The 243,793-nt window shown below is 42.5% G+C and overlaps 1 protein-coding gene across 7 annotated transcripts; it reads left to right on the plus strand.

The window, feature by feature from the left end:
- Positions 1-60,209: 60,209 nt before the first annotated feature.
- Positions 60,210-241,213, plus strand: MEF2A (myocyte enhancer factor 2A). 7 transcript variants are annotated; one of them, XM_075896956.2, is made up of 12 exons: positions 60,215-60,508; positions 110,743-110,948; positions 134,555-134,758; positions 190,496-190,627; positions 190,693-190,830; positions 194,555-194,774; positions 197,107-197,166; positions 223,043-223,233; positions 225,961-225,984; positions 229,900-230,026; positions 238,340-238,466; positions 239,402-241,213. In XM_075896956.2, the coding sequence occupies exons 2-12, from the start codon at positions 110,895-110,897 to the stop codon at positions 239,730-239,732; spliced, it is 1,608 nt and encodes a 535-aa protein (XP_075753071.1). In that variant the 5' UTR covers positions 60,215-60,508; positions 110,743-110,894; the 3' UTR covers positions 239,733-241,213. The 7 variants fall into 7 exon arrangements, with proteins under 7 accessions (XP_075753073.1, XP_075753071.1, XP_075753072.1 ...); XM_075896958.2 differs by lacking the exon at positions 110,743-110,948 and having other exon boundaries at positions 60,210-60,508; XM_075896957.2 differs by lacking the exon at positions 225,961-225,984 and having other exon boundaries at positions 60,218-60,508.
- Positions 241,214-243,793: the final 2,580 nt, after the last annotated feature.

Here is a 243,793-nt window from a genome sequence, read left to right on the forward strand (position 1 = left end):
GGATCATCTCTTTGGGACTGGTAACTTCTGGGCATTGCAGACTCAGCTGCATTTTCTAGCAGGGTTGGACGGTGTCACTCTGGGTATGTCTACACTACAAAGTTAATTCAAACTAACAGATGTTAGTTCGAATTATCTTTGATAGGCGCTACATACGCGAACCGCTAGTTCGAACTTAATTCAAACTAGCGGAGCGCTTAATTCGAACTAGGTAAACCTCATTGTACGAGGACTAACGCCTAGTCCGAATTAACTAGTTCGAATTAAGGGCTGTGTAGACCCTTAATTCGAACTAGTGGGAGAGGCTAGCCCTCCCCAGCTTGCCCTGGTGGCCACTCTGGGCACCACCAGGGAAACTCTTCTGCCCCCCTCCCGGCCCCGGAGCCCTTAAAGGGGCACGGGCTGGCTACGGTGCCCGTGCCAGGTGCAAGCCTGCCAGCACCCAGCCAGCAGACCCTGCACCTGGCACGGCTTGAGCCAGCCACCCGCTGCCCCCCAGCCCTCCGCCTCTTCCCGGGACCAGGCTGCCGGCTCCCGGGAGCCTGCCCAGGTCTGCAAGAGGCAGGCGCCCGCCTGGTCTAGTGCAGACATCGTGGACCTCGTCCACGACCTCCGCACTAGGCACAGGAAAGTGGCCGTCTAGGGCAGGAGAGCTGCCAGCCTGGCCACCCAGGAGCAGGTTTGCATGAAAATCAAGGTGGTCCACTGAGACCCCCAACCCTGACCCCTGAGCTTAGAATGGCCGTACTGGGTCAGACCAAAGGTCCATCTAGCCCAGTAGCCTGTCTGCCGACAGCGGCCAACCCTAGGGACCCTGGAGGGGATGGACCAAAGACAATGACCAAGCCATTTGTCTCATGCTATCCATCTCCAGCCTTCCACAAACAGAGGCCATTGACACCATTTCTACCCCCTGGCTAATACCACTCCATGGACCCAACCTCCATGACTTTATCTCACTTCTCTTTAAACTCTGTTCTAGTTCTAGCCTTCACAGCCTCCTGCAGCACGGAGTTCCACAGGTTGACTATTTGCTTTGTGAAGAAGAACTTTCTGTTGTTAGTTTGAAGACTGCTACCCATTCATTTCATCTGGTGTCCTCTAGTCCTTCTATTATGGGAACTAATGAAGAACTTTTCTTTATGCACCCTCTCCACACCACTCATGCTTTTATAGACCTCTATCATATCCCCCCTCCGTCTCCTTTCTTCTAATCTGAAAAGTCCCAGTCTCTTTAGCCTCTCTTCATATGGGACCTGTTCCAAACTCCCACCCTCTCTCTTCCCCTCTCCCACCTCCTTTTCCCAGTCTCCCCGAGTTTTGTTCAATAAAGAGAGTTTCTATTTTTGAACACACGTGTCCTTTATTTTGTACATCAGGAAGGGGGGCTACGGAGGGGTAAGTGGAAGGAGGGGAGGGAGGAATGGGGTACAAGCCCCCGATGGGGAGGACTGGGCTGGCTCTGCGGGCTCCTCGGGGTGGAAACTCTCCTGAAGCCCCTTGATTGACCCCGCCTCCGGATGGCAGCCTGCGGCAAGTGCAGCTGGGCTGATGGCCGAGTGCTGTGATGTGCCAAGAGTGGGCACTCAGGGTACTCCAAGCCAGGACTGCTTTGCAAGCGGGGAACCCCTGAGAACTGTCTGTCTGGGGTGGGGGTTGGGTCCCTTTAAGCACAGCTCTCGGCTAGCCTGAGACAGCAGCTCCATGCTCTAAGTCCTAATCTGATGCCCTGTCGGCACTGCTTCCGGCCATCCTTAACCTCTGTTCAGGGTCCACTCTGTGTGGACATGCTAGTTTGAATTAGCAAAATGCTAATTCGAACTAGTTTTTAAGTCTAGATGCGCTAATTCGAATGATCTTAGTTCAAATTAACTAATTCGATTTAACTAATTCGAACTAAGTTAGTTCGAATTAGTGCTGTAGTGTAGACGTACCCTCTGAGTGGCTCTGCTCTTTGCATGTGAGAGATCCCAGGGTCACGATAATTTGGGGCAATTGTTGAGGAGGGATTTCTCTTGTTACCCCATCCGATGTCTGAGAAGAAGGCTTGTAAGGCTGGCCTGGCCCCGGGCACGTGGTGCATGCATCGTGCCAGAGCCGGCCCGGGTGCATGGTAAGCGCCGGCCCCGGGAGCGCCGCGAATTGGCCGCTCGTACCCCGGGCACGCGGTGCTTGGAGGGCGGGGGGGGCGCCGGCCCCCGGCACTTGCAGGGGGGGGCCTGGCCCCGGGAGCACGGCGCTTGCGGGGGGCCCCTGCCCCCGAGCACGCGGCTATGGGGGGCCCCGAGCACGCGGCTATGGGGGGGGCCGCCCGCCCCCGGGCATGCATGTGTCCCCGCCCTCTGGCGCCGGGCAGGTGAACGGCCACGCCCCCTGGCGCCTGGCAGCCTCTAAAGGTTGGGGACCACTGTTGTAAGGCATCACTGGGCATTATCTTCTCAGTATGCACCCAGCTCTGTGTGTCTCTGTGTCTAATAGATTGGAGGTGGCACGGTATCTAAATGTTAGTGTTTGTATCATGGTAGCACAGACACTGCTAAGCATTCCACATACACAATGTAACAACCAGTCCTTGCCTTGGCAAGTTTGCATTTAAATATACCAGCTGAAAGCAGGAGACAGGAAATGTTGTTCTCATTTTTCAAGATGGGGGAACTGAGCAGGGAGAGACTAAGTGATATGACCAAGGCGTGTCAAAATCTGTGGCAGAGACTGGAATTGACTCCACATCTCCAGACTCCCAGTCTAGTGTCTTACCTCAGAACCATCCTCTCATCAGTGAGAACGAGACTTGGAGAAGATTGGCTGAGGTTTAGTTCAACCAAGACAGAGGGATGACATTGGCAGCATGAAGCAGCAGCTAGAAGAATGAGTGAGGATTATATGAGCAGGCCTGACTGGGAAAGTGCATCTGCCTTAAGAGCCTTGTAAAATCTTTGGATACTCTGCTAGCACCATGCTCAATAATGCTTTAAGGCATCTATTTCTGGGGCTGATGGAGCTAGTGCAGAACAGAGCTGCCCCCTTGCTGAGTGGTGCTTCAGGCGTGGAACACGTGAATTGCATTGACTGCATGTATCTGCCCAGGTGGAGGATCTATTGAACCCTAATGAGTTTGTGGCAGCAGCTTCTGTCTGTATCAGAGGCAGCAAGGTGGGGGTTGGGAGCTGGTGCCCATGAGGAGCCGGCTTTAAGCCGGCTCCTCAAGCAATGGATCCGTCTGCCCCCACCACTCCCGCACTGCTGCTTCTGATAGGCAGCAGCACAGAAGGTGAGGGGGGCAGGCTGGAGCCCCTATGCGTGGGGAGCTGGCTTTCAAGAAGGCTTCTCTCATGTGCCAGCTCCGTGGACCTGCCTGCCCCCCACAGCTGCCTCCTAGAGATGCAGCGTTGGGGGCAGGTAGGAGCTGGTCCTGGGGGGAGCAGGCTTAAAAGCCAGTTCCCCCCAGCACTGGCTCCACAATGCCACCTGTCCCCCCAACCAATGCTGCAGCAGTGTGGGGAGGTGGGCAGGGGAGGCTGCCATGAAGCAGTCTCTATCTGCAGTGGCCTGGGCTCACCGTGGATGCAGGCTGGTCCGTGGCAGCAGCTTCTGTCTGTGGGGAGCTTGGACCACCCACAGACAGGGGCTGCTGCTACCCCGCACTGCTGCCTCTGTATCTGGTCTGTGCAGAGAGCTGGTTTTTAAACTGGCTCCCCTCATGGATTGGCTCCCCCTGTCACCTCGCGCTGCTGCCTCTGATACAGAGGCAGCAGCATAGGGTTGCAGGAGGCTTCCTGGGAGTGGGGCTGAGGCTACGTCTACACTGCAAGCTTCTTTCAGAAGAAGCCTTTCTGGATGAGATCTTCTGGAACAACTTTGTTCGCAAGAGAGCGTTTACACAGCAAAAGCACAACGAAAAAGCGACCTGCTTTTTCAAAAGATAGCATCCACATTGATTGGACACTATCTTGCATTGATGTTGCGATTACTTTCGACGGAGTGGCCACCAGGGCACCTGTGCTTTTTTCCTGGAGGCCTCCTCTTTCGGAAAAACACTCTCTTCCGCGTCCACACATGCCTTTTTCCGAAATAGGCTTCTTCCACATAGAAAGAGGTTTACTGCTGTCGGAAAAACCCCTCCATTCTTTCAACTTTCTGTCAAAAGAACACAATAGCAGTGTGGACGTAAGTGTAGTTTTTCTGGAAAAACTCTGCAGTGTAGCCATACCACTGGCTGTTGGCAGCACCTTCCTGAGACTATTGAATAGCTGTGTAACCACTAAGATTTCATGCAGTTACACGACTATTCAATTACACGATATCCAAGATCCCGAGTCTCTTGTCCTGTAATCTGACCTCCCTGGTGATCTTCTGAGGTGCTCAAACAGGAAAGAATTGTTAGTGTAATCTTCTGTCTGCTCCTTTTGCCTTGGTGTGGTAAGCCTCAGACTCGTTCTCCTATTGAGCATAGCTCCCCATTGGGCAGTGGAGGTGGAAATGGCGGAAGAGAAGTGAGGGGAAAGATGGGAGGCCGTTGGTGGGAGAATTAGGTCAGTACCCTGTGTGCAGTTTCACTGCTGGTGTTGTGAGATATTGTGCCTTTTAAAAATGTAATTTATTTGTGTTAACACAGCACCTGAGAAGACCAGTTTTGGACAGGAATCTCATTGTGCTTGGTGCGGTACAAGCATAGAACAGAAACACAGTTCCTATAAGTTAAAATGCTTAAGTCTGGTAATAGGCACTTAATGGAAAATGAAGTATATTAAGGGAGTATTTCTATCACTGGACAACCTCAAGAGGTTCTATGTTCGGGTTCATTTAAGTATCTCCCAATTAAGATTGTGATTTAAGCTTTATTAGCTACCTTGAGTCAGTCAGGCAAAAGTATATTAGAACTCATTTGGATCTCAAGATTTCCAGGGCTTTAGCAGCTCTCTACATATTGTAAGATCACTTTTCTCTGTGCCAGCTTTGTTTCCAAAACTCTGGTCCAAGGACTTATAGAGGTGGGCCAAACATAGCATTTGGATTCAGATCCAATTTTATTTTACAAATTTTGAAGTGGTTTTGATGCAGAATTTTGGTGCAGGGCAGTTTCTTAGCAAAGTTTTTGTTTTAAAGAAAAAAAAATGTAATTAGCTGTGAAACTCTTATGCTTTGGAAAGGATAAAAGTTTGAGACTGTGAGCTTGCTTCGATGTAGGGAGTCAAAGACAATTTTGCAGACTCTGCCAACACAGATTTTATATATAGACATACACACACACACTGAGGGAGAGAGAGATTGATGGCTTGTCCATAATATTGATACAGTAGGCAAAGAAAGGCCTAAACATGGAAAAGTTAAAAAAGGTTTAAAAAAAACTTCAGCCGTCTCCAAGAAGGTTTGAAATAATGAAAAGAACTGAAATGAAATGCGATTATTAGATCTTTGAGGATCAAAGTCCTGTTTCAGTTTTGCCAATGGGGGAAAAAAAAACTTTTTATCTGTTCATATGTGGAGTTTAAAGTAGGGCAGAATATTGTAGTTTTTTTAAATGATTTCATTTTACAATTTACTTTGGACAGGAGGAAGGGGTTCTTTCTGTTTGTTCTTTCTCTTGTCATTCTAGGTCCTTAACACAAAAGGCCAGGTTGGCTCTGAAATGAAGAACAGGGTCATTCTATGAACTGACGGTTCATTAGTGTCCTTTTGATACAACAGAACAGCTAGAGACTTCTATTTTTTCCCCACTATCTAGTGAGGTCTCAGCTCTTAAATCAAGACATCTTCCCTCATAATGTTGCTGTGGCTGAGTCGTTCTCTGGCTTTGTCTTGAACAATTGCACCATTAACAATCATCCTGATTGTCTGGAATAGATAGTTCAAAGTCTAAACTGAACTAAGCATCTAATTTCCATGATTTCTACACAGCACTTCCTATTACACAACCACATGTGTATCCTCGGTGGCTTCTCGGCGAAATGCCCAGAGTGAGTGCACGCTGGAGCATCTGGGATGTGAGTCCAATAAAGATGGTATGTTATTGCTAAACCGAGCACACATCATTCACAGCTTGGGCCCCCAAAATCATACCACTGACTTGATAACGAACCCATTTTGGACTGGAAATGGACAGGAAGCTGATGAGCTGTATGCGTGTATGCTGGTGCTAGTAGAGTACAGGGGCTTAAGGGTTGTGCCTAAACCGGAAGAGCCCTAGTGCTGTGAACCTAGGGAGAGCTCCCCTTCCTGTCTCAATCTACTTGGGGTTGGTGGCGACATAATCTTTCTCTAAGGCTGTGGAATGACTCTTTGGCCATTGCTGCAGCCTCAGAGAGGTGATGGATTTTACACCAATATCCTAAAACCGTAGGGCTATGTCTACACTTGTGGCTTCTTGCGTAAGTCCACGCTGCCCACCCGCTCTTGCGCAAGGAAATTTACAGTACGGCGTGGTAAGAGAGGGCTTCTTGCGCAAGAGCTACGCTCTTTTTTAACAGGTGCAAGCTCTCTTGCGCAGGGGCTCTTGTGCAAGAGGGCAGTGTGGACGCTCGGCAGGGATTTCTTGTGCAAGAAAGCCCTATGGCTAAAATGGCCATCAGAGCTTTCTTGCGCAAGAGAGCATCCACACCGCCATGGGCACTCTTGTGCAAAAGCACAGCTCACACATGGCAGTGTGGACGTTTTCTTGCACAAGAACCCTTGCGCAAGATGTTCTTGCGCAATAACCCTCCAGTGTAGACATAGCCTAGGTGTAGCCATGTTAGTCGGTAACTTTAAAAGCAAGTACTACTCCTTTGGCACCTTAGGCTACGTCTACACTGTAGGCTTCTTGCGGAAGAGATCTTCCACAAAAACTTCTTGTGCAAGAGCATGTCCACACTGCAAAAGCACATTGGAAAAGCGATGCATGGACACTCTCTCGCAAGAAAGCTCTGATGGCCATTCACAGAATGGCCACCAGGGCACCTGTGCTTGTTTCGATAGGCTGTTTTGGCAGAAAAAAACCCTGCTGCCCATCCACACACATATCTTTTTTGCACAATAGCTCTTGCGCAAAAAGGAGTTATTCTTCGTAGAAAGAGGAATACCTGCACCACGAAAACCCCTCTGTTCTGTCGATTCACTGTACGTTTTCTTGTGCAAAAATGTGCTTGGGGTGTGGATGCTCTGTGAGTTTTTGCGCAAAAACTCTGCAGTGTAGACAGGCCCTGAAGAGCTGCCCACTGGAGCCCACAACTGGCATGGAGCTGCTCAGCGGGCTTCCCAAAACCTGCCCCGCCTGAGTATGTATTGAGTACATGCCTTGCACGCCTCCCTCACAGGGGTATAAACAGCAGTGTAGGCAGTGAGGCGCCGACTCAGTATAGAGTAAAGGTTTTCAAACTGTTGAAGAAAATTGTTGATTCCGCGACCCAACATAATTTGATTAGAGGGAGAAGGGGCTTACCTTGAGCAGCTCCCGCTCAACGGTGCAGAGGGGGAGGTGTGCTAAGGCAACTTCCTGCCAGTCCTGGCACTGCAGACCATACTGTGCCCCAGAAGGAGACAGCAGGAGGTTCCCAGCCAATGGGAGTGCGGTGCTGGTGATTGGGAAAGGGGTAGTGCACGGAGGCCTTTGTGCTCTTCCCCACCCCACACGTAGGAGCAGGCCCTGTTGACAGCCTCTTGTAGGGTACAGTGCAGTCTACGGAGCTAGGGAGAGGCAGGAGGCTGCCTTAGCACCTCTGCTGGTCACCTGATTCCCGTGCAATAACGAGACCCAGGCTGTCTACACTACACTGTTCTTCCGGAAAAAGCTACGCAAATTGTAAACCATAATTTGCATCGCTTTTTCTGCTTCTTTTTTCAGAAAAGGCTTTTCCGACATTTGGCCCCTCTACACTGGGGCAGATGTCGGGGAAAAAAACCCTTTCTCGGAACATCCCTTCTTCCTCATAAAATGAGGTTTATGGGGATACTGTAAAAGAGCATCTGCTCTTCCAAAAAAAAAAAAAATTGGAAGAGCAGACATGTTCCCTGGACATGGCAGAGGTTTTCCAGGATCCCTCCAGAATCCTGGAAAAAACTCTGTAGTGTAGACATAGCCCCAGTGCCTGACATCCCATGACCCAGTCCTGGGTCGTGACCCATAATTTGAAAACTACTGGGGTAGCGTCCCACTGCCTCACCAGTGCTGAAAGCCTTTCTTTATCTCAGGGAAAGATTTTGCTGGTGGGGAAAAGGCTCTGGAAGGGGTGAAGCAGCAGGGAAAGGCCCTGTCAGCTGCCCAATCCTGGAGCTTTTCACTGCCAAGTATAGCCACATACCACAGTGTGGACACCGCCTGCTTTTTGCAGTGGTGTGTAGCTATGCATACCCATCATGCTGCTGCCAGTAGTGGGTAGTGTGGACATACCTACCACACTCTTTTTTTTTCTAACTGTTCACATGCTTTGATGCTTGAGGCAACCCAGTCTTTCCACCTGAACATTTCTTCCAAATTACTATGCTAGGGTAGCTGCTTTTACGGTGCTGTTACAGGATTTGTCTCGTATGTGCAGAAGAAAATCTTGATGCATGTTACGTGCCGGTGGTTCTTAATCACAAAACATGCTGTTGGCACTGGAGAGAAGCCATGTTTCCTTCGCTCTCCTGTCATCCTATAGATTTTATCCAATGGATACTTGGTACCATAAAGTACCAGCTATTTGCTGTGACCTGGTGCTTTCTGATTTGCTTAAGCAAATGTATGTTTTGTATTATTTCCTGACTTTTGTTCTTGGTTCTACTTTAGATCAAATGGTCGTTGGGGACTTCTGGGTGGAATGATATAAGCTACATCATACAAATGGAAGTGACCAGGGACAGAAAGATATTTAATCCTCATCCTTTAATTAACTATTCTTTGCTCACCCACTTCTAGATTAGCTTTGCTTAACTGCAATTAGCAAGGAGCAAACAACAGCAGTGATGTTGTGGTTGGTGTCTGCTACAGGCCACCGGATCAGGTGGATGAGGTAGATGAGGCTTTCTTTGGACAACTGAGCAAAGCTGCCAGATCACAGGCCCTGGTTCTTGTTGGGGACTTTAATCACCCTGACATTTGTTGGGAAACTAATACGGCAGTACACAGGCAATCCAGGAAGTTTTTGGAGAATGTTGGGGATAACTTCTTGACACAGGTGCTGAAGGATCCGACCAGGGGCCGTGCACAGCTTGACCTTCTGCTCATAAACAGGGAGGAACTAATAGGGGAAGTGGAGGTGGGTGTACCAGTGTGTCCGTACCCGCACGTCCCCGGAGTACTCAGGGGTGTCCCCGGGGTTGGCACGGCACCTCCCGGTGTCCCGTTGCCCCGCTCTGCTGCGGGGTCTCGGCTCTCTGCTACGCGTTCGGGCGCCTTGCTTCCGCCCAAGTGCCAATGTAATTGCCCCCACGGATGGGTGGGGGGAAAAGGGGGCCCGGGCCCGCCCTCACTCACAGGCCCCAGCCCAGGGCCCTAAGGACGCGGAACTGTCTGGCTCCGGTCCGGCTGACGGGGCTCCTGCTGTAACACGTCAGCCCGCCAGCTCAAGCGAGCTCCACCCTGGGCTGCTTCCTTTCCCCCCTCCCGGCGTTCCCCACCCGGGGTTAGTCACCTTGGGTTTGGCCGACAGCCTGCCCGCCCTGATGTGCCCCCGCCCTTCAGCGACGGGGCTGTGCTAGGTAGCTCGGGTGGAGGCCGGGTCTGCGTTCCGGGGAGGTCCGCCAACACTCCCCCTCTCCCAGTCCTCTCTTCACCTCCCGCTAGCCCCTGCCTTCTCCTCCCCCTCTGGGTGGGAGGTGTTACCTTTTAAACCTCCCGCCGGGGCTTCCTCCTTCCCTCGTCATCGGCCGGGGCGGCACTAGCAGCGCCCATCTGGCCCTGGGTTGGCTGCCGTACCCATCCATCAAGGCGGCCACGCGCCAGCGGGGCTGCCGGCGTTTCTAGCCCCAGCGCGGCATGCGTGCACGCCGCGCACTCCCGGGCCGGCCCCCCGCCAATGCCGAGCAGCGCCTGCTCGGCGATGCCCAGAGTACGGGGGGGGGGGGTCGCCCCGTCACAGTGGGTGACAACCTGGGAAGCAGCGATTATGAGATGGTAGATTTCGGGATCCTGACCAAAGGAAGGAAAGAGAGTAGTATGATACACACCTTGAACTTCCAAAAAGCAGATTTTGACTCCCTCCGAGATCTGATGGGCAGAATCTCCTGGGATGCTAACATGAAGGGGAAAGGAGTCCAGGGCAGCCGGCAGTATTTTAAAGAAGCCTTATTGAAGGCACAGAAAGAAACCATCCCGACGCGTAGCAAGAGAGGCAAACATGGTAGGAGACCGGATTGGCTTACAGGGGAAATCCTTGGTGAACTTAAGCACAGAAAGGAAGCTTACAAAAAGTGGAAACTTGGACAAATAACCAGGGAGGAGTTTAAATGTACAGCTCAGGAATGCTGGGGGATTATCAGGAAGGCGAAAGTGCAAATGGAATTGCGACTGGCTAAGGATGTGAAGGATAATAAGAACGGTTTCTACAGGCATGTTAACAAGAAGAAGGTGATCAGAGAGGGTGTGCGGCCCCTAATAGATAAAGGAGGTAACCTAGTGACAGATGATGTAGGGAAAGCTGAAGTACTCAATGCTTTCTTTGCCTCTGTATTCACGGACAAGGTTGGCTCCTGGACTTCTGAGCTAAGTGACACAAGATGGGATGAAGATGGACAGCCCGTGGTGGGTAAAGAACAGGTTAGGAACTATTTAGAAAAGCTAAACGTACACAAATCCATGGGTCCGGACTTAATGCATCCGAGGGTGCTGAGGGAGTTGGCAACTGTCATTGAGGAGCCTTTGGCTATTATTTTTGAAAAGTCGTGGAGATCGGGAGAAATCCCAGATGATTGGAAAAAGGCATATGTAGTGCCCATCTTCAAAAAAGGGAAGAAGGACGATCCAGGGAACTATAGGCCGGTCAGTCTTACCTCGGTTCCTGGAAAAATCATGGAAGGGATCCTTAAGGAATCCATTTTGAGACACTTGGATGAGAGGAAAGTGACTAGGAATAGTCAGCATGGATTCACAAAGGGCAAGTCGTGCCTGACCAATCTGATTAGCTTCTATGATGAGGTAACTGGCTTGGTGGACATGGGAAAGTCAGTGGATGTGATATACCTTGACTTTAGCAAGGCTTTTGATACGGTCTCCCACAATATCCTTGCCAGCAAGTTACGGGAATGTGGATTGGATAAATGGATGGTAAGATGGATAGAAAGATGGGTAGAAGGCCGGGCCCAGTGGGAAGTGATCAACGGCTCGATGTCAGGATGGCGGTCAGTTTCTAGCAGAGTACCCCAAGGTTCGGTTCTAGGACCGGTTTTGTTCAATATCTTTATTAATAACCTGGATGAGGGGGTGGATTGCACCCCCAGCAAGTTTGAGGATGACACTAAGCTAGGGGGAGAGGTAGATACGCTGGAGGGCAGAGATAGGGTCCAGAGTGACTTAGAGAAATTGGAGGATTGGGCCGCAAGAAATCTGATGAGGTTCAACAAGGACAAATGTAGAGTCCTGCACTTGGGACGGAAGAATCCCAAGCATAGTTACAAGCTGGGGACCAACCAGTTAAGTAGTAGTTCTGCAGAAAAGGACCTGGGGGTTACAGTGGATGAGAAGCTGGATATGAGTCAACAGTGTGCCCTTATAGCCAAGAAGGCTAATGGCATATTAGGTTGCATTAAGAGGAGCATTGCCAGCAGATCAAGAGATGTCATCATTCCCCTTTATTCGGCTTTGGTGAGGCCGCATCTGGAGTATTGTGTCCAGTTCTGGGCCCCCCACTACAAAAAAGATGCGGACGCATTGGAGAGGGTCCAGCGGAGGGCAACCAAAATGATTAGGGGGCTGGAGCTTTTGACTTATGAGGAGAGGCTGAGGGACTTGGGTCTGTTTAGTCTGCAGAAGCGAAGAGTGAGGGGGGATTTGATAGCAGCCTTCAACGTCCTGAAGGGAGGTTCCAAAGAGGATGGAGAGAGGCTGTTCACAGTAGTGATGAATGACAGAACAAGGAGCAATGGTCTCAAGTTGTGGTGGGAGAGGTCCAGGGTGGATATTAGGAAAAACTATTTCACTAGGAGGGTGGTGAAGCACTGGAATGGGTTACCTAGGGAAGTAGTGGAGTCTCCATCCCTAGAGGTGTTTAAGTCTCGGCTTGACAAAGCCCTGGCTGGTTGATTTAGTTGGGATTGGTCCTGCCTAGAGCAGGGGGCTGGACTTGATGACCTTCTGAGATCTCTTCCAGTTCTATGATTCTATGATAAGGGGATGGGTTGATGAGAGAATATGATCATGGTAACTAATTGACCATTCATTTTCAGTGGGAAATATGTCAATGAAGGGATGATAGGAGTTACTATAGAGAATTTCTGGGTGTCTGGCTGGTGAGTCTTGCCCACATGCTCAGGGTTTAGCTGATCGCCATATTTGGGGTCGGGAAGGAATTTTCCTCCAGGGTAGATTGGCAGAGACCCTGGAGGTTTTTCGCCTTCCTCTGTAGCATGGGGCGCAGATCACAGCTGGAGGATTCTCTGCATCTTGGGGTCTTCAAAGTATTTGAAGGCTTCAATATCAGAGATATAGGTGACAGGATTATTCTAAGAGGGGTGGGTGAGATTCTGTGGCCTGTACTATGCAGGGGGTCAGACTAGATGATCATAATGGTCCCTTCTGACCTTAAAGTCTATGAATCTATGTTAATGATCATACAAGTGTCAGATCTTCGCTTGAGTGTAAATCTGTTGATTCTAATGGAGCTGAGAGTAGTGTAACTGAGAACTCAACTTTGTCCCACGTGTCTATCCACAGAGAGGGGGTAGAGACGATAAACTGGCGCGCACACATCCTACATTCCGACAGTAGCTTTGCCCGTGGTAATCACTTAAATTAAAAAAAAAGTTATTTTTAGAAAGATTGGACACATCCTGTAATTGTTTTAAATTTGTCCAAGTGCCTGCTGCTCCAAATCCTGTGATTTATGACTCTGCTGTATGTTTTTGTAGCCAAACTTCAATTCTGGATTCATTGAAGCCTTTTGGAAAATTGGGATTATTCCAAAGTGGAGAAGAGGGAGGGCGAGAGAGCTGGTGCTTTGCCAAGATCAGCAATGATTCATTCCCATGTTTTATGCTGTGCTCTCAGTGAAGGACAGTGACAGGGAACATTGTAAGGAGATCTATGGAGAGATTATCTTGTTCTAGGGTAATCTAACCTGCTTGGGTCTTATTGGAAAATGAGCCCTGCACAGTCTGTACGTTGATAAAATATTTTTATTTAGGAACTTCAGGGGGTAGCCAAGTTAATCTGTATAGGATACACTTAAAAACCAACAAATGGCCTGGTAGCACTTTATAGACTAACAAAACATGTAGCTGGTATCATGAGCCCAGGCAAGCTCATGATACCATCTACACATTTTGTTAGTCTATAAAGTGCTACCAAATCATTTGTTGTTTTTTAAGTTTATTTAGTAAGTTACTGCCCACAAACTTCCCTTCCGTCATCTCTTCCAATTGCTGAGTTTTCAAGGGAACCCCAAATAGTCTCTGTTTAAGGTCCCACTGAGCTACTTAGGTGCTGTCTGTCATGATAGAGGTGCTAATAGTGACAGGGAAAATGTTGAAAACTTCATTCTAAGCATCCAAATGTTAGCATCCCTTGCAAAGAGATTCTGCAGTAATTGTCCAAAACACAGTCACTGGCACTACTATATGATAGCCAATGTACTTCCAGTGTGCCGGTCCACAACTGGCTCCCAGACACTACCGCCAGATAAGTAATAAATAATAATTAACATCACTTGTGTTATGCTTTTACTGCAGTCTACTTGAGCTACTACTTAATAACAGGTCACTCGGGATTAACTCTCTTGTGAGAGCTACCTCATCATCATTTCCAGTGTGAGCCAGAAACCGCACATGAATAGACTTTCTCAGGCTATTTCGGCTCCTCTGGGCCAATCAGGTACCCAAAGATGTAAAGGTTTGGGGAGGTAACAAATAAAGCCAAACATTCCAGCACCTTAAAGTTTGCTCACAGTCCAATTCTAGAAATAGGAATTGTGAATTTTTGGAGTTCCAGGCAATGTTCCTTCTAATTTTTTCCAATCACGTGTGGAATAAATTGTATGTGCACTGACCCATATGTGGATGTGCACCACCAGTAGACACATGTGCTGCCAGCTGTGAGTGCTCTGCTAATCAGCAGGGCATCATTTGAATCTCTCCTGGGTGGCTGCCCAAGCGCTCAGCTTACAGGGAACACTGGACTCTGGGGATACTTCTGGTTCACTTGTGAAGTTTTCCCCACGGTTACTTAGAATTCTCAGAAACTAATGGCAACACTGCAGTAGAAAACAAGTGAATCTTAGGAAATGCATTTCTGTCAATAGCCGCGCTGTTGAGTTGGATATAAATAATGAGTGCAGTGAGAATTGACTTAAACATAAAAAATAAACTCTTGATTGGTATTTCATTTGGAGGGGCCTTGGATTTTGATACGATCATGGTGTTTGTGGCAATTACTATTCTTAATAAAGGAAAAACCACAGTGTGATAAATACAGGCTGCATTTTGGTGACAACCATTGTAACTTGCATGAAACAAGAGGCAGTCAGTCAACCCCCTTAAATACAGTGGAGATACCTGGAACAGAAAATGTAAGTGAGACTGAATAATGATTTTTGCATTATGATACTACAATACGTGAAAAATGCTGAACGTGCATTAGTGGCCCATAATCACTTCCACAGGAAGACCATGACTCTAGGTCTTAACAGAAGTTGAACAGTTTCAAAAGCTGTAACTGAAAATACTGTTTTATCAACAACCTCTCAAATATAGTTGAGAATAAAGGTTTACGATATCAGTGGTGGTCGTGACCCTATAGCCCAATTTTCAGAAATTGTGGTCTTTATGGTAGGTGAAAATGTGGATTGGATTGTTTGGATTGGTACTGGAAAAACATTAGCCAGAGTGTTTTTTTTCTTCACTGTTCCAGGCACATGTTAAATTGCAAGTTTCTGGCAAGGCACTCCAAATGTTATCTGAGCTGAGTGAGGAATGTAAATGGTGCCAGCAGAAAACAACTGTCTAGTAGGTAAAACACTGGAGCCCAAACTCGCTCCAAATACATGTGGAGACTTGTAGGCGGTGTTCAGGTCGTACCTTTGAGAGCAACCACAGTGCTTGGATAGGGCTAGATGGGCAAGTGTTGACGTAGCTCTGCAACAGACGGGAGAACGGATACTGAAATCCCACGTCTGGGGTACAGTTTTCCAGTGGGTTACAGACCTGTACTGCAGGGGGGCTCTACTGAGGCCTCACACGTGGATCTGGGACTATGTAGAATTATTAGCTATGGTGCCTCCCCTGGGCTAGTGAAGCAGATGCAGTGGCCGAAGGAGAGAGAGGAAAGTGAATGTGATTTTCTTAAGCCTCATGGATTTGTTACCTAAGTTGCAGCCTGTGGGGTTTTGTGCTTCATTCTAATGGGTCGCTTCTATTTTGGCCTTTGTGTGTGAGCTTGGACCGTGCCCCAGCCGCGCCCAGTATGACTGATGAACGCTGTCTCCTCCCACATTGCTCTCTAGCCCCTCGCTCAAATGGACATGGATTTCACCCATCGATTCAGCGGGGCTATTGGAAGATCCAAGCTTTGCTTTCTCTTCTGGATTTGGTCAGGAGGTCTGAGGCTCGGAAGCCATGCTGGCGCTACTCTGGACAAACTGCTTGCCTGCCCCCACTGGGAATGTTAGTGCAGGGGAGCCTGAAAGGTGTCCATAGTGTGTGTGGTTGGTAGGTTAAGTGTGGAGGGTTGGGTGTGCTGATTTAGAGACCCGTTGCAGCTTGCGGTTTTTGAAACATCTAGCCGCCCTCAGAGTTGACAGTCGCTCCGTTGCCATGGGAGCAGCACGACTCCTCCCACAGCTCCCCATGGGTTGTTCCACTTCACAAGCGCTCTCTTCTGGCGGTGATTGATTTCAATGGGAACGTGATTGAGCCTTTAAGCCCTACTCTCGTAGGGCACCGAGTGTCTGCTGGCGTATGCTGAACACCCTTAACAGCCTGATGGTTTGGTCCTGCCTTACACAGCTCAGACACACATTATACCAGATGTTTGGGAGACAGTAGATCTACAAGAAGTGCAGCTGTGGCTCTTGTGGTAATGTTGTACACTTCAGTGGATTGGCAATGAGATGGAGCAAAGATGCTTGACGCGGCAGTGTGAATGCTAATAAAATCTCATCAGCAAAATCCGAGAACTTGGCTATGTGACTAAATTATTTGTCGTGCAGGTGGAAAAGTTTAATACAATCAAGAGGACGTGCTCCCTCTTTCCCTCCATCATTCCACAATCACAATAACTGACCAATGTCAGGGCATTTTTTAAAAAGACAAAATCATTTAATTAACATTATTAACTTGTAGTCCCATAATTGTTGACTCTAATAGAAGATGAATATACAACTTCTTAAAGCACTTTAGCTAAATTCTACTTCAGTGGTATTAACCCTTTGTTTGTCAAACATATTTGGTCTCCTTTCCATCCCCAAATTTTTGACATTATATTGCAGATTTTACTTGTATGCAAATTGACAGGGGGAAGTTTCCCTGTAAACACCATGCTAATTTATTATAATTTATTCCATGGCTCATCAGAATTCTCCGTTCTAATTGGTTATGAGATTGCATATAACTCATAGTAACCTGATTTAGAGCCATAGAAATGGTTAAATCTACATAATGAAGCGAACGTGATGAAAAGTGAATGCATACCTAGTTTAGATGTGTGTTATCATTGTCATCAAGGTCAAAGAATATTTTTCCTGCCAGATCTACATATTCATCAAGCCTTTTGCACAATTAATGAGACAGAAGATTAAATAGTTGTAGATTAAGAACAAATCCTACTGTTCTCCTAATTAGACTGAAAGTTACTTAGTTCATCTGATTAGAATTCCAAATGCAGACTAGCTAACACAAGCATAACACTCCACCTTCTCTCCCCTACATCTCTGTACCAGTGCCCTTGAGACACATGAATGCAAGAATCGCCAAGGGACAAACTAATAGCCCATTTCCTTATTCCCTTCATGGGACAGTGGCTTCAAGGGAAAGCTGAAATCTCCTATAATACTCATAAGATGAAATTCACTTGCAGCCGAAGGCCTGTGCCAAAGGTGAATGATGCCAGCACACAAGGCATTTGTTCAACCCCTCATGCCAAGATGAAGTTTTCCCTCATTTTGCAATGCCACTCTGAGGAGGCTTCTTCTGATGTCAGCTGGCACAAGTCCTATTACCTGAGGCCTAAGACTGAGGAAAGCTCTCACAGTTTATCCATGCTCCTTGCCACCTGTCCTGGAGGAGTGTGTGTGTGTGTGTGTGTGTGTATGTATATATATATTGCTCGAGAACGCAGGGGTATAATCAGGAAGGCCAAAGCACAATTGGAATTGCAGCTAGCATGGGATGTGAAGGGTAACAAGAAAGGTTTCTACAGGCAGGTTAGCAATAAGAGGGTGATCAGAGAGGGTGTGGGGCCCTTAATGGATGAGGGAGGTAATCTAGTGACAGATGATGTGGGAAAAGCTGAAGTACTCAGTGCTTTTTTGCCTGTGTCTTCACAGACAAGGTCAGCTCTCAGACCACTGCACTAGGCCACACAGTATGGGATGGAAGTGGGAGCCCTTGGTGGAGAAAGAACAGGTTAAGAACTATTTAGAAAGGTTGGACATGCACAAATCCAAGGGGCCGGATCTAATGCATCCGAGGGTGCTGAAGGAGTTGGTTGATATGATTGCAAAGCCATTTGCTTTGAAAATTCGTGGCGATTGGGGGAGGTTTAGATGATTAGAAAAAGGCAAATGTGGCACCCATGTTTAAATAAGAGAAGAAGGACAATCTAGGGAACTACAGACCAGTCAGACTTACCTCAGTCCCCGGAAAAAATCATGGAGGGGATCCTCAAGGAATCCATTTTGAAGCACTTGGAAGAGAGGAAAGTGATCAGGAATAGTCAACATGGATTCACCAAGGGCAAGTCATGCCTGACCAATCTGATTGCCTTCTATGACAAGATAACTGGCTCTGTAGACATGGGGAAGGTGGTGGATGTGATATACCTTGACTTTAGCAAAACTTTTGATACAGTCTTCCACAGTATTTTTGCCAGCATGTTAAGGAAGTGTGGATTGGATATATGGAGTGTAATGTGGATAGAACGCTGGCTAGATTGTCAGGCTCACCAGATAATGGTCAACGGCTCAATGTCTGGTTGGTGGTCAGTTTCAAGCAGAGTGCCCCAAGGATTGGTTCTAGGGCCGGTTTTGTTCAACATCTTTATTAATGACCTGGATGAGGGGATGGATTGCACCATCAGCAAGTTTGCAGAGTACACTAATCTAGAGGGAAAGGTAAATATATTGGAGGGCAGAGATAGGGTCCAGAGTGACCTAGACAAATTGGAGGCTTGGGGCACAAGAAATCTGATGAGGTTCAACAAGGACAAAAGAATCCCAAGTACTATTACAGGCTGGGGACCGATTGGCTAAGCAGCAGTTCAAAAGAAAAAGACCTGGGGATTACAGTGGATGGGAAGCTGGATATGAATCAACAGTGTGTCATCCTAGCCAAGAAAGCTAATGGCATTAGGTTGCATAGGGAGAAGCATTGTCAGCAGATCTAGGGAAATGATTATGCCCCTTTATTTGACACTGGTGAGGCCACATCTGGAGTATTGCATCCAATTCTGGACCTTCCATTACAGAAAGGATGTGGATGCAGCGGAGGGCAACCAAAATGATTAGGGGCTGGTGCACTTGATTTATAAGGAGAGGCTGAGGGATTTGGGCTTATTTAGTCTACAGAAGAGAAGAGTGAGGGGGGATTTGATAGCAGCCTTCAACTACCAGAAGGGGTTCCAAAGAGGATGATGGGGAGAGGCTGTTCTCAGTAGTAACAGATGACAGAACAAGGAGCAATGGTCTCAAGTTGCAGTGGGGGAGGACTAGGTTGGATATTAGGAAAAATTATTTCACTAGGAGGGTGGTGAAGCACTGGGATGGGTTGATGGGTTCCCTAGGGAGGTGGTGGAATCTCCATCTCTAGAGGTTTTTAAGTCCCGGCTTGAAAGAGCCCTGGCTGGGTTGATTTAGTTGGAGTTGGTCCTGCTTTGGGCAGGGGACTGGACTTGATGACCTCGTGAGGTCTCTTCCAGCCCTAGGATTCTATGAAGGTCTTTTGAGCCAAGCATCATGGAGTGAATGATGACCTTCACCTTTCTATGAACATTTGTCCTTCTCCTTTGATCATAAGAATTGTAGGATCACTGACTGTTTGCAGGGCCATCTGTAGGATTTATGGGGCCCTACACAGCAATATTAAACTGGTTCCCCTATGCCCAACGGTAGCTGGGGGAATGATGGTTTTTTAGAGATGTGATTTTATAATCTTCAGCAACACTCTAATGAAATATTTTTAAAGCAGATTTTAAACTAAGATCTTGCAAACTAGCACAGTAAATTCAGAAACTGACTGTCTATACTTGGGGCTGGCAAATGCCTATTCAATGGCTTCATTACCACTTGAATGGCTCTTGCACCGGTTCGGTGTGCTGCTAATAGCTCTGGCAGGCTTTGTCACTTGTGCCTTAACTAGAGCCTCTCCTAGGGTGACCAGAGGTCCTGTTTTTAAAGGCATGTGTGAATGTGCACCACCAGTAGAAACACATGCTGCCAGGTGTGGGCACTCTACTAAACAGCTGGGTGGCATTTGAATATCTCCTGGGCAGCTGCCCAAGTGCACAGCAATTCTATTGGGGCCATACAAACTGTCCCGCTGCAGCTCCCTTCCACCGTAGGGCTAGGAAAGGACAAATGCACTGGCAGCAATGAGAAACCAGATCTGGCATCAGTTGAGATGCAGCACCAGACCCTAATGTTGAGGAGACCACTGGGAGAGTGAGGCTCTGGGAGTTCTGCGAGTCTCCTTTCCCAGGGCTGGGATCTCTTCTCTTCAGACTAAAGAGAGCCCTGCTGAAGAATCAATGGCATTCCAAGTCACTCCTATAGGGGGCGCTATGCTGCCGGGAGTGTCCTCCTATGGCTCGGATGGGTGACTGAACCTCTTAACTAGCGTGACCAAATGTCCTATTTTTAAAGGGACATTTCTGTATTTAAGCCCTTCTGCCAATGTCCCTACTTTATTTTTAAAATGGCCAGTTGGCCTGTGTTTTCTGTCTCTTCCCTTCCACCAGTACTGGTGGGTCCTACTGCTGGCTGGGTCCTTGCTCACCAGCCACCCACCCACTAGTGGTGAGTGTGTGTGGGGTGGTCCAGTGGCTGATGATGGGGGTGAGTGCAAAGCTGGTGGTCGGGCAAATCTGCAGCATGTGGGGCTGGCTGCTTCCCCCGCACAGCCCGCCCCATTTCCAGCCAGCACTGCTGGTGGCTGCGGTGACTGGTGAGTGCAGGCAAGCGGCGGCCGGTTGTGTGTCACCTCTCCTGCCCACCCATTGGCTCTTTACATGCTTCCCCTCTCATCATCCTTTCCTTGCTTTGCCTGTTCATCCTGCTGTTTACCACATTCTGGCAGGAACCCCAACAGAAACCTGTGGAGGAGGGGCCTGTGACCCAGCATGCCCCTCTCATGTTGCCTTGAGAAGATGCGGCACCAGGTACCAGGAGAGGAAGGTCCATCTGGGGGGCCCAGCCAGGCCTGGAGGATGGACAGCACTGGGTAGGAAGGGGAGGATTGGGTCAAGTCAGTCAGTTACTCCCATCCCCATGTGAGAGAGGTGTATGGGAATGGGCGTGCGTTACCTTTCCCTGTGCAAACCTGAAAGATAAGAAGGTAAATAAAAAGACTCCAGATAGGCAATTTTTTTTTAATGGGGGCTCAGTCAACCTGATGTTAATTTGAATGTTTGTACTGCCTAGTTCCGGTTGGTTGCCATTGAACTCGCTTGAATACGAGTCGTTTTACCAGGTGTCCCGTGTTCCGCATACGAAAATATAGACATCCTATCCTCTCCGGAGGAAGCAGAGACACAGAACAGGGATAGGAAGACGTTCGCATGGGAAGAGGTGATGCACATTCCCATACAGCTCTGTGAAATGGGAATGACTGGCCGACATGATGCAACCTTCTCTTCCCAGTATTCTCCACCCTCTTCACCTGGCTGGGTCTCTGGTTCGGACCCGCCTCTCCTGGTACCTTGCCCTGCGTCTTCTCCTCTGCACCACAATAAGACTCAGTGGTGCCTCAAATTTCTGGGTGCCCTTTGTGGCTGCATGTTCTGCATATGGGTAAGGATGGCCCTGACTGTTTGGTTTCTGTTTTTCCTCTTTCTTGTTTTGTTCAGGCTGAGGGAAGGTAGCAAGAGGAATGTGACTGAGGATCTGTTTAAGTGCAAAAAGGAACAGAAATAGATTTTGGGCACATTGTCCTACTTCATTTTTTCTTTTAGGGAGTCTGGCCTGTATATCTTAACTAGAAGAAAAGTCAGTTAAAGTGTTAGAACTTCAAAAAAATGTCACTGGTTTGTTGATGTTAAAAAAGCAGCAGACTCTGTGCTTCCATTTTCTATAGGGAGCAGCTTGTGACTTTCAGCGGTGGACGGGGAACACAATTTGCTGAGAATATCTAAAAAGGAACGCAGCACCTATCACGGCTAAAGGATTAAAATCCTGCCAGCCAGCCTATAAACCATGTCAGTGATCTCACAGAAATGCCATTTACTGGATCATCTGCTGGCTTTAAAGCTGAATGAGTCATCCTGGTTGAAGACCATGTGTACTCACGGTCCTGCTTGAAAATGCACCGTAGTGAGGGGAGATGACAAAAATGCATTTGAAAACGATTCAGCTGAAAGAGGGTAAGGTCTGTGCTACAGCCCTTGCTTCACGGCACTCCTCAGTGCTGCTGTGATCAGATGTGACCTAGATTTCAGTTCTCTCTAGCCCCTGCTCTCGCTCAGGCCTAACAGAGCTGAATATAATCATTCCTGGATTTCTTCAGGGAAGAGATCCACACTTGCCCCCTCCCTTTCCTTCAATCCACTCAACATTTTCCTCTTGACTGTTTCCCCTTCGCTGCTGTACAGATGCCAGGCAGAGGTCAGGGCAGCTTTATTAGTAGTAATGACAGGTGGAGAAAATCCAATGAGCTGGCTATTCATCCAGATGTGTCAATGTGTTCTGTGATGAAAAGCTACAGCTAAAATACATGTGGAGGAAGGATCTTAGCTTGTTGAGAGGAAAATAAATGGTCTAGAGCAGTGTTTCTCAACCCTTTTTTTTTTAAAGTACCCCTTTTAAAAAATTATAAGTACAGTACCTCCTTTAAAAAAAAAAAAAAAAAAGTACCCCCAATACCTACAGTTTTCAGACACACATTTTTTTTTCTACCGTTGCAACACATTTGTTTAAGCAACTTAATCGTAGCCGGACAGGCAATGAAATTTTTGGGTGTAAAAAGTACAAAAATAATAAAGCGCTGTAAAACTTAAAACAAAAATTCAGTTTTCTCCAAATTTCAGTTGTGTTGACGTACCCCCCAGACTTCTCTCGAGTACCCCTAAGGGTACTCATACTACTGGTTGAGAAACACTGGTCTAGCGGACTGAGGGCAAGGCTGGGTGTTAAGAAATCCTGGGTTCTTGTTCCAGCTCTGAGGTTGCTTCTACCTGTGGTTGTGCAAGTCACTTAATTCAGAGACTTTAGGCACAAGGCAGGGTGGCTAGGCTCAGGAAATCTGGGTTGGGTTTCTGGCTCTCACAGACATCCTGAACAAGTCACTTAAACTTTCTGTGCCTCAGTAACATCAGGAGAAGGTGGTTTTCTTTCCTCCCACCCGCTGGCTGTTTTGATGTGTTTTAGATTGTAAACTCCTCAGGGTGGGAGCAAAGTCTCTTTCTAAGGATACGTATAGTGCATTGCACAATAGGGTCCTGATCTTGGTTGGGATGTATAGGGGCTACTGTAGTGCAAATAGTAAACAGTAAGTAATTATCTGCCTCAATTTGTATGTAAAGTGGAAATCATAACAAACTTGTTATGTACTCTTCGGGGAAACTTCAGGGAGAAATTCTGTGTAGTGTGACAAAGTTCTGGAATTACTCTGTCAAGGCAGATTTAAATGTTGCAGGGTGGGCAGAATGGGGGTTTCTTCCAAGAAGTTACTTAACTCCAGCATTGCCTGTCAATGTGATTGCCTTGACACATACATTCACAACGATTTGAGCTTCTGTCCCAGTAGGTGGTGGCAACATAGATATGAAAATGACACATGATAGTGTGAGCTGATAGGTCACTGGTGGTAGGGGTGGCCGTTTGCTTAGGTTGGGATTTGGCAAGCATCCTTTACCACTTTAAGGCTCTCACTTCTGCCTGCTAAAGAATGAGAGAAACCTTCCCAAAACCATCCCCGCACACCAAACCCTTGCTGTAACTTACCCATTCAATGGCACAGGAGCCAGGAACTTAAATAAGTTTTTTTCAAAGTCTGCTCCTTTGCCCTGCCATGCTTTTATTTTAAAGCAGTATTTCTTACACTGCTGCAAACACTAGGGTGGCTTCTGTCTTGTCCAGCAACACTTAGCCATGAAATTCCTTGCATAGCACTTCAGTGATAGGGCACCGGGAGCTGACTGCAAGGCTTATCAGGGAGTTTATAGGAGAGTGTTGGGATAATGCAGTGATGTGCGACAGAGAAATAGGAAATCTGCGTGGAGCATAGTTGTTTCATTTACTAGCTGTTGGATTTGTGCATGTGAGTGGTGCATGTGTTATAAAATTGGAACAACTTTATGACCACCTGGGAATTCATGATTCTCACTTGGTGCCACACTGCAGCCACGGAGAACTAGCGATAGCTTGGATAATATTTTAATTTGTATTACCCTAGTGCTTGGACGCGCTAATCATGGACCTGGCCTTCATTCTGCTGTAAAAACATGGAATAAAAGCTAGACCGTGCACCAAAGAGCTTACAAAGAATCCTCCAGCCCCAGAAACACAAGCTTTGTGCCTGAGCTATAGGAGAATTAGAGACAAGGGAGGGTGATGTAGTATCTTGGACAAAGCTCTCTTGGTGAGAGAGATAAGATGAGGAAGAGCTCTGGGTAAGCTCAAAAGCTTGTCTCTCTCACCAAGAGAAGTTGGTCTAAAATAAGATATTGCCTAACCCAAATTTGTCTCCATAATGCCCTGCAATTGACATGGCTACCACACTGCATTCAATAGGAGAATCTCCATTAGCTATTAGCAGTATAGTTCCTATGACACATAATAAGGAGCTGTGATTCTATCAAGCACAGGGAAGTGTATGAAATATACATGAGCCCCATTATTTCAATCAATGTCAGTAACTGAAGTGTGAGGAAATATTTGCAGGAGAGCCTGCCTTCCTGTTGCATTCTGATCAGATCTGTCAGAAACCTCACTGAGGCGCATGAATCTTTAGGGAGAGCCTGGGCTCCGCCATGAGCAAACATGGCCCAACCCATCGTAGCTGTGTAAAATTTGTAGTTTAACGTGTTCTCCACGTGAACCCTCCCCTGTTTCCACAGAGTGTTTGTCTTCACACACCAGTAACGATACAAAGAAACCAAGTGGGACACAACTAGGCTCAAACCATCATGTGCTAAATATACACAAATACAGTGTTCGGGGCGGCCTGTGACTATAGGTAGACTCGGCCGCTGCCTAGGGCGCCGCCACCCAGGGCGGCCGATGATGACATCACGGCGCATCCGATTACACCAGTCCATTGACGGCCCTGCAGTTCCGCCTGGGGTGCCAACTGCCGCACCTGGCCTCGGGCCGCTCCTGTAGTGGTCCACACTATAAACCAACTGTTGCTCTGGTTTTTAGTGGCTTCTAAAATCCAGACCAGTGTGAACATTATTAAGAGGACTCCTACATTACTTAAAAGAATACAACAGGTTGAACTTCTCAAGTCCAGCACTCTCTGGTCCGGCATGATTTCAGTTAGCCAGATGTCCACTTATCATGGATGTGGCCAAGTTTCCTGCTGTCCTATAAAGCTTGTTTACAGCCACCAGGCCTGGCTCTCAGTGTTCTGTTATTTAGCTCTAATTTACTCCTAAATGTCTTCTAAGAGCCCAGTAAGCAGTGAAAGTGTTGGTCATGCTGCTAGACAATATTGACCTCCTGTAGTCCTGAGGGTGCCGGACTGGAGAAGTTCATCTTATACCTCATTCCTATACACAGGCATTCTCTTTATGGTTTGGCAGTTGTTTGAATGTGAAACACTAAGTAAAACACAGTATGAAAGGGAGGAAAGTCAATACCATGTGGATGGATGCAAAACAAATAATTATATAACGTGATCCTGCTGCGTTTGTTCTGCTGTCATGGTGGTGTTAACATGTGGAGGGGAGGGGAAGGCAACAAAAGGCAGCTATCAGTGAAATCAAACTAAATGCCTGCAGTCTAAATCCCAGCCCCACTGGAATCAAAGCAAGTTCTCTCAGTTACTTCAAGGAAACCAGTATTAGACAGGGCCGTCCTTAGGATTTATGGGGTGCTAAGAAGTCTAGTAAACTAGTGCCCCTCTGCCCAATGACAGCCCGGAGGGGAGATGATGACTTTTAGAGATGTGATTTTATAATGTTCATTAACACACCGGTGAAATATTTTAAAAGCAAATTTTAAACTCAGGTCCTGCAGACGAACACAGCAAATTCAGAAATGGAGACTCTATTGCTGGGGTTGGCAAATGCCTATTAAATGGTTTCATTGCCACTGGAATGGCTCTTTCCCAGGTTCAGGGTTCTGCTAATAGCTCTGGCAGGTTTTTTTTCCCCTTTAAATTATTTAGATCCTCTCTGGAGGAGGCAGAGCCACAGAACAGAGATAGGAAGAGGTGGGTGGGTGAACATTAAGACCCAGTGGTGCCCCAAATTTTTGAGTGCTCTACACAGCTGCATATTCTGCATATGGGTAGGGATTGCCCTGGTACCAGATTAAGTACTAAAATTAACTGGGATGAAGAAGGGAATTTCACCTCCAGTTATACTCACTCCTTCCCGGAAGTTGCCAGCAGCTGCAATTAGTAATTGTCATAATTTGGTGTTGTGAGGGGAGCTGCAGGTGATGGAAAATTAAATTGGTCCCTTTGGGTAACTCTTGGACTAGATCTACCACCTGGAGGTCTGGTGGCAAAGATGATGCATGGAAAACTGGCACACCACAACTGATGCACATCTGGTTATGGAATGGATAGGGAGGAATCGTTTGTTTTCGGGAGCCAATTGCATGCCCCAGAAGACTATAAATCAGCTGACAACATTCATTCTGTCTAAATTATCTTACCATGTTACCATGGTAACTGAGCCCCTTACAGTCTTTAATGTGGTCACAGAAGAAGGTTGATACAGGGCAGGAAATTGAACCTGGGTTCTTCTTAGGCCCATGATCCCACCTTCCCCAATGGATCCACCTTCCAGTCTGTGCCTTATCAGCCATACTGTTAGTGCATGGTTCTGAAAATTGTGCACATCTTTTATAACCTGCTGTATAGCTTTGGATTGCACTGTCATGTGGGCTGTGCCACAGGCATGGCTAGTAGGGATGCAGAGGGTGGTGCAGCACCCCCAGGTCTTCCACCCGGCTTTCCCATGCCGAGTGCCGACCCTGTCTCGCCCACGCTCCATGCGTGCTCTGCAGTGCGTGCTCTACTACTCCAGGTCCTGCTGCCAGCCCGGGGCTCTCCAGCTATCTCCAGCTATGGCTGGGTGGCCAACTCTCCGGGACCGGACAAAATGGACACCATTAGTGACAATGGCATCCAGTCCTGGAGAATTGTCATCTCTAGGTATGACCCCCCCCCAGGTGGGTCTGTGGAGGAGGGGTGTGTGCAAAAAGGTTGGGGGTGGGGTACAGCTTAACACCTCCTACCTAAAAATAGTTCCAGCCTGACTGGGATGTGACAAGTTCTCTGGAGGAATCTATAGTAAGCCCAGTATTCAGCCTATACCTTGGGAGCGCCGAGAATAACAAACTAATAACTTTCCTTTCTCTTCAATTACCGGTGGCAGGCTAAAGAAGCAGCTGTTGTATTAAGTGTACATCTCCCTCAGCCGTAAGCCAGTTACCAGCTGCAAAGCCAGGTTGCAACCTTTGAAGGCTGAAATGCTGCCAGTACAATCAGTGCGAGTCAGATGAGCTGGACTCATTGGGGGCATTACTCTGAATGTCACGTGTCCTTGGTTGGGTCACCCTGCCTCTCTTAGTCTGTTTGGAAGTTTACTGGGTAGCCCTGCTTGGGGCACTGAACGAGAAGAAGCTTTTTCTATATATAGATGTGGGCAAAAGCCTTCCAGCCTCTTACACGTGTGCACTGCTCCCCCTCTGACTCGGTTCGTCTAGAATGCAACGTTCTGGCGGGAGGTCAGGTTGGTTTAACAATTCTCAGCCCTGGCAGGAAGGGAAGGAGTCTTTTGTCCTCAGGGCTGGCTTTGCAGCCTTTCAAGTGGGCAACGCTCCAAGCATGACCTCAAGGGAGGGACAGATTAAACGTGTATACATTCCTTCTCCGGGTCTGCTGCCAGAGGTGGGTTAAACTTGGCCATCTCTTTGTCTGGGAGGAAGAATTTATTCTCCAAAGCTATGTCTACACTGTCAGCTTTTGCTGGCAGAAAGTATGCAAATGAAGCACCGATTAGCATTTTGTTGTGCTTCATTTGCATAATCCATTCGAGCCGTTTTTGCGCAAGGGGTTTTTGAGCAAAAACAAGCAGTGTGATGTTTCTTTTTTGGTGCAAAACCCCCTTTTTGCCCCGGAGAGGCATAAGGATCTTGTACAAAAAAGGAAACATCCACACTGCTTGTTTTTGCACAAAAACCCTGGGCACCAAAATGGCTTGAATAGATTATGCAAATGAAGTGCAACAAAATGCTAATCAGCACTTCATTTGCATACCAAAGCCCTAGAGAGCAAGTGGTGGAAGGAAGACAGATTTTCTGACCACTGTTACCACCTCATGCATCCCTGTAGAACCCTCACATTTTGTTCTACCTTGGAAAAGGGAGGGCAGACCTCTTGGATGGAGGGAGAGGTTTGTCTTGGCATTTCTCACTTCCCATCAGCATCTCTTTGGTTTTGTCCAGGATCAGTCTGAGCCAGATGGTCTTCCCTCCAGAATTGTTCTCTTACAGGCATTGGGACATCTGTGAAGACCTGGGTCTCCTCCTAAGTTCCCTGTAAGCTGTGTTTTCTGAGCTCCCCTCAGAAGTTCAAAGCTACCATGCAGGCAAGGAACTCAGCTGACCAGTGGCAGGCAAGGCATCATCTTGCTAAGCAAGTAGCTAAATGGAGCTGCTCCATGTTTGAAAATGAGTAGCTCCCAGAGCAGGTAAACAAGGGAGATAAGGAGATAATAAGTGGCTGGGGGAGGAGGGAGAAAGAGAGTGATAGGCAGAGTCTGAGGGGAGGGGAGAGGAGTTTGGAGAGTCCTTTATGTGGAGAGAGAGGCAAGAACTCAGCACTCTGAAGCCTCCTGGGAAGAGGAGATAAGGGGCTGACTGCATGGAATGTGGGGGAAAGAGGGAGTGGGTGGGTGCTGGCATCGGTGTGAGGTGGAGGTAGGGGGGAGTTTGTGCTGTGAGGTGGGGGACAGGACAGACTGCTGGTGCCTGCTAGTTTGAGAAGAAGGATTTTATCCAAGGCCCCACCTAGGATGGGGGGAGCAGATCGCACTGAGGTAGGTGGGGAAAAGGGGTTGGGTGGATGATGGCATCTGTGAAGTGAGGATGAGGTGGGGGGAGTTTGTTTGAAGTGTCTCTGATTCACTTGCTGCAGACCTCTCTGTCTGGCTAGGTTGGAGGTGGGAAAGGAAGCAGTCTGCATGGGGTATGGTGTATGTACCAGGAGGACATTTTCAGGATTATATTTCAAACAAAGATTACATAGGTGTTAATGGCTCAAGGTAAAAAAGAAAAAGATTCTTTGAACAGATTTTTTTGGAGTATTGCCGATATCTAAAACTCTGATCTTAATGATTTTTTTAAATCCTGTGTTACTAATTAATACCTAGTATATTGAATTGCACTAAGGCCAGATCTTTGCTATGTGGTAGATTTCTGGCTCTTATGAGTGAGAAGTAACAAGTATTAGGTGTGATGCTCGTTGTTTTGTGGGATGAAACCTTATATGCGTGCTCTTTGAAACATGCATCCGTCTACAAAGTCACGTGTACATTTTTTCTGGGGATGTGTGTGTATTTGTGTGTTGTTTGTAGTGGTGGTGCACATCCACACACTACCTCAATATTGGTGTTGCGCGTAAGACATTTCAACCCGCCCAAAAGAAAATTCAGCCTGACCAAGGATAGAAAATTTTAGAGGGAACACTGGTCTCCTTTATCATCAACAATGTGCAAGTTTCCAGTTCCCGTTAAGCACCCAAAGTGAGTTGGCTGGAGGCCCTTGAAGCTGCATAATGCTGGGTGTCTGCTGCTTGCTAATGCTGCACTTCCACTGACAAAGGAAAATCATCACTGAAATTATTTTAGACCCCTATCAAAACTAAACAGGCCTCTCTCAGGCCATGATAAATGGCCCTTTCTGAGGGAGACTTGAGGACTCAGACGATAGTTGGTGACAGAGTCCACCTATTGGTGGTGGTTTGTTGAATTGACCTTCACGTTGTAGAACTTGTGAGGGCTACATTAGATCCAGAATTAAGAGCAAGGCAAAATCTTTTCCCACAATGAAAACCCTGAAGCTTGCTCCAGTTTTTTTTCCCTTGGCTGTTGCAGCCTCTTCTTCCCCAGTCTCTGACTTTCACCTGGCTGTCCTCCAATCTGTGTCCAAAATGGTCTATCTGGTTGGCCACCTCCAAGCATTTCTCCTTAGATCTCTCCAATGATTTCCCCTCACCCTCACATTCAGGGTCTAGCACTGCCTGGCTCCCTTCTTTCTGCTCTCCCCCTCAGCCCCTTTGTTTTGTGCAAGCCACACCCCCTCATCTTTACTTTCTTGAATTCCAGCGGCACCTATCAACTCCAACCAAAATCTGTGTTCACCGTGCTGTAGAAACACAGAACAAGCGAGCTCTTCTTTCATGCGCCTGCAATGCCAATCGCAGGAGGGATTGAACCCACAACCTTAGGGCTAAAAGCCGTGAGCCTCTACTGCATGAGCTAAAAGCCAACCGCTGCTTAGCTAAGAACATAAAGTAGACTTCACTCCCTTGTTAGTGGGCTCAGTGCCTCTGGGTTGCACATGCTCACTCTTTTGTCTTTTCTTGTCCCTCTGGCCCAGTCTGCTATGCTTACATCATCACCTCCTTCCAGTTCCCTCTTTCCCTCATTTCTTGAAAGAGGTTTTACACACTTCCCTTTCCTCCAATACTCCATCCACCAAGAGTGGACTTAGCAAGAAAGTGCTTCTCCGCTCCATTGGACCACTGTTGTTTCTTCCCACCTCCTCTCTTGCATTTGCACATTATCTCTCCAGTGCATACACTCCTTAATGTTTTCTTTGTCTACATCTATAAAATACCTAACGAGCTGTTGGCATGCCACACATAATAATGTAACAGTTATAAAGCTTGCCAAAGAACAGCAGGTAACTGGTGGTGAACAATTTTGTCTCCATCTCTCTTTTCCCCGAAGCCTACTTCTTGCATGAAAGGTTTTAAGATGTGCATGCCCCTCATCTTATGGTCTATTCATTTGGTATGAGCATTGATTTTATTATACAGTTGCAAGCCCTAGAATATTACTTAGATCTTTAGTTCTGAGCATGGCACAAATAATGTGGCACCAGCATTTTCAATACCATTCTCATTATAAAGAAAGAACTTTTGCCTGGAAGTCTACAACACCTCTTAAAAATGAATTGTGAGCAATAAGGATGAGTGACAGCCTTTTCCCCCGGACCTCTCTCTATTAAGTGACATCAAAGGACTGCCATTTGCTTCCTCTGCAAATAAAATGTGGATTAAAATAGCATTAATAAGACCTAAAAATATCATATTAGGAACACTTAAAAAATGAAACCCGTCATTGGTTGCAGAAAAGACATGATTCTTGTTGAGTAGAGCTGCATTGTGTGAGAAGGTATTTTACAAGTTTCAGGAAAGGATGGGCTATTCTGAAGAAATATGGGATGCTTTATGCTTCTTAGCTGTATGAAAATATTAATAGGAAAAGAATATTAGAATGCATGGATGAGCTATATTACAAAGGACAGCATGTGTAACTTAAAAGCCATCTAAGTCTTGGAATATTTTCCCAATATCCCCCTTCCAAGCAATACAAATTTGTGCCTATTATTAGAATAACTTGTTTTTTATCACCTGATACCTGACGGTACTGGGCAGTAAGATTCAGCGTTATCTTTGAGAAAGTCATGCCTTGAGAATGACTGACTCGTGAAAGTCCCCAGTTTTGGGGGCTCTTTCCTCTTGCTTATACCTTCAGGGGTCAGTGATGCCAAACTCAGGGACCACGTTAACCCTTCTGGTCATATTGAATAGTTACAAAGATAATGATAACATGGATTTATATAAAGCACCTGTTAGCGGAGGGAGAACACTTTGCAACAGAGAAAGAGGCACATAGTGTGGTGGTGATGTCCTCAAAATTACCATTGAGCCTGTGGCAGACACTCTTAACCCACAGAACTCTACTGTCATTTGGGACAGGGCCTGAGTCTTCCCATGTGCTTGTATGGAGCACCCCTCGCATATTTTGGTCCCTATCAGAGAGCTTTGTTAGTAGCACAGGCTGCACCTCTATAAACCAGGGCTCTCTGGTCTGGCAATCGGACCACGGATGTTCCAGGCTCCTGGGGCGGGGAGAAGAAGCTTGGCACAATGTGGGGGGCGGGAGAGGGAGACTAGTGCAGCTCATCTGGGCTGCCCGGGGGACTAGGAAGCTGCCATGCTGCTGGGGGGCAGGTGGGGTCAGGAGCCAGGACGCCCAGCACAAGGCTGAGCTGGGCTGCAGCGAATGAGAGGGAATAGGAGCCAGCATGTGGCCCAGCTGGGCTGTGGAAGGGCGGGGTAGGAGGGGAGGCAGAAATCCCAGAGTGCTGCCCGGCTGGGCTGCCCTGGGAAGTCTGGTGGGGCTGCAGGGCAGGGGATGGGAATAGCAGCAGGGAGGCCAGAAAAAATCTCTCCTGATTGGACAAAATACCTCATCTGAGACCAGTCAGATCCCAAGGGTGCTGGACCAGGGAAGTTCTACCTGTAGTAGCGATTCCTCCTTGGTAATGAGGACAACCAGAGAGACTTCAGGTGAGTCCAGAGAAAAAGATCTTTTACCTCAGAGGGACAATGTACGTAACTCTGCCTGCCTCCTAATTGGGTTGTAAGAAGTAAATTCTAAGCTTCGACTTCACTGTCTCCTGTGTTTCAAAGGAGAAACTCCTCCGTGTATGGCTGTGGTGAAGAGATTTTCAGAAATGTCTAACAACATCATTTAGAATATATGCAGGTATTGACTTCTGAGCTTAAAACAATGGCTGTGAGTTTGCCTTGATTGACCTCACAGATTCAGGCACTTGCTAGAAGTCAGTGTGGTGCTTATTGTATAACCCAGATGTTACAAGAATCTTCTGTGTCAGTTTCCCAAGTATTACTTTCTGTGAAGTAATAATGCTAGTTAATTTTGTTTCTTTTTTCATATATTTCTTCTGTAAAATATTTGCATTGCATCAAAGAAAACATTCTAAATCACTGAATGAAAAGAATGATTTTTAAAGCAATAAAATTGTGAGAGGCCTTTTAAAGAACTACTCTGCCCAGGAAAATGTACATGCATTTTTGTCTTAAAGGGAGCTTGTCCTATATAGACTATACAGATTCTTCCTGATCTTACTATGATTGGTGGGATAATAAGTAATGTAGCAGTGCTCCCGGAACACACACACACACAGCTGAAAGCACTCGCTTCTCCAAAAGTTATGGGTTGTATTTTAAATCTAAACCCCAGGGCTCTCTAGTGGTGTATCATGGGAGATGTAGTCTGGCTCAGAGGAGAATGAGGGGCCTGGAGCACCCAGACTACAACTTCCATGAGGCATCACGGATGTTAAAACAAACACAGATCGATGTTGAACTGCCCCCAAAACTAAATGTTTCAATTTGGTTCTTCAAAACATAGTTTGACTTGGGTTGACCCAACCTGAAAAACATTTCATTTCTATTTTTTTGATGATAAATTTAAAAATTTGGGAGGAAACTAAAATTTTCCTGAGAATTTTGATTTTTTTAGAAACTGCATTTGCCATTTAAAAAAAAAACCATTTTGATAGAAAAATCCAAGCAGCTCTAATTCTTCCTTTTCTCTTTAACTCTTCTTTCTCTTTTAATCCCTCCCTTACCTCTCTCACTCCTAATTTGATGGTAGTCCTTTGGAGGGTGGTAGCAAGGTGCTCAGTGACAGCCTTAGCAATGATGCCATTTTAAGCAGCTCTGAATATATTCCAGCTCAGGTGCAGTTGAAGAAGTTCCAAAGCTGTTGTGAATGTTTTGTCTCTTGCTCCCTAAAGTCTGGCTCTGATCTTCCTTACCTGCATCTTCCCTGTAGGAAAAAGATCTCTTCATGGATGGTGAGGCATGGATGGTGAAATAACCAGGACCCAACCCTCTTTAGCCCTTGCCAAATGAGACTCCACTTTGAAATTGTTCTGAGAAAGGAATGCAAAGCCAGTGGTGGGACCAGATCAGTGATACAATATGTTCACATCAGCCTTTGCTGAAGTAGAGGAGACTGCTCGGATGTGCTGGACAAGCTGTAACCTTCTCTATGTGCTACTCGCATTTGCTTCCAGGCAGCTGGAGGTGCAGGAACCAGAAGGTCAGGAGTTTGTGGAGTGGGCAAGTATTTGTATGGCAGTATCTGTCAAAGAAGGGAAGTGATAACAAGGATTCCAAGTGCCACACCAATCACAAGAGCAAAGGAAACCACATGGGACATGATAGACACCCAGAGGATGGGGCAAAGTGAGAGGTTCAGTAGAAAAGCCAGCACCGTGCTCCAAACTGAACTGCACCTTGCAAAATGGGATTCAAATACACAGCTCTGTGAAACCAGGGAATCACTGCTCAGTATAAGGGACATGTTTAAAGCTTGAACTAAGATTTGGTGGCCATACCGGTCAGGTCAGCCACCTCCCTCTGTTAATCTCTGCCCTGGAGGCTACAGGCTGATCAAATTCCCCAGAAAGAAAATATAAGTAGCTACCTGGGAGGCAGCCTTAGTAAGATGACTCCCCCATGCTCTGTGCTATAGAGCTGAGAAAACAGGCTGGACTGTTTCTTCCATCAGCTACAAGCTTGCAATGGGGACACAGGCCTCTAAGGCTTTGCTGTTGCCACCCATACACCTACTTATTTCGTTACGCAGCACTGAAACGTTTTCTTTAATCACCTCCCATCGTGCAGCTACCTCAAGGAGTGCCCTGTGAATGCACAGCATGTGTCCCCGACACCCCGCTGGGAGTGGGTGCTCTTCTCTGAGAGGTACCAAAGGGGTCTGTGCCACTTATGGACATGGCTGTAAGGCAAGGCATCCTCCTTCCTTGCACAGGTAGGACATGCCATAAAATGTGTCTCCTTGTAACAATGAGTGCTCTGGGGGGACACTGAGAGCAAGGATGCCAGTGGGGGTGGGGGAAGGGCAGCTGCCTCAGGGCCCAGCAATTCCACAGGGCCCAGGACTCCAGACCGCCCCAACTCTACAGTGGCAGCAGTAGCAGGTGGAGCCCAGGAAGCCCTTTAAATTGCCATTAGAGCCACATGCGGTGAGGGAGGCTAGCTCCCAGCCCCACCCCTTTTGGAGGCCAGGAGCCGGTTCCCCCAACCCCCTTTGCCCAGGGTCTGGCCAAGTCGATTGCCAGCTCTGACTGAGAGTATCAATTCAGGGTGAACTGCTTAGAAACAGAGCTGCCAGAGCCCAAGATATGAGTTCCTCCACTAAAAGGCCACCAAACCAGTCACAAAGAGAACTTCTGTGTCACTGCACTGTCTAACAAGAAGTCATACACACAATTCCCTCTCCAGTTCTCCTGGATCATCACCAATAGCACTCCTCTCACAGATGCGTGGTTATGAAAAAGGTTCTTCCAATCCTCAGGACCAGCCACACCCGAAGTCAAGATATAATTTAGAATCTTACCCAAAGATCATCCTGTGTCAATCCTTCAGTAACTAAAATCTAAAGTAGCATAGTAATAGAAATGCAGCCGTGTTAGTCTGGTCTTGCTGAAACAAAAGACAGGACTATGCAGCACTTTAAAGACTAACAAACCATCTTGTTAGTCTTTAAAGTGCTGCATAGTCCTGTCTTTTAAAATCTAAATGGGAGGAAAGAAGGAAGGAAAAGGAGAAAAGAGAAAGAAAAGTTAAAATGGTTCAAGGAATCAAATACAGGCAACAATTGCAAAGTTCATGGTTCAGGCTTGTAACAGTGATGAAATAAACTGCTGGCTTAAGTCAAGTCTCTGGAGGACATCCTCAGCTTGGATGGGTCCTTCAGTCCATTGTTTAGAGCTTCAGTTTGTAGCAAAAATTCTCTAGTGATAAGAAACAGGATTGAAGACAAAATGGAGGGGTTTTCAGGGCCTTTCAAATCTTCTGCCATGTGGAGGGAATCCCATTGTTCTTGCTGTGGAAAAGTACAGCATCAAGGCAGTGTTTGCAGTCACATGGGCAAATCACCTGTCTGTGCATGACTCAGTTGTTTTCAGTCACTGCCCCCATGTTTGCCTGAACATCCCCAGGAAGGCTCATCAAATGTGAATTCACACCTCCCAGTTCCCATTGTCAGTCAAGTACTTCTAGTCAACTTGAATAGTCCTTTCACAATAGGCTGGCCAAATGCTTCCCTGGTGTTACTCAGAATCAAACACATTGAAATACAAGGAGGTAGCCAAAGCTCATAACTTCAAATGCAAAAATGATACATGCATATGAATGGCATAATCATAACCTGTGAATTACAAGCGTTCCATAGACACCTCTTTTGGCACATGTTGTACAAGATCTGTTGCAAATATATAATAGTGGTTGCAACAGTGATCTCTGTTATACTTTAATCAAATAATGTCACACCCTTCATCTGTATTCGTCACCCTCCTTCATCTCTCTCCTGCTCCCTTTCATGTGAGTATGTGGTGAAAAGTGTCAGACCCTTAGGGAATATTCTGAGCTGGATAACTTATTTCACTGATACAAACAAGTTAGAAAAATGAGCAGCATCTGTTTCTCTCATTGGTGGGAGCATTTGAATGATGTAATCACAGCATCAAAGCCATTTCCTGTGGCCTCAGCTGAGGAAAACTAGACAAATCTTCCACAGATCTCTTGGAAAGAGCCGCTCTTCCGGCAGCATGTGCTGGCAGGATCTATGGCTTTGAGAGTATGAGGCGCTCACAGGAACCTGGACTGTGTTGTCCCCAGCAGTGTCTTGGCAGGGAGCATGCTGCACTGGGTGTAATGGCTCATAGTTCCGGTCACAGGAAAAAAGATGCAGGATGGGGAGGGTGAAGTAAAATCTAAAGATAACAATGGAGGCTCAGACCCAGTAGAGCTGGACCTTACTGCAGTGAAAGTAATGCCTTGCTTTTCTGGGGCTCTCAAACAGGGATGTAAAATTCCATCTAAAATGTAAAATAGTTATATTACCGTGTTTTAGTGTCTATAACCCGGGGGTTATGCACAGTTTTACACATACACCCGGGCTATATTCGTCCGTGTGTTATACACGTTTTTTTTTTTACTTCGGTGACGGTTGAGGTGCCGAATCAGAATTGCTGTTCTAGCCTGAGCTGCTGTCACAGGGAGGGACCAAGCAGGCAGAGCAGAGGAGGATGAGAAGTCAGGGAACACCCTGCGACCTTCTTCCCTCTGCTGCGTCTGTCCGAATATGGCTGGGTCTTTGTGAGGGGGATTGGGGAGTGCTCTGTTTAAGACACAGCTCCTTTGCTCCGCTCCTGGCTCTGGCTGCCTGGGGCAGACAGCTCACCCCTGGGGAGTGCACAGCACGGGCGGAAGGCAGCTGGGGTGGGTTGGAGATGATGCGAAGGGTAAGCCCAGTCACCTTCCCTTCCCATGCAGCCTCCCGCGACACAGCCAGTCTGCTCTGTCGGGCTGTGACCATCTACTCTGCAGTTCATCTCCTGCGGCCTATACACGTGCACGGGTTATCGAAGACATTTTTACACGAGCAGGAAAAACCGTGGGTTATGCACAGGTGCGGGTAATACACGTGTGTGAGTTATATATGCTAATTTACGGTAGATGTTTAACCAATCAACTGGTCCGCCATGTTGCACCGTGGGCGAGGGGAGGGGTTGCTGGGGCAGTCCTCTGCCCATGTCACAGCTTGATGGGCTCAGGTGCCCTGCTCTAGCCTGACTGGGCCTACCACGCCCAGGCTGCTCTGGTCAGAGCCTACCACAGCGTGTTGTGGGCAGGGGGCTGCTCCAAACCAGCCAGGCAGGGCCCACAACATCGCGCCTGCAGGCTGCTCTGGCAAGGCCAGGCTCAGCCCACCACACTGCACCATGGGTGGGGGGGGGGCTACTCTGACTGGGGCAGGTACCTGTTAACTGGTTACCCTGGTTAACCCTTTACATCCCTACTCTCAATGTGCCTTAAGAACACTGGTCAATTTCAGCCTTGCAGGAGCCATCTAACCCTGGTAAGTCTTCTAGATAGGGAAATGCAAAGAGAGATTGTAAGTGTCTTGCTCAAGGCTGCAGAGTTGGGGCTAGAACTCCGGTGTCCTGCGTCCTAGGAGTCTGCACCAAAGGGAGGGTCACTAGAAGTAAGCTGGGTGAAAGATGCAGTTGCTTTAGGGATTTCAAAGAAGCCGAGCATTATACTTGGGGCTAAATGGGATATGCGTGTGCTATTAAAAGAAAGCAGAATCAGCTGGCATGGTGACATAGAAGCAACAGTAATTAATCATTGAAATTCCTAGAGGAGGGAGGCCTCACGAAGGCCCCAAAGCTGCAGACTTCAATGCAGAGCATGTCATAATCTATTTAGCAAATAATAATGCAAACCATAAATATTTATGGAGGAAGAGCTGGGGGGCTTTGGCTGGGAGGCTGTTGAATGTGGAGAGCCAAGAAACAGAGTGTTTAAAGGTCTCCATGTGTTTTTCAATGGATGGTATTGGCCACTGTCAGCAGACAGGATACTGGGCTAGATGGATCTTTGGTCTGACCTAGTCTGATCATACTTATGTTCAGTGTGTAACCCCTCCTGTTGGCTAGCCTGGTGTGAGGTTATTCAGCATAGGGGAAGCTTGTGACTTCTTACACCACTGTGGGGGGAGAGCTAGGCCTGAGGCTGCTTGGTGTGCTCTGCGTTGTGTATGTGTGAGTGCACCTCAGACCAGACCCACTCCGACAAATCACCAGGAACAGGCTTTATTCTGTAAAAAACATAGAACAGGAAAACAGTTCAGCAGCCCCCTTCTCTCAGCATGCAGCCTGTGTGCTGCTTCTAGCACAGTCCTTGCTGAGACCCTGCTGGGGGCAGAGGGCACATCCTGGAAGGAACCAGGAAGTTCTCCCAACATGCCGCAGTTTGTAGTCCACAACTTGTAGTTCCCAGGGCTGCTGCTGAAACACACTGGACCTTGGGCTACAAGTGCAATGGATGGATTTAGTCCCTATGACTTTGGAGACCACATACTTCGGACCTACTTCTCCTTTCACTTACATGACTATAAATCAGAGCAAAACGGCCTCCGTAGGCTGGATCTAGCCTGCCAAGTGGGTTGATCTGGCCCGCGGAGGCCCTGCTGCTCCCCTGCCCCCAGGCCAATTAGGGCCTGGGGACGGGGGAGCGCATGAAGCTTCCTCCCACCCTGCCAGGAGCATGCAGTGCTTTGAAGCGCCGTGTGCTCCTCGCAGGGCAGGAGCAGACATCACACACTGCCGCCCCCAAACCCTTATTGGCTGGGGGAAGCCCAGAAGTATCCTGGCCCTGCCCCCTCCAGTTTAGGCCCCTCCCCTTCTGGGGTGGCCCGAGGCCACTTCAAAAATTTTTGCAATGGCCCCTGGCCAAAAATTATTGCCCATCCCGCTGTAAATTGTGAGTAACTCAATGGAAGTTTACGGAATTACTCCAATTTACACGCCTGTCAGGGGAGAATATAAAGGCTTGATGTCCTCTGGGGACCAAATACACCTGTTCAGGGATTAACAGAGGGATAGTGTGACATGAACATGAAGAATAAAGTTCTTTTCTTGCTTGTATCAGTTGTGAGTGTCACTCTATTCTCTCCCCCTTCCGCCACCAAGGAGTTTACATGGGCAACGCAAGTTCCCTTGCCTTGCTTACATGCGGTAACACAGCACAAGTGTTTGGTATTCTATGCAGCATTTTAATTAGATGTCCCTGCAATGAAGAAATGGTTAGCTGTCACTCTTTCCTAACATACACATTAGCCTATTTTAAACAGGACTATAACGATGCCTGGCTTTGCTTCACTGATATTGCTCCTATTTTCATGATGAACGTGGATAGGAGGCTGAAAATGTGTTTGAGGCATCATTAGCGCCATGTTTTATGCACACTGTCAGGGCAAGCAGGACAGACAGGAGAAATCATTTTCCTTATGTGAAAGAGGCCTTGGATAGCTCCCTTGGACTTACACTCATTCCTTTGCTAGGCCCAACTAGCTCCTCTCCTTTCGCTTCAGTTTATCCTCCATTCTCATTCATGGGACTGACTTTATTATGGATCTTATGCTCTTGTCTCATGCTGCATTTGTGATGCGCTTTCTGACATTCCCAGAGTGTCTGATTCCAGAGTGGCTATGGAAACACCTCCTGGTGAGTATTAACCATGAGAAGTACCCTGGATCTCATAGCCTTCTGCTTCCCCCGTGTCCATGTACTCCTTTCCAGCGGGTTATTGTCAGCAGTATGGCTGGAGAAGTGATGCAGTCCCAAAGCTTTAGTGCTTGCACAAAAGCAGCACTCCTGGAAGAAGAGTTGGCATTGACATATGCTCCAGGGCAACAGTTGACCCAGCTTGTGAGCAGGCAACTTGCCAACTAGATGGACAAAGCAGTAGACAGCTAATAGGCCACATATATGTATGCAGAGTAGGCAAGACACACAGCTAGGAAATATGTAACATTTCTATAAACTCCCACTCCTAAGGGTAACGGGATAGAATCACAGGACTGCAAGGGACCTTGAGAGGTCTCTTACTCCAATCCCCTGCACTCACAGCAGAACTAAGTATTATTTAGTCTGTCCTTGAAAGGTGTTTATCTAATCTGCTCCTAAAAATCTCCAGTGACTGAGATTCCACAACCTCCCTAGGCAATTTATTCCAATGCCTGATGACCCCGATAATAGGGCTGTTTTTCCTAATGTCCAGCCTAAACCTCTCTTGCTGTAATTTAAATCCATTGTGTCTTGTCTTGTCCTCAGAGATTAACAAGAACATTTTTTCTTTCTCTTCCTTGTAATAACCCTTTATGTGCTTGACAACTGTTATTTCCCCCTTCAGTCTTCTCTTCTCTACACTAAATAAACCCATTTTTTTCAGTCATCCCTCATAGGTCATATTTTCTAGGCATTTAATTGTTTTTGTTCTTCTTCTCTCATCTTCCTCCAATTTGTCCATATCTTTCCTGAAATGTGACCTCCAGAAATGGACACATGACTCAAGTTGAAGCCCAATCAGCGGGGAGTAGAACAGAAGAATTACTTCTTGGCTGTGTCTAGACTGGCATGATTTTGCTGAAATACTTTTAATGGAAAAGTTTTTCTGTTAAAAGTATTTCCACAAAGAGCGTCTAGATTGGCACGGATGCTTTTGCGCAAAAAGTGCTTTTGCGCAAAAGTATCCATGCCCAGTATAGACGCACTTTTGTGCAAGAAAGCTCCGATGGCCATTTTAGCCATCGGGCTTTCTTGTGCAAGAAATTAAGGTGCCTGTCTACACTGGCCCTCTTGTGCAAGTATTCTTGCGCAAGAGGGCTTATCCCTCAGCGGGAGCGTCAAAGTATTTGCGCAAGAAGCATTGATTTTGTACAGTACAAAGTCAGTGCTCTTACGCAAATTCATGCGGCCAGTGTAGACAGGTGGCAAGTTTTTGCGCAAAAGCAAGTGCTTTTGCGCAAAATCTTGCCAGTCTAGACGCACCCTTTGTGTCTTGCTTACAACCCGCCTGCTTATACATCCCAGAATTATGCTCGCATTTTTTATAACAGTGTCATATGGTTGACTCATATTTGGCTCGTGATCCACTAATACTAATCCCTTTTTGCTGTACTCCTTCCTAAGCAGTCATCTTCCATTTTGTATGTAACCAACTGATTGTTCCTTCCTAAATGGAGTACTTTGCATTTCCCTTATTAAATTTCTTCCTTTTTACCTCAGACCATTTCTCCAGTTTGTCCAGCTCATTTTGAATTTTAATCCTATCCTCTGAAGCTCTTACAACCCCTCCCAGTTTGGTACTGTAGCCCACACACCTTCTGGGCATGGTGCACTGTCTCATTTAGTGGCGCTGAGGCCACGTACAGGGGGTACGTCTACACTGCATGCTTCTTTCGGAATAAGCTATTCTGGAAGATTCCTTCTGTAGTGGTTTACTTCAAAATAACGCATCTACACACAAGCGCAGCAAAATAACAATTTGCTATTTCGAAAGAGAGAGTCCACACTGGATGCTATCTCGTGTTTAAGGCCACCCAGAACCAGTTCAGGCAGGGCATTAGGTCAGCAGTTGCTTCCTGGAGCTGCTGCCTGAGGCTATCTGAGACGTGTGCTTAAAGGGAACCCCCCTGGACAGCTGTTTCTCAGGTTCTTCTGCTTGCCTACCTCTCTGATGGACAACCAAGCATCTCCACTGTGTGCTTTGGTTGCCCTGCTATTGGACACCACAGCACTCCCTGCTATGGAGCCGGAGCTGCCCCTGGGTATGCAATGGCCCTTGACTGTCATGCTGCAGTTTCTGCAGCAGTTTCTGCAGGCTGTCCTCCAGGCCCTGCATGACCACGACCTTGAGCTGCTTGAAGAGACCCTCTCCCTGTATCTGGGAGCACAGCTCTTTCAGATGCACCTCACTGTGGAGCACGGCTTCTGGTGGCTGGACACCAGCTCCGACTGGTGGGACCAGCTCGTCATGGAGTGGTGGGATGACCAGCAGTGTCTCCAGAACTTCCGCATGAGGAAGGAGACATTCCTGGAGCAATGTGCCTGGCTCGCCCCTGCCCTCACACGATGGGACACGCAGATGTGACTCGCCATCCCCCAGAGAAGCAGGTCACCATTGTGATTTGGAAGCTCGCCATGCTGGACAGTTACTGATGAGTCGGGAACCAGTTCGGTGTGGGGAAGTCGACCGTCAGGGCCCTTGTCTTGCAGGTATGGTGCTCTTGGGCTGCAGGCCCGGGGATGGTGGAAGTACTGGAAAGGGGAACCCTAGGGAAAGGGGGGAGTTGTGGGTGTGGGGGGTAAGGTGGGAGTAAGCGCCATCCCCGGGTGATTCTGCAGTCCCGCCCTCACATAGCCCTGGGGGGAGAAGTGGGGGAGGCTTCATAGGGGGTGTTTGTGGAGGGAAGAGGGCTCGGGGACCTCCCAAGGGCTCTGGCACCCCATTTGATTCTCTGCTTGTTGATCTCCTGCAGGTGGTGAAGGCCATCAATGCCATCCTGCTGCTCAGGGTCATCCACCTGCGCGACGCGGACCCCATCGTCGGTTTTGCTGACATGGGCTTTTTCTTTTTTTGGTCGATCAAATACGACCGGGGGTTACTTTTAAAGAGGCAAAAGGGGCAGTCTTTTTTTTTGTTTTTGCTTGACAACTTTGCCCCGGTTCTTCATGCTGGATCCACTGCTACCTTGGCTGTTTGCCCAGAATGGGTTGGCCACCCCTGTATTAGACACCTGGACCCCAGCAAGGACCACTTGTGTGCCTTTGGGCATCTGAAGGTGAGGTTCAGGTGCCTCCTGACCTGCCTGGATGTGGGGGAATAGAACATCTCCCAGGTAGTGTCCGCAAGCTGTGTGCTCCACAACATAGTAGAGAGGAAGGGGAAGGCCTTCCTTCCAGAGTGGGGGGCAGATGCCGGCTGGGAGGGAAGGGTCTTTGAGCAGTCGCACACAGCCACCATCCGGCAGGCCCATCAGGTGGAGGTGCGCATTCAGGAGGCCCTGAAGGAGAATTTCTCACAAGGGCCCCAGTGACACTCTCCTCAGAGCCTCTCCACCAAGGGCCCGTGCCTTGCCCTTGGTGCCCTTCCTCCAACAACTCCTCCCTTCCCTCCCCTCGCCCCCCCGCAGATACAGTAAAAAATGGGTTGATAAAAACAGAATGTGTTGTGATTTATTTGGGGTAACAGTACCTGAGGAGGAGGGGGGATGAGAACCTGGAAATGGGGAGAGGGAAGGGGGGCTGAGAGCCTTGGAAGGGGGGAAGAGGCTCAGAGCTGGGGCTGGGAGTAGTGTGTGGCACAGGTGCTTCCTCTGCCTCGTGTGCAGGGACCTCAGCGACCTCGGGAGCGGGGAGGAGGCGAGGAGGCCAGAGGGATAAGCAGGAGGGAGGGCTGGAGCAGTGTCAGGTATGGGAGGGGGAGCAGGGGCTGGTGTAGGAGGGGGAGCAGGACCAGGAGCCTGGACTGGGGCAGGAGCTGGCTCCGGGTGGGACAGGAGAGCCTGGACAGTCGTGCACATGTTGCATCCCTGCTGCAACAGCTCTGTCCACATGTCTCTCCACCACTGCGTGTCATCCCAGAACGTCTGGGCCAGCGTCTCCTGCATGTCCTGGAGTATGGAGACGTGCTTCCTTATCAGGTCCTCCTGGGCCCTCCGGCGCCTTTGGCTCCCCCGGGGTTGGGCAGCTGGTTCAGATTCTGGTGATCACCCCACAGTCATGGCTGGTCCATCTGGGGACAATAAAGAGATATGGTCAATCACCCCTGGACACGCTGTCCCTGAAGCCTTGCCCTCATCTTTGAGCTGAGACAAACAGTTCCTGGGTCAGAGGAAGGTGATGTCCTAGGAGCAAGGCCATGTGTGGTCTGGACAGTAAGACCTTTCTTACAGAGGCTCAGACGTCCCCAGGGGACCATGCTTCCCACCCCACCACGTCCTGAGGACAAGCAGGCATGGGAAATTTCCAGCCACACTGGGATCCAATGGGTGGGAGGGAGGCCTCGAGCAGACTGGCCTTCAATTGGAGTCGCACACACTCTGGCTCCAGCAGCAGTGGCATCCCAAGGGGAGAGACCTTGTATCCCTGGCAGCTAGGGGAGAGGGAGTGAGGGGATGTGTGGTGGGGTGTGAGCAGCACACACACCTGCCCCTGGCAGCGCTGACCCTGGGAGCAGGTGCTGCCTCGAGTGTGCAGGCATGCCCGTGTGCCATGTGTGGCTCTCCAGTCTCCCTGTGTGTGTGTCTGTCCTTGTCCCCAGCCTCCTCCTAGTGGTAGCTCACAGTGGGCGGTTGTCCCTCCCCAGGGGTCAGAAGTGTGGGTGGTCTCCCCAGAGCCTGTGAGCAGGATCCCAGGAGTGCTCTGGTGCTGCCTCCTGGGGCTGTGTAGCGCAGACTGGCTCAGCCGAGAAGGCTGAGCGATAATTGCACCACAGTCCCTCAGCATCCGCAACCCCCACCCTGTTTGTGTGGGAAAACTAAGACCACTCACCTGAAGATCCTTCCCTGGCCTCAACGGACGCCTGGGACACATCTAGGCCATGGGGCACCGGTTCCAGGGTGATGGTGGTCACCATGCTGGCCACATCCTCCTCCTCCTCCTTGGCTGGGACCTCCAGATGGGCAATGACGGGGTAGAGAAGGGGCTGCACCACCCCCCAGAATGTGGGGCAGGTCCTCAAAATAGGGGCAGGAATCAGGTTCTGCCCCAGAGCATGAGCTACACTCCCTCACCCTGGCATAGGCCTGGCAGAGCTCCTTAACTTTACTCTGCTCCTGGGTCCCAATATGGCCCTCTGTGGCCAGGCTATCAGCCATCCAGCCATAGATGTCCGCGTTGCCGGGGCCCCACTTGATATGCCTTTCCAGCTTCACTGTAAACCGCTGGTAACTGCTCTCTGGGAATGGTTTTCCCACTAGTTATACACCTATGTATAGTACCTCCAGCTAGGTTGTATTTCCTCAGTTTGTTAATGAGAACGTCATGTGAGACAGTATTAAAAGCCTTACTATAAAGTCAAGATATATCACATCTACCACTTCCTCCCTATCCAGAAGGCTTGTTAGCCTACCAAAGACAGCTGTCTGGTTGGTCTGACATGATTTGTTTTTGTCAAATCTATGCTGACTGTTGTTAATCACATTATTATCTTCAGGTGTTTGCTAATTGATTTCTTAATTATTTGCTCCATTCTTTTTCCTGGCACAGAAGTTAATCTGACTAGTCTGTAATTCCCTGGATTGTCTTTATTCCTCTTGGCACTGTATTGGCCCTTTTTCTATGTAACCAATACCAATCCAAACAGGCTTAAAGGAAAAACTTCTGGCAGCTAAAACAGGTTCTTAGTCCTGTGGAAGAGAAATGGTGAGAGGTATGGAAATTTTATTAGTAGCTTTGTTAATTTAAAAATACGATATATAGTTTAACAATTCCTGGCCGCCTAGTCTAAGGCATACAATTTCCCTGGGTTTTTTTTTGTGTGTGGGGGGGGGAAGGTTTGTTTGTAGTCAGTTTCTATGTGTAAAGAGCAGGTTGTTATGAGCAAAGCTGCAGTCTTGCTTTCACATCTCAACATGTTAAGTTTAATTGAAAATAATCAAAGAGCTTTTTTTCACCTTTTGCTTTCTGCTGACAAACTGAATTCCTTACGGTGTCCTTGTTGGCTTTGTCGGGAACTAGAGCTATGCTCTGAATCACATGCCCACCACATATAGCTGCTTTGTATGCACATTAACTCACGATCGGCTCAGCGCTAGATTTGTCTAATTCTTGCATCTATTTAGCAATCTGGAGTGGAAATGGCAAGCTAACGCAAACCAGATGTATTGCTTTACTATGCGTTCACAATATGTATGTGTATGGAGCTCTTTCTATCCGAATTCTTTAAAAAACATCCCTGTTGAACCTAATGAGAACAAAAGCTTCAGAGGGGTAGCCGAGTTAAGACTGTAACAGGAAAAACTTAAAAAACAACAAATAGTCTAGTAGCACCTAAGACTAAGAAAATGGTACCAAGAGCTTTTGTGGGCACAACCCACTTTTTCAGATGGCTGGCATAGTGGAAGTCCAGATCCAAGAATAAATAAAGAAAGGAGGGAGGGGGAGAGAAGAAAAAAAATGGAGGGGAGGAAGAAAAAAGAGACATTGAGTAGATAAGCTTCAGAGGGGTAGCTGAGTTAGTCTGTAACAGGAAAGACTTAAAAACAGCAAATAGTCTAGTAGCACCTTAAAAACTAAATAGTTACCAGAGGCTGATAAGAACCATTCGTTTGCACTTGGAAAGGAAGATGACCAACACTGTTCTCTAATGAGAACAGTGGCTGTTGCAAGCATCCATGCTGGCCTTACTCTCTCTGAAAGAGCCAGAAAGTCAGCATTGTGAAGGCAGCATGTGGAATCTGACAATAGTTTGTAATTGAGAGGAAAAGAGGCCAAATGCGTTATGTATGAGCAGAAGGAAGAAATTATTTAAAGGGGGAAGTGGATTCCAAACATTGGCTTTGCGCTGGTCCTTGGAAAGGAGCCTGTGCTTTAAACTGCATTGCACATTTTATGACTGCACGATTGTTGTTGCTGTGTCTTTTTTCGTTGTGCCTGGTGCTGTACAAAGACAAAGGGAGAAGCTGCCTCTGGGACAAGGACTGGCCACTCAAGTTGCTGGAGGGAGGTGGAGTGCACATGGCTTTGTAGAAGCTAATCCCATGCTGCTCAAGGGAGGAGCATCTCACAGATGGAGCTGCCGGTAGCTACTTGCCCTCTCACTAGGGTTTCCACTGGTTGAGGACAGCTTTCCGTTCTGACTGCAGCTCACAGGAGGCCAGCTAGCAAAGACTGGGGGGCGAGGGGTGGTCCTTTGAGGCAATGTATTCATAGGCTGCCATGGCCACTCTCTTTCCCTGTCCACTTCTGAGCCCTTCCTGGGTTTTGGTCAGTGAGCTTTCTGTCACCAGGGGCCCTGACTATGGGCTTTGCTAGAAAATGCTTCCCTACAGCCTGAGCTGGGTCTGGCACCAATGATACAGTTCACCTAGAACAGGACTCCCATCTCAAGGCAGCACAGACCACGTCCTGTTTTGCTTTGCTAGCTGTTTTCTGCCCATGAGCACAGAAGGCCTGGCGTGATCTGTGATAGTAGCCGGTGTCTGATGATGGCCACACACGAGAAGTGCTAGGGAAATGGGCCACCCTTCTGAAGGCAATATAAAGGGGAGGGCTTGCCTTTGTGGCTGAGTGGGCGTGCGGATGAGTATTCGGGCTGTGTATTTGTACCGACAGGGCTCAGGGCTCCATTGTATGAGGTGCTGGACACACATGTATATTAAAGACCTTTCTTCAAAGAGGTACATGATCAGCCAGGCCCAGCCTCCCGCAAGCCTGGGTCTCTTGGCTGAACCCTTGCTATGGTCTTCTCATGCACATCAACTGATAGACGTTAGAAGGTTGCTGCCTTTGGTTGTTACTAACTGCAAGCCAGCTTGGGTTTGAACCAGGGAATTTTCTGTGGAATGAGCACTGACACACACACTCATATATTTTTAAAATCCCATCCAGATGCTGCTGCAAGGTTCCAGTGGTAACTAAAATCTACCCCTCCTCGCCCCCTCCTCGCCCCCGCCCCACCCGTAACACTACATTCTCCTGCCACCATTTCTGAATCATGGCTAATTCATCTTTCTGGGACATAAAATCCAGGCTGTGCTTGTCTCAACTGTGGCTGCCTCCTAGCGCCATGCATACCAGGCAGCTCTTCATTTCTGGGAATTAAAAACAGGGCAATGGAGTGGGATAAGAGTCATTGAGCCTCGGTAAAAGTCAGGGAGCAGAGCACATGCTATTCCACTAGAATTGACTGGAAAACAAATTCTGTTCCTTGGTTTCTGACATTGGCTCATTGATTCTTCTTGGGGCTTAATTAGCAGTTACTACTTTTTCTTAATTCACCTCTAAAACTATTTAGTGAAGATGGCTCCTGAACAGATAGACCCCATGAGAAATTTCAGCAGCAGAAAAATCTGAGGAACATTGGGATCAGATTTGTGGCCCAGAACAAATATATGACAACAGGGAGTTGCTGATAAGTCTTTCCTTACTGTTTATTGCAATAGCCCCAACTGTGTGAAAGACAATTTACGCAGATAGACGTGAGGTCAATGTTCTCACCTTGAGGAGTGTGCAATCTGGTGACGCAACCAGCAAGCCACCAGCGGGGATGGGAAGACATGTTCCTGAGCAGTGAAATTTAGTTTTGGTAGTGTTGTCACTTTGTTGTTTGTGGTATGGGGAGGCGAGTTAAGAAAAGCGTATCTGTCCTCTGGATTGTGTTTGGATTGTTGTGGTCTGAATTCTTTTGTTGTCAGCTAAACTTAAGGAATCCCAGTGAACAATGAGATGAGTACTAACTGTTCTTAAAACAGTACTAAGTACGCTCTCTAGGCAAATCTTGATGGCACAAATTGTAACTACAGAGTACTACTGGTCCTGACTGTGTAACTGTGGGAGTCTCATGACTGACACTTGACACTGTAAGTTATTGCTACAATGTTTCTTTCTCTTTACAATTTTATATAGGGATAGAGTTGAAAGAGGACTTTGAGTCTGAGGGATTTGAAGATAACAAAAGATAGTCATCTGTAAGGGGTGCAAGATAATGTTCTTCATATACAGTACTTTCAGGTGTTTAACATAGGTATGGCAGATTGGCTTATGGAGCATCTAAAGACAAAAATTGGAGAATTTTAGGGCTAATTTGCCATACTTTGCAATGCTGAATAGAATGAAAAGTCCATAGACATTAGCGAAGGCATTTCAGAGATTGCAAGCAGTTAAAAAATGTGTATGCTTATTACTTTAGCTGCCTTCTATAGATGGATACAAATCTGCCCACCTCTGGCTCACATGCCCTATAACACCAAGAGCTAACAGATATTGTTGGAATTCACACCTCCAGATCAGCTACTAGAAGTGGGTCTCATCCTCCCAGATTGTATCCACCTCGTCATCTCCAGCCTGATTCTGGCCTGCATATTTATACCTGCCTCTGGAAATTTCCACTACATGCATCTGACGAAGTGGGTTTTTGCCCATGAAAGCTTATGCTCCAACACTTCAGTTAGTCTATAAGGTGCCACAGGACTCCTCACCGCTTTTGCAGATATTCTTGTTTATTTTGGGTGGCATAGACCTTGTGGACTCAGAGAAGAATTTCCAACCTGGTTCTTGCTCAGAAGTTCTGTGGGAGTGGGAGATGATTCTGAACTAATACCACTGGATTTGGATGTGAGAAGATATAGATACGTGAGAAAATATTTGGCAATCTGACTGCTAACTTGAAAGAGAGGTCAGTCCACCCAAAGACAGGTTTCATGCCCATTTTTGCTCCTAACATTTCTGATCCTTTTGATTTTCCAGATTGCTTCACCTAAAAAGCTTCTCTTGTGTACTATTCTTGACCATTAAATCTTTCCAAACTGAAGCAGAAATGTCACTAAATGCAAACTCTGTTATCCAGCACCCTGCTTGTAAGCATTCTATCTCACTGTGAGAGTGCTTGAGAATGTAACTTGCACACAGAGGACACAAATGCTGTTTGAACAGAAGCCAGGTTTGGTTAAACAAAGGTTGGATACCTGGGGTGCAAACCTGGCCCATCTGAAATCAATGGCAATTCTCCTATATATAAACTTCAATGGAACCAGGATTTCATCCACAACTTGTAGCTTACGCCACGGTTGACTTTTTTAGCTGAAAGAAATAATGAATCACTTTCTAAAGGAAATGTTTTATTAATTAAACTACTGATCAGAAAACATGTTGATTTTTTTTTAAATGGCTAAAATCCACATGATGCTGCTAATGGTGTGATATGTTTAAATGGTATTTCTAATCTTAAATTGACAAAAGCTGTGCTATTAATTGACTTACCTCAAATTACTTAGAAGGATTTAGGTTGTGTCAATAATTCAGTTTGAGGGTCTACACAAACATCAACTCGAAAGTGGCAATATTACACATTAACATGTTATTTAGAAGCTGTCAGCACCAGGGGTAACATTTTCTGCTACTTGTGTTTACTTCTGAGTGACCTCTGCAGAATATTCACAGTTAATGTGATCAATCATCTTCTTTATTCTTGTTTTTCTGTCTTTTGCTCAAAACAAAACACCGCATCAAGTCAGATTGTCATTAGTTTTAAGAGAGACTTCGCTTGCACTTAGCACACAGTTGGGGCCAAAGTGAAAGCTGGATAAGTGCCTGAACTATTCAACTGGAAATTACATCTTGCACGGGAACCTAAATGTCAAATTCCACAATCCCCCTTACAGTCAGAACTGTTTCAACTCCCTTTTCCCCCATATGGCTTTTCTTCATTTTCCTACAACTTCAACAGTGCTTTCCTTCAAATATGAAATATTGTATTCGGCAACACTGCTATCTAGGGCACAGTGAGCTATCATCCAGAATTTCAAATGACACTTAATGACAATAACAAGTAAACAGAGCCCAGGAGAGAAAGGCATTTTGAAATGTACTGTTTGTTAGTAATGTGAAGCAGTTAATGAACCAATAGAGTTAGGAATGAAGGGAAACCACACTTAGTTCTTATAAAGACACTAGTAAATCAAGGGATTTACCTTGATCTACCCCTCGGATAGTAAATCAATGGGCCGTATATTCAGACCAAGGCCGGTCCTAACCAATTGGCAGCCCCAGGCAACTGCCCAGCTCGCTCATAGGGTTGGCAGATGGTTTAAAAAAAAAAACCAGACAAAAATTTGTCAAGAAAAAAACCAAACAAACAACACCCCCCAAACCCGGCTGGGGGCGGGGGAGCAGAAGAGTCGGGGAGTAAGCAGGGAAACCTGGGGGGAGGATTCAGGAGGTCAGGCTGAAATGTGGACTGCCCCTAAGACTGGCTCTGATTCAGACCTGCTGAAAATGGGTGCAGCTCTTGTGGAAATCTCTGATACACACTCAGCCATGTCATAACTTATGTTTCCTAGTGTGGAAGCAGGACTAAGGGAGAGGGGATTTGGGTGGCCATTTCAGACTATGCACTAAGAGCAGCAAGTACTCTCAGGCCACGTCTACACTGGTGAAGACAGTCAGTGCAAGCTACGCGGCTCCAGCTACATACCTTGCATTGATTTCCTGGGGCGACCCCACAGCGGGAGGTTGATGGGAGAAACACTCTCATTGACTTCCCTTGTTCCTCGCAACAACAAGGAGTACTGTGGTTGATGTGGATACCCTCAGTGTTCAATTTAGTGGGTCTTTACTAGACCCGCTAAATTGAACCCTCGAAGATCAATCGCTGAAGCATTGATCCACTGGTAAGTGGAGACGTGGCCTCAGTCTCTAGATAAAAGGAAAACAACAGAAGAAAGAACAAAATGTATAGGTGTGAGCAGGGAGTATGTCTCTCACTTTGGAATGCTCTCAGAACACACCACAGAGACAGACACTCCACCACACATTTAAAGCTGCAGTACACAGAAACAGCATTAGTACATTGTTCATGGACCACAATTGACAAATTGATGTGAATTACAGGCCTGATAAACCTTGGTGGTAAGTAAGCAGGTGTTTAAAACAATGTAACTTGTATCAATTTGGCAATCAGGAGCAATCAGATTCTACTCTGTTTCATCAGTCAGTGGAGTCACTCCAAATTTACACCAGTTAACAGATCAGGATCATGACCCCTAGATGGGTAACACAAGTATATCATATACTCCTAAGGGAGAAGAAAAGCTGTGCAGCATGGAAGGCAACTAATGGTAGAATATAAAGAGAAACAGATGGGGACTCTGTTTTGTTTGACATACCATTTCTAGTTGCTTTTCCTGATAGTCTTCTCTACGGTACTTCTGAAATGCACATTACTTGTAGTCCTACCTTATTTGTAACTTACAGTAAAATTGATCCTTTACTTCTTTAAATGATAACCTTTTCAAGGAATTACTTGGCTCATTCACTTGGTGACTTGCAAAACCTGATTTTAAAAAGTTTCCTAAAATACACATGCTCTTGCTGACTGCATAATAGGTGAAAAGTATATGTCGTTTGATCTTGAATTAACAAAAGATGTGGTTTCGATCATCTTGCCTCAAAAATTCCTGAAAAGGATTTGGCTTATCTGAGTAATTCAGTACCAGAGGCTGTACAAACATTGACTATAATAGCAGAGTGTTAAGGTCAACAGTAAGGCTAAATGCATAACATTTTGTTTGCTTTGAAAAGCGCAAGCATAATCTAGTCAAGGGGTAGTTGAAAAACACGTTTCCAAGAGTAATGCCCTATAGTTCAGTCTAGTCTCATGTATTTGAGGAGATCACTCGACTCAGATGGAACACCTCACTCATGGCTGTATTGAAGGTTTCTCTATCTTTAAGGTTGCCTTTTGTTAAAGTGGTAAATTGACCTAAGTTACGCTACTTCAGTTACATAAATTATATATGTATGTAAATTATGAAACTGTATTTACAGTAGTGTCTAAATCATGCTATTTCAATGGGAGACACTTTCCCTCCAATTTACACCTTCCATCCCCTAGGGAGATGGAGAATAGACATCAATGGGAAAGCACTCTGTCATCGACTTAGCTTGGCTTTACCAGACCTGCTAAATCAATACCCCTACACTGATCACATCAATGACATTTTAATGAGAAGGGATTGGAAGGGTCATTAAAGATCTCACTAATGCTTCTGCAAATGCAGTAGGTCAGATTCCAGTCTGAGATGCACAGCACAAGTACATCACAGCAAATATTTTCCAGATAATGAAGCTGGTGAGATTGTAATCTGGGATTAGCACTGTGAGCAGCTTTCCCTCCTGCTCTCAACTATCCTGATAGCACACTTAGTATTCCAAGTGTGTGGCCTCTTGTCAATGACAAATTGTACAGTACTGCATAGAATCCTGTTCAGAGACAGAAAATCAGAGTGGGTGAAATTCATCCCTGTCCAGAGAGCATGTAAAAGGCCCACCATACCACAGATCATCTGCTGTACTGTTGAGCCCTAATGATGGACAGAAGAGTACACGGAGGGAGCTGTGTATTCATGCTGCAAAAGTGAGCTCCTTGTGTGTCCAGAACAAATCCATACAGCACAGCATTTTGGGAGTGGCCTGGCATAAGAACCACTAGATTACATTTTCCCCACAGAGTTTAGACTGAAAGTTGTTTGGAGCAGAGACAGTCTTTTTGTTTTGTGCTTGTACTGCCCCTACAATAATGCAGTCTCTTAGGTGCTACCACAATAATAAGTATTAAATAACGTTCCAGGGTCATTTTCATCAGAAAACTTCTTAAAGAATTATCCTCATCTATACAGGGAGTAGGAGCCACAGGTCAAATTCCATAGGCTACTTTTTCTCTGACTTTGTTGGATTTGCAGAAGCATCGTTAAGTATGTAGCCCAATATCCTTGTCCATTTCTCAAATTGTGTGTGTTGTTTGAAGTGAAAGCATGTGCCCCAAGCAGTGTATAGCTGTGAGGCAACTGATTTTTGTTTCTTATTGGTAATATACATGTTTTGATTTGTTAGACTAAACCTATGTCTACACACACACTTACACCAGTTTAGTTAAGCCAGTTCAAACCCGTGTTGTACTCTTTTTCTGTACTGACTTGTATATGTCAATTTTATTTAAATCTGTTTCTAACTGATTTAAACAAAACCAAAGTAGGATCTGGTCTATGCACACAGTTGCACTGGTTTAATTAAAGATGTGACTTCAGATTGATTGAGTTAAACAAGTGTGACTGTGTGTGGACATTCCTATTCACTGTTTTTAAAATGGTTTTAAAACAATGAGTTTTTAATGAGTATCATCTTAAGGACATTTATATATAGTATCATGAGCTTTTGTAAGTAAAACCCACTTCTCCACTCAAGCTCATCTGAAGAAGTGGGTGTTGCCCATGAAAACTCATGATTATATATATATATATATATATAATACTATTCATTGTTTTTAAAGTTGCAGACTAACATGGCTACCCTTCCAAGACTTTTAAAACTGGTTTATAACAGTTGAGCCTTTTGCATTAATCTAAATCAGTTTAAAAATCATATTTTAAGACAAACTTATACAACTCTAGGAGTAATCCTAGCTCCACTGAATTAATGACATTTTTTTGCATTGCCTTCAGTGAGGCCAGGATTTCACCTTGTGTGCAGATAAACCACAGGTGCCAATATTCTGGGACCTAAGGTTAAGCTGAGATTGTGTCTTTATTTACAATAAGATAGCAAACAAACAACCGCCTCAGATTTCCCACCAGATAATTCCAGCCCAGCTTTATTACTCCACCATATGGGAGATTTTAAGCCGGAGTTTGGTCCTGCCTGCTTGGAATGGAAAAGAGAGTTGAACTGGGACTTTCACAAGGCTAAATCACAACCAAGTATCCAAAAACATTCAAACCCTGGAAAATTTTGGATCCAGATCCACATGGTATCATTTGGGACTGTGTATCAGAGATACGTAGAACTAAACAGCAAAACTGTTGAGGATGTTCTGAACATGGCAGAATCCAAGACAATTCACTTTTAAAGAAGTCTTGAGTGATTGTCACTTAAAGGGACACCATTAAAGTGAAATCTAGACAGTTTAAAAAAATGGATTAAAAGAAGTTTCAGGTACTGCGCATATTTCTGTGTTTTTGTTACTTTGAAACCATATTTTGCTATTGTTTCCAAACCGGAGAAACTGCCCATATAGGGGGGCCCAGTGAAATTGACTATATATACACACATTGAGGTCAAATACAGAAGTTAAACAAATGGGGGAAAAAGCACACTTTTTCTCTAATTTCTCAATTCTAGTAATCTCATCTAGATAGAAGCACAATTCTTAAACTGTGTCCTATTAAGAGTTTGTTTCAAATTAAAAGAGACTTGGAGTTTAGTTTTAGCATAGAGAACCTTTGCTTAGCTCATTTAAAATTCAAATTAGGGATAACTGCAAAATTCATTTATTTAGGTTTCTAAATGGTATATTATATCTAAGTATCTTAAAAATTCAAATGCTTTTTTTACCTGTTAGAAAAGTTCTTGCTGCTGTTACTGCTTAAAAACATTAATTTAAGAAATACAGTTTACTGTTGCATTTATATTTGTAGCAGTACACATATTATATTAGATGAAAGGCTGCAGTGTCTGAATGATGCAGTAAAAATGACTTTTTTGAAAAATGTAGACTTAGAGAAGAAAATCTGTAATTTAGTGGATAAAATATTAAACTGTAATAACCATTTTACTTTGGATCTGCTTAAACTACTGAGTGTTCTGTGTAAGACGTAAAGCTATAATATGCATACACACACATCTGTCTCTATAAATATACATGTGCATCCCACATTTCTAAAAACAGGACATGTGTGTTGGGAAAATATAGGAACAATGAACTTCCTTAAGAGAGGCTTATTTTTTCAAGTTATTAAAAGAAGGTGGCAAGCATTCATGAGGATATGAAAATTTAAAGCTGTCTGAAGGAAACTCTTGAAAACCTCTGGTTAAAGTTGGTGCCAAAGAATTTCAGCTATGTTATGTCAGAATGTTTAATTGCAAGCTGCAGTTTAATGAATGGAAAAATATTGCAAAAGCAGGAAGTTTCTGAAGCTACATAGAGCAGCCATGAAAATAAAGTTCCAAAGGTTGTAGATTTGAAATCCTGTTGGAAGCTGAAATTTCCATCTACATTATGACTCTTTTTCCTGCTTTGCATAGTTTGCCAGCTGTGTGGCTCATGGGAGTTAAACTGCTCTGGATATCATCTTCTCTTAGGCAAAGGCACCCTTTTTTATGTTGATGTGAAAAAGTCAGCTTCTTTGCATTTGTTGTTAGGGGTGTAAAAAAATACAGCTTAGCAATAAGCGGAAGAAAAGCAAATGTCAGGGTGTATTAAATGATGTATTTTCTTTACTTTCCAAGAAGCTTGCTTGCAGCATGGTGCTGCTATTTATATAATCACTTAACATGAATCAACAACTGAGTTTAACATGCAAAATAGTGTAGAAGTCCCAGCAAAAGAGCGTGAATCCCAGAGAAACGTATATGCTCTCATTTTGAGAACATATTGAATAACACAATCTTTGCTGGGATGTGGGTCAGTAATGCAATTTATGATGCCGGCAGTATTTCTGACATTTAATACTTGATGTTAGGAGGTCAAACAGAGCAGCTGAGTCAAAACAACTTATCTGTGATTCCACAGTTGGACATGTATGAAAGAGAACTTTTACCTGTAACTCCAAATTGATAAATATACCATATACCCACATTCCATCATTCTCATAGAAGCATTCTAATCTTATGTACCTGAGTGAGAGAAGGTAGTCTTCCATTTGTGATTATCTCCCTTAACTGAAATACATTTTGCCTGTGAATTTTAGAAAACATGTTAATTTTAGCCTCTTCTAAAATAGCCTACATTATTATTATTTGACAAATGTCCATAAATCTACATACCATCTAATTTAGTTTAACTTCACAATTCCTATATATTTTTAAATAAACCAAATGCCATTAGGTATATTAATTAAGAGCCAGAGATTGAGAGTTTTTGTGAAAACACTAAGGCTGCGTCTAGACTGGCAAGTTTTTCCACAAAAGCAGTTGCTTTTGAGGAAAAAATTGCCAGCTGTCTACACTGGCCTCTTGAATTTCCACAAGAAAACTGACAATCTCATGTAAGATTGTCAGTGTTCTTGCAGAGATGCTATGCTGCTCCCGTTCGGGCAAAAGCCCTCTTGCGTAAATGCTTTTGCACAAGAGGGCCAGTGTAGACAACGCGGTATTTTTTTGCGCAAAAAAGCCCTGATCACGAAAATGGTGATCGGGGCTTTCTTATGAAAACCGCCTCTAGATTGGCACGGACGCTTTTCCACAAAAAGTGCTTTTGCGGAAAAGCGTCCATGCCAATCTAGACGCTCTTTTCCACAAATACTTTTAACGGAAAAACTTTTCCATTAAAAGCATTTGCGGAAAATCATGCCAGTCTAGACGTAGCCTAAAAGATCAGCCATTTTAAACAACACAGATGTTCTAGAGGTGTGACATAAGGTATTGCAAATATAATTCTCTAGAATTTTTACTTTTTGGTTGATGGCTCTACAATGTGAGATAAGGGTCAGCTGGCAGTTAAATCAGGGAGGATGAAGACAGTCCCTGAAGAGTTGTCATCGAGTGGAAATGCATCAGACACTAGAATTTGGTGGAAAAACTCTATTGACATTATAACTGCTGAAAGACTATGCAAAGTGAAGCTTCAGGGAGTAGCCGAGTTAGTCTGTACAGGATAAACTTAGAAAAACAACAAATGATCTGGTAGCACTTTATAGACTAACAAAACATGTAGATGGTATCATGAGCTTTCAGGGGCACAGCCCACTTCTTCAGATGAAGAACTCCAGTCATCTGAAGAAGTGGGCTGTGTCCACGAAAGCTCATGATACCATCTACATGTTTTGTTCGTCTATAAAGTGCTACCAGACCATTTGTTGTTTTTTAAGTTTATGCAAAGTGAGATTCACAACCAACAATCTATGAAGTTATCTATTTACAGTGTGGACAAGTTCACAACAAATGTATATTTCTCTTCATGATTTTCTTGGATAGTTTTAATTCCTTTTGTCATATTTGTGATTGCATTAGTTACCTTGGTCAATAAGAAAAGTTTTTGGTTTCACTGATGGATCTTGATTTAGCAGTAGACTTTGATTCATTGACCATGGGTTTTCTGTCTTGCCTGTGAATCCTATGTTGGATAGATGGAATTGCATTTTGGTAATTCTCTCTACCTCTTCAGGGTGGCCCCAGCAGGATTATTCTTAGATAATTAGTCTCTTGCTTTATGTACACTGTTGTGTGATATTCTCTGGAGTTTTTCCCCCCCATTATTCCTCATATGAAGATGGTGAATGCATCCGGGCTGCCCTATTTGGTGACATTTCTTTGTTTTTCTGACTAGCACTAGGACATAGATTAAAATAGGATCTGGTTGAGACTTGATGCAGAATAGATGAGGTAGTGTTGCTGGTAGGATGAAGTATCACTAAGTGTGTAAAGGGAGATGCTGACTGATTCTGTTTTGTGGTTAGTTTATCTACCCGTTATCAAACACGGCAAACTTCAGCTCCGAAAGTCCTTATCTACTCTTGGACTCACATGGAAATAGTGGCCAGAAGTTCCCTTTTTTCCCAATTTGTATTTGGATTACAAAGTAGCAATCTTTTTACTCTCTGACGCGGATTTCACCTTACTTCCTCCATACCTTTTTGCCCTTTAGACTACTTAGTAATGTTGATTTATGGTGACTCTACTTTAAGTCATTGAGAATGGGTGTACACTACAGAGTTTTGTTGGAAAAACCTGAGTTATGTTCACACTGCAATCATGTCTTCTGAAAGTAAATTGAAAGAACTGAGGGTTTTTTCTGGCACTGGTAATCCTCTTTCTACGAGGAAGAAGCCGTTTTCCAAAAGAGCTCTTTCAGAAAAAGGCGTGTATGGATGGGGAAAAGGGAGTTCTTTTAAAAGAAGAGGAAAGAGGAAAAAGCACAGGTGCCCTGGTGGCCACTCTGTCCACAGTTATCACAGCTTCAATGCGAGATAGCATCCACACTGAATGGACACTATCTTTCGTGTGTGGATGCTTTTGTGTGAGGATGCTCTCTTTTGGAAGAAGTTTTTTTGGAAGATCTCTTCCGAAAAAGGTTCTTCTGAAAGAAGCCTGCAGTCTAGATATAGCCTCATTCACGATTCAGCATGAGGAAAGATGTAGTTAAATGATATTTAGATAAGTTAATTGTATTAAAGTCAGTAGGCCTTGACTGAGGGAGAGCAAGGGCCAATGTGATTGGACAGGGAGTGTGTGAGGGTGAGGGTTATGACCAGATAAAGGACAGCGAGGCCATATTTCCTAAAGGGAAAAGAGGATGTATAGTGTGTGTGTGGGGGGGGGGGGGGAGCGGCGGGGAGCAGCCACAGACCATGCCCCCTGAGCGAGGCTGCTGCTGACACTACTGCTTGCATGAACCCTACTTCTCTCATCCTTCCTTCCCACACTATGTGGGGCTTGCATTGCCAATTTGCCACTCGCTCCCTTCAGGTTCCCTCACACCCCACTTTTTGTCCCATTTGCTCTTTGAAACTGATCACGTTGGCTAGAGCACATGGGATAGACATTCACTTGGGTGAAAAAAGTCGGGAAAGCCAGGACAGGGCTTAAAAAGGGAGTTGTATCTATCTCAACAGGACCTTTGGTCACCCCTAAGATCAAGACACGGGGCAGTGAGTGGACAGAGCTGGGCAAAGGGTGCGGCCCCACAGGCGGCACAGAAGGGGCAGTGTGGGCGAGGGGTGGGATTGCTTGAAGGACACAAAAGGTGCTGTGTGATTGTATGAGGGGGGTACAAGGGGTCAGTGTGACTAGGCAGCTGAGCGCAGGGTGTGATCAGCTAAGGGCACACAACAGGCAGCCTGATGGGATGGGGGCGCTGTGAGGGCAGAAGGGCGCACACAGGGGTCAGTGTGATTGGACGGGGTTGGGGGGTATGCTGTGGGGGGAGGTGGCGCTTCTAGCGCATGCGCCTCTTGTTGCCTGGTACCAAGTGCGTCACTCGCTTTAAAGTAAAAGTGACAGAGAAGACGTAGGGCCCTTTGTGCACATGCGCTGCCCTATAAGGGCTCTAGCCGCTACCAAGGCCGCCTTCGAGGCAGAGCTGCACAGCGCTCAGCTTTGATTGGCTGGCATTTCCTGTTCTCTGATTGGGTGTTTCTTCCTGTCATTCAGGCGCTCTACGTCAAACAAATCCCCACCCGTTAGCGGCTGTTGGGTTGATTGGCTGGTTACTATTCCCCGACCTCCCCCCGCGCTCTGATTGGACGGCTCGTTCAGTCACTCTGTCTTGCTGCCTATCAGCTTCCGGCTCTGTTCGGATTGGGTCGCGTGTGGCGAATGTAGACCCGGCCGCTCCCTGTACCCAAACAAAATAGTCCCGCGGTGTTAACTGTGTCCAGAGGGCCTATTCCGCCTTCTCCGCTTGGGATAGCGTATAGGTCTTCCTCTGAATCCCATCTCCCTGCCTTCTGAGGGGTCGGCTGGATGGCACTGCGAGCGGGAGGCGGAAGGATACCACACACCGTACTGCGAAACCCAAGTAGAGAGTGACAGAGGAAGTAGTTCCGGCTCCGCCTGGGCCTTGTTTCCCAAAAATAGCGCCCAGCGGGTATCCGTGCGCCGGTGTCAGTGTCTCCCGAGGAGCCTCAGCGGGGAGGAGGCAGCAGCTAGTGGGGCTGAGGGGCGGCGGACGGGTGAGTGAGCTGGGGGGCAGTTAGCCGTTAGCGGCGGTTGGGGGGAAGGGGCACAGGAGGCGGAGCAGGGAGGCAGCGGGGAGGGGGCAGTAGGGGTAAGATGGGGAGACTGAGGCCAGGGACGCGGAGTTACGCAGGTGTCCCCGCGTGGGGAAGGGGCGCCGCGCAGTGCGCGCGCGGGGGGGGGGGGGGTGCTGTCATGGGCTCGCTACAGGGAGGGGCTCTGGGGGTGGCGGGAGAAGGAGGCTGGTGGGGGGGGGCGAAGAGGAGCAGGATCCCTGGGGGTGGTTGGCGAGCGGGAGCCCAAGGGGAGAGCGGGGGGGGGGGGTGTCACACGGGTGGGCGAGTTGTTCTCACTCGTGGGCCTCTCGGGAACTTCCTGCCCGGCCGAGAGGATGGAGCAGGCCAGTGCAGCCTGCCCGGGGGCTGGATGTCAGGCTGGGAGGAGGGGCGTGGGGTCCGTGGCAGGCAGCTCTGCGGTCCAGCTGCGTCTGTCTAGGTGAACTTATCCTCGTGGGGGAGGGATAACACCTTTTGACCGGCGTGTTTGTTCCCGGCGGCCAGGGTAGAAGCCCCCCTGGTAAACAGCACCCTATAAAGGGGGGAGTTGGGTTTTGAGTGTATTAGAAACTGGGGAGAAATGAGGATTTTTTTTTTTTTGGAAGCGGGGGGTTAAAAGAGGAGCTGTTCAGATAGTTCTTCAACACAGCAGGCAAATGGTGTGTCACATTTTTGTTAGGGGGTGGGGTGGTGGTAGTGCCTGAATGTAGTTTTTGTTCACGTGCGAGGTGAGAGTACGTTGTATTAATCCGTCTCGTCCAGAAGTGAAGAAAAGCGGTAGGAAGGCGCTCATACTCTTTCCCAATGAATAACAAGTCCCCTGAGATTTTTTTGGGGGATTAATGTATGAAACTAAACATTCTAGTACATGTTATCTGCTTGTGAGATGTGTGTGCTGCCTCGGGCAAGGTGGTGAGGGAAAGGGAGCTGTTCAGAACATGAAACAGTGAAGTGCTTGGCAAGTGGTTCGCATCAGTTTGGCAAGTGTGCAAACAGAGTGTAAACTGAAATTGTTTTCAGAAGGGGAAAAGTTAGAAAGGAGGCTGTTCTTTTTCCACTGCTAATTGCAAAACCATTGAATCCCACAATCCTTGGCCATCGATCTCACCAAAAATGGTCATATCTTCTCACCTTTTGAGAAAGATATGAGATAGGAAGTAGAGGATGTCAGGAAGTAAGTAGCAGTACCGGAGGAGTAATTCTGAGACAATGGGAGAGAGAGAGTATCAGAAACAAAAATCATTTTTGGCATGAAGACAGGTATTATGTGTATTTTGTAGTGCAACAGTTATACTATTGCAAAGAATACCAAAACACAAAATAAGTGATTTGTAACCCGCCTAAACCTTTTAATGGAGTGTTATTGTATATGACAACTTTTAGAATCTAGATATGGTGTTTTGTTATCTAAATGTGCATATTTTTTTCTTTGATGGAGTTTTGACAGATAAGTACCTTTTACAGAAGGTGTCAGAGCAATGATTTTGAAAGCAGTCCATGATACTTCTTTTAAAGAGTGTGATTTTAAAATAGGATATACAAGATTGGATAACTTATTGGCCAGTGACTTTCAAACAAACAAGCAAACAAAATCTTGTTACTTCTGTGTCTTTAATAAATGTGTAGCTTTCCCCAGTTAAAATTCTGTAAGTTTTATTTATTCACTATAACATGTACAGAATTGTGCTGTCTAGAGAATACACTAATTTAGAAATATTATAGTTGCATATTTCTTTTTGTAATGCATGACTTGAGAATTTCTTTAGTAATTAAATAGCAAAATGTCTGGTGTGATAAGTATTTAAATGCTGTATTATGTCAAAATTATTGAATTCTAAGTAGGAAAATTAACAGTATAAGAAAACAAAACATTATATTAACTTTATCCAGTTGAGAAATAAGTGTCTTGTATTTAGTTCAGGGTTACTAGAAAAATCCTTATTTATCAGTCTAAGAAAAAAGCAGCATACTGATCAGAAGGACAGAGGGAAGTAACTTAAGGAAAGAAGTTAAATGAAGACTAAAGTGGGGTAAAAAGATATAATTCTATCAATATTTTCAGAGTGCTGTCACCAACAAAGGAGAAGAATAGTTTAGTATGAGGATTGAGTAGGGTACAGTAAGGCAAAAATAGAGGGAAAACTTAATAGATCATTTCTGCACTGGTAGGGAGATAAAGGAGGTTGTCCAGCTAATCTCTGACTTCTGTTGTTCCATTTCTGACAAGAGTATTAATTAACTATATAATTACAACAAGCATACAAGTCTTTAATATAATAATGTTTTTTCTTATTTCTTTGGATGCTTTAAGTGCACACAGACATTAAATATCTGAGCTCTATAAACACACAATTTCCTATGCCTAAAAGGAAAGGGTTGAAATACATTGAATTCATTATGATTTAGGTGAGACATTTTACTTCCTAAACGTAAGGACATTGAATCACTGGAGCAAATTACCTAGCGAGGTAGTGGAATCTCTCATTGGAGGTTTTAAAGAACAGGTTAGACAAAGAAGTGTCGGAGATGGCCTAATAATCTATCGGGGACTGGACTAGATGACCTATCAAGGTCCCTTCCAGTCCTACATTTTGATGATTCTGTGACATTGATGAAGGCTTTAGGTGAAATATTTTATAGGTTGACCTAGAACTACTAAGGGCTTGGCTATTTGGCAACTAATAGGCAGTTTTAAAGACTATAGTATTGATTATATTATATGTACTATTGTAAGCAACTAATCAACTAGTCGTACCCCCCCCCCCCCAATGCCTCTGTATTAGAGGCAGCAAGGTGCGGGCAGGAGCCGGTGCTACGGGGGGGGGGGGGCGCGGCTGGCTATCTTAAAAGCTGATTCCCCCCTCCCCAGCACTGTCTCCGCGGTGGATGGGGAGGCAGAGATGTAGCTGGGAAATGGTGCGAGTGGAGACTCAAGCAATCCCCACTCGTGCTGGGTCCGACTGCTGCACCTCTGCCTTTTAAATGTAGCAAGAGCCCCAAAGGGTGATTGCCCCCCCTTGTTGACGAATCGAGTAGTCATTCGAAAAATCCATCGGCTACTCGATCAGCTGATTAGTTGAAATTTAACATCCCTAATTATAAGTAGACAGTTTGTGGCAGCACAAGGTTGGTTAGAAACCTTATTTGAATGATGGCACAGACTTAGGATACATCTGTGTTTTGAGGTTGGAGGTGTGATAGACAGTTTGTGTAGCTATACCTGTGATAGATCTGTTCAAGCTGGCACTTAAAGATTGCAGAGTGTCTGCAGCAGCATGGGTGATCAATTAGTCTAACAGTTCTAAGTACAGTCCTGCTTGGCCTCTTGGGTATATATTTGGGTGGGTATTCTGTGCTGCTGCCTGTGCCATATTCTGCTATTTTTAGATGTTATCTCAAGCTGAGCTAGCACAGATACATCTACAGGAGCTGGGAATTGTATCTCTCAGCTAAGATGGAGACATAGCCTTAGTTTCTTCACAGAATTTACCTTAAACAAGTTAGTGAAAACCTCAGAGCTTTTACAGGATTTGTTGTACCACAGTATTAGTCATGATTTCCAGGTAGTCCCACAACACACAGGATGATGCCAACAACTTAAATGGAGCTTCTGAACCATGTAAATCAATGTAAACAGTGTTAGGAATCATGCCATTCTGCCTTGCCTTATCCCAGTCATGCATTATAAAACAAATCTGGAGGGGCTAGGGAATGCTGTGACAATTATAAGAATAATTTAAAATAATACTGTTTATGTTGCATAATCATGTTAATTTACAGTAGTCTGGAATCAGTTAATCTTTTTGTCATAGTAGACAGTATAAATATTATGATCTGGTCATAATGATAATGTGTCCTGAGCAGTATTGCTTGTGTGTTTCACCTGGATGCTAAACATGCACCTTCATTAAAATTGATATGTGTCCTTTTTATCAGGAAAGCAAACTTTTGTTTTTTTAAATATTTTCTTATAGGAACTGTATAACTTAAGATTTGTTGTAAAAAAAAAAAAAAACTTTTGCTAGCAGTTCACAATTAATCTATAGTTTTGTTATTTTTTGTTGGAAAAGCACCTATTTAATTTTGGATTCTACAGCCTAGTTTTAGAGTGGTTCCAATATGTTAAAGCTCTTTAAAGAACCTGTTATCAGTTGTGTTTAATAAGTGGTGTGTTCAAGTTTTTCCAGGAAAATTCTTTGAAGAGGGTGCATGATTTTCAGTTTTCCTTCTGTTGTGCAGGGATGGTGCCAGAGGGAGGAAATACAGCTTCTTTGTGTTGACGTCACAGTGAAATTATAGCTGTTCCTGCGGGAAAGAAAAAGCACTTCTTGGTGTGACTTGGGTAGAGTGACACCCTTTTTGCATAGGAACAGATTTAAATACAGTTTTTAATGTGTATATTGCAACAGTGACAAAAGCAAGAATATTCAAAGTTAAGGTAAATACTCTGTACTTAGTGTTTTGTTTGAGGAAGTAGGTATATGTATGAAGTTGGATTAGTATAATTAAAGTTATATTTGAATGATCTTTACAGAACAAATTGTTGGCCTTTTGATCCTATATACTATATTTGTTGTAGTTTTTGCTGAATGAAATCAAGAGATGGACCAAAGTACGTTAGAATCTCCACTCATGTTCAGCAGTGCAAATTTTGATTCATGCTATCTTCTGTTCATATTGGATACGCTCAGTGGTTAGCTCTGTTTTGGTCAAATAATGATACACTTTGTGCACTTTTTCTGAATCTTCCTACCTTTCTGGTTTTATAAAATATGTTAAATGGTACTGAAGGGGCTATTGTAAAAACATGGTATTGGATGATAGGAGATGGATCGTCATCTAGCCTTGTCTTGTCTTGTAATGATGACTGGTGCCAGGTGTTTGAGAGAGTGAACTGGGAAATGTATTGACTAATCCTTCTTCAATACCAATTTCTTCCAGCTTCAGGGGATAGCTGAGTTAGTCTGCTACAGAAAAAAACAAGTGGTCTAGTAGCACTTTATAGACTAACAAAACATGTGGATGGTATCATGAGCATCCAAAACGCATAACTCCAGTCATCTGAAGAAGTGGGCTGTGCCCACGAAAGCTCATGATACCAGCTACGTGTTTTGTTAGTCTATAAAGTGCTACCAGACCAATTTCTATCGGTGAGAGATTTAGGGACATGCAGAGGATGAGTTGGTATCCTCCAGGAGCTGATTCTCTTTTGAACTCTGTTATAGTTTGCCCTTTACAACTTCCCCTGGCAATGAGTTCCACACATTGATTGTTTGAATAACCCAGCCTTTGTTTATTCTCAGACTGTTGCCTGTTAATTTCATTGGGTGACCCTTGGTTCTTTTGTTATGTGAAGGAATAAAAAATATTTCCTTTTTCACTTTCTCCACAATGTTTGTGATTTTTATAGACTTCTGTCATACCCCTCTTTAGTTGGGTCTCTTGTAAACTGTACAGTCCCAGTCTTCTTAATTCTTCCTCAGATGGAAGTTGTTCTACACCCTTAAGCATTTTTGTTGTCTTTTCCTGTACTTTTTCCAATTTTAATGCACTTTTTTTTTTTTTTTTTTTAAATGAGGCAACCAAAGCTGCATGCAGTATTCAAGGCGCGGTGATACCAGGGGTTTATATAGTGACATTTTGATGTTTTCAGTCTTATTATCTAGTCCTTTCTTAATAGTACCTAACATTGTAGGCTTTTCTGACTGATGCTGCACATTGAGTGGATGTTTTCAAAGAACTATCCACAGTGACTCCCAAATCTTTCTTCACTGGTAACAGCTCATTTAGAGACCATCATATTGTTATGTAAGGTGGGATTATGTTTTCTAGTGCAGATTATTTTGCATTTATCAATATTTAGTTTCATCCATCATTTTGTTGCCCTGTCACCCAATTTTGTAATATTCTCTTTGTAATGCTTCATTTTTTGGGGGGGAGGGAGGGGCTTAACTATCCTGAGTGATATTATATTCTCTGTCAACTTCACCATCTCACTATTAAGCTCCCCCCCCCAGATGATTTGTGATTAACACCCAGTTCAGATCCTTGGGAGACCCTGTAATTTACCTGTTTCCACTGTGAAAAATGACCATTTTATTCTGTTTGTTTCATCTTTTTACTGACTTATGCAAGAAACTTCCCTTTTTTCCCATGACTGCTTACTTTGCTAAAGTAAGGAACCTTGTCAGAGAATTTCTGAAAGTCTAGGAGGTCTACTCTATCCATGGATTCATGGAAATGAAGTTAGTCTTACTGGCCTGTAATTAGAAAAATCACCTGAGGAATCTTTTAAAGCAATGAGCATCAGATTAGCGATCTACTAGTCATTTAGTACAGAGTAGGGATGTTAAATTTAGATTAAGTGAGTAGTTGTCAATTTTCCTTTGACTATTTGATTAGTCTTTAAGGGTGTCGCCACCTTTGAACTGTAGCAAGAGCCCTACCAGCCTCTTACTACAGTTCAAAAGGGGAACCTCTGCAGAGAGTGAGAGGGACAGGCCCCAGCCTTCCTGCGTCACCTGAGCCTTTGAAATGTACAAGAGTCCCAGGGGTGCTCTTGTACATTACAAAAGCAGAATTGCAGCAAAAGCGGTGTGAGCAGAGATTTACAAGCTGGCTCCCCCCAGTACCAGCTCCTGCTTCTCCTCCTCCCCCAGTTGCCTCTGTCTGATAGAGGCAGTAAGTGCGGGGAAGCAACTAGTTGCATCACTAGTCCACCAACCGATAAGCGACTAGTCAACCATTCAATAAGCTTACATCCCTAGTACAGAGGTTGGCTAATTGCTAGATCTTTAGTTTCATATACGAGTCCCTTCAGAACTCTTGGATGAATCCCATCTGGTCCTGGTGATTTATTACTGTTTACTTTAATGTCTAATCTCTTCTGTTGACATCTCAATTTGGGGTAGCTCTTCAGAGTTTTTTGTCCTGTAAAAAGAATGGCTCAGATGTGGGACTCCCCTTCAGATCCTCAGCAATGTGGACCAATGCAAATAATTCAGTTAGCTTCTCTACAATGCCCTTGTCCTCTGGCCTCCCTAAACGTTTGTCAGGCTTCCTGCTTCTCAATATTTTTTGTTTGTTTGGTGTGGGTATTTTGCTATTTGTTCTTGTGGTTTTTGGTAGCAGCTCTTCATATTTTCTTTTTGTCTGCCTAATTATACCTTTATATTTGAATAGGCTAGCTAAAATGCTGTTGAAGTATACAGAACAATTAAACTGAAATTTTGCTTAAAATATTTCTCATATTTACACAGAATGTATTAAACCTCCAAAGGTGTCAGTTCCTTCTGTGATGTATCTGAAACATCTACTCATACTTGAGATGTTATTCCCTTATGGTTTTTTAAAAGTGGTTTTTTGGGGGGGGAGGGTGTTTTCTGGAACTTGCTTGATTGTTACAATACACTCTCTCTCCTCCTTCTCCCCCCCTCCCCTTAGTTAATTCTCTAATCTCTGACCTGCATTACAAATGTTGTTTGGAGGAAAAAAACCAAAGTGCATTTTGAGTGCTGTTCAAATATAATTGTATCTGATACTATATTTTCTTAATTCGTGGGATACTGTAACAGTTCAAAACAAACTGTCAGTATGTAGTAAAGCAAAGTATGGATAACTCCTATATTTTGAGTGTGAACTGGCTGATACCTTTGCAGTGGTTTTTGAGAAAAATAATTGCCTATCTTAAATTTTTTCTATTGAGCTGGAGACCCTGTCTCTTCTTCTTTTAACATTCATTCTTTAATGTTATTTCTTACGTGAGTTGAATGGAAGATATTTCTTAGATCCTAAGGAACTTCTGAATAACACATCGATGTGTTTTGTGTTCGAGTACAAGTCTCTAAAAATATGTATTTTGATCATGTCTACTTGTTAAATGTTGTTAATATAGTAGAAAAACGTATATACTGTAAAGCAGTATTTTTTTCATTTTCAATTCAAATTTAAAGGCATATGAAATATTGACAGAGAAATGTGATTCTTCAAAACGTAGCACTTATGGGAAAGTGTAATATTTGTTTTGGACAATTGAACTGTTTGCATTACTGATTTTTTTTATTTGAAGTTGCATTAGGAATTTGGACAAAAGAGGCTGATTTGTTGTACTTATTCCAGGGTACGTACAGCTAGCATACCATCTAGCATGTTTGCCAAAATGTTATTAATGTACTCCTGTTCATATGGTTCTGATTTACAGTGAAATTGACCAGAGTCTTATTAATTTCAATATTCTCTTTGGTAAAGATATGAACAGCTTCACTGCTGTTGTCCTCTTCACTTTGCAAATGAACCACAGCAAACTGGTGTTCTATGTGTTTTATGTCTCCAAAGTTATCTCTGCTTTTATATGGACTAGAAATGCTAAATTACAGCTATATTCTGTGGAAAGTGATACCATTATTTTCCAGTAAATGCCACTGATGAGATTGGAAAATGCCTCTCTCTGCACAATGGAAAATCCCCATTGACTGTAAGTGATTTTATCTGTGTAGCGGGACCTAGAATATGTGTGGTTTTTTTTTTCTTTTGAAGTTGCATGCTAAATTCTGAATTTTTTTTTTTTTTACAACACTACCTTTCTCTGTTCTCCCGCGGAAAGCCTCGCCTAGTAGATGGTCAGTTTTTGAACTTCTATTTCACTGAAATATTTAAAAGTGTTTGAACTGAGAAATATCAAACTTCAGCTGTTTTAACAAATTGAAAGGAAAATGATTAGAAAATTACATTATTCTTGTTAACCTGTTAAGAGAACAATCAAGTAGAGGTTGGAACTCTCTGGTCCAGGACTCTTGGGACCTGACTGGTACTGAACGAGGGTATGTGTCAGACCCCAGGGGAGGTCCCCTGTTACTGGCTCTCCAGCCCACCTCCCCTCTCTGTGGCCAGCCCTAGCCATACCTCCTCTGTTGGCCTACCGTGGTGTTGCTGCCCTGGCAGCTTAGATTGCTGCGTCCCCAGCCCCACTACTGGGTCTGCTGCGTCCCCAGTCTTGTCTCTGCTACTGGGGCTGCCATGGCTGCTGTGTCCTTGGCCCTGCTACTGCGGCTGCCGTGACTCTGGCTGTCTTGCGAGGCTCCAGCTCCAGTCCATCACTACTGAGCTCTGAGCCAGCAGCCCTCTTAACATGAGTTTCCAGTCAGGAATCCCTGGTCCAGGAACATCTGTGGTCCTGTTAGACCACAGATGTTGTAGGATGAGGGAATCCCGGTTTTGGGAGGTCCAACCTGTAGTAGACCTACATAGATGCTTAGAGGGGAAGGAGAATGGGTGAAATTGCTAATTATTTGTGGGGTGTGTCTTATGGGTGAAATCAGCTGCCACTGGATGTCGGAGAGGGGTATGGATGTAGTAGCCAACTATTTTGGAATCTTGGCTTATTGGAATCTAAAGCTTCTTGATGGTATGCAAGGCATATGATAACATGGTTTCAGAGAATAGGTTGTGAAATTATTTTTAATCTTCAGAGGTTGGTTTTCATTCTAACTAGTATATATGAAAACGATTGATTCAAATAGCAGCAGGGAAACTGCAAATGGAGGATTAGTATGTAATGCTGACCAAATTTTAGTGTTAATTTAACTCACTATGCCAGAAGTTGATATAAGTGTTGGGAAATGGTTTAATTACTTGCAGCTAAGTAATGATAATGTAATTCTTGTACATTAAAATATAAATAGTGTCAAAAGTTAAATAGTGATAGAAAGCATTTGTGCTCAGCTCAGATGTATAAAAATCGAAGTATTTTTGGATTCTTCAAGATCAGATGTTTTATCAACTGAAACTATTGTATTGAAAGTATAGAACGTTGAGTGTGATCCTGCAAATGGGAAATCATTGAAGCACTTTGCCATGGATATACCTCCCCACACCTAACGTTTCAGTCTGTTACTACATGTTGCAAATGAATGAAAAGATGGAAGATTAAAAGATAAACCAAAAGAATTACCTTGAACTCAAATCCATTTTCATTGGTCGAAAGTGCAAATGGCCCAATGATTGCCTTAAGCATATAGCACCTACTTAATGCAATTGAGTATATATGTATGTAAATACTGTGTGGAAAGTGATTGAAGATGCTGGGTTTAGTTTTCAAAAGCAATTAAGTGATTTAGGCTCCTAAGTGATGATCCTTCATTTGAGAATGGGATTTGTGCTTTTGAAATTTATCTCCTATCTAGAAGTGTAGACCGCAATATATGAAATTTGCTAAGGCAATGAAGTAGAGCTCACTCTGCAAGTTAATTCTTCCAAAGCTGCCATCAGCCTCAAACTGACTGATAAACGCTCCAGCTTCCAGGTGATACTGGATGGAACTTGTAGGGCTTGTCTACACAGCAGGCAAAGTGCTTGAGAGTGGCATGAGCTGTAAAGTGCTCCATGTTGAACTCCAACTGCCCCATATAGATCCTGCTGGGATTCTTTAAAAAGCATTTAATTTGTATTAACATTGTGCTGTATCTTAGGTTGGCCATTTGGCAGTTGCACCTAAAATATAGAAAAAAAACAGAATGTTGAAGTCTGCACTGAAGACAAAATTGCTTTCAACTGGTATACATGTAGTTTAGCCAGGGACCACTACAGAGAGACATTATATTTACAGGAGCCATTTAAGAAGATACGAAAGGAACTCTGCACGTTACAAGTAATGGACCATTGTTGGATACCAGGAAAAAAAAATTGGTTTGATATAATTAACCATACATATACACTATTGAAAAGTGGTTTGGAGAATATCACTGCCCTTTTATATTGTAAAAATAGCTAATATCTTCATATTGGAGTGTTCTTCCTTTAATTAGTTAATGTGAGTAATTCCAAATGCAAATATCAAAGGCTGAGTGTATAGGAGGAACAAAAATTTCAAATGTGATTGGCTGAATATAATTTTGAACTTTGCTTCTCCTATAGCATTTAAAATCGAGGAGTCAGATTTCTATTCTTAAATTGTGTGAAGAAAGGTGTCAGTTATTTTATCAAAATGATGAAAAGTCATGAAACAAAATCACAGAGATAGGATGACTGGATTCAGAATCATATTCTAGCCAGTTAAGTATTGATTTAGCTTGTTTTTGGTGTGTGTGTGTGTGTTAGGTGTAAACATCATAACAGGGAAATGTTGGCATGAACAAAATGTTGTGCATGGACAGCTTTTTGTTCTCTTCAACATGTCTTTTTGTGAGAATGTCTTCAAAATGAATTAAATAGGAGGTATGTTAAATTATCTAAACTTCCCCAAACCTCCCCCAAGGAGAAAATTTGTTAGCAATATTTGAGCTTTGTGAGGTGGTGGGTGTTTTTTTTCAGGATTGAGGGTCAGCCTGACTAGTATTGGATCAGTTACTCTCTCTAGTTGAATTGGGTTATCTAGGGATCAGATTGGTTGGGTCAATTATCAGACCCTGTTGGAAAGAGGTCAGATGACTTTCATGAAATGTTGGTAGTATTGATGTGGGGTGCTGCATCTTCTGTGATTCCCCCTTAAGGGAAAGGATAGGAGAGAAGGAGGCTCCTGTGGTAGATCCTGGGCAGGCCCAAACCCCAAGCAGATGGCTTGGAAATAAGAATCTAGCCTGTGAGGGGAAAGAATCCAGACCTGTCATGATCAACCCTTGGGTTGAAGAGTGGACTCCAGGGAGAAAGTTTGGAGGGTCAAGCACTTTACAAAAGAGCAAGGTGGAAGGGTAGCTTAAGCAGAGCATAAGGCTCTTCCATTTTATGTTTCCTATGGAACTGTTTAAATTCATTGAAAGTGCCTTGCTTGGGGTTGTTGGGGAGAGATGGTGGCCTGTGAAAAGGAACTGTGGAAGCCCATCCTGCTACAGTGTTCACTGTCCATATTGAGATTTTTTTCATTACCTGTGTAATTCTTGCAGCATTTTAGCAGTTCAGTGGCTTATAATGGCTGCTTCCTGCAACCTGCTACTTCCTCCACCCATCAGGATGTCAAGCTTGTCATAATATGTAGTTTTAGAGCTGGAAGCAGAGATTTAATTTGGTTTTATGCACTTGCAAAAAGGAATACAATTGTTCTTCATATCAAACATAGCCAAAAGGCCTGATGTATGTCTAGCCATGCAGGGCCTTCTTAAATCCTGAGAAATAGTTTTTGTGATAATATTATGTCACAATAGTAGGGCTTTGAACTTCTTTCAAAATCAATAAGATTCATACTCACATTCTTTAGTTTCACTGTTGTAGCCCTTTATTCATTGTTCAACTTTCTGTAACTTCTCTCAACATTTTAAAGTTAATTGGTCAAAAAATATGATCTTCCTGACTTTTGATTACTTGTATACATACGTTGGCTATGAAATAAGGAAACAATTCAGTGTTCCTAACGATAATGGTTGCTTGTTTTCATGTGATGGTTTTTTTTTAAGCAATTTTAACTTGCTTAACTGAGAACACCATCTCAAACTAAAAGAATACTTTTTACATAGCCAGTTTACTTGTGTGGACTAAGGAATAATCTTTGCATCTGCATTTCCTGGAAGACTTCCTGTGTCTCCTTTTATGGTCTCCAGTATTGCATGCTTGAAGATAACATCCAAAAGCCAATCCTTGAAGAGTTAGTGGGCCTTGATGCACTGTCTTTATTAATACCAAGGTTTGAATGACTAATTTTCTTAGCGATTTCTCATAAAGCAAAGTTATTAATGAATAGGTTCTCCTCAATACTTCCTTCTTGATAACTTTCATAGATCATTCAAATTTTTCCTACTTCTTTAGTTCTGGAGTAGCTGTCAGAAGTATAAAACAATTTTGCTACCAGTTGAACAATCTTTTACATTTGTGATCTCACTGGCCTTGTTTGGATGTTGAGGTCATAGAACATTTCTCTCTTGTCCTTAGTCTATTGTTTTTAATTCATAATGGTCTGTTCTGCTTGATCTTGATAGTTAAGAGACTTCCCTGACATAATCAGCTTACCTTCATGTGATCTGTTGATAGATACTGGACTATTACCTCTAGAAGAGAAATTGTTTCATATAAAGAATGCTCTTAACTTTAGAAAGCATTTAACTGTACAAATAATTCTGCATTTTACAGCATTGAAAGCAGTACTTTTCTGTTGTACCTTGCTAAAATAAGGATCAAGATATTATTTTATTAAACGTAACATAGATTTTTATTCGTTCTTTTCTTTTTGACCGCTATGGTAAGCAAATTTCTTGCCCAATAGTTTATCATATATCATAGAAACTTATAGGGAAAAAAGGGTAAAACTTCGGTAGAGAACTAGAGTATTCCTCATCAGATTGACATATGCATTCTTTGATCAAAGTCTATTTAATATCTTTATAGGATTCAAGCGACTTGGTCAAATGGTTTTATGTTCAGTAGATGCTACATTGGATCTATGCTCACTCGCTGCTGCTGTTCTTAAGCAGATGATGATGTCTACTATATTACCTCAACAAATAAAAATGCCAGTTGCAGTTCAGGAAGAATTTGTTTGTTCTTATTCAAGGACCGGTACACCTGTTTATGCCAGTGAATGGAAATCTTATTCTTATTTTTACTTTATTAGGTTACATCATTCTTTCCGTACTCTGACTCTATCCTTGCACCAAAATGTGTAAGGGAAAGAGCGCACATTACTTCTAGTAAATTCTGAGGAAGATCGTTCTCATCTCGCTGTGTAAGTTTCATTTTTAATGCTTTCTTTGATCATATTTAGTATTATGCATAATATGTCTTAGAGCAGGGCTATTCAACACGTGGCCCATGGGCCACATGTGGCCTTGGCCTGTTTGTGTGCAGCCCATGGGGCAGTTTGCGTTTGGATTTAGGCAGGGCTCACACATGGCCTAGGAATGAGAGCCAAAACAAACAAGTAGTCAATATAATGGTCTCCTGTTGATATGCGTTTTAGTAGTTAAATTCCTGAACTGTCATTGCTCATTAAAAGTGCTAACATGTGGATGGAAATTGGGTAAATGTTGCATTTTATTAATATCAGCAGAACTGACTTAAATGGGGCTTGTGTGTTGTGTAGTCTTGCCTTAATCTTTGTATTCATGCCCGTCTGTGTCAAATAAGCCATTTGCACATATTTGCACATATACAGGGATCGACAAATAATACAGTCTACTCGCCCTGGGTGAGTAGATTGTAACCCGGAACAGCCGGGTTCGGGCGATCTGCGCATGTGCAGATTGCCGGACAGCATGGCTGGCGAGCGGGGCTCGCCCTGTGTGTGTGTGTGTGTGTGTGTGTGTGTGTGTGTGTGTGATATAAAAAAAAAAACCCCACACTTAAATTGCAGCCCTCTGCATGTGCTTTGAGTATCATTGTTGCCCCCCAGGGCTTCCAAAGTTGAGTAGCCGTGACTAAGAACTTCAGAAGAGTACTTCTTTGTGTTTGGGACTTAACCTTTGTAACTGGACAGGTCTGTTTTCTACCACCTTTAATGGGATAGAACCTCCACTTCTAAGGAGGAGGTTCTACACTTGTAGAAAGCAAGAAAAAAATTCAAAACTTCTAGAACATACTGTCACTTCAGTTCAGAGACTGTTTGTTCCTTCCTGGAATAGGCCTGACGACTGGAGTTGATTTGGTTATGTGGTTATTTTGGTTTTATAAAAAACTTGGTTGTTTATCATTTTAATACATATATCTTAATGAGATGTTAACATGAAAAGTACTGTGTAAAATGTCAAATATTGGAGAAAAACCTATGTGTTATAATGAAGTAGGGCTATGTTTTCTCTGTAGCCCCGTGATCTAAGTTACAAATAGATCCTTTAACCTTCATTGTTTGGAATGATGCATGATACTATGTGAATCTTTTACATACATTTTATAAGGTTAATAATTTGCTAGATAGTCATACTTAATACAGATATTTTATATCTGTATTATCGGTTGGAATTTTACAAGAAGTTCATCACCCCAAGTTTATGTGAAGTTACCTTTTTAGAAAGAGATTAAGAAGTCTCAAATGCCTTTACTGTTCAGAAAAAAAATTATATGGCTGTCACACTGCTCAATCTTATTATGAGCCCAGTTTTTCTACAGAGTAAGATAAGTAGGAACTCTGTGATAAATTGTAAAGAGGCATGTGTTTCCTTGTAGTCTTGTGAGGGTTATTTTTGTTGTTTGGAAATATAACAAAAACTCAGGGTTCTTTTTGCTGATATACACTGTATAACTTTCTAGAAATTCAATCTTTGAAGCTGAAAATGAATATCTCTACTTAACATATTTCCTAGCTTCAGTTCACTCTCCTGCTAAGTAAATTGCTCCAGTCTCTGGAAATTGGTTGACCGCCAAGGGCGTAGTTCTTTATTATGTTGTGATGTTCAGCCTCAGTCTTAAACCTGTTTCCCACTCTTTCTTACTAATTGATATCTTCACATTTGAGTATATTTTGTTATGAAGGTACATCAAAATCTAGCTGTGTTATAAAGCTAAGTGCTATTAAAGTTGTGTTTTTTAACTGAGGTTGTCTTAAATCTGCATTTGCACACCAAGAAACAGATGGATTTGTTCTCTTAAAGCTTAAAGATACCACTACGGGATCTCTTAAATTTATTATGAAGAGTGTCTTTAGAACAGATCACTTATTTTTTGAGTAGCTGAGAGGTACAAAATGGCTTTTAGAGTGGCTGAAGTATGTGAAGTGGAGAACATGTGACTCCTAAAAGCCTGTTTCACACAGAGGAAAGTGTAACATGTCTAGGTGATTTGCAACTTTGTATTTTTGCAAGACAACCAGGAAGAAGCTACCAAAAGCTTTCACAAAACTTAGAAAGCTTTTAGGTACAAGAAGGTAGTTGGCTCTCCATTTTCTTCTTTGCAGACATTGCTGTCAAAATACTGAGTTGATAGTCTTTCTGTTTTTAGTAAACTTAAGATAAATAATATACTATTTCTGCACTAAATTATAGGACTTGAATTTAAAACAATAAAGCCACTAATTCTTACAGTAGTTCTTGAAGCTAGGACATTATTTCCCAACTTAGATTTCGAAGTTTACAGGAATTAAATTACTAGACCAAGATTGTGTGAATAATTTCTGGTTTTAGACCTATATGTGGACCACTGAATGACAATGTTTATGTATCAGGCTCAGTTTATAAGCATCCTTGTTGCATGGCTGCTTTTTCTACCAGTTAAAAGAATCTAGGAAAAAACTCCCAGTTTGCTTTTTTTATTTCACAAACAATGTAAGAGGTTATTTGTATCTATACATGGTCTTTGGCATTATTTTCCTGTAATCTTTTTTCAAGGTACTACAAAAGTTCATTAGTAGAAAATATGAAATCAACAATAACTACTGTATCTTCTGAAATCCAGTTATAGTACAGCTTTCCATTATAGAATACAGTGAATATTTTTAATATTTCATTTGGTACTTGTGTAGCACTAACATTGACAAATGTGACCCTTCAAAACACATTAAATATTAAAACACAGTATTTATATATGTAGGGCTTTGTTAGCTGTATAAAAGTGTTCAGTCATCATATTATCACTTTACATTTTTAAATCACCATTTAAAAAAATTCCTTCTCCTAGCTTCTTTACTGCTTTGTGACATTTCTGCTCACTTACTAAGAATAGCTATTGTGTATCTTCTTCTGTCTTGTAAAGTGAATAGTAAGAAACGGATTCACTTAAAACCTTCTTCTAAGACTTGCTTGTGCTAGGGAGACTTTCTAATTATTTAATCATGGTAACTAGTGGCAGAGAGCGCCCTGGACCTGCTTTGTACTTTAAAGTCTTTTTTGCCAACATAGCTATGTCAGTTAGGAGTATGAAAAAATGAAAATTCCCTGACCAACTATCCTGGTGAAAACCCTGTTGTAGTTAGTTGTATTGGCTAAGTGCTTTTGCCTGTGTAGCTTATTTTGTTATCCGAACTGATACAAGCTGTACTGGCAATGGACTTATATAAAATCTGTATAGTTTGCCTAAACTGATGATGATTTCTGCAATAGAGAAAGCCCTATTCTCAGGTACAGCACTTCTGAATGGGTTTGGATGACAGCAGCTTAAAACAGTTGGTGACTGGGATCCAGCCTCATTAGGATTTTCAGCATTGCTAATGTTATTGATGCTGAACTAGTGATAACTGTTTTCAAAAACTTTACTTTAGTATTCACCAGGTCTCACAGAATGGATCCTGAAAGTTTTATATAGCAATATAATTTAATCAATCAGAATTTGATGTAGTTGTAGTTTAAAGCCTGATGGCTAAATTATATTTTAAGACTAATTTAGATGAGACAACAAATTTATCCAGTCAGTGCATATCTTTAACTGTTTAACCCTCAATTTAAACTTTTTTCCTTACTCTGTGGACCGTGTTTACTCTAACATTTTTGTGAAATTGTCTCCCCATCACTACAGTAATGATACAATGGCAACACTGGAATAGTATAGATCACACACAGGCATTCTTACTACCTTTCCCCATGCTCCACTTAAATGCTAGTGGTTTAAAATGCCATGGATTGCTAGCACCATCTTTATGCTAACGGTTCTCCATTTATAACAGCTAGCAGTGCTGCACTTGTGGTAGTGACAGGGAGAAATGAAAATGAGTCTGCTATAGAAAAGGCCTACTTAATACAGTATTTAAACATAGTTGTAGATAGCAAGGTTACAGCATGCTTGCCTTGAGCAGGGTTGAGATTTTTCTTGAAAATGTGCTAACTAAACAATGGTGTTGGATTCCTCTTCAAGATAGGTTTTTGAATAATATACTTATTAGTCATATAGTCCCTGTCCATGCAGGTCAGGAAATTATACTACAGGTTCAGCCTGTCTAGTCCGGAACCCTTGGGACCTGACTGGTTTCGAACAAGAGAATTTTCTGGACCATGGGAAGTCAATATTGTCTAGCAGCATTAACAACACTTCCTCTGCTTTCTGTGTTGGTAGAGGACATTTAGGGGTAAATTAGAGCTAAATAACAGCACAGAACATTGAAAGCTAGGAATGTTGGCTGTAAACAAACTTAAAGGGACCACAGGAAACTTGGCCACACCCATGAAAAGTGAACATCCAGCTAACTAAAATCATTGTGGACAATGGATGTTTCTGGACGACAGAGTTCTGGATTAGAGACGTTCAATCTGTAGAACCTTACTAGAAATCAGTGTGGAAGTATGCTCATAGTTATACTGCTGCTTTGCATAGAGCTTTAAGTGCTAGATTTGGATGCTTTTGTGGTTGCCTCTTGTGCCTTTCCTATGTACTTTATTTCCATGATTGTTTGTTTGGAGTTCAGTTACTTCATTACAGGGATGTAATGCAACTTGGTAACATGATTAAAATATTAGTTCTGTGGTACCACTCTGTTTGCATGGTTGTTGTTTGTATAAGCAGCTGTTAATACTCTTTTGCATGGTTCTGTTGCAACTATACATCATCCTATTGGAGGGCTACAAAAACCATCCTGTCCTGTTCCTGAAACCACTCTCAAAACAGCTGAACTCTGCTGAAAACCTGAAGTCTGCAGTGTGTCTGTACCTCCACTGTATCACCTAAGTTCTAGAGTGCATCAGTAATTTGAGACTCAGCCCCTGAATCCCAACATCCAGATTGGTGTGGGGACCTCTGTCTCAATGGAGAGTTCCTTTGTAGTTGAGCACAAGTGTCTGAGAGTAAATTTGCCCCTTTTAGTTAGATTAGATGCCAACTTCAGGAGAGTAGTTCTGTAATATACTTCACTAGGAGTTCTCAGGTACTCCTTTAAAATCTGGAATTTGTTTTCTGGTCATCAATAGTGGACTGCACAATCAAATGCATCCAAATGAAAACTCACACTCCACCAGTCTTGGAGATGCATTGCGTGGTTCCCTTGATAACTCCCTTTTCCTGCAGGACTATTCATTGTTGTTTTTTAAGTTTTATCTTAGCTCAGTTTTTAAAAAACTTATAAGAATAATATGTGAGCTACTTTAGTTATGACTCTAAATTCAATAGCAAGACTCGGGTAGCTGGCAGTGCACCTGCATCTTCAGGAGGGCATGTCTGATCACATGCTCTCGTGTGGTTTCAAGTTGTGAATTCCTGTTTTAGCTTTTGTTCTTATCTTTATCAGAAGACTACTGAAAAACTATTTGAGGTATTCCTGTAAAAGAAATGATAGTCAACAGCCCACTCAGCACCTAACACTTTTTTTACTATGTTTCTTTAAAAATGTATGTTTATAAAACAGATCAGAAGTAAACATTTTGCAATTCTTTATATTTAGATTATCAAATTTATCAATAGCCAATAACCTAAAAAGTTAATAAGTTCCAACTGTTCTATACATATTCAGTTTGTTGTTTGTTGCCTAAAATGTAGTTCAACAACTCTAGTCCCATTTGATTTATATTTACATATAATTTCAAGTGAAGTTCTAAAACTTTGCCCTTCTGGAAATGATGTTAGTGGTCTTCAGATAATACTGAGTAGACCATTGAGTTAAAATTAGGAAATTGAAACACGTGTCCATCAATTTAGTCTTAATCAGTTTTAATCTTTTATTTCAGTTATTGTGTATGAATATACATTTGTGTTAGTTGCATCTTGTGTTATCTTTCTGATTAACTCAAATTGCTACGTTATGGGGCACTGGGAAATTCTTATACTTCATGATGGTCTTCTGATCTCATGGTCAGGTCCTTCAGTCTTGTACTTCAGTTTCTGATTGGGTGTTTCTCTGATTTGAGCACGTAAGTCTTTTATATGTTTCTTTACTCAAATTACTTAATCTTTATCCAATTAGCTTTGAATAGATAAATCCTTTGGGTTTCACGTGATACATGTTACACATATGCATGCTTCAGTTATCCAGCTTCTGCATTTTTTTCTGCTGGTTTTGCAGTTTTCGGGTCATGTTATTCTGTCTCACCCTGTTCCTAAGTCTTCCCCAAAAAGGTTGGTTTTTATATATTATTGTTTGTGTACCTCTTATTTACAGCTACCAACATGACATTGCTTATTTTGCCAGCAATAGTATTATTTTAAGCCTAAGGGCCACCTTATGTATACTTTCACTGCCCATAGTTACAAATAATTAAAATATAACTAATAACAATTTTAAACTTAAATGTATCAATACTTAGTTTTTTAAATAGTTCAGTATCGTACTCAATGTATCTTATTCTCGTCTTTATTGGGGGGGAGGAGAGAAATTATGGAAACAAACCAAGTTTTTTAAATGTGGCTTTACAAATGCCTGTTTCATTCAAAATGTCATCCCAGTTTTGTTTAAGAGTAATTATTTGTAAAGAAATCTTTATTAGGCATTTCACTGTTGCATTTTGAAGTGTCTGACTTTTAGGGCCTTGGCATTTATTTGCTTTTAGTATATAGGGTTGCCAGATGGTTGAAACAAAAATACTGAACAAAAGAACTCCAAGGACTTATTAAGCCAAAAAATTAAAATAAAATAGCGTTAAAACAGCATGTCCCCTTTAAGAGTGAGTGCAGGGATAGGACCAGGGGAGCAGTTAAGTGCTAAGACCCAGGGAAAGCATTCTTCCTAGGTCTTTTGTCCAGCAGCCATTTTGTGCCAGCAGCCTTGGGGAACCAGCTAAGCATGGGGGCTAGGGTCAGGGGGCTGGGGCTGTTGGGAGGCCAGGGAGGGCTTGGAAGGGGGGGGAGGGGAGAGGCCGGGCACTGAGTATTTGTAGGGTTGCCAGGTGCCCAGCATTTTTCACCTCCTGGCCAGGAAAAAATTCAGAGAATACCGGACCTCTCAGGTGTCCGGTATTCTCTGAATTTTTTTAATGGACAGGAGGTGAAAATACCGGACTGTCTGGGTGAATACCGGACATCTGGCAACCCTATTAGTATACCTCAATTTCTGGGCTCAGAATGTAGTCTTCTTGTCTGAGATTCAGCTTATGTTTAAATGTCTTGTGCTGCATGTGTATGGATAGGCAGATATAAAATAGTGAAGTGACATCTATCTGTTAAGTGGGGACAGGCCTGCTGATGTGGTAGGCAAAATGAGGGCGACTGCCCTGTGGCCAGGTGATTCAGAAGGGCCTGGGATTCCTGGCTGCTGCTACTGTGGCAGTAGCTGGAGCCCTGGGCTTTTTAAATTGCTGGTGGAGCCCCAAATGGTGCACTCGAGACAGCTTTGAGTACTGGGGGATGCACAGTGTGCTCCAGGCAATATTGAGGACAGGCTGCCTGGACCGATCCCTTTTGCCTGAGGCCCTTCTGAGAGCATAAAACTTCCCCTCTCTCCCACCTTGTCCAGGGCCTGGCCTGGGTGGGAAAATTCCAGGAGTCCCTTTACCTGTTATTTCCATACTACACATAAAGAAAATATTGTCCGTTGAAACATTTTGAGTATACAAGTCTACTATAACTTTTTTAGAGTTGGTGGTTAGTGCAGTGTGTATCCTGGAAGTTCATCACAGATGGAGAAAGATCTGTGTGGCTCAAAAGCTTGACTATCTCACCAACAGAAGTTGGTCCAATAAAAGATATTGCCTTAAATTAAACTATTACAGAGGTGAGGTGGGTGATTTCTAGTGTAGCTTGTGACCTAAAGGCTTGAAATGTCCCGGGCTCTCAAAACAGGATTTTTTTCTAGTATATTGCTTCCTTGAAGGACTAACAGGCTGGACAGAGTTTATTCCCTTTATATTTTTTTCTCTGATGGCTTCCTTTCCTTACTTTGTTTGCAACATTAATGTTTCTCACTGCATTAATTTGGGATTCAAAAAGATCCATGTAGTTGCCCTTTAACTCCTTGTTGGTTCTGGTGCTGGAGTTGTGTAACAGAACAGCTTCTCAGGACTTTAGTTATCATTAAAGGAAGAGGGAGCTGGTAACTCTAAACTGAGCCTGAAAAAAGTACTGAGAGTTTACTTTACTGTCTTAATTTATTCATTCACACTTTATCCATGAGAATAATAATGCAAAACCAGAAAAAAATTACAGGTTTCTGCACCTTGGTCTGGCTGCAGAACTGAATGTTATCATTTCTCCTTACTGTGACAGAGGGCATACTGTGTTCTGCATATTCCAAAATTTGATACATATTTAAACTTCCCAAACTGCTGGAAAATACTATTTTTAATCACACCATCTGTTCTTGCTATATATGTACATATAATATAAAATCCTGCATCTAGGTGCAGTTACATCTATGTAATTGTTAATTAACTCCTCTTGCTCTTAGGGTTGTACAGGTGTTAAATTATCACACAGACTCTAAATTAGTATAGGTTGAATCTCTTTAATCCAGAACTCTGTTGTCCAGAAACATCTGTCATCCAAAATAAATAAAATCTAAAAGGTATCTAAAAGGGTGTCATAAAGGAGAGGGAGAAAACTTGTTCATCTTGACCTCTGATGAAAAAACAAGAAGCAATGGGCTTAAACTGCAGCAAGAGAGGTTTAGGTTGGACCTTAGGAAAAAGTTCCTAACTGTCAGGGTAGTCAAACACTGGAATAAATTGCCCAGGGAGGTTGTGGAATCTCTGTCTCCGGAGATATTTAAGAGTAGGTTAGATAAATGTCTATCAGGGATGGTCTAGACAGTATTTGGTCCTGCCATGAGGGCAGGGGACTGGACTTGATGGCCTCTTGAGGTCTCTTCCAGTCCTAGTATTCTATGATTCTATGAAAATGATTTTAGTTAGCTGGATGTCCACTTTTCATGGGTGTGGCCAAGTTTCCTGCAGGCCCATAAAGCTTGTTTATAGTCACCAGTCCTAGCTCTCAGTGTTCTGTGCTGTTTAGCTCTAATTTACCCCTAAATGTCCTCTACTAGCACAGTAAGCAGAGGAAGTGTTGGTAATGTTGCTAGACAATATTGACCTCCTGTAGTCTAGAAAATTTTCTTGTTTGCGACCGCTTGGGTCTCAAGGGTGCTCGACTAGAGAGGTTCAACTTTGTAATGAAATTTTAAGGTCTAATGGTAAATGACAATGTTGATGGTGGTTCACAACCAGGGCTCGACAAATAATACAGTCTACTCACCCGTGGCGAATAGATTTCAGCTGCGCGTCCCATTAATTTGTGGCACGCTCATGCGCAATGTGACTCTTGCGCATGTGCAGTATGGCGCTGGCGAGCGGTTTTCGCCGCCATTCGTCAAGCCCTATTCATAACATCTAAAGTTATTAAGCATTTCCTTTATAAATAGAAATGTTAAAAGTTACCACTGGAGTATTTAAATTATTATCGTTTGGTATCTTGTGGTGGTAGTACTTTTTGTCCATTTGCTTAATTTTCATTTTAGTTATTATAAAAGTAAGTGTTAAATATTGACTATGTGTAAACTAAATTTTACTGAAATAGACTTGCTGTGTTTTTGAAATTTGGTATTGGATTAGGTGTAATGAAATTCTGGAATTTCTACAGAGGCAATATCAGTTGTTTGCCACACTTGAATTTTATATTGGGGGGAGGGGAAAAAGTAGTATGCTGTGCATTGAAAGCTTTTTACCCATCAGAGTACAGGCAGTCCCCGGGTTACATGGATCCGACTTACATCAGATCCCTACTTACAAACGGGGTGAGGCAATCCCACACTAGCTGCTTCCCTCCAGCAGACTAGGGAGACGCGAAGCTAGCGCCCCCCCCAGCAGACCAGGGAGACGCAGAGCGGCTTTTCTCAGCAGACACCTCAGCTTGAGAATAAAGGACTGAGGGAAGTGAGGTGTGGGGGAATAAAACTGAGCTCTGGAGAAATGTTTGGCTAGAGTTTCCCCTACAATATGTACCAGTTCCGACTTACATACAAATTCAACTTAAGAACAAACCTACAGTCCCTATCTTGTACGTAACCCGGGGACTGCCTGTACTTGGGATCAGACTGTTTCCTTGCCAGCTATTGATAGTATTTTGGTTTTGTTTTGTTGTCTTTTGCAAAAAAGAAAACAGCAGTTAATAAAATTATTTGCCCTTTAAAGTGATGATATGGCTACAGATAGGGTTGAGTGCCATATACTGCAGTCTTGCGATAAATTGCTTTTTGTATTTTAATGCAGTTTGTAGCACATCAAAATCTAAAACTTTCCTCTCAGCATTTCTCAAGATGGACATGTTTTAAAATGATCAAAATACTAACACACAAGTTTTATTGTCATGTGGTGCACAACATATTGTGATTGTTCAGCTCTTTGCAGACAAAATTATAGAACAAATCACTGTTCATTTGGGTGCTCTGCGATTGTGACAGTTGTGCTGTATAGACGCATGCAAAGTTGAATCTCAGTTCTTGAAATAGTGGGGAGATTTTTTTTTTTAAATCATGTGCCCAAAATGACCAACCACTAGTAAGAACATCAGCAACACCAGCTGCATACAAGCACAAATATGACCTAGGTTTACGTGCCATAACATTATTTTTTAAAACCACATGAAACTAATAATATCAGGATGGTAGTATTTGATTGCTCTATGTGGCTTAAAAAAATCCAGGACTTTTTAAACAAAAGCATGTTTTAAGCATACTAAGTAATAATAATAAAAAAAATCTTTGTTTTTTCTATAAATTTATTCTCAAAGCACTGCAGTATTCATGTTTAAGGCCATCTTTCTTTGAGTCAATAATCACTCTACTCCACTCTCTTCAGTCCTTAGTGGGCCTGTGTAAGATAACTGCTAAAAAGTGAGCCAGGGAGCAGAAGGAAGGCAAGGACAGAAAGGTCCCAGCAGTTCAGGGCAGTTCTATTCCAGACCCTCCTGTGAGCAATATGATAGCTCTTCTGCCCCTTCCTGCAGCACCTTTGGCAGCTTTCCCAGTTGTGTGAGACCTATGTGAAGGACATCAAGTGGGCTGAAGTTAATTGGGGTGGAGAACAGGACTGGTTTGAGGTTTGGGGGACAGAATTGCAAGACTGGGGAAAAGGCAGATATGGGAGTGATAGACCCTCAATTTTTTTGATCTCTTCAAGCACTGCTTTTCTTCGCTGGTAAGTGGGAGGGAAAGTAAACTATACATACACCTTGTATTTCATGCAAATGACTTCATCTTATGTGTGAGAATAAGATACCTTATCTGGTCGAATCAGGTCATTGTTCTGCGATGAAGCAACAAGAAATGCTATGGACAGATATACATTTGTTGGTAGATACTATGTAAACAAACAGCATATCTCACCCAGTCTTAGGAAAATCGACCCAGTTGTTTTTCTATGGGAGTGGGAGGTAGGGAAACTACATAATCTTCTGCAAAAGAATTAGTTTATTTCTGAGAAAATTTGTGTTCTTTTGAATTGTTTGATTCTGCATCTAAATTGTTAGTCTAGACCTTTATAACATCCTCCCATAGGTTGACTGTGGGTTGTATGAAGAAATACTTCCTTTTAAGAGGTAGCAAGTTCAAAACAATTTAATTTGATGACTGCTAGTTCTTATGTTATAGGAACAGTAAGTAACTTTTCCTTATTTAGGCTATATCTACACTACAGAGTTTTTTTTTGAAAATTACGTTAATTTATGTGTTTGGAAATTCTGTTCTTTACCATAGTTTAAACCAGTATGCCTAGTACAGAAGTTAGACTTATGAGCCTGTAATTGCCAGAATCACCTCTAAACTCTTCTTAAAAATTGGCTATTATCTAGTCATGTGGTACAGAAGCTCATTTTAAAGCAGGGTTGGGGAACCCAAGGCCCAGGAGCTGGATGCAGCCCCTGACTTGTGTGGATCTGGTTCCCGAGGCTCAGGTCCTTCCCTCTTGCTCTGGTGCTTCAGCCCTCTATCCCCCACTGCAGGCCTGGAGCACGCAAAATGTATTAGGCTGGCCCTCCTAGGCTCTGGTGTGCTAAGTGAATGTCTGTCTTCTTCTCAGTTGGGGGCCATATCAGTGAGGGATGTGTGGGGTTTTTTTCTTGGTTTTTTTGCTTCTCACTTGTGTGGCCCCCGACTGATTTTTTTTTTCTCTGTCAGGGGTCCCTCACCCCAAAAAGGTCCCTTTCCTCCCCCCTGTTTTTAAAGGATAGACTATAAACTACAGTTAGTGATTCTGCAGTTAACCCTGAGGAATTGTTCCCAGAGGTATCACCTAAAAAGAATGGATCAGGTTTGGGAATGTCCCTCATATCTTCAGCCAAAAAGACCGATTCCAAGAATTCATTTTCTCGGCTATGGGCCTTATCATCCTCAGTAGGGATGTTACATATAGTGTAATTGAATAGTCGTGTAACTTCACAAAATATTATTGCTTACACAACTATTCAGTAGTCCCTGGGGACAAGGCCAGCAGACAGTGCACTCCTGGCTCCACTCCTGGGGAGCCCCTCCCCACCCTGCACTGCAGCAGCATGGGATGGCAGGCAGGATCTGGTCCATGAGAGGAGTCAGTTTAAAAACCAGCTCCCCTCACAGACTGGCTGCCTGCTGCCCTGTGCTGCTGCCTCTGATGCAGAGGCAGCAGTCTCTGTCTGTGGAGGATCCGAGCTCCCCACAGACAGAGGCTGCATCACAGAATGCGGAGCAGCCTCTGTCCGTGGGGAGCTTAGACCTCCAATGGACGGGACTGATGCTACAAAGCAGCCTCTGCCTGCAGTGGGCTTAGGCTTGCTGCAGACATAGGCTGCTTCGTGGCAGCCTTCTCTACCCCGCCCCACTGCTTCTGTCAGAGGCATTAGCGTGGGAGGAGGAGAGGGGTTAACACAATGGAGCCAATGCTGGGGGCATCCGGCTTCCTGCCTGCCTGCCCCCCATCTCTATAGTAGGCAGTAGGTGGGTCTGCAGAGCCCATGTGCTCAGAGAACTGGTTTAAAAGCCAGCTTCCCGCACGTATCGGTTCCAGAGCAGCAGCGCAGGGGTGGTAGGCAGGTGGACTCTCATGGGGATCTGGCTTTTAATTCATCTGCTCATGGGAACTGGCTTGTAATTTCCCCCTCCCCCTCCTTGCTGCCTCTGAAGCTAAGGCAGCAAGCGGAGTGGAATGCATGTAGTCAACAAGATTAACTGATAAGCCTAGGCTTATTGGTTAGTTGTATAGTCAACTACACGTTGACACTCGTAGTCTTCAGTGCTCCTTTATCATCTCATTTGTCCAGTTCCCCAGTGGCTGTGGAGCAGACTTCCTGCTTCTTATGTACTTAACTCTTTTGCTATTTTGGAGTCTTTAGCTAGCTGGTTTTCAATTTTTTTTTTTTTTTGGCCTTCCTAAATATATTTTTGTACTTTGTATGCCAGAGTTTATGCTCCTGTCTGTTTTTCCTCATTAGGACTTAACTTCCACTTTTTAACAGATGCATTTTGGTCTCCTACTACCTCCTTTTATTTTGTTTAGCCGCAATGACACTTTCTTTGTTGTTCTCTCACTTTTTTTTTTTTTTTTTTAAATTTGAGGGATATATTAAGTTTAGTCTCTACTATAGTGCTTTCAAAAAGTTTCCATGCAGCTTGCAGGGGTTTCATTTTTGGCACTGTCTTTTAATTTCTGCTGAACTAATTTCCTCATTTTTTGTGTAGTCCCTCTTTCTGAAATTAAATACTGCAGTGTTAGGCTACAGTAGTATTTTCCTCACCACAGGAATGTTAAATCTAATTGTATTATGATTACTCTTACTAAGCAGTCCAGTTATAGTCACTTCTTGGAGCAGTTCCTATGTTCCCCTTTAGGACTAAATCAACAAATTTCCTCTTTTCTTAGAGGTTCTAAGACTAGCTGCTAGAAAAAGCAGACATTTGTCAAGAAACTATATCTCTTCATCCCTTTCGAGGTGACGTGTCCCCAATCAATATGGGGATAGTTGAGGTGTGGTTTTTTTTTTCTTTTAATAGCCTCTCTATTTTACCTGAGCATTTCAGTCACTGTTGCAATCCTGGTCAGTTGGTTGTTAGTATATCCCTTTGGCTATATTCTTCTTATTAGAGGATGGACTTATTATCCAAATAAATTCTATGATACAGCTTGGTTCATTTAAGATATGTATTTCATTTGATTCTATGCTTTCTTTCACATATATTATCACTCCATTCACCAGCATGACCTGTTCTGTCCTTCTGATATATTGTACCCTGGTGTTACTGTATCCCATTGATTACCCCCCAGCACTGCTCTGTGTAGCTGCTTGCCCCTCCTCCCCATGCTGTTGCCTCTGTGGGAGGTACCAAGTGGGGGTCAGAGAAGGCTGTTTCTGCCCCTGTCAGTGGGTGGTCTGAGCTCCCCATGGACTGGGTCTGCTCTATGTCGGACTAGCCTCTATCTATGGAGTGCTTGGACCCCCATTGGACAGGGGCTACTACCACCCCGTCCTGCTGCCTCTGTATCAGAGGCAGTAGGGTGGAGTGGCAAGTGGGAGCCGGTCTGTGGGGGGACCGGCTCCAATCATGGACTGGTTCCTGCCTGCCACCCCCACCCTGCTACCTCAGCATGGTGTGGCAGGGGGTTCCCCAGGAGTCGGGCCGGGAGCTTACTGGCTGCCAGCCCCACCTCTGGGGTCTATTGACTAGTGTTATCGCTAAAACTGATAGCATGTAATTGAATAGGTGTGTAACTGCAATCTAACATCCCTAGATTAAATTAGTGCTCTTCTTTGATGACACCATTTGGCACACAGTAGCAGGGTTCTACTTATACATGATCAGAACATATAGATGAATGAAGACAGACAGAGGAATGGATTCACGCATCAACCTGCAACCCTCCCTCTTTGCCTTGTGTCCTTCATACCAGGCATTTAACTAGGTATAGTCACGGGTTATAATTAGGGATGTGAACATATACCTGTGTGACTAGTTACCCAATGAGCCTGGGCTGCCATCTGGCTCCTGCTTAAAAGCTGGTTCCTGGCGTATACCAGCCCTTTCCTTTAGGCCCTCAGATGTTTTTCACATCCTGTTCTTTTGGAATATCACAACAAGATGTTTTCCAGTGGCTCCAGGCACACTTAAATCTTGAGGAGCATGGTTGTTAGCCATGTTTTTAGGATGAAGCATAGATTTTTTTTTTCCAGTTGATATAGCCAAATCCATAGCACTCTTCTCAAATAATTTAACATGAAAGGTTCTTTGCAATAAAATTATGAACAAAATTTTGGAATGCTACACTGTGTGCAAGTACTTTTATAGTGTATGTGGCCATAGCTGACAGGGCGAAAGCCGATTGGTGCAGAGGAGCACGTGGATCAGACAGAGACGTCTCTTAGAGGAGAGTCCATTGATAGAGATTTTCTAAGTTTTAGTCAAGAGGAGAGGATGGAAGAGGATAAAGTATGGACTAGATCAGACAAAAAAGATTCACATAAGAAAGAATCTGATACATCAGAAAAGGGCAGACAAACAGTGACAAGTTTTTCAAGTGCTTGTATACAAATGCTAGAAGTCTAAAAAAATAAGATGGGTGAACTAGAGTGCCTCGTGTTAAAGGAGGATATTGATATAATAGGCATCACAGAAACCTGGTGGACCGAGGACCATCAATGGGACACAATCATTCCAGGGTACAGTATATATCGGAAGGACAGAATAGGTCGTGTGGGTGGGGAAGTGGCACTATATGTGAAAGAAAATTTAGAATCAAATGAAGGAAAAATCTTAAAATAAATCAACATGTTCCATAGAATCTCTATGGATAGTAATTCTCTGCTATAATAAGAATATAACAATAGGGATCTATTATCGACCACCTGACCAGGACAGTAATAGCCTCTCCAATCTCCCTTAGCATTTCATAGTCACTATCAAAATAAAGAACTCAATAATAGTGGGGGATTTCAACTATTCCCGTATTGACTGGGTACATGTCACCTCAGGACGAGATGCAGAGACAAAATTTCTTGATACCTTAAACGACTGCTTCTTGGAGCAGGTGGTACAGGAACCCGCAAGGGGAGAGGTAATTCTTGAGTTAGTCCTGAGTGGCATGCAGGATCTGGTACAAGAGGTAACTACAACAGGACTGCTTGCAAATAGTGACCATAATATAAGAACATTTAACATTCCTGTGGTGGGAAGAACACCTCAGCAGCCCAACAGTGTGGCATTTAATTTAAAAAAGGAGAACTATGCAAAAATGAGGTTAGTTAAACAGAAATTAAAAGGTACAATGACTAAAGTAAATCCCTGCTATATGCATGGACACTTTTCAAAGACCCCATAATAGAGGCCCAACTTAAATGTATACCCCAAATTAAAAAACATAGTAGAAAACCTAAAAAAGTGCCACTGTATCTTAACTACCATGTAAAAGAAGCAGTGAGAGATAAAAAGGCATCTTTTAAAAAGTGGAAGTAAAATCCTAGTGAGGTAAATAGAAAGGAGCATAAACACTGCCAAATTAAGTGTAAACATGTAATAAGAAATGCCAAAAATTTGAAGAACAGCTAGCCAAAAACTCAAAAGGTAAGAATAAAATGTTTTTAAGTACATCAGAAGCAGGAAGCCTGCTAAACAACCAGTGGAGCCCCATGACAATCGAGATACAAAAGGAACACTTAAAGACGATAAAGTCATTGCAGAGAAACTAAATGGATTCTTTGCTTCAGTCTTCATGGCTGAGGATGTTAGGGAGATTCCCAAACCTGACCCGTCCTTTGTAGGTGACAAATCTGAGGACTTGTCACAGATGAAAGTGTCATTAGAGGAGGTTTTGGAATTAATTGCTAAACTTAACAGTAACAAGTCACTGGGATCGGATGGCATTCGTCCAAGAGTTCTGAAAGAACTCAAATGTGAAATTGCGGAACTATTAACTATGGTTTGTAACCTATCCTTTAAATCAGCTTCTGTACCCAAAGACTGGAAGATAGCTATTGTAACACCAATATTTTAAAAGACCTTTAGAGGCGATCCCGGCAATTACAGACCATTAAGTCTAACATCAGTACTGGGCAAATTAGTTGAAACAATAATAAAGAATAAAATTGTCAGACACACAGAAGAACATAATTTGTTGGGCAAAAGTCAACATGGTTTCTGTAAAGGGAAATCATGTCTTACTAATCTATTAGAGTTCTTTGAAGGGGTCAACAAACATATGGACAAGGGGATCCAGTAAATATAGTGTACTTAGATTTCCAGAAAGCCTTTGACAAGGTCCCTCCCCAAAGGCTCTTACATAAATTAAGTTGTCATGGGATAAGAGGGAAGATGCTTTCATGGACTGAGAACTGGTTAAAAGACAGGAAACAAGGGGTAGGAATAAATGGTAAATTTTCAGAACAGAGAGTGGTGTTCCCCAAGGGTCAGTCCTAGGACCAGTCCTATTCAACTTACTCATAAATGATCTTGAGAACGGGGTAAATAGTGAGGTGGCAAAGTTTGCAGACGATACTAAACTGCTCAATGTAGTAAAGACCAAAGCAGACTGAAGAACTTCAAAAAGATCTCACAAAACTAAGTGATTGGGCAACAAAATGCAAATGAAATTTAATGTGGATAAATGTAAAGTAATGCACATTGGAAAAAATAACCCCAACTGTACATATAATATGATGGGGGTTAATTTAGCTACAACTAATCAGGAAAGAGATCTTGGAGTCATTGTGGATAGTTCTCTGAAGACGTCCACGCAGTGTGCAGCGACAGTCAAAAAAGCAAACAGGATGTTAGGAATCATTAAAAAGGGATAGAGAATAAGACAGAGAATATCTTATTGCCCTTATATAAATCCATGATATGCCCACATCTTGAATACTGCGTACAGATGTGGTGGTCTCATCTCAAAAAAGATATACTGGCATTAGAAAAGGTTCTGAGAAGGGCAACTAAAATGAATGGGTCTCATATGAGGAGAGATTAAAGAGACTGGGACTTTTCAGCTTGGAAAAGAGACTCAGGAGGAATATGATAGAGGTCTATAAAATCATGAGTGGTGTGGAGAAAGTGAATAAGGAAAAGCTATTTACTTGTTTCCATAATACAATATAAGCCACCAAATGAAACTAATGGGCAGCAGGTTTAAAACAAATAAAAGGAAGTTCTTCACACAGTGCATAGTCAATCTGTGGAATTCCTTGCCTGAGGAGGCTGTGAAGGCTAGGACTATAACAGGGTTTGAAAGAGAACTAGATAAATTCATGGAGGTTAAGTCCATAAATGGCTATTACCATTCCTTACTCATACTGGCTATCCCTAGCTTCTGTTTGTCAGAGGGTGGAGATGGATGGCAGGAGAGAGATGGCTTGATCAGTATCTGTTCAGTTCACTCCCTCTGGGACATCTGGCATTGGCCGCTGTCAGCAGACAGGTTACTGGGCTAGATGGTCTTTTGGTCTGACCCAGTATGGCCATTCTTATGTTATGTAAATCACCTTACCTAAAGTGTATAAATAAAGATACCAGTGGAATTAGGACATGTTAATAAGGAAGCTCTGGGAAGCTTCATCTAGAACACCTGCTGCAACAATTATTATTTTTCCTAAGCCATTCAAGCATGGATGAGCAATCTGCAGATGAACCTGATTTAGCTCCATTATATATCAGCATTGTTCCCAGTAGTTGGCTTGTATGATGCATCTAAATTGTTACCTTAGTCCAGTAATATAAAACTTCTAAGACCACAGTGACTGGGAAGAAAGTGGGCAGAACTACATAACACTGTGAAGAGATGGAATGAATAACAGTTTCTTACACTGTGTAGCTGGAGTTATGTTTTTGTTTCTTTGCTGAATGGCAGTGCCTGCATTTTAGCAACAGATAATTGAAGGGTTTTAGACCAGCATTTCATAGTAAACACAGTCAAAGAATCTGCATATTTTGTGGAGGGCAGAAGAGAAGCTTTTTTTTATATACAAAAAATAGTGACAGTAATAAATGAGCTGAACATGTCAGGCTCTAGTCATACTGTGTCCCTTCCAACCTCAGTCTTTGCTGATGCAGGTGAAATTGAAGACTGGGACATTGGTATCACAGCTGTTGCCAGCTATCCATCATTTTTCATTGCTTCAGCTGCTATAGTTCCTCAAACCAGCATGTAGAAGAGAGAAGGGAGTGGTGTCCTCCAGGCCAGGAGCACTCAGCAGTGTCTCATTCTTTATTTCATGGCACATTGACAACAGTTGAGCTCTATTGCAAGTTGGAGTATATAAGCAGGGATATAGTTCTGAGAAGATTCTTGGTGTATATGTTTGTACAGGAACAGGGCATTTTATAATTGTTCATATGTTATTGGAAATCTTTGAATTTAAATATATGGATGGAGTAGATAAAATAAACTGTAAAAACACAATTTGAAGTCTGGATTTTAGTGTGTAGAAATCACTTTCCCTACATGCATGTGTGTAAATATATTTTCTTAAACTTTGTGTGCATGAATATAATGTGGCATCTTCACTTTTCCTGGTAAAATTATGATCCAGCTTTGCTTTTTCAGGTTGATTTGAAATCACTATGGTAATTAGGAAATTGAAAACCAAAACTTGTCTGTCTTCTGATGATTGAGTTTTATCCATAGTTCTTTGGGTATGCCAGTGTAGATTCTAGTGTTGATACTTATACATCGCATGCACGCAAGATCAGATTTTTCTGAATTGCAGTGTTCTTTAGGGTTGTTCAGATGCCCTTCACCTCCCACGTGAAGACTTAAATGGGTGGAGTGGCTGTGACCCTTCCTTAGTTCTTTTACCATTTGTTATAGCAAGATGAGGCCCAGTAAAAGCATCAGTTTTCATGTCTGGTGAACTGTCTTCTGACTATTTATTTTTCTCTAAAGGAAGTTCCAAAAAAGAAGGAAGAAAAATCTCAGTTGACATCCCCCTCCCATGCCTTTCTCCCCTCCACCCATTCCATGTTTCCTGGAACAGTAGGGTGAAACACTTTGTGCCAACTGCCCCAAATTCTTACAAAGTCCAAACCCTCAGGGTTCAAACCGTGTCTGTCGTGTGATGGACTGAGTTACCTCAGTGATGGGCACAACAGAAGCCTTTTCTGCCCAAGAGAGCGCCACATTCCCAAGTAAGTTTTTGGTGTGTGGGTCCTTCATGACTAGAACTCATAAACTGAAATGTGTGTCCCTGAGTTTGTAACTACTTGAGCAGTCCATGTGGGTCACTTCAGATTCAGAGTCATTGGTTACAACCAGAGGCTAGGTAAGCTAGCATCAACCACAATTCGGTAGTGGAAAGAACACGCAGGACACTGCCACAGTCAGCACAGATCATGTTGATCATTTCAACATGTGCAAAGTCTCTGGTGCCTGGACAACTTCTGTGCTGATGGTCAGAGCCAGAACTATATTGGTTCTAGGGATGTTAAAATTAATCAACTAATTGAATAGTTGATGGAATTTCCGTTGACTATTTGACTAGTGGATAAAGGCGCTTCCGCTTTAAAATGTAGCAAAAGCTCGCTGGGCTGTTACTTCAATTCAAAGGTGGAAATGCCATGTGGCATTCTGCCTTTGAAATGTACAAGGGGCTCTTATGCATTTCAAAGGTTAAAACATGGCATGAGTTTTAAAACGTGGCATGCAGTGCTTCTGTTTTCAAATATACAAGATCCCCAGGGACTCTTATACTTGTCAAAAGTGGAATGCCTCCACTGCGCCCCTGCCATGGAGCTGGAGCTGCGGGGAACCGGCTTTTAAGCTACCTCAGCCAGCAACCCTTTCTCTCCCTATCCACTTTGCTGCCTCTTTCTGATAGAGGCAGCAAGGGGGGAGGATCGAGTAGTCAACTAGTGTGTGTTGACTATCCAATAAGCTTTTCCTTATTGGATAGTTGATTAGTCGCTTGCATCCCTAATTGGTTCCCCGTCTGGCTGCCCCAGCTTGAGCATGAAACCTGGCACCTGTGCCTACCTATAAGTGGGACACAGTACTGTAGCCATTGTGAGTATAAGTATACCTCTGGGACCAAGAAGAACTCTTGGGGTAGGAGAGGGACTGGGCAGCACTATAAAGACAAAATAGGTAAGAAATCAGGCAGAACAAGAATCCAGACACTGATTTGGATACTCATGTCCCTGTTTTAAGAGGCATCCCTTATCACTTCCACTATTACAGAAAGAGCCACCTGAGATAGACTCTGTTCTATACCTCAGTGTTGCACTTCAGAGAAATGTCTTCCTCCTTCCCTTCCCTCTGGCATCAAGCAGCGATCCTCCTCCTTGCTATTCAATAAAGAAGACAAGATGGGTGTCAGGGAGCCCCTCTTCAGAGTTCTTAACCCAACAAGCATGGAGCAAGGAGTGGGACTGGGCCAACCAGCCACCACCTGGCCAATATCCACACAATATATCAATTTGTCCATTCTAGCTCTAATGGGAACAGTACTCCCGTGTGTTAAGGAGCAGATTACTTTTTCACATGTGGTGTGTTTCTTTTAAAAAAAAAAAAAAAAAAAGTCACACTTTGTTGGCTAGACTAGATCAGGAGATGATAGAGGGATAATGACTCCCTTCCGTATTACTTGAGAAATACTCATCAGGCAAGGCATCACTTCGAACACCATGCTGGGGGTGTGATGGCACAGTGATGCTCTGTCTCGAGGCTTTCCCCACTGCTCCCACTGGCCAGAGTTGCAGGCAGTGGGAGGTCATGGCTGAGAGTAACAGGGGCACAAAGAGAGGTAAGCATCCCCCTTCATGCCCAGACCCTGTATCCCAATACCCCTGACACTCACACTCCTACCTCCTGGCAAGAGCCCATACCCCCAGCTTGCTCCTGCACCCTTCCTCCTGGCCAGACTCTGCACCATCCGTTGCTCCTGCACCATCTTTCCCTGGCAAGACACCTTACCCCCACCCTGCTCCTGAATCCACCCTTACTCCTGTACCCTCCTTCCTGGCCACATATTGTACCTTCCCTTGCTCTTGTGCTCCCCACCCCCGCCAGACACCCTACTTCTAGCCTGCTCCTGCACCCTACCTCCCATCCAGACCTTGCACCTTCACTCCCTCCTGCACTCCCACTCACTGGCAGCCCTGTCCCCCACACTGAACCCCTTGAGTCTGGGGGGGGGGGGCACAAAATTCACTGACCTCGGAGCCCCAGAAGAGTAATCCAGCCTTTGGAAATGCTGAACCTCAGTCCTCCCTGTCCCTCCCCCTCACACCGTGGGGCTGGCATGCCAGAGGAGTGAGGTGTCTTGGTTGGGAGCTGTATCAGTGAAGGTTGGGCATTTTTTAGGTGTGTTTTTGCTTCTCACTTGTGTGGTCCCCAATTGATTTTTCTGTGGGTCAGTGGCCCACGATCCAAAAAAGGTTCCCCACCCCACCATAAGTAAAGAAACGTGGGAAACGTGTGTGTGTGTGTGTGTGTGTGTGTGGGACATAAATTAATATTTTACTTTATTTAAAATGAAGTTTGATAAACTAACGTGAGTTAAAGTGCTTAATCTGTTTAATAATTTAATATTTCCTTTCTGGTTACATGAAACAGTTCTACCTAGCTGTAGCACTAGCGAAATGCCTTGGGCATAATTATGTAACTAACGACGAGTTTCCATTAGCAATTGGTGGTCCACAGAAAAGTTTACATTGAGCCACGTGGGCCACCAGCCAAAAAGTTTGAGAGGTACTGCACTAGCCACACCTATTTGGCAGGTTAAGTGTGGCTAGTTTGCTATAGCAGTAGCCACTACTGCTTCAGAACTGGTTGGATTCCACAGTTCTAAATTGTGCTAATTATGACCTGAATGTAAGTGTAATCTTAAGTGGTGCACTTGCAGTGTGGTTATTGCTGTATAAGGCACAGGGGAAGGCAGTTTCTGGGCAGATTATTTTAAGTATTAGCAATCTTCAACTGCATTTTTATTTAGAAACACTATTTAATGTTGTTTTTTAATTAAGAAATTTATCTTGCAATACAACAGAAGTTTAGATTTTTTTTGAACTTTTTTGTATGGAAGTAACTCCCTAAACTCATCAACTTGGTCCTAATTTTTGCCATACAAAGTCCCTCTGAAAACTCACTCCTATATTGTTGTGTGTGTGTGTGTGTGTGTGTGTGTGTGTCTCTCTCTCTCTCTCTCTCTCTCTCTCTCTCTCTCTCTCTCTCTCTCTAATATATACACACACATACACATTCACACACTCTAGGCAGGACCAATCCCAACTAAATCAACCCAGCCTGGGCTTTGTCAAGCTGAGACTTTAAACACCTCTAGGGATGGAGACTCCACTACTTCCCTAGGTAACCCATTCCAGTACTTCCCCACTCTCCTAGTGAAATAGTTTTTCCTAATACCTAACCTGGACCTCACCCACCACAACTTGAGACCATTGCTCCTTGTTCTGCTGTCTGTCACTACTGAGAACAGCCTCTTTCCATCATCCTCTTTCGAACCTCCCTTCAGGAAGTTGAAGGCTGCTATCAAATCCCCCCACACTCTTTGCTTCTGCAGACTAAACAGACCCAACTCCCTCAGCCTCTCCTCGTAGATTATATGCACCAGCCCCCTAATCATTTTGGTTGCCCTCTGCTGGACCCTCTCCAATGCATCCACATCCTTTTTTGTAGTGGGGGAGGGGGCCCAGAACTGAACACAATACTCCAGATGTGGCCTCACTAGAGGCGAATAAAGGGGAATTATCACATCTCTGGATCTGCTGGCAGTGCTCCTCCTAATGCAACCTAATATGCCATTAGCCTTCTTGGTTACAAGGGCACACTGTTGACTCATATACAGCTTCTCATCCACTGTAATCCCCAGGTCCTTTTCTGCAGCGCTACTACTTAGCTGGTTGGTCCCCAGCCTGTAACAACGCTTGCGTTTCTTCCATCCCAAGTGCAGGATTCTGTACTTGTCCTTGTTGAACCTCATCAGATTTCTTGTGGCCCAGTCCTCCAATATGTCTAAGTCACTCTGGACCCTATCTCTGCCCTCAAGCGTATCTACCTCTCTCCCTAGCTTAGTGTCATCTGCAAACTTGCTGAGGGTGCAATCCACCCCCGCATCCAGGTCATTAATAAAGATACTGAACAAAACCGGTCCTAGAACAGAACCTTGGGGCACTCTGCTAGAAACCGACTGCCATCCTGACACCGAGCCCTTGATCACTACACGCTGGGCCCGGCCTTCTAGCCAGCTTTCTATCCATCTTACCATCCATTTATCCAATCCACATTCCCTTAACTTGCTGGCAAGAATATTGTGGGAGACCGTATCAAAAGCCTTGCTAAAGTCAAGGTATATCACATCCACTGACTTTCCTATGTCCACAGAGCCAGTTACCTCTTCATAGAAGCTAATCAGATTGGTCAGGCACGACTTGCCCTTTGTGAATCCATGCTGACTATTCCTGATCACTTTCCCCTCTTCCCAGTGCCTGAAAATGGATTCCTTAAGGATCCCTTCCATGATTTTTTTTTCCAGGAACTGAGGTAAGACTGACTGGCCTATAGTTCCCTGGATCGTCCTTCTTCCCTTTTTTGAAGATGGGCACTACATATGTCCACAACTTTTCAAAGATAATGGCCAAAGGTTCCTCAATGACATTTGCCAACTCCCTCAGTACCCTCGGATGCATTAAGTCCGTGGATTTGTGTATGTTTAGCTTTTCTAGATAGTTCCTCACCTGTTCTTTACCCACCAAAGGCTGTCCATCTTCATCCCATCTTGTGTCACTTAGCGCATTAGTCTGGGAGCCGACCTTGTCCGTGAATACAGAGGCAAAGAAGCATTGAGTGAGTACTTCAGCTTTCCCCACATCCTGTGTCACTAGGTTACTGCCTTCATCCAGTAGGGGCCCCACACCCTCTCTGATCACCTTCTTCTTGTTAACATGCCTATAGAAACCTTTCTTGTCGTTCTTCACATCCTTTGCCAGTTGCAGTTCTGATTGCACTTTCGCCTGCTTGATAACCCTCTGGCATTCTCGAGCTATACATTTATACCCCTCCCTGGTCATTTGTCCAAAGTTTCCACTTTTAGTAAGCTTCCTTTTTGTGCTTAAGTTCACCAAGCATTTCCCCTGTAAGCCGATCTGGTCTCCTACCGTGTTTGCCTCTCTTGCTACACATCGGATTGGTTTCTTTCTGTGCCTTCAATATTGTCCCTAGTTTTTCCACATCTAGCTGGCTTGTCTCTCTGGATGTATGAGTGTAAGGTACTCTGAGCAGACAGATGTGCATGAGTTTATGCATAGTAGATACAAAACAATACCAATGTATAAACAACAGAATGGTGTGCATTTTACTTACCAAATGACTAAAATATAAAAGAAGAGAAAAAAAATTGGAATTAGATCTCCATTCCTTTAGTCACATTTTTGTCTGTTTTCTGTTTAATCTAGATTCTTCAATGTAGTGACATTTTTTATTTTTCCATTCATTATTTTGAGGTTTGAGCTCAAGCATGAGCATCTAGAGTTTAAAACAAGAGATTGAGTTTTGTGCAGTGGTTAACGTAGCCACAGAAGAAAAATCTTACCGCTAATCTTTTGTTAGGAACCTGTAGGCGTCTTCATGGTTTGCTAAATGTCTCACTGTGGTGTGAAAACTGTTTCAGCATTATGATGTTGGTTTATAAAATTGTCACATCTAAATAGTATGTAAAGTATCATTTAACCAGACTCTAAATAAATAATCAATCCATGTTTGGATAACTGTGATAGGTGGTTTATGGATTGGCTTGTTTGCTCCCCAAATCTATAGTGAAATCCACTCTGAATTTTTATGAAATGATCAAAGTGTATTAGCCTTGGTAAACTGCAATATGCAATCTCAACAATATGCACAATTGACACAATACAGGCTAGTTGGTTTTACCTCTGATATTTGAACTTCTGGTTAATTGCTGGCAATAAGTCATCTGACAAATTTCAAGCCTTCACTGGTTGTTATGAAGTTCTGCAGTTCCATACCAGAAAACATTAGCTGACTGAGGTGCTAAGCTAATACAATTTTCTGTGCTTTTGTTTTAATCTGTTAATTTTCATTAAAAATCTATCCTTGTTCATCTTTTTACACCACTACAGTTTCCTTGTAACCTGAACAAAATCAGCAGATGTAATTACCCATGCTTGAATGGCTATCTTTCATCTATATATCTGTCTTTAGCTCAGACCTCCATAGTTTCTATTCCCATCTTAATACAGTTGGCCAGTCATTTGAGAATGTCTGACACATTGTGTGCTTGTTGTAATTGGAATATTGTTTATGTAGTACTTACTAGGATGAAACTGAAGCAAGATCCATGAAACTGAAAACAACAACATTTTAAAAGAGATTTGATCTTTTCCATAAGCTTTAATCCTTATGCCAAAAATGTTGTTTATTCTTCTAGTAACGTTCATTATTAACCTGTTAGATGTTAAGCGTAGTTGTATTCCACTGTGTGCTTTTTAGTGATACTACTTGTAGCGGTTGTTTAGTTTTCAGTTTTTCCTATACAAATATATTTCAGAGACACAGTAATGCTGCACCATTATCTACAATGTTGACTTTACCAATTTCTTTGTCACCCACATTTCTACAAATAAAATCACCTTCTAGTTTTTTTAATCTTTGAGACCACTCTCATTACTGAGATTTTTTTGCTGAGATGTTGAGCAACTGCAGCAGCGCTGACACACACATTCTTCACTGTAGGTTTTCGGTGTTTTTGAAAATCATCTATAGAAAGCTCTCTTGAAACATTCAAGTTAATAGTCTACAGATGGCACTTTGGCACCAAACTACATTAATTCATTATAATATAACAGCCTTCTTGAGACACCTTTTGGCTATGCTAAAAACAACTACATTCTCTCAGGGATTATGTTCTAACAAGGTAGCATGTGTATTTTACCTCTGTTAATATAGAAACTTAACCTAAATGAACTTTGCTTAGCATTTGCAGTGTACCGTATTTTCTGGCGTATAAGACGACTTTTTATACTAAAAAACATCCCCCAAAAATCGGGGGTCGTCTTATACGCCGGGTATAAACATACTGTAGCTTCAGCTACATACAGAACGTCCCTGTGCTGATACTATATGTACCACGCTGAGCCAATCACGGCAAGCGGTGTCATCTATTAATGCATACAAAGCCTGCTCGGATTGACTGAGTCAGAGAGGCGGGCTATTACAACCTTTGCCAATCCGAGCAGGCTTTGTATGCATTAATAGAATACACCGCTTGCCGGGATTGGCTCAGCGCGGTACATACAGTATCAGCACAGGGATGTTCTGTATGTAGCCGAAGCTACAGTACTGTATTAGGGCACATCCAGCAGGCTGGTGTTATTAAATGGTGTTGCCTCGGAAGGGGGGGTAGTCTTATACGGCGAGTATAGGCCAAAACCTATGTTTTAACTGGAAAATTAGGGGCTCGTCTTATACGCCCAGTCGACTTATTCGCCGGAAAATATGGTAGTTATAATTTAGTCTTCTGCTCTGTTTAAGTATTACTGTGCTGGGGAAGAAGGGAGGAGAAAATAACTTTATCCTTCTAATTATACATATTTTTTGACTACTGAGGTATTGCACATCAGCATCTGAAATTATAACAGCAAGCACATATAGGATTGGTTGCTTTTTGTGAACCTTTAATACTAGCCTGCAGCCATTCCAAATCCTCTTTCTTCATTCTCCCATTTCTCTCTTTTCCCCTGGAAATATTACATAAAAACCAATTGTCAGTGGAATATTCAGGCTAAGAATCGAATCCAGAAAACTGGGGAATTGCATTGTTAAAATTTTTATAGGAAGCTTAATTTTGCTTCTGGTGCATATTTATTGCAAGAAGTTTTTTGTTCATTGATCACACAACTCTGGAAACAAGTTGCTATCTTGCAAAAAAAAAAAAAAAAAAGGGTTTGGATCTTTTCTTATGTGAAATGTATATCCAGCTAAACATAGTGTTATATATTGGGCTATTGAAATAAGCCATGGATAAATCATATGTGAAAGGGGGCAGAGCTAGTTGCTGTGTAAGCTCTTAATATTGAGTGTCCCATTTGAGGCGTGATTAAAGATCCTCAGCTGGTGGTATTTGTTGCAGTTTCATTTCTGTCTGAGAGCTATTCTGATTACATCACTTGGGAATCTCACCAAAAATGGGTGTTGTACAATGAAATTACAATGCCTTTTTGACCTGTATATAGTCTGATACTGAGTAGTAGTCCCTTTGCACATGCAAGTTTTTATGCCAAAGATGAGAGTCAGAAAGTAGAAAAATATGCTTCATAAACATAAGAAGTTGAGATGGAAAAATGCTGAGAGACAGATCAGCAGTAATTAAAGCAAGTGCTTCACTGACGTGTATTGTATTGAAATATGAAGACAACTGAGAGAGGAGAATTTCCAGTGGTCCATTTGCTTAGTGATGTTTTAACCAGATAACGCTGAAGATGTTTTATTATGCCATCAGACCATAGCGTCTCAATGAGCCTGAAAATATTGGTTTTGCTGCATATTTAAAGTTTTTTTTCCCCAAAAGGGAAAATACTTTGACAGTTTCAAAATAATATTTATTTGAAAATAGTCCCCTTTTAGAGGTTTGCTAGGCATATCCTTACCCTTTTAAAAAATAGGAAAATATAGTCCGTGAACTTTTGATTGATCAGCTAGAATGCTAAGAGCTATAATTTTTTCTTTGGTTCACTGCCAGTTCTCTTAAGTGCATGGAGATTTATTTTTGAGATGGAATGATCAAAGCCTCTGGAAATGTTTTATATAACGCTCCCTCCCCCTCCGAGATGAGCAGCATAGCTCTAATTATTTCCACTGACATGAGAATAGGCAGTTCACACCAGCCTTGGAATAGTTCTGTTCCATTTTGTGAAATTGTTCTCTTGTGGCAGATCTGGTGTCTTTTTGTTGTAAACGAAGTGGAGCATAATTGGAGCAACTCATGTAAGCATGTTCACACTGTCCGTTACAGCTCCTTTTGTGAGGGTTCCCTGCGCTGTTATATAGAAGAGGGTTGGTGACAGGACATGCAAATCTTGGACCATTCTCAACCACATAGTGGTAGAGCAAATGATGATGGAGAGGCTACTTGATCTGTTTGAACCCATAGTGTCTCTGCTGATGTGCAGAGGTGTAAAGGAAGGACTTCTTGCTCCCAGACTCCAAGGAGTGTGGAGTTGTGCTTTGGCCCACAGTTTAGGCCCTAAGCAACAAATCTCTCTAGAGGTGTTGAAGCTGTCTATAAGCTGAAGTTGACAACATTGCCTTGGGGCACATTCAGAACTTGTTTATGTAACTACAAGAGTTTTATAAGAGTTACAAGGCATAAAAGTTATTGAATTACTGCTTAAATTATGCAGATTAAGTGCTCTCTATTCCACCCTCCTTCTGGATGGGATGTTTACAGCTCACCTTTAGTACAAGAATTTCTCAAGGGTTGCTATCGAATAAATGTCTGGTATTGCTGATGTATATAAGGCTTTGTGTTCTAGAATTGGATCCTGACAGTTCAACAGTACCCTGAATCTAAGGGGTTTTAAATCCTTTTGCAAGAGGCATTTGTTTTTCCTCTTAATTTGGTGTCTGAACCTATCCTGTGGTCTTGGGGTTTGGATGGATTTGATTTCTCCCCCTCCCCCCCCGCCTCCGTCCCCAGCTATTGGAAGGTGGTTCGCTAAAATTTCTGTAATGTGCCCACACTAATTATGGGCACAACAAACAGTTATGGGGATAAAAAAAATTGGGGGAGCATTTGTACTGTAGCTTAATCTGTTTTGCATTTATTAAATGTGACCACAGAAAGCAAAAATCTTCAGTCTAGGTTGCAAAGTTTCAATGTATGTTTTTCATGATTATTTTGCTTCTTCAGCAAAAGCACACATGGTTTTGTCACAAACTTAAGTATAAATGCATGTGTCTCTCCCAAATTTTAACCCAAGCCATATCTCTTAAGTGTCCATTGTTTCTAAGCTTATTGAGTTCTGAATAAAAACTTAAAAAACAACCAATAGTCTAGTAGCACCTTAAAGATTAACAAAACACGTAGATGGTACCATGAGCTTTCGTGGGCGTAACCCACTTCTTCAGATGACAGGAGTATTAGAAGTCTGGATCCAAGAATAAATAAGGTGAGGGAAGGCAGGGTGGGGGAGAGAGAGGACAGGGAAAGGAGTTTTAAAAAAAAAAAGAGAGAGTGAGTAGATGGTTCAAATAGTTACAACAGGCTGATAAGGACAATTAGCACCTTGATTGTTTGGTGGTAGGTTAACTCATAGGATGTGGAAGGTAGTATGCGAGCCAGCTGATGTTCTTGTTCATACCATTTTCATAGGAATGAAACTTGTAAATGAAGTTAAGTTCCAATCCTTCTCTGTGTATTTGGCTTGTGGAATCGGCCTGAAACAAAATGGAGATCCATTAACGAGTGGAGATAGATTAATGAGTGTCCAGGTAGATTAAAGTATTCTCTAACAGGTTTTTGTGTATTGCCTTTTCAGATATCTGATTTGTGTCCATTGATTCTTTCCCATAGGGTACGTCTAGACTACATACCTCTGGCGACAGAGGCATGTAGATTAGACTACCCGGCATAGGAAAATGAAGCGGCGATTTAAATAATTGCCGCTTAATTTAAATTTAAATCGCTGCAGCGCTGAGCCGATGAGCTGTTTGACGGCTCAGCGCAGTAGTCTGGACGCTCCGCGGTCAACATCAAAGGCATTTGTCGACCTCCCAGGTATGCCTCCTGGTACGAGGAGTTTCATTTTCCTATGCCGGGTAGTCTAATCTACATGCCTCTGTCGCCAGAGGCATGTAGTCTAGATGTACCCATAGAGACTGTCCAGTATGGCCAATATACATGGCAGTGGGGCATTGTTGGCTGATGAAATCGCTAGTATGGGCAGAGTTGCCATTGGGGCTGATTGCAGGGGTGGGTTCCTGGATGATTATGATGGAGGTGAGTTGTGGAAAGAATTTCTTTGAGGTTGTGGGGTTGTCTGTGAGGACTGGCCTTTTTCCCCCAAGTCCTCTGGGAGTGAGGCGTCATTTTCCAGGATAGGTTGTAGATTGTTGATAATGCGTTGGAGGGAGGGGTTTAAGTTGTGGATTGTAGGTGATGACAAGTGGAATTCTGTTGTTTTCTCTTTTCGGCCTGTCTTGAAGTAGTTCATGTCTGAATACTTTTTTGGCTCTATCGATTTGTTTTTTCACTTCTCTGGGTGGGTATTTCAGTTTTTTGAATTCTCTGTATAAAGTTTTGAGTGTTATTTAACAGGTTGCTTCACCATATCCCTTTTTTCAGGAAACTAATCTTTTCTTTAGGTGCTGGTTCTTCTGATTGGAAGAAACTGTACTTTTTCAGGGCAATAATTATATAATCTCAGGTGATGGTGCTCTTCATGTGACTGATTCTTATTTAGCCAAAGTGTAATTTCTTGAATTCAAACTTTATTTCTACAAAACATTTATGATCCAAAAAAACATAGTACAGGTAAAAAAGTAAGTTAGTTTCTCATAAGAACACTGCCAGTTGGTGAACACAGGCCTGGAACCCCTGTTGCTAGTGCCAGGTCCTCTGGTAGTCCCCAGGGACATCCAGAGGCTTTGGGCCTCTTGTCACTCCTGCCCACAGCACTGGATAGCATGTTCCCATTCATGGTCTCCCACACCTCTCCCTTTCTTGCATCCATGACTATTAAGTTCCTGAAAAGCCTTTAAAGACTCTTTCTACCAGTCCAGGACCCAGTTCCCCACTGAGACCTCAATCTTGTCCACTCCAAAGGGCCCACTTTTTGAGCCTATGGCTTCTTCGTTGTCTTTCTCACTTGTAGAAGGTAGAATTATTTGTAGTGATTAACTTGTCGAGATGTCTCTGAAATTAAAGACTTCATTGGGTAGCCCTCATACACAATATTCTACAAGGACAAAGTTTGACTGCGGCCCCTTCCAACCTTTCTGCAAAGGTGATATTGCATTTCCATGTCAACCATAATATCTTTCTCTGGTGTTCTGTCCAAAGCCTCTCAGCGCTAATGGGTAGAAGAGATTGGGCATACTAGATCTCCGGCATGCTCTGGTGTTCTGCCTGGAAAGCACCAACTCCATCTGCACTTACACATAGCTCTTTATCATGACAGCTGACAGGATGAAGAGCTTGCTGGTCCTGTCAGAGGATTACAGATTGGATCACCACCTGCATCCTTATTTATTAGAAGTTGGTGCGGGCTTTGCACTGATTTGTGAAGTGTCCTCCTGCAGAGGCTCAAGTGTCTTTGGGTGCCTTCCTGCAGCGTATCCCTATCCAGGACATCTGCAGGGCTGCAGTGTGGTCTTTGGTACACATGTTCACGATGCATTATGCTGTCATCCAGCAAGCCAGAGGTGACACTTGATCTGGCAGAACTGTGCTGCAGTCAACACATTCCATGAACTCCTACCTGCCTCTGATGGTACTTGTTGGGAGTCCTCTACAATGGAGTGAACATGAGAAAGTATTTGAAGACAAGATGGTTACCTATGTAACTCTTGTTCTTTAAGTTGTGTTGCTCATATACATTTCATGATCTACCCTCCTTCCCCTCTCAGAGTCCTGGCAATAAACAACTGAGGGAGGGGCAGCTGGCTGTTCCTCTCATACCAGCACATACCTGCATCACTCCAGAGGGCCTCAGAGCTGATCCTCTATTGATATCACTGAAGGAAAAACTTCTGGTATCAGGGTACGTGGCAAGCACATACACCTACAATAGAGTGGACATGAGCAACACATCTCAAAGAACTACAGGAACAAAAGGTAACAGTCTTATCTGGAATCATAATGGTAAAGTACAGGTTCAGAGAAAACAGAAAGGAATATATAAAAGGAAACTAAGGACAATTATGAAATAAGTTGTGTTAAACTTATCTAGTTTTGACCTCGGTCTTTATAGCTTTGTTTAAACAGGCAGCAATATGGGCACCAGTGTAGTTTGTTTTTTGCTGAATCCTTAAAATCATCTTTCTAACTAGTGCAGATTTCATTAGTTAGTTTTAGTGTTACATCCCTCCAACATTTAGAAAACAATTGCAAATTTAGTGGCTTATATGAATCACAGTTAATGAGAACATGTGACCGATAGATTTTTTTTTTTGTCTGTGACATGCTGTATTTTGAGATTGCTTAGCCAGTGATTGTGTTGGTTATCAGCGTTTTTAGTATACATTGTTTTAAAGTGTTAAATTAAAACAAAAGTAGAAAACCGGGAGACTTAAAATTTAAGGTTCAGTTTCATATGAGATAATACTCAAAACTATTCCAGTTTTAACTTTGCTTCTTTGGAGTTGCAGATGTCGTATTCTCTGGTTGAAGCAGAAAATACTGCAGTTCTTCTGTGCTTACACTGACTGATAATTTTATTTCATTGAATGTTTGATGCTTGTGTCAGTGTGAGCTTTCATTTCTGTTGCCTTTCTACAGAGATGGGATAATAGTGGTTGCTAGAGTGTATTCCATGACTTGAAGAAATGCAACTTTGAAATTTGTGGGTCTTTAATTTCATTTTTTACTCATTGAAATATGAGGTGTGCTCTGATCATTGATATGTTTGCTAACTTCAGGGTTATTATTTGGCCCAAATTTTTTCTTCATGATATGGGAGGAAGAGCCCCAAAGTGATGTAATGGTCACGAAACATCGGGAGTTGTGTTTAGCAGCAGTTCTTTGGAAGAGAATGTTGTTTTTCTTAAAGTGCAGTGTCTATAAAGAGTAGCATAGAATACGTGACAGTTATGTCAATTTATATATACAGCCTCTCCCTGAGTTACGGACCAAACACTTGGCCGTCACTCGATTTGTTCGTAACTCGGACCCCATTGAGTTACATAGTGACCGCACTGTTCGTAAGCGCGGGTTGTGTTTGTAATTCAGGGACCACCTTTACGACCGCTCCATGGGAGCTTTGGTCATAAATGCGAGCGGTCGTAACTTGACCGTTCGCAACTCAGGGATCGGCTGTATTCCTCAGCTTGTTTTGAAATAAAATTAACTCATAGCAGACACCATTTGCAGATGTAGTATTCTCTGGTTGAAGCAGAAAATACTGCAGTTCTTCTGTGCTTACACTGACTGATAATTTTCATTCTATTTAATCCTCTCAAACAGTGGGCCTAACAGTCTTTGTGCCTTTTTGTGTTAATTATAAATTGCTTTCTATATCTCTTGGGTATTCAGTGATAGTCTAACAGGAGAGATTTGGTTGATGTCAGATGAATATAAAATGACATCTCCTGCTCTTGTGATATTTCCCCATTTCCTTTTTAAGCAGCATCAGCATGAGAGTGTCATGGCTCTACACTCAGTATAGGGTGAATACATTGTGAAGTGCAGTCTCTGACTAATCGCCTCTTTCTGTCTCTACTTATTAACTGAGAGATGGTTTGTGACATGGTTGCATCATTTTCTACACATGGCTAAAAAGATTCATGATAGTCATCTTAAAATATGCGGGAGTCATAGTCAAAAGATGTTTTGGATTGAAAAGTTTTGAGAAGGTTACAAATACAATACAGTGATTATTTTGACCCCTTTCTTTGTCATGCATATCGACTAATATGTCTTCAAAATATGAGTAGTGTCTGTACATTTTTTTTTAATTACACCAATTGGGTATTGGAGACAAGGTAGGTGAGGTACTGTTTAATTGGACCAGCTTGTTCCTTTCACCAAGAGCAGTTAGTGGCTGAGGTAATTTTTTTGTATCGGACTATATCTCTGATATCTTGGGGCCAACACAGATGCAAAAAGACTGCAAACAAGAAGTTGGGTAATACATTATAATATACAGTTAATATCCGAGACTTTCAGTGTATTTCTACTGCCCTCCTATTACTTATACAGTAGTATCCTACAGTTCAGTTAATAACAGTAGAGTTGAGAGAGAAGCATCTTCCAAAATGTACAATAATAATGCATAGTTTTCCAAGGCTGAGGTAATTTTTAGTAGTCATATTTTGGCCCTTAAAAATAATAGTACAATATTTGTGTCTGACTTTGTTGCCCTTTCAGTTAGTGCACATCTTCTGCAAGTCTTTCTAAATATGAGGATTTGTTGTTGGTATTTGGCTTGTTAGTAGATGTGTGAAAATTTGCAAGTTACTGTAGTGAACATAACCTTGAGATTTTCTCACCTATTCATCAGCAACTCCATACTTGTGAAATAATCCTTTGGAGGAAAAGAAATTGTAGTGGTGGGTGAAGATACTAAAAACATGATTTATTTTTATATGGTACTCAAAAGCGTGATAGAGTTTCAAAGGCATACAGTAGTCCCTGTGCAGAAAATTTTCAATCTAAATAAAAATAAATACAAGTTGCCAGAAGGTTGCATTACAGGGATTTGCATTCTCCCCCCGCTCATTTTTTCTTACGTTGCTTTTTGATATTTGCCTTTGTCCTTACTAGTTTAATATAAAATTAGTCTTATTATTTCAATTTTTGTTTTAAAACTTTTTTGTCATTTTGTGGGTTTATTACTGTATTTTTTTATTGTTTTCTCTAGGGATCCTCATCCCTGTAGTATCTGAGTATTTTTAATACATTGCTCCAGTTCTTACAGTGTTTTAATTTTTCCTATAATTATTAACACATTGTTATAAAATGACTTCCACAGTAGAGTGTCTATTCTTAATCCTTGTGTGGCTGACAACTTTCCTGGCAAGTTGGATGTAGTTTCATTCCTATGTATTTTGATTCTATTGATTATATTAATTTAGGTTCAACTATAAACTTTTTGAGGCACAAGGTCTTTGTGTTCTATGTATGCTGAAGAACTCTAAACAACAAGGTTGCAAGAGGCATGCCTGTAATTTTGAAATGAACTGAAGCTAAACAAGTAACTTGAATTTTTGTTCACAACAAGCAGAGCTTGAATAATAATGGGAAATGTATTTTTCAGATTGATGGCTTGGACAGAAAATGAAACAATGCCAAACAACCTTAAAGAGTTGTCACGTCTATAGCAAAATATTTGAAAAAATTCTTTTAAAAAATAGGTTACACTTATCAAAATTCTAGATGATCATTCTCAGAAGTGACCAGTGAATTTTTTGGATGGCCCAATTTTTGAGTGCTCAACAGTAGACTTCTCGAAAGACTGATTTCTCCCACTTTCCACTGCGCCGAGGACAGAGAATCTTTTGAAAATTAGGCCTTTTAAAAAGATGTTTAAATGGAGCACCCAAAATCACTGATCACTTTTGATTCTTGGCCATAGGTTCTGGATAATAGCTCAATTGCTTAATTTAGTCATTGCTTGATTTTGCTTGGTATGATAATAATGGACAGGAGTTTGTTTAGAGAGAGATGAGTTTGTTCATTTTTACAAGAATCACTTCAAAGTGCAAACATAAATTTGGATGTGAAATTGTAACTTTGAAAATATTGGCACAAAATTATTTCAGCATTTCTTTTTTTTTTTTTTTTAGGTTTTTGTAACAAGAAACAGCAACCTTTTTGTCGAGTGGAAGACGAAACAGTGGAAAAGAACTATACCATGTGTTAGGATATTGAAGTGTGAGAATTCTTGGATTAGTGTGTTTTTGGATAGCAAACAGGGAAAGGCAAGGAGAGAGTGAAAATGGGGAGGAAGAAAATACAAATCACAAGAATAATGGATGAACGGAACAGACAGGTGAGAAACAAAGCTGACACATGAACAAATTCATGATAGATTGTTTTAAAAATGTGAATGGAAAATTTGTGCATGGATTTTTGCCTGAGTAGTATGTTTCTTGTGGACCCTGAGAGATCTTTCTGTATCTATGGATAGCACATGTTGGGCATTACCAGACTACAGATTTAATATTAGTATTTGAATATAGATAATTACAGTATTTGGCCAGAAATAGTTGTCAAATTGATTTACAATTCCTGTATAGCTAATAGCACTGATAAAATCGTAAACCGGGACTTATATACTGGTTGGAAGATGTTTGGAAATACCTGTTTTTCTTATTGCTACTGCTGTTTAGTTGAAAGAGTAATCCTTACAGTTAATTATCTTATAGCTGTAGTTGTTTGTATATTTTTGTTACACTAATTCAGAAAAGATGTGTTGAAACTATATACTACTGCCTGTAAGTAAAACAAATGTAGCCAATCATTATCTATGATTTTAGGTATATTGCTGATTCCTATTTATATGCATATGACTGCAAGTTGTGTCTTGGAAATAACTCCACAGGGGATAATTTATTCCCCTGACCCCAAAAAAAGGGGTGTGTGTGAAAAAGGCAGGACTACAGCTAAAAATGTTAAACTGAGTGCTTTTTTTCTGAGACTGTCATTGTGCAAATAGATGAGTTACTTCCACTGATTCTTTTACATAGTAAAAACATGGAAGCAGTTGCTGAAATGAAAAGGTGGAAAATAGACTGAAAAATTGAAATTCTTTTCCATGCACAGCCTGTGGAATTCATTTTCACAGCATGTCATTGAGGAAAAAATAGGATTTGAAAGGGGATTAGGTATTTGTATAAGTAACAGAAATATCCAGAATTATAATTTAAACAGTTTTGGGGCAAGGATATGCCTGCTGCACTTCTGTAACTTTTTTGGATACATATGCCACTAGCTAATGTTGGTAAAAGAATACTGTTAGGTGGATCATTGGTGTGAACCACTAAGGTAGGCTTATAGATTGGTGGTAGATTATGAGCCTGGGGAAAAGTGAGCAGATCTTTCTGGCAACCCCTGCAGCTTGCTTGTGTGGGAAACTTACACTGGTATAATATAAGTTGTGAATTTCAACTGCTGTAAATTCACACGTATAACTTACATGTGTGCATTTGTAGTTTGCTATGAAAGGGACTTTTCCCAGTTAATGCTGTCATTTCTTGGAGGTGCTTTAACCTAAACTAAAAAAGCCACATTTACTTTGGAAAGAGCTTGTCCCCTAGTGTTGATACCAATATAATGATAATTAGTTAACTATAACGATATGATTATGCTAATATAATGGGTCAAAAAATTCACATGTAGTTCAGCCTAAAGCTTCCTTGACTTACGTAAGACCTGGTTTCAACTGGAGTCTCCTCCTCATCTTGTTACGACCCTTGAGATCTTCAGTAAACTACAGTTTCATGAATACAGCATGATAAAACTGAAGCTGAAAATTCTGGATTATGCTGTCATTGGTACAACTTGTTACACAGCATATTCCAATTAAACACTTCAGTTTAGAATCTGTTTACCATGGCAGGCTACTGTATGTGGTACTTTGTCTAACCCAAGTGATGTTCTGTGTAATGGGAAGTGGTAAGTGAGTAGAGCACACACATTCATATTCACACTTGTAATCATTTTGATTTTGTTCATTTTTGTTAGAAATCCTAGAGGAGTTCTAAGTTAATTTGCATCTCGGTTCTTGCTATCAATTTGGTGAAAACCAACCTTGCTTCTTGTATAACTGTGAATAAGCCATACTCTGTCCCAGTGCTTTTCTAGATTCTTTACCTCAAAATCAATGCAATCTAAGATTTAGTGTTACATGAGAGAGACTAGCTGGTTCCTGCCACTTGATTGTTTGCCTTCATTGAGGCTAAATATAGATGGCTAAACTCTAACTCTTAGATTAATTTCTTGGCTGATCTGTTGGCTGGCCTCTTCAGTTGTCTCCAGTGCTGTTTGTTCTAGTGACTATGAAGAAGTCTTACTTAGGCTGTGGTGCAAGGCTGAACTCTGACTTGACTTTTCTCCTTGTTTCCACAGAAAATCAAAACTTCATATATATTGCTTGTTAGTTATTTTCCAAGTCCGTTGACAGTGCTAAACTCTTATAGTCAGATAACTTAGTTCACCCACATCATATTCCATCTCATACCGGTATGCCATATGAATATAATATTTTCATGAGGCATAGAATATATGATGTATATTAATTTGGTTTCTGAGTAAGCCATTGCTTTCACCTAAATGAAAGAATCTAAGACTCCTTTTTACTCTACTCTGAGAGCATAGTGCTATAGATCACTATCATGTTTGTGTTTTTTCTCTATCATAACTGATTAGTGAATCATTCATGAATATGCATATTAAATCCCAATGTGCTCGTTGAATGTTTTTTCATTTAGAACCATGAGTAGAGCATCATAATGTTTTACTTACATGGCCTGATTTTATAGCTACACGTGATAAAATCCTTTGTCTCTTCAGAAGTGTTTCTTTTATATCGGATTATAACTGAGCTCAAAACAATATATGAGCTATCTGTTAGTCTGGGAGATTATAATTAACATGAGATGCTCATTGTAGTAATTAAAAATTATTTTCTGCTTACATGAGCTATGGGGCATTCATGTTCATTAAGTTGAAGAGACTAAAGTGTGGTAGATTAGAGATCATAATTGAAAGTTACTTGTGTTATCAAAGCTCCTTGTCACTAATCAATACTGGAATCACTTGGAAGAACCTGTTAAGCTTCCTGTGTTAAGGTACGAACATTTTTTGTGGAATATTTATGGTTTGTAAACATCAGAAAAACAGATCACTCCTTTTAAAAGGACCCTTAAAGTAAGGAATTGGTGTTTTGTCATTTCAGGTATTATAAGTTGAATCTTCACCTATTATTTGCATTACATAGTGGCTAGAGTGCTGCATGTTGTATCAACATCTAGTAAAAGATATTCTTGACTTAGAAGAGTTGATCATTTAAACTGAAAGAAAACAAAGATGAAGTGATTTGCCCAAGATCATATGTGGGAATTTACCTTCTGAACCACATAGCCTCTCAAGACATCCCTAAACCCTATTGAACTTGCCTTCTCTTTGGCAAAAAAGTCACAAGCAGAAAGATAAAGACCTTCTATTTTTCTGGTAATCGTCTTTGCAGAGACAGAAGGGAGATACACTATTTTACAAATATCGTTTCTTCTAGTAACTGGGCTAGGAGCTGTAAATTCCATAGTTCTGAAAGGGTTTAGTTAAAAATAGCTGTTGTATTGGAAAACTGGGAGGTTGCAAAAGTAATACCTATATTTAAAATGTCTTTAGGGTTATCTGAAGAATTTGACCAGTAAGTCTTACATCTGTACTTGATACATGGATTAAAATTATTTAAATATTCAATAATAAAACAGTTGGACAATTATACTGTGATAAGAGTCCAACCAACATGTTTTTGTAAAGAAATTTCGTGTCTTACCTACTAGAACTCTTGAACAAGTAAATAAATTTCTGGGTAGAGGAAAATCAGCTGATATAATTTTATTAGATTTTTGGAAGTGAGGGAGCCTCTACTACAACATAGTTTCCAGTGCATTATGCTGCATTTTACCAAGTCTTTATCAGCTGAGTTAAAGGAACTCAGTTCAGTTCACCTGTTTTGAAAAGCTCATCCTTTTTGCTTGTGAAGAGAAAGGGCCTATCTGTATGGAAGTCCTTCCCTTCTTAGTCTTTTTCCATGTCACTTGTGAGAGTTTTAATGTATCATTCTTTACTCCAGTGGTGGGCAACCTGCAGCCCATCGGGGTTCTATGAGTGGCTTGAAAGACATTTTCTTTTCTTACTGATATTACTAAAGTGATATGTATGTCAACTGAGGTGCATGCTGATTGCACAGTGCACTCCCTCTTAATCTAATAAAAACATTGCTATGGTTCACAATCCATATACCCCACAAATTCTAGGTATACAAATACAGTGAATAAAACTACCCTGTCCCAGGAAACCATCTTGGTGATGACAATCTTGTAGCCCACTGAAATGAAGGAGGGTCACTCATGCAACCTACTCACTAGCTTAGGTTTCCCATCACTGCTCTACTCCCTCTCCTTTTCCTCCCCTATTCTAGGAATAGCATCATTCTGACTGCAAGTGGAAGTGCTGTAATACCAGCATGTTCTTTCAATATTTTTGCCCAGATCTGGAAGCATTAGAGCTCTGTGTAAAACCTGGTCTGATTTTTTCAGGGCAGTTTATTTTTTCTCCCCTTCCTTCTAAGACTAAAGAGATCCTGACTGGATAAGCAGGATTTCCTGGGACTGACAGTGGAACTGCCTAGTGGTTCAACAGGATAGCTTTTTTGGTGGTGATCAGTATGTTGTCTTTCTGTAGCTAGACAGAAATCTTGTAAAACAGATTGTAAAGCTACTTCGTCAAATTTGCCACACAGTATATCTTTTTGGATAAGTCTGATTTTACCCACTCGCTTGCTCACACTGAAGACCTTTCAAATAATGACCTGAACGAGTGTGATTGGGAAATATATATTCAGAGGGGGCAGATATTAAAAAAATATTTGATATGTAGAATTAATATCACCATGCATTATGTTGATCTTCAATGTAACTTTGTTTTCTTCCATCTAACAAATACATAAAACAAAAATCCTTTTACAGGTTGAACCTCTCTAGTTCGGCACCTGACCAGTGCCAAACCAGAGAACATTTGCACTGCTTACTGAGCTCTTACAAGACATTTAGGGTAAATTAGAGCGAAATAACAGCACAGAACCAGGACTGGTGGCTGTAAATGAACTTTATGGGACTGTGGAAAACTAACTAAAATCATGCTAGGTCATGGGTGGTGCCAGACCAGAGTGTGCTAGACTACAGAAGTTCAAATTGTAATAGATTTCTAACCTTGAGACACCAAAATAGCAAAAGAAAACTATCAGTCAAGGCTTCAACAGCATTCTTTAAAGACTCTTGATATAAAACATTGAAAAATATAGTATTTATTAGAAGGGTCTGCAGTTCTGAGTAACTTATCAGGTGCATAATACTGCATTCTTTAAAAATGGAAGTACAGGCAGTCCCCAACTTACGCGGATCTGATTTACATCGGATCCGCACTTATGAACGGGGCTTTCCTCGCCTTGGAGCTCATGGGCGGCGGGTCGCCGCCCGTGTCCTCCGGGGCGAGAAAAGCTTCTCCCGGTCTCCCTGGTCTGCTGGGGGGGTCCAGCAAAGCCGCTGGACCCCCCCAGCAGACCAGGGACACCCGAGCAAAGCCGCCGCCTGGGCAGCTTTGCTCGTTTGCCCGGGAGCAAAGCCGCCCAGGCAGCGGAACCCCCACCGCCTGGGCGGCTTTGCTCTGGTGTCCCTGGTCTGCTGGGGGGGGTCCAGCGGCTTTGCTGGGGGGGTCCCGGGCAAACGAGCAAAGCCGCCTAGGCAGCGGGACCCCCGCCACTTGGGCGACTTTGCTCCTGTCCCTCTGGTCTGCTGGGGGGGTCCAGCGGCTTTGCTGGACCCCCCCCAGCAGACCAGGGGGACAGGAGCAAAGCCACATGGGCGGCGGGGTCCCTCCGCCTGTGCGGCTTTGCACGGGTCTCCCTGGTCTGCTGGGGGGGGGGAGGGGGCGCAGCTAGTGCGCCCCCCTCCCCCTCCGCAGCAGACCAGGCTTTTGTTGCGGGACACCTCGGGTAGAGCAGCTGGGGTGCTGCCGGGTTGGTCCTGTGGGAACCTACCGGGCAGCGCCCCAGCTGTTCTGTCCCAGGCTCCAGATTCAGCAGCTGTTGAAACTGATCAGGCTGATTCCAGGAAGCTGGGGGCAGAGGAACTCTGCCTCCGGCTTCCTGTAGTCAGCCCCTGGTCAGTTTCAGTGGCAGCAACTGAATCTGGAGCCAGTTCCGACTTACATACAAATTCAACTTAAGAACAAACCTATAGTCCCTATCTTGTACGTAACCCGGGGACTGCCTGTATTTCTGTGTATCTTCAGACATTGGTAAATTAAATGTGTCTCCACTGTAACCTTGCCACAGTGAGGCTGAATCAGATTAGTGATACTCCTGGCTTCATGGGTCTTTAGAAATCCACAGAAATTATCCCAAATGTGTGAAGAACATGCAAGTGTTTTATATAGAAACAGAGACATATGCCAATATCTGCCCACTGAGATTCCAAAAGTTGTATATGTCTGACTAGCCATTTGCAAATACTTGTTGAAAGCAAGATTTGCATATGAACAAGGATATATTTCTAGAGTCCTACTAACAATATTTGTTTGAATATGAACTATAAATATTTAAGTTTGAATATGTAACATGTAACAATATTTAAGTTTGAATGCACTAATTTTATTCTGTTATTTTATGTTTATTTTTATACAATATTAACATGAGCACAGAGATCACATTTAAAACAATATCAACAAAATAGTAAAACAGCATGCCATTTAAATGTAAGTCACTTTAATATTCTGTGTTAAAAATAACTCTTTGTATAATCTTGAAATAGTAAAAATCTAGATCAGACTTACTCACTATTGTGTTAAAGTAATATTTTTATGAGCTCATCTGTGCCTTTATTGCCGTCATTATGACTTAGAAAAAGTGCAGGGCACACTGGATTTATTTTTAATTACTATTGTATGACACATTTTGATGAACTTGAACAGTTTAAAAATATCTTTTATCCAGCAGCATATGTGAAATTTCATCATGATGCAATTTGAAACGAAGGTGAGGCTGGAAAAATCAGGGTTTCTAATGGAAAAAACAATTCAGTCTAAACTTCTAGGAGTACCTACTTGATATCATTATAATTATTCTCCTAGTTGTAAACTGTGTTATCTGGATCACATGAAATTGGTGATCTAGAAAGAATTACTAGATGATGATGATGATGATGGGTGATCACTTGTTGCTGAGTATGATCATCTTCCATGGGAGTTGTGGTTCTTGAGGTGGCTGATAAGGCTGATCCTTGAACCACAAGTGCTATTACAGTGAGAACAGAAGTTGCCAGATACAGCAGGAAGCTATTGACCATGATTAGAGGCCAGTCTCCCTCCTGTACCTCTCCTCCTCCTCAGTTTGTCAGTGGGTGAATTCAAAATGCACAGAGTCAATGTGTAGGACTTCTCTCCATTTTGAGTGATACTGGGCGAGTGTCTCCCAAGTGTTAAGTTCAGTGTTGCACTTAAGTTATCCTTTAGAAAGTCCTTATAATGTTTCCATTATCCTTCCACGTTACAGTATCCGTTCAGCTGAGAAACAGGACCTCTTTTAAAAGGCGATGGTCTGGCATCCAAACCATGTGACTATCCAGCAAAGTTGCTGATGAATGATCATTGCTTTCATACTGATAGTCTTTATTTCTTTCAGAACACTAATGATAGTGCGCCTGTCTTCCCATTTGATCTTCAAGATCGTGCACCCCTCAAGTGATGTCTGTAGGTTGTGCAGGTTTCAGACCCATACAATAGTGTTGGGAGAATGACCGTTTTATAGACAAGAAGTTTGGTGTCTGCTTTTTTACTGCAAAGGGGTTTTGAAGATCACAACATTTTAACAAAGGCTGCACTGGCACAGCTCAGACAATGTTGGATTTCTGCATCAATATCTGCCTTGGACAAAAGTTAACTTCTAAGGTAGAGAAAATGATCGACATTCTCCAGTGCACCTCCATTGATTTTAATAGATGAGGCGTATGGTACCTCATGTGGAGAGAGCTGATGGAGCACTTTTGTCGTCTTGATGTTGAGGGTGAGACTAAGATATGCGTAAACATCAGCAAAAACACATTTAAGATAGTTTGAAGATCTTTATGAGAGTGGGTAAAAACTTCATTGTCATCAGCAGACTGAAGTTCCATGATAAATGTGGTGGAAATCTTACTCTTAGCTTTCAGCCTGTGAAGCCTAAACAGCTTTCCATCCATTCTGTAGATGATTTCAATGCTAGCTGGGAGCTTCCCAGCAATTACATAAAAAATGACAGTTATAAAGACTGCGGACATGATTGGGGTGATGATACAGCCCTGTTTGACTCCTGTTTGTACTTTGAAAGATTCACTCTGGGAGCCAGTGCTGCTCAGAACATGTTTTCTTGAAGCAACTTTAATACATTGATGTATTTATCAGGACATCCAATCTTCAAAAGTACAGTCCAAAGGGCATGGCAATTCACTGAGTCAAAGGCTTTGGATAGATCAATAAAAGCCATGTACAGTGGTCGGTTTTGCCCCCAACACTCTTCTTGCAGCTGCCACACAACAAAGATCATATCCACAGTTCCACAACATGGTCAGAAGCCACTCTGTGACTCTGGTAAATTTTCTTCTGACAGGCAGAAGTCAGGTTGCAAAGACCTGTGCCAGAACTTCTCCTGTAACAGCAAGGAGAGAGATATCATAATAGTTTCCACAAACCACTTTATCCCCTTTTTAAAAGAGGTTAGAAATCAAGGTGTCCCTCATTTCATTGGGTATTTCCTTTATCCAGATGTTAAGGATAAACAGGCTAAGCTGCCAAATTAACTCTGGTCCACCATCTTTAAAGATTTCAACAGGGATCTCATCTGGATCTGCTGCTTTGTGCTTTATCTGCTTGATGGCATTGTATACCTCATGCAAATTGGGAGGGTCTCCGAGCTCATCCCTAGAACCTTGTTGAGGGATTTGCTAAAGAACTTCATCTGAAAGCATGAGAGTTACGATGGAGAAAAGGTTCAAAATGTTATTTCCAGTGAAAACTAATGGCTTCATTATCCTTCAAAAGTGTGGTCCCATCCTTAGAATGAAGGGGATTCATATAATGACAATCTGGCCCATAAACAGCCTTAATGGCACTAAAGAAACCACGTGTATTAGGGGTGCCCACAAAATGTTGGCGTTCTTACGCTTTCCCAATCCACCAGTTGTTCTTGAGTTCTTTGGTTTTATGTTGGATTTCTGCCTTTGCCTTAGCTTGGGTTTCTGACTTTGCATTGCCATGTATATCATTCTACCAAGCACAAAATGCCATTCTCTTCTCCTTGATGAGTTGCTGGATTTCAACAACATTCTCAACAAACCAGTCCTGATGTTTCGTGGTTTGGTAGCCTATGGCTTCCTCACAGGTGTTGATGATTACTGTTTTCAGCTGGCAGGTAACTATCAGTCCAGCAGTCATTGGCACCTGTCCTTGCTCTTGTGAGATGTACATCACTGCTATCTCTAACACGAACTATGACATAGTTGAGAAGATTGCAATGTGGGTGTCTCCAAGATGTTTTAAATTTGTCCTTTTGTCAAAAAAGGGTGTTCGTGATAAGTTCATGTTCAGCACACTTGGTCAGAAGCAGAATTCCATTTGAGTTGCTTTTGCCAGCTTCCTTCATTCCCAATTTGTTGTTTTCCACTGGTCTGAGTCTCATCCAGCACGTGCATTGAAATCCCCCAAAAGAATGATCTTAGCTTCTTTAGGGGTCTCCGATAAAATGGTTTCCAGCTGAGAGTAGAAATCTTCCTTTATGTTCTCATCAACATCCATTGTCCATTCCTCTCCATAAATCATCACCTTGTTGTGGTGTAGAGGCTTGCATGTTCCAATGACCTCCAAGAGCAACGCTGTTTAGAGTCCTATACACGCTTAGGGTCACCTGTGGTGGAACTGTCAAGGACAAGGTTCCAGACGAAGTGATCCAAGAAATTCTCAGTGTCAGAGCAGATGGAGGATAATTGCACAGTTTCATCTTCACTGTGTAGTGTTACAATGGCTGTGAAGGCAGATGAATGCTGCAGCAGATAGAGATCTCCAATCATCTTAGTGCCCATACCATTGGTTTCAAGCACTCTATCAGTCAAGGACAGTGTGGTGGCTGTGGTGCACCAGTCTCCCCACTTTCAAAGAAGTCCCACACAGGCAGTTGAGATCTGGAAGGTCCTAGTCACAGACCGGCACATAAGTGGGGGCTTGTGTGATTTAGTAGTCTTGCTCGAGGACTGAGGCAGGTTGAACATCTTGGTAGCTGCACCCATGACTGAGCAGTCTTCTTTAGGACCCACTCCGCCCATCCCACATTGGAAGGAAGCTAGGAAAAGTGCCCTAAAACAGTCTTGACTCTCTTCTTCTTGGCTGGATAGCCGTAATTTAGCTGGATCACCACCAATGGTCGAAAATGTAAGGCATTTTTCAGCTTTGGAACCTGGAAAGTACATACCCTGATTGACAACTCCGTGACCAACTCAGAGCAGTGTACAGCTGTCATTCCACATGAATTGAATCGGTTGAACATCGATATTACTGCCTTGTCCAAAACTAGAAGAGCTGATGAAAGACCAGTAAGGGAGGGGAAAGGGGGATGCACCTACTTCTGGAAGGGAAAACCTGGAACCTGAATTGTATGGAGTAGGCTTTGCTATAAAGAACAAGCTCATAAGATGCCTTTCTTAACTGCCATTTGGCATCAGTGAGCAGCTTATGACTCTCCTTTTTAGGCTTATAAAAAAACCGACCGGTAACTATTGTGAGTGCCAACTAGATCATAACTTCTAATTGATGCTTATCTGCTTTTCAGGCTATTACTGTTTTACAAGGTCTATCCTGCATGACTTCAAAAACCAAAATGAAAACCCCAAATGCATCAAAAACTTAATTTTGGGTAGAGGGGAATAAAGGCCAGGTATTATCAGATGCAATATATTTAAGTGTTAAAGTTCTCTATTTAAAATAGAGACAATTATATATTAACATAGATAGTTTCTTGTAATTTTGTTACTGTAAAGCTTTCAAAAACTTTCTAGTTGTGATTTTGCTTGGTGGGCAAAATCAGGCCCATAAGCTGGATCTGCCCTCTAAGTGTTTCTCTCAAGCTTGCTCAGCTAATGAGCATACTTGCAGTCTGTGTTCAGCTACTCCATCCTCCCACCTTGGTCCATTCTGCAACCGAGCTGCTCCCAGGATTCTCCTGATAGCTGTGCAGAGGCTAGGGGAGTGCTTAAGTCAGGTACAGGGACAGTGGGGACACCCTATCTGTTTCTAAGATTTCAGTACTCCTGTACATGCACAAATGCACACTCCTCTCTTCTCATATCCTATCTCTGCAGAGTTGGGGAGGGTGGAGACAACCAAGCAGGACAGTTTTCTCTGTCTTATACACAGTGCAGAATTTCTCTCAGAAACTTACCCAGCAGCAGCCAACACACACCCATTGTCACTGGCTCACACACACATGCAGTCTGTCATCCACCTACACTCGTCTAGTCTGTGGGTCACACTATCTGTGTCACAAGTGTCTCACATACAGATTCTCTTTCACACTCACACATGCTCTTCCTTTCTCTCTCTAGCTCTTCCGTCTGAGGTCCCACCCCTTTTGGTGGGCCTAGAGTCAGCACATGACCACATACCAAAGTTCATGAAGTGGCCTCTTGCAGAAATTATTGCCCACTCTTGTTCTAGTCATTATCCTTTCCTTTTCAGTTTTTCACTTTCTATTGGGTATTTATTACTTTCCACCTTCTTTCATTCGCTTGTTTTATTTTTAAAAATAATTAAACAGCTGTTTTGAGGTTCCAAGTCAAGCTTGTTGCATGAGATAGTAAACCAGTGGAGTATTAGTTTTACAAAGAGAGAGCTTATTTAATTTTCAGTTGTGGCATACAACTTTATGAGGTGGGGGAGTGAGGACTAAGTTTACATTTTGGTATTAGTAAAATGAGAAGTAAATTAAAATATGTAGCTAAGGATCCTTTTCTGGAACTGCTAGTCATAGTGTCCTTTAAAGATGTCGAAGACTAGTTGACTATCCGATAAGCATTCGTGTATCGGATAGTATTTTGACTAGTTGAATAGTTGATATCTTCCCCCCCCCCCTTGCTGCCTCTATAAATAGAGGCAGCAAAGGGAGGGGAAGGGGTACTTCAAAATGTCAGCGCCGCACAGTGACGCTGCCACTCTGAAACCCCCAAGCAGCTTCAAATCAGCTGTGCAGCAGCTGCCCCTTTAAAATGCCTCCTGTGTGCCTTCAAAGTGGCAGCCGTGGAGCCCAGGAAATGCCACAGGGAGCCTGGGGTCAGCTGGGCAGTTCCCAGCTGACTCTGGACTCCACAGCAGCTGCCCTGTGGAATCACTACAGAAGTGGTGTTTTAAAACGGCAGCCCTGGAGCCCGGGGTCAGCTTGGGACTCCCCAGTTGATCTCAGGCTCACTGCGGCATTTCCCCAGAACCTGGAATCAGCTGGGGAGTCTCCAGCTGACTGTGGATTCTAGGAAAGTGCCATGCATTGGAATCCAGGATCAGCTGGGGGCTCCCCGGCTGTCCCCGGGCTCCTAGCAGCATGCAGTATAGCATGGAGCCTGGGGTTAGCGGAGGACTGTGAGTCCCCTGCTGACTCTGGGCTCCATACCTTAGAAATGCACACGAGCTCCCACTGAGTACTCTTTGTGCATTTCTAAGCAGGCACCCGTATGCAGCCTGGAGTCAGCAGGACTTCCCGCTGGCCCCCAGCTTTATGCGGAGTTCCGCATTCCTCCTTTGAAATGTACAAGAGCCCTTGTACTGGAAATTCCATCGACCAGTTGACTAGTCAGTTAACCGCATTTTAGTGCCCTTTTTATCGTAGCATACCTCCCCATACACATTGTTTACTTTTAGAAATTGGCCAATCTGTGTATTGGGAATTCAGTAGTTTAACCTGGTGATGATATACTTTGCTTATATTCCCTTTGTCTAATGATATTCAATCTTTTAAACTTCAGTGTTAACTCTGCTTTACTTGAGCTGAGAGCAGTGTTCCCTCTAATCTCTTCCATCTGTGTGTGGATCTTTTCCATCCATGTGTGGAATAATTTTATATGCACCGAGGCATCTATGCACCATCAGTAGAACAGTAAAATTTAGCTCTGGGCGCTCTGCTAATCAGGGGTGGCACGTGCGCATAGGCCAACTCGGCCGTTGCCTAGGGCGCCACCTTCAACAGGGCACCCACTGATGACGTCACTCCATTGAGGGCCATGCAAGCGGGGGCGCCGATCGCGTGTTCCGCCTGGGGTGCCAGCTGCCAGCAGCCCGCCTCAGGCTACCCCTGTTACTAATCCACCAACTGGCATTTGAATCCCTCTTCAGCCGCTGAACAAGCACATACTGACTGAAAGTCACACCTGTCTTTCAGTTGAGGAAGACCAAAGAATGAGGTCAGTTCATTGGAAAAGCTCACACTTGGTTCCAGGAAAGTCTGACCCAAAGGCTTGTGTACTGATCACTAGACACGCTTTAATAAAATGGTGACTTGGAGGGAGGACTGTAATTGGGTAGAATTCTTACTTCACAGCTAGTACTCTAGAAGTATTATTAAATGGCAGGTTTGCTCCAGCTTTCATCTATGAGAAGTGTGTAGGCACAATGATTTTTATCATTGACTGTTGGAATATACAAGTAATTCCCAGTCAGTCGGTTGACTTGTATATTCCAGAGCATGTAACTTGCTAACATCTGCAACTACAATAAGGGTAGCTTTCCAAAATCCATAAGCCCTCTGAAGAGATTTTATTTGACTTACTGTGTAATGGATTTTCATCTGGACATGAAAATTTTATTGTATAGCTTTATACGGAAACTGCAGACATTGGGGTTATGTTGCCAATACCCATTTTAATGAAGTATCTATACTGTTGTAATAAAATGGCTATTGGCAGTGTGCTGCGTAAATCTTAAGGCTGTTTCTTTTAATGATACCACCTGCTAGGAGATACAAAGAGTACGGAATGCATTTTACATCGTAGTTGGCAGCAAAGAGGCAGCACTAACCGAACTTTACATATGGAAAAATATCTTGATGTAGAGGGTTTGTTGATACAATTTTCTCACGCAGCTTCCACACACAACTCAAATTTGTCATTCCAAACAATGTGTTTTACACAAGCATGCTCTATATGAAATGTAGATACCAATAATTAAAAACAACAACTCTAGGAGCCAAAGAAAACATGTTTTAGCACTGCTTCACAAAAATATTATTCTTATGACAGCTGTTAAACACAAGTTGTAGTGGCTTATGGATTTGTAATGTGGCAATGCCAGTGCAACTCCATAATTGAAGTTGAGTTATGTACTTAAAACAAGGGCTGAAACTTTTCCTGTGTATAAAATGTACAGTGCCTTGTCCATCTTAAAATGCTCTAAGAAAATGGATTATTTTGAGAATTTACAAGTAAAATTGTAAATTTGTAAAAAATTAACTAAAAAATGGGTCCTTTAATATTTGACTTGTCACTTGTTTTCATCCTGAGTGATTGTAAAGTAGACCCTTGAAATTTGTCTGTTATAATGCCCTTAACTCACTGAAGTCTTCTTGTGCCTAGGATATATTTTAAAAATATTTAGTTAGAATTAATGGTAATTTCCCCCCATTAGTCATAACTGAAAGTTACATAAGAACGGCCGTACTAGGTCAGACCAAAGGTCCATCTAGCCCAGTATCCTGTCTGCCGACAGTGGCCAGCACCAGGTGCCCCAGAGAGGGTGGACCGAAGACAATGATCAAGCGATTTGTCTCGTGCCATCCCTCTCCAGCCTCTGACAAACAGAGGCCAAGGACACCATTTTATCCCCTGGCTAATAGCCTTTTATGGACCTAACCTCCATGAAATTATCTAGCTTCATTATCTAATGCCATTTTGATAGTGGCGTTTGTCATGATTTCTTTGAAGGAGAGGAGTTGGTTTTATTACCTAATTATATTCGTAACTAGAGAGACCATCTGAGATTGGGGCTTCATTTGTGATAGGCCGGGTATAGAAAGAGAAACAGTTCCTCTTCTGAATAGGGTTACCAGGTATCTGGTATTGACCGGACAGTCTGGTATTTTTGCCTCCTGTCTGGTTTAAAAAAAAAAAATTCAGAACATACCGGACATCTAAAATGTTTGCTATTTTCTGACTCCCCCTCCCACTGGCCAGTAGGCGAAAATACCAGGTGCTTACCTACTTCCACAGGGGAGCTGTGTGGCCCGGAGCAGGAAGACAAGATGGTAGATCATAGAATAATAGGACTGGAAGGGACCTCGAGAGGTCATCGAGTCCAGCCCCCCGCCCTCAAGGCAGGACCAAGCTCCGTCTACACCATCCCTGACAGATGTCTATCTAACCTGTTCTTAAATATCTCCAGAGAGGGAGATTCCACCACCTCCCTTGGCAATTTGTTCCAATATTTGACCACCCTGACAGTTAGGAATTTTTTCCTAATGTCCAATCTAAACCTCCCCTGCTGCACTTTAAGCCCATTACTCCTTCTCCTGTCCTCAGAAACCAAGAGGAACAAATTTTCTCCTTCCTCCTTGTGACACCCTTTTAGATATTTGAAAACTGCTATCATGTCCCCCCTTAATCTTCTTTTTTCCAAACTAAACAAGCCCAGTTCGTGAAGCCTGGCTTCATAGGTCATGTTCTCTAAACCTTTAATCATTCTTGTCGCTCTTCTCTGTACCCTTTCCAATTTCTCCACATCTTTCTTGAAATGTGGCGCCCAGAACTGGACACAGTACTCCAGCTGAGGCCTAACTAGTGCAGAGTAGAGCGGCAGAATGACTTCACGAGTTTTGCCTACAACACACCTGTTGATACAACACACCTATAGATGGCTGCTGGCAGCCTGTTAGGGCCAAAAAAGCTCCAAAGGCATTTCTTAAAGGGGCCATGCTGGCTTTTTTTTTTTAAATTTAAAATTTTTTTTTGCTTAACTCTCGGCATCCCCCCCCCCTTTTTTTCCTCAACAACTTTGGTCTCCCCTCCACCCTTTTTTTTCCTCAACAGATTTTTTTTTCCCTGGTCGGGTTTTTTTTCGGGAGAGGGGGGTGTTCAGTATTTTTGGTTAAACCATCTGACAACCCTGCTTCTGAAGAACTTGAAATCTACGTAGACAGACAGAGAAGGGGCAATGGGAAAGGATATGACCTAAAAATACAAAGGAACCGTGGTGTTGGTTTGCAGTCTTCATGTTGCATGGGGTGTTTTTGTTAAGTGTTTTTTTTTTTTTTGGTGTATGTGGGTGGGTGGGTGGAGGAGGGAGTTTTAGCTTTTGGAATGGAAAGGTTTGCCAAAGGGGAAGTAAGCAAATGGAAAGGTAGGAAGAGAAGACTGTGCAGATGAATAGAAGGTAACAAGGCTTACAGACCAAGTAGTGAGAGACTGAGGTGAAGGAACTGTAGGAGTAAACAATATTGTCTAATACATAGCACTAGTCTGTGACTTAGGAGACCTCTGCTCTGTTGCCAGCTTCGGGTAAGTCACTTTACCACCCTGTGCTACTACGCTGAAAGATGCTTATGCAACTCATGTACCTAATAGGTAGATATCTCTTTTGAGACCCATAGAGTGGAAATAGGAGATAGGGATGTCAATTTGTAGTCGATTGCATGATTAACTGATAAGCTTGTGAACCTGTCCCATGGGGAGCCAACTCTCCGTGCATGCTGGCTCCTTGGAGCCACCTGCCCCCTCTCTTGCTGCCTCTCACAAAGGTAGCAGACGGTGGGAGGTTGGCAGGCAGGAGCCGATATTTGGAGGGAACTGGCTTTAAAAACTAGCTCCCCACGAGCACTGACTTGACAGAACCAACTGCCCCTCTCTGGGCAGCAGTGGCAGCAGTGCGGAGGGGAGATAGGGAAGGCTGCTCTGTGGGATGCTGCTGTAGCCTCTGTCCACGATAAGGTCAGGCCCGCCACGGACAGGGGCTGCTGTCACTCCATACTGCTGCTTTTGTATCAGAAGCAGTAGCATGTGGTGGCAAGCTGGAGCTGGTCTGTGCAGGAAGCTGGTTTTAAAACCGGGTCCCTTCATGGATCAGTTCCCTCCTGCCATGCTGCGCTGCTGCCTCTGGTGTGGGGTGGCAGGGGGTTCCCTGGGAGTGGGGCCGGGAGTGCACTGGCTGCTAGTCCCGCCCCGGGGACTGTCGAATAATCATGTAACCACTAAGTGTTTGCAGTTACATGATTATTAAATTAATTTGTATCTATCATCCCTCATAGGAGTGAGTTACGTTGCTAAGCTGATTTAGCACTCCACATCCAGAAGCTTCTGGAGTTGGGTGTGGTCTTTCTAAGGGGTTGCTCCAATAGGTTTACTGTTGCTGGGGTCAGACACCAGGGCAAGCAGTCAGGGAAGCTACTTTAACTAAGGGCCATGTGTCTTGTGTGAGCTGGGAGAAGCGGAGGCAGGAGCAGGAAGAAGGCTATTGTCCCTAAGCCTGAGCATTTTGCAGTAGGTTAGTGACACTGCTAATTCTGTAACGGGGGAGCACATGCATCCTTAAGTCTAACAAAGGGAAGTCATCAGTGAAAATAATTATTTTAATTATATGCTTGGAATGTTTTGGTTTTAGCTAAACTGTTCCAATCAACTTTTTCCATCTTAGTATGTGATTTATTAACTTTGAAAGAAAAGTAAAAATGGGAAAAGTGTCATTTTTTTTTGTTTTCTTTATAAATATACATTTGTGACTTAACTGAACGATTGGTTAATCAGTTAGCTGACTGGTTAACTATGATCCACAGCAGAGGAAGTCTGCATGGATTCCAATTGAAGATTTGTACAAGCAAGTGGAAGGAAGTTGTTTGACTCAACTTTGGTGATCAAAGACACTAATTGAGACCTAGGTGAACTAAGCCTAAGCTTTTGGGATTTCTCAGATTTTTTCTTTGTGAGTTGTGTGATATGAACTGTTCAAATTTTAATTTTGTTTTTATTGTAACTGAAGATAATGTTTGTGGATTATAAAATAGCTGCTATTTTGTAAAAATTAGACTGAGTTTTTTCGTTATAAGCTTTTGATAGTAATTAAATTAATTCTTTTTGGGCCTTGAATGTGGGGAGATTGATTCTACAATCCTTGCTGAAAATCCTTAGGGACTCAACTCAGGGTCTTCAGCTACTTTTTAATGTGTTTTTTGTTCCTTTTTAAAAAGGCACCGGAGAAGGGTAGTGAAGTTTAGCCCATTCAATATTACATTTATGTCCCTTGTAAAGCACTCTAAGGGTGCATCTATACAGAGCCGTAAACTCAAAATAAGAGACGCAATTTGCGTATCTTATTTCGATTGTATTTTGAAATGAGGGGCACCAGACTTTGAAATAACATGCTATTTCAAGACATCCCTTAACCTTGGAATGAAGGTTACAAAGATGCCAGAATAGCGCACCCGTTATTTTGAAAAATATTTTGAAATAACGCGTGCATTTAAAAGACTGTCTAGCAGCTGTCTAGACAGACCTGAAGATGTGTGGATGAAAAGTACCATTACAGAGCTAGATGACATAAACTGGTGTTGTTTATTAATGAGCCCAGGGGAGAGAATGTCCAGGCTGGGGGAAAGAGCCTGCTGACATTGTGGACGTTAAAGAACCCTGTTGCAGTTGCTTCTGTGGTTGATGCCAGCTGAGTTAATGTCTGGCTCCTTTCAAGAGTTTCTTTCTCAAACTTCCATGACTGTGGAGAAAATTATGTGGATTTGATACTGCTTCTACCAATTACTTCAAAGGAGAGGGCTATCTCCTGCGTACTTCTAGCTTTTGGAAAAGGGGGGAGCCCTGGTTGGCTCTCATTTCTCCCACAGCTTCCATCTTGTGACGTGTACCTGGTAAATAATTTTCCATTAATCGTAAATAATCCTTTTTTTTTTTGTGATAAAATGTACCACGACTTATGAACAGAGAGGACAAGAAAGGGGAAACGAGGGCCATGTGAGTGCAGGGGAATGTGGGTGATAGGATGGAGAAGTATGCAAGGAAGTGTAGAGTGTAGAAGGGGTGTGTTGAGAGGAAAGTGGGAATACACGAGAGGCAGTGGGACTTACGGGTATTGGAGGATGTGGAATTTGTTCTATTCAGTCTGACTAGTTTGAAGAAGTAAAGTCACTATGAACGCAGCCTAACTGGATGGTATGCTCTGGCTTCATTGTGCAGTTCCAGAGTAGCATAAAACAGCCAGAGTGTACAAACTAATCTGGCCATACAGATTTAAATAAAAATCATTTTGAATTCATACTTCATAACTTCAGATTATTGCAAGCATCATATTACAATATAGACAAGTTTTTCGGTGCTCTTATGACATTTTAGATTAGAGAAAAATTTATTAGCACACTATATTTAGATGTGATTAAATTAAAAGTATATCCTGTAATATGAGGTAAAATGCTATGGGGAAGTGGTAGTTATTAATATGAAACTAAATATTATAAAACTAGGAAATTTGGCATAATGGTCAAACTTCAAAAAGAAAGCCAAACATATTATGATTTGCGAAGGCATAATTAAATACCGTGTGAAATGTTAATTTATCCAGGTAGTGATGCTGTGGGGTTAGTGATTGATTGAGAAAAAAATCAAACATTTGTTTAAAAAATAGTTTAATCTACTACAGACCATAATGCTAAACTACATTAGTCATACTTCATGGTTATTGCATAATATCACATTGCTATCATAATATCACAGCTTTTTGTCTGGTAATATGTATGTATCAAGATAAACTATTTTTTAAAAAGTCTGATCTAGTTCAAACAGGAATTAATTGAGTAGTCCTCTGGTAGGTATTACATAGGACAAGCTAGATGAGCACAATGGTCCTTTCTGGCCTTCGAATCTATGAATCACAATGCTTGTATAAGGTAGTCAGTTATCTCTGTTACAGATGGGGGAAAAGGAAGTGGAAGAAGAGCCAGATGACTTGACTGAGGTTCTTGGTCCACTACAGAACGGAGGCCATTTCAGTGTCACTATTAGAACGTGGTGGTCACTCACTCAGATCATAAAACAGCAGCTCTCTGAGATATTGTGTATATGCAAGATTGTTTTCTAATGTATGTTGTCTTCTTTGAGGAATATACATCATGTGTAAGTTAGTTGTTCCAATATAATGCATATTGCATTTTCACAGTTTGTGTCTTTGGTTCAAGAATATAAAGCAGTTCCCAAAATGGGCTTTAGAATACTGTTATTTCAGTTAAAGTTTGGTGGGTAAAATTTTCAAAAGTGCCTAGCACCCATTTTCAGAAGTGATTGAGGTACTAATATCTTTAGTCCCAGGCTCATAAGTGCCTAAGCTACTGTTTTAAAATGAGATTTAGGCACTTCAGGAAAAATGTACCTAGCATTCTTATTTTCCTTATTAGCTTGTCATAAGGGAGATGTTTATGACTCCTTCTGACTTGTTCATGTGTTTGTGGATTTGAACATACTTTTTCTTTCTCACTGAGATTTGGGAGGAGGAGAACCTCGGGCAGTGGTTCTTAAACTTCTTCCCTGTGGTCCACTCTGCTCAACACAGGCCTTTCTGCAGGCCACCAGCTAACTACCTATAATGACAAAATGAGTGCAGGAGGGGTTAGGTGTGCAGGTCTGGCTGGGAAGTTGGGTACTGGTGTGGGGGGGCGGGGTCTGGCCAGGAGGGAGGGTGCAGGAGTGTGCTTGGGGATAGAAGGGTCTGGCGGGGAGGTTGGGTTCAGGAGTGTGGGGTCTGGGCATGAGAGATGCTTACTTGGCTCTGTGCCCCCTGCTGCTGTGGTCATGAAAGCCTCCAGGTGAGCGGTTTCCTGCATTGCCATTTCCCCAGCTATGGGGAGGAGGAGTGGCAGTGCTTAGAGCTGCTTCCTTACTTAGCAAGTCATATCTGGTTCATACGACTTCTTCTCTTCCCCTCCCTTTTCCCCAAGGAAGATGAGCCCAGAGCCTGTCTCCCACCTGAAAGCTTGGTGTGTGGGCTACACTTTGAGAACAACTGACCAAAGGGAAATGACCAGGCTTCTTAAGAGCATAATTGCCTCACATTAAACAAGAAGGGGAAGCTTGTGTAAATTCATAAGCAAAGATTTTTATAATTGTGCCTCCTTTCTTCAGCAACATCTGAGAATGAAAACATTTTTCTGAAGCAAACTCTCATGAAGACAATTGCTATTTAAAATACTTAATCTTATGTTCTATGAGTGATCTGGTTTGAGCAAAATAAAATATATTTTAAGTCACAAGGTTATCTGGAAAATTGTTTCTTCTCCAAGAATTCTTTTTATGGAGTTCTTCATCATGGTTTTATTTGGAAGCCCAGAAACTTTTCTGCTGTCCTGAGTTTTAGCTAAAATTTCAGGTGACTGAGTCATACATGGCACATGATAGCGTTTCATTTGGTAGATCTATCCACTAGGTTTCAAAAAAAAAAAAAATGTATCGCAGTGTAACTGCCTCATCTTCAAGTGGTGGTCTAAGGGCAAATCTGTTACGATTTTCCAAATGGGAGCTGATTTAGGGAGAATGAGTATAAAATTGTGAGCTGAATTTGTATTGATTTAAGATTAAGGCTTCAATTAACCTTGTCAAACCAAAAATGTTGGATAATGTTTTGTGTTTTTGTTCAAACCAGCCAGGCTGTGACACACTGGCTAGTCAAAACTTAGCATTTTATAGGTACAGAGTGGAGTCTGTAAACTTTTCACATGGTGGAAGTACATGATAATTGATGGCCATCAACTAGTGCAGGCTGTAGCTGTGAGGTACCCTAATTGAGAATGGATCACTCAAAATTACCCCATTCTCTTCATTCCCTCTGAAGCAACTGGCATGAGTCACTGTCAGAGACGGGATACTGGGCAGATGGACCAGTAGTCTGACCCAGTATGTCAGTTCGTGTGTTATGCCCCTAGTGTGATTTAGATGGGATAGGTCCTGCCTAGAGCGGGGGCTGGACTTGACGACCTTCTGAGGTGTCTTCCAGTTCTATGATTCTATGATAAGGGGATGGTTGGATGAAATAACATGATCTTGGTAACTAATTGACCATTCATTATCAGTTGGAAATAGGTCAATGGAGGGATGATAGGAGTTGCTGTAGGGAACTTTCTGGGTGTCTGGCTGGTGAGTCTTGCCCACATGCTCAGGGTTTAGCTGATCGCCATATTTGGGGTCAGGAAGGAATTTTCCTCCAGGGTAGATTGGCAGAGGCCCTGGAGGTTTTTCGCCTTCCTCTGTAGCATTGGGCACAGATCACAGCTGAAGGACTCTCTGCATGTTGGGGCCTTCAAAGTATTTGAAGGCTTCCATATCTGAGACATAGGTGAGAGGATTATTCTAAGAGGGGTGGGTGAGATTCTGTGGCCTGCACTGTGCAGGGGGTCAGACTAGATGATCATAATGGTCCCTTCTGACCTTAAAGTCTATGAGTGTGGCAGTATTTCTTCAGAGCACTTGGTAGACTTGTTAATTCTTGCATTTTTCAGCATGATTGGAAAAGGAATCTTCAATCCAATTGTTCTCATTCACTAAAAATGATGCATAGAGATGTTCAGAGATATTTCACTGAAAATTATTATAGAAAATGGATCCAAATACAAATATACATTTCCACATATTTTTTAACAGAGCTGCTTGACAGTTTAATATTTCCTAAATAGTTTTATATGGCATGCATTAACATTTTAGTGGTGACATTTTTATATTGTTTTTTCGGATTTCTAGCGCTAAAGTTATCAGTCTCCTTAACTCTACTACAAGTTAAAAAAGAGGATGTGACAGATGATATTTGCTGCTCTAGGTTAAAATAAAAGCATCTGTTAAAAATATTTACTTTTCATTTCCCAAAATCATAATAGTGCAGTGAAGGCGTTTGGGGCCAGTGTTCAATTCCAATCCAAGAAGTAGCGTTCCTATGTAACAGTAGATTTTAGTGGTTTCTTCTTGCCAGTACGTGCCATAGAAATGTGTACATAAAATGTGTTTGGTATAGTAGATTAAATTTAGAATGCTCTTGTCCAAATAAATTCATTGTGGCATAAAAACATATTACAACATTTATGTATCAAGTTTAATTATAATGGGGAGCTGTGCACAATCTGAGATGAGGCAATAGTAGAGAATATCTGTTAAATGAGTAAAAAAGGAGAGACATGTTTTTGTTACTTTTCTTCACTTGAGTCCTTGATCACTGAATTCTCTTAAGACTGGAGATTAAAAGTAAGTCATTGTTGGTCCTCCATACAAAAATATCTAGGAGTAATATTAGTTTTGGTGATGGTTCTCTTGCCCTTGCCCTCCAACTACCTGTAGTACACCAGATTCTTTGAAGACATTGATTTTTTTTTTTAAATAGAGCATTAATGTACCAACAATTTCCCTTTGTATTTTGTAAGTCTAGGATTAAAGCTTGGATAAACTTATAAAATGCTGAACCAGTAAGACCTTTTCAGTATAGCTGGGCTCCATTGTTTTTAGGGACAATTCCATTTAGCAGTTCTGATTAAATTTATTTATTTCAATTAATAGAATTTGGCTCTTCTGTAGTTATGTTTTTATCAGAAGACAGTGTTCCCACCAACTTCTATTTCATTTGTATAACATGGTATCAGTGACATGATTGTATATTTGAATAGGAGAAATGAGAATTAACACTGAACATTAATCTTGCTTGTATGCATGTAATAGATGTCTTGTTACTGGAAGTACAAAGTGCCTTCTCTCAACTACCAGTCATGTTTAGGTGTTAATTACAGCCATTATAAGGGTTTTTTTTTTTCTGTCATCTGAAAAACCTCCACTCTTCTTTCTTGCATAGGTAACATTTACGAAGAGGAAATTTGGATTAATGAAGAAGGCATATGAACTTAGTGTGCTCTGTGACTGTGAAATAGCACTCATCATTTTTAACAGCTCTAACAAACTCTTTCAGTATGCCAGCACTGACATGGACAAAGTTCTACTCAAATATACAGAATACAATGAACCCCATGAGAGCAGAACCAACTCGGATATTGTTGAGGTAACCATTTGAAAAGATGATCAATTTTCTTATCTTCCTAGTATTTGTTTTAGCAAAATGTAGAGGATTATAGAGCTGTTTCAAGTTAAGTAAAATATTTTTGAATAAAACATTTAATTCATTAAATATGAATTGCTATTTTTTAGTTATTCTTTATTACTCAGTTACAGCTTATGTCACATTTGATGGTGAAAAGTACCACTGTTTCCACAGTAATTGAATAATGTATTAGTAGATACTTGTTTTCTTCTGAATTAATAGTTAAAGTACTACTATGTGACTTCTTCAATTCCCAATTCAATTTCTGGTTGAATTTCTGAACTTATAGTAATAGAAACTATGGATTCTCCTTTGAATGGTAGCTTTTCCATACTGTGGCAGAATTCCGATAAAGCTAGCAAGTCTTTCCTTGATTTTTAATGGATGAAGTTCTACACTGCATCACTTGTAATTGCACTACTTTCAAAGATTTGCAAAAGAGTAACTGAGCAGAATTTTATCTGTTGTGTCTATCAGTTTGAGGTATCTAAATATATTTTTATGGCAAAATGTGTTGATAAATTATTTAATTTGTATTAAAACAATTTTTGTACTTTGTTCAGCCTTTCAGTATTTTTCCTGTTAGAATCAAAAAGAGAGGATAAAAACAATCAGACTATGGAGATACCTGGTCTCCTTGTTGGTTCAGTTTCCAAATTATAATAGTTCTCCAATATTCCATTACTGTAGAGTTTATGGTAGTCTTAGCATTACTTGTACCTTCAAGAAAACTTATTTTAAATAACTGTCATTTTTGTTATTTTTCCTGCAGTTCTTTATTAGCATTAATCTTTTAAACTAGGATTATATATTTAAATGTTGAATGAGAAACAAAGATGCTCAAACATTGAAAACAAGTTAGGTTAAAAAAATGAATCCAATGCCCTTGGAAACAATATATTGACAAACATAAATGTTAAAATTCAAATAAAATTGGGTTTCATTTACTAATTTAGGAAGTAAAGTTTAAATGTATAATACATTTGTAAGTGAAGTTTAATTGTGTTGTCCTGAAACACATATTAACAGCATTCTTCTTTGTCCCCATCTAGTTGTTAGACCATGTATGGAGAGTTCATTTGACTGCTGCCTCCAAGCTAATGGACTCAGTCCTTTAGCTCAAGCACTAGCCGCTCATGCTCTTGGAGTATGGGTGGCCTGAAGGAAAAGGTCCTGCAGTGCAGCAGGGTACTTGGCCAGCCTGCCTACTGCAGTCTCAGTCACACCACTACTGAAAGTGCCATGGCCAGAGGCTACCGAGAAGCATGTCTCTGGGTACCTCTTGAGAGGTGTTGCGAAGTGAGAACCTGCCCAGCGGGAGCTGTGGAGGTGGTGTGTGTGTCGTAGGCAGAATGTGGAGGCCTTGAATATAATATTAAGCACTATCTCCAAGAGGTATACCAAGACATGTTTGCCTGCCAGCAGCAGCAGGCAGCTTTGAGCTGAATGGAGCCACCATGGCATGAGTCTCCTACTGCGCCACCTATGCTAAGTGCGTCCCAGGCAAGCCAGAGCCCACACCTTACATCCCCTTCTGCAACCCTGTCCCAGGTCAGAATCTCATCCTGTGCCCAAACTCTATCCCAGACCCCACACTCCCTCATTTAATATAGTGGAAAAGTGCAGTCCATGACCACTTAGCAAATTTTGGAGTAGCTCCTCTGCAAAAATTAATGGCCACCCTGTTTTAGAGTCAGAGGTGCTAGATTCAGTCTCTGTACAACCACTTTGGGGTGGTGTTACACAAGATATTCAAGCGGTTAAGAAAGGAGAAGTGAGAATCCCAAACAATGCTGCACAATGATCAGTAGTTACCAGCAAACCTAATGATATTTGGTTTGTGCTTCATTTAAAATTTGAAACTCCGATATTCTAGCCATATTTTATGAATCATTCACCTACTGGAAATAATCAGCATTCCAAAACTAATACAGATAAGTTAGTGCTATTGAATGACTCTGCGATAAATCAACAAGATTAAGAGGAAGGTAGTCTTTTTTTATGATCCAGCTCCAAACAGAATTCATAGTAGTAGAAAATCAGGGAGTAAACAAGCTTTTCATCTCTCTCAGCCTATTGACGTTGATGATGTGATGACATCATTCTGTCGCCCGGCAGGAAAAACTATAGACAATCTCAGCAAAGTGAAGACAGATAGAGAAAAGAGGGTAGGCGAGCATAGCGAGAAGAGGACGCAGCCCATAGTTTTTTTTTTTTTAAAGAAAAATTTGAAAAATTACAGGTGACAGTCTTGTTATCCCAGTTGGTCAACAAGAGAAAGATGTCAACCTATCAGATTAATATGATGAGCTTTATAATTCATTGATACTGACAATAGAAACCTTGTTGGATAGACTTGAAGAAAGCTACTGCATCTTTGGGATAGCACAAATAAAGTATAGACTCAGGCAGTATAATTAGAAGCTGGGAGAAAGAAAATGCAACCGTAAGTTCTGTTGTTGCAGATAACATACAAGGAACCTCTTACTGTGTCTGAGTCTATGCTGCAGACCTTTAGGGCTTTTTCTGTAGTTTTATTGTATGTAGATTTTAGATTATTCATACTAGATCAGTTTTTTTAAGAACTTGTCTCTTCTACATGAAATATAGTCCTCAGCTTCCTTAGATCAGTCCTCTGGACTCTGGCTATGTCTACACAACAGCATTATTTCAGAATAATTGACGTTATTCTGAAATAACAAAGAGCTCATCTACACAATCAGCCATTATTTCAAATTAATGATGAGCTGGAGGACTTCTTACTCCGACTCCTGTAACCTTTATTTCGCAAAGATTAAGGGAAGTTGAAGGAAGAGTGTTCTTCCTTCAACTTTCTGTTGTGTAGATGGAGCCTAAAGCTGAACTGAACTATTTCTACTTCAGCTACACAATTGACATAGCTGCAGTTGCGTAGCTTAATTCAGCTTCTGCCATGCTGTGTAGACATGCCCTGTGAGTCTTGCTAAAATGATGTTTTTGGACCCTGACTGGACTCAGTTCTAGGAAAATTAAAAAAAAAAAAAAACCCAGTTGAGAGGTCATCTTGCAAATGTATATCCTTTCAAGGGTTTTCAACTTCTAGAGTTACATGCATCCTTATGTAGTTTGAACAGTTATTTCGATTTCCATTTCCTGTTGCTCACACAAATATCTAGTAATTGCTTCTTTCAGTCTGGCCCCTAAAACTGATATTATCTGCATTGGTGGTATTATCTAAGGTAATTGGAGGTAGGTAAGGTAGGTTCACCTCTTTCCTTAGAGATACATTGCTGATGAAAACATAAAGTTACATTTAGGTGCTTAGTATTCAGCTCTTTTATGAAAAGTCTCTCAGGGACAACGTAAAAAATACCAAGTTTATTATGGATACCATTTCATATTTGCCCTGTTCACAGGGAAAATGTTGGTGAGGGGGAGGAATGTGCATGGCTTTTTAAAATCAGCTAATGCTATATTCTCAACATGAGATCTGAGAGTCCTTCAATTCATACCCTAAAATTACAGTGTAGGTCTCTTGGGTGTTTCTGCTTAGACAATTAACAGTTAATTTTTCTCGTGAAGATAAGATGGGACAGTTTTGCATGCTAGCGTGCAAGTAATTGCTCAACTTCAGCCACTTCTCCTCTTTGATTTAGATGAGATTTATTGCTGAAGGGCTGTGAAAATACTCGGGATGTACAGAAATAACCTGCTTATTCTGTTTCAGAGGTCAATTTTTGTATTTCATTTGCTTTAGTTACATGTTTATACTGTGTTCATTAATATAATGTCTGAGCAAATTTTCATAGAGTTGAGTGGGTGCTCTGGGGACATAAGTTTGTGGTCCAAATTTGCAAGATTTAACTTCAGTTAAAAGGTTGAGCCTCTTGTTTATGTATAAAATGCTTAATTCAGGGGAAGCTCATAATCTTCTACGCCTTTTTTATTTTTATATGCATCCTGGTATTCTAACATAGGCTTTTTCTTACACCATTAACTTACTACTACTTAAAACTGGTGAAAAGAGAACAACTGTCACCTGTTTGGCTACCCTGTGATGTTGGCAAATGCCCTCTGAATATTGTCATATTCCTCTTCTTCCTTCTTCTCTTTCTTTTTTTCCTCTTTTCTTTTTCTGAAGGTGATCTTTCAGTATTTGGTGCCTAGGAATTTGTTTCTGGCCATGATTGATTTTTTTTTTTTTTTTTTTTAAATACAGGCAGTTCCCGAGTTATGCGGATCAGACTTATGTCGGATCCGCAGTTACGAACGGGGATTTTCTCGCCCCACAGGACTGGAGCAGCGGGATGCCTGGTCCCGCCACCCGCCTCCTCCGGGGTGAGAAAAGCTGCTCCCCATCTCCCTGGTCTGCTGGAGGAGCCAGCAGACCAGGGAGACGGGGAGCAAATCGGCGGAGGACCCGGGCCGGAGCCACGGCGCTGATCTGGAAGCGTCGCAGGTCCGGCCCCGGGTCCTCCGCGGCTTTGCTCGGTGTCTCCCTGGTCTGCAGACCAGGGAGACGCTGAGCAAAGCCGCGGAGGACCCGGGCCGGACCGCGGCGCTGATCTGGAAGCGCCGCGGTCTGGCCCGGGTCCTCCGCCGCTTTGCTCCGCGTCTGCCTGGTCTGCTGGGGGGGGGGGGACGCAGCTAGTGCTCCCCCCCCACCCAGCAGACCAGGGAGATGTGGAGCAAAGCCCGGGGCCTGTGGTAGAGCAGGTGGGGCATGCCAGTTGGTCCCGCAGCACCGCTCCTTGGCGCTACTGGACCAACCCGGCAGCACCCCAGCTGCTCTGTCCCAGGAGTCCTGATTCAGCCGCTGCTGATCAGTTTCAGCAGCGGCTGAATCTGGATGCCAGTTCCGACTTACATACAGATTCAACTTAAGAACAAACCTACAGTCCCTATCTTGTACATAACCCGGGGACTGCCTGTATACAAGAACTGTGGTTTTTTAGATAATCACTAGATCTTGAGAAACATTTTCAAAATCCTTTAAAGGAATCTCTATACATTGGGGTAACATGTTCTTCTTGGGTGTCATTTCTGAAACACACTAATGTGCTGCTCATGACTTGGTCTATGTAGATACTGTTGGTGAGCACTAAAGGTTCCATAGTGCACTTACATCTAGTTCTGTGCACTAGAAAACCTTATACACTGACCAAGTAATACACGTAGCATCTTAGTATGCTTTAGAGACTACATCCTGGTAGAGTGTATTGTCTCAATTTGTAGGTAAGCCTTACATCACAATTTTAGAAGTGACCTAGATGCTTAGAAGGCTAAGTTGCATGGACTGTGGGTCCTGAGTTGGAGACAAAGTACATGAGTTAATAATTTTTTTATTGAACCCATTTCTGTATAAGATCAAGTTTGTCTCTGACAGAAATTGGTCCCATAAAAGAGATTAGCTCACTCTCTTGTCTAATACTTTGTCCAACATGGCTACCTCACCACATTATCTAAAGGTTGTCACTTTTGAAATTGGAGCTTAGACTGCTATATCACGTGTGTGTCTTAGAAAATTCTTCAGTAGTTGATTTGGCCTATTGTGGAATGTGCATGAGTAATTCCTTGCTTTAAAGTCACTTTAGTAATAATGCCAAAACTACCAGCTCTCTGTTAGGTATCTTACAGGCTACTGATCTGAAATTTGATCTTTTTGAAATGCAGTGTCTAGCTCATGAGTCAGCAACGTTTCAGAAGTGGCGTGCCAAGATTTAACTTATTTACTTCTGTTTACAGGTCTGTGTGCCATCGATACTTTTTAAAGTCAATAATAGCCCTACTCACAGCAGCTTTGTTAATAAATAAAGATGCAGATCTTACTGTTTTAGTAACACAGGATTTTTTTAAAAAATCTTTAAGATCAGAGTTTTAGATATTTGCAACACTCCAAAAAATTCTGTTAAGAATCTTTTTCTTTCTTACTTTGGGATACACAGGCTTAATTCTTGGCTCCATCACAGACTTCCTGAGTGAGCTAAGGTAAGCTCCCATGGGTACATCTATACTACAGCTGGAGGCGTAAGTTACAGCTCAAGAAGATATATGCACACTACCTTTAGTTGAGCTAGTGCGCTGTGGGTAGGTGTGCACTGCAGTTAAAAACTCACTGCTGTAAGGGGTGAAGCACATACACCTCCTGGTAGTAGTACTAAAGGGGACCTGAATATGTACCGGAGTGTCTTGAGTGCAACCTTAAGCTGATGAAAATTTTTTAAGTTTTTTTTATTCTTTTAGGGAGCAGGAAAGGACTCTTTTTCTAAAACAAAACTTCTCATCTCAAACTGTGGATATTGTGTTAAAAAAAAAAGTCATTTTTTTCATCAACTCAAATTTCAAAGTCTCTTGTAACTAATTAGCACCAGTTTTTGGAGGGGCTTTTTGTAAAGGAAAAATTTCACTAACTTCTTTGGAGGACAGGGGGAAATAGAATAGACGTAGAACATTTTGAAAGAGGAAACATTTTTTAAAAAGGGTCTATTTGGCACACTTTGAAATGAACATGAATTAATAAGTTAATGCTTTGTTTTTCCCCTCTGTGAAAATAGGTCATCATATTTCAGCCAATTCTGGTAACACAGAGGAAAATCATGAGTTAATGCTTCTGTTGACAGTTCCCATCAGAACCTTTAAGCTCAACATGTGGCCTGTGGTGCAGTTTAGGTTTATGCGTGGTCAACATGCAGCCCACGGGTGGGAGCCAAAACAAAAAAGTAGTCAATATAATGATCTTCTGTTGATATGAACGGTCATTGTTCATTAAAAGTGCTGTCATATGGTTGGAAATCAGGTAAATATTGCAGTTTATGAATAGCAGAACTGACTTAAATGGGGCCTGCGTGTTGCGGAGTCTAGCCTTAATCTTCGTATTCATGCCTGTTTGTGAAATAAGCTATTTGCATATATATTTGCATGTATATGCAACCACACTTAAGTTGCAGCCCTCAGCATGTTCTGTGAGTATCATTGGGCCCCCAGAGCTTCCAAAGTTGAGTAGCCCTGCTTTAAGCTTTGTTTTTTAAATCTAGACCCAGATATAGAAAGGTGTTTGGGTACCTGAAGTGACAGATATATACCTAACTTGCTTTGCACTCCAGAAAACTCTGGATATCTAACTCCCATTAAAAGTCAAATGAAAATAAATGCATTTTCCATTAAGCACCTATCTGTCTCTTTAGGTGTTTGTAAATCTAAGCCATTAACATCTCCTTATCTTGCTGCTTGTTTCAGGCATGGAGCATGTCCATTTAGCAGTGGCTTGACAGTGTCCCAACCCTGCTCTCCCCTACCAATCAGCTGAACTGTCTGTCTGCGCTGGGTGGCTATGAGGCTCAAGCAGTAGTGCAGGCTCCCTGCTGCGTTGGGTAGGGATAGGGGTGGGGCGGGACTGAGCTCCCTCCCGTATGCTAATGAAAATCGGCTCACATGCACTGATGGCTGCCGACCCCTGGTCAAATGGTTAGTTGTTTGAGTGGTGTCCCGGTGGGTGCTCTACTCAGGTTTTGGTGTATCCCTGCACTGGGGATCGGAGATTTTTGGTAGCAGTGCCCCTCGTGCCGCGCCTGTGCACTCAAAGCTGTCCTCCACCTGCCCCCCGAAGGCCATGGCTGAAGATGGAGTTCTGAGGTGCTGTTCTTCCTGACAGGAAAAATTGAAATCCTTTATTATTTCTAGCCCTTTACCTCATAGTTTTAGATAGTTTGACCTTTTTCAACGTTTACTTTCACTGAAACAAGAAGAGGGGGGAAAAAAAGCAGCAGCTGCGGCTTTTCTTCTCTGCTACAATGCCAGGTTCCCCCTGCTTCAAAATATGTGATTCTTGCAGAGACTCAATGCCTACCTCAGGTGCCCATGCCTCATGTGTCAGATGCCTGGGGGAATCTCATGTGGCACAAATGCCTTCATTGCCTGAATATGATGGCAAGGGCAAGAAAAGACTGTGAAATGCAGCTCAAAACAATTGTCTGGGAAAAGTATCTTCATTCACCTTAGGAATGTACAGCTCCTCCCAATAAGAGGCATAAATACACTCCCTACCAGAATCATAGAAGGACTGGCAGGGACCTCGAGAGGTCATCGAGTCCAGTCCCCTGCCCTCATGGCAGGACCAAATATTGTCTAGACCATCCCTGATAGACATTTATCTAACCTACTCTTAAATATCTCCACAGATGGAGATTCCACAACCTCCCTGGGCAATTATTCCAGTGTTTGACCACTCTGACAGTTAGGAACTTTTTCCTAATGTCCAACCTAAACCTCCCTTGCTGCAGTTTAAACCCATTGCTGCTTGTTCTATCCTCAGAGGCCAAGATGAACAAGTTTTCTCCCTCCTCCTTATGACACCCTTTTAGATATCTGAAAACTGCTATCATGTTCCCCCTCAATCTTCTCTTTTCTAAACTAAACAAACCCACTTCTTTCAGCCTTCCTTCATAGGTCATGTTCTCTAGACCTTTAATCATTCTCATTGCTCTTCTCTGGACCCTCTCCAATTTTTCCACATCTTTCTTGAAATGCGGTGCCCAGAACTAGACACAATACTCCAATTGAGGCCTAACCAGTGCAGAGTAGAGCGGAAGAAAGACTTCTCATGTCTTGCTCACAACATACCTGTTAATACATCCCAGAATCATGTTTGCTTTCTTTGCAACAGCATCTCACTTCTGACTCATATTTAACTTGTGGTCTACTATAACCCCTAGATCCCTTTCTGCCGTACTCCTTCCCAGACCGTTGCTTCCCATTCTGTACGCATGAAACTGATTGTTCCTTCCTAAGTGGAGCACTTTGCATTTGTCTTTATTAAACTTCATCCTGTTTACCTCAGACCATTTCTCCAATTTGTCCAGGTCATTTTGAATTATGACCCTATCCTCCAGATTAGTCACAATCCCTCCCAGCTTGGTATCATCTGCAAACTTAATAAGCGTACTTTCTATACCAATATCTAAATCATTGATGAAGATATTGAACAAAGCCGGGCCCAAAACAGACCCCTGCGGAACCCCACTTGTTATACCTTTCCAGCAGGATTGGGAACCATTAATAACTACTCTCTGAGTACAGTTATCCAGCCAGTTATCCACCCACCTTATAGTAGCCCCATCTAAGTTGTTTTTACCTAGTTTATTGATAAGAATATCATGTGAGACCGTATCAAACGCCTTACTAAAGTGTAGGTATACCACATCCACCGCTTCTCCCTTATCCACAAGATTCGTTATCCTATTAAAGAAAGCTATCAGATTGGTTTGACATGATTTGTTCTTTACAAATCCATGCTGGCTGTTCCCTATCTCCTTGCCACTTGCCAAGTGTAGAAACCGAGGGATTATAATTAAAACCGTTACAGGCGGTAGCAGAGGCCATATGATAGCAGGCCCAAGCAATGCCCTAATAGGAGGAGGAATCAGCAAAACCAGTCCTCCACAAATCAGTCCAATTCTAAAAAGCAGCAAATTTGAAGTTTTGATTGGGGGTCTGACCAACCACCCGATAAGTCCAATTCAGTCCAATGTCACCTTCAGTCACCACCTGAGACCTTTCTACTGTCAGTGGGCCCAAATTACCACAGACAAATGGGTCCTAGAAATTATCAGATCAGGTTATATAATCCCCTTTACTTCCAGAGCCCCTGCGTATCCCCCTACCCCGTCCCTCTTGAGGGACCCCTCTCATGAGCCCGTGTTATGAGCAGAGGTGCAGAGACTACTTATCTTAGGAGCTATAGAACCCGTCCGCAAAGATAATCGGGGAAGGGGTTTTTACTCCAATTATTTCCTCACAGCCAAAAAATCAGGGGGCTGGAGACAGATCCTCGATCTCAGGAAACTCAACAAGTTCATTCGCAACACAAAATTCAGAATGGTTACCTTAGCAACAATCATACCAACACTGGATGAGGGGGACTGGTTCTCATCCCTCGACCTACAAGATGCATATTTTCATGTGACTATCCATCTGTCCCACAGAAGATTCCTCAGATTTGTCATGGGACAAGATCATTATCAGTACAGAGTCCTTCCCTTTGGCCTTTCTGTGGCCTCTTGAGTCTTTTCAAAGTCCCTAGCTGTAGTCACGGCCTTTCTCAGGAGGCAAAACGTCATTATTTTCCCTTACCTAGGTGATTGCCTCATCAAGGGCCCTACTTATCAGCAAACTCTCATAACAGCTATTACCAGGGAATGTTTTTCCCAGCTTGGCCTACTTATCAACATGCAAAAATTCACCATACTGCCCACACAAAAGAGAGAGTTCATTGGGGCATTGCTAGACTTGGTCACAGCAAGAGCCTACCCCCTCTCCCACACCACAAAGATTCAAGGTAATCTGTGACCTCGTTCAACAGGTCAGACAGGCCCCTTTATCCACGGTCTGCAAGTACCTTCAATAATTGGGGCATATGGCGGCCACAACCTTTGTGGTCTTGTTTGCGAGGCTGCACATGTGTTACCTACAACATTGGCTCGCAATCAACTATATACCAAGTTGACACAGCCTTGCAAAGCATCTCTCGCTTCCTCCACCAGTGCTGCAGTCCCTCGAATGGTGGACATCTCCAAACAACCTCCTCGTTGGTATTCCCTTCCACTGACCAGAACCTTCAGTTACTATAACAGATGCATCTGTCATGGGCTGGGGAGTCCACTGTGGCGCAGCGTCAATACAGGGCACGTGGGCCCAACACAAGAGACACTTTCACATCAAAATCCTAGAGTTCAGGGCCATTCTTAGGGCTTGCACCCATTTCTTTCCCCTGAAAAAGGGCAGAACTATTTATGTCCTCATGGACAACACACCATCCATGTTTTATGTCAACTGGCAGGGGAGTGCCTGATCACACTATGTGCTGAGGCAGTCAAATTCTGGAACTGGTGCATTAGACACCAGATAACCCGACGGCCATGTACATACCAGGTCAACAGAATGTGAGCGCTGACCAGCTGAGCAGACATTTCTCAGATCAGCATGAGTGGGAGATCAATACCGTTCTCCTTTCAGTCTTCCGCACATGGGGCTTTCCAACTATAGACCCCTTTTCAACACCTCACAACAGCAAATGCCACAGTTTCTGCTCTTGGGCAGGACTAGGCAAGAGGTCAAGGAGATATTTAAGAGTAGGTTAGATAAATGTCTATCAGGGATGGTCTAGACAATATTTGGTCCTGCCATGAGGGCAGGGGACTGGACTCGATGACCTCTCGAGGTCCCTGCCAGTCCTTCTATGATTCTGGTAGGGAGTGTATTTATGCCTCTTATTGGGAGGAGCTGTACATTCCTAAGGTGAATGAAGATACTTTTCCCAGACAATTGTTTTGAGCTGCATTTCACAGTCTTTTCTTGCCCTTGCCATCATATTCAGGCAATGAAGGCATTTGTGCCACATGAGATTCCCCCAGGCATCTGAGGGTATGTCTACACTACCCTCCTAGTTCGAACTAGGAGGGTAATGTATGCATACCGCACTTGCTAATGAAGCCCGGGATTTGAATTTCCCGGGCTTCATTAGCATAAGCGGGGAGCCGCCATTTTTAAATCCCCGCTGCTTCGAACCCCGTGTAGCGCGGCTACACGGGGCTCGAACTAGGTAGTTCGGACTAGGGTGCCTATTCCGAACTACCGGTACACCTCGTTTCACGAGGTGTACCGGTAGTTCGGAATAGGACCCTAGTCCGAACTACCTAGTTCGAGCCCCGTGTAGCCGCGCTACACGGGGTTCGAAGCAGCGGGGATTTAAAAATGGCGGCTCCCCGCTTATGCTAATGAAGCCCGGGAAATTCAAATCCCGGCTTCATTAGCAAGTCGGTATGCATACATTACCCCGCTAGTTCGAACTAGCGGGGTAGTGTAGACATACCCTGACACATGAGGCATGGGCACCTGAGGTAGGCATTGAGTCTCTGCAAGAATCACATATTTTGAAGCAGGGGGAACCTGGCATTGTAGCAGAGAAGAAAAGCCGCAGCTGCTGCTTTTTTTCCCCCCTCTTCTTGTTTCAGTGAAAGTAAACGTTGAAAAAGGTCAAACTATCTAAAACTATGAGGTAAAGGGCTAGAAATAATAAAGGATTTCAATTTTTCCTGTCAGGAAGAACAGCACCTCAGAACTCCATCTTCAGCCATGGCCTTCGGGGGGCAGGTGGAGGACAGCTTTGAGTGCACAGGCGCGGCACGAGGGGCACTGCTACCAAAAATCTCCGATCCCCAGTGCAGGGATACACCAAAACCTGAGTAGAGCACCCACCGGGACACCACTCAAACAACTAACCATTTGACCAGGGGTCGGCAGCCATCAGTGCATGTGAGCCGATTTTCATTAGCATACGGGAGGGAGCTCAGTCCCGCCCCACCCCTATCCCTACCCAACGCAGCAGGGAGCCTGCACTACTGCTTGAGCCTCATAGCCACCCAGCGCAGACAGACAGTTCAGCTGATTGGTAGGGGAGAGCAGGGTTGGGACACTGTCAAGCCACTGCTAAATGGACATGCTCCATGCCTGAAACAAGCAGCAAGATAAGGAGATGTTAATGGCTTAGATTTACAAACACCTAAAGAGACAGATAGGTGCTTAATGGAAAATGCATTTATTTTCATTTGACTTTTAATGGGAGTTAGATATCCAGAGTTTTCTGGAGTGCAAAGCAAGTTAGGTATATATCTGTCACTTCAGGTACCCAAACACCTTTCTATAGAAAATCTAGTCACTTCCTGGGGTGTTCAGCAAGGAGAGCATGATTCTGGGATGGTGGTTACATGGACAACTATGTGCATGTGTTTGTACTGTGGTGAGCTGCCGTTGGGATCAGTGGTTTTTATCAGCATCTCAGCAAAAACAAAGCTATATTGGCAAGTGCCACGTTTGCCTCCCTTCTACTCCCAGCTCTAGTCCAATCCCTCTGTTCCCCATGATCCCTGCTTTCCTTCCACTCCCAGCAGTCACCTCACCTGCTCTTCATCTCCTTCTTCTTTTTCTCTAGAACCCTGGCTCCCCATCTCTCACTCCCTAGAAGCCACCTTCCCTTCGCTGACCCTATTCTCCATCAAAGCTCCCTCTACTCAAAGCATCAGCAGAGCCGGTTTCCCTGTGGAATTGCTTTGGGCTTCTTCACAATGTGGTACATGCTGGGGTTTTTTTCATGCAGTGAGGTGGGTAGGTGGCTCTGAACTTCTCCTAGCATGACAAAGCAGGAACCTCTTCCTCCTCCTTTCATGGAACGAGGTGTACCCGTAGTTCGAATTAGAGAGCCTAATTCAAACTACCTACTCCATGCTGCGTGTAGCCGCGGGCACGGAGTCCGCACTAACAGGGAATTTAAAAATGGCGGCGCCCGGCAAGAGGCAAATGAAGCCAGGGATATTTAAATCCCGGGCTTCATTTGCAACTTCGAATGTCTATATTAGCCACCCTATTTCAAACTAGGGTGGCAGTGTAGACATACCCTCTCTCTTTTAATCTCTTGGGACCAACATATCTACAACAACATTGCAAACAGTGATACAGCTGTATAGTTTAGAACCATGGTCAGCAACCAGTAGATCTTAGAGCCTCTGAAAGGTGATCCTGACTGGTTTGGCTGGGAGGCTATCAAGTGCCAGCACTTCAGCTGCCCCTCCCTGCAGTTCCCTGCTGCTCCTGCCCAGAACCTCAGAGCTGCCCCCTGAGTGCCTCCTGCTTGTTGTGCAGAGTGGGGGAAGCAGGCAAGGGGGCATTGATGTCACTCTGTTCCCTTCCCCTGAACCCCATTTTCACAGAGGCTACATCTAGACTGCAGGTTTCTTGTGGCAGAGATCTTCTGCAAAAACTTCTTGCGCAAGAGCGTGTCCATGCTGCAAAAGTGCATCGGAAAAGCGATGAACGTTGGCGCAAGAGAGCATCCAGACTGCATGGATGCTCTCTCGCAAGAAAACTCTTCCATTAAAAGAATGGCCATCAGGACACCTGTGCTTCTTTTGATAGGCTGTTTTGAGACCAAAAAAACTGTTTCCCGTCCCCACACACCTTTTTGCACAAGAGCTCTTCCACAAAAAAGCTTATTCCTTGTAGAAAGAGGAGTAACTATTACACAAAAACCCCTTTTTTCTGATTTACTGTAAATTTACTTGAGCAAAAACGCACTTGCGGTGTGGATGCTCTGCAAGTTTTTGTGCAAAACTAGCTGTTTTTGTGCAAAAATTTTGGAATTTAGACGTAGCCAGAGTGAGAAGGGCGAGGCAGGAGTATTTGGGTTTGAGAGAGATCCTGGACTGACTTACATTCAAAAAGTGATCTCGTGCTTAACAGGGTTGGAGACCACCGGTTTAGAATGTTAACTATTACACTTTATTTTGCAAATTAATATTTGGAACATTTCTAGTGTAGGTCTACACTACAGACATATGTTATAACTACATCGATTAGTGGTGTGAAAAATCCTTAAGCAAAGTAGTTCTACCAACCTAATGGCTGGTATTTATAGTGTCATATTGGCAGGAAGGCTTCTCCTGCTGTTATAGCTACCACCATTTTCAGAGTTAGATTAACTACACCAACAGGAAATGCTCAGCCAATGGCATGGGCTCATCTTTATTTAAGCCAGGGGTGGCCAGCTAGTTAGAGACAAAGAGCCAAAATAGAAGTGAATAGAGTGCAAAGAGCCACGTATTATATATTTATTTTTATACATCTATATATAGAAAGATATCGTACACAAATGTAGTGATAAAAATGTTACAGGACATTTCAGACAAAAAACAATAAAAAAGTCTCTGGTCATTAAAAAATTCACAGCCAGTCTATACATCTTCAGAGAACTTGACAAGGAACAAACATCAAATAAAAAAATAATCCTTTAAAAATACATTAATAGTCTCACACTTAAAAAAAAAAAAAAAAAAAAAAAAGCATCTCCACCATGTATTTTAAATTTTATACTACTGTCCTATTATGTCCTGAAACTTCAGGAGGTAGCTGAGTTAGTCTGTACAGGATAAACTTAAAAAACAAATGGTCTGGTAGCACTTCATAGACCAACATATAGATGGTATCATGGAGATGGTCTCATGAGCTTCCGTGGGCACAGCCCACTTCTTCAGATGATCAGAGTTTTTATGTCCTGTGAGTTTTTTAAAATTAAAACTGAATGGAGAAGTAAATTAGCACCATTTGAAATGCCTGTCCCAGACTGCAAATATGAGAGGTTCAAAAACAATAAGGGAGAGACTCGTATCAGAATAATTGCTTCATCCTGGCAAACAATAGTCTTTGAATTTTCTTTAAAGAAACAGTGTAAACCAGTGACAAGGAGTCCTGTAGCACCTTATAGACTAACAGATGTATTGGAGTATAAGCTTTCTTGGAAAAGACCCACTTTGTCAGATGCATGAGTGTAAACCAGGTAGATTCTTTTTTTGCCCTGGAATTTAAATATGACATCTGTGTAGGCTGCCTTACTCAGCATGTACAAAGACTTTGAGGTGCTTCAGCTCCTCCCCACAATCCAGTGCCCCTTTCCTCCCCCAGAGCCAGGCACCCCCCCCACTCTAACCCAATCTCTCTCCCCCAGAGCCAGGCACCCCCCTCCCCAACTCTAACCCAATCCCCCTCCCCTCTCCCAGAGCCAGGCAGCACCACTCTAACTCCATCTCCCTCCCTTCTCCCAGAGCTAGGCACCCCACCTACTCAAACATGCCCTCCCCCAGAGCCATTTGTAAATTCTCATTTGAGTCTGGGTTTTGCAATGCCATGCTGCAAGCCTTGATGTGTTAATCTTGGGATTTTCCCAAGGTTATCTGTTGATGTTATGGTCAGGCTTCCCATTGTTACTCTCTGTCCTCTCACTGTTGGGGGTCTCTGTCCCCAAGTTTAGTCAATTCTGCTCATTTAATTCTTGCATTGAGCACAATGGATGCTTCCTGGTTGTCTTCAAGGTTCTTATTACTTGACCATCTGGGCATTTGTGATGGCTTTCATACTTATCCTTAACAATGCGCACATCCTCCATTCACATCAAACAAATATCAGAGGATTTCCTGTTAAACAATTTTGCAGAGTTTTAGACAGGATTACAATTTATAAAGGATTATATAGTTACTAAATGACACAACTTAATTGGTAATGCTAACATGAAGCAAGATCTTATAGCATTGTCAACTCATGAAGTGTAGCTGGTAGGTTCCAGCAGAATCATACAGAACTTATAAGCAAATCCTTATATAGGACTTATTACCATCATTATACTTATATTCTTATACCGACACTAACATTTTAGATTTTGGTTACACGGTTTCCCCTCCTGCCCTGGCAGGTTGCAGTTCTCATGTGTTAATGGTGGAAATGTTCAGAGTGGGCACTGCTGAAACCCAAGTGCAAGTCTCCGTCTGTCTTGCAGTATTACAGTGCTGATCTTTATGACATAATCATAATAGGAAAGTGAATGTGACAGAGTGGAACAGCAGAATAACATCTTGTATTGTTGGCTCAGTTTCAATATAGTGTAGCCATCTAAATAGCTAAATCTATTTAGACACTTAATTATAAGTTGTCCTAAATGGAAATACTTGGTAATATTGTATATATGCATAATATTGTGGGAAATGACCACAATACGTTATTTTTGCAGAATATTAAAATCATTTTCTAGAAATCTATAATAATCAAATATTGGCTAATTATCATCTTTAATATTAATTCAATTGCTACAGAATAGTTCCAAGGAAAACTTACAAAATTAGATGCCCATTTTTGGTTATGAGAAAAGCTAAAAACGTTGAAACTTTTGCATCAAATTATAGACAATGTAATTGTATAACCAAGACTAAAATATTAATATAATGTTGATGCAATTAGAATTCATACTTTTTATCATCAATCTGAATAAGTTATAGTATCAGTAGTTATCAGATACTAGTATGAAGTAAGAAGCACCTAATGAATCTATGGGTGTATTGCCCTGGAAGCATGAAGAGTTTCTGATTAACTTGGAGAGAAGCCCAATCTGTTTTGATTCACTAAAGAATTATGTAAAAGTAGTTATTTTGTGTGAAAGATTTTAATTGTTTTTAAGGTTCAACACATCCACTTCGGTGCAGGTACTTGTGATACATACTGGAAATTATTGACCATAATCCCGTAAATCTGTATGCCAAGAGAACTGTAACTGAAATGAGACAAAACCAGCTCATGTCAAAGAGGGGCTTTGGAACATAATTCAGTATGAAATAGCTTGTACATTTTTCTTCTAATTTTTTGTCTTTATTTTTATTTTTTCCAGTGAAGTCTATTGCAACAAAATCACAAATTATTAAATGTTTTTTACATATGAGATTACAGGTGGGGGAATAGTTTTCAACAATGGTGAAAATATTTTCATAACGACAAAACTTTAAAATATTTTAGAAACAGAGAAACCACATCTTTTTGTGTGTTTGTAACTGGTTTTGTTCTGCACTTACAAATATCCTGACCCAGAAAGACTGTTCATTGAATCTGGTGTTACTAAATGTGAACTAAAGTCTTTTATTAACTTTCATATCTTCCCATTAAATCATGTTGTCGTAGTTATCCACTTTAAAATTTTATGTTGCTATTGTGCATATTATTTTCTTTTGGCATTATTATGATTAAGTAACATTGACATGTTTTTTTTAAAATGACACAGATCACTGGTGATTTTAGGAAAGCTGACACTGTTGGAAAAAAAGTTTCTTTGTTGCCAGTTAGATAATGTCATTTTGTATTACTGGATGTCTGATATATGGAGTATTACCAGAAGTAGAATAGATTAAAAAAAACAAAACAGCTCTAGGCTGGTGAAAAATACAACATTCTCTTTTCATGTTATTGTTTCATGTTTGGACAAATAACATTTTAATTTATTTGCCTCTAGGTAATCTGAAGCTATGGTTTCTTCTTGTCCAAACTAGCATCTGGGCTAATGTTTGTAGCGATAATAAAGAGAGTAGCTGCCCCTTTGACATGAAGCTAATGTCTGTATTTTTGTCTTTAATATAACAAAAATAGTGTTCACTTTTATTTGGTTTTAAGGAACAGAAGCTGTTTTTTCTTATAGTTCATGCAGTTTTTGCAGACATGTCTGTGTCTCGATAGATGAATATTCATTCTGTCCCACTGGTTTAAAATACTAAGTCTAATTTTAAAGCAAGATTAGAAAATCAAGTTTCATTTTGTATTCTCTGCAGGATGAGTAATATTTCATATAGTATTTGGGATTAAACTGATTTGCACCTTACCTTCTGCTTCCTTGGTTTTTATTGGGAATTGTTTTATTCTGGAAGTAGAAGCAAACTTTCAGAGGGAAGAATAATTGCTAGAGAATGAATTAATAGCAGTTGATCCTATGCTGTTAGCATTTGTATTCTGAGCTACAAAATTCTAAATTGTATCCATTTAAATCAGTGGAAGCCAATATATTCTAATGAAACACCATAGCAAATGGTAGTAGGTAGTCATCCAAAAACACTTAAAGAACAGAGGCGTTGTATACTCAAGACACACAAAACAAGTAAGTAGACGTTAAGCCATTGGTAGAAGAGAGAGAGTCAAGACCATGAGGGATGGCCAGCAGCATGGGGACTAAGAAGTTAACTATGCCCCTGTACCTAGCCAGGTAGCAGTCAGCCAATAGAAATTCAGGTAGAGAGTTCAAACTGAGATAAAGAATTTTTGGGTTTTCCCTTTTTTGTCTCTAAGCCAGAGTTTGCTCTCTAGATATGGAACGAGACAGAAGACATGTCTCTCTCCCAGAAAAAGACTCTTCATAATGTGTAAGTAGGGTAAAGTCTAGATAAATCCATCAGGTTCTATTGTTTTCTGTTTTGGGAATTTGGATCTGATGTCTGTGCTGTTAGAAATGGTTTTTCCTCTTTCTTTTGCCCATGGGAATTGTCCATGAATATATTAATTGGTGGTTCTTAACTTCTAGTCACCTTAATCATGTTTGCAACTGTAATCTTGTTTTGGTAATAAAAGGTTATTTTCTTTTTTTAAGGAACCGGTATTGGTTCATTTTTGTGTCCTGGAAGGTTTGTGTGTATATCTACCTGCCTGATAGAGAGGGAGCCACAACAGACTGTAGTTTGTTTTTCTCTTTTCTCTTTTTCAAGTTCTTTTGAGAAGAGAGCTTGGGGTAACCCAGGGGTTGGTTTCAAGTGTCCATCCCTGTTTGTGGATTCAAAAGCACTTGATGGTGGCAGCGAATTTGTATCTCTAAAATCTAGGTTTTTAGGGTTTGGGGGGGAAGTTTTATAGCAAAGCCTAGAGAGATAAGGTTTTGGGGTACTTTTGCGGGCCCCAACTTCTGCATTTATTGTGCCAGAGTGGGGAATTAGCCTTGACAGAGAGTCAGGTGCCAATACTAATTTATAGCCAGTTTTTAAATTTTAAAAAGCCATGTACTACGTAAACTATCTTAAAATGCAGTGAGAATTTATATGGGTTCAGTAATTCAGAAGTACTAAAATGCTCTTAAAAATTTAGTATGCTGTGTAACTATATGGGTGTGACAGGTTCCCAGCTGAGGTACCACCTGGAACTGGAGTACCAATCTGATTTACTAGCCTGGATTCTCAGCACAGTATTGCTGCAACTGACTGACTACAGACCACTCCCACCCGCATTCATGCAGGTGAGGACAAACCCAGTTGCTGTTATATACACAGGCATTGAGCAGCCACTGTGTGAACCAATAATAGAGAAACTACAGCTACAATAAGAACTAGCCTAGAAACCCAGAGCTTTACCCATCCTGCCCTGATTGAAGTCCTGACCAGTATGAATATATTACCTAGTTCATCTTTCACTCAGTCTGGCAAGGAATATGCACACTTGTGTTAACCAAGCTAGATTTTTTTCCTATATGCTTCAGTCAAAGGCACACTGGTTTAGATTAAAATACAAACCAGGTTTATATACTACAATAAAATTGACTAAGTGATAGCAAACAGATCAACGCAGATTGCCTAGAAAAAAAATTAAACTTAACATACTAAAGGACAGGATTTGAATTAATCTTCTCACTTTGATGGGTGAGTCTCAAGACACAAGTCATATCTGATTTGCAGCTTCCCACTCTCTCCCTTCTCCCCTCCCCCCAATAATAGAATAATAAAATACTAAAAGCTGCAAGGCACCTTGAAAGCTCATCAAATCCAGTCCTTTACCCTCATGGCAGAACCAAGCATGGTCTAGATGAGTGGTGGGCAACAGGGCCTCCACAGGCCAAGTGGGTGGATTCGGCCTGTGGAGTCCCTGCCACTCGCCTGCCCCCAGGCCAATTAGGGCCTGGGGGCAGGGGAGAACACATGAAGTTTCCTCCACCCTGCCAGGAGCATGCAGCACTTGGGAGCACGTAGGTGCTCCTGGCAGCACTGCAGGAGGCTTTGTGCACTCCCCCGCTTCCAGGCCAATCAGAGCCTGGGGGCAGAGGAGTGTGCCAAGTTTCCTCGGCCCTGGTCCCACCCTGTGAGGACTACGCGACACTTAAAAGTACTGCGTGCTCCTGGCAGGGCAGGAGGAGACCCTAAGCCTCCTCCTGCCCTGCCTGTTGGCCAGGGAGCATGGGAAGTCTCCTCCCAGCCAGGTCCAGTGTTTAACCACCCTGACAGCTAGGAAGAAAGTCCAACTTTAGACCTCCCTTGCTGCAATTTAAGCCCATTGCTTCTTGTCCTATCATCACAGGCCAAGGAGAACAATTTTTTCCCTCCTCCTTGTAACACCCCTTTCTGTACTTGAAATCCTTATGTTCCAGAGCTTCTCTTAGGTGTTCTGTTGTGGGGGAGTGAAGAATAACAGATGAGGTCAGTCCCTGCTTTGTACAGCTTTAGCATACGGCGGGAACACTCTGATGTGCAACAGTTCCCAACCCAGTTTAGACTCCATTTTGAGTACCTGTATTTTTCTGTACAGGTAGTCATGGGGGTTGGTCACTTGAGTTCCTTATAACTGCAGCGCATGTTCTTGGGGATCCTACTTAGGGACCTCTTGTGATTTGGGGGGGGGACGGATAGCTTGAACCCTGCCCCGGACTGGACTAGGGATGTTAGCATGTAGTCCATTTCACAATTAACTGATAATCCTAGACTTATTAGTTTATCATTTCAACTACATGCAGCCTCTCCCTTTCTGCCTCTGTATCAGAGCCAGCAAGATGGGGGTTTGTGAGAGCCAGTGCCTGTGGGAGGCGGGGGAGCAGAAAACAGCTCTGTGTGTGTTGGCTCCTGCCCCCTCCCTACACTGCTGCCTCCATGGGAGACAGCAAGGCGGGGAAGCAGGCAGCTCCATGGAGCTGGCATGCACTCCCCATGAGCACCGGAGATAGAGAAGCAGCAGCGCAGAGGTGAGGAGGGCAGGCAGAAGACGATACACATGAGAAGTAGCTTTCAAGATGGCTCTTTGCATGTATCGACCCCTATGGAGCCGCTGCCGCGTTCCCCCTCCCCCTCGAACACTAGCGCCCTCTCCCCATGTGTAAATGTGTAACCACTAAAAATTCCAGCAATTACATGTTTGTATAAATAAATGATAGAAAACATCCCTAGCCTGAACCTGCTACAGCTGAAGTGCCCCTCCCCTGGCCCAAATCCAGCCCTGGTCTGGACCTGCCGGGGAGGGTTGTTTGTCCTGCAGTCTCAGCCCTGGAGCTTCTGTGGTGGGGAGATGTCTCTCTTCCCATAGCTGCACCTGGGCTCAGAGGGGAGGGAAACAGCTGGGGGGAGTTCTTGCTCCCTGCCCTAGCCCTGGAGCACCCCCCTCAAGCCCTCTGAGCACTCTCCCATTCTCTGAACCCCTCAGTCCCACTTCAACCACATGAATTTTATGCGAATGACAAAATTTGTTCCGCAAATGGGTAGAAAAAATTAGAGGGAACACTGCTGGTCACTGAGTTTAGCAGCCATTATCCATATAGCAGTCATTATCTGTAAACTAGCTGAAGCATTCTTAGTCAGTTAACTAAAAATGAGTAGTCCTGTGGCACCTTAGGGTGCGTCTACACTGCACCCTTACTTCAAAATAGCTTATTTCACAATTTCAAAATAAAGCATTATTCTGACAAGTCCCTTAACCTTTTTGGAATGAGGGTTACAGGGACGCTGGAATAGTGTACCCACTTTTGAAATAACGGGCACATTTAAAGATGCAGAATAGCTATTTCAGGATACTTCTGGTATCCCGAAATAGCGCCACTGTCTAGACGTAGCCCTGGAGACTGACAAAAATATGTATAGTATCATGATCTTTCATGGGCAAAGCCTACTTCCAGCTTGTCAGAAGAAAGTTCTTATTAGGAAATTTCATCAGGTGAGAGAAAAGTGTTTTTAAGGCCTATTGTTTTCCCTTAATGGCCCATTATCCTGAATGGGCCCTTCACAGCCAGGTATTTAGCATCTTGCTAAGATTCAAAAATGCTATTCATAAGTTCAGATACAAAATGATACATGCATATAAACATGATAATCATTCATCAAATTATAACTTTTCCAGTGATATCATACATCACTAGTCTTGTACAAAATCCATCAAATTAATGACATAATATATATAAATAGATATAAAATCCAGTCCCCATTGGGGGGGTGTGTGTGTGTGTGTGTGTGTGTGTGTGTGTGTGTGTGTGTGTACACACACCACTATCACAGCTAGAAAGGAAGTTCCAGAGCAAGTAACAATAGAGGGACCTTACACTAAATCTATCAAAAAATTCCCCAAATCAATACACCAATATCTGATATGGTTACATTCTTTCAGAACCAAGATGGCAGTGCTGATTTTTCTAATAGCCATCCCAAAGGTCAGTTGCTTCTTCTCCTTGAGAATTTTCATTTGGGCTTCGTCTATGCAAATGAAATGCTAATTAGCATATTGCTGTGCTTCATTTGCCTAATTTATTTAAGCTGTTTTTGTGCAAAAACAAGCAGTGTGAATGGGGGAGGGGAGAGTTGTGTAAAAACCCCGTTTTGTGCAAGATCCTTATGACTCTCCGGGAGAGGCATAAGGATCTTGTGCAAAACGGGTGTTTTGCGCAAAAAATAAGTCCACATTGCTTGTTTTTGTACAAAAGCCCCTTGCGCAAAAAATCTTGATTAAATTATGCAAATGAAGCACAGCAATATGCTATTCCACACTTCATTTGCATAGGCACTGCCAGCAAAGCTGGCAGTGTAGATGTAGCCTTACAGACTCCCAAGAGGCTGTCTTTTCCTTTTTCCTTTTAACATCTGTTAGACCTTTAGGGGATGTCAAAGGATATGGGCTCTAATTCCTATAAAATAAAGGTGACACCTGTCTCTATATTTCCTACTCATTTCAAGAAAACAGTAGTGTAATCCAGCTGTCCTAATACCTGAAAGTAATGGGGATGAACCTATCTCAAGCTAGTTGAAAAGGTTTAATGAATTCTTTTTTGTCTGGGCGCTTGGGTATGTCCCACAGCTCTAACCTGAGCACTGACTCAGTCTAATGTTGGATTTTGGGTATGATCTTTGATGATGGTTGCTGACATCTGTTCCTGCACAGGAATTATTTTTTTCCTTATCCTTTTTCCCCCCTCATCATCAGGCTTGGTGAAGAATGACTCAAACTACTCTTACACTAATCCTATGCATCTTTCACATGGTTTTTGTGGTGAAAACCCTACAGGAGAGAACAGATGCCACTCGGCTTTCGAGAGTAAGGAGCACGCTGATCCTAGATCCACAGTCAGGGCTAAAAGAGTACCAGTTGGTGCACTCCACATGGGACTGTTGTGATGATAGGGTCTATAACTGGGACTCCATATCTGCTATGGAGATTGAGGAGGTCACTTACCAAGGTCATAGAAAGTTACTGAGTAACTTCTGCTATGGCCAATGTATCTGACCGCAGGGCAGCCCATGCAGCTGGCCCCAGAGCCACCAGCCCAAGGGATAGTCACACCAGCAATTCCAAGGGCATGGGAATAGCCACATCTCAGTTGCCCCTGGAAGTTGTCCTGGGGGTGGCCGGAGCTGTGACAGGAGGATAGCCCCACAGTGGCTGGAGCAGCCATTGCTCATTTACCCTTGGCAGTTGGTGCTCCTGGCCCTTCAGAGTAGTGCTCCCCCAGAACAGTGCCCCCCAGCTAAAATTTAGTTGGGTGTTTATAGTACCCAACTATAAACGGAGAGGTCGTGTATTTTTGTTTACTTCTTGAGCTGTCCATGACTTGTATTAAAAGTATCCAAGACTAAATTTGTAGACTTACTTGTAACTTTTGGCTGTTTCAAAGCTAATTTGACCTACTTGTATAACTCAAGGACTGTATTGAAAACTTGCTGGGTAAACAAAAAAATGTGTCTTTAGAAATTAATGAACCAAATTGATGGGTCGGAAACCAGGCCTAACTTGTGGCCAAAATAACGAGGGGGAAATAATAGATGGAGGCTACTGCATGGCTGCTACCCCCACCATCTCCTTGCACCCTGACCTTTCATTGTCATAGTCCTACAAAATGTTCTGACTAGAACAGGTCAGAGAGAGGGACCCAGATAATGTCACCGCCATTACCACGTCCAGCTGAATGCCAAACACAACCTGGGATAAAATAGAATATGGAATTGGATTTAATGGCAGCAACAGCAGCAGCGGTAGGTATTTCAATCCCCCCCCCCCCCCCCCAAAAGACAGTTATTTTTATTTTCAGTACTAGGGATGTGAATGGTTAACCAGTAAATCTTACCCTTAACAGGTGAGGCTTACCAGTTATGGTTAATCTGTGGGGGATGGAGCAGCTCTCATCTGCGGTGGGACCCATTGCCGTTAAAGTGGCATAATTTCACCAGTTAACCCATTAAACAGAATTTTATACCCCTATTCAATACTAGCTAAAAGACTGTCAAACAAAAGTGTTTTCTTCAGTGGAAAAGGGAAATAATAGACGTTGTTAAAATGAAAACTTCATTTTATATTTTACATTTCAAATATTTTTAACACTTATTTATTTTAGCTTTAATAAAAGATTAAAAGGATTTATGGTGTGTTTGGCATGCTGCTAAGCAGGTGTCTCTGTGTACAAAATCCTTGACCTTGGTGAACACAATGTTAGATAGCAAGAGTTTAAAACAGTTTTTTTTTTTTTTACCCTTGTGATCAGTATGACAGGAACCATTTTTCTGAATACAAATAAACTTTCTCTCTGAAATAACTTGCTGAATATTTGGTTTTTATTCCCATCAATGCCTTAAGTATTTATTGCTTGATGTATGCCTGGAAAATTTCCAAAGGCGTGGACTTAATCTTAACATTTTGGATGTTTGAGACCTGAACAGACACCTTTCTTTCAAGTATGCCAAATTATGTGCTGGTTTGGGATACGCCCCTGTAAAATGGACCCCTAGGGGGTAATGTACTTTATATGGGAAATCACTGTTTGAAAATATTGTGCTGCAATTATTACTTTTAAAATTACCTTTAATGATTATGGATTCTAATTATTGGACCGTGCTATCAACTTAGATGACATAGCATTTTCATGAGGATCACATTAAATTTATAACCATATTAGCTAGTAAAGATGTCAGCTATTTATACCTCTTAAATCTGAAGAATGTTTTAAAATCTAATTACAAACATTTAAATACCTTTCATTTGTACTGAACTGTACTATTTATAGTGTACTATTGGTCAGGGTGGATTAATTTAAATCAAGGTGATTTAAATCACCAAAACAATCACTGACTTAAATCAAATTACCGTCTTTCTCCCCTCCCCCCAAAATAAGACTGTACTTAATTTTGGAGTAATCCCCATTGAACTCACTAGCACTTTTCTTTTTTTTAAAGAACAAATATATGATGGCGTTTCCTTGGAAAAGCTGAGTTATGCTGAACTAAAACACAGACTAGATTTATGACATCACTATTATAGTCTGTGACCATGATGTTCCAAAATAAGGGTCATGTATTATGTACAGGTTAAACATCTCTGGTCTGGCAACATCTGTGAACTGGCGTGATTGTAGTTAGCGGATGTCCTCTTATCATGGGCGTGGCCAAGTTTCCTGTGGTCCTATAAAGTTGACAGCAACATAGTTGTGGTTCTGTGTTCTCTGCTGCTGTTTAGCTCTAATTTACCCCTAAATGTCATCTTACAGCCCAGTAAGCAGTGGAAGTGTTGGTAATGCAGCTAGATAATATTGACCTCCTGTGGTTCATTAAGTTTTCTGGGTCAGGATCCTAGAGGTGCTGGACTAGAGAGGTTCAACCTGTAATATAAAATAAGAAAATTATACTCACTGGCAACTGGCAACTCTTGATTTCTCTTATACAATACTGAAAGCTGCAGTACTTGAGTGATAGATTCTAAACCTAGTTAACTAAGTAAGCAAGCCATAAGGATTAGCTAAACTGAACTTTTTTTTCTAGCAACATCCAACACAGTAAACAGCTTGGGAATTTACTTGTTAGATAACATTCAGGCCAGGTCTGTACTACACCCAAAAGGTCAGCTTAAGGTACGCAACTCCAGCTGTGTAAATAACGTAGCTGGAGTCGATGTTCCTTAAGCCAAGCTTGGCACCATCTCTACAGTGGGAGCAGGAGGTGGATGGGAGAGAAACTCTCATCAGCTTTCCTTACTCCTCACAACAGCAAGAAGTACAGGTGCCGATACTTGACCTGCTAAATCAAGTGCTGGAAGATCGATGCTACAGTGATCAATCTTCCCGCAAGTGAAGGTGTGACCTCGTATAAAAACATAGAATGATGCATTGGGTTTTTACCCACAAAAGCTTATTCCCAAATAAATGTTAGTCTTCAGGGTACCATAGGGCTCCTTGTTGTTTTATAAATTATTTGTTGCTAAGCAGTTGATCAGCCATATCCACATCTTCATCCACGTCATTGTCTCCCAGTAAGCACTAGAGGATAGCTGTGTTAGTCTGTAAGTTGAAAAACGAGTGGACCTATGGCACCATAGAGACTAACAAATATATACATGCCTTTCATGGGCACAACTCACTTCTTCGGTTGAGATTATCTTAAGACTCAAGTTTTTAAAAGTTTTCCCAATAAGCAGTTTTCCTTATGATGTTTCAGTTTTGCAACTAGGCCTTACATCATCATCTTGCACTGCTTACATTTGAACGTTTTCCTTTTTTAGCTAGGGAACGCATTTCTTCAAAATATTCCCAGATAAAGTCTCTCTTATGCACATAAACCGGGGTGGGCAATTATTTTAAGGGGGGCCACTTCAGAAATTTTTGAAGTGGTCCAACCTAGGCCATCCCTATGGTTGGGGGGGAGGGACTAGGACACTTCCATGCTTCCCTGCCCACGTACCCTGATTGGTTTGTGGATGGGAGAGCTTGTGAACTCTTTGCGCCCCCCCCCACTCCGAGAGAACCACCAGCTGTTCTGAACAGCTGGCTGTTCCCTTTAGGCGCCCGCACCCCTTGCAGTGGGAGAAGACTTTGTGCACTCCCCTTCTTCACCCCCAGGTGGGGGTGGGGGAGCACACAACGTCTGCACCTGCCCTGCAAGGGAGCGCTGTACTGAGTCACTTGCTTATGTCTTCCCTCATAGGTCATGTTTCTAGACAGTTAATCATTTTTGTTGCTCTTCTCTGGACTTTCTCCAATTTCTCCACATCTCTCTAGAAATGTGGTGCCCAGAACTGGACACAGTACTCCAGTACATAAATCCATCTTACTTTGTGTAAAAGTTTTACATGGAGAAAGCTTGTAAGATCAGCCCCTTGGTCAGTGAAAGAGAGAGATGCACAGTGGTTGCTTCCCCCTTCCCTCAGGTAACAATTATTTACACTGTACTTGATGATAACTGTAAGTGGTTTATTAAATATAAAAAGTAGGATTTATGTGGTTGCAAGTGATAACAGAGAGAACAAAGTAAGTTACTAAGTTAAAATAAACAAGACACCAGCTGTTTCTCATCCACTAAGGAACTTGTTGCATGCAGAGTCTTAACCTAAACAGATGTTCTTATCTCAGGTAAAATGCTTCAAGTCAGACTTAATCTTTACTCTGGCCTGTATCTATAGCTTTTTTCAGAGTTCTTTGTTGCCAGGTTTCTTCATGTATGTCGTCTTAGGGTGTGTGAGGCAGTTTCAAAGGCCAGCTGAAGACATAGACCCAATAGCTCTCAAAAAATGAGGAGTGATGTTAGTTCGAACCAAGGGGTTTGATACAACCACACTTGGAACATATGTCGGTTGCGTCCACATCACTGGCAGAGACTAGAAAACTGGTGAATGTTCAGAAAAGAGCTATTTAAATGCTTAAAGGGTTGCATAGATTAATTTGAGGGTAGGGAAAAAGAGCTATATTAAAAATTGAACAGACAGGTGTTGTATGTCTGCAAATATATGCTGCATGTAAACACCAATGATTTCAAGGAATAACTTGGGCTAGGAAGAGTATGAAAGTAGGAATTATGAACTGAAATGAAGAGATAACATTGAAGCTAAACATTAAATTAAAAAATCCCAGAAACTTCTGACACTGACGTAAAAGTTGTCTAGGAAAATGGAAGAAGTCACATTGCTTGGGATGCTTAAAATGAGGCCTGGTAAAATATTTATATATTTACTATTAGAAAATGGTCTTGAATTGGCTAGATATCTTAAAAACTAGTGATAGAAAAAAAGACATACTATGATTCAGTCATTCTTCTGCCTGTTGAGTAATTACAGCCACAGCAGTAATCATAGAATAATAGGACTGGAAGGGACCTCGAGAGGTCATCGAGTCCAGCCCCCCGCCCTCAAGGCAGGATCAAGCTCCGTCTACACCATCCCTAATGGTGGGTGCAAGCTACTGCACATCATCATGAAACATACCTCAACTCTTAGGGTCCATATCTGTAGGTAGAAGTGTATTTCAGTGACCATGCACATGCATTACACGGAAGGGGCTAATTGGTGGTGGTAGTTCTTGTGATACAGACAATCTGTTTCTATCCACCAACAGTCTGTTTACTAACCGTTGTCTTTATATTGTGGTCTGAGCCTAATTCTTCATAACATTGGCCTTTGTTAGAATTTTCAGCATCTTTAAATTGTGCATCTTTGAGATAAGGTAAAAGCTTCCACATAATCATCAAAAAGCCTTGTATAGATGCACTGTTAATCCTATTAATGTTTACTTAAAGGGAAAATTGATCATTTTCAATATCCCTTTTTTAGCATTACATTGCCATTAGGCTTTGACTAATAAAAGCAGTGCTATTGAATTTCAGAATGTGGTTTGAAACATTGTTAGTTTAATATGCCACCCTTTATACTTTTTGGCAGGTGGAGATTATGTCATTAACATCCAGAATAAGTGGTTGTAGTGTACACTTGAAATATCATTTTAAAAGTCATTGCCAGTAATGACTAAAAGTAGGTGCATACTGGTGATCGAACATACCATGCAGATGTCATTTTTATTTTAGCTACGTTAAATCAGATTTTTTTCCTGACCTATATTTGCTTGCTGTTAATATATGGATGACATATATAACTGATAATTCAAGCCTATTGATAAATTATTTAAGGATTAATATTTAACCTACTGTCATAATTGATTAATTTATCTTTAATAGTAAGTAAGATGTTTTAGTTTAGGAGGAAAATTGCAATTTTTAGTTTGTGTTTTAATTTCTCTATCCTACCAAATTTCACCATTTTTTTTGGTGAAACAAAGAGGAGAGCTGTGGCACCTTAAAGACTAACACATTTATTTGGGCATAAGCTTTCACCAGCTGGAACCCACTTCCTCAGATGTATGAATTAAAAATTCAGTTTGGCAGAGGGGTGGGTGTGCGTGTGCGCGCGCACATACACGCACTCACACACATGCAAAGATGGGTCTGTTACATTACTATGTGGAAAAGCAGTGCTCGCAAGCTCTGTGAGAGATGGATTGTCTTCCAGGATAGGTTGTACATCCTTGATATGCTGGAGAGGCTTTAGCTGGGGCCTGTAGGTGATGGCACATGGCGTTCTATTACTTTTTTTGTTGAGCCTATCTTATAATATGTGACTTCTGGATACCCCACTGACGCTGTCAATCTGTTTCTTCACTTCTTCTGGTGGGTATTACAATGTCAAGAATGCCTGCTGATATTTGTGTCTGAGGGATTGGAGCAAATATGGTTATATCTTGGCACTTAGTTGTAGACAGTGGATCATGTGAAATGTTCTAGATGGAAAGCTTGGGGCATGTAGGTAAGTATAGCTGTCAGTAGGTTTCGGATATAATGTGTTCTTTGTAACCATCACTGTAGTGTCCAGGAAGTAGATCTCTTGTGTTAACTGGTCCAGACTAAGGTTGATGGTGGGGTGGAAATTGTGGAAATACCAGTGGAATTATTCAAGGGCCTTGTTCTTATGGGTCTAGGTGATGATATCATCACTGTAGCACAAATAGAGGAGCACCTGGGAACAAGAGCAGAGGAAGTGTTTTAAGTCAGCCATAAAAATGTGGGCATACTGGTGGGCCACGTAGGTATCCGTAGCAGTGCTGCTCATGAAATGGGTTACAGCCCATGAAAGCTTATGCCCAAATAAATGTTAGTTTTTAAGGACTATAAGACTCCTCATCGTTTTGCTGAAACAGACTAACGCAGCTACCCCTCTGAAACATACTTTGATAGTTTAAAAAGGTTCTGCTCTAGTTTCTTGATTATTACAGTTAAAATCTTGGTAAGTATGACCTCATGACTAAGTCAATATCAATAGTGAATCACTGAAAAATTAATTATTCTAAGTGTTAATTGCAGAAGATCTATTTGACATTGAAATTGTTCACTTGTCAATTATTAAAGTGCACAGCACCTTGTTTATTGAATTTCAATGAGAGTTGAGCCAGACTTGCCTGTTCCTTAGTTCAGAGAAATTTGTTTGAATTCTGGTCCTTTCATTGATAGATTCAGCCTTATTAAAAGAATAGCAAAATAAAATAATAAGTTAATTTGTTAATCATTAGCTTAATGTGAAACTTAGTGGGTAAATAAGATCCTGTTCATTGTAGATTTAATTTTATTTAAAATCTATGCAAAAGGGATCTCTATTTAGACAAAACTCAGATTATGTAGACAAATAGTGTTTCCCAAACCAGTTTCTGAAAGGTTTGAGTTATTGCTTGACATATTTCACAATATGTTGCCTGTTAATAGATTTAATTTGGGGAATTTCTAAGCTCAGTATTGTCTCCATTTTATTGACAGGAAAGTTGGATCACAGGGATTGTTAACTTGCCCTATGGCTAAAGTAAGTTGCCAAATTGGGAACTGCATTTAGTCATGGAAAAAAAACTTTGTACTGAGTTCCCCTCTCCCTCCTCCCCGGTAATCAGAGACTTGTGTGCAGTTCCCAAAACTAACAACCTCCCTCCCACCCAAATCACAATTTTGAGTTTTAATGAGACTCTTTTCCTTCAGTTCTTTTTAATGAATTACACTTCTTCTTTATGGTTAGCAATTGGTTAGTAGTTATTGGGCATCTAACATAATGTATGTCAGTGAAAATTAAGTAGGATCAGAGGCTAAAATAGGGAAGGAACAAGATAAAAATTACTTTATACAAGTTAGATATCTTCAAGTCACTATAGCCTGATGAAATTCATCCTAGAATACTAAAGGAGTTGACTGAGGAGGTATGAGCTGTTAGCTATTATCTTCAAAATGTCATGAAAGACAGGAGAGATTCCAGAGGACAAGAAAAGGATAAATCTGTCTGTATATATTTTAGAAATGGCTGGCTGTCCAAGTCTGTCTGTCTGTTCAAGAATTCCCTCTATATGCTAAGAGCTGGGATCACCAAATTTGGTATTCAGCTTCTTCTTATCCTAACTTAAAGTAAGGTCAGGGTTTGATTGTGCCAGGAAAACAGGAAATGATGTTTTCCATAACACGGAAGGGGAGGGGCACAGAGAGCAGGGATGCAATAACTGAGAGTGGACACTGGGGGCAGTGAGTGCAGAGAGATCACTGGAGGCAGCTGCACCACCAAGAGAGTGTTCAGGAGGGCTGGGGCTTTGCCATCTTGCCTGCCACCAGATGGGCTAAGTAGTTCCCCTGCCCCAAATACTTTTCCCACCTCTGGCCCTTGGCTGCAGTGCCAGGGGGGCCAGACAAAAAGCCATTGGTGGTTGGAAGGGAGGGAACCCCTCCTCGGCCCCAAAACACACTTCTTATATCCCCCCACGCTTCCAGCCCTTCCCTCTCGTCCCTATCATCCTGCCCCGACTCTTACACTCCCCACACTGTCAGTCGCCTGCACTGAAGTACCCAGGCAGTGCAGATTAAGCCTTCTAATATATGGTCATAAAAAGGGAAATAAGAACAGTGGAGGAAATTACAGACAAGTCAGCTTAACTTCAGTACCCAGAAAGATAATGGAGTAAATAATTATTCAATCAATTTATAAACACCGAGAAGATAAGGTGATAAGTAACCGTCAACATGGATTTGTCAAGAACAAATTGTGTCAGACCAACCTAATAGCTTTTTTCACAGGGTAACGAGCCTTTTGGATATCAGGAAAGCAGTAGATGTGGTATATCTTGACTTTAATTGGACAAATTGGAGACAGTCCAGAGATGAGCAACAAAAATAATTCAAGAAAACATGACCTGGGGGAAGACTGAGGGGGAAAAATGGGTTTGTTTAGTGTGCAGAGGAGATGTCTGAGAAGGGACATATGCAATTAAGAACATAAAAGGTTGTTATGGTTGTTGCAAGAAGGAGAACAGGACAAGAGGCAACCTCTAAGGAGAGGACAAGAGGCAATGGGCTTAATGTGCAGCATGAAAGATTTAAAATGGATGTTAGGAAAAAATTACTACCTTCCAGGTTGGTTAATCACGGGAATGAATTGGCTAGGGAGACTGTGGCATCTGATGAAGTGGGTCTTTGCCCACGAAAGCTTATGCTCCAATAAATCTGTTAGTGTATAAGGTGCCACAGGACTCCTCGTCGCTTTTGCAGATTCAGACTAACACAGCTACCCCTCTGATACTTGTGGAATCTCTATTATTGGAGATTTTTAAAGAATGGGTTAGACCAATACTATCAGGAATGGTTAGCTAGTACGTGGCCCTGCCATGAGTGGAGGACTGAATTAGCTGACCTCTCAAAGGCCTTTGATTCTATGATACAATGCAGAATGATTTAGATATGCTGCTGTCTTGGGAATGAAAAAATCATGTGGGAGGAATTGGTGGCATGGAGTGCTAATGCAATCCATTGATGCACAAGAAATACCCTATGCCAGGGGTGGGCAAAAGCCATTCAGTGGGCCTGATCTGGCTGGCCTAGGGCTTTGATCTAGCCTGTGCGGTTGTTCCAGGCCCCGCCCACAATGCATTGGCTGGGAGCTGGAGCTGTGTGAGCCCTTTCAGCTGCTTCTATTTAAAGGGCTCATGCCTTCCCCATGCCTTACAGGCAACACGTTGTCTGGCAGCTATGGGGAAGGTGCAAGCCCTTTAAATAGAAGCAATTGAAAGGGCTCGCATGCCCCCGGCTCCCAGGCAACGCGCTAGCAGCGAGGTTGGGAAGCAGTGAGTCCTTTAAATAGCAGGAATGGAGAGAGCTCACAGCTCCCGTCTCTGGCTAATGTGATGCTTGGGAGCCGCAGGACAGGCATGAGCCCTTTCAACTCCTGCTATTTAAAGGCTCTGCTCCTTCTGCCCAAGGCTCTGCCTCTTCCGTGGCAGCATGCGACCATTTCAAAAAATTTTGAAGTGGCCCCCCTCAAAAATTATTGCCCACTGCTCCCTCTACTGAATTAACAGCTATCATACATTTGAACTTAAAATATAGTGAACGCAGAGTTGTTTTTCGTCTTTTAACTTGAACTCTCCTGTTTTTGTGGCCTTTACATTTAGTCCCTGTTAACTTCTCGATTACATGTTTCATTGCATTATATGATATGTGCATCATTAGGGTATGTTTACACATCAGCTAGACTCCAGTAGTTGGCTCATACCAGCCAACATGTGCTTGTAGGACTAGAGCTGTGGAACTTTCATTGCTGTGAAGACTTGTGGTCTTGGGCTGGAGTCTGGAATCCTGAAGGGTGGTAGGAATCCAGACCTTAGGGTCCAACCTGAGCCTAGAAGTCTATGAAGCAACAGCCTCACAGCCTGCAGCCTGTGAGCCCAAGTTGACTGGCATAGGCCAGCCACGGGTTTTTCTTCGCTGAGTAGATGCCTTAGATTCACAATAAGTAATGTAAAAGGACAAGTAATTTGGAGTTTCATCCACAATTAATTTGAGGATGCAAAATATGCCTGCACCTTTTGCAGAAAGAAATTGGGCCTACTGTGGGGAAAAGTGTTACCCTATATTACTGCTTTAGAATAGTCACTAAACAAAGATTCAGAAGTTCATTGAAACATCAGATTTGTACAATTTAGAAATGACAAGATAGGAACTTAGTACTAAAACATGTGTAAGTAACTCTCTAGGTGGCTAAAGCAACTAGACGTGTAAAATTCCATTTAATTGGCTCCCCAGTTAAACATATTATTTAATTAACAATTTAAAGTGGGGGTGAGCAGGAGGGGAAGTGCCCCAGGCCTGCTGGAGCGGCACCTTTCTCCCACCATATGTAGGGGTAGTTCCAGCCCGGCCAGAGCAGCCCCTGCCTGCATCATCTTTCTCCCTACCACCGTCTGTGGTGGTCCCTCCAAGGGGCTGAAGTAGCCTACTGCCCACAGCAGATGGGGAGCTGTCCCAGCCTCCACTGGTTAACTTTAATGGGTGAGGCTTACCAATTAACAGGTTAAATTTTCACATCCCTAATGGCAACCTAGTAAGTCAAATACGATAAATTTCCTTTTCTAATCTTGTCTTTTACAGAGCATGGTAGACCTCAAAAAATAATTCTCCTTGTGAATAAAATTGACTTTAATCACCGAAATCTAGACAAGATAGAAAACTAGGCATTTTGAATGAACGTGATTTGTTGATGAAGAGTCAATATGGCTTTTTAAAGGGGAATCATGCCTCACTAGTTTATTAGAATTCTTTGGGGGGGGGGGGTCGGGGGTCAACACACGTGGCCAAGGATGATTAGCAGATATAGGGTACTTGGACTTTCAGAAAGCCTTTGGCAGGATCCCTTACCAAAGGCTCTCAAGCAAAGTAAGCAGTCTGGGCGTTGAGAGGGAATATCTTCTCATGGTTAAGAGAGAGAGAGAGGGAATTCAAAATGAAGTTAAGTAAATTGTGATGACCTACAGGAATCTGTACTGTGTAGTTCAGTATATTTATGAATGATCTGGAAAAGGGATAAATAGGTGGCAAATTTTGCAAATGATACAAAATTACTCAAGATGGTTAAGCCCAAAGACTGTGAAGTGTTACAAAGGTATTTCACAAAGTTCTGTGACTGGGTAACAAAATGACTGATAAAGATTGAATGCAGAGTAATAATACACATTGAACAAAATAATCCCAACTATATATACAAAATGATGGGTTCTAAATTAGCTGCTACCATTCAAGATAGAGGATTGGGAGTAATTTTGGACAATTCTTCGACAACATCTGCTCAATGTGCATTGCCAGTCAAAAAAGCAAGCAGTGTTAGTAATAGATAAGACAGAAAATATCATAATGCTACTGTATAAATCCATGGTACTCCCACCATTTGAATACTACAGGTAGCTCTGCTCGCCTCATCTCAAAAAAAGATACTTTAGAATTGGGGAAAAAACTACTCTCAGAAAAGGGCAACAAAAATAATTAAGGGTATGAAAAAGCTTCCATGGGAAGATAAAAACACTGGGATTTTTTAGTGTGGAAAAGATGACATAAGTGGAGATATGATAAAGATCTGTAAAATCATGACCAGTGTGGAGAAAGTGAATAATGAAGTGTTATTTATTTGTTCACATAACACAAAAACCAGGGGTTGCACAATGAAATTAATGGGTAGCAGATTTAAACAAAATGACATACTTCTTTATTCAATGCGCAACCAGTGAAACTCATTGTCAGGGGGTTAAGGCCAAAACTATAGAGGGGTTCAAAAAAGAATTACAGTAAAACTCCATTGGTCCGGCATCTGATGGTCCAGCACCATCAGGAACCCTGAAGTGCTCCGGGCAGCCGGACCATTAGAGCTGCTCTGCCCCCGGTGTCCCCGATGCAGCCGCTCCTGAAACTGACCAGCGGCTGAATCGAGGAAGCTGGGGACAGAGCAGCTGGAGTGCTGCCGGTAGGTCCTGTAGAGCTGCCCCTCGGCGCTGCGGGACCAACCCGGCAGCACCCCGGCTGTCCCCGATTTAGTCGCTGCTGAAACTGACCAGTGGCTGACTCCGGGAAGCCCGAGGCAGAGCTGCTCTGCCCCGGGCTTCCTGGAGTCAGCCGCTGGTCAGTTTCAGCGGCGGCTGACTTGGGGACGCCTGAGGCAGAGCAGCTGGGGTGCTGCTGGGTTGGTCTGGTAGCGCCGCCCCTTAGCGCTGTGGGACCAACCTGGCAGCACCGCAGCTGCTCTGCCCCAGGCGTCCCGATTCAGCTGCTGCTGAAACTGACCAGCAGCGGCTGAATCGGGGACGCCTGGGGCAGAGCCGGACTATCGGAAGGGGAGGCTATGCGGGGGCTGGGGTGGCATCCCCCTCCCACCCTAGACCCCTCATAGCCCCCTCTTCCCATAGTCCGGCATATCTGATAATCCGGCACCCCCTGGGTCCTAAAGGTGCCAAATTATCGGAAGTTTACTGTAGATGAGTTCCTGGAGGATAGGTCCATCAATGGCTATTAGCCATGATGCTCAAGCTTTCCAATGCACTGGCTGTCTCTGGAATGGATTGTTTGAAGTTGGAAGTCGACAATGGCCTGGATCACTCAACGATAGCCTGTTCTGGTCATTGCCTGGCAATGGCCACAGTTAGAAGACAGGATTCTGTGCTAGATTAACAATTAGTAACCCATTAAAGCCATTCTTATCCTTCCCATCTCACATATAGGGAACTGAGCCAAAGAGAGGCCAAATGATTATCCAAATGTCAGTGAGGAAGTATGTGGCAAAGTAATTAAATCTGGATAGCTTGAGTCTAGACCACAGCTCTAACCACTAGATCATTTTTCTTCTCTACAATTGCAATCTCACATTTAGTATGAGTGAAATGTTTTAAGTTTAACTCTGATTTCTTTACTCTTACTTCTCTGTATATCTAGGTACTTATAGAGCCTTCACTGTGTAACAACTGAGAATCTCTCAAACATTAATGAATTTATCCTCACAATATGTATGCAAGGTACAGATTTACCATTATTTCTATTCTGCACATGAGGAACTGGGGCGCTCAGTGGAGATGTGAAAGTACAAGTATATGTGGTTAACCAGTGAGCCTGGGTTCATCATTAACCTTCATGGTTAGTTGCAGGCTCCTGGTATGTGTGGGGAGCCAACTTAAAAGCAGGCTCCCTATGCACACAGGCTCCTGGGAAACCGCTTGCTCCCTCTGTGTGGCAGGGAGGCAGTTGAGAGTTGGTGCACACAGGAAGCTGGCATCCGATTGCTGCTCATGTGTAACACTGAAAATGTCAGTAGTTACATGATAATTAAATACTTTTTAACATCCCTAGTACACAGTAGATTTAACCCCGGTGGACCAGTGTTTATGCCACCTTGGTTCTGTGGCCTGCCGGGAACATTAGCTGGAGAATCCTCCATGGTGCTGAGAGAGCACGGACATGTACTTGGTGCGGTTCATCCCATCTATGACACTTGCCACTTCTGTGGCATGAGGGAAACCCTGGTGCATGTCTGTCTCAAGCATGCCAGGTTACAGCCCCTTTTATGGCTCCTCCAGAATCTCTTGTTGATGTTCTGGCTGCACTTCTCTCCTCACCTATTAATTTATGCACACCCCATCTATGGTCCCACAAAGTCACAGGACCTCCTTCTCAACTTTCTCTTGGCTAAGGCCATTTATAAGACCAGGGAGCAGAGGTTGGCTGAAGGAAGGTGCCTGTGACGGTGGGGCCTATTTCCATTCCTGTATCCATTCACACATCTGGGCAGAGTTCCACTGGGAGACATCCCCTGGCTCAAGGCCTTCGAGGGCCAGTGGGCACTGTCTGGGATTCTCTGTTCGGTATCCTCATCCAGTTTCTTCATTTTAGCCCTTTGATTTCCACACCCATTCCTGCTTTTTTTAAAAAATTTGTCCCCTGTAATCGTTAGGCGTTTTGGGTTCTGTGGATTCTTCCCAGAGGCTGGGGGGAAGGTCCTTTAGATGTGTGTGGGCTTATGCCCACCTATGTCCCGAAATCTAGTAGCCCCACTCGGGCTGCAGAGACTCCTGGACCGGATTGCGAAAATGTTTGGGGCATAGCGATACATTTGAGACCCCTGCTCCATCTTTGGTATTACCATAAACAATAATAATACCTGTGGAGCAGCTGCTTAACAAGGCTGCATTAGTGTCAGTATTTATAAATCGTCTTGTTGATAAAAACTGTCTACATCTTTGTTTCTAAAAAGAAAAAAGTTATGCTCCTTTTTAATCTTCTCAGTGGCATTGCAGCATTTAGTTAGTGTTAGATTGGGTTGCACCGGTGGTCCCCAACACGGTGCCCACGGGCGCCATGGCGCCCACGGGGCCATTTGTGTGCGCCCGCCAAGTGCTCGGGGCTGGCCTAGCCCGGGGCACATGGTGCATGCATGGAGCCGGAGCCAGACACTAGCCCCAGGAGCGCCGTGAATTGCCCGCTCACGCCCCAGGCGCGCGGCGCTTGCGGGGGGGAGGGCGCCGGCCCCGAGCGTGCGGTGCTTCCGGGGGGGCCGCCCCCGGGCGTGCATGTGTCCCCACCCTCTGGCGTCCGGCAGGCGAATGGCCAGGCCCCCTGGCGCCCTGCAGCCTCTAAAGGTTGGGGACCACTGGGTTGCACCAATATGCAAGATCTAACAAATGACCATTTGTACTCTATCCTTTAGTGCGTTTGCTGTTGTGGAGATGAAAAGTGCCCTTTTCTCCCATCCAAGTGGAAAGTGGTCCATTATCTGTGAAGTTGTTAATCTATAACAAGAATGTAAAAGCAACCCATCATATTATACAGGAGGTCCTAACTATAAGTTCAAGATACATCCAAAAAACTTGGACTTATAGCGAAACAAGGTAAAGCGGGGAATTTTTTCCTGCGGCTGCCTTTCATTTAAGCAAATTGTGGGGAGTGTTTCGCACAACTGATAGTGGGGAATAGAAGGACTTATAATGATCAGTTCCTACAAATGTCAACGACTTTAGTGTGGTACGGATGTATACTGGGACAACTTCTAGCGGGGACCACCTGTAATACTACTCTATTATACCTGTTCATAGATTGCAGGATCAGATGGGACTGTGGTTATCCAATTGCTTCCCATATATTGCAGGCCATAGAACTTCTCCAAAATAAGTCTAAAGCATATCCTTCAGAAAAATATCCAAACTTAATTTTAAAAATTTCAGTGATAGAGAATCCCTTGGTAAATTGTTCTGATTACTCCACTGTTAAAAATGTATATCTTACTTGCAGTCTGAATTTGGCTAGGTTCAACTTCCAGCCGTTAGACCATGATATTCCTTTTTCAGACTTTGTCAAGAGTCAGTTATTAAATATCTGTTCCTCATATGGTACCATAACTAGGTCACTCTTACCCTTTTTGTTAAGCTAAATAGAGTGAGCCCTTTGAGTCCATCTGTCTATCACTTCTAATCCTTTAATCATTCTTGCAGCCCTTCTCAAAACCTTCTCACATTTTTCAACATCAATTGTGGACACCAGAACAGGGCACAGTATTCCAGTTGCACATTTGCCAAATAGAGAGGTAAAATAAGCTCTCTACACATACTCAAGATTCCCGTTTCTGTATACAAGGATTACATGAGCTTTTTAGGCCACAGGATCACATTGGGAGCTCATGTTCATCTGATTATCCCCAAATCTCTTTCACAGTCACTGTTTCCCAGGGTGGAAACCTGCATCTTGTAAAGATGTATTTCTAAAGCAATAGATATTAAAACATAGAAGTGTGCGTATTTGTTTTTGAATATGAAAAGAACATGTTGCAAAAGTAATAGCAAAATGTTATTTCAAGGTTTCCTGTTCCATCAGTGTTTAATGTTAGGAATCTGGTGGTGATTTTCATAGGACTAGGATTTAGGAGTCAAATGAAAAATCATTCCAGCCCTACCTCCTCTCCAGTTTTTTTCTGGGTTTTATATTGAATCCCTAGATAGTGGGACACAATTTGGAAATTTGATTTTTGCAAGCCTGTCGAGCACTAACTGTTGTTGTTTACACAGACGTAATCTCAATACTTTGCTTCAAATAGCTCACATAATCTGGGATGCAGCAGAGTGCTTGCATTCAGTAGATATCTAAGTTGAACTAGAAGCTGCAAAGTGGGGAAAGCAAATGTAAAGCATTTCCAAATAAATACTTAACTTTCTCATAAATAATTTTTTGCACAGGTTGTTGAAGGTCTTTACTGTCACATAGATTTGCATTTGGGATAAGTAATCCACTGTACATGCATTCTCCCCCATACAATCAATGAAATTGTTTTAAGCAAAGTGGCTGAATAGTAAGTGGAGATAGGTTGATCTCGCAGTAGTCTAGGACCCTTAACATGGCTTTGATTGTCTCACAGGTATAACTGATAAAATCAAAATGGCTAAGACTTTAAAAATTAGTAACAGAGTGCAGATATTTCAACCTGGTGATATTATGAACTAAAAAGCTGTCAAATTGTAGCTTGTAGCTGTTTCTCTGTTCATAGACATTGTAGGCTTCAGAGTGACCCGCAGACAGGTGACAGTCCTGGAATCTTCCTATACAGATGATATGTAGTAAAGTATATCAAGTTGGATAATGTTGCCGAAATGGAGTAGTTGCTAGAGAGTACCCCATGCTTTTGTTCGTTAAAACGTTTTCTGGTTTAAGTTGTAATTCAGACTTAAGATGGTATTTGTCTCCTCCCTTTTTCGGCTGTCTTACGTCTGGTTCAGAAGTTCCAAGGTAGCTCTTGTGGTTAGGGCACTAGGCTCTCTGGAGATCTGAGTGGACTTTTTTCCATCCAGAAATTCTCTGTGTCGCCTGAGCAAGTCACTTAATAATCTCTCTGTTTTAATCCCCCCTCTCTGAAATGTGTATATTAATACTTCCTTTCTCTCATGTTTTGACATTTGAGTGTAAAGAGGGGCTATTGCCTAGCACAGTGGGGCCAAATTTTAATGTAAATAATCTGTGTCTGTCATTTAAACCCCTCTTAAAATCATGCTCTTAGATTTGGGAAATTCCCCATTTTAATAAGAGGTCAATTTAAGAAATTAATTTAAATTCATTGGTGCATACTGTATTATTGCTGTAGAGAGGTTTTTCTTCCCACCTGTATCTTTAGATTGGGGTACTTTAATTGTGTCCATTAATCAATATGGAACATGCTCAGGCCTTTTAAATTTTTTTATTAGACTGGGGATGAAAAATGGCCTTTAACTGATAATTGGTTAAACAATGTTTAACTAGTTAAACAGATTAAAGGAGGGGTAAAGTGGGTACCTCCCCCCCCACCTGGGGTTGTCCAGAGCAGCCCCTTTCTGCAGCAGGCTCCCCATGGAGCTGAAGTAGTCCCCTGCCCATGGCAGATAGGTCCCCACTGATTAACAGTTAACTGGAACCAGTAAGCATTATCTGTTAGGGATGATGCTTACTGGTTAACCTTTCACATCCCTGCTTTGTTCTTCAAGGAATGTCCCCGTGGGTGCTCCAGCTTAGGTGCGCCAGCACCGCTGTGCCCATGGTTGTCAGATTCCTAGTAGCAATGCCCCTCCAGTTGGCTGTGCACGCAGAACTCTGGCATGTGACTGTTGGAACTGTCACCCTGTGCGCACAGCCAACTGCCTCCTTAGTCCTCTGACCACTACCGGCTTAGTTACATAGAGCATTCGCTTAGATTCATTGTTGTTCTTTCGGTTACGCTGTAGTTTTAGTGTTTGTTAGTTAGCTAATACCTCCTTCTCTACAGCTATAAAAACCTGAGAGAACAAAGACTGGGAGCAGGGGGAGGGAGGGAGAAATGCTCTCCCCCTCACCCTTGCTTCATAGGAGCCACAGTTTATATACCGCAGTCTCATAGGGCTTACTCATCAGCTAGCCTCCAACTCAGGATTGCCAACTACACTGCCCTCTTGGCAAAATACACACACCACATTTTTTGACTAAGGGTATTTTCACATAGCCATATCCATTCGACAGACACTTTCTGAGATTCACCATAAAAGATTGAAATTTCTAATACAAAGTGCTGCCCTTCAGGCTCTCAAAATCCCTAAGAGTCTTTCCAAATGTTCTGGCAGTGGTAGCAGTCCACCTTGGGGGGAGGGGACATAACCATATTCCCATAACTGAACGATTGCCTTCTGAAAGGCCCTACAGCACTCTACGCACAAGGCAGTAGAGACCACCAGAAAACTGCTCCAATCCCTACGTTTACAGATAAACCAGGAAAAGCGCGTCCTCACAGAAAATAGAGTTCATATGAGTGCACCTGGATTGCACCCAGGCCCTGGCATCATTACTAGAACACAGGTTCTCAGCGATCAAGGACCTTGTGACCCTAATACAGGTCAGCCCAACTAAAACGGCAAAGTGTCTACAGCTACTGTGTCACATGGCAGTGGCCACGTTTGTGGTACCAAATGCCCGACTACATGTGAGACCATTACAGGCATGGCCCAGAACAGTATACAGACCACACACAGATGACCTGAACAGGCAGTTCTCCATGCCAAACAAAACAAAGGCCACACTTACATATTATCATCTAATAAACCATCTTGTTAGTCTTTAAAGTGCTACATTGTCCTGCATTTTGCTTCTGCTACCCCAGACTAACACGGCTACATTTCTATCACACTTACATGGTGGACACTACACTGCAATGCATGCAGTGGGGTACCCTTTCAGCGGCCACCCACAACACGAACAATAACCACAGACATCTCCCTGATAGGATGGGGAGCTCACCTGGGAGAATGAGTGGTACAAGGCTGATGGCACATGTGCGAGGTGAACAAACACAACTTCCTCAAACTTGGGCAGTCCGCAAGGCTTGTGCCTACTTCCAGCCTGTAACTCAGAATAAAACAGTCCAAATAGTAACAGACAACACCATGACGATGTACTACATCAGTCGACAACGGGGAGTACAATCTTTCTGGTTATATTTGGAAGCAGTGAAGCTCTGGGAGTGGTGCATACCAAGAAACAATACACTGACAGCCACCTACTTCCCAGGCAAAGACAAGATCCTGGCGGACAGTCTCAGTAGAGACTTCTCTCACAACCCCACAATTCTCTGCTATATAACTCGGAAAGTGGGAGCTCCTATGGTAGATCTATTTGCCACCCACAAAAACAAGAAGTGCCCGTATTATTGCTGGCACATGGGCATAGGCATACGGTCATTGGGACACACATTCAGCATAAGGTAAGAAGCGCTACTATTGTACGCTTTTCCACTGCTCTCAGTGATTCAATGCACAATCCTAAAAATCAGACAGGACAAAGTGATGGTCATATTGATAGCCCCAAAGTGGCCCAGACAGGCTTGGTATCCTTGCCTACTGCAGATGAGCACTTAACTACCTTACGCTCTTCTACCATTTTGATCCCTGATGACACGACAGGACGGACAGACACCCCCCAGAAAGAAACATACTTCATCTTCATGCACGTTTAGCAATTGGCAGATGCAGGCGGATGCCAATTACCCAGGGGAAGTAAAACAAATAATCAACTATTGCAGACTTGCAACTAGGAAGACATACAGTCAGAAATGACATTGCTTTACACTATGGGCTACGTCTGCACTGCAGGCTTCTTGCGCAAGAGTGCATCCACGCTGCCATGTGTCTTTGTGCAAGAGCATCCATGGCACTGTGGATGCGGTCTTGCACAAGAAATTTCTGATGGCCATTTTAGCCATAGGGGTTTCTTGCAGAAGAAACCCATGTTGCCCATCCACACTGCCTTCTTGTGCAAGAGGGCTTATTCCTCGTGGGGAGAGGAATAACTCTTGCGCAAGAAGCCCTCTGTTTGACTCCTTACTGTAAATTTACTTGCGCAAGAATGCATGTGCCGTGTAGACACTTGGCAAGTTTTTGCACAAGAATGGCCGTTCTTGCACAAAAAGCCTGCAGTGTAGACGTAGCCTATGGTATTTAGAACACAATCTCACCCCAACAGAATCAGGGGTCTTGGACATTCTGGCCTTTCTACTACATTTGCACAAGACAGGACTATCGTTGAGCTCACTCAGAGTACATCTCTCTTCCATAGCAGCATTACACCCTCCAATACAGGGATACTCTGCCTTCACTCATCCGTCCACCAAAAGATTCCGTAGAGGCCTGCAGAATATGTTTCCACCAAGACGGGACCTGATCCCCACATGGGACTTTAATTTGGTCCTAAGGGCTCTTATGGGCAAACTCTTTGAACCACTGGCCACTTGCTCCCTTCTACACTTACTATGAAGGTGGCATTTCGGCAATTACCACTGCAAGAAATGGTAATTGCCACCCTGGCAAAACCACCCTACATGGTATTCCAGAAAGGCAAGGTGGTACTACATACGCACCCTAAATTCCTACCTAAAGTACTTACCTCGTTTCATTGCAATTAACTGATATACTTACCTGTCTTCTTCCCCAAACCACACAAGAACAACAGAGAAAGGGCACTACACACGCTAGATGTCCGCAGGGCGATTAGCCTTTTATTTGTAATGCACTGAACCTTTTTGCAAATCCCCACAACTTTGTGTTGTCTGTGGAAAGATCAAGAGGGTTACCCATAACCAAGCAAAGATTATCAAAATGGCTATCGGGGTGCATACAACTACCTTACGACATATTCCACAAGGAACCGCCTGCCAACATAAGGGCTCACTATATAAGAGCAATGGCGTCTACACTTGCTTTCTTCAAGGGGATACCAATTGAGGCCCTGCAGGTTTTTTGCCTCCCTCTGTAGCATGGGGTACAGATCACAGCTGGAGGATTCTCTGCATCTTGGGGGTCTTCAAACTATCTGAAGGCTTCAATATCTGAGATATAGGTGAGAGGATTATTCTAGGAGGGGGTGGGTAAGATTCTGTGGCCTGCATTGTGCAGGGGGTCAGACTAGATGATCATCATGGTCCCTTCTGACCTTAAAGTCTGAGTCTATATGTAAGGCCACAGCATGGGACTCAGCGCACACATTCACGCAACGTTATGCAATTCAGACATTTGCCAATACAGCTACACGCTTTGGGTGAACTGTTCTCACAGCTACTAAGTTAGCACAACCAAAGCACCCAGCACCAAGCACAGACACTGCATTGTAGTCACCTAAGGTGGAACACACATGGTGACACTCCTCGAAGAAGGAGTTGTTCAAGATGGTCTCTGTAGGTGCTCCACCCACCCTCCTCCCCTCGGCTTCAGATCCAGTTATGTCCAGGTCAGAGAAGGAACTGAGGCAGCAGTTGGCTGTGCGTGTGGGGTGACAGCTCCAACTGTCACGTGCCAGTGTTCTGCGTGCACAGCCAACTGGAGAGGCATTGCTATTAAGAATCTGCTGACGAAGGGCGCAGCAGTGCTGGCGCACTTAAGGTGGAGCACTCACAGAGACAGCCATCTTGAAGAACTCTAGTTACTACTGAAGGTGAGTAACCTTCCCTTAGTGATTGTTGTTGCTGGTATGTATCATTATGCATTATAAGTTTAATTAAACTGTATTGAATGTTAGCAGCTTGGAAAGAACTCCTCTGATAGCTTCTTCCTTATCCAGCATGTTGGGAAGTCAGGTGGGTATGAAAATTTGTGTGATCATTTGACATCAGTTGTAAGCAAGCAGGCCATAAGAAACCATGTTATGGTATTGAAAGGCCATTTATAAAAGCCTAATTCAGAGTTTGGCAAAATATGATTTTGTTAACTTTGCAACCACTGTAGTCTTCTGAGTGAACCATGGGCAGATATGTATACAGGTTGTCAGATTTTCCAGTCATCTTACTGTGCACTCTTTGTACAGTGTTACAGTGAGCACTGTTGAACTTGTTTTTAAAGATATTTAGTTTGTAGACTACATTAAGAGCAATAATAAAATGTTCATTCAAGTCATCAAGTATTTTGCTTCCTCGAGACAAACACAGATGTACTTTTAACAGGTCATTCATTAAGTAACATTTCTTTTATGTTAATGGATAAACTGCAAGCAAGCATGCCAACCCAAAACTATCTACTGATTATTTATAAACAGGTAAAAAAAATGAATGGAGATGCCTATCTCCTAGAACTGGAAGGGACCTTGAAAGGTCATCGAGTCCAGTCTCTGCCTTCACAGCAGGACCAAGTACCATCCCTGACAGATTTTGCCCTGGGTCCCTAAATGGCCTCCTCAAGAATTGAGCTCACAACCCTGGATTTAGCAGGCCAATGCTCAAACCACTGAGCTATCCCTCCCCCCCAAGGTAAGGTAATTCCTTAGAACCCTGTAACAGAGGTTGGGACTCACCACCACGTCGTCTCCTGCTGGTCACTTTGGGAATTAGTTCTTCAGCCTCAGTGCATCCTCTGTTGACTGGTGTCGCATCCTCAGTTACCTGTCAGTTGAATTACTGCAGGCCGTGTGTCCCTCCCAATCCACAGTGCTTTTCCCTCACAGTACTGCTCTGTGGCAGTGCTCCTGCACTCAAGAATGCTCCGCTCCCAGGGAACCCCAAATCCTCTATATACATTTTGCCTCAGTGACCCACTGCTTCAGGGGCAAACTGCAGTCTGAAATGGCCTCTCACCATTGGCAAGGCATGTGGATCTCCTGCCTTGTATACTGACTGCCTCACTGCAGCCCTAATACCTTGGAAGCATGGCCCCAGCCTGAGAGTTTGCCTGGTCAGAGTTCCCCTGCACTTCTCTGTGGCAGGTACCTTCTCCAGCCTCCCAGCAGCCAGGTCCTTCCTGCTCAACAACTGGAGCCAAGAGTGTGTTCTTCTTCAAGTGGTTGCTCATGTCCATTCGAAGTGGGTGTGCGCACCGCGTGCAGTGCGTCTTCGGGAGCGTTTTCCCTAGCGGTACCCGTAGCGCCGGCAGGGCGCCCTCTGGAGTGGCGCCGCCATGGTGGGGCATAAGTACCCCTGCCGGTGCTGCCCACCTCAGTTCCTTCTTACCGCAGCGACGGTCGTTGGAGCGTCTCCATATCCCCTACATTAAAAGGGGTCGAGAGGCGTTATTACGTCCCAAACTCGGGGCATGATCACCTGTACTCACAACCCACCCCTGGGTCCTTGGTCCCCTTCAGAGAGAGCCCTGCACATAAACGTCCGGGAATTGCGGGCAGTGAGGCGAGCCTGTGAAGCCTTCCTGCCAAGGCTCGCCCACCGCTCGATTCTGGTCCGTATGGACAACACAGCGGCTGTCTTTTACCTCAACAAGCAGGGTGGGACGCGTTCACCTCCCCTCTGCAAAGAGGCCCTACAACTTTGGCATTTGTGTGTCACACACGACATTACACTTCAAGCGGAATATCTTCCGGGGTGCAAAAACCTGCTGGCGGACTCTCTGAGTAGATCCTTTGGAGCCCACAAGTGGGCCCTAAAGGACTCTGCCCTCCGCCAGGTTTTCCGCAGGTGGGGTTATCCCCACCTAGACCTGTTTGCCTCGGCAGGCAATGCCAAGTGCCGGAACTACTGCTCCCTGCTGGGGCTGGGGAAATATTCTCGGGGGATGCCCTGATGACCGTGTGGCCAAAGGGCATACTCTACGCCTTTCCCCCTTTTCCCTTGATCTCCAGGGTACTGACCAGGGCGAGGACATTTTGGTCCTCGATCATCCTCATAGCCCCCAGGTGGCCCAGACAGTTCTGGTTCCCCATCCTGTTGGACATGCTGGTCCAGGACCCGATAGCACTCCCTCCAGTCCGGGACCTACTAACCCAGCCCTGGGGCGAGGGAGTCATGGTTCACCCGGATTTCTGGTCTCTCCACCTAACGGCATGGTTTATCCGTGGTTGAACCAGCCGGAAAGGGAATGTTCCCAAGAGGTTCAGATGGTTCTCCTCAGTAGTAGGAAACCCTCTACCAGACGATCGTACGCGGGCAAGTGGCAGCGCTTCTCGTCTTGGGCGTCCCGAAGAGGAGTGCACCCGTCCTCGGCTCCTATCCCATCTATCCTTGACTATCTTTTCCAACTTCAGTCTAGTGGCCTATCTTTCTCTTCTATCAAAGTCCATGTGGCATCTCTCTCCGCCTTCCATGTTGGTACGGCAGGAGTCTCCCTTTTTTCTAACCCAGTGGTTAAACGGTTTCTTACTGGCCTGGAGAAGCTGTACCCCTGGGTGAGGGCCCCGCTTCCCGCCTGGGACCTTAACGTGGTCCTCCACAGGCTTATGCTACCTCCCTTTGAACCGCTGGCCACGTGTTCCCTGCTGCACCTTTCATTAAAGGTTGCCTTTATCGTGTCTATTACATCGGCCCAAAGGGTGTCAGAACTAAGGGCGTTGACTATAGTCCCACCCTACCTTGTGTTTTCCAGTAGCAATGTAAGGTTACGACCTCACCCAGCCTTCCTTCCGAAGGTAGTATCACCATTCCACCTATCCCAGGAGATTTATCTCCCGGTTTTTTTTTCCCAAAGCCCCACGCCTCCTCTAAGGAGCGGGCGCTGCACTCGTTGGACGCTAAGAGGGCACTGACGTCCTACATTGATAGGACTAGACCATTCCATAAATCACAACAGTTGTTTATTGCATTCGCAGACAGGGTGAAAGGGTCGCCTATTTCCACGCAAAGGCTAACAAGATGGGTGGTGCAATGCATCACAGAATGCTATCACCTGGCAGGTAAAACCCCACCCAGGGTGAAGGCACACTCCACCAGGGCGCAGGCGTCCTCGGTGGCCTTTGGTGCCCAGGTCCCGATCACAGAAATCTGCAGGGCAGCCACCTGGTCTTCCTTCCACACATTTGCAACACATTATGCGCTACCTCAACAGGCCAGGGAGGATGCAAGGGTGGGTTCTGCAGTCCTTGAATCTGTAATGTAAATATGTAAAGTTATACATCTGGTTGTCTTGTTCTGGGTTGGTGAATTGGCACTGTTTATTGTTCAAATAAATCTGTTTATTGTTCACCTTCCTTTGTGACTCTGGTGCAGTGACTGTTCCAATCCCTCCTCCTTGGGGTTAGCTTGGTAGTCACCTACTTCGAATGGACATGAGCAACCACTCGAAGAAGAAAAAACGGTTACTTACCTGTAACTGTCGTTCTTCGAGATGTGTTGCTCATGTCCATTCGACTCCCACCCTACCTCCCCTTCGTCGGAATATCCGGCAAGAAGGAACTGAGGTGGTGCAGCGCTGGCAGGGGTACTTATGCCCCGCCATGGCGGCGCCACTCCAGAGGGCGCCCTGCTGGGGCTACGGGTACCGCTAGGGAAAACTCTCCGGAAGACGCGGTGCACACGGTGCGCACACCTACTTCAAATGGACATGAGCAACATATCTCGAAGAACAACAGTTACAGGTAAGTAACCATTTTTTTTTCCTTCACCCCAGGAGCCCTTATTTATATTGCCCCAGTTGGGCCTTAATTAGCTGCTACCTGCCACAGCTGTGAACTCCTTAATCTCAGGCCTCTCCCAGGGCTGGGTTTAGCCCTTGTTAGGAGAGGCTGGGGCAACCAGCTCATCATAAACTCTTTTCAAGAAGGACACCTATTCACTGTACTTTAAATAGAAAAAAATATGAACGATCAGTCAACCCTAAATACCTGTAGGATAGATAATATAATTAATCCAATAAATTGTATAAAGTGAAATGGCAAATACGTAAAACATCAGCCTTCGAGAGTTTGATTTCATCTTCACTGTGGCGACAATATATTGTCTCTACTGGCAGGTTACTAGACATCTTAAGCATTTGGGTCAAGGAGTCCACTAGGAATTAGTCATTATTAGGGCAACAGCAGCATTTTTAATGTCAACCGGTTACTAGATATATTTAGTGTAAAACATGAAGTAAAAGTATCCCCATCTTTTCTTTCCTACACACTGAAAAGTACTTTTGTGCTGTGGGGGAGGTTCATACCTTGTGAAATATGTTTAGACTTTTGGCAGTTTGTTTTTCTCTCTTAAATTAATGTGTGTTTCATAACTACCAGCTTGAAACACTTCTGTTAAGTTGCATATAGCATCTACTATAAAAACATTCAGTATGCTTTACTTTTGGAAACAGAGGTTTGAATCCTGAGTGCAGTCTTTATTGTATCTCAGTGGCATTTGACAGCTAGCTTTAATCCTTCGAGAGCCTGAGATACAGGTTAAAATTTGCCAGATACTGAAAATGTTCCAGTTTTTAGAATAAAACTGTCTTTTGCTAGATAGAGGCATGCAGCAGTGACACTGATAAGCTTTCAAGCAATAGACCTTCTTGCATCTAAGGTTGATGAATAGCTCTTTCTAAAGTGGGATATAATGAATCATTGTACAAATAGCCAGTCCTGATATTTTATGATTTATTTCAAACCTCTTAATTTCTGGTAATGAATACCAGAGAGAGCTTCCCCACACATACTGTAATATAGGATCAAAGACTATAATCATTCCCAAGTGTCTTTGCATTTCATCACTTTACTCAGAATTATTGTGATACCTTGATATTCTGGACAATATATTGGTAAATAATTTATAAGAAAACTTTTTAACTGTTATAGTATTGTTATAGGCTTACCTTACCAAATAACTGGTTAAATAGTCACATCCCAAATGAGCACTACCGTGGACAAAGGAAAAAAACAAACATAGATCTATTAACACAAGTACAACATTTTGGATAGTGACACAATGAGGTTTTTTCAAAGAAAATGCAGCTAATACAATAAAATAAAAACTAATTTTAAAGTACACTCATTCAGCGAGAGCTCTAAAGTTGTAGTAGTGATAGTAGACAGTAAAATAAATGTTAAGATATGTTAAGTACTGTTACACGAGCCAGTCCACTGCTTCCTCTGTTTGTGTTCATATCATAAATACTACCATGGCAATTAATACTAATTGACATTCTTGTAAATGTTAGCAGCATAATCCAGGATTGAATAGGGTATCTAAATTGTTTTGTGCCTAGTGAGGAGGCCTCCAAACTAGGCTTTTGGCAAGTTAGAAGACATGGAGCGAGCACTGATGCTATCAGGGTTGTATATTTCCCGTAAAGGAATTGACCAAGGTGTTGATCTAACAATAAGATGTCAGAGAGAGGTTCAGCAAAATATTGGAACATTTGTACTGCTGTCCAAATAACTTTTAAAAACCTTTAAAACCATCACTGCCATCCTCATGCAGTGTTTCCTCATACCAGCGATTACAATAAAGTCAACCCAAAACCATCATCCATTGAGTTGTGTACATACAGATTCCACATCTGCTGTTGTTTGTTCTAAGCACTCATGGTGAATTTCTTACAATAAAAATCCTGTAATTCAACTAATAAATGATCCAGATAAGCACCCAAGCTAGAAAACCACATTTAGGAGCTCAACATAGTGGATTAGAAAATAACTTTCAGAAAAGGCTTTCAGAATCTTTGGCAGGAAACCAGCAAAGAAAATGAAAATAGCACAGATTTATTGTGAGGACGATGTATACTTCTGAAATAAGCCAGAAAATAGGAATTTGTGTTCTTTCTTTATAATGCTTAAACATTCCATTACAGAACAGGAAATGAAATACCAGTAAAAGAAGTACTCATTGTTCTAGTTATACTGAATTCCAAAATTTAAAATTTGATGTTTAGTACCATTCAAATATTTGTGTGGCCCCACTCCCCATATTTATGAAAAGATTATTTAGTCATATTTGGGGGTTTTTTTCCTCTCCTTATGCTTTATTTGCATGGATCAAAAACTTTCTCAGGGTTCATGATTGTATCCAGGAAAGAATTTTGCAAGGATCACTTACTTACATTCAGTGTTGAAGCAATAACTTAAAAAATATAGAGGGTGGAGCCTGCTCTTGTTTATGGAATTTTTCTTTCCTGCATAAACAGATTGATTCCCAGTAGTCATGAACTTTCTGTTTTTTGAGAGCGCCTGTTATCATGACTAACTTTGTAGCCTGTGAGAAAACTGAGGCTGGCTTGTCTCCCACAGGCTTCGCCTGGCCTTGTTAACAGATTACAGCATTCCACTTGTTAGTACCAGCCATACAGGAGAAAGTTTTACTATTATGCTACTGGATAGTGATAAGTAGACAGTCTTTTTAGGCAGTTAAGTCCTCAAAGTGACAGTTCATGTATGGATGATAAAGAGACAGAGCTTTGGATATCAAACAAAAACTTGTATTTATCTTTAATAGTGAACCAGCCATAGCTTTAAGTTCCATAACAATGACACGAATCCCATCTGGAGTGAAGGTTTCCAGATTCTTCAAGTGGAAAGATACTGAGGCATTTTACTTCCTTGTGAGTCAGAGTAGCATTAACCCCATTGTTATCAGAATGAAAAATAACTAGTGCAAAGTGGGTAGTTGCGTTGTTCCATATTTAGCCTAATATGTACACTTTAATAGTTTGTTACATTTCTAAACTTCAGTGCTGGTGGGCAGCACTGAAGGATATGCATTGAGAAAATTAAAGAATTGAATTATGAAGTTTCCACTTAAGTTGTATTGATTATTTGGGCATTCTGAATAGGGATGTAAGTGACTAATCAACTAGTCGCGCCCTCTCCCCCCTGCTGCCTCTCTGAGGCAGCGAGGAGGGAGTTCTGGGAGGACCACTGGCTTAAAAGCCAGTTCCCCCCAGCTCCATGGGAGGGAGCGGGGCGCAGTGGTGGAATTCCATCTCTGAAATGTACAAGAGTCTCCGCTGGGGCTCTTATACATTTCAAAGTGAAAGCGCCGCATTGAGCCTGGGGTCAGCAGGGGACTCAGAGTCCCCCGCTGGCCCCAGGCTCTAAGTGGCATTTCAGTCTTTGAAATGCACAAGACCCCCTGCTGGGGCCCTTGTACATTTCAAAGGCAGAAGGTAGCATGGCACTTCCGCCTTTTGAAAAGTAGCAACAGCTGGGCAGGCCCTTGCTACATTTCAAAGCGGAAGTGCCCTTATCGACTAATGGAATAGTCAAGGAACTTCCATTTCTTCAAGATTAATTAGTTGATTAATTTAATTTTAACATCCCTAATTATGAGAGAAACAGTAACAAAATTCCTAGATTTTAAATGTAATTACTATAAAATATTTGGCAAAATAATTTCAAATATTATAAAAATCAAAACTCTCATAGTATTTAAATATAGAATATAAAGTATAGACTGAAGTTTTCCCAGATATCCACTGTACATTTCTTGCATGCTGCCTTTTTCTAATTTGTTTGAACATAAAGTAGTACTTTACTATAACATATGCTACTGCTGCTCCTAAAAGAGTGCTGAGCACAGAATGCACATTCTGATCTATGTACAGACATAACCTATTCAAATTCTATTTATAGATTATAAAGGTTAAATGTAATCCAGATTATAGAGTGTTAACATTTTCCCTGCTGATACCAAAGTGTAGAGGACTGACAGTCTGAACTTGTTGAGAAGGGTTGGGAGGGATAACAGTCTCCGACCTTCAGAGTTCTAAAAAGCAGGCCCTTGTATGGCTAAGTCCATATAAGTGTCCACCTGATTGGTTAGACCAGCAGAGTTCAATGCCGTGACAGGTGTTAGAGAAAGCTACACCTGTTTTCCCCATATGCTGATTTAGTGATTAAATTTTTGTGGGAGTTCCAGGCAGTGTGTGTGTGTATGTGTGGGATACACAACACATGCCAAGTAAATTGAGAAGGAATTATATCTCACTAATGATGACTTGTGTTCTTTGAGAATCTCATATTACATAATTGAATTTCGCAAAGTGTTGCCTTACCATTAGGAAGTGAAATTAAGCAATCTGTTGCTAACAAAATAGTATGTACAAATGCTTATTTTTTAGCAGAAGTGCAATTGGTTGTGCACTTTATTCTTAGGTTAAGATGAACATTTCTTTGAAGAAATTCAGTCACAGATATTTGTATAGTTTGTTTACCATGCTGATAGTGTGACTCCTATCATCTCAAGATACAGGCACCATATTTTGTTTAATAAAGTATTGATATATACTCTTACTAATCCGAAAATGGAAGATAACATTTTTTTACAGAAAAGCTAACAAATAATTGTACAGAGATTATTCTTCTAACCATAGATTCACTGATAATTGTTGGATGGAAATTCAAACCATGACAGAACCAAACACCTTTCAGGTTGCTTAGGAAACCTACAGAAAGCAATATCTCTATAGTACATAAAATGACAGCTTTGATTTAAATTTGTGGAGTTAGGTTTTTATTTGTAAGACCAAAACAAGTTGGATAAAGATGAATTGTCTGTCCAAATGAAGACACACTTTGCACCACTGTTCTCTCACATTTCTGACAGTTAAATGTTTATGATTATATATAATTTTCTTTAACAGTTTTCTAAACTTGTGAAACTTAGATATTCTATTTAAACAAAAAAGAAAATGAGCTTGCTTGGTCTGTACATTTTCTAAACTAACAATCCCAAGAAAAAATATGAATTGAAGAATGAATATGCTTTACAAGATCTTATAGGCAAGAGAGCCATAGTTCAAAAACCTGTCTCTTGGTAGCTGATATCATAGCAGAGAGATGAACATTAAGGGGAATGTTGATGCAGGTCCATATATAATAAACAGGGAAAGTCCCAGCGAAGCAACACACCAACTCACTGCAGAAGATGCACATGTGAAAAAAGCTCATGTTTGGAAAACTGCGGCATATTAGAAAGGGATTAAATGGTTGCATTTTGAAAATTGTTCTTCTTGGATTGTTGTACAGGTATTTTTTCTGATGTTATATGCAGAGTGACTGAAGGAAATTGTGCCTTAGCTAATCAGCAAATTGTTACAAACTTAGTTAGAACTGTTCAATAATACCATTAATTTGGAAATTTTACTCACTGTATTCTACACCATTAATGTTCCTGTTGTCTAGTGAGAAATTTGGAAAGCCAGCATTAATATTTTATTAATACAAGGCCAATAATTTATTGTCGCACAGCATCCTCCTTACAGAGTACATTGTTTAAAAAAAAAAAAAAAGTCATTGCTGATGATTGTGCTAATACAGGAAATAACATTTTATTATCACTAACAATTCTTACCTCTTGCTGTAACCTTCAGTGCTATTTCTATATGTCAAATTGCTTGATTGTATCAGCCGATAGCCAGGGGCAGATGACCGTTTTGCAGGGCCCCGGGCAGCGTAATTCTGCAGGGCCCCCCCTTTGCCACGGCGCATGCGCAGTGACACCATGCGCAGCGGCGCCACAGCGCATGCACGGGGCTTTCTGAAGAGCGGGGCCTGGGGCGGCCGCCCAGTTCGCCCTGCCCTATATCCGCCCCTGCTGGTAGCTTAAGCAAAGGCTGGGGGTCTACGTTATGATAGGTTATAGTAGGTACCCATGAGATCAGAGCTTTGAGAGGGTATCCCTCGAAGTGCATCTTCCATAGTGGTGCCCTGTGTAGCTACTTATTTTGAAAGGCCAAGGTTATGTCTTAAATTGGATTGCATTTCTGACAGTTTTATGTAGTTTCAGTGGCTCTGAATATGATTCAGTTTACAAAAAGTCTTGGCAAGTTAGTATTATTTGTATGTGAATTTTCCAATTGTATTTCAGACTTTAAGAAAAAAAGGCCTTAATGGTTGTGAGAGCCCTGATGCTGACGATTACTTTGAGCACAGTCCACTATCGGAGGACAGATACAGCAAACTAAATGAAGATAGTGATTTTATTTTCAAGCGAGGCCCTGTAAGTACTTTTATTTTACCTCTACTTTTTATTTGTTGATTCTTTTTATTAACTTCATTATTTAGGCTCTGAACAAGAAGGAACACAGAGGGTGTGACAGCCCGGACCCTGACACTTCATATGTGCTCACCCCACATACAGAAGAAAAATATAAAAAAATTAATGAAGAGTTTGATAATATGATGCGGAATCATAAAGTCACAGTGAGTACTAAAGAATGGCTTGTGTTTTTATCATGTGCATGAGAACTTTCACTTTGTTTTGCTTATCATTGAATACCAAAGTAAAGATAAGATTGTTCAATGGTTTATGAAGCAGAAATACCTATTATGATGTGTACGTACCTGTGTGTGTGAAAGAAATTGTGAATGTTGTTTGTGTGAAACTATCGTGTAAAGTAGGAATTCTTAAATTTTCCTGGAGGGGTCTGGAGGCCCCCTCCTGTGCTCCCTGAAGTTTCATACTTGTTTATGACTCTCAGGAACTCATACCTCTTCATAAGTGCTGCCTGAATGATTTTTTTAACTATGATGGGATGTAAAATAACTTGTATAGAGAGATTTTAATTTTTGTTACCCCTCTGAAAAATATTACAACAAATGATGATTTAAAAATATTTCCTAGGAAGATGTCCTCCTACAGAGAATTTGTTGTGTCTCTAATAAATTATTTAATGAGTAGTATTTTCAAAAGCATCTGACTTTTTAGAAGACTAAGTTCGGTTTTCAAAAGTGATGTCAGCACTTAGGTGCTTAAAGGTGTGATTTTTTTTCAAAAGTATTTAGGTAGGTGAAGAGGTAATAGATGCCTTGTGGGATTTTGAAAAGTACCTAAGCAGTAAAATGCCTGACCCCCATTCAGATCCTATTAGCTACCCATCTATATCTTTAGGCACCTATAGATCTTTTGAACTACTCACACTCAAGTGCATAAGTCCCTTTTGAAAATATACTTAGGCATCTAAGCCACATACACACTTCTTTACATTTTCAACCAATATCTTGCTGTATGGTCAGAAGACTTCCTGCAGGCCATTTTATAGCCATCACATCCAAAAGCAAACCTGGCCAAAGCCTAAGCCATTACACCAGCACTGAGAAGACTGCCAGTTATGCTTCATGCTGCAATGCCCAGAAGAGGGGCACCATTTTTTTCTTTTTAGAATCAAAGATCTAGGCAATTTCATCAACAAGGCAGTGTATAAATACTGACACTAATATAGCCTTGTTAAATAGCTGTTTCACAGGTGGTATTGTTAAAATTTATGAGAATACTAAAGATGGAGCATCTGTAGCAGGGGTCTCAAACTCATGGCCTACTGGCCATCTGTGGCCAGAGAATTTTCGGCAATCCAACCTGAGAAATTCTCCTGCCAGTGAAACGGGGAGGAGTGTCCGGACACGCCACTTTGAAAGTAAATTAATTTTGCTTTATAGAATATATCAGAAATTAGTGTTGAATATACCAAAGAAAAATATTACTTCCCAATAAAAGTAATTTTGATGATCTGCTACATCCTGTCATTTGTACATCATTGGATTTCTTGTGGCAATTCAAAGTGTACTGGTTAGGTACATCTTAAAATCTACATGAAACTGAATGATTTATTACACAAGCGGTGCCTGTAGTCCCCAACTGACTCTCCAGGTGTGGAAGTAATTCCTTGGTTAATCCATATATCTATGGGGTTAAGTGTGCATTGTCAACCTTGATATTCAGCATTAGTTCATTCTTTAGGCTCTCTACACTTGCACACAGGTAATATCTTTTTTTCCCCTCCTTGCCAGTTTGAAGCATTCTCTCTAGGGTTTACATCAGTGGCATCCACTGTTGTCTTTCAAACAGAACCTTAATGATAGTTCTTTAGATTAACTTGAAATTTAAGACATCGGGAAGTGGTGTCAGAGCATATTCTCTAGTCTCAGTTTACAGGAGTAATTACAGTCCTCCAATTTAGTCTCTAAACTTCCTCTTTTTTAAACTGTGCCCCAGGAATTCCAGTTGGAAAAGTTCCCATAATTAGAATGACCAGTAAAAATTATAATCTTTAGAGTTCCTTACATTTATTTACATATGGTCAGTTTATAACTTATGGTTTTGTTTCCATACATGTGGATTATTTAACAAAAAATAGTTCCCTCACCTTTATGAAAGAAACAACAAATGGTCCGGTAGCACTTTGTAGACTAACAAAACATGTAATCTGTGAAGTGCTACCAGACCATTCGTTGTTTTTTTCTGTACAGACTAACTTGGCTACCCGCTGAGCTTTATGAAAGACTTAGTCCTGACTATCACAAGAGTGGAAAGACATACAGCCTGTAGTAGTTGGTCATAGCTAAAAGTCTACACCCTAAAGGGGCTGGCAGCATGAAATGTGGGTCTTTATGGTAGCAATAAAAGTTGCTATCTCTGGGTGCTTCTATGTAAACTCTAAACACATACAAGGATATTACTATAAATTGTCTTTTTTACATTTTTTGAGTTGTTGAAAGTGCTACCTTGTACTCCTTGAAGGTAGAGTGTTAAAAAATTTAGTGAAAAAAATCAATTATCATAGATATTAAACTGTTTTTTGAAGTGGTCTTCATGTAAAATGCAATATCAATAATACAGCTGATTGGATGTATGTTTACATATGAAGGATGTCTTCTTAACAGAAGTGCATTTTCTTCATTGGAGATGAATTATTGTGCTGCAAACTGTATCTAAATGGTGATCTTTCTCCCTATCTCACAATTACTTTGATATAGATATTGTATTAAGGCGTTATTTGTTACTTTTACTTTCAGAAAATGTAGTGTGCAATACATTCAGTAGGTGTTATGAAGTATTATAAACAAAAGTTAAACTTTAGGTAATGAATGACTACAATACATTTGGTGGTGATATACTGTGTCTTGAATTAATGTATTCAATCAAAAATTTCCTTAACGTGTATTGGGCTTCCTGTTCATTAATGCAGATTTTCAAGGTTCTAATGTCTGTCAAATGGTACTGAAATGTTGACTGCAATTTTGGTGGTGTGAACATTTGTATTGAGGGGGAAAAATCAGACAAAATGTGTTTATTAGAGACAAGGCAGATGTGTTTACACAATTACATTCTTTTTTACTTGAAAATTTTTTATCACCCTTGAATTGCTAAAGCATGAGAGGTATTAAATATTTATATATTTGAATAGTCTTTATTGATTAATTGATCAAAATTGCTGTATTCAAATAATTAGCACTGCAACATATCACTAACTTACAGAAATTTATTAATATTAAGATAAATAGTTCTGAATAACTACAGAATGTATTACTTTGCAACCCATACACAGATCAAAAAACAGCAAATCGGTTTTGGAATACATCTGCTTGACTTCAGAATTGTTTTGTCTGTAAAAAGAACTTGGTTCTTTTTACAAGTGCATTCCAGACCTAGAATAGAGAACAGTAATGCTTTAATTTCAATGTCAAGGTTGTCAGAAAAAATTACTAACTTTTCTCTCTTGTCTTGTGACTGCTTTGTTTTATAATGTGCATGTTTATTTATATTCTTACATTTTGAGGATGCAACAAATTTATTGATTAGTAAAATGTATAGCTCGTCAACTGCCTTTCTGGTATCAGGAATCAAATGTTAAATGGCATACTCTGACTTAAGTTAGTAGATCAATATCAATAAAGTATCTCTAGTCTGTTTACAAATTGCAGCTGTCAATATATCCGACATTGATAAATGACCTTATTGAAATGTATCATTAACTAAAGTACTGTAGCTCACAATACCAGTCACTTCAGAATGGATGTTTTATAAGTGTGCATTTTTAGAGTGATACAAAATTACTAAACTAGCATAATTAATCTGACTTTATCTTAGTATTATAGCCTTGACAAACATTACTGTGTAATATTAATATATTCTTATTTTTGTTTTCAGCCTGGCTTGCCTCCCCAGAACTTTTCAATGTCAGTTACGGTTCCAGTGTCCAATCCAAATACTTTAAACTACAGTAACCCAGGGAGTTCCCTTGTATCCCCATCACTGGCAGCCAGTTCATCATTAACAGACACGACTATGCTCTCCCCACCTCAGGCCACATTGCATCGAAATGTATCTCCTGGAGCCCCTCAGAGACCGCCAAGTGCTGGCAATGCAGGTAAGGCTTCAGTTGTGCTAATTTTCTCCCCCCCCCCCCCCACACCTTTAATTTCAATAAAGCTTACATAGTTCTGCTAGTTTTATATGATGTGATGTAGCTGTGATTTCTTATATGGACAAAATCATAGAAATGTAGGGCTGGAAGGGACCTTGAAAAGTCATCAAGTCTAGCCCTCTGTGCTGTGGGAGGACCAAGTAAATCTGGTCTATCCCTGACAGGTCTTTCTCCACCTTGTTTTTAAAAACTTCCAATGACAGGGACTCCAATATCCTTGGAAGCCTAAACCTTTGTAGTTAGATTCAAGTTAAGCATTAGGAACCTTTCTCATCATATTGTGCTAAACAATTTCATGATCATTCTCATCCAATTGCCTGTGACCTTCAGATTTGCTACCAATTCCTATCACTTCGTCAGAATCCAGTCTAAAATGCTTGTCCACCTGCCTGATTATTTCTTCCACTTTCTGGAACAAAAATTTGTCCGGGTACATTCCAAAAACTTATGGGAAATTTTACCTTTTGCTGTATTACTTTTCCAACAGATGGCTGGATAGCTCAAGTCCCCCATTATTACAATATCTTGGTTTTTGGATAATTCTGTGAATAGTCATGGAAATATCTAGTCCACCTCCTCTTCTTGATTTAGTGGCTCAGAGTAGAGCTCCTACCATGACATCACCTCTTTTTTTAAAAGTTCTCCCCCCCCCCCCCCCGAGATTCTCAACTGGTCTCCCTCCCGGGTCCTTCTGGACCTCAGAACAACTGAATGTATCCATATCCTTTATGTATAATGCAACCCATCCTCCCTTTTTCCCAGCTTGTCTTTTCTGAACAATCTAAGCCAAATATTCCAGTCATTAAATTTATCCCACAAAGTCTCTTTGATGCCAATTTAATCAGAATTTAGCTTATGTACTAACACTTCAAATTCTTCCTGTTTCTTCTCCATACTACTTGCATTTGTGTACAGACCTGTGAAATGTTCATCAGATTCTGCTACCGATTTCCTTTTGTTGTCCCCTATTGTAATTTTCCATGTCCCTCTCCTCACTCAGTCACCAATTTTTATGCCTACCTGTGGGATTTTATCACTTGTCCCCGCTGAACCTAGTTTAAAGTCCTCCTTGCTAAGTTGACAAGTCAGTGCCCAGTTACGCTTTTCTCTCTATTGATTGGGGGAACCCCATCTCTTCCTAGCAGACCTTCTTTCTAGAATAGAATTCCCTGGTCGAAGAAGCCAAAGTCCTCTTGAAGCTATGCAGCCATGCGTTCAACACCAGGATCTGTGCCATCCTGCCTGGCCCCAACCCTCAACCAGGAGGATGGATGAGAACACACCTTGCACCCTTAACCAGTGTTCCCTCTAAGGTGCATGGCTGCGCAGGTGCACACCAAGAATTTGAGGCCTGCCAACCTCCTAAGTAGGTCCCCACAGTGGCTGCTCAGCTACTCTGAGGTGGGGCCACATGGCGGATGGTTGCCTTGTCCCAGGAGCAATTGGGCAGCCACCACGAAGCCCTGGTTCTAGCTTCAGCCCTTCTGCAGGGCTCGAGCTGTGGGCTGTTTGGCAGGTGGCAGCTGTTCCAGCGGCCTTAGCAGGGTCAGCACCATATGGCAGGTGGCAGCTGCTACGGCAGCTTCAGTCTGGGTCAGAGCAATATATCTCCTATGATGTTTGTTAGTATCATATGTGCCATGGTGACACACATCCCAGCAAACGCAGAAGACCTCAGTATAGGTCTCCACGACAAAACTCACTCTGCTCATGGATGGAAAATCTTAGAGGGAACACTGCCCTTGACTCCTGCTCCCTCACTCCTGGAGCCTTGTTGTCTGATCTGCTCAGGGTCAGACCTGGCTGTATCGTTAGTGCCCACATAGAGTAGTAATTGGATGGATGGATAAGCATCTGCAATCTTTCCATAACCTCTCAGATGAGGGTTTCAGGCAGGCAGCCCCCATCTCTTGGGACTTCATGTCAGACCAGCAGATAGATACCTCTCTTTACTGAGAAGGGTCTACCAGTACAATACATCTCTTCTCAGGTGCAGTGGCAGTGAGCTTCTAGGATAAATGGCAGCTCCTCCTCAGCCATTGGGATTTATTCTTCACTTCCTGTTGCTGGTACAGCAAACCAGTTCTTGATCTTTGTGGACAGGGGGGCAGGGTGTAGCACCATCTATTGACCAAGGTGGTCAGCAGCCTAGAGCAGCCACTTCTCCCATCTCCTCTTGTGCTGCTGCTTATTGTAGTGAAATGTTTTACTACGATAGGGTACGTTATCTGCATGAAAACTGATCAGCTTTTTCTTTGATTTTGTTAATTGTTAGGTGGCATGTTGGGTACGGCAGATCTTACAGTACCAAATGGAGCTGGTACCAGTCCAGTGGGTAAGTAGAGTTACCACGATTTATTTGAGCTTTGTTTCTTGAATGTGCAGTCTCTCATGAGTGATTTCTGATTCTGACAAGCCAAAAAAAAAAGTCTTTGATTCAGAACAAAAGTAAACTGATGGACTAATCAGTAACCTTTCCTTTATTTTTTTAAACAAAACACTAGTCTTTTCAGTCTGTAAATTGCATTTTTCACATTGCTATATTGTGAACTGCATGTTTAACTTCCATTATTTTCCCATTCCAGATAGTTACTAGTATTTCCATTTTTTTATTCAGAAGAGCTTCTCGGTAGTGTTTGCTGCTTTTTCTTTTTTTATGTATCGTCTTCTTCCCTCCCCCGTCCCTGCCTTGTTCTCTCATTGGAACCATAAATGTTTCGCTAAGCATATATTCTTATGGAACTTAGGGAGCCCAACAGCCTAGCTTCTGTACCTGTAAAAATACTGGGACAAATTATTAAACAACTAGAAGATTTACCCAGCGTGGCTCAAGTACTTAACTCGGTCTTTGTTTTACTTCATTTAAATCATTGCTCTGAGGTGGGGCTGGACATGAGAAGTTCAGTATGTGGATTTCCCCCGGGAGAGTGACTTGAGCTTGGGGCCAGGTGAGAAGTATCTGTCCGTGGCCGCTGCCCGGCTGTGCACACTGGAGGTGGAGGGGTATACATTCCTTGGCTGGGGCAAATCCAGGTTGTTCTTCTAGTGCTTGCTCATGTCCATTCCAATGAGGTGTGTGTGCGCTGCGTGCAAGGATTCCAGAGCTTTTTTCCCTTAGTAGTATCCATTAGGCTAGCCGGGGAGCCCCTTAGTGTCTCCTCTATATCCGTGCATATATAGCCCTGCTGACCCTCCACCCCCTCAGCTCCTTCTTCCCACCTGTGATGGTAGCTAGAGCGCTGACTATATTGTTAGTCCCTATCCTTAGTTCATGTACATAGTTGTTCTTTAGTCTTTCAAGTCATTTAGTTAAAAAAACAAAAACAAATTCATCTGAAGAAGTGGGTTGTGCCCATAAAAGCTCATGATACCATCTACATGTTTTGTTAGTGTTTAAAGTGCTATTAGACTATTTATTGTTTTTTTTAAAGTTTTTCCTGTACAGACTAACTTGGCTACCTCCTGAATCTTTTCAGTCAGTTAGTTGTTAGTTTAAATAAGAAAAGGGAGTTTCTGCTCCCTTTAGCCTCTCCCAGGCCGCAGGGGTTCAAGTTGTGTGTGAAGTGCTTGAAGCCCATGCCCTGCGGCAGCCCACATTAGGCAAGAGTTAAGTGTCTGGGCAAGGGCCATTGTACAGACAATTGCCACATTTGCAAGAGTTTCAAGCCAAGGACAAACTGTGAAAATGACTCTAGACTCAAGCATATTCTCGTGGAGACTGCTTTGCAACCGCTGGCACCGGAGTGGGCACCATCGGTGCAAAATGCACTGACCTCAGTGTGGGAGACCTTGACGGCACTGACCAGACTGGCTGCTGCCTCTTCAAAATCCTCAAGGCCCCGCTCACTGTCCCTGGTGCCAAAGAGAGAGAGAGATCACAGCGGGAGGCCTCCGGAGAGGCACAACCACAAAGTGTGCCCTAAGGAGGGACACTCGGCTTTGAAGATGTACCATGGGGCCCCGGTACTGGCAAGGCACTGGTGAAGCCCAATGCAGAGGGAGGGTCTGGTGCGGAGGTGGTAATCAAAGAACTCCAGCAACCGTCGACCCCCAAGACATTTGATGCAGCACGGGAGCTCATCAAGTTGACCTCGTCACCACGCACGGAGACCTCGGCACCATTTCAGCAGGCATATCCTGAACCCCAGGCATCAATCCTGTCGCAGTCTGAGGTGCTCCAGTCAGTGCTGAGCACCCACTTGGGCCCAGCAGTCAGAGCTGACACCGGTGATGTTACCAGCATGGGGACACTTGTGGGGACTGCAGCCAGCACCCATGCCTACCTCCGTGGCACCAGGAGCTCCAAAACCACAACACTTAATGGCTCTGGCAGCACAAGGGGTGAGTTTTCAGTCTGGGCCCCTGGTACTGCCTTACAGTGTCCCCACGGCACCGTATCAATTAGAGCATCTGGACTGGTTACCTCCTGCAGTCACTACAACACAAATGATGCTCCCATTGGCACTGGGCCCAGTGCACGTGGGGAAACCTGTGACCATGACCCAGCACCAGAAATTGCATAGATCACTGACACCACCATGGTTGGTGTTCAATTATTCTTCGGACTTGGAAGAGGAGTTGGTGCATTCTAGGACATCTGCATAATGGTCCAGATCTTGGCACCATTCTCGCTGTAGACAAACTTGGCCATCCCAATGGCAACTGCAACCTCTGTGGCCGTTCTGTGTGCCTTGGGCCTGCCGCTGTTGGTCGGTGTTGGTGACATCATGCACAGGAAGTGCCCCCTCAGCTACCCATCTTCTGATAGCTCCCACTTCGGAGTTGGCCCATTTCTGCATTAAGGATTTGGTGAGATCTCCTCTGGAAGGTGAGGGCACTATGCTGTTGGTAGCCAGTCAGGATGTCCCTTCTGCTGTACCCCATGGACAGCTGGCAGAGGAATAGCTGGGCGGGGGGAAGTCAAGGAGTCATTGTCCTCCTTGCCTGATGAGATCTTGGCTGATCCTACCCCGCCACTTCTGTCTATGGATACCAAGTTCCACAAAGACCTGCCAACTTGGGGGTGCAGGCAGAGGAGGTCCAAGAGGAGTCTGATCCAGTGGTGGACATCCTCACAGAAAATACCCCATGTAGAGTGGCACTACTACTTAATTTCATAGAGGGATAAGGGATCTTTCGGAAAAGGCTTTATTTTCCACAAGATCAGCGTCTAGGCTGGCGCTTTTTTTCCGGCAAAGCTCCGTGCTGAAAAAAAGCGGCAGCCATTTTTATGCTAATGAAGTGCGGGAGATTTAAATCCCCGCTTCATTAGCAATTGCAATACGTCTAATTTACATCCCTTTTACGAAAAAGGGCTGTAGTCTAGACGTAGCCTTTGAGAGTAGCCAGAGTAGGAGCCATCACGCTTCCTCCAGGCAGCAGAGTAGATCCCGTCTAGAACACTGGTCACCTCAGTGGCTGAACCCAGCTCACTGGCCTTCTGGACCCAATGGGCTTTTCACCAAACCCAGGGCAGGAGCCTGAAATCTCAATCCAAATTGGTGATGTCTGCCTCATTCATTCTGCTGAACCACCAGATGCCTCCTATATTGTTACCGGCACTGGCACTTTTGGTGCCGGTGTTGACACCAATGCCCACAACGGTCCCGTCTATACTTTCAGTGCCAGATCCATCAACTTTCCAAGCTTCTGTTCCAACACCTTCATTGGTACCTCCCCCATCAACTCATTTCATGGCAATGACCATGGAACTGACACCAAATTTGGTGCCTACACCAACTCTGTCCACCTCGGCACCACCTCTTCAACAGATGGCACCACTGGCCCCATTGTGGGGACTGACATCAGCATTGGTACCCACCTCAACACAATGCATCCTGGCAGCATCTTCTGGCCCACCTCCCCAGCCGGAGGAGATGGGAGAGCATAGCTGCTGCCACCGCCTCCTCTCCTGATGAGGTGCTTGTGGAGTCCACTGTCACCCAAGCCCTGGAGGACTCTAGGGTTCTGCTGTGTAAAATGGCACAAAACCTCGACCTCAGTGTGGGAGAGGTTTTAAACAAGGTTGATGCTATGATGACTATTGTGTCATCCTCAAGTCCCTCCTGCATTGCCCTGCCACTTATCAAGGCAGTCTTGGACATGAAGAGGAAGTTATTGCAGACCCCAGCCTTCCTGCCTCAACCGCTAAGCAGAACGAGCGTGGGTATTTTGTGCTTTAAGGGCGATGAATATTTTCATATTTATCCACAATTGGCTTCATTATTGGTGGTTGCTGCAAAGCAGAGTGAGAAGCAGGACTTCCAAGTCCCTTTCCCCTAAAAACAGAGCTGTAGAAAACCTGGACCTGTTGGGACCAAAATCTTCTCCATAGGTGACCTCCAGCTTCACATCTCTAATCATCAGGCCGTAGTCCGTCGATATGCCTTTTAACACCTATTCAGCGATGACTCCCCCAGGATTCTTGGACAGAGTTCTTGCCTTTGGATGAAGAGGGCGGGCTGATCTCTGACAACCCTCCAGGCAGCCCTCTGTTCAGCCCATGATCAAAGTTATGGCTAATGGGATGGTCATAAGAAGTAGTCCATGGCTCCAGATGTCAGGCTTCCCTTTTGTGTCCCAATAAACTATTCAGGACCTGCTCTTTGAAAAGGTGGAGGTGCCCTTATCAACCATTGACTATTTGATTAGCCAGTTAATTTATATTGGTGTTTCAGAATGGCAGAACCTGGGCTCCATGTGGCGCTACTGCTTTGAAGCACTCCTCCTTCCCCCACCCTCCCCGTCCTGCCTCTTTCTGGTAGAGTCAGCAAGAGGTGGAGAGTGACTAGTGTGTTGACTAGTTGTTCACATCCCCTGTTATGAACAAATGTGGGTGAATGCTCCTATCCCCTATGCCAGAAAGCCTCAGATTCTGGGATTTCAGTCTAGGGCAGTGGTTATCAAACTTTTTGGCCCATGGCCTCTCCTGCTCAATGCAAACCTTTCTCAATGGACCATCAACCATGATGACAAAATACCTTCACTTATCTCTAAATACTTTAAATACTAAATTATTCACATTTGGCTACTTGAGCCTATAATGTAAGGGGACGTATATAACCAGTAAGAAAGGAAATATTATTAATTAAATTCAGAATAATTTAACAGATTAAGTGCTTTAACTTTATCATGTTATTTTACCAACCTTTGTTTTAAAGAAAGTAAAAATATTAATTTATGTCCAAAGCAAAAGTTTTCAATGTTGTCTTTATTTATGGCAGGGGTGAGGAACCTTTTTTGGGTCGGGGAGGCCACTGAAAAATCAGTTGGGGACCACACATGTGAGAGACAGCCCCCCAAAAACAAACCTCAACCCTTACTGATGTGGCCCCTAACTGAGGCACCTCACTGCCCTGGTGCTTCTTCCCCCCTCCCCCCCATGAGGGGGAAGGGACGACTGAGGTTCCTGGGTTAGTACATTTTGTGGGCTCCCCTAGGCTCTGGGGTGGGGTCAGAAATGAGGGGTTCAGTGTCTGGGAGGGGGATGTCAGGGAGTAGGATATGGATGGGCGTGCAGGAGGGGGGGGTGAAGTGAGGGTGTGAGGTCTGGCCAAGAGGGAGGGTGCAAGAGCACACTGGAAATGGGGTGTCTGGCAAGGAGGGGGAGTGCAGGAGCAAGGGAGGGTGCCAGAGCAAGCTAGGGGTAGGGTATCTGGCTGGGGGAGGGTCCAGGAGTGGGCTGAGAGTACGGGATCTTGACGGGGGCACTTACCAGGCTTTGTACACATACACCCACCACTCACAAGCCCTTCTCCTAGGCTTTGCCCCCCCCCCCCCGCACTGCTCATAGGCACTGCTTCCAGGCACCACCTCCCACTGCTCCCATTGGCTGTGATTCTGGGCAATGGAAGCAGCGGGGGAAGCCTCCAGGCAGCATATCTGTGCGCTGCAGCTCCCCCTCTCCCTCCTCCCCCCCTTTTCAGTGGGAAGCTAGCACCTGCACTCCAATCTCATGGTTTGAAGAAGAAAAAAACATTTTTATTTTTGTAGCAAGAAAGATTTCAATTAGATATTAGGAAAAGCTTTTTTACTAGACAGTTAAATACAAATATGGGTTACCTCAGGCGGTAGTGGAATCCCTATTATTGGATGGTTTTAAGAACAGGTTAGACAAACATCTATTAGGGATGGGCTAGGTGTATTTAACTGTGCCTCAACACAGTGGCGTGCACTGAACTGGTCAACCTTTTGAGATTCTTTACAGCCCTACATTTTTATGACTATTGAGTTCTTTTAAAGCAGGGTGCCCCAATTAGTAAATTACTGATATACTGTAGGGAAGTCTTACATCCTTAAGAGTTTCTTACTGGCACAAAATATAGTACAGTACTTTTACTAATGTATTATGCTAACAAAAAACAAGTTGAAAGTGCACCCAGGTATCTTTCTATCAGTGTACTCAACATGTGTGATGAGGTCCTTATCTTAATTGGTACCAAGGTCACTATGGATAATACTAACTTGCTGTACCCAATTTCTATTTATTTTGTGCTTGATATTCAGTGACAGGAAGAAAGCATAAAATAGGATGTCTAGATGTGTGCTTAATTGTGGAGGACTGTGAGGATTTCTGTATGTCTCTGGACAAGCTAAGAAAGAGCAATTGGAGCTTGCTTCTGGAATTCAGTTACACCATTTAGCCTGGGTGGGTATGTGCTTGATGAATGCTGTCATCAAATGGTAGAACTAACACATTTCCTTCCTTTAAATAGCTCTTCAGATCTCATAGGCACACTTCAGATTTTTGCAGTGATAATGTGGAGATTATCTTCCATCTGAAGATACTGATTTGGTGGCCGAGGACCAATTTGGGAATATACTTGGTCATCCCCAGAATGAGAATATAGGAAAGAGCTGTCAGTCAGGGAAACTACTGCAGATACTCCCATAAATAATGGTTAAATAATAATCTGGCAAGTGGAGGAAAAAAGATCTTCCTAGATAAAATTAGAACTTAAGTTTATAAATTAGTTATGCTTAAATTAGGAGGATAAAGGTGCTGGTTTGACACTCTACTCTGCCCCCACTCTGGGGCCACATTGAACAAGTGATTCCTTCATGTATACACACAAGCTCAAGAACTTGTATGATAAATGAAACCTTTTAATTTAGGGGAAAAATAAAGAGCAAGGTTATAATGAGACATGATAGGACTCCAGATAGTGATTTCTCAAGTTTTCATAGATCAGCTTAATAAAAAAAGAACTTGCTCATAAATAGTCTTATGTTATTAGGATTAGATTCAGTCAGTCCTTTTTTCCAAAATTAGTCCTCATGTTTCTGAGCTTCAATCATGCGCTCAGCAAAAAACAGTGTAGCATAGCTATGAAACTCAATGCCACATCTTATTGTAGGTACCACTTCTTTAGTACTGTAGATACTATGGTGTGAACTAGAGATTGCTCTTAAGTGAAAACAATATACCACATTACAGTATTGCATATATCTACATCAACTTCATGAACATTTTTAACAACTTGGCGTTTTCTGATTTGATCCTAAAATAGCATTTGGTTGGTGTATAGTTACAAATAGCAGTTGGTGTATAGTTACAAATTAAAGCGGTTATTGTCTTTATTTTCCAGAATGTAACCCTCCACTGCTCAGAAGTTTTTCACTCAAATGGCCTTTGAAATTACATAACTGTACAGTTCTCTTGTTGACGGGGATGTGCAAAATGTATCTCCAGCAGAACTTCAGAAACATTCACTGAGCCATTAGTACACAATATCCTGCCTGGATGAGGATGCTATGACTTGCCTTATACTTTTGAAATGAAGTAGCTGGTGTAAATTAGTCTCTGTTCCAAAGTTCTTAATTGCAGTAACAAACATATAAAGTGTCTTGCTTATTAACAGATTCGCTCTGTTTGCTAACTTGCGGTCTGAAACTTGGGCCACTGTAACTGAAGTATGAATTGTGCCAAGTTAATAACGTGAGCTAATTAAAACAGTTTTTAACGATTTGACAATTCATATATTTTTAAATAATTATTGATTAAACAAAATTCATTTTATTTTAGCTTTTTTTCCTTTAAGGTTGATGAGGAATAGGGAGTATTGAGATGAGATGAGATAAAATATATTTATTGACGGGCCTCTGTTTATTTTTTGACTTTTAATTTATGGGATTAATACCAAGAGCAGTGAATTGTAAAAACAGATAAAAACATGGCAGTATGCTTAAAAGTTTTGCACAACTGTGGAATTTAAAATTGGGGGGGAAAGCTTTAAATAAATAATATGAACAATAAAATTTTAAATAACATTGAATCCTGCCAATCCTTACAGATAAATCATCATTTTCTATATTCTTAGCCAGGTGATTGAGAGAAAAAGCTGATTACTCTGTCCTTGTGTTGTACCAAATAAAAGCAAGCAGGATCTTATGAGGGGGATAAGGCAAAAAGCCACATTTATTGTAAAGATAATAATAAAAAATAAAGAAAAGATAGAAGCAAACAACGTTGTTTAACTACTTATTCCTAACACTACTTAACCCTTATACACTTGTATATATATATATATATATAAACCATTCATTCATACATCCATTCATTCAAGTTCTGTGTATAGTTACCAGCCTGGAAGTTGCTTGTGACAGGATACTGGCCAGGTACTCTGTACACAAGTGATGGTAGTGGGGAGCGAAGTCCTGATCAGATGCGCATCTGAAGCTCCTGGTAGGCTGGCAGCAGAACCTTGGACTCTGATTCCATAGTTTTTTAGTCCAGTTCTTATAGGAATTTCTTCCTATGCCAGTCTATGGAAATTGCTGTATCATGCTGATGTCTCCAGGGTGGCTGCCAGGTGCTCATCAGTGATCTCATCGGGTGGACCTCCAGTTTCTCCACTTGACACCTTTTGGTTGCACTGGCACCTGACGCCTTCTTCAGCCCTTTGTTGCTGTATTCTCAGGCTGGCACCTCTCAGAGCCATTCATTCATCATCCAAGCACTCTCTCATACATTCATACAGTATTTTGTATAATAATAAAAGTTGTAGTTACAGAAAGTTTCTGGGTGGTATTGCTTAAAACATTCTCTGACTGCTAAGTAAAGTTAACAATGCCCTTAGACAATTACAGGGCTTGGCTCCCATAGCAGATTTAGTGGCTTGACAATGCATTGTTACAATGTATCTCTGCAATGTCAATTTCAAGCAGCCCCTTGCACAAGCTTGAGCATGCCCTGGAGCACGGGGGGGGGGGCTGTTTCTGGTTACATAGGATTATATTCTTAACAGTTAGGATTATATTTTTAACAGTTCTAAGTTACATGACCTAATATATTATATTCTAAAGGGGCAATAATAATCATCAATCTAAACATTTAACAATCTTAACAAATAATAATAATAAGAAGAAGAATCCTAATAAATCTAAACACTTTAAGTTGTGGGGAACAAATTATGGGGAGTCACTTCCATTTGGGGGAATCACATTTTTAATACATTAATATGTTATCCCTACACTTGCTCACTTAGGGCTCAGTTCAGCTAATAGCAAGGAAGATGCAGAAACAGATGAACATTTATCCCAAACATTTTTCCCCCTCACATCCTGTGTGACTTCATCAAAATTGCTGTGGATTGCTTCAACAAGCAATTTGCCAACCTCTGAGAGAAAAAACATGCAGATATAGATAGCTTTGTAAAATTCTATTTGTCCATGGACAGCATCTTAATTTTTAATGGGAGGTAAAAGTATCACCATGGTAAGGATTGGCAAGTTATATTGGGTCTGGTTGTAGGTGGAACACACCTAATAGATGTAGATAAAGTTGAACAAGCATTGGTAGTTAGTAGATTGTTCATTAAGTGCAAACTAATTCATACAATATAAAATGTGTTTGGTGACTCATTTCCCGTGCTTGTGATGGCTAGAAACTACAAACCTTTTCTTATGATGGGCAAAGAACAAAATGTCACCAGATGCCATGATGAAGGTTAAAAGAAATTAAAAAGAAAAGGAAGTATAGTTCACATTTGCTATTCAAATGTGGCAGATGTTTAAAGGCTGTAAGGCACTTGCCGTATGTTTAATAGTATTCCTGTGTAAATCTAATAGTGGTGTGTCGGTATAACAAGGGAAGTACATGGAAAAACTAGGAGCCATACTTGAAACCAAAGAAATAACTAAAAATGTGCTGTGGAGAAAACCCAGGTTTTGAAAGGGTTTGAACAGATGATCTGACAGTCCTTTTCAGCCTCTAATTTTTCTGCTTCATTCTTAGACTTCTAGTATTCAGATCTGAAAGTTGTCAGAAAAATAATAGTACTGTAAGTGTTTTTTAATTCTGTTGTGGCATTCTGAATAATAGAGTTTTGTTTCCCAGAAGTCCTATTTAAATATCAAATGATTGTGCAAGTTCTGCATCTCATCTTTGCAGACAGCTGTAACACCAAGATTTAAAAAAAAATGGGAGTTGCTAAGTATTGAACACTTTTGAAAATCAGGTCTCTAAGTGTTTAACTTTACAAATAAGTTCCCTTTTCTTTCAAATCCAGTAGGACTTATGTCTTTACTTAGGCATTTCTGAAAACCCCATCATTATTTTTGAAAGTCTTGTCTTTAAATGTTCAAGTTTTTCTACATGATTTTTTCCTTACATTTCCCTAATGGAATGGTTTATCTTAATGGTATAATTAGAGCTATCCTTTTTCTAATTACCAATATTTCAGTGTCAGTGATAATACAAAGTATATTTATTTCCATTTTCTCAATGCTGTCTTAATATCTCCATCTCACAAATGGAGTGAAGCATACATTTCTTAAAAGCAGCGAAATACATTTCCCACTTGATGAGAGGTGAAATTTGTACTACTATGATTCTGCCATATCTGGAATGTTTTTCTTTAAGACGCTAAGAGACAGTGGTGTGTTTGTGTTTTCATTACTTTACTGTCAAATAGACACTTTAACAATGACAGGCGCTGACTTTAATAGTTTTGTTGGTTTTGATACGTAAGTTTTTTTATTTTCTGTTCATATAAAAATATTGAAATGTGCTACAGCCCTATTTTAGGTGAGTTGGCTTAATGTGGATATTTAAAAAAATAAAGTAGCTGCTTCCTTTCAGATTATGGTGAGCCATATTTGCTTGAGATACAAAAATGCGTACATGCTTATCTTTTCTTTCTTAATCTTATATTGTTTACCAGATTGCCTATGATTAACTTCTTCAAACCATATACAACAAGACAATTTCTCTAAAACCAGATTACAATAAAAGATTAATGACATCAAAGACTATAATTTATGCGTAGAGTAGTAATCAGAACATTGAGTACTTTCCAGCCACGTGTGTTAATTGTTCCAGTTGTTGTGATTTATATTGGGAAATAAGAGCTTGACTGATCTAAATGAATTTTGGACAATGCCTGGATCTTGTAGGGACAATAAATAAGATTAGGCTGTGTTGAGTTTGTAAAGAGATTGGTGTACACCATTATTGAATAGGAATTTAGAGCATTTGATGTTAGTACAGCAAGTATATCAAAATTAAAACCTGTTTCTTACCCCAAAAAGCATGCAGGGAAACATGTATTTGGTAATAATGGTCTGTGACTTTTGCAATTTTTTGAAAGTGCTGTAGTAGTCTGAGCTGAGATGCATGAAAATTTAATAAAACTGCTGTAAAACTATATTATAGTAGCTCTACATCTGCCACCTCCCACATTTTCAATTCATCTAATGTGTTTTTGAGAGAGACTATGTGCCTGTCCATCTGTTTGTTCAAGAACTCTTCCTAAACTATAAGAGATAGGACCACTCAATTTTGTATACAGCTTCCTCTGATCATAACTTAAAGCAAGGTAAGGGTTTGGTTGTGCCTGGAAAATGGGATGTGCCTGAAGTGGGATTGCTTCTCATAAAATCATACAGAAAAGAGACAGAATCACCAGGCAGGTGAAAGGGGCTGGCTGGTGTTGTTCCCCCCCCCCCCCCCATCTGGGACTGCCCCAGGTCTAAGCCTTTTACCCCCAGACGCTCTTTAGGGAAGGTGGGAAGGGTTGAAGCTCCTCCCCTGATTCATAGAAGAACATTGCCGGCTGTTCCCTTTGTCGGTGAGTGAGGTGAAAGTGCCCGCTTTGCTGCGTTCCTCATTCTGGCTGGGGAGGGCAGGGGCATATGAACCTGGTTCTGCCCCAGCCGGGGGGACATGCACCACACACCGGGTTGTGCCTGCTGGAGCTGAAGCAGCCATGGAGAGGTGCTTCTCACCTAGACCCAAGCTGCTGCAGTGAGAGAGGGATGAAGTAGTCCTCTCTCCCCAAAGCAACCTGCCTATTTGAACCCTTCCTCTACAGGCCTACCCCTGAGCAATGATTTCAATGAAAACAAAACAAAAACAATTTTGAAAACAAAAATTAATTGAGTTAAGGACCTGAGTAATGCTGGGTAAATCTTCTAGTTCTTTATAAAAATAAAATACTGGGTTTGAAAAGGTCTGTGATGGGTAGGGACGAAACAATGCAGTTTTTATTATACAAAATAATAAATGGGACATATAGGGTTACTCAAGGTTCAATTTGGCAAACTGCCGAACACTTACATCATTCTGTCATCATTATCTGTTTCTGGCTCCCGCCTTATGCTAAGAATTACTGCTTTTAGCTCCCCTTTCATTCCTTACTTATAATTTGATTTTCATGGGTTACAATGTATTATATCTAATAGAGAAGCCTGTTGAATTCTTAACAATAGAACATGTTTTTGCCAACATTAAAAATTAGGCATATCTAAATTATTTCTGCAAATCTGATATAGGCTCTTTAACTAATGTCACTTCTGCGCTCTGTAAATTCGGGTTATAACAAGCACACAAAACATTTATCCAAGTGGTCTTTGTTTGGCACAGACAGATCCGTACACATAATATTATTTGTGATGGTATTCTGTTGGTATTTTTTTCTCCCTAAACAAAATACTCTTCTAAACATTTTTATGTTTTGCATATAAAATGGCACTGTGTACTGGCAGGCAAAGAGCTGTGAATCAGTCTGCCTGACTGTTGGGTGAGGTACTTGACAGAAAATGCAGTGGTGAGGGGTTTGTTTTGACAGCTCCATTAGAATAATGAAATCTTCTCTAAAAGACTGGCAGAGTCTTGTAATAAAAGCTACAGGAAATTACTGTATTGGGTGTGGAAAAAGAAACAGTCCAAACATATGAGCTACCAAAATAGTTGAAAACAGAGTGCAGGAAATGACCTCATAAAATAGGCTAAACTATATGTACACTAAACGGAAGATGGATGAATAATACAAAAACACATAGTTTGCAATTATAGTGTTGATCACTTCAAATAGAGATTCAATAGGACCACAGAAGCATTGCCTTATCAAATGTTAAATTGAAAACATTAATGCATGATAAAATTCTGCTGGTTAATATATAATAAACACAAACTATAATATAACAAGGAGCTCTTTGAATGTGTAGTATACTGACATTATCTACAAGTAAAATGATTTGAGGCTCAGGTAGTATTTATAGTTCTGCTTACCTTGTTAAAAGGGTACAGTCATATCAAAATCACACTTTTGTCAAATGGTTTTTCTTCAGGATTAACTCTTTAGAAGGCTGAAATTGAATGTTTTCAAATGTGTTTAATTGTACCCCTCATTAATCTTGTATTGCTGTGTGAAATTTCTCTTTCATGCACACATGGCACAAACAGATTGAATTAGCATAATACAGAGAACTTTGCAAAGTCTATCTCTTAACCCCTAGGCAAAACACAACAGTTCTGCTACTCATCTTTTGCTGCTGTTTCAGCCACTGGGCTGGAGTCAAGAACCACAAATGCTTTGCATTCCTGCACTAGTGGTCTGACTTTTGGAACTCCAGATTCTAACAACCCTCCGTGCTGCACTAGGTTATGTTGGGTTTGCATAGATTCTGGTAGAGCACATGGAATCAGTCCCCTGGTTTAACTGCTGCTAATCTACTTCATCTATTGGACATTTCTGACCATCCTCGATTTTGTGCCAAAGCAGAATGAAATATATTGTGCCAACAGCAGAATTGAGGGTGCTGTATTTTTTATTTGCAGAAGTATATATTTGTATAAATATTATACATATTTGATTGCGTCAGAGTTCCTCCACTCTTTGTATGTGTCTTGATTCTTAACACAGTTCCTGGCAGTCCCTCTGTATGTACAGATCCCAAAATCTCATAGCCTCATAGACTTTAAGGTCAGAAGGGACCATTATGATCATCAAGTCTGACCCCCTGCACGGTGCAGGCCACAAAATCTCACCCACCCCTCCCAGAATAATCCTCTCACCTATATCTCAGATATTGAAGCCTTCAAATACTTTGAAGACCCCAAGATGCAGAGAATCCTCTAGCTGTGATCTGTACCCCATGCTACAGAGGAAGGCGAAAAACTTCCAGGTCCTCTGCCAATCCACCCTGGAGGAAAATTCCTTCCCAACCCCAAATATGGTGATCAGCTAAACCCTGAGCATGTGGGCAAGACTCATCAGCCAGACACCCAGAAAGTTCTCTAGTAATTCCTATCATCCCTCCATTGACCTATTTCCCACTAATAATGAATGGTCAATTAGTTACCAAGATCATGTTATCTCATCAAACCATCCCCTTCATAAACCCATCTAGTTTAATCTTGAAGCCAGATAGATCTTTTGCCCCCACTACTTCCCTTGGAAGGCCGTTCCAGAACCTCACTCCTCTAATGGTTAGAAACCTTCGTCTAATCTCAAGTCTAAACTTCCTACTAGCCAGCTTATATCCATTGGTTCTTGTCCACATTGGTATTAAGCTTAAATAATTCCTCTCCCTCCCTGGTATTTATCCATCTAATATATTTAAAAAGTGCAATCGTGTCCCCCTTCAGCCTTCTTTCGGTTAAGGTAAACAAGCCAAGCTCCTTGAGTCTCCTTTCATAAGACATGTTTTCCATTCCTCGGATCATCCTAGTGGCCCTTCTTTGTACCTGTTGCAGTTTGAATTCATCCTTCTTAAACATGGGAGACCAGAACTGCACACAGTATTCCAAATGGGGTCTCACCAGTGCCTTGTATAATGGCACTAACACCTCCTTATCCCTACTGGAAATACCTCGCCTAATACATCCCAAGATTGTATTTGCCTTTTTCACGGCCATGTCACAATGGCGGCTCATAGTCATTCTATAATCAACCAGGACTCCGAGGTCCTTCTCCTCCTCCGTTAGTTCCAACTGATGTGTCCCCAGCTTATAACTAAAATTCTTGTTATTAATACCTAATGCATAACCTTACACTTCTCACTACAGGCAGTCCCCGGGTTACATGGATCCGACTTGCATCGGATCCCTACTTACAAACGGGGTGAGGCAACCCCGCACTAGCTGCTTCCCCCCAGCAGACCAGGGAGACGCGAAGCTAGCGCCCCCCCCCCAGCAGACTAGGGAGACGCGGAGCGGCTTTTCTCAGCAGACACCTCAGCTTGAGAATAAAGGACTGAGGGAAGTGAGGTGTGGGAGAATAAAACTGAGCTCTGGAGAAATGTTTGGCTAGAGTTTCCCCTACAATATGTACCAGTTCCGACTTACATACAAATTCAACTTAAGAACAAACCTACAGTCCCCATCTTGTACGTAACCCGGGGACTGCCTGTATTAAATTTCATCCTATTGCTATCACTCCAATTTATAGGATCATCCAGATCTTCCTGTATGATATCCCGATCCTTTTCTGAATTGGCAATAGCTCCCAACTTTGTGTCATCCGCAAATTTTATTAGAACACTTCCACTTTTGGTGCCATGATCATCAATGAAAAGATTAAATAAAATTGGCCCCAAAACTGATCCCTGAGGAACTCCGCTAGTAACCTTCCTCCAACCTGACAGTTCACCTTTCAATATGACCTGCTGTAGTCTCCCCTTTAACCAGTTGCTTATCCACCTCTCAACTTTCATATTAATCCCTATCATTTCCAATTTAACCAATAATTCCCCATGTGGTACTGTATCAAATGCCTTACTAAAGTCGAGGTAGATTAGATCCACTGCATTTCCTTTATCTAAAAAATCTGTTACTTTCTCAAAAAAGGAGATCAGGTTGTTTTGGCACGATCTACCTTTTGTAAAACCATGTTGTAATTTGTCCCAATTGCCATTAGCCTCAATGTCTCTAACTACTTTCTCCTTCAAAATTTTTTCCAGGATCTTACATACTACAGATGTCAAACTAACAGGCTTATAGTTACCCAGGTCGCTTTTTTCCCCCTTTCTTAAAAATCGGAACTATATTAGCAATTCTCCAGTCAAATGGTACAGCCCCTGAGTTTAGAGATTTATTAAAAATTTGTGCTAATGGACTTGCAAGTTCATGTTGCCAGTTCCTTTAATATTCTTGGATGAAGATTATCTGCCCCCACCCCCCCCCGATTTACTCCCATTAAGATGTTCAAATTTGGCTTTTACCTCCATATCTTCAGTCCCATTTGTTAAGTTACCATTATCCCTAAGCTCTTCATTAGCGTCATTAAAGACTGAAGCAAAGTATTTGTTCAAATATTGGGCCATTCCTAGATTATCCTTAACCTCCACTCCATCATTAGTAATTAGTGGTCCTACTTCTTTTTTTTGTTTGTTTTTTTCCTATTTATATGGCTATAAAACCTTTTACTATTGGTTTTAATTCCCTTTGCAAGGTCCAACTCTACCTGACTTTTAGCCTTTCTCACTTTGTCCCTACATACTCTAACTTCAATAAGGTAGCTTTCTTTACTGATCCCTCCCATTTTCCACTCCTTATATGCTTTCTGCTTTTTCTTAATCACCTCTCTGAGATGCTTGCTCATCTAGATTGGTGTAACATACCTGCCTATAATTTTTTTCCCTTTTCTAGGGATACAGGCTTCTGACAGCTTCTGCAACTTTAACTTAAAATAATTCCAGGCCTCCTCCACTTTAAGGTCCATAATTTCTTTAGTCCAATCAACTTCCCTAACTAATTTCCTTAATTTATTAAAGTTAGCCCTTTTGAAATCAAAAACCCTAGTCTCAGATTTATTTTTGTTTATCCTTCCATTTAATTTGAACTGAATTAGCTCATGATCACTCGAGCCAAGGTTGTCTCCTACAACCATTTCATCTATGAGGTCCTTGCTACTCACCAAAACCAAATCTAAAATAGCATCCCCCCTTGTTGGTTCAGCAACTACTTGATGAAGGAATTCATCAGCTATCACATCTAGGAAAATCTGAGCCCTATTATTATTACTAGCACTTGTTCTCCAGTCTATATCTGAAAAGTTGAAATCTCCCATGATTACACAATTTCCAGGAGTATCTACTTCATTAAAAACATTAAAGAGGTCTCTATCCATATCCAAATTGGATCCTGGTGGTCTATAACACACCCCAAGCACTATCCCAGGGGAGGATCTTTGATATACAATGCGACTCCTCCACCTTTACCCTTATTTCTGTCTTTCCTAAACAGCACATACCCTTCAATACCTGTACTCCAGTCATGCCTAGTATTCCACCATGTTTCTGTTATTCCTATAATATCTGGTTTCACTTCCTGGACCAGTAGCTCTAGTTCCTCCTTTTTGTTACCTAGGCTCCTCGCATTGGTGTACAAACATCTTAATTTTTGCTGTTTGGCCTCATTCACATTCTTTACCCAATTTGGCACAGACGTTATACCTCCAATATGACCTATTAGACTAGTATCCCCCCCACCCTTCCTCATGTTCATTCTCCTACCCCCAGCTATATCCTTTCTTACTTCGTTTTCCTCCCTCTCAGTGTTAAAATCTGGCGTAGAGATTACCTGGGCATCTCCCAACCATCTCCCCCAAATTCCTAGTTTAAAGCTCTCTTAATTGAGCCAGCCTCCATCCTAGAAGTCTATTTCCCTCCCTACTTAGGTGAAGTCCATCCCTAGAGAACAGTCCTCTGTCCATAAATGCCTCCCAGCCATCTATTGATCATCATAATCCTGTCACATCTTAGTTGCCCTTCTCTAGGAACAGCCAGAATCCCACTAAAAATCACCTGAGCCTCAATTTCCTTGAGCATCCTCCCCAGCCTAGCATAGTCTTCCTTAATTCGTTCCAGCGAGAATCTAGCCGTATCATTTGTTCCTACATGAAGGATGATCAATGGATTCCTTCCTGCTCCCTTAATAATCCTCTTCAACCTCAGTTCCACATCTCATATCTTAGCACCTGGCAGACAGCACACCCTTCTATTCTCTGGATCAGCTCTGGTTACAGGCCTACATATTCTTCTCAATAAGGAGTCCCCAATCACATAGACCTGCCTTTTCCTAGTAACAGTGAAATTCTCTAGTCTATCTCTAGCTTCCTCTGGCTGCAAGTCCTTGCCATTCCTATTTTCCCTTGTAATCCTAATGCTCATTATTGGTGTTGTCTCCATTAAGTCTTCCCCTTTATCTATGGGACTAGCCACTCTTCTCTTCTTCCTTACCCTTCCATCTTCATTATCTACCTGCTGTACCCCTTCTTCATTCTCCAGCTCCACATACCTGTTCTTGAGCTCTATTTTTCCTTCACTGACCCATCTTTTCCTCCTCCTGGTTCTCTGAGTCACATGCTTCCACTGTCCATTTCCTTCGCCCAGCAGTCCCCCCTCTGAGGCCCTTGATCCTGCTTCCATCTGCATATCTAAGTTTTCCCCTTCAGCCACGTCATGCCTTTGCCCCATCATTTGCTCAAACCCCCTTCTAAACTCGACCAGAGTTTCCACCTGCATCTCCAGTCCTCGGATCTTTTCTTCCATCAGCTCTATCAGGCGGCACTTCATGCAAACAAAACTCCTTTCAGGTACCCCCTCCAGAATCATGTACATACCACAGCTACCACATCCAATCATCCTCCTTGTGTTCTCTACTACTTGGGCCATGGCCACTAATGCCTCTGGGTATGTCTACACTACAGAGTTAGTTCGAACTAACTTGATAGGCGCTACACTAGCGCTCCGCTAGTTCGAACTTAATTCGAACTAGCGGAGCGCTTAGTTCGAACTAGGGTAAACCTCATTTTACGAGGATTAAGCCTAGTTCGAACTAGCTAGTTCGAATTAAGGGCTGTGTAGACCCTTAATTCGAACTAGTGGGAGGCCCTCCCCAGGTTTCCCTGGTGGCCACTCTGGCCAACACCAGGGAAACTCTATGCCCCCCTCCCGGCCCCGGATCCCTTAAAGGGGCACGGGCTGGCTACGGTGCCCATGCCAGGTGCAAGCCTGCCAGCACCCAGCCAGCAGACCCTGCACCTTGCACGGATCGAGCCAGCCACCCGATGCCCCCCAGCCCTCCCCCTCTTCCCGGGACCAGGCTGGCGGCTCCCATAGCTTGCCCGGGACCGCAAGAGGCAGGCACCTGCCTGGGCTAGTGCGGACATCGTGGATCTCGTCCACGACCTCCGCACTAGGCACAGGAAAGTGGCCGGCTTGGGCAGGAGAGCTGCCAGCCTGGCCACCCAGGAGCAGGTGTGCATGAAAATCAAGGGGGTCCAGTGAGACCCCTGACCCTGAGCCCTGAGCTTACAATGGCCGTCCTGGGTCAGACCAAAGGTCCATCTAGCCCAGTAGCCTGTCTGCCGCCGACAGCGGCCAACCCTAGGGACCCTGGAGGGGATGGACCGAAGACAGTGACCAAGCCATTTGTCTCGTGCCATCCCTCTCCAGCCTTCCACAAACCTTGGGCAGGGACACCACTCCTACCCCCTGGCTAATACCACTCTGTGGACCCAACCTCCATGACTTGATCTCACTTCCCTTTAAACTCTGTTCTAGTTCTAGCCTTCACAGCCTCCTGCAGCAAGGAGTTCCACAGGTTGACTCTTTGCTTTGTGAAGAACAACTTTCTGTTACTAGTTTGAAGCCTGCTACCCATTCCTTTCCTTTGGTGTCCTCTAGTCCTTCTTTATGGGAACTAATGAAGAACTTTTCTGTATGCACCCTCTATACCCAACTCCTGCTTTTAGAGACCTCTATCCTGTCCCCCCTCCGTCTCCTCTTTTTTAAGCTGAGAAGTCCCAGTCTCTTTAGCCTCTCTTCATATGGGACCTGTTCCCAAACCCTGATCATTGTAGTTGCCCTCCTCTCTCCCAGCCTCTCTCTTCCCCTCCCCCACCTCCTTTTCCCAGTCTCCCCCAGTTTTGTTCAATAAAGACAGATTCCATTTTTGAACACAATTGTCCTTTATTTTGTACATCAAGAAAAGGGGCTAGGGAAGGGTAAGTGGAAGGAGGTGAGGGAGGACTGGGGCACGAGCCCCCGATGGGGAGGACTGGGCTGGCTCTGCAGGCTTCTGGGGGTGGAAGCTCTCCTGCAGCCCCCCAATTGCACCCTCTCCCCAGATGGCAGCCTGCAGCAAGTGCAGCCGGGCTGATGGCCGAGTGGTGTGATGTGCCCAGTGTGGGCACTCCAAGCCAGGACTGGTTTTCAAGCGGGGCACCCCTGAGAACTGTCTGTCCGGGGTGGGGGTCGGGTCCCTTTAAGCACAGCCCTCGGCTAACCTGAGACAGCATCTCCACGCTCTAAGTCCTCCTCTGATGCCCTGCCGGCACTGCTTCCGGCCATCCTTAAGCCCTGTTCAGGGTCCACTTAATGTGGACATGCTAGTTCGAATTAGCAAAACGCTAATTCGAACTAGTTTTTAGTTCTAGACGCGTTAGTTCGAATTAGCTTAGTTCGAACTAACTCTGTAGTGTAGACATACCCTCTGTGTTTTATCTTTCTCACCAAAATCCTATTAGTCCGCTGAACACAAAAACAAACCAAAACACCCCCTCCACAGCAAAAACAAACTCCAAACAAGTTCCAATATCCAAATTCCCCTTACAAACTCCCACACAAACTCCCTTGTTTATAGCTATGTTTGCTTGGCTCCTGTGCAAAGCTCCACTAAAGTCATTGGGATTCTATGCAAGAGTAAGATCCACCTGTTTGAAGCATTTGCAGAGCTCAGACCTGGGTTTGTAAAGTCTTTAGAGAAGGGCCCGTGTTTTCATTTGTTTGTACGCTGCTTAGCATAGTGGGGCTCTGATTTTGGATGGGACCTTGAGTGCTATTACTATACCTATAAAAATATTTCCTGAGGGTTGCCAGAGTGATGATATTACATCACTCCGTCCTGCAGTCCCTCCCCCATCAGCCATCCAGCCTCCTCCCTCTCTCCTCCCTGCTGCTTAATGGGATCATTAGTCTATGGTTTGCGAGCCATCTAAATGTGGCTTTTTGACTCCTCAACAGCGGCACTCACCTTCCTTGCACCTCGAAAGTAAGCTGCTGCTGGGCTTTTTGGAAAAGGGGGGGGGCTGACCGCGTGGCAAGTGGGTGGGCAACAATGAGGCCCGTGGGAGGGAACAGGGTACACCCTGAGCCATAACACAGTGGTTGGCTGAAGCTCCAGCAATCACCACATGGCAAGTGGCTGCCTGTGTTTTGAAAACAGCTAATTGGGGTGCCTGCAATGGGACCTGCATGGTGGGGAGGGAGGGAAAGTACCGGGTTGCTGAAGGGGGAGAGGTAGAAGGGGCCCTGGCTGGTGAAGGCAGGGAGGGCAGGAAAGGGCCAGGCTGGTGGAGGAGAGGGAGAGGCCTGGGCTAGCAGTCGGGGGAGGGAGAGACCCTGGCTGATGCAGCCACAGCCCTCCCCTCCCCAGTAGCCGGAGGGAGAGCAGTGGTTGTCTACTGCCTGCAATGGGGGGTGGGTTAGTGTTAGGGTGGTGCAGCCCCCTAGTAAAGATTAACAAATATTTCTGTTCATGCCTTACTCTGGAAACTTAAAGTTTTTTCCCACTTACTCTAAATGTGAATGTTTTACATTATTTGGGTATTCAGAAATACAACTGAGTGGGTATAGATACATGTGCGTGTACATACATTGAGCCATGCTAATCCATGGATATCCTCTTTATATCCATGGGTATCTGCATTAGCAGATATGGATGCAGATATCAGCAGCTCATTTTTGCAGATACAGATGCAGATACAAATTTTGTAGCTAGAACCCTGCAACTTTTTCTGCTTTATATCTATGGGTCTTGACTCCCACAGAGATCTCTGGATGTAGACATCCAAGGCTCATTTTTGTGGATAGCGATGTGGATACAAATTATGTATATGTACAGGGCTCTAGACATACATGTCTGTTATGTGTATATATGACTTTTGATTCATAACTATGAGGTATTGTTAATGAATTTAACATTACCAAACTGCATGTTTCCTAATTTCAATCTTGCTTAAAACTTGCACCAACACTGGGGGTAGCAGGTTTGTATAATTTTTAGTGATGCCCAGAAATGGGTCCAATTCCTGCCCTCCTAGCCTGCCTCAGTCTCTAGGAGGGTATTTGCATGCAGGAGGGCACGCAGCATATGTGGACTCTAAGCATGGGCGGCCGGAATGTTAGGTGGGGGAAGGCATTGCCTTCCCAAACTGCCAGCCTAGGCACGCCCATACTCCACCCCCAGAAGGCCTACAGTCATACTGGGAGCAGAGGTTGCTGCCTGCAAGTGCCCAGCCACCCTTCCTGCGCTCCAGGACAGAGGAAGCTTGGGCCATGTGCCCTCCTCCCTCCCCATGCTCCAGCACCTGGTAGGCTCAGGCCTTGTTCTGCCTGCCCTCCCCGTGCTCCAGGACCGGGGAGGCTGGGGATGTGCACCCTCCTCGTTCCCCATGGTGCCGTGCCTGGGAGGTTGGGGCCTGAGCAGATGGGGTAGGACTGGGGGCTTGCCCCAAGGCTGGAAGTCAGAGAGGAGGCCTCCTCCAAGCCTTCTCCTCAATATCAGCAGTGAGTTCTGGGGCCCCTTTCTCCCCCTCTGTCACAACACTCTCCCAAGCCGCCCCCCTTTCCCTCCAGGCATGACACACATCCAAGCCGCCTCCGAAGGCTGCTGTCCTCGAGGTCCAGCCAGGTCCAGGCCGTTGCGGCGTTTCCAAGTGGCACCACTGCACTGATCCTGGGGTCAACTCCATGCAGTGCTGCTGCTTTGAAATGCTGTGGCGGTGTTTCAAAGGGGCAGCGCTGACCAGAGCCCAGGATCAGCTGTGCGGCACTGCCCCATTGAAATGCCACACGGAGCCCTAACCTATCTGATAGAGGCAGCAAAAGGGGAGGGCATCCTTAGTAAGAAGCCAAGGTTTCCTCCACCTTTTCAGAATCTGCCATTTCACACTTCCTTCCAAAATCCTAATCCGTTAGTGATCATCACCACCGTTTCTTGTTGTAATTTCACATACAGACTGTCAGGATTCAGCTCCCTCAGACCTGGCAACAAGCAGCATGATCTCTCCCTGTCCAGCTACAAAAAACTCCTCTATTCTCCCCCCAGGCAATCATATCTATAGCCACTTTTGGTTTGAGACCACTTCCTTCCTTACAACAAAATCCTCCACCACTGTGACCCAGTATCTGCTACAAATTCATAAACATCCCTAACAAATTATCCCATCCTTCCAAAAACCACCCTAATTTTCCCCAACTTTTATTTCAGCCCCTCAGCTTTGCAGGAGAAGCCAGGTAATGGTCTTTGTTCCCTACGTGAGGAAAAAGTCTACTTTATGTCTCTGGTGGCTTTTCTTCCCACAGGAAGACAGAATCACTTTTTTGCTATCCCCTAGAACCTTTGTAGAAAGATGATTATTATATTGAATTACTTTTGAGTATTGAACTAAAAAGGTTTTTTTCAGTTTACTTGTAGAATTCCACACCCTCCCCCCCCCCATTTTATTCTTCAAAAATCATCTGAGGTAGTGCAGTTTGTCCATGAAAGTTCATGATACAGGCAGTCCCCGGGTTACGTACAAGATAGGGACTGTAGGTTTGTTCTTAAGTTGAATCTGTATGTAAGTCGGAACTGGTATCCAGATTCAGCCGCTGCTGAAACTGACGAGCGGCTGACTACAGGAAGCCCGAGGCAGAGTTGCTCTGCCCCGGGCTTCCTGGAATCAGCCGCTGATCAGTTTCAACAGGCTGAATCTGGACGCCAGTTCTTACTTACAGATTCAACTTAAGAACCACAGGCTTCCCCAAGGCAGCTGCTGCTGAAACTGATCAGCGGCTGATTCCAGGAAGCCCGGGGCAGAGCAACTCTGCCTCGGGCTTCCTGTAGTCAGCGCTGGTCAGTTTCAGCAGCGGCTGACTTGGGGACGCCTGGGGCAGAGCAGCTGGGGTGCTGTTGGGTTGGTCCCGTAGCGCCCAGAGCAGTGCTACGGGACCAACCGGCAGCGCCCCAGCTGCTGTACCACAGGCGTCCGGAGCAAAGCCGCAGAGCATGGGGGCAGCGGGACAGCCGCGGCACGTCTGGGCTGCCTGCGTGCTCTGCGGCTTTGCTCTGCTTTGCTCCCCGTCTCCCTGGTCTGTTGGTCTCCAGCAGACCAGGGAGACGGGGAGCAAAGCCGCAGAACACGCCGGCAGCGAGACAGCCGCGGCGCGTCTGGGCTGTCCGCTGCCCGCGTACTCCACGGCTTTGCTCCCCGTCTCCCTGGTCTGCTGGTCTCCCCCTGGTCTGGGGAGACGTGGAGCAAAGCCGCGGAGCACGCGGGCAGTGGACAGCCCAGACGCGCCGCGGCTGTCCCGCTGCCGGTGTCCTCAGAGGCTTTGCTTCTCGTCTCCCTGGTCTGCTGGTCTCCAACAGACCAGGGAGACTGGCAGCAAACCCCGTTCGTAACTGCGGATCCGACGTAAGTCGGATCCACGTAACTAGGGGAGTGTGTGTGTGTGTGTGTGTGTGTGTGTGTTCAGTTAGTCTATATGCGCTGTAGGACTACTTGTTTTTTTTTTTTAAAGTTACATACTAATACAGCTACCCCTCTGAGAACTTTCTTATTTTAAATGTCTTTAAATTAATATGTACTTGAATAAAATGCCATTGAGCACAGGAGTCTGTTCAGATTAGGCTGATAGTATAATATTCATGCCAGTAAGGTACTACAGGCTATTAAAAGAAAATTTCACACACAGTAAACTTTTGGGTAATAGACTTGCTACTGAATTGTGACTATAAAGAGTACTTTCAGAACAGGAATGTTAGTATAAACATAATTTTATTATAAATTGTATTTATTTATACATATACTGGTTCTGTAGTGTGAACCACATAGTTTACTCCCTGTTGTAAAATGGTCTAATTTTCAACTTAATATTTTTTTCAGTAATCGCTGAATAAAATCTGTGTTTTCAGGGAACCCTTGCTATAAATTTGGTAAAATTGTTTGAGTGTAGTCTTCAGAAAGGTTCCCTGAAAAATATATTGCAGTTAGCATTGATAGGCACTTGGCTGGTTGTTGATGAATGTTGTAAGAAAACTGTTAGAAATTGTATTGCAGTTGTCTCAGAATTCTGTGTTTCACTGATAACTTTGAATATAGCTTAGGATCTGAATCCTTTGTGATACTGATCATTCTCCATTCTCATTGACCTCAGTGAGAACTGGCAGTACCTCATAGGCAATGACCTGTAAATAGTCTTTTGGTGACTGGAGTGGGTACATGTGTGGGAAGAGGCTCTGGTGGATGTCCATTTCCTTAAGTTTCTCCACATCTTCCTTACTGGAGAAATAGTTTATGAATGTACCTTTTCAGATTCATATCATCTTACCAGAAAGTGTTCTTTGCTAATGTAATGCATTTTCAAAGGTGAAGAGCAAATTGGAAGAAAAGTAGAGCTTCAATTTAAAGGCTTGTTAATTGAGATACTGAGCATGTCTTTTATGCAGTGTAAGGTACACTTGTTTGTTTTTACAGAAGAATCTTAAGATTTTGTAGGCTTTTTTTTCTTCTTATAGGCAACACTACACTGTAATTCATGTTCTGCCTTTGGGGTGTGTGGGTGGTTTGTGTGAAGGACCATTTGTTAGACACTACTTTGTTGCAGCAGCCTAGAGGAACTTCAAAGGATAAAATTAATGAACAGATGGCCTTAGCACAGTTTCCTGACAGTATGCACTCCTCAGCATTTAAGCTGCCACAACACACCCTGAGGTGACACTAGTGTTACATATTGATCTTTTGGTGAAAGATACTTTACTTTTTCTGTTCTACACTGTAGGATGTGGCTTAATTATTCCTAAAACATTTAGACTCCTGTGAAATATTTGTTACTGAAACTTTTGTCTAAAAATAATGTGGAGTTTGTACATTTGCAGTGTTGATTTATACTTCTTGTGCTCAGCCTTAAGGTGCATTCTTTTATATTTCCTATGTTAGGAAATGGATTTATTAATTCTCGAGCTTCACCAAGCCTGCTAGGAACCACTGGTGGTGGGAATGGATTAGGCAAAGTTATGCCTACAAAGTCTCCACCGCCGCCGGGAGGAGGTAATCTTGGAATGAACAATCGCAAACCAGATCTTCGTGTCGTCATCCCACCTTCGAGCAAGGGCATGATGCCTCCATTGGTAAGTTAGGCCATTTATTCTATAGTATGCTATTATAACATGCCCAAAGGTGATGAAAAAAGTGTGTTTTCAAAAGCAAAATTATAATGTGCTTATTTGTTCTCACATAAATAATATCCTATAACACCAAGGCATTATTGAGATGACACCTTAGAAACATCCCTATAATAGGAGACTTGACTGATAAAAGCACACAACTGAAGTGCAGAGTGCCATCTTGGATGTTCTTAGCGCAAAAAGAAAAAAAAGTGGGAGATAATATTGTTGTTTTTGTTGAATTAATAAATACAGAATAATGAGCTGGACAACGCTGACTGACTTACATTGCCACGCAGGAGACTTTGGTTTGGTTTAGTGTCTTATCCTGATTGCAGTCTGTCTTGGTTGCTTGGACTGAGATTTTTAGTGGTCTGGTTTCTAAGGGTGAGGGAAGAGTGTATTGTACCACTCAGTGATGGCATCTTTTACTGGCTATTGAGCTGTGTTGAAGGGTTGCAGTGTTGGTGAGTTGTGTGACATGTGGCTCAGAAAAAATGATTGTGGGAGGCACCTTCATTTGGTTTGGTGTGTTAGTACAAAGCTATTCAGACCCCAAATTTGAAGTTAAAATCTTGACTGAGGACACAAGAATGAATGGTTGTCTTGTACTTGTTTGTACATCTCGCAAAACCAATGTCAGTTCAGCATATCAGCAGTGTTTGTTTAGCCTAACTCCTAGATATAGTAGAATAGTGGTGGGCAACCTGTGACCCATTGGGGTTCTATGTGTGGTCCATGAGACATTTTGTTTCCTGTTACCCATGCACAACATTGCCAGATTCTGCTGGGATTTATCCACGCAACTTTTCCACTACCAGTATTACTAAAGTGACATGCACATAAAGCAAGAATGCATGAACTATGTACATGCTGATTACGCACAACATTGACTGTGGGACCATGTATTCCCTCTGCATCCAATCAAAGCGCTGCTATGGTTCAATCAGCACACACCACGCATTCTAGGTACACAGGCGTGGTTAGTAAAACTACCTTATCCCTGGAGATTGCCTTGGTTATGACAATATTGCAGCCCACTGAGATGGTAGGCCACTCATGCGGTCCACTCACTAGCCTAGGGTGGTCCTCACTATAGTAGAAATTGTTGCATGTCAGACCTGAGGTTGGCAAAGCTTTCTGTGGAAGTCGTTTCCAGCTTCTCCTTGAATTTCATGTGGTTGAAGCCATTGCCATTGGTGTCTATCTTTTATAAGCAAATTCATAAGAATTTAGACTCACATATTCAGTTTGAGTCCTTCTCTATGTGGAAGTAGCCAAAAGGAGCATAAACAATGTAAACAATATAAGCATTCTTTATACACTATATACAGGCAGTCCCCGATCTGGAAGCGCCGCGATCCGGCCCGGGTCCTCCGCCACTTTGCTCCGTGTCTCCCTGGTCTGCTGGGGAGGGGGGGGGACGCAGCTAGTGCCCCCCCCAGCAGACCAGGGAGACATGGAGCAAAGCCCGGGGCCTGTGGTAGAGTAGAGCAGGTGGGGCGCTTCCGGTTGGTCCCGCAGCACCGCTCCTTGGCGCTACTGGACCAACCCGGCAGCACCCCAGCTGCTCTGCCCCAGGAGTCCTGATTCAGCACCCGAGCTGCTGTGCCCCAGGCATCCCCAAGTCAGCCGCTGCTGAAACTGACCAGCGGCTGACTACAGGAAGCCCAAGGCAGAGTTGCTCTGCCCCCGGCTTCCTTGAATCAGCTGCTGATCAGTTTCAGCAGCAGCTGACTTGGGGACGCCTGGGGTTCTTAAGTTGAATCTGTATGTAAGTCGGAACTGGTGTCCAGATTCAGCCGCTGTTGAAACTGATCAGTTTCAGCAGCGGCTGAATCTGGATGCCAGTTCCGACTTACATACAGATTCAACTTAAGAACAAACCTACAGTCCCTATCTTGTACGTAACCTGGGGACTGCCTGTACTTATTTATTTTTAGGTTCCACAAGTGTTTACATTTGCTATTGATACTGGAGTTAAAGCACATAATCAATATAAGTAGCCAGAGTCCTAATTAAACACGTTCTTCAATACTTTTATTAAAATGTTTGGCGTTTTTCTAAAAATGCAAACGTTTTAGAGCACATTCATGAAGAAGGACATTGCTAATTCTTAGTGTGAAACTTGTGGTTTAAATTATTTTTAAAATTAATATGGGAAAAATATTTTCCAACAATTTTCATGTCCTTTCCTTAAATTGTCTGTCTCTGTCTGTCTGATGGAGAGGAGAGAGAAGTAAAGAATAGAGATGCCTAGATGTCATGGTGATGGGAGCACTAAGAGCATTTGCCCATGTAGCTAACTTTCGTTTGATCAGTTAACCATAATAGAACCAGTGAGCACCTTTGTCCGTATATATCTGTGAACAGTTGTGCCTTTGCTCTGTGTTCAGCAAAGGCTAATTTTCAGCCTTCTATAAACAATCTTTTGTAGTTGTGAGCACAATTTTGCCACATTATTTATTCCTGCATCAAAAAACTCCTTTTATTAATTGACCCAAAGTGTATATAGTAAGTATGTAATTAGATACTTTGTAACATTGTTTACATAATAGCATGGTAAATTCAAAATACCGTATTAATCAACCAATAAACAAACCCTGAGGCACAAACATGACTTTTTATTTCATTTTTGAAAGCAGTGCTATTCTTAGTAACTATATTATCCCTCTTGTTTGCTGAGTACAGTCGGAGGAGGATGAATTGGAGTTGGTGAGTTTGGGTTCCTGCTTGAAGAGTGAAGAAAGTTTAAGGCATAATACATGTTCTAAATTACACCAATGTTCCCTTTGTAGTAGAGAAATGTACTTGTTTTATCCAAATTTTTTAAAAAACAAAAAAGTTGCAATGTGTAAATGCAACCAGAGTCTTAGAATTCTTCATTTATAAATTTGTGTTTAAGAAACAATTTTTTAGTTGTTCTTAGAGGGAACATTGGAACAGAGCCTTACAAAGTAACTTTCCATGTACACAAAGTACTTCTGGTGGCAGAGGTGTATACCTTATATAGTCCCCAAAATTATTGAAATATTTTTAGAAAATTATTTCACTCCTGAAGTTCCTCAAATTGTAACACAAGCCCTGTGTTACTTCTCCCTCTTCGATGGAGATTACATCATAGCTGGTGAGATCACCTTTTTACAGAGTTGGATTTATTTCATGCTGTACCAGATGATCAAACCACATAAGGAGGGGGTTCCCTCTTTGGCACAAGGAATATGGAATTGTAAATTAATTATTTTACCCTTTTCACTGTTTCTGAAAGGAAATGGTTGTTTTTCAGAAAATACCATGTATTTTGGTGTTCACTGTTGAAAATAAATATAAGACTAAAAGTAACTTTGACTTATGAGAGTTCTAGATTATTTTTCTAAGCAGTATGCAAATTTTAGGTGTTCTAGCACAACAGTAATTGCAGAAGTTTCTACATCATAGTACAATCGAAGATGAGCTTCAAGATTTTTATACACCTATGCTTTGATTTATTTGCACATGGACTTGTTGCTTCCAATATGAGGCTCTAACTGCATGTAAGCATGAAAATTGCAATAGTGTCTTTATATATTAAGTTGGTGAATGCATGCTGTTGGATGATATTTACCTATATTGTTTCCCTAAATTTGAGCTGGTTAGAAAAAAATTAGTTTTGAAAGTTACTTGAACTGATCCAAAAAATGTGGTGTATATAGGAAGAGTTTAAATCTTATGATTAACTATAGTTATAAACAGCTATGTCATTTTTTCTTCAGCTTTGTAGAAAACTGTATTTTCCAATACAAAGAACTATGGGATTCAATTTAATTGATAAAATAGTTAACCAGGTCATTATTTACATCTCAGTGATTTTAAGTCTTACTCAAAATCCATTTCATTATAGAGGTGTGTGTTCTTTAATTGCTAGCACTGGTATGCTCTTCTAATATAAAATGTTCAGAATCTAGATATGGTACTTTGGAATATGACTAATGTAGGAAGAGTTTGCCCTCTACTGGTTTGGTTATAAAAATGTGACGAGTTGTGTATAAACCTATGCAACCAACTGCAAACAAGTAAAATCTTCCTCAAACAAGACCTTTTAAATTAGCAAATAAAACATCCTGGAAACATTACTGTATTTATTATATGGATTATTATGTATTCTAAACTCCAGTTTCATATCCTAGCAGTAAACATTCAATGCTACATAATCAAAATTGAACAAATACTAAGTGGAAGACATGCCTTCATAAAAGATAAACCCAGTCTCTTACTCTAACAGAGGATACAAATTTCAAAAGCATTTAAGTAATTTACAAACACAAATCCTAGTGAAAACAAATGTGTTTTGCTTTTAAGTCACTTGAGTGCTTTTGAAAATTCCACCCTGAACTACAGTATATCCGTGCTTAACATGGATGCCAAAATAGTCATCAGAGTTGTAGCTATTAGACTTATTCACATTCTAAGATTCTGACAAAATAGGCATTCCTATAGGGAAGTCTGGCTTTGCACAATATAAAATATTCCTCACACATGAATCATTATTTGAACAAAATTGTTCCTACAGTCAGTGGCAGAAGAGGAGGTTTTTGGTTTCTGTAAAGCGTGTGCTCTCTTAAGAGCAGAATATAAGAGAACCAGAGATAAGGGAACATCCAGATGCCACCCATGATCAGAAGAAAACAAAAGCGGGGGGGGGGGGGGGTTGTAGTTTGGCAGGTGCTTCAGTTAAGAAGTTGTGATGCTGCTGTTCTGGGAACAAATAAGTATATTTTTTAGTCTAGGAGAGTTGCTTATTTTTCTTCAAAAAAAAATTTAGGTTGGTTAATCTTAAATATTCCATTTAAAATTGAGAACAGGACAGTGAGGAGAATAAAAAAATTCCTTAGGAGAAGTTAGGAATAAATTATCTTTCAAAAGTAAAACATGGTCCATTCCTGTCACATCCAATCTGTGTTGACTTGTCTATTTTGAAAAAAATTAAGGCTTTCTTGGTAAAGAATATTGCATGCCAGTGATGGAGTGGCTTTGTTTTCTAAAGGCATTTATCACAAGGTTAAAGGTAAACCTTTTGTATCAGATTTTTAGTATGGAAAATTTGTAAACTGCCTAATACATATTATATGTTTGTTGTCAAGTTTAGCTCAAGACTGTGGCATATAGACTGTTGTTAAAATGGCCAAAAGAGTTATCCACATACAAATGGCAGAATAATCAGAGCTTCTACAATTTTGAGCTTAACTAATTTTCATATCAGAAGCACAACTGATTTTTAATGTCCCCTTCCCCCCAAAGTACGTGCTTTGAAATGTATGTGCAGTCTAAAGCAGGGCTACTCAACATGTGGCCCGTGGGTGGGAGCCAAAACAAAAAAAACAGTCAATATAATGGTCTTCTGTTGATATGAGTTTTAGTAGTTAAATTCCTGGACTGCCATTGCTCATTAAAAGTGCTGTCATATAGGTGGAAATCAGGTAACTATTGCATTTTATTAATATCAGCAGAACTGGCTTAAATGGGGCCTGTGTGTTCTATAGTCTTGCCTTAATCTTTGTATTTATGCCCGTCAGTGTAAAAGAAGCTTTTTGCATATATTTGCATATATATTTGCAAATATATGCAACCAGACTTAAGTTGCGGCCCTTGGCATGTGCTGTATCATTGTGGCCCCTGGGGCTTCCAAAGTTGAGTTGCTCTGGTCTAAAGAGTAAACTTCCCACAGCAGGGAACCACAACATTATTCTATCAGTAAGGTCTTGCCAATATAAGGGAATTCTCCCACTGCTGCTTTTAGGACAGGTGTAGTTACACCTGTGTAAGCAACAGTAAGAACTCAAAGAAAAACTTTCAAAGGCACTGAAAAGTTTTATTTTCAAATGCGGCTTAGGAATTAGTAGTCAACCAAAGTCAATGATATTAAGTGTGTAAGTCTCTTTTGAAAATAGGACTTATCCTCCTAGATCACTCCAGGCAGGGACTTTCAAAAATTACAGTGCAGCTACACAGCATCCTAAACTTGAAACAAGATATGCAATTTGCACTATGCAAATTGCGTATCTTAGTTCAATTTTTATCTTGAAATACCTTATTTTGAAAGTAGTCATGTTTACACAGTGCCAAATTTCTAAATAACATGCTATTTCAAAACATCCCTTAACCCTCATGAAATGAGGGTTCCAGGGATGCTGAAATAGCATGCCCGTTATTTCAAAAAATATTTTAAAATAACAGGTGGCTTGTTAAGAGGCGGGGTAGCTATTTCGGGATTCCCCTGGTATCCTGAAATAGCCGCACAGTGTAGACGTACCCTTATACACTCTAAAGGATTGCATTTTCCTCTAAGTGCTATCCTATTATTCAGATTGACATTAATGAAAGCTGCACGTACAAGAGAATATACCCATAAATCTAATGCATTAGTTATATCTCCTTTAAGTTAGTCTAAAGCAAAATTAGGTTTTGGTCCTTTAAATGTTTTGTAGAAGAAAATCCACAATCATGAAAAAAGAGATACTGTTCTCATCACCAATATAATGCAAAAAGGGACCCATTTTAATTGAATGTTACTTTTGCATTAACACATAATATTCACTGTTGTAATTGATGGACTTCCACAAGACATGTTCTTTTGTGTTTAATCATTTGCAGAATACCCAACGGATAAGCAGTTCTCAATCAACACAGCCGCTTGCTACCCCTGTGGTATCAGTGACAACTCCAAGCTTGCCTCCACAGGGACTGGTATATTCTGCCATGCCTACTGCTTACAACACTGGTAAGTGTTATTTTCTTTTTAACTTACCATTTACTTGGTAAGTGCAGCTAAGGGTTTTATGATTCTGAATCTCTGAATATAAGAACATAAGATTGGCCGTACTAGGTTGGACAAAAGGTCCATCTAGCCCAGTATGCTGTCTTCCAAAGTATGAACAGAACAGATCTGTCCCCTCTGATCAAGTGATCCATCCCCTGTTGCCCATTTCCAGCTTCTGACAAACAGAAACTAAGGACACCATTCCTACTCATTCTGGCTAATACTCTATCCTTCATGAATATATCTCTCTTTTTTGAACCCTTTCAAAATCCTGGTCGTCACAACATCCTCTGGCAAGGAGTTCCACAGGTTGACTGTGCATTGTGTGAAGAAATACTTAATTTTGTTTGTTTTAAACCTGCTACCTATTACTTTCATTTGGTGACCCCTAGTTCTTGTATTACAGGAACATATTTATTTTCTTCAAACCAATCATGATTTTATAGATCTCTATCTTATCCCTGCTTAGTCTCCTCTTTTCTAGGCTGAAAACTCCCAGTCTTAACAGTTTCCATGCTTATATCGCTATGGCATCTGCATGATAACTAGAGGGGAAAAAAGGCACGAAAAGGCTGTTTGATGTTGCTTTCATGCGAGGGAGGAGATGAGCACATTATGGGATGCTGGTGACATGTATCCAGAATCACCCATTGCATGGTTTTGGTCCCAGCGTGCACTGGGAGCATAACTTAGAATGCAAACAGGTGTAGGAACTGTGGGATAGCTACCCACAGTATATTGCTCTTAAAGGTGACAGTAGCCATGCTGTTGCAGACGCACTACTTCAAACTACGCCAGATTCTTGCACACATTAGAGATGTGCACCATCGACTTTACAAAATAAGGTGCTAAAAAATCTATCTTAATAAATTTGACCTTAACTCATAGTGTAGACATGGCCTGAATCTCACTAGCCAAGCTGTATTATGCAGTTCTGAAGATTGATTGCTTGATCTAATTTGAAGACTTGTTAAATGTTGAATTGGAACATTGCTGTGGATAGTCAGCTCCAAGAATATTAGTCTGTAGTCATTATTTGACCACTTCTGGGGCACAGCGCAGTCTGCAGTGTCAGGATAGACAGATAGCATTCCCCACCCCCACTGCCTCAACAAGTCTGTATCAGAGGCAGCAAGAAAAGAAGCAGGAGCTGGTTAAAAAAGCTGGTTCTCTCCAGTACCATCTCCGGTACAGCATGCCCCCCGGCACTTGCCTCTATCAGAGGCGGCAGGGGAGGCTACTGCGAAGCAGCCCGTGTCCACGGAGACACAGGCTGCTCCAGCAGCAGCACCTGTCTGCAGGTGGGTCTCAGCTGGGACCCCCCACAGATAGGGGCTGTTGGGCCCAACATGAGCTGGGAGTGAGCAAGCCCTGCTCAGTCCTGGCTCGCACCGTGTCCAGGAGCTACCCCTGTTGTGGCTCTGCAACAAATAGTCAAATGTGTTTTTTTTAAAAAAACCAACCAGCTGGCACTGCTTTGTATGATATATCTCTTGTGCTTTTTGGTTTGTTGTGGTAATATAATCTTAATTCTGAATAGCTTGGTGTGTTTAATGTTTTTAACATGCATGTGTTTGAAAAGTAGTGTGCAGTGAAACTAATGTCATGTGCCTACAACCTGAACTTCACGTTGTTTTTCTGTGTAGGATCTATAACTGCTTGTCTGGTGTTAAATGGGTATGAAATTTTCAAGGGAAAGAAAAAGAAGCTTATCTGATAGGTGTGGTACTTGGACCATCTGTAACTTCCCAACTGGAAAATTCTGTTTTTTAAATAATTAAGTGGTATAATCTTGGTGGATAACTGGGTCCCCTGCTGCAGTTGGGGTTGTTTGTCTGGTGTTTGGCTCCATCACCTCTGTCTGGGTGCACAGACTTGTCCCTGGTAGGAGGCTGAGGTTCAGGAATGGGTTTAGATGTGGAGGCCTGCTTAGCCCTGCTTTGAATGACCACTCCCACTCTCGGGGCTTGCTTTATGTGGTTATCTAGGTCTTGTCCCACCAACATAGGAAGGCCACTTTTTCCAAAAAAACTTCATAGTCTAGACATACCCTAAGAGTTGTTCCCATAGATTTTCTCTGTGTTAATTTGTATTATTTAGTTTCTCTGTAGCGCCTAGCAATCAAGTATGCTTTATCAAGTAGATCTTTTGTTTTGTTAATAAAAATTACTTTAAGGTGACGATTTGATTCTTGTGTCCTGGAAAGACGAGACTGTGTGTGTGTGTGTGTGTGTGTGTCTGCCTGCCTGCCTGCCTGCCTGCCTGCCTGCCTGCCTGCCCGCCCTGCCTGCCTAAGATGAGCGTTCAGCTACCAGAGACTGCAGTTTGTTTTCTCTTTGTTTTTCAAGTTCTCTTGTGTTAAAGGAGCTTGAGGTTACCCCTCTGGAAGAAGTCCAAGCGCTTCTCCCCAAAGTCAGTAAATCTGTGACTGTGTAGAGGTTTTTGGGGTTGTTTTTTTTTCCCATGTCAGTGCTGATCTCCACTCTGGACTCTGAGTGTAGAAGGTGAGGGCCCACAAAGACCTTAAATACCTTGCCTTCATAGGCTGTGCTTTTTAAATAAAAAAAAAAAAACCTCCTTTACCACAAGAAAGCTTGAAAAACAAAGAGAAAACAAACTGCAGTCTCTGGTAGCTGACTGCTTGTCTTAGGCAGGCAGACATATACAAACACACAGCCTCGTCTTTCCAGGACACGAGAATCAAATTGTCACCTTAAAGTGGTTTTTAATTACCAAAACTAAAGATCTACTTGATAAAGCATACTTGATTGCTAGGCGCTACAGAGAAACTAAGTAATACAAATTAACCCAGAGAAAATCTCTGGGAACAACTCTTAGATAGTGAATGGGGGAGGAGAGGCATAGATTCACACAGAGCAGTTCAAACCAAACCACAGAAATAAAGAAAAACACCGTGATTGCGACTAGATACACTTTTTCTATTTATTTACTCACTGTCCTTCTGGTTCAGTGTACTTCTTTGCCCTGAATTCCTTTGGAGGCATGGTAGTCCTGCCTGGGTTTAAATCATCCTGTGTGTCTCAACTCCTGGCTTAACTCTCCAACAGAGCAAATGGTTGCAGGTATATATTTACAATTAAAATTTCAGCCCTGTATCCCATTGATTCTTCTGGCTCCCTGCCAACAACACCCCTTGTTACTTGAATTTAACCTTTGAGGAGGTGAGCATTCCTTCTGTCCATCACAGTGTAGTACTAGGACCATCTGTAACTTTTAACAGGAAATTCTATTTTTAAATAATCAATTGATATAATCTTGGTGAACGTGAATGTTGCATGAGAATAAGTATCTCAAGCTATCAGGTCCTCAGACAGAGACATATGTTAGCCGTGATTAAAAAGAGCAAACACATCTCACTAACACTGAAATTCTATTCTTGCCCTCTTGTGACAATTGCTGCAAAAAGACCTAAGTTTCAAAGGAACTCTGTAGGAAGATTCTCCATATCAGCATAGCTTTTCCATATCACACCAGGGTTCCTGCCTTTAGCAGTAGCAGATATCTGATTATTTAGGCAAAGGTAAATAAAATCACAGTGTACCTATCTAAAAGTACAGTTGTATAGGTGGTGGAGGGAATAGTTTCCTGACCCTTGTCATCAGTTACCTTATAATTGAAGCATAAAATGTTACTGTCCGTTATCATAAATATTATTTATTTGCAGTTGCAGTTTTTCCTACAAGAGTTCATCCCAGATTCTGATGTTAAAGCAATCCCCCTAGGGATCCATCATGCAGAGCAGCGCACACATATCAAACATTTAACTTTAATCTAGTCACAGCTTGTTAGAGGTCTAGCTTCTTTGAGTTGTATTGAGTACAAATATACCTTACTGACTGGAGGTTGAATTCAATGGAGGAGAAGAGAAAAGGTTATCAAAAAGAAGAGCTTTTCTTTACCCTTGTAAGAGGACTCTGGATTTATTCAGTGTGTGAAAAATTCTCCGGAAATTGACGGTCTTACCCAGGCAGACAGATTTCAGTATTAATGAGGTGCCTTACAGAGTCATTGTGATGAAAAACTGGCAATTAAAAAACCACACGCACACAAGTAGCAACTAGTGGGGAAGGACACAAAGTGGGCACCAGCTTGGGGAAAGACATAACTCCCTCTGCATGACTTCCCCACATGATTTATCCCAGTTCAGCCCCCCTCCATGGTCTCCCTATTCCTGCCCCATCCCATGTTACCTGGTGGGTCACCTCTGTGCCAGCTCCAGTCCCCTTGGCATGTGGTTCCACCAGTGCACGTTCTCAGGCAGACTCTGGCCACACTGCCTGCTGAGCAGAGTGCCATCGCTGAACTGCACCAGGCAACATCCCAGCAGGCAGGCAGCAAGGTTAGAGGCTGCCTGCGCTGGGAGAGTGCAGTCACTGTGCTGAGCATCCCAGGTAGCATATGACCCTTCTGGCCCCTCCCATGTGTCATCCCTCTATAACCTCACAGAAGTCTCCCTGGCTCTCCATGTTGAGAGTTGGCATTGAAATCAATCACAGCTGAGCAAACTTGCTTTATGAAAACAAACCCAGTCCAATTAGGGATACCCAGAAGGGCGGGCCCTGTTTCTGAGACCTTAAAACCCAAGGCCTAATGGCATGACTATGCAGAAATGACCCCTAAGAAGGCTACAGCTCTAAATCTGAAGCCAAGGTGTAACCTCTTCCCCCTTCTAAGCTCTCATCCATTGCATTAGATTCTTCTGCTTGGTTTCCTCTTGACTTGTCAGTATGCCTGTGTCTCACTACAGTGATGTAGGGCATACAGTGTATTTAAGGTTTCTACTGCATGTGACTCTGGAACTCTTGTTTCATGTAGCACATTATTATTCTGATGGCACCACCTCTGAGCATGTATGAATTGCATCCATTCCAATGCAAGACTGGAAATCAAACAAAGCATTAATACAAATGTGAATTCTTTTAAATCATGAAGTACTTGGAGATTCCGTTCCAACATTTCCAGAATGCAGATTCTGCTTTAAGATTTGGACCTCCTGTCATTAAATGATGCTTGTGGGTGTGACGGAGAAAGTTATTGAGAGAGAAGTTTCAAAGATGTGAATACATTATAATGTCCTTTGGGGACATGATGGGACAGAAGGTGATGGCTCTCTTTCTTACCTTTTAGATACTGAATGAAGTTCTTTCTTTCTCTCTGAAAAGACTAAGTGGGTCATAGTCACAGTCTGTTTTACAGTTTATGCAGCTGGACAATCCATACAATTGGTGTCTTCACAATTCAGTCCCTTAGATCATGGCTGCAGATGAAGTCTTAACTCCATAGTGCAGACAGAGCTTAGAGATCAACCTGTCTGCAAAAGAGCTATTTCTAGTTAGTTAACTTGGATTTCTTGTTGATTTTCTTGAGAAGTATTCTACCTTGAGAACTCGTGCAGCTGGAACTTTGGCAGCAATTGTAGCTGAAATTTTACTCTGCCTCCGAAGATGAGCTTTTCAAAGCAACAACATGGAATACCTCCATATTTCACAGAACATTAATGTTAACAATAGTATTTTAAGATAGCTGTTACATGTTAAAACCTGTATCTTGTTTTGTCCAATATAGAACCCACAACAATAAAATCCAGAATTATTTTCCTTTATCTGTATGCAAATAGCACCCTAATATGCTGCACAGTGCAAGTACCTGCACAGAAAAGCACACGCTTTCACCACCAGTTGGGTATTAATCTCATAACTATTGGTTCACTACAGAATGTCTCTAGAATTTACCATCAGAAAAAGTCCTACATCTAAGGTTTATTGATGACAATATTTGGAGCTACTTTTACTCTGAGATATTGTGGCCTGAATTTGAGAGACAAATTGTGCAGTGAATGTATGGTTTACGTTTTTCAAGGCATATACAGTGTATCAGCTGTTGCACTCTGAAGGGATAAGTTCTTAACTGACAATGTTAATGCAGGTTGAAGAATCAAAATCCATAGCCCACTTGATTTATAAAAGGGCTTAGCTGATCCTCTGACCTCTTTTGGCCTCTAAACCCTTTTAGGTATGAGGCCTTATCATGCCTGTAACTGGCTAGAATGAAGTTGGATGAGTCTTGCACTTTTAGAGCATGTCCCTAGCTACAGCATGAAGTGGATCAGCTGTGTTTACCCCAATGGGTCTGACTGGGTTCAGTTACCTGCAGAAGCAGTGATTAGCCATTATTATGGTGACTCTTAGCAGTAGGAATAAAGCCTAGTAAGAGAAAAGGGCTTTAAAACAATACAAAGTGTACATGCATGTCTGTCTAACCATCTTTGAGAGGGGTGTCTCCAGTTCCCCCAACCTCTGGAGCATGGATTCATCTTCATTCTTGCACTCCAGAGTGTTCAACTCCAGGCATACATCCCATTGTTCTCTTGAGTTTTCTGGTGAAACTGGTTGAGGGACTCAGCAAGGAGTGGGAGTAGTAACTAAAATCAGTAGTCCTAAATGTTTGCTGATACCTGGCTATTGCCCTCCTTCCTGTCTGCATGTAGAGACAGACTCTTACTAAATTAACTCAGTATGCCCATATAGCAAATTGTGTTACAACAATCAGGCAAACAGAACATACAAAATTCTTGAAGTACTATACTGCAGCTCCAAATCAGTCCCACTAGACTGTACTCCTAGAAGATATCTTGAGAGAGATTGAACTATAAATAGTAACTGTCATTTCAGACAGATGTCAATGTATAAATCTGATTTGTAAATCTCCAGAAAGATCACACTTAAGTACATTGTTAGTTAATTTCTGGTGGCAAAGCACAGTAAGTTTTTTCTTCCTAGCAGTTTGTCTCATTCACAAGAGACCAGAAATTATATTAAGGAAGCTGTGTTGCAAAGTGATTAGGAGCAGAGAAGTGTTTGCAGCTTTCTCTTTTAAAACCTGAAAGGATAGCATAAGTGATAATGATGAACTGAAAATAACTTCCTATGTGTGAATGAGCAGCGAGAACTATCTAAGCATTATATCCTGACAAATTAAAAAAATCCAATAATTGAAGTTTTGACTACAACTGTACAGTGTTCCTCTCACTCGGCATATAAAAACTATGTCCAAGTGCATGACACAGTATTGCTGTATATAAAAATACTTTGTTTTTCGGCTATATGTCATCAGTTAATATACTACATGAATATAAGAATAAAACTGAATTATGATGCAAAAGGAGTTTTATTATAGACTGTCAGTGATGCTTTTAGAGCTTTAGATGTGTCTTGCAAATATTTTCGTATGCCATAGGAGATGAATGCTTTGTTTTGGGATTTGTTTGTTTATTTTTTGCTGATTTATTTTAAAAAAAGCTTTTATGTCTTCACCATCACTATGATGAAGGCAAATGAGTACGGTTTTTCCTCTTACATGGTACATTTTCATAGCAGTTTTGTAAAGTAGCTGCCGTTACAGGATTTGATTATTTTCTGTACCAATATTGACTTGATCCAGGAGAAGGGGGCAGGCCTTCAGGGAGATAGTAATAGACTCACTAATTTTCTGCTTTGCACAGGTCCTGCTCCATTGTAGGGTAGAGCAGCCTGAAAGCTGCTCTGACTTACATTAGCATGCATTGAGCTCCATGAGACACTTTCCCAGCTTAGAATTGCTACAACACCAGAGTGCCTCAGCTGTGCCCCTACACTAGCAGCAGACAGTAGTGTACTTGAGCTGATTATACTAGTTGGAATGTTGCCTCTTGGAGTAATTCTCAGCTGGCCATATACTGAGCCATGCAGAGGGGCTGAACGAAAAGAGAGAATCTGGCTCTCGTACTGAACCAAGGGTTGAGCACAAGACAAGTTTTCTCTTATGCCAGATTTAATATAGTAAATTATTTCATTTGATTTAGTGGCCTGTTTTAATACTCCCCACCTTAGTTCATTTTGAAGTTCCTGTACAGAGAGAAATATTCAGAAATGTACATGATGAAACCAGCACAGAAATGAACATTTTCTTGCATATGCTTAGGAGAAGACCAGAATGTTGGATGAAGTGCCCGTATTCTCATTCATATTCAGCCCAAATCAAGCAATAGCAAGTAGGCGTCGGAAGCAGGTTTGAAAAGAGAGCATTTTAAGGCCATGATCCTGCAAAGAGATCTACACAAGTAGACCCTTATGATGTCAATGGTATTCTACACACATGAAAGAGTCTGTCCTTTCTGATCCTTTTTGCATGATCTGCCTGTAGCTGATTTGAACAGGAAGCTAACACTTTGGTTCTTATATCTCAACACAATACATTATTTTTCTTCTTTTTCAGATTACTCCTTGACTAGTGCAGACCTGTCTGCCCTGCAGGGATTTAACTCCCCAGGAATGCTATCTTTAGGACAGGTATCTGCCTGGCAACAGCACCATCTAGGACAAGCAGCCCTTAGCTCTCTTGTGTAAGTAGATCTGCCGGAATCTCTGCTACTTTGATTATAAGTGAAGAGTTCTGCATTTGACACTATTCAGTAAGACACCACTTTAATTTCTCCTTCAGTGCATGTATAAATGCATTCCTCCCATGTTTGCCAATCAACTGTCTGGCTTGGTCTACACTAGGAGTTTACACCGAAATTAGCTGCATGTGATAGATTTTCTAAACGATGCATCCATACTTCCAAGCCTGTCTTGTTGACCTTAAGGGCCACTGAAATCGATGTCAATGATTTCACAAGGAGTAACATTATTTCCGACCTTGCCTGGTCAAGTTTACGATAATGTTGATGCACTGACCGTGAAATTACTCTAGTTATTTTTAAAAAGAACCTGTTTGGGACAGGAACCTTGCCTTCCCATTTGTCTGTTCAGTATCTAGCATGCTGTTGGCTGGTTCTGTGTAAGTAGTAATGGTGACAAATGTTACTGTTCTGAAAACATTATCAAGAAAATATCTAGCTGAAAGCTTTACAACACACTTCAAAAAATTAAACATTTCTATTTGTCTTGTTTCTTTTAAACACAAGTAAAAGATGTAATAACAAATCACAGAGTAGTTGGGCACTCAAGTTCCACGGAAGAGCACAGCACTAATGGACCAATTTTATCTAAAATGTTATCCATTTCTTGCTGCTAAAAGCCACTTTAATCTAATTGGTTATGCTTCATCTGGCACTTACTGAACAATAAAGTGTGTAATAAACACCAGCTGTCAATGAATTAGTTCAGGATGTTGGGACACCTTTAATTCACAATTTTCAATTGTCTTACACTAAGCATTCAGTACATGTTTTTTATTTATGTATTTAGTCTGGATTCACTTTGAGTATAGGCTACAAGATTTCACAACACTTAATGTTCAAGTAAGAATCATAACTTCTTTTTTTAATTTCCCCAGTACTGGTGGCCAGCTCTCTCAGGGTTCAAATTTATCTATTAATACCAACGAAAACATCAACATAAAGTCTGAACCAATTTCACCTCCACGGGACCGTGTGACTCCTTCTGGGTTCCCTCAGCAGCAACAGCCACATCAGCAATCACGGCAGGAATTGGGTCGTTCCCCTGTTGACAGTCTCAGTAGTTCCAGCAGTTCTTATGATGGCAGTGATCGGGAGGACCCAAGAAGTGATTTCCATTCGCCTGTTGGATTGGGAAGACCTCCAAACACAGAAGATAGAGAGAGCCCTTCAGTGAAACGAATGAGAGTGGACACATGGGCGACATAAACTTTCAGCATTTCCACTTCTATTTTGTGTTACCACAGTGAACTGTCCTGACATATCTAAATATATAAATAAGGACATGAAATAAATATATTTATATGTATATACATACGTGCATATATATATCTTCACATGCATATATATGTGCGAGTGTGTGTAGCATACACAGAATCATCAGGCACTTACTACAAACTTCTTGTATAGCTGCAGATGTCCCATGGTAAAAATGTAACAAAACAATCCTATAGGTGTTGGCCTACTCTGGCACTTACCTGGACATGCTGTTTTAATAATGTAACCTGTTTTGCAAAGAAACATTGTACCCATCTATAATCCTGCCGCACTAGATTGCAGAAACCAAGAGGGCTCCCCTATAGTAATGTCCCTATGTGTTTTATTAAAGCCGTATGGTTAGTTGTAGTTAAGAAACAATGCTTTGTAGCAGCAGAGCAGTAGAAAAGCAGGAAAAAGAAAGCAATACTGTACATAAAATGTCCTTTATATTACCCAACTTGGCATGGGTCTCTATTGCAGAAGGTGCATGGCGAAGGGCTTGAAGATATAAAAACCTGTTTTGCACGTGCAAAAAAATGTATTGGGTCAAAGAAGTGGTTCTTAATAAAAAAAAAAAAGTGAGAGAGAATCCTAGAGAGCTCGCATGAAATATTCAAAAAATAACCTAGAAAACAGAGCATTAACAAAATAAAATTAATATATTAAGTTATAATTGGAATATGTTTGAAAAGTTTCTTTTTGTGTTCTTTGAAAAATATAGAAACGGATTTTAGGTCATGTATATTTTATATTAAAGAAAACAATACCCTTATGAATTGAAGACTATATATAAAAGTTATATACAGTACTTTTGAACACATTCTGCTATGAATTATTTATATAAGCCAAAGCTGTATGATGTAGCTTTTTTTGTAGAGTATAGTTTTACCTTGTTATTTTGACTTTCTAGTTGTTTGCTTTCAGAAGAGGGAAAAGAAACTTGCAGGCAGAACGCTGGGGAAAAATAAGCCATGAACACTTATTATTCTATATGTAAATTAAAATTTGAGCCAAACTCTTTGTACATAGCATCTTAAATATATCACCTTTGGTGTAAGTACCTACGTATTGTACGTTCACCAGATTAAAAAGTATATTTTTGTGGATTGACGCCAACTTGAAAAAAGGCGAGGTCCTTATTAAGTAGAGTATTCACTGTTTAATATTTACTATTTTGTTAAATATACTGTACTTTCTTTGGATTAATTATTATTAATATTATTATCCAGATTTTTTCAGAGGCTGTATAAAGGGGTTGTCCCTTCACTGGTGGTGAATGTGTGCAGTTAAAATGTAATCTCTGTGCTGTATGGTTAAGCTTCATTATACATTTTATATATATGTATATAAATAGCAAAGTGGCAACAACAAAAAAACAAAAATCCGGTGTTAAGTTCATCCCACATAAATATTAAAAATCTGTTACAACACATTTTAAGGCATTATTTTAAAACTGCCTCTTGTGAGAAAATATTCAGTGGAAAAACTTGACCTCATTATGTTAGGGAAATAACACATCAAATGAGCACAAAAGGTTTTGTAAGTGGTAAGTGGTTTGGGATAAAATATTTGCTATGGAAAGAAACCTTTTCATGCCTCCTAACATTCACGCACACCCCCCCAAGCAAAAAATCTAAATGCCCAGTATGCTTATATATCTGTTTAGTACCGGAAGTTCTGATCCTGTAATTTGCTGTCATACATTAGTAGGACTACTTCCAAAAGTAAGGGTTTGCAAAATCTGGCTCCAATACAGCAGCAAATTCTCCCATCAGTCAGGGTGTATCATAATCTCTGTCTTTAAATTTATATTGATTTTGCTAATCTATTGAAGTTTGACAAATATTTACTTAAAACTAGATGTAAAGGATGGGCAAAATCAGACACAATTCACTTTGTTTTGGTAAATGTGTGCTTAATTCATGTTTTCAGTTTGTAAAATTTTTAAGGAACAAATCTGACTACTAGTCCACTCTAATTTTGGGAAGAACTGAAGTTGTTTTATGTGTTACACAAAACTGTTTAAAGTTTGTCCCATATATTTATTAAAACACTTTTCTGTTGGGCATTCAACACTTTCTAAGGACAATTTCTAGTAAAGTCACTTAGTTGACACTATCACTAAGAAAATTTGAGAGGTAGAAATGGAAATCCAGTGTGTACACTTATCATCTTGACATCTGCTTGTATGTGGAATGATCCAAGAACAAAACATTATAGATGGATATCAAGACAAAATCTGTTGTTGTCTGTAACTTTTTAAATTACAGATTTAAAAAAAAAAAACAGTTGGGGCAAACTTCAACTTCCTTTCAAAATAATCTACATTTCATTACCTGAGACTAGAGTAATGACTACAATAGAAGAACCGACAGGATTCAATTTTCAAATGAAAACTCCATTTCCAGTATATGTCAGTTCACTTACCACTTCACAGAACCTTTAATGCTTTGAAAAGTCATGTGATTGTTTTGTTATTTATGCCCATATATGAACTTTGCTGTACATTTGAGTGGGAGTTCTGCATTCACATTTACTGTCTATTTTCTTGTGTGCCTTATGAGATGGCTTTGCTGACTGTATCTCAATGGTTTTTATTTCTATGCAGATTTGTAAGCAGTACTATTACTGTTTTCTAAAATAATGTTACATGAGGTTTGGAGTTTGTATTTAAATCTCACCAACTGACTAATGTAAAACTTGTACAATTCGTAGGAATTGAGGATCAGACTGTTTACCTGTTGCCCACAGCCCCATAATGTCCTCCAGTAGATAAGTCTTGGCAAAAACATCCCATCTATCTGTTGAAGAACTACACACCATGAAAATAACAGGGGAACTCTGATTTTTAATAACACTAATAGTGTAACTTTTGGAACATACTTTTTTTAGGAGATGTAAAAGTGTTTTATAGAAGAAAGACGCAGCACAGGAGAACAACTAGCAATTAAAAATCAATATAGCATCTTTTGTTAAGTAAATGTAATACATGCAGTTTGAGGTAGGGTTGCAGGTATATCAAATTTAGTGTGAACCTACTTGGCTGGTATGAAAGTTGTATCTGCTAAAATGACAAATCATCTTTGAGCTCTAACTAATAGTATTTTAAAAAATATAATCAGGGTTTTGTTGGAGAAAAAATGCTTTAGCATTTCCTTTTATTGTAAAGGACACTAATGCATCAAAGACTTTTTTGAATTATCATGCGCACAAGAAATATATAGTAAATAAGGAACATAATAACTCCTAGCAGTTGATCGTGGGAAGAAGTTAAATTAGAATGTGAAGGAAAGACTTATAATGTAAACAGTTATTTCTTAGTAGAAACTTTCTTCACTTTGCTGTGCAAGAGAACACTGCTTTGCTATATTTAAAATGGCTTTTTTAAAAGAGATTTATGTATTTGGTAAATGTTTGTAGTCAACAGTTCACACAAGAAGCTGTTCATGGTTTAATGATGATAAGCCGTTTGGCGGCACAAGCTGGACTTTGTTGCCATCCTTGAGACGAATCTTTTAAGAAAAAAATAAGTTAATCTCAATTTTTCCCTGAATGTGTTGTTTTTCTTCATTATACAATAAATATTCTAGTGAACTTTTTATCAAATGGTTAAGAAAATGCTAGAAGTTGTTGTAAAATATTTGTATCCTGCATTCACTAAAGTAAAAATACTGGCTTTTACTGTGTACTTCAGACTCTGTCGTATTTGCAGGGCATTGTGCTTTTACCGTAAAATTTCTTCTTCTCCCTAGGGCCTGAAAGAATACTTTCAATTTGGTTCTGAAGAGCACCTGTTAATAGAACCATTGATCCATTTTCACCCGGATGGATTTTTTTTAAACAGATTAAATATATGAATGGCTATCATTTTCTCCCTACCGCCAGAATTAAAATTTATATTGTTCTGACATAAATCCATATAGTAAAAGAAATAGGATAAAATCTGAGTAATACTTTATGAATAGACAAAAGCAAAAAGTGGTTTAAATGAAATGGTCATAATTGATGAG

The sequence above is a fragment of the Pelodiscus sinensis genome, chromosome 14, assembly GCF_052426305.1.
Source record: "Pelodiscus sinensis isolate ZL-2025 chromosome 14, ASM5242630v1, whole genome shotgun sequence".
NCBI classification, from domain to species: domain Eukaryota; kingdom Metazoa; phylum Chordata; order Testudines; family Trionychidae; genus Pelodiscus; species Pelodiscus sinensis.

Bases quoted from the DNA above. Each gene is read 5' to 3' on its own strand.
- MEF2A (XM_075896956.2), top strand. From the start codon at position 110,895: ATGGGGAGGAAGAAAATACAAATCACAAGAATAATGGATGAACGGAAC. The intron at 134,759-190,495 runs GTAACCATTTGA...ATTGTATTTCAG, and splicing joins CCAACTCGGATATTGTTGAG to ACTTTAAGAAAAAAAGGCCT. The intron at 197,167-223,042 runs GTAAGTAGAGTT...TTCCTATGTTAG, and splicing joins AGCTGGTACCAGTCCAGTGG to GAAATGGATTTATTAATTCT.